Here is a 264065-nt window from a genome sequence, read left to right as displayed (position 1 = left end):
ACATACCCACGAAGTTCACTTAGGAGTGAATCGAACAGTATGAACAGAATTTGTATGTTTAGAAGCACAAAACACTGATGAGAGAAATCAAAGACCTAAATGAGAAATTTAGATAACAGCTGAACACATAGCTTTGTCCCAACCTCCAAAAAAATAGGTATAACTAACAAAAAGTGTGCAAGAATTGTATGCCAAAAGCTGCAAAAATGCTGATGAAAGAAATTTGAGGTGTGCTGTGTTCATGGAATGCCATAACAATTTTGAAAAAATTAAAGGGCTTATTACCTGATTTGAAAACTCAGCTACAGCAAAGTTGTAAATCTAATTCTTTCACTACAATACAGTGTGTGTGAGGAAATGTAGGGGGACATGACATCAACCTTCCCATCTAAAGAGCAAAGATAAAATTGTAAAAGTGCCACCAACAGACTTGAAAGTTGAAACATTGGTTGTTCCTACCGTATCTTTCAACACCTGTGCGTTTGGTTTATGCAGAAGACAAATGGATTATAGAGATTGATAGTGGATTATGATGACTTCAACTGCTATCCCACAAGTGCTTTTTTGTTTTTTTCTGGAGAAAATCACATCCTCTTAGGCCTGGTATGTAGCTATTGATGTGTTGAATACTTCCCGGGTCCCCCCCCCCCCCCCCCATAGCAAAGACCAGCAATACAACTGGCAGAACCAGCAATACGACTTCATTGTCCTACGTCAGGGCTCTATTACCGCTCTTAATGGTCTACACAGACTTTGGTCACCTCTGAATTCTACAGGATATCATGCTGGCCCACTATATTATGGATGTGATGAGGATATATAGCATCTACCTAGATGCTTTAATAAAAAAGCATGCTAGAGGATAGGAAATAGATTTAACAAAACATCATGGACCTGCATCAGTGGAATTCTAGGGATCCATAGGACCACGGTATGTTGCAATATCCCTTTCTAGGTGAAGGACAAATTGCTACATCGGGCCTCTCCTACCGCCAAGAAAGGGGCATAATGTCCAGTGAGGCTCTTTGGATTTTGAAGGTAATATATACTTTGGGTGTGTCACTTTAACTTATTTGCTGAGAAATCTGAATTGTTGCCTTTTTTTTTTAAACGTTTATTTACCCTTGAGAGACAGAGTTGAGAGAAGCAGAGAAAGGGAGGAGACACAGAATCTGAAGTAGGCTCCAGGCTGTCAGCACAGAGCCCAACATGGGGCTCGAACTCACAAACCGTGAGATCATGACCTGAGCTGAAGTCGGACACTTAAGCGACTGAGCCACCCAGGTGCCCCTGAATTGTTGCCATTTTTAAGTGTGGCCCAGAACGAGAAGGCTCTGCACCAGGTCCAAGCTACAGTACAGGTGGTTCTTAGACTGTATGATCGAGCAGATCCAGCGACCTTGAAGTACCTATGGCAGGGATGCTTGTACAGAGCCTTTGGCAGGCTCCTTTAGGATTTTGAAGAAAAGCTATGTCATCCTGTGACAAAAACTACTCCCCCCTTTGAGAAACAGTTTCTAGCTTGCTATTGGGCCTTAGGAAGGACTGAATGCTGACCACCAAGCATTACCAAGTTACTTGAATTGCCCATCATGAATTGGATGTTGCCTGCAAGCCATCAGGCAAGTTTGGGTTCTGCTGGTCCAACAGTCTTAGTTCCCAAGAGAGGAATGCCCCTCCAGAGAACTCGGCAGAAGTTCCGTTAAACTGGAAATTGAGATTGCCACATGGGCTTCTGCCTACTTTGGGCTTCTTATGCTAATGAACCAACAGGCTGCTTTGTGGTGATTGATCCAGATTTGAAAGAGGGAAATTGGGTTGTGATCACACAAGGTAAGGAAGAATATGAACAGAATGCGGCAGATTTTCTGGGGCTACTCTTAATTTTACCATATAATGTGACAAAAAGTGGAAAACCACAACTTAGTACAGGCTGGACTAGTACTAGCCCAGACCCTTCAGGAATGAAGGTCTGGGTCATTCCTCCAGGCAAGGGATCAGGACTATCAAAGGTCCTTGCAGAGGGCAAAGAAAATATGGAATGGGTGGTGGAAGAAGGAAGAAAGAAATTATAGATACCATTTATGACCACATGACCACTTGTAGAAATGAGTATAATAGTTATATTTCTTACTATAAGCTTACTAGGTATGTATTAACTAATTCTCTTTTTCTCTCTTCTCACTCTACCATCTAAGATGTATCAATAAAGATTAGAGGGAATTTTGACCTACTTTAGAAAAGGCTTGAACATCATCTGAAGGTAATGTGACATAAGAATTTGTATCTTTGGGGCACCTGGGGTAGCTCAGTCAGCTAAGTGTCTGACTCTTTTTTCGGCTCAGGTCTATTTCTCACAGTTCGTGGGTTTGAGCCCTGCATCGTGCTCTGTGCTGATAGTGCAGAGCCTGCTTCGGATTCTCTCTCTCTCTCTCTCTCTCTCTCTCTCTCTCTCTCTTTTTCTCAAAATAGAAAACAAGAATTTGTATCCTCTTTTGGGAAAAGAGTATGCTTTTGATTTTTTGATGAACAATGGAGTATGTTAACCAGAAACATGATGTTGCTGTTTATTTGGAAGTTAAATATGGTTAAAAGAAGTGTGACTGAATGTCAGATTAACATAAGGTGGAGGGTTGTGGTTTTGTAAATTGTTTGCTGGGCTAATCTGGACCTGCCTTTCCCAGAATCCCCTTACCTGTTTGGCTAGGGATCAGAGTTGGCCCAAAGAAAATTTGCACAAGATCTGGGAGGTGGGACTGAAGCAGCTTGCATTAACAATATAAAGGTCATCATGGTCAGAGGTGATAGGTGCCAGAAAGTTCTAGTTTCCCCTTGTTCTTTTTCCTTGTTGTGCATCCTTCTTCCTGTTTCTCCCTTGTCCAACTCTCCTTCCTTATTGCTAGTTCTGCTAAAGAAGCAATCCCAGACCCGTTACCAGACCACTCTGCTGTGAATTCACAGAGTGTAGCTATGAAGAGACAACAGCCTTCCATCGTCTACTCCAGTCCCCCCTGTGATCCCATTCCAGCAGCTGATGTGCCTCACTTCCACATTTCCCTGAAAGCACTAACTTGCTCACCAAGGCTAGTGTTGAAGAGGGCCTATGAGTGATTCCCCCCCACCCCCCGCTGGTTTTCCAGCACTGTTATTTGAACCATTACTTCTCCAGTCTCTTCTCCAATATGTGAAGCAGTGACTCTCAGACTTCAACCTGCAACTGTATCACCTGGAGAGCTTATTAACACTAGTTTGCTGAGTCTCACCTTCAGAGCTTCTGGGTCAGTAGGGCTGTGGTGGGGCCTCGACATTTACATTTCTTTCCTTTTTTTAAATGTTTTTATTTATTTTTGAGAAAGAGAGGGACAGAGTGCGAATGGCGGAGGGGCAGAAAGAGAGGGAGTCGCAGAATCCGAAGCAGGCTCCAGGCTCGGAGGTGTCAGCACAGAGCCTGACACGGGGCTCAAAGTCGTGAACCACGAGATCATGACCTGGGCCCAAGTCGGATGCTTAACCAACTGAGCTACCCAGGCACCCCTGGATATTTACATTTCTAACAGACTCTCAGGTAATGCTGCTTCTTGATGCTGTTGGTTTAATGACTGCACTTTGAGAACACTGGAGCAAAATCTAATTCTTATAATAAACTCTTTATAATATCCATTGTAGTTCTGTGTTCCTTGACTTCATTCTGGCCGACATAGAACCCCAGAGCACATAGGGGAAGAACAGAAATTAAAAACTATTAACGTGCAACTAGGGACATGCCAGTGACCACTGGGGAGCAGGACTGCTGTCTTCCACTTCCTGCCAATGACCAACAACCAACGATACACAATATATGAAGCGACAGTTTTCAACACCGCTGGACACCAGCCAATGAAAGGCAGTGAAACTTGAAGATGAGAAAGATGAGATGAGCCAGCTTGCTGATTGTGGTATGGTTGTGATCACCCAGCTTACTGCCCTGAAGGAGTTCCCCAGCCGTGATGTGGAAAAGGGAACCCAGGTGGAGCCCAACAAACTGAGTTGAGGAAACAGAGCTGATTCTGAGAAGAGGAAACAGATCAAGTTTGCAGGGCAGAGTACCAGAAAGGAGAGAGCTGCACAGGAGAAGAACTCCAGAGATGTGCAGAGGGTCCTCTTGAGTATTTGGCTGGGTATTGATCAGCCCAAGAATGTGCAGAAACTAGCTGAGGCAGAAGAAAACCACTCAAAAGGATTAGAGGGAAGAGTGCCCAGCATTCACATGGGGTTGCGAATAGTGCCCCTTCCCACCAGGCAGACCGGAAAACCTCATGATCTGAGGGGCATGGGATAGAGTACTCAGAAAATAGTGGGAAATAACTAGACTTAGAATGAGCATGGATATGGTCCCGCTATCACAAATCTTAAAAAGCAAGACCTGAGAGAATCAAACACTTTCCAAATAACTCACCCCAGAACAAAGTTCAAGAATATTTATAGGAATATAAAAACTGTAGCACCCAACAAAGTGAGATTCATAATATCTGGAAGCTGATTTAAAAAAAAAAAAGCATGCAAAAAAGCAGAAAAGTAAAACCCAGAATAAGGAGAATTATCAGTCCATCAGAATTGACTCATATTAGAGTTACCAGACAAGGACATTAAAACAATTGTAAGTCTGTCCCACATAGTCCAAAACATAAGAGACAGAAGTTAAAAACAAAAACAAAAACCATGCAAACTTCTAGAGGTGAAAACTACAATGTCTGAGATGAAAAATATACTGAACAGATTGACAGCAGATTAGACACTGCAGAAAAAAAAAAAAGATGAGTAACCTTGAAGACACAACAATAGAAGCTATCCAAAATGTCTCAATAAACCCCAAGCACAAGAAATATGGAGAAAACTGTAAGGTATATCACAATCAAATCGCTCAAAACTAATGATAAAGGAAAATCTTACAAGCAGCCAGAAACACACACACACACACACACACACACACACACACACTCACTCACACACACACACACACACTATGTGCAGAGGAGCAAAGATAAAATGAGAGTAGAATTCTTATCAGAAAGAATTCAAGTGAGAAGTCAGTAGAGCAACATTTAAAGTACTGAAAGAAAAAAAAAACATTGACCTTGAATTCTATACCCATTAAAATACATTTCAAAAATGAAGGCTAAATAAAATATTTTCAGACATACAGAAGCTAAAAGAATTCATTATCACCAGACCCACAACATAAGAAATGTTAAAGGAGAAACCAAAATGAAATAAAATCATGTGGAAATATGGATCTACAGAAAGGAAATAAAAATCTCTAAAAAGGGTAATTTACATGGGTAAACATGACATTTTTATTATTATTTTAATACCTTTGAAAGATAATATAGACGCCTGGGTGGCTCAGTCAATTGAGTGTCTGACTCTTTTTTTTTTTTTTTTTTTTAAGTTTACTTATTTCTTTTGAGAGAGAGGAAATGAGTGTAAGCTGGGGAAGGGCAGAGAGCAAGGGAGAGAGAGAATCCCAAGCAGGCTCTGCCCTGTCAGCACAGAGCCTGATGTGGGGCTTGAACTCACAAACCATGAGATCATGACCTGTGCCAAAACCAAGAGTCAGACACTCTAAAAAACAAATAATCCAGTGAAGAAATGGGCAAAAGACATGAATAGACACTTCTCCAAAGAAGACATCCAGATGGCCAATCGACACATGAAAAAACGCCCCACATCACTCATCATCAGGGAAATACAAATCAAAACCACCATGAGATATCACCTTACACCTGTCAGAATGGCTAACATGAACAACTCAGGCAACAACAGATGTTGGCGAGGACGCAGAGAAAGAGGATCCCTTTTGCACTGCTGGTGGGAATGCAAGCTGGTGCAGCCACTCTGGAAAACAGTATGGAGGTTCCTCAAAAAATTAAAAATAGAACTACCCTACGACCCAGCAATTGCACTACTAGGTATTTATCCAAGGGATACAGTTGTGCTGTTTCGAAGGGACACATGCACCTCTATGTTTATAGCAGCACTATCAACAATAGCCAAAGTATGGAAAGAGCTCAAATGCCCATCGATGGATGAATGGATAAAGAAGATGTGGTGTATATATACAATGGAGTATTACTCGGCAATCAAAAAGAATGAAATCTTGCCATTTACAACTATGTGGGTGGAACTAAAGGGTATTATGCTAAGTGAAATTAGTCAGAGAAAGACAAATATCATATGACTTCACTCATATGAGGACTTTAAGACACAGAACAGATGAACACAGGGAAGGGAAGCAAAAATAATATAAAAAGCAGGGAGGGGGACAAGACATAAGAGATTCTTAAATGTGGAGAACAAACAGAGGGTTATGGGAGGGGGTGTGGGAGGGGGGAGGAGCTAAATGGGTCAGGGGCCTTAAGGAATCTACCCCTGAAATCATTGTTCCACTATATGCTAATTTGGATGTAAATTTAAAAATATAAATAATGTTTTAAAAAAAGAGTCGGACACTTAACCAACGGACCCATCCAGGGGCCCGGAGCATCTGACTCCTGATTTCGGCTTGGGTCATGATCCCACGGTTATGATATCAAGCAAGCCCTGCATCTGGCCATGCCGAGCGTGGAGCCTACTTGGGTTTCTACCTCTCCTTGTGTCTCTCTCCTCTGCTCTCATTCTCTCTCTCTCCCTCCCTCCCTCCCTCTCAAAATAAATCAATAAACACTGACAAGCACAACCTCGGTCAGGTGATCAAGGTCAGGATCATGTGAAAGGTCATGTTGATATTATGTACTGTGATACGACATGATGAGAATGGCACTTTACCTCTTGTGGTTCTTCCTCTCTCAAAACCACGACCCGAGTATAACCATGAGAAAAATACCAGACACCTCAAATTAAGGGACATTCTACAAAATACTTGGCCAGTACCCCCAAAACAGTAAAGGTTGTAAACAAACAACAACAACAACAAAAACAACGACAACAACAACAAAAGACAAGGAAAGTCTGGGGCACCTGGCTGGCTCAGCTGGTAGAGCATGCTACTCTTGGTCTCTGGCTCATGAGTTGGAGTCCCACATTGGGTGTAGAGTTTACTTAAAAAAATAAATTACAGGGGCGCCTGGGTGGCTCAGTCCGTTGGGCGGCTGACTTCGGCTCAGGTCATGATCTCGCGGTCCGTGAGTTCTAGCCCCGCGTCGGGCTCTGTGCTGACAGCCCAGAGCCTGGAGCCTGCTTCAGATTCTGTGTCTCCCTCTCTCTGACCCTCCCCTGTTCATGCTCTGTCTCTCCCTGTCTCAAAAATAAATAAACGTTAAAAAAAAAATTAAAAAAAATTACATTAAGGGCACCTGGGTGTCTCTAGTCGGTTAAGCGTCCAGCTTTGGCTCAGGTCATGATCTTGCAATTTGAGAGTTCGAGCCCTGTGTCGGGCTCTGTGCTGACAGCTCAGAGCCTGGAGCCTGCTTCCAGTTCTGTGTCTCCTTCTCTCTCTGCCCCTTCCCCGCTTTTGCTCTCTCTCCCTCTCTCAAAAATAAATAAACATTAAAAAAAAAGTAAATTACATTAAATAAAAACAAAAACAAAAAACAAGGAAAGTCTGAGAAACTGTTGAACCCAAGAGGAACCTAGGGAAACATTCCTACTAAATACAAACTGGTATCCTGGATGGTATCTTGGAAAAAAAGAGGGATAAGTGAGAAACTGAGGAAATCTGAGTATAGACTTTAGTTACTAATAATGTATCAGTATTGGTTTATCAATTGTGACAAATATGCCATATGAATGTAAAACGTTAGTAATAGGGGAAGCTGGGTATAGAGTGTATGGAAAGTCTCTGTATTATCTTTGTAACTTCTCTGTAAATCTAAAATGATTCTAAAATTAAGTGTTTTTTGTTTTTAACTGAAAAGCCTCGCAAATGCCTCTCTCGTGGAATTAGGTGGGTGTGGGGAGACTTTCAAATTCCAAGGCCAATGAAATCTCTCAAAGTCTTAATGAACAAATTCCTGAGCCTCCAAATTCCCCTAAATGCACCCCCTGACACATGCTTTCCCAACCTTCCTTAACCCTGCCCTGCCAAGAAGTAAACTTTTCTCTACCTAAAAGCTTTTATTTTTTTATTTTATTTTTTTTATTTTTTAAAACTTTTTTTTCCATTTATTTATTTTTTGAGAGATATAGAAAGACAGAGCACAAGTGGGGGAGGGGCAGAGAGAGAAGGAGACACAGAATCCGAAGCAGACTCCAGGCTCTGAGCTGTCAGCACAGAACCCGATGCGGGGCTCGAACTCACAAACTGTGAGATCGTGACCTGAGCCGAAGTCAGACGCTTAACCGACTGGGCCACCCAGTCGCCCCAAAGCTTTTATTTTTTTTTAATGTTTACTTATTTAAAAAAAATTTATTTAAGTTTGTTCATTTTTGGGGGGGGGGGGAGACAGAGTGTAAGTGGGGGAGGGGCAGACACAGAATCCAAAGCAGGCTCCAGGCTGTTAGCACAGAGCCTGACATGGGACTTGAACTCGCGAACTGCGGGATCATGAGCTGAAGTCAGATGTTCAACCGACTGAGCCACCCAGGCACCCCTGTGTAAAGGCTTTTAAATGGCCATGTCCCAAGAGCTAATTATCTCACAAGCTGCTATGACTCTCCTGAGGCCCCACCTCTCATCGCCCCTCGGCCAATGATGACCCTCAGACCCCAAAATAACTCAGTGAGAGAGGTAGAAGGCCTGGTTATACACCAAAGAGTTACAGTGTCTTGCTAATCTGTATTAGCAAGAATCTGGGGGGTACACATGGGAGTGAATTCTAGGCATATCAGACCGAAAGGGATAGAATATAAGACTTGATCCAGCCACGTCCGTTGATACGGGTGCAGCCACTAATGGTTTGACCGAAGCAGACTTGAGTAGTATTCGTAATTTGCTAAATTGGCTAATGAAAGCGTGGACCTGCTTAGTGGGGGTTCCGAGAGTAGCAATACCAACACTACTCTAGAAGTTGTTAGAAATGCAGAATCACCAACCCCAACCCAGACCGCCCAAATCTGAAACCGTGGGGAAGGGGCCCAGCAATGTGTGTTGCAAGCCCTTCAGGTGATTGTGATGGACACTGAAGGTTGAGAACCACGGGCCTGCAATCCCTGAGGTCGAAATGCCAGGTCTTCCCCAGCATAAGGTCATCAGGAAAGAATTCCTAAGGCTCCAGGTAATGAGTTATGTTGGAACTGGATCCAACTGGGATTCCCTGGGAGAGCTGAAAGACTCACGTTTTGTTAAGGTGTCAGTTGGTGAGGCGAGGGCCAGCCTCCTCGAAGTACCCTGTGATGGCCACTGGAGGTGACAGCAGGTGCTGGGATCGGTTCCCTAATTTCAGCGGGAATAATGGAGACTCATTGGCAAAGGCCAGCTGCTTAACCATCAGAGACAAGGTAAGCCTCGTTACCACAGTGAGCCCCGGAGCCGAGGTGGTGTGAGAGAGTCTCAGGCTGACGCAGAACTGGAGGAGGGCTCTGTTCCAGGGCAAGATGGCGGCGATGCAGGAAGGCCCTGAACTCACCTCCTCCGCGGACGCACCAACTCTACACTGACTTGAGAGCAAGTCCTCCTGAGGAAGAACTGAGGGCTGACGGAACACCTTCTGCTTAAAAAAAGGTAGAGAGACCACACCGAGAAGGGCAAGAGAGCAGGAGGCAAGTAAGGAAGGGAACCCCACTCCAAGCTGTGAACTGCAACTGGGAGGAATAGGACTGAGGGACCCACCCTGGGGCACAGAAGAAAAGCTGCAGTTTAAAAGGGCAACAACTGGGGCGCCTGGGTGGCTCAGTCTGTTAAGCGTCCGACTTCAGCTCAGGTCATGATCTCACAGTTGGTGGGTTCGAGCCCCGCGTCGGGCTCTGTGCCGACAGCTCAGATCCCGGAGCCTGCTTCTGATTCTGTCTGTCTGTCTGTCTGTCTCTCTCTCTCTCTCTCTGTCCCTCCCTCACTCGTGCTTGCTCGCTCTCTCTCTCCTTTCAAAAAATTAAAAAAAATAATAATAAAATAAAATGTCAAAAATGCTGATTCCTCACCGAGAACTATGAAATTAAAAGCTCTGGGGCGGCACCTGCTTGGTTCCCTCAGTGGAGCGTGCGACTCTTGATCTCAGGGTCGTGAGTTCAAGCCCCACACTGGGGGTAGAGATTACTGAAAAGAATAAAATCTTTAAAATAAATGAAACAAAAGCTCTGAGAGTAGGCATGAAAAGCTGCCTTGAGTAACAAATTCTGTGTAACCTTATGCTTGCTAAAGTTTTTAAAGAGCGACCTGATATTAGACCAGCAGATTTTAACTTCCTTAAGGTTGCTCTGTGCATGTACCAATTTGTAATGAAGTGTGTGTGGTGGGGGTGGGGAGGGAGGGTTGGGGCAGCAGGAGTGCCGAAGGTTGATAGATCCCATAGTCTGGACATTGGTTATGAAAACGAATTTTCTTTTTTTTTTTTTTTTAAGTGTTTATTTATTATTGACAGAGAGAGACAGAACATGAGCAGGAGAGGAGCAGAGAGAGAGGGAGACACAGAATCCGAAGCAGGCTCCAGGCTCTGAACGGTCAGCACAGAGCCTGATGCGGGGCTCGAACTCACGGACAGCAAGATCATGACCTGAGCCAAAGTCGGACGCTCAACCGACTGAGCCACCCAGGTGCCCCCGAAAATGAGTTTTCTTAAGGGTGGAGAGTGTGGCGATCAGATGGGGCGATAGAGAGACCATAGACCACATAAAAATGAGTATGAGTGACCGAGGTGCTTGATGGCTGTGGTTTCACTGTCTAAGTCCCTCTGGGAAATGAACCCTGTTACGGTGGTAGTTTTCAGAAACTATTATGAGAAATAAACTAGGTAGACTGACACATATAATGTAAAACATGTATTTAAATTTGATCAACTTCTAAAAGATAAAAATTGGTATTTTTAGGAGTGCCGTATCTTTTTCAAGCTCAGGTATCTCATGACTCGTTATTTTGGGTAATTTTTACCACCACCCATCACTCTCAAACCAATATGTACCTTGAACTGAAGCCTGTAACCACGAGGTTAAACAATTTGAATAAACTAACCATTTGTCTTTAAAACTAAATAAAGAAAAATAAAATAAAATAGAACCGGAGGACATAATATAGACAATCCGATGTGCCGTCAGGAAGACAAAGCTTCGGGACTAAAGGACTGGTTTCCGGTAAATGTCTGATTTGAAGAAAATAGATAGCATTGGAATTTTCTTGGGTGATGACGGGCTGATGAGAGGATGTCTCCTATCGATCTCGGGAGCTTTTGTTAGAGGCGGGAAGAGGAGATGACCCAGGTTGGGCTGGTGTCACCAAGTGGGCTGAATTGAGGTTTGCTTGGGTGACTGATCTGATCTGCTTAGGAAAATGTCGAAGTCTCCTCTCCATTTGTTGTTTTATTTTAACGGGCTCTAACTGAGCTCCCCCCTCTCTGTAGTCCCTGCCCATGAGTACAGCCAAACCCTCAACAGACTCACCAGCAGCTCGCTGTTTGCTTGCCCTCAACTGCAATTCCTCTGCCATTCCCGAATACACTGTTGTCCTGGCTCACCTCAGATTACCTCTTTATTTAGGTCAACAATGGTCATCGAGTGTTTTGAACCGTGTGGATCTGTGGTCGTGGGCAGATGACCACAGCGTCTCTACTAACACTGCAACCTTCTCGAGTGCTGCCGAATGACACCTAATGCCTCGGGGTGTTCCTCCATGACCAGGTAACGGACCGAGGAGGACCGTGCCGTGAAGGTCAATTCCAGCAAGCCTGGAATTGGCCTGAGCTGTTGGTTTAGCTAAAGTATTCACATGGCACCGATCCTTGGTGAAGGCATGAAACATAAGGATTATAATGGTATTGCTTTACAACTATGGCTCTCGTGACTTTCAGGGAGGTTGGTACTGGTTGTTAGCACTGTTGACTGATTACAGGGAGATTAGCTTTTTGCGCCCAGTCTCACTGAGACCCCTGGGAGATTCTGGTTTCATGGGGTGGTGGAATTATTCCGCAAGGTTGGGGTGCTGTCGTACAAGACCCACTATATGCTTGAAACCAGTGGCCAATATATGTATGGTGCCTTATGTGGGTCCAAGAACCAAGGGGTAGAGGTGGGAATGGCCTCTTTCACTACGATTCCTAATAACCCACTAGAAAAATGCTTGCTTCCTATCTCCCCGCCCCCCAACCCTCGGATTGGTGAGCTAGAGGTTCTGGCGCCCAAAGAAGAAACGCTGTTTCCAGGGTACACAGCCTTGATTCTGATGAGTCAGCTGAAATGGCCCTGGCTCATTTGGGGCTCCACATGCCACTAAACCAACAGACAAAGAAAGGGGTTAACAGCCCTGGGTGACATGATTGATCCTGGCTACCAGGGCAAAACGGCCTTGCTGCTACTGAATGGGGACAAGGAGAACAGTGTCTGAAGTGAGGGGCATCACTGGAGCACCCCTGTGCCTAACCGTCCAAGTCAGCGGAAAACTGTGGGAACCCAAAAAATAAGGCAACCAAGGACTCAGATCCCGCAAACGTGAAGATTTGGGTCACCCTGCTTGGTCAGGAACCCTGTCCCGAAAAGTGCCAGCAGAGGTGAAAGGGAATGGGAAGTGAGAAGAAGGCATCTAGGGTTACCTTGGCCTTGGGGCCAGCCATAGGAGTGGAGACCGTCGCGTCCCTATTTCGTGAGCTGTTCTTGTTTCTTTTTCTCCGTTTGGCCCGTTACTCTATCTGAGGAACACCGGTGGATTTCGGCTGAGAGTATGACCAGCTAACATTACCCCACGGTGGTATGATAGCTGGTGAGAAATGGCGGGTCCGCTTCTCAATGGCTGTCTCATCTTGTAGGAGAGACAAGATGTTCCCCTGGGAAAAGGCCTAGGGTGGATGCTGAGGGGCCAAAGAGGTAGCCTGTGCCGTTTACATTTCTTTGTCCTTTAGAACCACCTCCGCCCCTGCCACCTTCTCCACTCAGCCCTCTGCCCCAGGAGGCCACCCTTGTGGTCCACGTCCAGTATCTTCTGTGTCCTGGTGGAGCCCCACAGGAGATCGGAGACAGAGGCAGAGGTCAGGTGGCTTACTTCCTCTTGTGATCAACCACGATCATGTCTTCTCTCACGGGCCTTGTGGTGCCTTTCTCTCCCTGCGGAGGCCAGTGGCCATTCCCTCCCTCGTCCCTTCCCGCATCATGGTGGCAATGCTTGGCTGCTACCGAACTTGGATTGCTGCCCTATCCTTTGTGGTTCCCTGACACCCACATCGTTTTTGTAAATAAACCCTCCTCAAATTATCCTATTTTGAATGTGCCATCTGTTTCCTGTTGGGAGACTGGCTGATGCAGTGGGTTTTATGCCAAAATTACCCTGCTAACAGTTTCATTATTTGAACTTCAACTCGTGGTATCCTGACATTTCCCCCCACGCCCTTATAGGGGAGCTGTTTTGAGCCCCCTGGGAGGGTCTGCTGCCCCATAGCAGGCAAAAGGGTGAAATAATACAACGCAAGCACCCAGCACGATGTCTGTACAGGCAGACTCAATAAATGCTAGAAGAATCCCCCCACCCCCCACCGCCCTACCCGGCTCCACACTGCAGACGAGGTTCGTGGGGTTTGGCCTCTTTCGTTCCGTCATGCATTGTTAGCAATTTGAGTAGGGGAGGGTTAAACGAGCCATTTTGCCAAAAATGACTATGTTATTGAATGACGATTTTATTGTTCAATTCGTAAATTTTAATGCATTTGCAAAAGGCAAGAAGGGAAAACATGTAATTTAAGTCATTTGGAAGCAAAACTGGGCTGTAGGCAGGGCAAACCCAGTCTCACCAGGCAAGCAGACTTCCTACCAAGTTAATGACACTTAAGCTCCAGGGCCCCTCTCGCACATGAGGCCCCTTGATGGTCCGAGCCCTCCAAATTGTTTCGGCTTCAGGCCCCACAAAACCTGGAGATCCCCCCTGCAGGGAAGATACTACATTCTGTGTCCTCCCTGGGGCACACTGAAGTTCTGTTTGGGGCACTGTCAGCTCACACCAACAGAAGCCACATGCGTCCTGGATGAATCCAACCAGAATAGGGGCCTCTGGCAGATGTGTGCCCTGCCGTGCGACAGGCACTCTTCCCCAGCTTCTACGGGGGCAGAGCCCGGGGCTGCAGGCACACACCTTCCAGAACACTGGCAGTTATCTGACTTCCCAGTGAGAACTCATACATCTCAACAACCATTCCCCACGACCTCTGACCACCGCTGCTTTACTTTATGGCGCAACAGTTGTCCTCAGCTACGCGACCCCCCCCACCCCCTCCCACCCCCCCCACCCCCCTCCACCCCCCCACCCCCTCCCCCACCCCCACCCCGGGCCAAAGGCCTCAACTCTTTGTTATTCAAAAAGAATGTCGGAGGGGGGGGGGGGTTGCGTGCCTGGGTGGCTCAGTGGATTAAGCCTCCTACTCTCGGTCTTGGCTCGCTCAGGTCATGATCTCACGGTTTGTGAGATCAAGCCCCGGGTCAGGCTCTGTGCTGACAGTGTGGAACCTGCTTGGGATTCTCTCTCTCCCTCAGTCTCTGCCCCTCCCTCCCTCACTCTGTCTCTCTCAAAATAAATTAAAAAAAAATTTTAACTCTCTGTTTAAAAAAAGTTAGAGTGTAATTATGGGAAACCGACGTATGCCTACCAACTAGCTTTGTCCTCTTTCCTTCATATTTTGTTTTTAGAATGGAAACATCCCAGGTGCAACTGAAGCATTCTTTCTACTCATGCCTACTGGGATCCCTGCCCCCCTCGGTGTAACTGCTCTCCTCCTTTCGCAATTTACCATTCTCATGCGTGTCTTTATGCTTTTGCTGTATACACCTACAAGCTATGTATAGTATTGCTTTGCATGTTATTTTTCTTGTGGGAAAATATACATAACGTACAGTTTACCGTTTCCACCATTTTTAAGTGTATGTTTCAGTAGTATTCAGTTGCATTCACAGTGTTGTGCAACCATCACCATTCTCCGTCCGTAGACCTGTTTCATCTTTCCAAACGGAAAATCGGTGCCCATTGAACTCCGATCCCCTTCCCCACAGCCCCTGGCAACCATCATTCGATTCTACTATCTGTCACTGGGAATTTATGGTTCTTTATGTAAGTGGGATTACACAGCGTTTGCCTTTCTGTGTCTGGCTCATTTCACTTAGCATAATGCCCTCACTGTCCATCCAGGTTGTCACGAACGGCAAGATTTCATTCTTTCTTACGGCTGAGTGAGATTCCCAGGCATTCTCAAGGTCAAAGGATTCACAGATGTTAGGCTTTTGATACAGATTAGATTACAGTCTTTTTTTTTTTTTTTAATGTTTATTTATTATTTTGAGAGAGAGACGGGTCGGGGAGAGTGCAACGCAGGAGAGGCGCAGCGAGAAGGGGAGAGAGAGAATCCCGAGCAGGCACCACACTTTCAACACAGAGCCTGATGTGGGACTTGAATTCACAAATGGTGAGATCATGACCTGAGCTGAAGTTGGACGCTTAACCGACTGAGCCACCCAGGCGCCCCCAGTCTGAGTCAGTCTTGAGACTGGCCTTCCAGTCTGGACTCCCCATGTTTACGGATCACTAATGACCTGGAAGAATTCCAGAGGATGATAGAGGTCAATACAGGCTCTGGAGTCTGTGGTAGGTTCAAATCCCAGCTCTGCCACTTGCTAACGGTGCTACCTCTGCACAAGTTACTTAAACTCTCTGAACCTCAGTTTCCCCATGAACCGACCTGGGGCTCGAACCCATGAACCGTGAGATCGTGACCTGTGCTGAAACCAAGAGTCGGACACTTGACGGATGGAGCCACCCAGGGGCCCTATACTCTAAATTTTGTAATACGCTTTGAGTTTTTCATAATCTGAAGGAACAAGATATTATGTATGCCTGGTAAGTAGGAGTCATTCAGAGACCCGACCTTAAGAATAAGCTCCTACAGGGAGCTCAGCTCCAACTGGGTGGCTCATTTGGTTAAGCGTCCAACTTTGGCTCAGGTCATGATCTCACAGTTCGTGGGTTCGAGCCCCGCGTCGGGCTCTGTGCGGACAGCTTGGAGCCTGGAGCCTGCTTCGGATTCTGTGCCTCCCTCTCTCTCTTCCCCTCCCATGCTCATGCTCTGTCTCTGAATAATAAATAATAATAAAAATTTAAAAAGTTAAGAATAAGTGCCTACCCTCCTCACATGGCCTGAGCAGCCTCCACTTATTTGCCAAGTCTGGAGCAGAGCCTGGAAGTTGTGACGTCAGAACATCCTTCCAGGCCCACCCTCTCCAGGCTGGCCAAAGCACATCCTTCTTGCAAGAACCCCGGGGAATTGGAGGACAGAGAAACCGCTGGAGGAATCCAAGCTACCGACAAGCTGTGAGCTAAAAGACGCCTTCTGTGGGGAAATGCGGAAATGTTACTTGCCACTGGGCGGCCTCACAGCATGCAAGCCTCACCTCATGAGGGCTTGTAGGGACTGGGTCAGGGGGTCTGGAGTCGATTTCCACACTGATGAGGCTGTGAGGAAGGTGGTCGATGTCAGGGCTTAGCCTTCCCCATGAGGAATGATGAGAACCTTCCCACGTGAGCCTCAGCCTGAGACAGAGGTGTTGACTATGATGAATCCCCATGTTTCCGACAAGGGTTTCCACCTCGTGTGTCGAGCTGAAGGCCTCTGCAGGGGGGCTGGCTCTGAGGAGCCCCTCTTGTCCCTCCTCACTGCCATGCAGATGGCTGTGCCAAGAGGCTCACCTGGACTCCGGCCCAAGGACAGTCTGACTTTGTTGCCGTGAGGCCTGCCTTGACGCTGGTCTTTGCCTCTCTGAGCACCAGTGGTCCTCGTCTGTGAGGCTCAGGTGGTTGCTGGCGCCCTACCTCAGGCCACAGATTTGTGTCATACGAGGCTCAGAGCATGAAGGGTCCCGAAGGAGCAGCCCTGCGGTGACTGGCTGACAAGGAGGTCCTCCAGTGGAGGCCTGGCCTTAAATGCACCTTCTCGGACGCCTGGGAAATGCTTGTGCAACGTCAGACCTGCCTGGTGGAGTGGAGAGCACGGTCACCCCCCACCCCCCGGCCTTGGGCTGCTGGGATGGAGTTAACTGGGGCGTCTCCACCCATTACCAAATAGGCACTACCCTTGGCTGGCTCCCTGCGTGCCTGAAACGCGTCCTCTCTAATTCTTACAACGACCTCTAGAAGAGATACCATCCGCACTTCACAAATGAAGATACTGAGGCTCAAAGAGGGACCATCGGCTCGCCTGCACTCATGCCACAAATGTGGCAGAACCAAGGTCAGTATCTCCGAGACCCCCACTCAGAGGCAGCCTCTGTCAGCGGTCAAAGGCGGCTGGTGGGGGGGCGAGGGCGGGGCTCAGGCGCAGGTGCCGGGAGCCCCCCCCCCCCACCTCTCCCCAGGCCCAGCTCATGGCTAGCACGGAGCTTGCAGGGGGAGTGGGCGGGCCACCGAGGCGGCAGTCAGGCAGTCACGCACAGCTGTCGCTTTAAAGGCGAACTTGTTCCTTGCCTGCCCTTTTGTTTTTTTAACGCCTCACCACAATAGAAACTGCTTACCTGCAGGTGTGCCGCTATTCTAAGAGCTCCAACCCGGTGGCTTCTTCGCGTTGGGGTGGATCAGTCAACCCAGCTGCCGCCTGCTCAGCCCGGAGGCTGCTACGCTCCCAGCTCCGGCCGCCACAGGCCCTCTGCCCTCCTGTCCAAGTGGGCCAGACCAAGCAGTTTGATGGATTCTCGCGTAAACGTCCAACTGATTTTATTACGAACTAAAGCACCATACAGGAAAGTGCGTAGAACACGTTGGCCAGGGTACAGATGGTTGTAAAGCAAACAGCTGGTAATCGGGTCGTGAAATGGAACTCACAGCACCCCGGAAGCTCGACCTGTTACTTTCCTCCAATTGGCAGTCACTCCCCAGGTTGGCCTTCCTGCTCCTGGAGACTCCAGGAATTGTTTGCACGCATGCTAGTGAGAAGTCCAGGGGCCTGGAGCTGATTGCCGCGAGACAAGGCTGTGAGGAAGGTGGTCCATGCACCTGCTCGGCCTCACCTGATACATATGGATCCAGGTGGGTAGGTAGACAGACAGACCGACACACAGATGGATCGGTCTGCCCCTCCCACCTGAGATTAGGCCAGGCAGGCAGGAGCCCCACGATATCGCTGGGACATTAGAACATGGTTGGACGCGTGATGGGAATGAAGGAAACTATAGTGACCAAAAGGCCTCAGCAGAAGGACCTGTTAGAGGCTTTATTCGGCCACAAGCGACAAAAAACTGAGAACCGGTGGCTTAAACAACTGAGGGGTTTGTTTTCCTCATATAACGGGGCCCAGGGCTCTCATGACTCAAAGGCGCCACTGACAACAGTCTCCAACTTTCTGCCCTGCCATCTTTAGTGTGTGGTTTTCAGCCTCACGAAGGCTTTCAGCTTTCATCGTCTCGTGGTCGCAGGGTGGCCTCTGCCATTCCTAGGACCTCATCCGTGCTGAAGGCGGGCAGGAAGGGGAAGGGCAAAGGGCAAAGGCAGCTGAGTCTTTCCCCTTTCAAGAAGCCTCTTCCAGTGACCTCCACTTCTCATTTGTCAGAACTGCCTTCTTGGCCACCCCTAACTGCAGGGGAGCCTGGGAAATGAACTTTGAAAAAGGGCTGGTCACATTGCTACCCTGAGGATAGACACTGAGAAGGAAGCTGGGAGTTCTTCTTCAAAGAAATACTTGGGAGCCATGAGGCAGTAAGAACCATCCCCCACGCCCACCCCCACCCCCGCTAGCTGCTTCCCAGGTTCGGTGGGTCCAGTAAGTAGCAGCCGGACTTCTGATCGGTGAGGGTGCAGGTCTGGGCCCAGAGCTGAATTACTGAAGATTTAGAAAAGGCTAAGCTGCCTCTCGGGTCCCTTTCTCGGTCCTTCTCCTACACAGCCTGCAGCCTCACTACAAAATCAAAGCTGAATAAATACTTTAAAGTGTTGTCTCCCCACCGATGAGGCTGCTTGTAAATGCATTAAGCCGAACTAAGTGGTAAAGCTTGAGTGAGGGCATCCCAGAAGGTCAAAGCCAAGACACCCCGAGGGCAGCCGGGGGCTGCATCCTTGTGGGCTGAGCCCCGATCCAGACCCAGAGAAGGACAATCAGAGCATTATGTTTATCGACTATCCATAGTTATTCTATAGATGTTTTCTTTTTTTATTATTATTTTTAATGCTTATTTATTTTTGAAAGAGAGAGAGCGAGCATGTGGGGGGGAGGGGCAGAGGGAGAGGCACAGAATCCGAAGCAGACTCCAGGCTCTGAGCTGTCAGCACAGAGCCCCACGTGCGGATGGAACTCGTGACCACAAGATCATGACCTGAGCCGAAGTCAAACGCTCAACCGACTGAGCCACCCAGGCGCCCATCTATAGATGTTTTCTAAGCGTGACAGTATTGGGGGTTTTTTTTTTGAAGTTTTTATTTATTTATTTAATTTGAGAGAGAGAGAGGGAGGGAGGGAGGGAGGGAGGGAGAGAGAACGAGTGGGGAAGGGGCAGAGAGAGGGAAAGAGAATCCCAAGCAGGCTGTGCACTATCAGGGGCTCAATCTCACAAACTGTGAGATCATGGTCTGAGCCAAAATCAAGAGTCGGATGGTTAAATGACTGAGTCACCCAGGTGCCCCGTGACAGTATTATTCTTTTACTTTTATTTTGTAAGAGATCTCTACATATTAAGGATCTCAATACATACAGAGTATCTCAATATAAAGGGGCACTGACGGTCAAGAGTCAACAATGCAGGCTGAGGTTTAACTGGACCAAAGGGCCCTGAATCCTTCGGGGAGAATGGGGTGCCATAGTCGGGTCAAATCTCCTCCTTACCATTCCTCACACCCACAAGGAACCATCCCCAGTCAGAATTTGGGACATTGAGACATTTAAAAATTGGGATATATTGCATCAAAATATCGGGTCCCACCCTACTTCAAAAAATCAGAAGTTCTAGGGGCGCCTGGGTGGCTCAGCCGGTTGAGCGTCCGGCTTCAGCTCAGGTCATGATCTCACAGTTCGTGAGTTCAAGCCCCGCATCGGGCTCTGTGCTGACAGCTCGGAGCCTGTAGCCTGCTTTGGATTTTGTGTCTCCCTCTCTCTCTGCTCCTCCCCCGCTCATGCTCTGTCTCTCTCTCTCTCCCCTTCAAAAATAAATAAAAACATCAAAAAAAATTTTTAATCAGAATATCTAGCAAATAAGGAGCCCACATTCCCTTGTGTCAACCACCTTCTGAGGCGGGGAGCTTCTTTATAGAGTAAAGTGCATTTTCTCACCCCAGTTCTCCTAACTCCCCAAGAAGATGCTCTTGTACTGTTTGTTCCCTTGCCCCCACATATTTCTGCACATTTGTGTTACTAGAATTGGAGTTTGTAACCCCTAATGGAGAACAAAGCCTTCAATTTATGTAGCAATGGCCTAGGATGATAGAGTGAGTGGCCCAGGGCACAGGGCCTGTAATGGCATAGTCAGGTCTTCAGTCAGGGTCTCCTGGGACCCGGTTCTGACTTAAAGCATCTCTCGTGGACACTTACAAACACTGCTAATCACATTGCTTACAGGGCCATGAGTTGGGAGCACTGAATTTTGTTGACACTGAGCTGTGGTTGTGAGACTCCTGGCCGGGCAGGGAGATGCCCAGGAGTCTGGGTGCGGCGGGAGCCCCTGACCCTGTTCCCACGGGGAGAGGAAGTCACAGTGGTTGAGGTGAGAACAAGAGGTTGCCCTGGGTGGGCAGAGGCGGGCAGAGGCAGCCACAGGCAGCTGCAGCAGGCTGGTGCCTGGGCCCAGATGCGCCCTTTTCACCCTTTCTGCAAAAATTGCTGCCATGTGCAGAAATAGAGAAACGTGCAGTGTCTGAGAGCCAGTGCCCAGGAGTCGTCCCCCGCCCTCCCGTGTATGCAGGCAGCCCTCGTGACACAGGCCCAGCCCGACCACGCACATCTTTCAGGCAACTCGGGGTTAAAAAGAAAGAGAGAGAGGTGTTTTTGGTCCTCAGATGGCTGTGGTTTGAGCAGGAGTGCAGAGGGAGGGGCCGAGAGGCTCCTTGTCTTGCTCCCGGCCTTGGGGAGCAGGTCGGTCTTGCCTTGGGAGGAGGGCAGGGGGACCCTACAATGCAGGCTGGTGGCCATGCTACAGAGGAGAAAAGCCCCCACCGTGGTCTTCCTGGTCTGTCGTCCTGTCCTCCATATCCTCACTCTGCCAGCTCTCCTTCTCCTCTGGCCTGGACAGAGCTCACCCACAGCGGTCCTCTCTTCGTGCCACTGCCCGCGATCCTGGTGGTGCCCTGTCTGCTGTCTCTGTCCTCTGGGGCCTCTTCTTCCCCAGGGACGGCCCAGCAGAGCAGGACGCAGCCACTGCATGGCCAGTACCTTGGGGCAAGTTTCCTCTGCAGCCTTCATGTGGTCGCTACGCAGCCTGGCCAGGTAGGAAGACGCTGGGAGAGAACTGCGCCAGTGGGGGGGCCACGCTGCTCCCCTGGCTCCCATTGGCACTGCTTTTCTGACAACACAGGCACCCACCCCCTCAGCATCACCATCCGAGACGTGGGGCTAAGTCACTGGCCCTCAAACCAGAGTGAACAATGAGAGACTGAGAGGCTGACAGGGCAGCTCTTTACCTGGGTCCCCCATAAGGGACAGAATAGTGACTCACGATGAAGCTCTTCCCCCCCGAGCTCACAGAGACATTCCTGTGCTCAGTCCAGAAGTCCAATTCCAAAGCTAGGGTCTCGATGTTGTCCCTGGGGCGGAGCCAGGTACCGCCTTAGCCCAGGCACGCCCCCTCAGTCCCGCCCAGGGAGGTCTCAGGGACGAGGGCCTACAGGACAGCAGGGGGCCGGGGTGCCCACCTCAGGAAGGAGGTATCGTTGGTGTGAGCCACGTAGGAGTGCATCATGAGAGTCAGCAGGGGGGACTGGCTCCGCTGCAGGGAGTACACGCGGGCCCCGTTGGGGACATGTCCATAGCTGCCGAGAAGGAGACCTGCTGAGGGGCATCTGCCCAGCGGCCAAGGCCAAGGCCAATCCAGCGCCAAGCCCATCCCCTCTTATAGTCGCACCAGGTCCAGGAAGTTCTGCAGCATGCCCTTCACGGTCTCGGGCATCTCAGAGAGGAGCAGCCCCTCCATCACCCAGTAGGAGTCCCTGGGGAAAGGGGCAGTTCAGGCACCCACCCTCCCGCCCCCACCCCGCCACCCCCTGCCCTGCACACCCAGGCCAGTCAGGGTGCCCTACCCTGCTCAGGACAGCCCGCCGGCCCCGGGCTCCCCCACTCCCGCCCTAAAGCCCCGGCCGCTCACCAGTAGTAGAATTCGACAAAGCGCCCACCAGGCACAACGAAGGGGTGTTCTGAGTAGAGCAGAGAGAACTGCTCTGGGTGGCTGAGGACCTCTGGCTTCACCTGCAGTCAGGAGAGAGGGCACAGGGAGCCCAGGACCCCCACGGTGTGGAGTCCGGAAGAGGCCAGCCGGGGGGGGGGGGGGGGCGCCTGGCAGCTGCGGCTTTGGAGCCAGGGAGCCAGAGCACGAGTTCTGGCTCTGCTGCTGGTCAGCCGGGTACGGCTGAGGTCAAGGCCTGAGCTGCGGGAGCCTGGTCTGCTCGGCCCCACGTGGCGGCCTCTGGAGTCCTGGCTAACCCAGCCCGGCCCTGGCAGGTGCTCACCAAACAATGGCCGTTATCAGGACCGGCCAGGGGGACCACGTCCTCCACCCCCCTGGCCTCGTCTCTGGGGCCACCACCAAGCCAGGCCCAGAGACTCAGGGCCCGCATCCTCTGGCCCAGGCGTGGAGTGTGAAAATGAATGAAAGGAAACCTCATTCACAACCTCCGGGAGGCTGGCAGGTGAAGCCCTCCTGCCCTGACTCTTTGTCAAGTGCAGATCCCAACTAGCAAGTGGATGCTGCCTTCCTCTCCCAGCTGAAGGGGTAGGTTTCTTCCTCCCCAGCAACAGCCCAGCCAATGAGAGGCTGTCACAACTCAGCCAATGAAAAGCCACCGTACTCAGAACGCCCCAGTTTACCGCAAAGGGCTCGTTGTTCGCAGCAGCCTTCCCAACGCCCCCCTTCCTCCACAAGGCAGCGTTCCTGTTCTGCGTTCTGCTGACTTGCCCACGGTTTTCCTGTGCTTTACTCAGCCCAGATGGCCGTTCTCGGCTATTCCTAAACGAACCCCTTTTTGCTGGTGAAGTAACTGGCAGTGTTCTTTGTAAGGAGAAAGGAAACCCCAAACTGCTGTCCCAATGAGACAGGCGTACATGAACGTGGCCTCGGGAGAGCAACTGTAGGACCAGAGTAGAGATGGCTGCCTCCTTCAGGTACTTTCTCCGTTCATGGCCTCCTGGTTCTGTCCCAGTGAGTGTGGTTTCAGTGGGAGAGCGGTGGGCTGTCAGTTATTTTGAGGGGCGTCGTGGAACAGAGCTGGGTTTGCTCCTGTGGGGCTGGGTGGGGAAGGGTCCTGGAGCACCACTCTGTGCCAGCAGGTGCCAGGGCCCCGGGGGCCGGCTGGGAGGACAGATGCTGTGCAGCCTCGGGCAAACCTCTGCCCTCTCTGAGCCTCAGACAAAGGAGAGAAAGTACATAACAGACAGTGCTGACCACAGGCCACAATCAGCAGTGGCAAATATTCCTGAGCCGAGGCCTAGCTGATTAGCTCAGGGAAGGTAGAGCCCAGCTGGGGAGTGAGCAATTAGAGGTATAAGAAGCAGGTCTGCGTGAGTTTACCTGGGAGGAGGCTGGTAAGGGCTTCAGGGAGGCGATGAGGAGTTAGAAGTAAACTTTCCCCTTCTATCGCCTCCCCCCCCATCAATTTCTTTCTAGAAAACTGCAGTAGAATACAAGGGTATGCACCTTCTATCTAAACTAGTTCCACCCAAGAATATGCCTCCAAAGCTATGAATTACTGAAATTTGCAGAAATAGCACTGGGCTGTTTTGAAAGCCATCCTATGAGATGAGGAAAAAGATACCTGGTTTGACTATGAGCTTGAACATGGAAAGACTTTGGACTTTTATCCATTCAGCCACACTTCTTTTTGAGACAGCTGCTTTTCTGTCCCAGGAGTCGTGGGCAAGGCTCTGAAATATCTGGAGGTGGGGGGGGGGGCAGGGGCAGCAGGGCGGGCTGGTATACTGGGGGCAGAACCACCTGCTGTCTCCCTAACTCTGAGCTAGTGACCTCCACTCCCTCCTGCTCCACCCCTGTGCCTGAGCCTGCAGGTCCCACCGGAGCCACCAGGGGGCGGCAGTGAACCAAAAAGAGAAAGTCCAGGAAGGGGACCATCTGGCCTTAGGAGGGCCCGGCCCCTTGGCTCCTCATCCAGTCCCCACCCACAGTCCGAGAAATGTCTGGAACCTTCTAGGACAGCCAGATCTTGACCTACCAGTACGGGATCCCGACCTCTCTCCAGAAGACAGGCCAGCAGTGGGACTTCCCCAATGCCTGGGCCCCCTTGCAGGACCTGGTCATCAGAGGTAGGGAGGCAGCAGTGGGGCACATCCCAGGGCCTGCCCCCCTTGCATCTAGAGGGTCAGCCCCCTGGTACTGGGGAGGCGTGAACAGAGGATGTGAGGGCTTTCTCTGGCTCTTCTGTTCTCATGGCTTCCCCCTCAGCAGACATTTGTGTCTGCCCCCACCTGTCCAGGGAACCAGCCCTCCTTTCTCTCTCCAAACCCAGGCCCTAGGGAAAGAGCACGTTGGCTTTTCACGTGGTTTCAAGATGGAGGTCTTGAGGCTCGGGCCTCTTTCCCTCCTTGAGGAGAGTAAGGTTCAGGCCTATGCTCCCTCTGGGTTGGGGACTCAGGTGGCTCAGGGTCCTGCCTGGAGCAGGGTGGGGTCTAGGTCTGGCCAAGTGTCCTTCACCTCGGTCCCAGGCAGTGGCTTTCCAGCTGGCTCAGAATTGGATCCGAACCAACTTTGAGGTCTACTCCAGAAAGTCAGCCATGTATGAGAAGGTGAGCTGCTCCTGAGCCCTGACCCTCCTGGGCCTCCTCCCCATGGGGAGATGGGGGAATTGCCAGGCTTTGCAAAGCCCGGGGACAGTGGTGACACCTAGTGGCCATTCTTGGGCACTGCAGGCCAGGGCAGCTTCTCCCAAAGGGGCTCCCGTTTCTGGCTTTCCCTAGAGGGCTGAGGTGAGGGGGCGCGGGGGTGGGGTGGGTAGTGCCTGACCTTAGAGCCTGTCCTTTTGTTCCCAGTATGACATCAGCAACGGTGGTCAGCCAGGTGGTGGAGGGAGTATGAAGTTCAGGTGAGTGGGCCCACATCCCATAGGAACTACAGGGCTCTGCTCTCCCCACAACTGGCCATGACCTCCGCTGTCTGGGCCTGTTTCCTCCTGTGGATGCGGGTCCACAGGGAGGAGCCTGCCTGGAGCTCCTTTGTCCTCCTGGGGTTAGGCAGTTCTAGAGCCCCTGGGTGGAGATCTCACACCCCCTAAAATAGGGCTTGAGGGCCTTCCCCAGAGATCCTGCCCTACTAGCCATTCCTCTCTCCAGAGGGCTTTGGCTGGACCAGTGGAGTGGTCCTGATGCTCCTGGACCGCTATGGCGACCGACTGGCTACGGCAATGAACCAGAGAAACCGGGCCCCCATCTTCCTGGACCTCACATAATTAGCAGGGAGAGTGCTGATCGAAGCACAACTAGAAGTAAAATGAAGTGAGGGGCTGCTAGAGGCCAGCGGAGGGCACAGCAGTGCAGAGGGATGCAGAGGGAAGGTGTCTGTGAGGAGGAGAGGTTTGAACAGAATCATAGATGGAACCGTCTCTGTGCAGATCTGGAAGACTATCCAGGCACAGAAATGGCAGTGTGAAGGCTCTGAGGTCACGTTCAAGGGTCAGGAAGAAGGCTGGGGCAGGGGTGGGAACAGAGGAGGACCAGGGCTTGGGCGCCAGTGGTAGGACCAGAAAGGTGAGAAGTGTTTCAGTCTGGGATGTATTTTGAGGGTGGAGCCAATGATCGTGGAATATAAAGGGAAGGGGGTTACCTGGGATGATGCAGAGATTTTTGTTCTGAGCAATTGTAATTGCTCTACCCTCCCAGCCAATCCTTGGCCACAGTGCAGTGGGGTCAAGGTAGCGACCTAGAAGTCATGGGATGGGTCCTTATCCCCCTGGAACATCAATAAGGAGGTAATCTTGTTTTGTGGCGACACCTAGCTCTCCTATCCTCATACCCCCTCCCATAACCCACACAACCTGGCTTCACAAACACATATATTCCAAATGCTGTATTGTTCCGTGGAGATGCTTACGAATACTGAAAATCACCCAGCCCCAGGGTCCCAGCTGCCATGGGCCCCAAGTGCTGTAAAGGAGGGCCCAGAGGTGGGATCAGAACAAACATCAAACACTGTTTTCCTGAACTGTCCATTCCAAAGGAGTCCGAATTTGAATGTGTTAGTCTAGATCATTTTATGCCCCTGGGAACTTTGGAAAACAATACAGGCGTAGTGACACTTCTTTTATCAGCTCTGTGTGCTCAGGGAAAGAGAGGAAGAGAGGCCTGCTAAGACCACTGTCATCCCAGGGTGAGTGTGTGTGTAAAAGTTGAATTGAAGGGAGTAATAGTTCTGTTAATAGCCGGAGCCTTCAGTGCCCCTTTAATGGATAGAACACTAGACAGAAATCAATAAGGAAATAGGAGACCAAAACTGTAAAATAGCTAGACCTAAGATATATAGAACTCTGTACCCAACAATAGTAGAAAACATATTCTTCTCAAATGTACACAGAACATTCTCCAGGATAAGATCATATGTTAGGCCACAAAACAAGTCTCAGAAATTTTTATTTTATTTAAAAAATGTTTTTAATGTTTAGGGGGTGCCTGGGTGGCTCAGTCGGTTGAGCGTCCAACTTCAGCTCAGGTCATGATCTCACAGTTGGTGAGTTTCAAGCCCTGCATTGGGCTCTGTGTTGACAGCTTGGAGCCTGGAGCCTGCTTCGGATTCTGTGTCTCCCTGTCTCTCTGCCCCTCCCATGCTCATGCTCTGTCTCTCAATAATAAATAAACGTTTATTTTTGAGAGAGAGAGACAGAGCGTGAGCTGAGAAGGGGCAGAGAGAGGGGGAGACACAGAATCCGAAGTAGACTCCTGGCTCTGAGCTGTCAGCACAGAGCCTGATGCAGTGATCAAACTCAGGAACTGTGAGATCACGACCTGAGCTGAAATCAAGAGGGGGATACTTAACCAGCTGAGCCGCCCAAGTGCCCCTGACTATATTTGAAATGAGAGTTTCCTATATTCATTTCATACCCTTACTATTGTGAGTCGATGTCATCTCTTCAGTTGAAGGCCTTAATAGAAAAACACGGACCTCCCCAAAAGAAGAGGGAATTCTGCCTAGAGACTGCCTTTAGACTTCTCTGGGCCTCCAGCCTGAGGATCTAACTTGCAGCTTTTGGACTTGCCAGCCTCCATAGTCACGTAAGCAAATTTTTTATTTTATTTTATTTTTTTAATATAAGCATATTTAAAAAAAATTTTAACATTCATTTTTAAGAGAGAGACAGAGCATGAGTGGGGGGCGGGGTGCAGAGAGAGAGGGAGGCACAGAATCCGAAGCAGGCTCCAAGCTCCAAGCTGTCAGCCCAGAGCTCTCAGCACAGAGCCCGACGTGGGGCTCGAACTCATGGACTGTGAGATCATGACCTGAGCTGAAGTTGGATACTTAACTGACTGAGCCACCCAGGTGCCCCGTAAGCAAATTTTTAAAGATAAGTCTCTCTCTCTCTCTCTGTCTCTCTGTCTCTCTGTCTCTCTCTCTCTCTCTCTCTCTCTCTCTCTCTCACACACACACACACACACACACACACACACACACACACACACTCTATTGTTTGTTTCTCTGGACAATCCTAATACAGTCCAAGACCAATGTCTTCCTTGGCTGACTCTACCACACATCGAAAGAATTAACACCAACCCTTCTCAAGATTTTCCAAAATGGAAGAGGAGGAAACATTCCTAACTCCTCCTAGAGACCAGCAATGCCTAATGCGTATACCGTGTAAGGATATCACATGAAAAGAAAATTACAGTCCAATATCTTTTATGCATGTGATGGAACATCCTCAACAATCACCTCTGCTATTCAACGTTGTACCAGAAGTTCTAGCAGAACAACAGAACAAGAACAAGAAAAAAAAAGCATGCAAATTGGAAAGGAAGAGCATATCTATTCCCAGATGACATGATTCTGTATATAGAAAATCCCAAGGATCCACAGGAAGGCTGCTGGGTCTAATAAACAGATTCAGCAAAGCTGCAGACGCAAATCACCAGTCAAGAAAATCAGTTGTGTCTCCACACATCTGCCAAGAACAACCTGAAAAGGAAATTTGAGAAGCAATCCCATGTGCAAAAACAGCTAAAAAATAAAATACCTAGGAATAAATTCCATTTACATTAAGTGTCTGGAATAGGTAAATTTATAGACACAGAAAGTTGAATAGTGGCTTCCAGGGGCCATGGGAAGAGAGGACTTACTGCCTGATGGTTATAGAATGTATCTTTGGGATGATAATTTTTTTAATGTTTTATTTATTTTTGAGAGAGAGAGACAGAGTGCGAGCAGGGGAGGAGCAGAGAGAGAGGGAGACACAGAATCCAAAGCAGGCTCCAGGCTCCAAGCTGTCAGCACAGAGCGTGACGTGGGGCTTGAACCCGCGAACCCCGAGATCATGACCTGGGCTGAAGTCGGACGCTTAACTAACCAAGCCAGCCAGGCACCCCTCTTTGGGATGATAAAAAAAATAGTTTTGAAAATAAAGAGTGGCAATAGTTTTGAAATATTGTGAATGTAATATAAATTGAATGATACACTTTAAAATGGCTGAAATGGCAGATTTTATGTGATATCTGTTTTAACCACAAGAAAAACACTTATAAAAAGGAAGGAAGGAAGCATGTAGCATCTGGAGGCAGGATGGAAGGGGGCACGCGCTACCAGGGCAGTGGAGAGGGACAGGGCCCTTTTGTCGTGTGACAGATACTGTTCTCAGGCATCACAACTGACCTCCTGGACAGTGAGGCTGAGTCCTAAAGGGAGGGTCACACAGTCACTAATCTCAAATGGTGACAGGTTTCCAGAGTATATCTTCCCATGTGCCCTTCCCCCCCACCCCCACCCCAATGTCATTTCAGACCCAAGCCATCGATCCACACGTGGGACGGAACCTTGAGCCATTCTGTTTGAGATGTTAAAGGAAAAGGTAACTCTCTGCCGTGGTGATCTTGGAGCCACCAGAGCGATTGGCATCTGGGTCACAGATGTGGGACCAACTTGTGCCCCCGACACCGGGGCACCCCAGTCACCCACCACCACCCCACCACATGAGGGAAGGGCTTAGCAGGTGGCACCCGCTGAGACTAAGAAACGAAGAGGAAAAGTCCACAGTGGGGAGCAGGGGTCGGCTTCTGCAAGCTGAGCCGGGACAGCAAGGCCACGCAGACCTGAGATACAGCGCCCAGGGTGGCCACGCCTCACTTGTGGACTTTGGCAGCCCGGGTAGGCAGGTGAGTCAGCCTGCGCCCCTGCAAGCAAGAGGTACCTGGGCTTACTCCTTGGCTGAGGCCACAGCCACCATGCCTGGGAGGGCCTTCATGCTGTGCCAGCTGCTTCTGCTGGGGCTGGGGTCCCAGGGTGCCCTGCCCCTCCCCGTGACAGTTAGGAGTGGGGAAGCAGCTGGGGAAGGAGGTTGGGGTGGGATCTCAGGCGCTGAGGGTCAGTCTTTCCGAGGGAAGGGGAGGGAAGGATGTCAGCTTTCCTTGTGTAGCAGGCTGGGGGAAGAGGGTGCTGCCTCCCGACCCAGGCACCTGCTGGCCAGTGTCCTCCCTCCCCTCAACCCCTCCCTCCAGGCTCTTCCCCAAACCATGCTCTTCTCAGGGTTGTTCTGGGAAACTCTCTGCCCAGCTTCCCTAGCCTGGAGGTGAGCAGCAGTGTAAGGACCTGAAAAGTGCTAAGTTTGACCTCTGTGACCTAGAGCAGGTCAGAGCTCTTTGTAGAGCCATAGTTCCCATTTCCCAAATAAGAGACCTAAGGGGTCCTGTCCTGCCTCCTAGACTCACAGGGCATCATCCTTTTCTCATTTCAATGGCTCTCTTGCGCTCTCATGATGTCTCGGGCTGTGGCAGCAAACGAGAGAATCGAGATCCCCATCTTCCTGGACCTTACGTAATTAGCAGGGAGAGTGCTGATGGAAGCACAACTAAAAGTAAAATGAGGTGAGGGGGCTGCTCGGGGCCAGCAGAGGGCACAGCAGTGCAGAGGGATGCAGGGAGAAGGCGTCTGTGAGGAGGAGACGTTGGAACAGAATCGTAGATGGAACCGTCTCTGTGCAGATCTGGAAGACCGTCCAGGCACAGAAATGGCAGTGCGGAGGCTCTGAGGTCATTGTTCAAGGGTCAGGAAGAAAGCTGGGGCAGGGGTGGGAACAGAGGAGGACCAGGGCTTGGGCGCCAGTGGTAGGACCAGAAAGGTGAGAAGTGGTTCAGTCTGGGATGTATTTTGAAGGTGGAGCCGATGATCGTGGAATATAAAGGGAAGGGGGTTACCTGGGATGATGCAGAGATTTTTGTCCTGAGCAATTGTAATAAGGATTTCAGAGAGGCTGTGTGATCAAGAGTTTTGCCAAGTGCGAGGCTGGTTGCCAAAAGTATGGAAAGAAGACTGTGTCAGGGGTCAGTAAGACCCATGGCTTCGGCGATTTGCTAGTACCCACCACACAGTTACATCTATGGTTACAGTCTATTCCAGTGAAAGGATGCGGATTAAAATTGGGAAAGGCAACAGGCACACAGGGCAGAGTCCCGGAGAGAAGAGACATGAGATCCAGTTGTCCTCTGCCGGTGGACTTGTATGAACAGCATTCACTTTTTCCAGCAGCACGTGTGACAACCTGCGTGAAGTATGGCCAACCAGGAAGCTCCCCTGGGTCTTGTGTTCAGGGCTTTCACTGGGGTTCAGTTATAGAGGCTTGGAGTATCTGTATGCCTGACCTTAATTACTCAGTCTCCAGGCCTCGAAGTCAGAGGGATACTGGGTGGCTCTCAGTCCCCACCATAAATCACATTATTAGTATAAAATGTCTGGTGTGGCCCAAGGCCCCACGTAAAGATTTATCAGACAGAAATCCAGTAGGTTATGGCTTATTTCTCAGGAGCTGGGCACACGCTGTGCTGTCTTTGAAATGTGTAGGGTGGGAACACAGCAAACCCATTAAGTCAACTTTTTGCTGCACAAGCTACTTGTTCTACAATGAATAATGTATTTAGTCTTTGTCTTGGGTTCCTGGGGTATGACCTCTAAGCTCTTGGGATTTCCCAAGGGATAGGAGAGTCTTTGGTATTCGTGGTGGGTGCTGATAGTTTACATTAATGGGGTAACTCGTGGTGAGCCCCTGGGTGGTCATGCTGATGAGATGTCTCAGGCCATGCCAGAGAGATGGACCATGTGATTGGAGGGTTGGGGCTGTGGGTCACAGGATATCAACTTGACCTCCTGACCTCTGAGGGCGGAGGGGGCTGAAGATTGAGTTCAGTCACATGACCAGTGATTGAACCAATGGTGTGTATAAAAACTCTAGACACCAAAGCTCGGGGGAGTGTCCTGTTGGGTGAACACTTTGATGTGCCAGGAGGGTGGTATGTCTGGGTTCTTTGAGGTGAAGACAGGGAAGGTCTGCATTCAGGACAATCCCGGACCTCTTTCTCCGTGTGTCTTTATTTGGCTGATCCTGATTTGTATCTTTAGAATAAAACTGTAATAATAATGATAGTGCTGACTCTGTGAGTCATTCTAGCACATTATTGAACCTGATGGGTTTAGGGAACCTCCAAATTTGTAGCCAGTTGGTCAGAAGTAGTGGAAGCCTGGGAAGCCCTGAACTTGGAGCCCCAGCTGAGGTCAGTCTTGTTGGGGACTGTGCCCACGGCCTGAGCTAGTTGGTTAGTACTGAGATTAGATTGCAATACTGTCGTCAATGTGACAAAACGTGTCATTTGCTAGAATGACCTCGATTCACTGGAACAGGTGGCTCGGGAAAAGCAAGACGAAAGGACAGGGGATGAGGACCCTTTGATTCCTGGGTGGCTGCCAGGTCACCCGTGGTTTGGAACAGCAGCTGTATTGGGATCAGTTCCTGGAGGTGAAAGTTGTCAGTGGAATTTAGAAATGATGGGTCCAGGGCCCAGGGTGTTGTCTCACTGGATGCCTAAGGAAATGCAGAATAATAGGGGGAAAAAATGCGATCCTTTTGTTATTATTATCCTCTAATGGCAAACATGAGAGTGAGAGATGGGCCAGGCTTTGCTTCTGGCCAGTCCAAACCATAGCCTCTCGTCTCAGGGCCCCCGCCTAAGGAATGTGTTGGGGAAGATCCTGATTCTGGCTGGCCTAGGTGTGGCCCTGGACTCAGAGTCATTTCCAAAGGGGAAAAAAATAATTCTAAAATGACGAATGAAAATTAGACTGATTCCCAAGAGAGTAGGATAGATAGAGGGGAGAGAGCCAGTGGGCCCATCCCAGCAGGGCAGTCTTTAAACAGTTATTAAGAAGTGGGGCGTGGGACACCTGGGCTGCTCAGTCAGTTAAGCGTCTAACTCTTGGTTTTGGCTCAGGTTTTTATCACGTGGTTCATGGGATCGAGCCCTGCATCGGGCTCTGTGCTGACAGTGTAGAGCCTGCCTGGGATTCTCTCTCTCCCTTTGCCCCTCTCCCTCCCTGCCCCCCCTCCCTCTCCCTCTCTCTCTCCCTCTCCCTCCCTCTCCCTCCCTCTCCCCCTCTCCCTCCCTCTCCCTCCCTCTCCCTCCCTCTCTCCCTCTCTCCCTCTCTCCCTCTCTCTCAAATAAATAAACTTTAAAAAAGATGGGGCGAATAAAGCAGCTGTGGCTACGGTGCGAAGAAAGTTTTTAATGCAGCACTTAGAAATTGAGTGGACCGATTGGACCTGCTGCATTCCCCCCCTCCCAAAATGTGAGTGACCTAAACACATCTCCATTTACCCTACTCTGGAGGAATTCAGAAAACTGCAAGGCAAAGCAGGTAATGAGAAAGCTGACCTCCAATCCACTGAGGCAGTGGCCGCACAAGTTAAGATAAAGATTGGTGACAGGGTCAGGGTCCCTTAGCTCTGTCCCCTGCCTGGGAGTGGGCAAAATGGTCAGAGGGTATGGAAGGTCCTGGAGTCTGTGACATGGGGTCCCATGCGCCGCGGTAGCAGGAGCACTGGTGAGTCATATTCGGAGGACGTGAAAATGCAAGCCTTGGCGCTCAAGGTGAATGCTTGGATGGAAAGTGCAATGTTCAGACAGACTTTACGTTGGGGGGTTGTTTCTCCTTCCCCTGAATGCTGTCTCGCAATGGCTTCCACATCTGACCTGGGAACACTTGCCCCGAGCAGTATCGTAAAATGAAAACCTGTTGGCAAAGCCACGGTTAGGAACCCAAGGGTGGAAGGGACTATGGGGAAAGTGCCGCTGGTGTGTTTGAATAGCTTTCATGCGAAGTGATTGTATCTGTTTTGCCTGAATGTGTTACAGGGGTGGATGTTGTGGCTGAGTGGGGAGTGTTTCCACTCTCTAGGATTATAAAGCAAAAGGCATATACCTCTGCCATCATGGTACTGCTTGCTGTCTTCATTGGACATTCTCAGTGGGCGCCGGGAAGACTGCCTGAGGTCACACAGATCACATCCTTCTGTGGAGCATAGGCTGCAGTTATAGTGGAAGTCTTGGGGCCCCTCCCAGCCGGCCAGACTTTGGGCTAGAGAATGTCCATTTGAGAGGCAATTACTAACTTGCTATCAGACGTTAATTCAGACCTCCTCTCTTAAAGGACGGAAGATAATCTTAAAACCTGACATGCCCGTAACATCTTGGGTGGTGTTGGAAACATGAGGTAAGAGGGAGGGCGGTGCCCAGCAGGATTCCGTAAGGCCATGGAAGTGGTTCAGGCAGGAGCGTGCTGCTAGGGGAATGTAAGGTTAACTCCATGTGCTCGAGAGCAGATAGATGCCCTTCTCCCAGAACCGACTCTGGAACCACCTGAGGAGCTCTGGATTTTTTTTTTAAGTTTATTTATTTATTTTGAGAGAAAGCACGTGTGCATGCAAGTGGGGGAGGGGCAGAGAGAGAGAGAGAGAGAGAGAGAGAGAGAGAGAGAGAGAGAATCCCAAGCAGGCTCCACGCTGTCAATGCAGAGCCTGATGCGAGGCTCTCGATCTTACAGACCACGAGATCATGACGTGAGCCGAAATCAAGAGTTGGATGCTTAACCGCCTGCCACCCAGGTGCCCCGAGGGGCTCTGGATACTATTGCCACTGGGAAAGTGCCCTATAAACAGCTCTTGATTGACCAACAGAGAGCTGCTTGGTTCGTGGACAGTCGTTCCGAGGTGAACAAACCGCAGCAAAAGGCTGCCGTTCTGACCAGAGACGACAAAACCAGATGAGCTTGGTGGGCTGAACTGCATGCTGTCTGCCACTGTGTTTGGGCCTTTACCTGTGCTTAGTCAGTGACCCCCGTCCTGGTCGCATGGTCAGGCAGAAAGGCAATGGGAACGTGGTCTGTAGAAACAGTGCCCTGTGTGGCACGGTCCTACGGAAGTCACTATGGGAATTTGCGGGGTTCCCGGAGGTAGAACCCGCCGATGCCCATCAGAAAACCCCCTTCCTATGGGGCGCCCGGGTGGCTCAGTCGGTTAAGGGTCCGACTTCAGCTCAGGCCATAATCTCACGGCTTGCAAGTTTGAGCCCCTCATCAGGCTCTGTGCTGACAGCTCGGAGCCTGGAGCCTGCTTCGGATTCCGTGCCTCCCTCTCTCTCTGCCCCTCTCCTGCTCGTGCTCTGTCTCTGTCTTTCAAAAATGAATAAAAATGTCAAGGGATAAAAAAAAAACCTCCCTTCCTAGACTGGAAAGTGACTAGAGCCAGCAAGCAGGTGTCCCAGGGCGTTCCCATGAGGTGGCCATTTGGGTTCACGGACCGATGGGACGTCGGGAGTTTGCAGCGATGCAGAGGTGGGCCAAATCTAGATACCTTGCACTCGCACCCCCTGAGGCACAAAATGCCGATAAGAGCTGTTCTGTCAACCAGAGAGACGGGCTCCACGTGGCTGCGGGGCAGGTTCCCTGGAGGGAAGGACACCCATGGAGCTGGCCAGTGAGACTGATGCTGGCAGACCCGGCACGATCAGACAGTGACCCTGAACTGGGTGTAGCTGTAAATGCTCAAAATACTGTAAAAGGACCAGAACAGAAGAGACTGCAGCAGTTTGGACCACGGAGTTACATTTTTTCAGACAGGGAACACACTTTCATCCTCCGAGTGATGGTCTGATAGAGAGCTGGGATGGACAGTTGCAACGTCGGTTGTCGGAAACGGGGAGACAGACAGGAAGGGCCGGCCGACACGGCTTCACAAGTGTGTGCTCAACACTCACCGTGAGGGGTTCCCGGGAGGGTGGCTACCAGCCGGACTGCTCTGCTTTTCGGGGGACTCTAGGGAAGAGGGGTGCAGAGGAGGCTGGTATGCCCATGCGATTCTTCCATAGGAGGGAGACGATGGTATGACGACGCTTTTTTCTTTCTTCCCCACATTTCTTCATCCTTCTTTTCTCCACCCGATGCAGAGGTCCCAGGACCAAGAGAGCAGCTCCCACGTGTCCGAAGTAGGGATGATTCCCAAGCAAGAAAATGTAACTATACCCTTCAACTGGTATGTCCTAATTTCTAAGGGCCTGATGGGGGGTGTTGTGCCTTCCCATGTGGCTAAATGGGGGTCGTCTCTGAATGCGGCTGTATTCGGGAACAGGGTAGGAATGGCCCAGCCAAAGCGCACCTGTGCGGCACCTGTGCGTGGGAGAGGACTGCGGGGAGGCACTTGCTGCACTAACGTTGCTGCCTGCAACCTGGCCCAGCACAGCAGCTGAACGTAGTGTCCTTTCCAAAGGTTGAAAAGTTTGGATATAAATGGAGAGAAGGAGAAACAGTAGCCGCAGGTAAAGAAATGAGTGAGTGGATTGATAATAATGCAATGAAGGAAATCCACTATTACATTACCACTTTAATTTTTTTATTTATTTTGAGAGAGAGAAAGCCCTTTTTGGCGGGGTGGGGGGTGGGGGGAGAGAGAGGGAGAGACAGAATCCCTAGCAGGCTCTGCGCTGCCAGCACAGAACCCGATGCAGGACTCGAACTCACGAACCGCGAGATCATGACCTGAGCCAAAGCCAAAATCAAGTTGGGCACTGAACTGACTGAGCCACCCAGGCGCCCCTACGTTAACACTTTAAAAGAGGCTCAGAGCAAGAAGTGATGCTGTTCTCAGTTCAAAAGGGTGAATGTGGGGCACCTGGGTGGCTCAGTCGGTTGGGCATCTGACTTTGGCTCAGGTCATGATCTCGCAGTTCGTGGGGTTTGAGCCCCACACAGGGCTCTGTGCTGACAGCTCAGAGCCTGGAGCCTGCTTCGGATTCTGTCTCCCTCTCTCTCTGCCCCTCCCCTGCTCACGCTCTGTCTCTGTCTCTCAAAAATAAACATTTTAAAAATTAAAAAAATTTTTTTAAAAAGGGTGAATGTACATATTGCTGAAATCACTCCTGCCCTGGAACCTGACAAGATCAAACGGAAGCCTGCAAACCTGAGTGGCCTCGCCAGGAAACATTTTGGCCGTAAGATATGATGGAGTAGACTAATTATTCATGACTATATGAGACTTGAGTAGTATGCCAACATCTTCGACCTTCTTTTCAGCTTATATCTACCATAGTACGATATGATGAGACACTAACGTTGTTGGTTAGATTATAATATTAATCTTGATGGTCAAATGTATTGGGAAGTTGAGTTAAAAGCCTCCTATCCCTACCCTAGCTCTAAATGTTAGGTATATTCGTGCTGATACTATTGCCTTATCTATTACATAAATGCTGCACCAAATGTAGATGCTCAAACAGGTAGGAATATTTTGCTAAAACGGACCCTTTGCCAAAGATCAGAGGGTAGTCTGCTGTATAACAAAGAACGTGGCAGTCCTTCGACCCATTTTCCTGCAATGTAACCTCTGAGCTCTTGGAATTTCCCAAGTGATGGGAGAGTCTTGGGCATTCGGGTGGGCTCTGATAGTTTACATTAATGAGGTGACTCATGGTGAGCCCTTAGATGGTCATACTGAGATGTCTCAGGATGGGGGCAGACTGTGCCAGAAAGACTGACCATATGATTAGAGGGTTGGAACTTTGGGTCATGTGATATCAGCCCAACCTCTGGGGAGGAGAAGGTGGCCGGGGATTGAGTTCAATCGCATGGCCAGTGATTCAGTCAATCATGCCCATGTGGTGGAAACCTAATAAAAACCCTGGACACCAAGGCTCAATGGAGTATCCTATTTGGTGAACACACTGAAGCGCCAGGAGGGTGATAAATCCTGATTCCACAGGGAGAGGACACAGAAGCTCCATGTTGAGGACCCTCCCTATATGTCTTGTGAAAGTGAACTGAGCGAGGGCAGTTTTATTAGAGACTCTGCTCTTAAGCATCCAGAGTCTGCACTAACTCGAGATGGTCAGCATCAGAAGTTAAATCTGTCCACCACCCCTCTGCCCCTCGGCCTGGGCTTTCTTATAGCATAATTGTCATATTTGGGCAGCTGCATTTATTTATTTATATTTTTTAATGTTTATTATTTTTGAGACAGCATGAGTGAGGAGGGGCAGAAGGAGAGGGAGACAGAATCCAAAGCAGGCTCCAGGCTCTGAGCTGTCAGCACAGAGCCCAATGTGGGGCTTGACCCGTGAACCACAAGGTCATGACCTAAGCCAAAGTCAGACACTTAACCTACTGAGCCACCCAGGCATCCTCCAGCATCTGCGTTTAGTATAGCAATTATGTAACAGGTATAGCAGTATATCGGCATGAGTGTGCCTAACCTTTGGAGGAGTCAGTGCAGACTAGGGGCAGACTGAAAGAAACAACTATTTTAACAACCAGCCTATAACACCTTTACATACGTTTTTGTATATTTGTACTGATTTGATTACTCATTTCCTTCCTTGATCTGCCACGATTTGTATCTTAGGTAAACTTGTGCAGAACTACTTAGCATAGAAATTAGCTCAATCCAGTTCTTCCTCAGGCCAGGCATTTCCCACTGGTCTCGCATTCTGAGGAGGCTTTAACTCAATGTCCCAACATACTCGGTCATCAGTATCAGTGTGATCATGTGGCTAATTTACATAAGGTGGTTGAATCGTACCGATGATACCAGTATTATACCATATCCTGGTACGGTCACAGTACAATTTGGTTTCATTACAGAACAAATCTGGAAGAGTTACAGAGGTATTCTCTGTTCCTTCTCATTGGACTCAAACCTTATACCAGATATTATTATGGACAGGCATCATTACAAATAGCCATGATTTTATTATTTATTATAACAAATTATTATCTGTTATTTCTGGGTTCCAAGTCCATTGGAGGCAAAGCCAGTCACCCTGTCTCTGTTCATAGGCATCTCAGGACAGGACCCGCCTCCTTCCTATGGGAGGACCTGGGTGGTATTCAGAATAGTTCCTATCCCTGATGGTTGTACTACAGGGTATGTCTTCTTCCGATCTATTCTTGGAGCAAGGGCAGTCATAGTGCATCGAGTGTCCAGAGAACGAGGTTGTCAGGCCTCTAAATTCCCAGAGACGTGGCCCTTGAGCCTCAGTAGCTACAATGGAAGGCCACTGGTGCATGTGTACATTGGGTCCCATCAGCATTAAAATAGTCCAGAGGCCCTGTTGGGTGAGGGTACAGGCCCTTTCCCAGTGCTGGATCCTGGCATCATCCAGCATTATGTGTTGCGTTGCCCTGACCCATTTCACTAAAGCCTCATCATCTACCTGGTCTGACTCCCATCCTTCGCTTCCCTCCTGGAAGAGAGAACTCCTTCTCATCTGCTTATTCTAGTTAATAAGTATTTCTCCTCTGCCTCTCCTCATTAAAAGCAAATTCAGTTTGTTCAACAGTGGGGGACCTATATCCCCCAAAGCTCTTTTATGCCTCATGGTCCAAAGTTGTTTAATCTACCGTGCATGTTGTTGCCATTAGATACTAAAAGCCTGAGTGCAGCTCAGATACGGTGGGTTAGATAAGTGGTCACGCCTAGATGCAATTTATTTTGAGTATGCCATAAGGCCTCCCATAGCCTTTCTCATCCCTGATGGGGCTATTCCCCAGGGGAATTTAGACACACTGTATGATGCCTACTGCTTTAATCCCACAAGAAACCCATTTATTCTCTCCTGTTTAATAGCTTTCTGTTCACAAAAACAAGGGTGATCTGCATTTGTGCTTATAGCACACTGCACGTGCTACTCTGTTTTGTCCATTGACATCAGGGGCCTTTCCAAGTATTTGATTATCAAGGTTTATGTTACACAGCAATTAATCTGCCAAGAGTTGTAAACCACAGTCTAAAGGCCCAGTGGGGAGTTGTTCTGGGAAATTCCTCCCCAACTGATATCCTTCGTAGTAAGTGTAATCTAAAAACTTGAAGTCAGAAGATGTTAGCACGTCACTAGAGTTCCCTTCAGTCATCAGAAGCCCAGCTCATTATCGTATCCTAAAACCAGAATGCCTCCCAGAGAGATTCCAGTCATGTCTGCAGGCTTCCATTCAACTTCATCGGGTTCCAAAGGCAGAGTGGTCATGGCACACTCATGGCCTCACCCTCCCAGGCATCTGATACAACTGTGCTAAGGACAGTGTTAACCTCTTGCTCTCTCTAGGCACTAATGTCATGCTAGATTTCCCATTTTTATTGAATATCCATTTACTCACCTCTCTGCCCTCATCTGCCATGTCTCCATCTTTCCAGTTGTCTTCTTATCCATTTTATTACCCTTTTGATTGAAGTGTTTAGTCCATTGACATTTAGAATGAGTACTGAAGTATATGAATTTATTGCCATCATGTTGCCTATAGAGTTGGAGATTCTGGTGGATCTTCTCTGGTCCTTTCTAGTCTTTGTTGCTTTTGGTCTTTTTTTTTTTCTTTGTCTTTTCTCCCCTCAGAGAGTCACCCTTAAAGTTTCGTGCAGGGCTGGTTTAGTGGTCATGAACTTCTTTAGTTTTTGTCTGGGGAAACTTTTTATCTCTCCTCCTATTTTGAATGACACCCTTGCTGGATAAAGAATTCTTGGTTGCATGTTTTTCTGATTCAGCACGTTGAATATATCCTGCCTCTCCTTTCTGGCCTGCCAAGTTTCTGTGCATAGGTCTGCTGCAAACCTGATCTGTCTTCCCTTGTAGGTTAAGGACCCTTCTTCCCTTGCTGCTTTCATGATTCTTTTCTTGCCTGAGTATTTCGTGAATTTGACTATGATATGCCTTGTTGATGGTTGATTTTTGTTGAATCTAATGGGAGTTCTCTGTGCTTCCTGGATTTTGATGTCTGTGTCTTTCCCCAGGTTAGGAAAGTTTTCCACTATGATTTGCTCACATAAACTTTCTGCCCCTTTTTCTCTCTCATCTTCTGGGACTCCTGTGATTCGGATGTTATCCCTTTTTAATGAGTCACTGAGTTCTCTAAGTCTTATATCGTACTCTTTTGCCTTAGTTTCCCTCTTTTTTTTTCTGCTTCATTGTTCTCCAGAAGTTTGTCCTCTATGTCACTGATTTGCTGCCCTCCTTCATCCATCCTTGCCACCCTGGCATCCATTTGAGATTGCATCTCAGTTATAGCATTTTAAATTTCATCCTGACTAGATTTTACTTATTTTATCTCTACAGAAAGGGAGTCTATGCTTTTTTTCAACCCCAGCTAGTACTCTTATTATTGTGATTCTAAATTCTGGTTCAGACATCTTGTTTGTATCTGTGTTGATTAAGTCCCTGGCTGTCATTTACCTTCTTTCCATTTGTCATTAATTTTCACTAAACTTTTCAACCTTTGAAGAGACATTAGGTTTGGCCACTGTACTTATCCAGATTGCCAACAGCAATACCAGTCTTGCTAGTGCCTTCCCTAGTTTCCTCCCATCTGTTCAGGATAGAGTTACAAGGCCCAGAATGGGTGGCTATTCCCACCACTAGAGAGTATAGCTGCATTCATTGTTAGCCCCCAGTTAGCCAGATGAGCTATGGGCACAAGTCGCCCCACCAGGCCCTTGGGAATTCTGACATAAAGATTTGAAAAGATGGACACCTGGGTGGCTCAGTTGGTTAAGCGTCCAACTCTTGATTTCAGCTCAGGTCGTGATACCACGAACCGTGAGTTCAAGCCCTGCATCAGGCTTTGTGCTGACAACTCGGGCCTGCTTGGAATTCTCTGTCTCCCTCACTCTCTGTCCCTCTCCTCTCTGCTCAAAATAAAGAAATAAACGTTTAAAAAAAAAGATTTGAAAAGATAGCTACAGTTTCTTGCTCAGGGATCATTCATGCTTCTGGCACCGCATGGCAATCTGGTCCACTGTGTAGGCAAAAGGTAAGTTGAGATGGTGTGGGAAAGAACTGTATAGTCCCACCAGCAACCTCTCACCCATCCCCCAGAAAACCAGAGGAATATATCCAGTGGGGACCCTCCTCTGGCCCTCATCCCATGCTGAGTGTGAGCACACACTTGTGAAGCTATGTAAGCCAGCCCCTCATGCTTTTATTTCTCTCCATTTTAATTTTTAATGTTTTAGTCATTTTTGAGAGAGACAGTATGAGAGGGAAAGGGAGACACAGAAACCGAAGAAGGCTCCAGGCTCTGAGCTGTCAGCACAGATCCCGATGTGGGGCTCAAACTCATAAACTGTGAGTCATGACCTGAGCTAAAGTCAGATGCTTATCCAACTGAGCCACCCAGGTGCCCCGATTTCTCCCTGTTTTATTATTTTTTTTAAGTTTTTAATGTTTATTTTTGAAGGAGAGAGACAACGTGAGCGGGAGAGGGACAGAGAGAGAGGGAGACACAGAATCCAAAGCAGGCTCCAGGATCTGAGCTATCCGCACAGAGCCCGACATGGGGCTTGAACTCAAAATCTGTGAGATCATGACCTGAGTGAAGTCAGTCGCCCAACCGACTGAGCAACCCAGGCACCTCTTCCCATTTTAAACAAGAAAAGTTTCATTGGCCTGTTCCGATTCTGTACGGAGCCACCACTCCGAAGGTGATAAGCCACATGATGTGTCCATTTGACATGATCTCTCGGTCCATTGTTGGGACTGTGTGCCGACCAAATTGGCACAGTATCTTCTGTTCCGATGTAGTATTTTAAGCATATTCCTCTATAATCAGGTCTGTAAAGCCTACTTTATCATGCCCCTTGAATTTCCAGAGTGATTTCCCGAGGGTTATGCCCCATACGGGCATCCCCTCGATGAGTCCAGTTTTTCCCTGCCTGTGAGTCAGTAAAAACCCCAACCTAGGGACTTTTTGCACTCACTTCTTCCATCACTGCAAGGGAAACAGCATGCAGTTCAGCCCACTGAGCTGATTCGTTCTTTCATGCTTCAAAGATTTCCATCAGTTGGTCGGAGTGCATTGGCCTTCCAAACAAGATACTGTCTGTCTGCTTTGGAGCTGCCATCGGTAACCAAGCAGCTCTTTGTTGGTCACAGAGAGCTGTCCACAGGGCACCTCCCCGTGGCTCCTCAGTGCTTCCCATGGTCCTGCGGGAAAGGAGGTGACTTGCCCACGAAGCCCCACATAGCACATCCCTGCATAAAACGTTTCCATTGTATTGAGGAGCCCTTTGGGGGCACTGCCACTTTTTTTTTTTTTAATATTTATTTATTTAGAGAGAGAGTAAGCCAGGAAGGGGCAGAGAGAGAGAGGCAGAGATTGAATCCCAAGCAGACTCTATGCTATCAACACAGAGCCCATGTGGGGCTTGAACTCACAAATCGTGAAGTCACAGGGTGCCTGGGTGGCTCATCGGTTAAGCGTCCGACTCCTCATTTTGGGTCAGGTCGTGATCTCACTCTGTCTCTCAAAATAAACAAACTTTAAAAAAAATCATGAGCCACCAGGGCACCCATGGGCACTGCCTTCTTTATCAGAGTGTTTCTCTGACAGGACATTAGAGCTACTTCAGGCCTTAGGAATGTCTTCCATCCTTCAGTCAGAGAGCTGATTTCCACAAACACTCAAAAGCAGGCCCGTAGTTGTCTTCCAAGGGGCATACATCCTGCCCCACACCTGCAGGTTTTCTGGTCCAAGGTCTCAGCAATTGCCACTGGGTGTAACTTACGGGATTTGGCCTTAAGCCCTTTTGATCCCTTTCACACAGGCCCCGCTGTACAGAGAATCCATCCAGCCCATTCTGTCGAGTCACTGATGACAGTGGTAGTCTCCTTGTTCCCGCTGGGTATTCCGCACTGTTCCAAATGACCACCCGGTGTGGGCTTGGGTACCTGTTTACATCCTGTACTGCAGAGTGTCCTCATTCTCTCAGCCTGGTTTGTCACCACCACCCGCACACGCCTACCACACATGCACACACACGTGCATAGGTGCGTACACACACAGCCCTGGTCCAGTCCAGGGAACATGCCCACACTCCAGCCTTTTCTCTCCCCTCCCGGGGGTGGCCTGACCTGCTCCCCTCCCCAACACTCCCGGCAGCCGGATTTACTGCTACAGGGAGCTCCTGCACCAGGTTCAGATGGCGAAGCTCTACCAGGACGACAAGCAGTTTGTGGACATGCCACTGTCCTCGACCCCAGGTAAGGCGACTGGGGGCCCCACCTTCTGAACCTTCTGTACGAAAGATAGTGGGACGCAGGGCCGGGCAGGGAGGGGCTCCTGGGCGCCAGCTGATCCCTCCTGGCCACCCGCACCCCAGACCGAGTTCTGCAGCACTTCCGGGAGCTGGCCGCCCGCCACAACCACAGCATTCCCACGCCACTGCTTCGCGCCTTCATCCAGGAACGCTTCCAGGCCGCGGGGCGGGAGCTGCAGCCCTGGACCCCCAAGGACTGGAAGGACAGGTACAGCCTGGACAGAAAACAAGAGAGGGCCCTTCAGAGAGGGCTGTCTCCCTGAGCCCTGAGGGTTCGGTTGGTGTTCTTCCAGCCCCCGGTTCCTGCAGAAGATCTCGGACCCCAAGCTGCGAATCTGGGGGGAGCAGCTGCACCAGCTCTGGAAGAAACTGGGAAAGAAGGTGTGACTGCCCTGGGTGTTGGCAGGGGGTACCGAGCTGGGAGACGGTTTCGCGGGCTTGGGGCTCACCTTGCCTGTAGAGCACAGAGAGGGAGACATTTCCTAAAAGTCTGTACCCTATCCACTGGGTCCTTGAAAAGAGTTCTCTAGAAGGAATTCCTGGAGGGGTAGAAGGGAACATCTACTTCTAACTTCTCACCTCCTCACCATCCTCACCCCAGGCAAATTCAGCCTGTCCTGTCACCTCCAGGCTGCCCAACTGGGCTCTCCCTTCCCTGATCTCCTCGGGCCAGGCCTCGGCTCAGGAATATTTGCCACTGCTGATTGTGGCCTGTGGTCAGCACTGTCTGTTATGTACTTTCTCTCCTTTGTCTGAGGCTCAGAGAGGGCAGAGGTTTGCCCAAGGCTGCACAGCATCTGTCCTCCCAGCCGGCCCCCGGGGCCCTGGCACCCGCTGGCACAGAGTGGTGCTCCAGGACCCTTCCCCACCCAGCCCCACAGGAGCAAACCCAGCTCTGTTCCACGACGCCCCTCAAAATAACTGACAGCCCACCGCTCTCCCACTGAAACCACACTCACTGGGACAGAACCAGGAGGCCATGAACTGAGAAAGTACCTGAAGGAGGCAGCCATCTCTACTCTGGTCCTACAGTTGCTCTCCCGAGGCCACGTTCATGTACGCCTGTCTCATTGGGACAGCAGTTTGGGGTTTCCTTTCTCCTTACAAAGAACACTGCCAGTTACTTCACCAGCAAAAAGGGGTTCGTTTAGGAATAGCCGAGAACGGCCATCTGGGCTGAGTAAAGCACAGGAAAACCGTGGGCAAGTCAGCAGAACGCAGAACAGGAACGCTGCCTTGTGGAGGAAGGGGGGCATTGGGAAGGCTGCTGCGAACAACGAGCCCTTTGCGGTAAACTGGGGCGTTCTGAGTACGGTGGCTTTTCATTGGCTGAGTTGTGACAGCCTCTCATTGGCTGGGCTGTTGCTGGGGAGGAAGAAACCTACCCCTTCAGCTGGGAGAGGAAGGCAGCATCCACTTGCTAGTTGGGATCTGCACTTGACAAAGAGTCAGGGCAGGAGGGCTTCACCTGCCAGCCTCCCGGAGGTTGTGAATGAGGTTTCCTTTCATTCATTTTCACACTCCACGCCTGGGCCAGAGGATGCGGGCCCTGAGTCTCTGGGCCTGGCTTGGTGGTGGCCCCAGAGACGAGGCCAGGGGGGTGGAGGACGTGGTCCCCCTGGCCGGTCCTGATAATGGCCATTGTTTGGTGAGCACCTGCCAGGGCCGGGCTGGGTTAGCCAGGACTCCAGAGGCCCCCACGTGGGGCCGAGCAGACCAGGCTCCCGCAGCTCAGGCCTTGACCTCAGCCGTACCCGGCTGACCAGCAGCAGAGCCAGAACTCGTGCTCTGGCTCCCTGGCTCCAAAGCCGCAGCTGCCAGGGCCCCCCCCCCCCCAACCGCCCGGCCTGTTCCGGACTCCACACCGTGGGGGTCCTGGGCTCCCTGTGCCCTCTCTCCTGACTGCAGGTGAAGCCAGAGGTCCTCAGCCACCCGGAGCAGTTCTCTCTGCTCTACTCAGAACACCCCTTCGTTGTGTCTGGTGGGCGCTTTGTCGAATTCTACTACTGGTGAGCGGCCGGGGCTTTAGGGCGGGAGTGGGGGAGCCCGGGGCCGGCGGGCTGTCCTGAGCAGGGTAGGGCACCCTGACTGGCCTGGGTGTGCAGGGCAGGGGGTGGCGGGGTGGGGGCGGGAGGGTGGGTGCCTGAACTGCCCCTTTCCCCAGGGACTCCTACTGGGTGATGGAGGGGCTGCTCCTCTCTGAGATGCCCGAGACCGTGAAGGGCATGCTGCAGAACTTCCTGGACCTGGTGCGACTATAAGAGGGGATGGGCTTGGCGCTGGATTGGCCTTGGCCTTGGCCGCTGGGCAGATGCCCCTCAGCAGGTCTCCTTCTCGGCAGCTATGGACATGTCCCCAACGGGGCCCGCGTGTACTCCCTGCAGCGGAGCCAGTCCCCCCTGCTGACTCTCATGATGCACTCCTACGTGCTCACACCAACGATACCGCCTTCCTGAGGTGGGCACCCCGGCCCCCTGCTGCCCTGTAGGCCCCCGTCCCTGAGACCTCCCTGGGCGGGACTGAGGGGGCGTGCCTGGGCTAAGGCGGTATTTGGCTCCACCCCAGGGACAACATCGAGACCCTAGCTTTGGAATTGGACTTCTGGACTGAGCACAGGAACGTCTCTGTGAGCTCGGGGGGGAAGAGCTTCATCCTGAGTCACTATTCTGTCCCTTATGGGGGACCCAGGTAAAGAGCTGCCCTGTCAGCCTCTCAGTCTCTCATCATTCACTCTGGTTTGAGGGCCAGTGACTTAGCCCCACGTCTCCGATGGTGATACTAAAAGCCCAGGACAATGCAGGGCTGTCGAAAGACAAGCCAAGGGCAGCTGAGGCAACATGGCTCAGCCTCCAGCTTGGGCTTGGAGCTTCCTGGTGCCAGGACGCTCGCTTTCCTCCTCCAGGCCCGAGTCTTACAGCAAAGACGGGGAGGTCAGGCATCTGGGTGGGGCTGGGACCCTGATGTTGTGTGTCAGGCCCCGGTCCCCGGTCTGCTGCTGCCTCGTCATCACAGGGGACCAGGAAGCTCTGTGGGCTGAGCTCAAGGCTGGGGCCGAGTCTGGCTGGGACTTCTCCTCGCGTTGGCTCGTCAAAGGCCCGAACCCCAACTTGCTGAGCAGTATCCGGACCAGCAAACTCGTGCCTGTTGATCTCAATGCCTTCCTGTGCCAGGCAGAGGAGCTGATGAGCGACTTCTACTCCAGACCGGGTGAGCTCGCCAGCAGGAGGAGAGGGAGAACGGTGCTCAGCCGGCCTTGGTCCTGCCTCAGCCTTGGCCATGGAGCTGGAAGTAGGACTGTGGGTGAAGGGTCCGTACCCCGCCCCTGGTGCTGCTAGAGCAAGAGTACAAATGGAGCCCACTCTCCACTCACGGTCCCTTTCTCACCAGGAGGGAGTTATAGGTTCCCTGAGGGCACCTCAGTCCACACATTCAAACTCCCTCCATTCCCTTTGTCCAGCCAGAGCTAGGGGAATACACACGGCCAGTGCCCTCCTAGGAGGGACTTGGCAACAGGCCAGTGCAAGTCCTGAGAGCTATACAAGGCCTTCTGCTCAGGAAATTCCAGGTCCTAGAGGCCTGAAATGTGGCCCCAGGTATGCATGTCCCCTTGGTGCTCAGGATTTCTAGCCCTTGGGAAGGACAACAGGAGGAGGCCAAAGTAGATCTCTTGAAGGCACGGGACCCAGGTTGCTCAGTCTAAAGACAGTGTCACCCCAGGGTACGATCTCCAAGCCACAAAATACAGAAATATGCGGGAACAGCTCTTGGCTGCCATGAAAGCCATTCTGTGGAATGAGGAGAACGGTGCCTGGTTTGACTATGACCTTGAGAACAGAAGGAAAAACCTCGAGTTTTACCCATCCAACCTTAGTCCTCTCTGGTCTGGCTGTTTCTCTGACCCGGGAGTCGTGGACAAGGCTCTGAAATATCTGGAGGTGAGGGGGCCGGGGGCAGCAGGGCGGGCTGGTATACTGGGGGCAGAACCACCTGCTGTCTCCCTGACTCTGAGCTAGTGACCTCCACTCCCTCCTGCTCCACCCCTGTGCCTGAGCCTGCAGGTCCCGCCGGAGCCACCAGGGGGCGGCAGTGAGCCAAGAAGAGAAAGTCCAGGAAGGGGACCATCTGGCCTTAGGAGGGCCCGGCCCCTTGGCTCCTCATCCAGTCCCCACCCACAGTCCGAGAAATGTCTGGAACCTTCTAGGACAGCCAGATCTTGACCTACCAGTACGGGATCCCGACCTCTCTCCAGAAGACAGGCCAGCAGTGGGACTTCCCCAATGCCTGGGCCCCCTTGCAGGACCTGGTCATCAGAGGTAGGGAGGCAGCAGTGGGGCACATCCCAGGGCCTGCCCCCCTTGCATCTAGAGGGTCAGCCCCCTGGTACTGGGGAGGCGTGAACAGAGGATGTGAGGGCTTTCTCTGGCTCTTCTGTTCTCATGGCTTCTCCCTCAGCAGACATTTGTGTCTGCCCCCACCTGTCCAGGGAACCAGCCCTCCTTTCTCTCTCCAAACCCAGGCCCTGGGGAAAGAGCATGTTGGCTTTTCACGTGGTTTCAAGATGGAGGTCTTGAGGCTCGGGCCTCTTTCCCTCCTTGAGGAGAGTTAAGGTTCAGGCCTATGCTCCCTCTGGGTTGGGGACTCAGGTGGCTCAGGGTCCTGCCTGGGGGAGCGGGGTGGGGTCTAGGTCTGGCCAAGTGTCCTTCACCTCACTCCCAGGAAGTGGCTTTCCAGCTGGCTCAGAATTGGATCCGAACCAACTTTGAGGTCTACTCCAGAAAGTCAGCCATGTATGAGAAGGTGAGCTGCTCCTGAGCCCTGACCCTCCTGGGCCTCCTCCCCATGGGGAGATGGGGGAATTGCCAGGCTTTGCAAAGCCCGGGGACAGTGGTGACACCTAGTGGCCATTCTTGGGCACTGCAGGCCAGGGCAGCTTCTCCCAAAGGGGCTCCCGTTTCTGGCTTTCCCTAGAGGGCTGAGGTGAGGGGGCGCGGGGGTGGGGTGGGTAGTGCCTGACCTTAGAGCCTGTCCTTTTGTTCCCAGTATGACATCAGCAACGGTGGTCAGCCAGGTGTGGAGGGGAGTATGAAGTTCAGGTGAGTGGGCCCACATCCCATAGGAACTACGGGGCTCTGCTGTCCCCACAACTGGCCATGACCTCCGCTGTCTGGGCCTGTTTCCTCCTGTGGATGCGGGTCCACAGGGAGGAGGCTGCCTGGAGCTCCTTTGTCCTCCTGGGGTTAGGCAGTTCTAGAGCCCCTGGGTGGAGATCTCATACCCCCTAAAATAGGGCTTGAGGGCCTTCCCCAGAGATCCTGCCCCACTAGCCATTCCTCTCTCCAGAGGGCTTTGGCTGGACCAGTGGAGTGGTCCTGATGCTCCTGGACCGCTACGACGACCGACTGAGCTCGGGGACCCAGACCGCTTTCCTGGTGCCGCAGTGCCTCACAACTGCCCTTCTGCTCAGCCTCCTGCCACGTCTGCCTCATTAAATGTCTGCGTGAGTCCCCACCTTTTCTTGCCTCTGGAGACCCCATACCCCACCCCGAGCCAGTCCTTGGAGTGGTCAGGATAGGGACCTGGAAGTCATGGGCTGTGTGCCCTTCTCCCTCCTGGAACCCCAGTAAGGAGGAAATCCTATTTTGCGGGGAACACCTAGCCCCATATCCCATACAACCTGGCTTCCCAAACACATACTCCAAATGCTTTATTGTTCTGTTGAGATGCTTACAAATACTGAAAATCGCCCAGCCCAGGCCGGGCAACCATGGCCCAGTGTTGGGCAGAGGAGCAGGGTTGTGGGCTTAGTGTTAAGGCGTGAAGGGCTGAGGCCAGACAGCGGGGGGCCTGGTCCTCTGCTCTCCATTTCTGTCATCCTTCTGAGGCGGAAGGGAGGGCAGCCAGCCCCCAGGGTCCTCCCCCTCGGCTCCTGCTCAGGTTTCCCCCAGCGGGTGTCTGAGCTGCCCTCCATCCCTGTTAGAAACCCAGCCAGTTCTGTAGAACCCAGTCTAGCTGCCTCTCCCATCTGCTTCCTTCCTCCAGTCTCTGGATGTCCAAGCTTCGTCCCTTCTGGCTCTAAGCAAGGCACGAGTGCAAGGGAGAGGTCTGGACTAGGGGGCGGCCGGCTATGCACCAGGGCCTGGAGACATAGGGGGCAGGGAGAGGGTGCTTGGTCCCTTCCCCCGGCATGAGATGCACATGGTCCTGGGCTGGAGAGGTCGCAGTACGTACCCTTGTACCCTCGGATGGGCCCATGGCTGCAGCATGGGCGGAGCCACGGCAACGAGTGTATGACCATGGCGATGAAGCAGTCACTGTGGAGATCGTGGTTGGGGGTCTGCAAAAAGGGGATGAGGTTAGGACCTCAAGGATGGCACTGGAGGTCTCTGGCCCTTGAACAAAGACAGGGGAGTACAGGGTAGAGCGGGGTTGGAGAAGTACACCGCCTGAGCTGTTACCCCACTCTTGATGTGGTTCTCCTCAGCCCCCAAGGCCCCCGGCAAAGGGGGCTGAGGCAAGAAGGGATCTTTGGCAGATTCTGGTACCATAATTTGTCCTTTTGCAAAAGAGAACACAGGCTGGGGAGTGCAGGTGCCAGGTCAGAGCTTGAGGCCCCCTCTTGTGACGGCTCCTCAGGCCTGGGGCCGGGCCCTCCAAGGTTACTGCAGATTCTGGGCTCCCGGGAGCCTCCCCACTTTTCATCTGCTGGCTTGTTCTTCAGGGGGCCTGAGCCCAGAAATTCACAGGATGAGCTCCTTACACCGTAGAACAGTACAAAGTCACCTACAACAGCCCCAGGCACGCTCCGCCCTTCCGGGCCTCTGGGGGGGCACTCCTGTGTGGCCCGGTGTGCACCTCTGTCTCCAGGGCGGAGCAGCAGGTGGGCTGGCCCGAGGGTCCAGGAGGTCCACACCGGTCAGTTCATGAATTGAGTGTAGCCCTCAGCTCCGGTCACGATGACATCCATCCAGATGCGCATGGCCTCTGCAGATGGGGCCACCATGTAGTAGAGCCGGTCATGGGTCTTCACACAGAAGGTGAGGGCTGGGTTCGGGCTCTGCTCAGGGAGAGAAGAAGGTCTAAGCCAGGGCTCTCACCTCTGACCCCCCCATCTGCCCTTTCCCCTCCCCGTCTCCAGGACACCCTAGAGCTCAAGATGGAGTCTGAAACAGGCCCCAAACCTAGTGCCCATCAGTCCAGCGGGCCCCCGCTGGAGACGGTCCCCTCCTCACACCCGGACCATCCTTGGGCCCTGGCAGGGCCGTACCCTGCCTCGTGGGGGCACTGTTCCTCAGCGAGCCCGGGGGCACAAAAGTGTCACAGGAATCGGACACAAAGGGCCCTTCCCGTGAGGACCAGAGTCTCCTCTCAGCACAAGAGGGGCCGATGGAAAAAGCTGCAGGTAGGATGCTGGGCCGCAGAGGAGGGGAGGTCAGGGCTGAGGTGGGCACCCGAGGCTTGGGGGGAGGGAGGCTGATTACAAGAAGGCAGACAGCCCAGGCCTCGGACACATCCCCTCTATCAGTCCCCCCAGCCAGAACCCTCCCGGAGAACCCCTTCCTCCCTTTAGCCATCCTTTCTGTGGTGCCCACCCCTCCCCCCACAGGGACACAGCCTGCTGTCATCTCAAGAGAGGGGGCCGCAAGCCGCCCCCCGCTGCTCCTCCCTCAGGCCTGGGGAAGGGGGGCGGAGGGGAGAGTAAAGGGTCAGGGACAAGTAGGGGACAGGGGGCATTAATGTGGAGTAGTTTTGGTTACACGTAGGTGGGGGAGGGGTACCTCAGTCACCACAGTGAAGCTGAAAAACCTCTTCTGGGAAGGGGAGAGGGAGAGAGGAAGAGAAAGTTTACAAAGAGACCAAGCCATGGGTCCAAGTCTCTGGAGGACGCAGGCTGGAGGCCGTCGTCCCACAACGCCGCGGGGCCCGCCCTCACCTTGGCCGCACTGCGCAGGTGGTCATAGTAGACCTCCTCGATGGCCTGGAAGTAGATGACCCCCTTCAGCTTCGTCTCATGCTTGTCTGCAAAGGAAATAAGGCCGGGCTGAGGGGGCCTGTCGTCCCTCAGGTGACGTGCTGCTGAAGGAGCACCCCTGCCCCCAGTCTGAGAAATGGGGTGATTCCCGGGACTCCAGAACAGAGGCCAACATGGAGCCCCGAAGATCTGGTCAGTGCTCAGCCTTGCTCAGAATTAGAGAACGCAAATTAGAACTCCACTGAGATACCACTTCTCACCTACCAGAATGGCAAAAACATGCCAAAAATAAACAGCACCCCTTAGGTGGGGCTCTGGAGAAACAGGGGAGGTGGTCCAATAAGTGACAGGTAAGTCCTACCAGGATTAGGTGTTTGCCCTTCGAGCCGATGATTGCACGTACGGACATTTATTTTACAAGTAACAAATTTACAAGCGTATTCACCCCAACAGTATTGGTAGTCATGAAATACTGCAAACAACGCAAGTGTCCCCGAGTAGAGATTGGTTAATAAATTATAGTTTAGCACGTGAGGGGATACTACACCGCTCTTAAATGATTCAGAAATCTCTGCTATATGGTTTCAGAAATACAGCTTAACTTAAAATGTATCAGATGTAGATCTATCTCACACAGATCTGATACGTTAGCAGTAAAACAAGGACTGCATTGTATGCCCCCTTTTGTGTAAGAAAACGAGTAACAGTCTATGTTTGCATTTGCTTTTGTTCTAAAACTCTACAAGGATACACAAGAGATTTATAATAAAAACAGTTATCTGGAGTAAGCAGAGGCATAAGTCCCAATCTAAAGCTTTTCGGGCGTTTTGATATCAGAACTCTATGAATGCACTGGCCTATTTGCCTCTAATATTAAAAAACAGAAAGACGCGTAGCACCTAGAGGCAGGGGTGACAGGAAGAAGGTGGGCAAGCTAACAGCAGAGGGGACCGTTCCAGTGGGGAGGGAGGGGAACTGCCAAGGGAAAGCCCAGGGCCTGGGCCATCTTGTCTTGTGGCAAACTGCTCGGGCACCACAACCGAAAGGTCACACAGTCACTAAACTCAGTGACAGCCGATGGCCTGCACCTTGCTCTGCACCCTTCCCCCACCCCTGTGTCATTTCCGGCCTGAGTCCTCCATCCGGGAGCACTGCTGTAGCCTCCTCGATGTGCCCCAGCCCCATCCTCTGCCCCTTCAACTCCTCTCCCCTAAGGACAAGGGAGCCATCTTCCTAAAGCAAACCTAATCCTGCTGCCTCAACCCGCGAGCCTCCCAGCCAGTTCCCTCCCCGGGAACCTGCCGCCATCTTGGCTTGGCAAAGGGTACTTAGAGGCCGGTGCCAACACGCCCCTCTGGTCTTATCTCACATCCTTCCCCTGCACCAACGCGTTCTATCTGGCCAGGTGGAGCTGCTGACCAGTCCCTTAAGAGTATGCTCTGCATACACTGGAACGGTCTCCAGCCCATTCCCTTGGCAAATTCCTAAATGGTCTTCCAGACCTATTGCGAGTGTCACCTCTGTGGTGTCTGGCTGCACTCTCCTGTGTTCCCACAGCATGGATGTTCCTCTACAGAACTTACCATGCTAAATCTGAGCCCTTCTTTACCCGTCCGTAGGTCTACCTCCTCCAACACCAACAGCTATGTGCCTAGCACACAGCAGGTGCTCAGTGCTAAAGGAGCCCTAGGCGCTGGGATCACCAGCAATCACAGATCCTTCTCTTAGGAATCTACAATCCAGTGGGGAGGAAAGCACAGGCATACAGGCGTTCATTAGCTATGTGACCTTGACAGCACGGCTGGGGACACCGAGAGAGCATCTACGCGTTGTAAGCGGTCATGAGCACTAAGTGAGAGAACACGTTCGGAGGGTTCAGCACAGCGACTGGGACACAACATGTGGCAGCTGCGATCGTTACGCCCCTGGGCTGCTGGGCCCAGCTCCACCCGACGCTTCCTCTTGGGACAGGGACGCAGCCCCACCCTGGCCCCCAGGCCCGGCCACCCCTCCAGCAGCACCTCTCCCTTCACTGGAAATACTAACAGCTCCTGCCTCTGTTTCCTAACCACCCACGTTTCCTCCTCGTGTGCAGTGGCTCCCACCCCTGTACACAGCTCCGGTCTCTGAGTGGAAGGGCCTCTGAGCCCACATTATTCTCGGCCTTTCTGTAGCATCCCTCGGCCCCGGCGACACGACGCTCCCTGGATGCAAACGTCTGCTCCTTGGGCTGGCTTCCCTCCCTGTTTCCACCTCTCATCTGAAAGTCGTCTACCTTCGTTCCACAGACATTAAGGAAGGTCACAGAGGCCAAGGGCCAGCCCAGCACCTGGCATGTGGCTTCCTGCCCCTCGTCCCTTTGCCCGTCCCTCTGCTTCCTCCTTCCCCAGGGCATGGACTTTCATCTCCCTCTGAGGTCCAGCTGCCCACGCTCAGGCTTAGCTCTGCTTCTTAGCAGCTGTGAGACCCTAGGGAATTTACTTACTTAACCTCTTGGAGCCCATGTTCCTCATCTGTAAGATGGGTATGAAACAGTGCTTCCCTCACAAGACTATGACGAAAAGTAGACGAGACGAGGCACGCAGAATGCTTAGCACGGCAGCCGGCTCAGGCGAGTGCTCGGTGAGTATGACCTGCTATCACTATTACTCCAATCGATTCAACTCCAACCCTGACCTTTCTCCTCAACCTAGATGTCCCAGGGGCACTTCAACCTCAACAGGCCTAAAATGGAGCTCTTCTCCCCGGGGCCGGTTTCTCTCAAATCCCCACGAAGTCCCTTCCCTGACACGTGTGCCTCTGCCCGCACACCCAGGGCCCCAGGCAATCAGGGAAGGCTTCTTGGAGGGGGTGGAACTCAGGGAGCAGGTTAGAGGGGATGCAGGCACTCCAGGCCTGGATGTCCCTGGCACCAGACATTTAAGCCCTGACCTTTCAGGCTCCGAGCAGGATTGCTCTTCCTGGCTGGGGGCGGGGTGGCTGGACTGGCCGAGCAGCCCCGCTAATGACTTGCGGACAGACCCCAGCTGGGGCATTTAATGCCAGTGCAAGGCGCAGTTAAGCTTCTCTTTACCTTCCACCACGGTGGCCAGCAGTGCTCTAAAAATGCATGCTCTCCAACAAAGGGGGCGGTGACGCAGAGGGCCGCAGAGCCCCCACCGACGCGCCACGTACACGGATGCGTATCGGGTAAGAACGACCTTTGTGGTTCTGAGCCACTGGGGTCTCGGGACTGGCTGTCCCCGCGGCATGCCCTGGCCTCTGCTGACCAGCGTGCGACACGGCATCCTGCGCTCGAAGTGGGAACTGTCCAGAGAGAGGGAGGGGATTCTAGGGACCGGCAACCGAGCCGGAGGCCGGGCGGAGGAAGCCGTGGGAGGAGGCGCCTGTGAGCCCTCCAGGAATCCACAGGACTGCACACACGCACAGCGTCTGGGGTCCCCTGCAGCATTCCCATTGTGCACCGCTTTACTCCGTTCAGTATCTGCCTCCCTGACAGCAAGCTCCGAGGGGCAGAGTTGTGGCCACCCTGCTTGTCAGCAAGGACCAGGACAGTGCCCGGAACTTAGGATGCGCTCGGTTGTGTTGCCAAATACACGAAGGTGGACCGTGCTCTGGACGCTGTCAGGGAGGGGACAAGTGCTCAGCTCAAGCCCCTGGCCCCCGGCTTGTAAGCCTGGCCTCCTTCCGGAAGCGTCCAGGCTCTGAGACAGTCTCACAGGAACTTACCCACATAATAGGAAAGGGTGCGCTTGAGCCGGTCGAAGACAAACCAGCGCTTCTTCCACGACTTAATCTTGCCCCCCATCTTGACCAAGTAGCCGCGGCAGACCTGGTGAGAAGCGGGAGTGAGGAGGGACCCGAATGCGCAGTCCCTAAACCTTCCTTCCCCGAGCAGCAACAGAAAGGCCATCCCCTCTGCCTGTATTTTGGGGGGCTGTCCCCAACATCTCTTTAAGCCAGCACACCAGATCCCGGGACAGAGACCTCTGGTGTTAGGGCAGGAACTAGGGCCACTATCCAAGGGCCCGGGAAATGCCCAGAGCGGGGGGTCCTCCCCCCAGCACCCTGGGGCCCCGCATGCCTCGTACCTTGCTGCTGAGCACCACGTGCAGGCAGGTATCGACGCCGTGGCCCGACGACTCAATGTGGGTCTTCAGATCAAAGTCCTCCTTCCGGATTGGCAGGTAGCGAGTCAGGGGTCGTGCCTGGGAGCAGAAGGCAGGCTCAGCAGAGTCTCTCTCTTCCCCCACTGTTCCCTTGTCAAGGTCTCTTGGCTTCAGTCCTGAACCCCCACCAATGCCAACCCTCCCTCCCACCCCCAGGGAAGTCACTCTGGTTTCACAGGGCTTGTGGCAAAAGCAGAGACCTAGCAGGCCCGCACTGCCGCAACCTAGGCCTGGGCAACTGTTGAGTGGCTCCGTGCCTCAGTTTCCCCACCCAGGACCAAGATACAACCTTTCCTGTCTTGTCCCTGCCCCTCATCTCCTTCCTGGGCTGAACGAAATAAGGCAAGAGGCCAGATGTGAACATGCTCTGGAAAGCAAAGCCCAGTAGGAAATCCGGCCTCTGACCTCCTATTGGACCTTGTTTGGATCACATGCCCTCTCTGGACCTCAGTTTCCTTATCAGTATTTTTTTTTTAATTTTTAAATGTTTATTTATTTTTGAGAAACAGAGAGTGTGGGTGGGGGAGGAGCAGAGAGAGAGGGAGACACAGAATCTGAAGCAGGCTCCAGGCTCTGAGCTGTCAGCACAGAGCCCAACACGGGGCTCGAACTCGTGAACCATGAGATCATGACCTGAGCTGAAGTCAGACACTTAACCGACTGAGCCCCCCAGGCGCCCCAGTGTTTATTTCAGAGAGAGAACGAGAGAGCATGTGTGAGCAGGAAAGGGGAAGAGAGAGGGGGGACAGAGGATCCCTAGCAGGCTCTGTGCTGACAGCAGTGAGCCCCATGCAGGACTCGAACTCACAAATCGTGAGATCATGACCTGAGCCAAAGTCAGACGCTTAATTGACTGAGCCACCCAGGCACCCCCCCCGATCGTTTCTTAATTCCCAAGCCCAATCCAGGTGGCCTGCCCCCTAGAGTTTATGCTGTTGCTTCCCAGGACCAGGGAGCTGTGGTCACTGGTCCCTGTCGGGGTAAATCCCACAGGACCAGACACGCAGGGGTGTTGGGGGACTAGAAGACCCAGTGGGAAGGAACAGCCTGTGTGAGTCCCATGGGCTCTCACAGGGGGGGCCAGGATTTGGGACCAGAGACACAGGCAGACCTCCCCACACAACCTAACTTCTTCTACCTTCAACTCTTCTGCTCAAATCTTCTGCATAAGGCAACAGCCACGGAGGGGCCACGGAGAAACGAGTACAAGTCTCTCTTGGAGATGTAAACCAAGAGTCAGAGTGACATCATCTGCCCACGGGGGTGGGGTGGGGGTGGGGAGGGGGCCGGGGGGGCGGAGCTTCGAGTCTGGTGGAGTGAGGACCAGGACAGCCACAAGACACACGCACACCCAGGTGTCCGGTCCTTGGGGCCGAATGAGTCCCAAGTAGAATTCTGCCTGGTGCTGAGCCAACACAACCTTTTCTGGAGGAGAGTAGTTTTCACACCCCAGGGTACCCCCACCCCTCCACAGCCCCGCCCAGCACACCCCAGCACCCACTTACCTGGGAGAACTGTTTCTCCCGCATCTTGACCTCCTTCTCCACCAGCTGCTGCCTCCTGGCGCTCTCGCTCTGCAGCCTCCGTTCCACCTGCTCCCGCCGCCTCCGCTCCTCCTCCAGGGCCTGCCTCCGGAGCTCCAACTCCCGCTCCTGCCCCCAAAGCCAGCAGTCAGTGCCCACGGCTGCCTTCTCCCTCCCCTTCTCCAGGTGCCCCTCCTCAGGCTGGGGCAGAGCTGCAGGAGGCGCCCACCTCAGAGAGCAGGCTGGCACGAGGAGGCATCAGCCCCAAAACCCACTTTCTCCAAGCACCTTGCTCGTAAGGGGCAAATGCTTTAAACTGAGACCAGGCTGGCTTCAAATCCTGGCTCTGTCACCGGTCTGAGCTCTGTGACCCTGACAAAATCATTTAAACCCCCTAAGCCTCAGCCGCCTCGCCTGTAAAATGGGGCCAAGAGTGCCCACCTTCGGGGATTATAGTGAAAAGTAATGAGGTCGTGTATGTAAATGCCCATCACTGATTCCAGCTTGAAGGAAGCACTGACTAAATAAGTAAACGTGGCTCTCACAATTTTTACTTCAATCCCTAAGACACCGACAATCTAAGCAACTGGGTTTTTGTGATACTGAATACATTCAGTAATCCTTCCCTAGTCCCTGAGGCCCTTTGAAGTCAAATTACAAACATTTGTAGTTGAACTTCAAATTTTACGGAGAAAAAAAGGGCACGTACAGAAGCCATTATTAGAAGATTTTAAAAGCCATTAAAACAAGTCATCAAACACAAAGCGTGTCAGAGATGCCCCATGTCCTCATCAACACAAACAACTTCCGTGCCATTGGCTCCTGCTTGCCGTTTCTTCCCAGGTCAGAATTTAGCAGGGTCTCCTTGCTCTCCGTTTGCCAAGAGCTGCCTGTAAATCTGGCCCCCGCGGATGGAAGGCTGAGAGGCCGTCCTTTCTGGCTGGTCTAGCTGCTGACCCCTGCCCCCTGCACCCCACTCTCATCCTGAGACACGAAGAGCACCCCAAGAGTGGAGACAGAACAGGCCCTTCACTCGCCCTCCTCCCCAGGCACCGACTCCTCAGCCTGGCTGGGCCCTGGGGACAAACCAGGATCCTGACCTCGGGCCCACTTCCCTCTGCCAACCTCTGCTCTGGCCTGGACGCCTGCCTTCTCTTCCGGCCCTACCCCCCCCCCCCCATGCTGGGCCCCCGTTCCCGCCTTTCTTCACCGTCCCCAAGGGGAAGGACCCGCCACTCGTGCAGATGCAAATCAGAACTCTCGTGGCGGCCAAAACACCCACAGAAGCAAACACGCAAAGGCTGCACGTTGCCGAAAGGGAAATTCCTGGCTGGACGAGGGTCCCTGTGCTGCCTCCTCTCATCCTAAGAGCCATGTCGCCAGGCCTCCTCCATCTGACGAACACGACTTCTAAAACACTCTTCCTCAAGGGGAGGTCTCGGGGCGCCTGGGTGGCTCAGTCGGTTGAGCGTCCGACTTGGGCTCAGGTCATGATCTCGCGGCCCGTGAGTTCGAGACCCACGTCGGGCGCTGTGCTAATCGCTCAGAGCCTGGAGCCTGTTTCGGATTGTGTCTCCCTCTCTCTCTGCCCCTCCCCTGCTTGCGCTCTGTCTCTGTCTCTCGAAAATAAAAACTTTAAAAAAAAAAAGGGGGGGGGGAGCGCTTGGGGGCAGGACACAGGCCCCGGGCAGCCGCGGGCCCGCCAGCCCAGGCCTGCCTCACCCTCGACTCCATGAGGCGGCTCTTCTCCGCGTGAGCTTCTTTCAGCATCTTCTCCATCTCCTCGATCTTCCCCACGTCCAGGCCGCTCACGCTGGGGGAGGGCGAGAGTGGGGGCATCAAGGGGCCGGGAGGCGGCTGGCGGGGGCGGGGCCGGCCCCCTCGGGCGGGTACCTGGACACGGTGTCCGGGGAGCAGGCCGAGGTGCCGCCCGTGGAGATGCTGGTCTCCATGCTGTCGGAGCTCTCCAGGCTCAGGGTGTCGTAGGCGTGCTCGCCGTCCTCCCCGCGCTCTCGGCCGGCCGGCAGGTGGTGCAGGATGGAGTGGTGCATGAGCGGGGGGAAGCCCGAGGGGCCGGGCGGGAAGGGGGCCGCCCCGTGCAGGGCATCCCACTGGCACTGCGCCTCGGCCGCAGCCTTCTGCTTCAGCTCGGCCAGGCGCCGCCGCTGCTCCTCGATCACCTGCTGCCCTGCGGGAGGGACGGGGGAGTCACGGTGGGCCCCGTGGGGGCCGCCGGCAGAACCACAGACAGAGGGAAGGGGCGAGCGGGGAGAGGTCAGCACCGGGCCCACCCCTCAGCCCCCGCAGCTCCACGTCCGGCTGCCCTGCCAGGGTCTCTGTCGCCTGCACAGCTGGCCGCGGCCGTGCGGTCCGGCTTCAGCGCTCCTCCTGCTTCCTGAGCACCCGCCGCCCCCCCTCCGCCCCGGCCCAGAGCGGGGCAGGACTCATGCACTGCCCTGCCCGCTGGGGAAGGGGGAGAGGGAAGGGCGTGAGCAGGGCGTCCATGCAAAGCCAGCCGTGATGCAGAAGCAAGAGCCACAGAGAGCGGGACAGAGGGGGAGACGACAAGGCAGGAGACAGCTCAGCGGGAGGCGTGAGGCCAGCCAGACACCCGGCCCCAGGTCGGCCCCGGGTCAGCCGGGGAGCCTGCCTGGGGGCAGCGAGGACCCGCGCAGAATACATCATGCGGACGCCCAGGCGGGGCTGCCTGACCAAAGCAATGCCCTCAGTGACCAACGCTCTACCTGCTGGGTCGTCGGTTGGGGGGGGCTCGGCAGGAAGCGACTCGCCTGGTGTGGGGGGGCCCCGGGCAGAGAGACACAGAGGGGACGAGACGAGAGAGAGGCACAGACATGGACTTTCAAAACAACCAAAATGCACACAGGCAACAAGGACTCCAGGGTCCCCAGAGCCAGTATCTTAGGGAACCATTTCCGGAGGTCATCACGTCCACCCTCTGCCTCCAGACAGGGCAACGTCCATCCCGACTCTGATCAACAAACATCTTCCTTGTTTGCTGTGCTCTCTGGGAAGACCGCACAGCCCCCAACCCCGAGTCTCTGGACAAATATCCAGGAAGCTCTCCTTTCAGTATCGAACCTAAATGCTTTCTGCCCTCACCTGGAACTCAAGTAAAGCAAAAACATCCCGCAAAACGTGAGGCACGGAGGGAGGGGGGTGGTGGCAGATATCCAGGCCCCCCAGGAGAGCGGGTGGGTGGGCACTGCGGCCACTCACCCTTCTGCTGCAGGGCCAGCTGGCGCTTGGTCTCAATGTCCTGCAGCGTGGCCGCCAGGTTGCGAGGAAGGCTGCTCGTGCCATTCTGGGCAAGGAGGACACTCTGCGGCGGGGTGGGGGGGGGGGAAGTGGAGCATGGGGACCCGGGGCTCAGAAGACCCCTCCCCCCACCGAGGCTCCCCTGGGGCGGCTCCGCCCCCTCCCCGTGTGGCAGTCTCCATCCCCCTACCACCACCTTGCCATACACTCAGCCCACCCGCTGGCCTCAGACCTTTGGGGAGGGGCTACGGCCCAGGGTAGCCACGCTGAGCTGGGAGGAGGAGGAAGAAGAGCCAGAGGAAGAGGGGAGAGGGCCGCTGCGGGTCCGGGGCAGGGGGCTGGTGGCCTCACCATCCATCTTGGAGCGGTAAACCTGGAGGGAAGAGATAGAGCCGGGTCAACTCTTGCTCCTCCCCGGCCACCACCCCCACCCCCCCCCACCCCACCCCTGTCACCTAGGCTGGCTGTGATCCAAGACACCGCCCTGGCACCGGGCCTCTGAGGCCGCTTCTAACTGACAACAGCATTGAGCTTCTCGGGCCAGACCAACGGAGAGGCGTTACTGGAGGCTGCCAAGCCTCCTTTCCGGGCAGTTCCTCCCTCGGCCAATCCCCGGTCCCACCCCAGGTCTCAGAAAAGATCTCGTAAATCGACCCATGCGAGGCGCTAACATGGGCCGGGCAGAGCCGTACAGGAGACCGACTAGAAGCCAGGGTTCCCTCTGGTCCCAGCTCTGCCACTAACGGGCTGTGTGACCTTGGGCCCTGCGCCTCCCAGCTCTGGGCCCGGGCTTCCTTATCTGCAAGAGCAGGGAGCAGGGCTAGACCAAATAACCGCCAAGCTCCCTCACGGCCCTCGTGTTTGCGGAACACCGGTGCCTGAAGTCAAGATCCCTGACTCTTGGCATCGGCTCTGCTACGTCCTAGTTGTGTGGCCTTGGCGGGACTGCTTATCCACTCCGGGCCCCAGTGACTGAGCTGTAAAATCAGAGTTAACTGTGCTCACGATGAAAGGAATCAAAACATGGGAAAGTCTCTAACCAGCTGGACACAAAGTAGAGAGAGGGTGGCTCACAGGCTCCTCCCATAGGGAGCACAGAATCTGAGCTGAGATCGGGGTCTTAGAGGTCCTGTGCCTTCACTCCAGGAGTGAATCTCGAAGGCAGGGGTCTCGGGCACAGCAGCAGGTCAGCGGCGTGCACCCTGGGGGAGAACGCTACCTGACTGCCCCCCCCCCACCCCCACACCACAGTCAGCAGCTTGCTCCAGGCTCAGCTCGGACTGCACCCTCCACGGAAACTGTGAGGAGGCCGGGCACGTCTCTGTCCCATCAGGACTGCCTCCAAGTGTCACCTCCGGGGAGACCAGGAGAGCAAAGTGCTGGCAGTTCTCCCAGGACACACGAGTTCCAGCTGCCACGGGCCCAAGAGCGCATCAGGCCCCCAGACCCAGGGAGAAACTCCGGGGTTGAAGGCTGCCAGGGACAGAGCCTACCGCAGCTTGAGGCACCAAGCCGATCTCAACCTGACCACTGCCCCTGGACCCCCCTCCACTGGACAGTCAATCCTGTACGTCATCCTTGGACTCAGGGGCTGGCCCCAGCTGCCCGAAGTGCCAGGATGGCACTAGGAGACCTACTGCCCTGACTCAACGGACCCCCACCCTCTAGGGAGGCGCCGTGTGGCTGCTGCATTGGCAGGAGATACCCAGCACAGAGAGGAGCAGGGCTTGGGGAGGAACGGGCAGGGAGAGAGGGGGTTACCTGCAGCTGCCGGGAAGCTTTGGCGGGCAGAGGCGGGGGAGAGGAGCGCGGGGAGGCTGTAGCGGGGCCGGTCCCCAGCCCGGCCATCAGCTCCTGGTACCACTGCTCTAAGTCTACAGCAGGGAGCAGCAGCTCCTCCATCTGGAGCGGGGTGTGGGGAGAGGGGCGTGGGGAGGGGGTGAGGAGAATAGTCAGGAGAGTAGGGGAAGGAAGGGTAGGAGGACGGGAGAGAAGGCAGAAGAAAGGGGAAGGTTGCAGGAAGAGTAAAGGAAGACCGAGCAGGGAAACACGGAGGTGAGGGAGAAGGGAGGGAAGGAGGGGAGAGAGGACAGCATAAAGAGAAGGAGGAGAAAAACAGTGAGAAAACAGTTGCTGTGAACGCGCTAAGGGCAAAGAGGAACAGTCAGGACACAACTCCCAGACCAGAGACACGTGCTGTGCCCACCATGATGCCAGACAGCCAGCGTCCGCAGGCACCGAGCGCTCCCAGGGGGCCAGCCTGGAGCTCAGAAGCCAGGAAGCAGGGGCGGAACACACACACACACACACACACACGCGCGCGCACGGGCACACACACACATATACACAGAGCCACGCCAGCAGCGGGCTGGGGGTGGCAGGGACACACAGGCCACCAACCTTGGGTGAAGGCGTGATGGAAGCGAAGGAGGAGGAAGAGGGCAGCACGGGAGGAAGGCAGGTGGTGGGAACCAGGTCCCGGGAGGCAGGGGCCCAGAGAGGCAGGCCTGGCACAGGGGCTGCGGGCATGGGCGAGGTGCCCCACATCGCCTTTAGCTGCTCAAGCGTCACGTACTTGGGGGAAAGGCCAGGACGCAGGAGGGAATACAAGAGGTTAATGGAACTGCAACCCAGGAGCTGGCCCTGCCCACAGGCGAGGGAAGGGTGAGCACAGGAAGCGCGGAGCAGCAGAGGCCTGCAGAGCCCAGGAAAGCAAGTCCTCTCTAGGCAGGACGACGCCCGCACGCCCGACCAGAAGGCTGCCCGGCCTTGAGCCATCAGGAGCTGAAGCTCCCGAGGCCCCAGGCCATACAGGGACCCACTCCCAACCCCCCTCTGCCGGCTGCCCTTCTCCCTCACCGCTGGACACAGACCCCATTGTCCCCCAAGCCCCACCCGGGACTGAGGGACAACCTGGGCATCCACAGGAGGCCCTTGGGCACAGGTGGGCTCACTCAGTGGCCGGTACCTCACTGTCAGGCAGGGGCTGGGCGAGCACGCTGGGGGAGGTGGCAGAAGCATGGGGGTCCGAGCGGAAGCACAGCTGGAGAACCTCTGCCAGGCTCACATACTCCTAGGGTGCCCGGTGGGAGGGGGAGGGATGGGCAGAGAGGTCAACAGGGTACAACCAGGCACCTGACACCCACACTCCATGCCTTCGGGCCATCACTCCATTCAAAACAAGATCCAGAGCAAGGAGTGTGGCAGGGGGTGCGGGAGGGGGACTCAGCTGTCTCCTGTGACCGGAGACAGCTGGGGGGAGGGAGGGGCCAGAAAAGGGCAGGCAGAACTGTCTGAAGGCACTTCGTGACCTGTACTTTTAGGCTGCCTTGGCATCCCGGCCCTGCCCAGGGCAGACTCTGAAGGCCCATCCCTGGGTTTGCTCTGGGCTGGGGACAGGAGAAGCCTAGGGAAGGCCTTCCGAGAGTCCACCGAGAATCAGGACCCAACTCCCAGAGAGTCCTTCTGTCTCCCCCATCTTGGGCCCCAGGGGGGCACACACACACTGCATCGAGCACCAGCCACCATTCCCGAGGGTCTCCTCGCACCCATGTGCCGGGGCGGGGGCTGGGAGGGGTAGGCTCACTAAGTGGGTGAGCTAGATGGGCTTTGAGAAAGAGGCCTCAGCAGGGAGCAGCTAAGAGCCCAGGTGGAAACACGGGCCCACCCCCCAAGGGTTAGTACGTAGGAAGAGACTAGCGCATCAGACTGCGGTGTGGGAGGACAGGGACTGTCACCCTCCCTGAGCATATCCTTAGTCCCCTGAGCTGATCTAGGCGGTGGGGGCACGGCAGGCCTCCAAAACGCACAGTGAATGCGCAGGGTCCCAAGCCTGACCCATCCAGGGGGGGCCCCGGCCTGGCGGAGCCCCAGAGGGCAACTGTCCTCCGGGGGTCAGGGAAAGGGAAAAGGAGCGGGAGGATGCGGTGTGTTGTGAGCACTGCTGAGTGGCATGCAGATCACGTGCAAATTAATACGCAAGCCGGTGCTGATTTTGCATGGCCTGCCCGGGCCCTCTATGGAGCAGCAGGATGGCGCGCTCACGCACACTCGCACAAACTCTGGCCAGAGGATTACTGCCACACGCCCCCGAGCCAGGCCCTTGGCAGGAGCTGGAGGCAGGAGCTCGGCACGCAGGCAGACGGGCAGTGGGCAGAGCAGAGCAGGCAGTTAGCTGGGATTACCTCTTGTGCTTTGGGGCAGAGCTGAGTGGAGGCAGGTGGGATTAGGGGGACAGAGGAGGCCCCAGCCTGAGAAGACCCCGGGAAAGGGACCAGACTCGCAGTCCCTGAGGACTCGGAGATGAGCAGTTCGGCCTACAGAGAGGGGACATGGTGAGGGGCCGCCCACGCCAGGCCTCAGTGGCAGGGAGGTGGGGAGAAAAGGAAAGGGCTCGGGAACCTGGGCATGTCCTAGTTGGACCTCACGCCCCAAGCAGGCAAAGACGCAGGAAAGGACCGCCTAAGGGCTGTCAGTGCCCGCTATGCTGCCAAGAGCCTCGTTCTAGACTGAAGCCCGAGGAGCTCCGAGAGCAGGGCCCCTGGATTCCTGTGCAAACCCTCGAAGTGAGGCTGCCCGGCCCTGGCCCTTCCCAAACCTCTGAGCTTCCCGCCTTCCCCACTCATGCCTCCTGAATCCCCCAGATGGATTTGATCACCCAAAATGGTAACATCGGTAAGCTCCTAGGAGCCAGAAAGGTATCTGCAAAGCAACAGCTGGTAGCCACAGAAGGTCAGATCCCAGACTTCAGGGCCACTCGCACTCAAATCTCTCCAGTTCAGGAGAACGTCCCCAGTATTCGGCCTCGGCTACTGGGGAGAAGGTGCCACATGTCGCTCCAGGGCCTCCCAGGAAGCCCCTTGGGCCTGGAGCTAGGGCTGACCCAACCACGTTACCTCTTTGAGGGTCGACGTGGTCTTCGGGAAAGGCCTGCCTCCCGTGAGTGAGTGGTACCTTCTTTCCAGCATCGTGAGTTTCTCCTTCTCCTGCGAGCCCAGAGTGGCCGAGTCAGAACGGGGTGGGGGTGGCAGCACAGGGGGAGCCGAGTGGGGAGGGCCCTCCTGCAGCTGGCAGAGCTCCACCCCAGCCCCCCCTGCACTCGTCTCCCACTCCCCATCCTGCACCGACCCCGATCCCCCAGCCCACCCTGACCGAGGCTACCTTCTGCAGCAGCTGCAGGGAGGCGTTCTTGTCCCGCGCCAGGCGCTCGGACTCTTGCACGGCCTGGGCCCGGATCTGCCCGGCCTGACTGTCCAGGACTGCCAGGCGCTCCTGAAGGAGGGGGTGGGAGGTCGGTCAGGCCTGGGAGACAGGGCTGAGCCCACGGCGAGGCTTCCCTGTCTCTCCAGTCCAGAGACCCTTGGCTTGGGTGAAGGGAATCGGCCGGCTCTTCCGCTTGGCCTTAACCCACCCCCGGAATACCGGGGCCACCGTGGTCAGCTCCTCCCTTCACCTGTCCCTCAACCAGTGACTCCCGTGCCACCAGGCACACCGGCTAGAACCCGAGTCCCCAGACGTAACCTCCCCACCATCAACGAGTCCAGAATCCTGGAGCTGCTGAAGAGTTCTCCACCTGCCCCACTCCCACGGCCACCCCCCAAGTCCAGGCCCGCTGCCTTCCCTGCCTGGACTTTTTCACCAGCCCTCTGCCTCCACTCCTGACCTTCTAAGTGTGCCCCACACTGCCACGAACACCTTCTCAAAATGGCCCTGGAGGTCTGTTTTTGTCTGCTTATCCGAATTTTCTAAGCCTTCCAAAAAGAATATATATTACTTGAATGATGTTTTAAAACTCCACGAGTAAAGTTAGATCACTCCTCTCCTCAAAATCTTTGACGCGCTACTCACAGGACAGAGCACAAACTGAAAACGGCGTCCGAGGGCTCCCGGGACTGGGCCTACGCTCTTCGGCCCCCCTCCCCCCGCCAGCCTTCTGTGTCCCCCCTCCCCCCCAGCCCGGCCGTGTGGCACACTAAGCCACAGAGCTGCACACCCTCAGGCCTAACACTGCCCCCTTGCCCCAGGAGAGCTGTCCCTGTCTTTCCACCAAGAGCTCACTTTTCCTCCTAGACCAGTCCGACTGAAACTTTTCTCTTACATCTTCCTCAATTACCACTCAATTCCTCCGCTCCCTCCTCTGTGCTCAGATTACTCTGTGTCACCATTTGCCTCGTATTACTGGTACTAGTGAACATGTGCCTCCATCACCACCCCGCCCAGACTGTCAGATCCGAGGGCAAGGTCGGGGTCTTTTCTGTCTCCATATCCCCAGTAGGGCTGAGCACAGTGCCTGGCTCAACAACCATGTGCTAAAAGGAAAAGAAAATCACGTGAGAGAGAAGAATGGGGCTTGGGGAAAACGGGCTGGGTTAATCCCAGGAGGGCTTCCTGCAAGGGGCAGCCTTAAACCACCACCTTTAAGAGCAAGACATGAGCAAGGAGGGAGGGAAGAAGGGAGCTATCCTAAATCTGGGGTCAGCCCAAGCAGGAGGAATTCCCACAGCAAGATCAGCTGTTTAACGAGAAGCTGTTAGAACGCAGTAACTGCTAAACGCTTTGCATTTGTGACCTCATTTAAACCTCTTTTTGACGCAGGTGCCTTTACACCCATTTTACTGATGAGAACACTGACATATTCAGGAGCTAGTAAGTGGTACAGCTGGGAATGGAACTAAATCTGTAGGACTCCAAAGCCAGTATTCTGAACCGCCCTGAATCACAGTGGAGAGGATAGGGGAACATTGGGCAGGAGGGCAGACAGAGCCTGGGATTGGGTGGGACACGGGGAGGGGCGGGGCGGGGTGCGAGGGACAGAGGCTGAGCAGGGCTCACGAGAAGGCAAGGAGAAGGGGCGCCTGGCTGGCTCGGTCAGCGAAGCATGCAACTCTTAATCTTGGGGTTGTAAATTCAAGCCCCACGTTGTGTATTGAGATTACTAGAAATAAAATCTTAAAAAAAGAAGAAGAAAGCAACAGCAAGGGGAAGAATGTGACCCCTGGGGTCCTAGTGGCTGACCTCCTAGGAGCCAGGGTGGGTACAGGGAGGTGGGAACAGGAGTCTAATCCTGCCGACCCCTCCCAAACTTCCTGGAGTTTACACCCACCAAGACCCCAGAGGAATGGGATTGGCTCATCTAGGGCTCCCTGCTGCTTTCTCTGCAGAGGAATGGGGAAGGTTCTTTGGGCCAGGCAGGCCTAGGGTCTCCCGCTGACTCAAACTCATACACTGAGAGGTCTGGAACAAATATGTAGCTTCCCTGAGCCCTCATTTCCTTGTCTGTGAACCGAGGATGAGAGCACTGGCCTCGTGAGACCATCCTGAGGTTGGCACAAGATGACCCAAGAAAACCTCCTGGCTCGCACCCATGCGCTTGGGAAATGCTAGCTTTCTTGCTTCCATCTGTCTCACAGCCAGAAGCAGACGCATTTGTAAGGCAGAGAAACTCAGGGAGAGAGGCAAGGGATCCGGACTCCGGGGGAGGTCCAGGAGCTTGCCACAAGCCACCAAACTCAGGCTAACCGTCGAGACGCCGGTCGCCACTTTCTGACACCCCTCCCCTGACCTCGTGGCCGTCACCCCCCACCTACTCACTCCAAACTGCACACGCATGCGTGTGTGTGCACGGACATGGTAGTCTCAGCCAGAGTCACGTGAACTGCCCGGACCATCCTCCCCATTCTCTTTCCTGACCTCTTCCTAACACGTGCTCAACACAAACCTCCTCCCAAATTTACTGCACACACGCACGCACCTCTGCCCCATCATCCTGTCCTGGTCTGGCTGAGATCAGGAGCAGGGGATCACAGCATCTGGAGCTCCCGGACTGGTGAGGATATGACACACAATGCCCTTATTTCGTGGCTCAGCTGAGCCACAGCTGGAAGCCAGGTGGTGCCCTTTCTAGGACCCCTGGTTGGCTCAAACGTCCGGATCTCAGGACCTTGCATGCTTCCCAGCACATCCACCAGACAGAAAGCTCTGCAAGGGCAGCAGCGAGCCTCCTCTTCGGCCTCCTCCTCCTCCTGTACCTCCACCCTTCATTTCTTTGCCCGGCCGGAGCCCGGCTCCGAGTGTGAGCCCGGTCCACTCCCCACTGGGAGCCCACGCCTACTAACAACAGCTGTTGTCCGCTCCGCGCTTACTAGGATCGGAGCCCACGCTGTCCTCACATACACCATCTTGCTTAGTTCTCTTGACAGCCTGTTCCTGTTTTGCAGTTAAGGAAACTGAGGCTCAGAGAGGCAAAGTTAACTTTTATGGGGTCATCAGCGGGGATCCAATTCACTGGCCTCCGCCCCGCCCCGCCTGGCACCGAGGCCCCACAGGGGATGGGAGCAGGGCACACCTTCCTCTTGGTGATGCTCCGGAGCAGCTCGGCCTTGCTCCGGAGCAGCCCCTGGCCCGCCAGCTCACGCTCCTCCTCCACGCGGCTCTCCCGCTCCAGCTGCTGGAACTCCAAGTCCTCAAACAGCTTTGTCTCCGTCTCCAGGGCCTCGGCCTCCTTGAACGACAGTGACCAAGGGGGTTGAATGGTGCTCGCAGTACCGCTCCGGGCCTGGGAGGCCAGGCCACAGAGGTGGGAGTTCTGAGGGCTGGCCCCAGGGAAATTGGGGAAGGGACCTGCCCCCAACCCATCCCCCTTTGCTCTGCTTGGCTCTTTGCCCCTTTCACGGGCATCGCTGCCTGGAGTAGCAGAAAGGTGGAAATCGATCCCCCCAATCCTTCCCTGTCCCTTCCAAGCCACAGCACCGACCCTGGTGTGTCCGGCAGGAAGTGCAGGGCCCAGGTGGTCCCGTCCCACCGCTCTCCTGTCTTCCGGGTGGGTGGCCCTCGGGGGCCAGGGAAGGGGGGCTGGTGAAACTGACCCTTCTCAGCTGCTCCTGTAACTGTTCCCGCACTGACTCGGGGCAGTTATCGAGCTGCGTCTGGAGCTCGGCGTAGAGCGCCTGGCGGGCCTCCAGGTGCCTCCGTCCCGCGGCCAGCTCCGCCCTCTCCTGGTCGGCGGGAGGGGTGGGGAGGGCGGGCACAAGGGAGAAACAGAACACACACTCCTCAACTCTGGCCCGCGGGCAGCAGCTGCCATGGGGGGGTGCAGGGCGGGGGAGAGAGAAAGCTGGGGAGCCGGCAGGGGGTGGGGTGAGGACTAACAGAGGAGAGAAAGCAGGAGCGGAGAAGGAAGAGAAAGGGAACACACGGAAGAGAAGAGTGGAAAAGGCTAGGAGGCGAGGCGGAAGACAGGACGCTCGCAGGTGCAAGGGAAGCTGTCACACAGGCGCAGGTGTGGGTCTTGGGCAGAAATTTTGGTCTCCTGGAGTCCCCTGGGCTAGAAACACTGGGGTGGGTCCTACGAAAAGCCTTCTGTTTTCTCTCCAAACCAGTCAAGACCAAAGCTGGTCCCACATCACAAACACGGAGCCTCCGGCTCCTGTTTTCCCCTGACTCTGCCACTGCCTAGAGACCAAAATTTAACCCTGGGGGGTGGGGAGGGGTATAGACAGCGAGGGTTAACTCCAGGGGTCCGGCATGAATCGGAAGCTGAGGACGTTAAAGCTACGGCAGTGTGTCGCAGAGGGGACCCCGGCCCGACTCCCTGGGCCTCCCTCCCTCCCGCCCTGGGTGGAGGTGGGTGCTGGCGCTCCAGGCTGAACTCCAGCGGGATGAGGGTTGCAATTAGTTCGGCCGTTGCCATGGCAGTAGGAGCCCCAGGAGTGGGTACAGGGAGGAGGTGGATAGCTCTGTCTGGGGCGAGATGACACCTCCCAGGGCGGGAAGGGGGACGAGGGGAGGAGCTGGTGAGTCACCCCTCCGAAGGACAGGCAGAGGAGAAACTCGGATTACTGATTCCAAAACCAGAGCGGAGCCAGGGGCTGGGGAGGAAAGCTGAGTGAGCCTGCCCCGCGGCCACTGCCCCCCCACCCCCCACCCTACCACCCCCTCAAATAACTAGGCCCAGAGAGAAGGCAAAGTCCAGGCCTCCAGGCCATGCCAGGTCAACGAGAGAGGAGGTTAGGCAGGTTCCTTCTGAAATGCTGAGCTTACTTCAAGTTCTTCTGCCGAATCCTGCCCCATCCCTCCAGCCCACTCTCGCATCAGGGAGAGGAGTCCTGGGTTCCAAGCACTTTGCCCTCTTAGGACTCAGGTTCTAGGATACCCCCTACATTCCGGATGGCTCAGGGGCGGGAGAAGAGGAGAGGCCTAGTCATTCCCACCCTCCGGTTGGGGTATCTGGATTTTGGAAGCCCCAGAGGAAAGCTAGAAGGGCGGCCACTGTGTGGCAGAGGGAACTGGTCTAAACCCCCCAGGGCCATGCCGCCACGGCCGGACCTCCTGACCCCTCCGCTCCGGAAGGAAGAGAGGGGCGGGAGGTGGACGGCTGGAGGGCAGCCTGCTTCTCCCAGCTGCACAGGAAAACCACCAACAATCTGTGGAGGCCGCACCTGGGCTCTTCCAAAGGGGGGGACACTCTTCAGGCTGAGCAGCTCCTCAGCTACGCATTTCCCCCAACCTTTACCCTTCCTGCCAAGGCACCATTGAGTCAAGTTGAGCTGTGCCCCCTGCCCATTCCTTTCTGATCAAAACCCTGGAGTCCCGCACCAAGAAAGGAAGGAGGCAGAATTAGAGGGGAGAGGTCAAGGGCACAGTGGTGCCCCTGCAGTTAGTGCAAAAGCAGGCATGGCTCAGCCCTGCCTGGGTGGCACTGGCAGTTAGGGGCATGCGGAGAGCCCAGGACAGTGATTAGAGGGGGCGTTAGTACAGGCCTGGTTGGTAAGCGTGGAGTTAATCTGGCACAGAATTTGGGAGTGTGGTTTTGGGGGCCAGAGCCAAAGCTCCAAAAACAAAAAAAGGAGTTGGGTGGCGGGGGGAGTTTGTTGAAGAATCTTTAAGAGTTTCAAAACTGGGACAGGAGGAAGACACTCTCAAAAAATTCAGAAAGAAAAGTAAGTCTTGGAAAAATACTGTCAAGTCCAGAAATAGATGGCCCCTCTCCACACTTCAGAGCTTTTGGCACGTTGGTAGGCATCTTGGGCCTAGCTGGCACGGCCCCTGTGGGACGGAGTGACCCCTGCAGGCTGGCACGAAATCGGAAAGGGTCGGGGGCAGGAGCTGGGACCACCTGGGACGGGAAGCTGCAGATCCTGAAAGGCTCAGGGGAAGCAGAGACCTGAAGGCCGTCCCCCAAAGATCACATCCTGAGCACCCGAGGCATGCTGGGAGGGGCACGTTCTCTAGACAGAGGGACCCACACCCGAGTCACGCCCCAGCACCTGTCCCTCAGGCTGTGCTCACTGCCCGAGGAGCAGCTTCGGCACTTCCTAGGAGGGCCAGGAACGGGCAGGCACCCAGAGGCAGCACAGAGACCCAGACAGAGGAGATCCCAGAACCCAGTCCGGCCCCTGCCCGTGCCCTTCAAGCTGACACCTTCCGCAGAGGACAAGGCCCCCCCTTCCCCTGACGGGCACAGGGACCACCAGGCCTGTAGGAAGACTGATGAGATGAGAAGTAAGGGGCCCAGAGAAGACGTTTGTCCTTCCCCGGGGGCCACTGGCAGCCAACACAGGGCCAGGCCAGCTGTGGGTTACCTTGTCCCTCTCCTTCTGGATGCCGGTTTCCAAGGTCACCAACTTTTCCTGCAGCTGGTCCACGGCCTTCTGCTCCTTCTGCAGCAACGCCCGCTCTGCCTCCCTCTCCCCCTGCAGCAATGCTCGTTCCATTTCAGCCTGGGGCCAACACCAAGGTCCACGTCAAGGCCAGTCAAGGCAGGTGGACGCAGGCCCCTCCAGGGGCCTTGGCTCTGCCCGGGGAGGAACGTGGCCACAGCTGGCCTAGGCTACGGGCCCTCCCAGCTCACCTCGCGGGCGGACTCCTGCAGCTGCTGCTCGAGCTCCTTCACACGGACCTTGAGCTGCTCCACTCGCCCCAACACCTGAGCCCGCTCCTCTTCCAGGGCCAGCACCTCCCCCTGGAGCTTGGCGCTGGGTGCATCTTCATGCTGGAGGGGAGGGAAGCCATCAGCTGGGGAAGCCTGGAGCCTTCCGCGACCAGACTAAGAGAGGGGATCCCCCATTCCTCAGGGCGCTCGGAAGGGGTAGCCAGACAGAGAGGAGGCAAACTCCCCTCCCTGCAAGGGGAGCAGTACAGCTCAGCTAAAGGGAATGAAGGTTTCCCACTTTGTGCCAGGCCCGGAGGCGGCCCTAAGGACAGGCAGGTCACAGAGTATAGGGAGAAGCTGGGAAGCGCATCGACGCCTCCCTCTTCCTTGCCTCCTCACATCTCAGCCTCTCATCCCCGATGTCTTCCCAAACCCGATCCTTCAATTACCTCCCCCTCACTGAGCCATCCCTCCACCACCCCTGCCTCCCCTGCTCCCCAGCCCCTCACCAGGTGCTGCCCACCCCCCACCACCACCCCACCTCCTGCTGGGTGCTCTCAGTGCTGCTGCACTCCTCCTTGAGATTCTCCTCATCTGAGCGGTCCACGCACTCCCACAGGCGCTGGGTGGCACCCCCGGGCTCCTCGGTGCCCCGCCCAGAGGCTCCGGTGGCCGCTGAAAGGCCTCGTGAGGGCCTCCGGCCCGCCAGCGCCAATGCTGCGGCGGCTTCCCCGATGCTGGGCAGCTCCCCAGCCTCGGGTGCCCCGTCGGCCCGGCTGTACTCAGCACACAGGTTCAGGATGGTCTCCAGGCGCTGGCGTTCCTGGGGAGGGCGGACAGAGCAGGGCGTGAGAGGGAAGGATGCTGGGTCCTGATGGAGGCACCGTGTGCAGTCAGGAGACAGAACTACGACACTAGGTGCTAGGGGCCCAGAACCAGGCCAGGAGAGCCCCAAACCCAGAGTCAGGAGAGGCAAAGGGCAGAAGGGCGCCCCAGAAGTAGGCAGGAGGAACCAGGCCATTGTGCTACCTGCCCACATGGCTAGCCCCTCCCAGCTTCCTGTTTCCTTTCCCTTTTCACTCTGCCCGGAATGGGCTTCCTCGAGGGACACACAGCGACACGGACTGCTAAGCAGGCTGAAGACCACAATGGCACACAGATGAACACTCGGGTACTCGCGCTGACTCTCGTCCACGTAGATCTACAGACACGAGGGTACGCAGACACCCCACCCACCAACACGGACACACAAGGACCCAACACGTGCTCTGCACTCACACTGACAGGCAGGCACGCACACAGGTACCAGCCCTGGCACGCACGGATGCACCCTGGCGCACACTCACACAGATAAACACAGTCTAGCGCACAGACAGGTGGGCACGGACACAGACGGCTGGAAAACAGACCCGTGGGCCGACAGGGATGTGACACAGGTTCGTACAAAGTTGTGCCCAGCGTGTATACACCAGGCCAGACAGACGAGGGACACGGTCCTCCTCATCCCCTACCCCAGCTCCAGGTCACTCTCAGGCTGCCCTCCACTCCCTTCCAGCAAGGTGAGCTGCTGCCTCCGCTCTCTAATGCCCAGGCCCAGCTGGGAGCGCTCCAAGGCCCTGCCCCTAACCACCCCCTCCCCACAAAACCCCAGCCACACTAGCTCTCAGGGGCCCAGGAGGAGGGACGGTACAATCACGCTCCCCAATCTGTGTCCCCCGCTCTCATGTCCCAGCCTTGAAGCCCCACCCCCAGCCCAGGCTCTCCAGGGTACCTCAACCTCAGGGGTCCCTCACTGCAGAGTTTGGCCACGACCCCCATGGACACGTACCCAGCTTCCCTCCTGCTGCTTGTCCAGTTCCACGTCAAAAAAAAAAAAAAAAAAAAAAAAAAACCAGGAACAGAGGAGCCTAGGCACCCAGGAGGCTGGGCCAGTGCCCCCGCCCCTGCCCCAGGACCCAGATAAGCAGCCTGCTGGAGATGGGAGGGGCAGGGCAGGCAGCCTCCAAGATTTAAAGTGGCAGGTGGGGCAGGTCAGGGCTGGCGGTGAGGTGTGCCCTCGTGCCTGGGGGGTGGGGAGGCTGAATGGAGGAGCTGAGGGAGGCTGGGCCCGTCCCTCTGCCTTTGCCAGACTCGGTGCTCCCTCTCCAGGATAAGACCCCAGGGTGGTCCGAGCACGCTCTAGGTCGAGGCAAAGACAGTGAAGGGAAGCTGTGGCAAAGGAGAAGACTGGTGATCCTTCCTCCTCTCTCCCCAACCCAGCCTGCACCTCACCTTGCCCAAAGCTGTCCCAACCTCTTCTGAAAAGCCCTCCGACAAACCTCCTCATTTCTGGTTCTCCTCCTCAAACCAATCCCAGGGGCCCTGGGCCCCCCAGCAACCCCATTCTGCTCACAAGGGACAGAGGGCAGAATCCATTCTCCTGTACGTGTGCTCGATTGTCCACATTAGCCAGAGCCCCCTGAGCTCCCTGCGCTATCTGGGGAATCCTGGCCCCCACCCAGCTCAGATGCCATCTCCAGGACAGCTGCCCGGAGCCACACCCGGCCCCCAAATGCACACATGTGCACGCACGCTGATGCATACAATCATGATCACACAGTCGGCCCGGGATAAAGCCAGGGGCGACCTGTCCTGTTCTCTTTCTCTTCCCTGCCACCCACATTCCCAGATGATCCTCGCTGGGCCAGGGTGAGCAGCTCCCACCCATTTGTAAAAGACCAAAAAGAGGGGTGCCTGGGTGGCTCAGTCAGTTGAGCATCCAACTTCGGCTCAGGTCATGAGCTCAAGGTTCGTGAGTTCAAGCCCCACATCAGGCTCACTGCTGTTAGCATGGAGCCCACTTTGGATCCTCTGTCCCGCCCCCACCCCCCCCCCCCACTGTCCCTCCCCCGCTCGCACCCTCTCTCTTAAAATAAAAAAGAGTTTAAAAAAAAGAAGCAACCTTTCTAAAGAACAAGGTGCTTTTCTAAAAAAACAAGCCTTAAGAAGACAGGCGTCTTGAATTCCAACACGGGCTCGGCCAGAACTTGCTGTGTGACCTTGCACAAACCCATTCCCCTCTCTGGGCCTCAGCGTCTCGTCATTAAGCCTTGCTCCTCAAACTGAGAGGTGCAAGACCTCACCGTAAAGGTGGTGTGTTTTCCTACAGCTTTGTTATCATCAGGTAAATAACGCAAAACTTAACTTACACGTTAAAACCAACGCTGTGTTACAGAATAAAAGCAAAGTTAACGTGCATCTGAAACAAAGCCTTAGAGACTTCACAGAAAGTTCTTCCAGGCACCAGACCCCTGAGATATAGGTCACTAAGGTGCATCCCGGAAGGAGAAAAGCTTGAGAAGCCCAGGCCCTGTCCAAGGGCCCCTTCCCGCTCTGCCAGCTGGCCTGCCCGCGCCCTGGCAGGGACCCCGCCGTGGACGGCGGCAGCCTCCGGGGCATCTGCTCACCAGCCTCTCCATCTCCTGCTCCCAGAGCCGTTCTTGGTGCTGCCGCCGGTGGTACTCCAGGAGGTCGTCCTCGTTGTCACTGATCTCCGTGATGCTATTTTTCCGCTCCCGAGTGACAGGGACCCGCAAGTCCCCACTGGACAGCTTCCTCTGGGCACGGGGGCTCTGGCGGGGCGAAGCCCCGGTCAGAGAGCCCAGACTATAGGCTGGGCTCAGCCTGCCACTGAAGCTGCCCTTGCGGGGTGCCAGTGACTCCCCGAGCGTGGGTGAGGGGCTCCGTGTCCTACGGCCCCGTGCCCCCAGCGTCAGGGAGAAGTCCTCCGGTGACGCCCCGTGGGCTGCCCAGCGCCGGGCCCGGGGACTCTCCACCACTTCCCTGGTTAGCTTGGGATCTGGCGTAGTCCTGGTGGGCATGGGGGAGAGAGCCCGTCGCGACAGAGACGGGCTCAACGGAGGGAGCTCCCGCATGCTGTCCAGGCCCCGCCGGCCCAGGCGGGGACTCTCAGGAGGCTGCAGGGTGCGGGTGGCTGACCCATCTGAAAATGTTCGGCCCACCAGCTGGCGTGAGGGGCTGGTTGTCAGCACCCGCTCGGTGCCTGGCAGCTCCCGGAAAGGGCTGGGGGGGCGGTCCTGGAGGGTGCCGATCTTGTTTCGGGGAGCAGGGACCGGAGGCTGCAACTTGGGGCTTCCAGGAATGCTCGTGGGCTGGCTTCGGGCACCGGAAGCTGGGTATTCACTCAGGTTGATGGCCACCACGGGCAGCTGCCCACCCAGCCGGGGGCTCTCGGTGGCTCTGCGGGCCTCCGCCAAGACAGTGGCCGCGGGGCTGTCCGTCAGCAGACCTCGGAGGCCGGGGCTGGGAGGCCTCTCGTGACCCCCTTTCCGGCCCAGCCGGGGGCTCTCGGAGGAGCGGGCGCCGCCCGGTCGGGACTGTGGGGGCTGCAGGGCCAGGTGGTAGCTAGAGGAACGGGCAGGCACCAGCGGCGGCACGGAAGGTGCTGGCTCCTGCCCGCTGGGTGAGTGGCTGGCACAGCTCCCACTGCTGGCTGGTGAGGAGAGCGGAGAGAAGGCTGGAGAGGTGTTCTCGTAGCTGGAGCCCACAGACATGGCACCAGGGCTGGTTGGTGGGGACAGCAAGTAGCGCCCACCATTAGCCATTGGCGACAGTGGGGAAGTCGCGGCAGGCTTCTTGCCGGCCGCTCCGGGCTCCTCTAGCACCAGCGAATCCATGATCTCCTGCAGGTCCTTCTCAATAGAGCTCACCAGGGAACTGTGGCTGGCGCAGGCAGAGGGGCCCCGGGTCGCGGGCTGTGGCGCGTGGTTCCCATTCACCAGGCTTTCCGATTCTGCGGATGGGAACCGCAAAGGTGCCTCAGGCCCTGGCCTCCAACCACCAGGGAGCTGTACGTGCCCAAGAACGAGGGAGGCGATCTGCCAGCTCTACCACTGACCTGCTGCACGACCGTCAATCAGCTGCCCTCGGTTTCCCTGTCCGGAAAGGAAGGGCACGGGTGCGGCTCCTCTGGCTCTAACGCCTCATGACTTAGGACAGAGCTGGTAACGATGCCAGGCACTTCTAGGCCCGGTTATCGCGGGCTCACCCCAAGACCAGGCTGCTCCCTGCCTTGGTTTCCCTCCCAGATCTCTCCTTCAGGAAGGGCAGATGGACTTTCTATGGAGGGGATGCTGTGGAGCTGGCCAGAAGTTCGGGGTGGGGGGTCCAGTCTAATAGGACATTAGGACCTCCCAGCACAGCAGCTGAGACCCAGGAAAGACCACAGGCAAAACCTCCAGCGCTGGGCAAGAGGTGTGTGCCGTACTACTCTGCCCAATCAGAGGCAGGGAGGGGCCTGGCACTGCTGGGTGGCTTCTGGAAGCCAGGCTGGCCAGCCACTAGGGGCAGCTCGGCGCCTCCGATCAAGAGCCCATCAAGCCACGCCAGCAAGAGCCTGCCTTGGCCCTGCCCCAGGCCTCATCGACCAACCAGGAGTCCCAGGAACCAGTGCCCGGAACAGCTGAGGGAAGGAGTGGCATGACAAGGCTAAGGGAGAGCGGGTAAAGCTAGCCAGGGAGTGGGCTGGGAACCCGGGCTTCTGAGGGGCTCACCAGACACCCATGTCCACCTGTCCCAGTACCACACCGACACCTGTCATCCCACGGCCATCTGAACCCTCGTTGCAAAGCCTCGGACGGGAGGCTCACTGGCAGCCTCCCGGTCTACACCCCACCCCACCCCCTAGGCAGCTGGGTTGAGGGGGTGCTGTGCTGGTTCCCTGGAACAATCACCGACTCTCCTCTGGGGATCAATAATTCACACACAAACTGCAGCTGTTCCGTTGAGTAATCAGCTGGCATGGCCTGGGGGGAGGCGCAGGGCCCAAGGACCTAAGCACCGGCAGGTGGGACCCGCCAGCAGGGGCTCGACCTAATGCTTCCTTCTGCCCCCCCCGGGCCCCTCTCAAGGGTGAGGTTCCCCAGCGGTTGGCACATGAGGTTTAGGGTCCCAGACACCGAAGTGGCACCTTCCAGGGCAGTGGGGCTGGCAGAGCCCTCCGTCCCTTGGGCACATGATTCCCCAGTTCCAGCCAAGCGTCACTTCTTGGATCCCTCCCAGTAGCCAGACCGCCTGGCATTCTCCACCAATGGCCCATGGCAGGTGGCAGCAAGCCCAGATCATGGCCATTGTCCTGCCCTGACACTACGAGCATGGCTGGGATGGGCAAGAAAGAGGACTGTCCAGGAGAGCCACCAACCCGACCCCCCACCCCAAGTGGGCATCTACCTGAGCCAGGACTGTAGGGGGGCCCGGGGGCCCGGCCCCCTGCCGGAATCATACTCTTCATCCACTTGGCTTCAGCCGGGTGGTTAAAGCGGAGGAAGGTCGACTGACCCAGGCACAACATACAGCCTGCAGAGAAAACAAATGCTGAGAAGGGCAGAAAGGGCTGGGGTACGCCTCACCCCGCAGCACGAGCAGGCTCACCCCGGGCTCCAGACAGCCATCCCCACCTGCACTCACAGTGTCTACACGGACCACGCCTGACCTGACAAGCACCAGCAGGGCCCCACAGCACAGGGCAGAGTGGAAAGAGCTCTGGTTTGTGAGTCCCAAGATCTGAATATCCTGGTCCTAACTCTTGTTACTGGTTGTGAGACCTTCAGGTGAAGATCCTTCACCGCTGAGTCCCGTTCTCTCATTAGAAAAGTGAGGACAATACCACTGACCTTGCAGGGTTAACGGGACAGTGTCTGTGAAAGTGTTCTGTGAAGGGAGAAGGTTCTTCAGAGAACATGGACGCTCATGTCCCCCTTCCCCAAACTGTACCAATGATCCATCTATCTGCCCCTTGGGTGGAAAAGTCAGTTTGAGAGGCATCAATTTCCAGGACCAAAAAAAAAAGCTCTGAGAGAGGGGACAGGGAAAAACCATGCGTCAGTCAGATGCCCCTCCGCAGGAACCAGAACTTGCTTCCTGGCTCCAAATCCTTACCATGACGTGGCCGGGGGAGAGCCACCACCTTCCTTCTCTCCGACAAAGCACCCTCTGGCCTGATATCTTCCTGCTCCTTGGTCTTCCGTGGAATCTAGCCAAGCCTAGGGCCAGTGGGCCCTGCCTCAGCCAAGCACATTCCCAGGCAGGAGACACAAGCCCAGTCCTGCCCAGTAAGGGTGACTACACGGAGAGGGGAGGGTATGTGGAAGCCAGAAATGTAGCCAGGGGCACCAAGAGTGTGCACGGCGGCAGGTGTGTGCAGAGGCTCCTGAGCCTGGCTAACAGGACTCCTCCTCCTCCCGGCCACACTGCAGGACTCCTGCAAAAGATGCTACGTTGGGAGAGCCCTGGTGCTCTCTCCAATCACCCTCCCGATCTGTCCACACCGCTGCGCCCAGCCTATCTACCCAATCTGGTGCCACTTGGCACCCCAAGCTTCATGCCAGTCTGCGCTGAGACTGGCAGGGAAGTCTACATTCCTGGACGCTGAGACAGTTCAGTTCAGGCAAGCCACAAGGGCAAGGGGCATCCAGGCCACGTGGATACCATGGCAGACCTCCCACTGAGCAGCTCGGGAGCCTGTTGCTGGGACCCTAGGCATTGCCGAGGCAGGCGGCGAAGGGGCCAGTAGGCTGAGAAGCCCACCACAGGTAACCATGGTGGACAAAGCCACCCATTTCTCTGGCACACCCAGAGGCCCTCCCAAACAGGCAGGCACCAATGATTCCAAAGACTGACGGGTGGTTAGGAGAGAGGGGAGCCTTCCCAGACAAGCCGCCAATCAGGGATGCTGATCCCGGAGTAATCATAACCGGAATAAATAATAGCCAACCACACTTCCACCTAATTACAACCACAGCTGTTTCAGAAAGAGCCCTGCTGGCCCCTCCCGCTCCTCTCAGCCCTTTAACAAGCTAATTAATGATGAGTTTGCAGGGTCTAGACAGACCCACTCAATCCTAGATTGATGGGGGTGGGGTGGGGTGGGAGAGGACCCGGAGGCCGATTGGACAGCCCAGTCTGGGACGGAGGTGGGGAGTCTGAGTGCATTCCGGCCCATCAGAGCCAGGCCCACCCAAGAAGGCTGTGGGCACCCAGGGACCCTCAGCCCTGGCTCCTGTGGCTGAGTCCCCTGCCCCCTCCTCTGCCCCTCAGCCTCCTCCGCGCAGGGGGTGTGGCCTTGCTGCCTCTGGGCTATAAATAGGTGATGCCAGGCAGGAGAGCGGGATCTGTATTAATAGAGCAGGCAGGAGGGCAACAAGGACTGAGAGCAGCCCAGCTCCTGCCCAAATTAACTTTCTATTTGCACTCAGGGGCCCCAGGCATTGCCCCAACTGGGGTCCCTACTGCCCCCAGGAGCCTGGAGAGCCTATTTCTGGGAAGAAACCTCCTCTCTGTCTGCTCCTGCCCGGCACCTCCAAAGGTCAGCCCAGGCAGAAGACCTTTGGAGGTCTTCTCATCCAGGCAAAGTTGTGGTCCGGCCAGGACCCAGTGGGGCCCAGGCCCAGCTGTGTGTGTGCAGGTGGGTGGGGAAGCTGCACATCTGGAGGGAAAACAAGGCAAAGAAGAGGGCGGATCCTACCTCTGAGAGACACCGAGGGGATGCACCACACACACTCTCTCCTACAAGCTCCCACACAGACACACTCCCAGAAACACACACAGAGGCATACGTGCTCACACACTCCCAGGGCCACAGTCACTGCTCAGCTGGCCACACCAATAGAACGGACCGGCCAAAGGGAGGCTGGGGTGAGGGGAAGACGGGAGGAAGGGCCCCCGCCCCCCACCCTTCCTCTCAGCCCCCAGCACAGGCTTCCCCCATCCTCCTCGGGACCCCTCAGCCCCTTCCGGAGGCGGGTCCGTGGAGGGGGCTTCCGAGTGAGCGCCGAGGAAGATGAAGTCTGGCCGGCGGAGGAGTGGCCCCGAGCCCAGACCTCCCACTCGGAAACGTGCAGGGCACACACACAATCGTCTCACACCCCCGAGCTCGTAAGGGGGAGCCGAGGGCCCCGCTCCCCTAGTCGAGCCCCCCATCCCCCAGACGCCCCTCCCAGCCCGAGCCCCCGCGGCCGGCCGGGCGGAGCACTCACCGCCGAACCCGGACCTCAGGAGCGCTGGCCCCCCGCTAGCTCGGGCCCTCGGGGCTCCCGGCCCGCCCCGGGCCTGCGAGGGGGCGGGCCGACCTCCCGCGCCGCGGGGCTCGGGGCTCGGAGCAGCTAGCCGCCAGGCAGCCAGCCGCCGCCAGGGCCCGGGGAGGGGCGGGCCGGCCACCGGCGGGGGAAGGGAGCCAGGGAGGGAGGGACAAAGGAGAGGAGGAGGGGAAGAGGAAGTGATGGAGGAGAGGAGAGGGGAGCTGGATGGAGAGGGCGGGGCGGGAGGATGCCGGCGACCGGCGCGGTGGGAGCTCCGCGGGGTGGGGGGGGGGGGGGGAGAGGCAGGAGCAGAAGTGGGGACGGGGAGGAAAGGTAAGAGGTAAGTAGAGGTCAGAGGGTGAAGAGCCCCGAGGCAGGAGTGAGGCGAAGCAGGGTCTCCCTGAAAGCCCCCTGTGGTCGGCCTCCCGAGAGGCCCGGGAAGGGGCCAGCCCTGGAGCCGGCTGGCAGGTCACACCCTCTGGCCTCAGATCCCTTATCTACAGAATGAGGTTGTCCTCAACGACAGCAAAGGTTAAGCTCTGACATTCCATGGCTCCCAGAGATCCAGCTAGGTCAGGAGGTCCAGCTCTGCCCCTCCATCTGCCACGGTGACAAGGTCACTCTCGGGCTGGGAGTTCAGGCCAAGGCAACCCTCTGTGCAGTGTGAGCAGCCCTGAGCCCAGCTCCGGTCTGCAGCCAAAACACCTGCTCTTCTGCCCCTGCTCCCCACACTCCTAGCCCAGCCCAGCCCAGCCCAGCTCACCCAGAGACCCAGGTTGGACCAAGACACTGCCCCTTCCATGCCAGCCCGCTCCCCTGGGGCTCCAGAAGCCAACCCCACCTCCTCCCCACCACCACCACCAGTTGTGCTAGTCTCAGCAAAGAGCTCTTCCACCCCAGTGAGGTACCTTCCCGTCTGGAAAACACAGTGCCACCTGCCTCTGGAGTCCCCAAGGGCAGGCTGAGCTTCTGTGCCAGGCAAGTACCCACCACCCAGCCTGGGCCCCGGCGAATTCCTCCTGTTCCAGGGACCTGCCCTCTGGACACCAGAACCCTAAGGGACACACTGTGTCTCTCAGCCACGCGCTATGTGCTCAGAGCTCACACGGCCTCACACACATTCCCAGGCCACTTGCTCAGTCTCACAGACCCCACCTTGGCTGTGCACACTGAGTCGCACAAAATCCCCAGGTCAACACACCCTGTCTCTCACACGCGCTTATTCTCACCCACACAACACCCATCTTAGTTACACACTCATTCAGGCACAGATATCCTTCCACTCGGTCCCTGGAGAGACTCTGAAATCAAAGTCGGCCTCCATAGAGAAATAATTGAATGATTTTTCCTCCCTCGCTAAACACCTACCCACACGGCCATACTACACACACGCTCACACACGCACCCGTGTGTATCTTACTCCCCTTCTGAAGGAAAATGGAAGAACCGTATAGGGTCAAATGCAAAATAGGGGGAGGCTTTAAAAAAAAAAAAATCTCAGGAAGAATGATTCATCGGTCTGGAAACTGTGACGGCCAGCTGGACAGACCCAGACAGACACGGAGGATGCCCGCCAGTGAGAAATAGGGCAGGAGGCAGGCACAAAGAAGTGAGGAGCTAGGAGCCTTTGCTTTTTCTCTCCCTCCTTTGAGCTTTATTAGTCAAGACCTTTATCTTACAACAGAGGACAGTTGGAAGCTTCACTCCCATTTTACAGAAGGAATAACTGATAACTGGATGGGAGAGGAAGAGGCTCTGTGTCTGGGATCCCACAGGGAGATAGCTGGATAGCCCAGGAATCCCAGACCCCAGTCACGTGGCAGGGAGCGCCCCCTGCTGGCCATCATGCAAGCCTCTACCCATCAATGAGGGGCTTAGGGAGGGACAGGGACGTGGAGACAGGGCTGGCAGCGGAGGCTGGGAGCGGATGGGGACCTACAGTCTAGACAGCCTGGGCCCTGAGCTGTGTGGCTTTCTGGGTCCTCCCCTAGTTAGTCCCCTCCCGGATCTTTCATGTGGTCTGGCACTGTGGTCCCAGGGTGGGGCAGCCTAGACCCAGATTGAGATTCCTCCTTATTTCCTTGGTCGCATTCCCAGCCCTGCCTCTTGCTCTGTAGAGAAGAGGGCAACGTGAGATGGGCCAGAACACCCGGGTATGGAGGCGGAATCAGGCTCTTGCTCGGCTCCCTCACTTCATGCTCCCGTGTCCACAGCTTTAGCAAAAGGCCAGCATGTGCTCTCTGTGGGCCCCCCCACCCCTCCCCGTCCTCCCCTGGCCCAGGCATCGTCCTGCTGGAAGAGCCTGTCACTGCCATCTCTACTCATCATGACGTGTGCCTCTCCAAGTTGCCTATGGCTGGGCACAGTGCCCAGAATGATGCATCTAAGTAAAGCCTGGCCCAGCCAGAACAGGCTCCTTGTTTGTTACTTGTAGGGTAGCCCTCTGTTTTTCCAAGAGGAGGGTCCCCTCTACAAGGCTCTATCAGGGGAACAAGACAGGGAAAATGATCCTCTTGCGCATATGCCCACAGACAGGCACGGGGCCAACGAGTTCTCAAATACACCGAGGAGTGCACACACGGACACTTCGGGACCATCAGTCCTGAGTTCACCCCTGTCCCCCACTTGAACACTCTGATCCATAAACACAAGGAAAGACACAAACAGAGATACACAAGCCCAGAGTCACAAACACATCCGGAGATATATAAACACACTCCAGTCACACAGACACACAGAGATAGCACATGCACCCCCCCCCCCCCAGCCACCCAGTTTCCAGGGAAACGCACTCCCAAGAATGTCCGGAGTGGGGCCAGGCAGGGCTGGGCTTGGTGCCTTGCTCCAGAGATGAGACAAGGAAACCCTCAGCTCCCGGAGCCCAGGGGAGGGGGAGTGCTAGGGAGAAGAACACCCGTTCCTTTGTGCCTCTGCCTACCCCTCCCCAGGCTGCCAAGCTCCTGAGACAGGCGAGCCCAGACAAGAAGGCTATGGGTGTGGGAGGGAGCGAGAGGGAAGGGGTTTAGGGTCAGAAGCGAGTGGGAGGGTGCATACTTGGCAGAGTGGGCTTTGGGCTGGGGAAGACTTAGGGGTCACCGGGGCCACAGGAAATGCCTAAGAGTTCCATCTTGACCCAGGCCCTCCCTCTTCTCAGGGAGCTAAGTGATGCTCTGGGAAGACAGAGCAAGAGGGGCCTACAGGGCACCCGTTCCTCGGCCCTGCTCACAACACGCGGGGAGGGCTTTTCTTGCCCATGGATACGGGGGCTCTGGGGCTGAGGGAGTCAGGGCTGGGCTCTCTCTCTAGCTTTCCCTCTCCTTCCTGCTCTACTGTCTCACTTCCACACACCCGAATCTTGGGGAAGCTGTCCTCTTTGGGATTTAACGGGACTGTCGGGAGCCAGACGGCATCATAGCCAAGGTCCCAATTTATGGGGGTGCCTCCTCTCATCTGGAGTGAGACAACTTGAAGGCCTCGGAGGAGGCAAGGGCCTGCTACTGGGGGACCTGCTTCCCTGAAGTCAGGTGTGCCCCTCATACTCGCAAGGGCAGGAAGAAAGGAACCGGGCAAGGTCAGGTCTCCTGGGTCAGCTGTGAAGGGAAGAGCATCTAAAGAGACCCTAAGGGATGCGAACACAAGGAGAGAGGGAAACAAAGGAATGAGTGGGATTCCCACTTCGAGGGAGCTGCCGGCCGGTAAGAGGCGAGAGTCCCCAGAAAACAATGCCAGGACCTAAGTGCTGCTCGGAGCGAGGCTGGGCCCAAAGCTCCCATCCTCACGGCCTCTACCCCCTACCCCAAATCTGCTTTCCTCATTCCCCTAAGGTGATGACTCATTGTATAAATTGATGCCCAGGGCAAACACACCTGGTCTGTCAAAGTGCCACCTGGGCCAACCCCTCAACTGCCCGGTCACCATGGTAACTGGGGGCCCGGTTTTCAGAGCTACCTAACACAACAGAATGGCCTGCTGCTTTGGGAAGCAGGGTGGTAACCATATTCATGACCCAAAAGCTACCGTCAACAGCATTTTAACAGGAGTGAGCACGTCCTTTGATTTTTTGCCTTCACGTTCCACCTTTGCTCCATCCCCATCGGGGGGGGGGACTGTCCTCCTCTGCCCCCCTCTCCCATCTTCTCAGAACATCTCCCTCTCGGCATCAGGAAACAATGCCATTGTTCCGCCCACTGCTGCACACCGCAGTCCTCTAACAATCCCCACTGACCTCTGTTTCGGGGAGTCCCCCTGCCCTTTGGAGGCAGTGATCAGAACCTCTGCTCCCCTCCCCCGACCAGGTGTGGAGAGGCAAGCTGGGGACGACCAGAGAAGAAAAGCAGGCTGAAGACAGATCTGGATGCTAGAGGGGTTTGGGATGTTGTTTAGGCACATCCAGAGGCACCTAAGCACCCCACCCTCTGTGTGGCCACTCAGGCAGTTACCATGGCAACCACCACAGCAGGCTTCCCCGGGGCACCGGCACCTCTCCAGCACCCCGGCTCTTAAACAGAGACCACCTCTGGTTGGGGGCGCCAAAGCTTACCCTGAGTGAGCCGGGTGGGCTGCCGGACAGGGAGCCCGTCGATACTGCAGGCATTGCCACACGGGTAGAGGGTGAGGGTGCCCCGCAGGTTCTCAATGTAGCAGTGCTCTGGAGCCAAGCCCGGACCCTGCAGGGAGATGTCCCTGGCCGCAGAGCCAATCACGGTCTTCCCTGAAGACAGAAGGCAAACTGAGTCAGAGGGCTTGTCCAGGTCGAGGAGGCAGGGATGGGGCAAGGAGGGTGACAAAGGAAATACAGTTGGACCTCCTACTTCACAAAGGATCGCCGCCTACCCTACCGCTGGCCACCCCTTTTGGGCCCCTGAGCCCGATGGACACAGCCAGTGGTAGGAGCTCTGGGTCAGGCAGAGGAAACTCTGGCTCAGAGATGGGAGGGCACAGAGGATCCAGGCTCCACAGAGAAGGGGAACTTCTTTTCTGCAGACGTTCCTTTAGTCCCTCCAAATCCTTCTCCTTCACCAAGCTTCCCCTTCTTTTCCTCCAAATGTGCCATCTCTCCGTCTTCTCTCCCTCCTTTCTGCACCTGCAACCCTTGCCCCCACCCCCTACACTCCCCTCTCCCCTCCCTGCTGCAGCCTGAACAGCTCCCCCTGGCAGAGCCCCTGGGACCGGTATTTGGAGAATGTGGGGAATGTAGTATCACCCAGGCAACAAGTGCAGAGAGGACCGGCAGAAGCTGCAGCGAGGCGGTGAAGGGGGCTGTGCCAGGGCCTTATCTTGGGAGGTCTGCCCCCACTCCCATCCCTCCATTCTCCACAGGTAGCTTCTCGCATGCCAGGCACTGCCCTGGAACGGGGAGGGCGGGGGTGGGGGAGGGGGGCTCTCTTCCTGGCCACGCTGGTTGCTAAGAGCAACGTTCTCTCCTGTTTCAGTGCTCTCCTCCTTGTTTCTAAACTGATCTTTAATCCCAATCATGGAGCCAGATTATCCACCAAAGAAGGCAGGCAGTCCGAGAAGGCCAAGACAAGGGACACACGCTGGTGGGGTTCGGTAGCATGGCCTCACATTTGGGAGAGGCAAACACTGAGGACACCTGGTGGAATGTCTATAAGGATGTGGGGGGTGGCAGGTGGACCGCCCCTCCAGACTCACCTTCCTCCAGCGGCAGAAGGGTGATAGCTGTGCTGAGTCGCCCACTGCCCAGGCTCACCAGATGGGGTTTGTCCGTTTGCACCTTCAGCCCTTTGCCTGTCTCGATCAGGTCCAAGGGCCCTTTCTGCAGGTAGTAGGGGTGGGGGATGAGCATCATTAGAGACTTCAGGCCTCAGACCCTGGTCCCAGTCACACTGACACTCTCTCCAGGACTGGCCCTCTCCAAAGGGCTCTGAGGGTGTCGAAAGGCTTAGCACAAGATCTTGCACGGAGCATTATTACACTAAACTGCAATTAGATCTGAATCTAGGCCACTCACTCGTCCCACTGGATTTATCTCGAGTCTTGGCTTAACTGTCCCCTTTGTCTATTAAGACAGAAACAAGGAGAAAGTAAGGAGAGCAGGGTAGGAGAAGGGGGTGCTGCAGAGGAGGGCCGATGAAGACTTGCCCCTGTACGCTTGTCTGTGGCGATCTACTTGGCTAACGCTTGCCTCTTGAAACTAAATCACAATAGAGGGCAGGGCCACGGATCCAGGAGGGACACAGCCCGGGGTCAATCTGTAAAATGCTTCCTGACTTCCAAAGGGTATTTTCTGGGTGAACCAATTAACCTGATTCAGATAAAGACTTAGCTGTTAATAGGCTTGGCACCTGGGGAAGGGCAGAGAGGAGCTGCTGTCCTCATCCCTGGGCTGGGGCCACGGGTGGGTAGAGCAACGGAACCCATTCCCTCCAACAGCCCTCTTGCCCCTTGGCCCCGACCCCACTCACCTTGACCATTGCTTGGGTCTTGCATCCAGGGCCCACCTGGTTCCTATTAAGAGCGTCCATGGTCCTGGGGCTCCAGAGCTCCTGGGGACACGGTGGAGAACAGGTGTAGGTGGGGAGGCCAGGGGAAGAGAGGGAAAGGAGCAGGCTCTGTTGGCCAGGTTCTTAGGGCGGGGCAGCACCTGCTACCATCGTTCATTGCAAGTTAGTGCCGAAGAAAAAGCGGAGGCAGCTCAGGAGCTTCCTGGGGGAAAGACAGTGCCACATCTTCAACCTCACCACGCCAGTCCTGACCCTTGACCATGAGCGCAAAGAACCCTAAGAGGGCCCAGCCTATATTTCTATGCTTTCTAGCCTCTGACACCCAGAAGCCAGGCCTTGGCAGTAGAGGACCCTTAGATGTCTGGAGCCAGAGTGGGGAAAATCTACCTCAATGAGGGAAGCCAGGCCCAAGGAACTCACTCTCCAAGGGACACTGGTAGCCAGAGGACCCCCAGCAGGGCTGAGTAGGAGCACCATCCCCCACCCCACCTTCCCCTCTCCTCCTCTCCCTTTGTCTCCTTCCCCCACCAGGAGTCCCCGCAGAGTATTTTCTTTCTTTCTTCCTTCCTTCCTTCCTTCCTTCCTTCCTTCCTTCCTTCCTTCCTTCCTTCCTTCCATGTTTATTTGTTTCTGAGGGGGAGGGGACAGGCAGAGACAGAGGATCCAAAGCATGCTCCACAGTGCTGAGAGCAGAGAGCCAGATGCGAGGCTTGAACTCGCCAACCATGAGATCATGACCTGAGCCAGAACCAAGAGTCCAAAGCTTCACCAACTGAGTCATCCAGGCACCCCTCAGCAGGGTGTTTTCTTAAAGGAGACACAACAGGAAAAACTCAACACTTCCTGTCACCTATATATTTCAACTCCTCTTCCCCAGAAAGCAATCTCACCCCCAGACATTCAGAAAAAACAAACAAACAAAAACCCTCAGTGGTGACGAATGCCCAGAACACAGTTTTCTAAGGTTCTTAACTTGATCTGGTGTTGTAGGAGGCTTAGATCCTTAGAACCAAGGGTAAAGTAGATTCCAGGGCTAGAATGAGAACTCTTCCCACCCACCCACCCCTTTCTCCCTGGCTCACAATTTTGGTGCCGGAGAAATGTGTGGGACCTTTGGTTTCTAATGTGTGCCCCGTGCCCATCCCCTGATCATCTGGCTAAGGTGCGAAAAAGGTCCCATTTGCTGCTGAAACGTTACTGGGGAAAACTGAGACTGTGGCTGAAGGTAGGAGGGAGACCCAGGAAGGCAGGGTTTCCCTCCACTTTCTCTTCCGCCTCTTGACCAGGACCAGGTGACTTGGAGAGGAAGTGGGGGCAGAAGCCCAGCATTCCAAGGAGTGTCCGACCCTGCCCTGGCAGGGGGAGCCAAGGGCCTCAGCCATAGGGTTACTAATTTTACCCTCCCAGCTTCCACCCTTCCGGACCTGGACGGCATCATGTCCGTCACCATTTCCACCCAAGCTGGCGGAAGAGAGACCGGAATAGTGCCTGGGGCCCACCCCAACTCTGCCTGGGAAGAGAGAAGGCAAAGGCCATTAACCTACACCAGGCACCAAGCTGGCCTGGCATCTCCTCAGGAGATCTGGCCATGGGGAAGAATTTCCAGGGTCAGGGTCAGTGGATTTCCTTCCACTTAGGGAAATCCCTCCGTGTTCTCTGCGGAAGAGAGGTGAGAGTGGGTTGGGAATGGAGAGTTTACATAAAAGCGGGGGGCGGGGAGGGATGTAAAAAATAAAAAATAAATAACGGTGAAGGAAAGACATCATCCTTTAGTGAAAAGAGGTTCAGACTGGGATGCAAGAGCCTTAAATTCTAACCCTGACTTTATTAGTTATTAGCTGTGAGATCTTGGACAAGTTACTTAAATTCTCTAAGTGTCAAGTCATTCTCTATAAAAAGTAGAATACTGATTTAAAAAAAAGATTGCCTGGATTAGTGCTTGCCTGTGGCTAAGGGTAGAATGAGGAGTGACTATAAATGGGCACGAGATTGCTTTTTGGGGTGATGGAACTGTTCTTAAACTAAATTGTGATGATGGCTGCCCAGCTCTGTAAATATACTCTAAAAGTCATTGAAAGGTACACTTGCATTAAGGGATGTTATGAAATATACCTCAATAAAACTGCCTCCGTTTTTTCATCTTTCAAATTCGCCACTATCACCCAGTTAGGCGGCTGGGGATGTGTTCATTTATTTACACCAAAGAATTTCAAGTAGAGATAAAGACTGTAAAGGAATAAGGTTGATGGCGAACAAGAGTGATTAGAGGAGAGAGCGGAATAATAAAGCGAAAGGAGAGGGAGAGATAAAGGGAGAAGTGTAGGGAGGGACCGAGAAGATAAGAAAAGATGTAGAGATCAGCAGGTTCGAGGCTGTGGCCCCAGCTCGGAAACCTAATCCAGGTGAAGTGGAAAGACACCAGACCAACGCGTCCCAGCGGCACCCAGGCGGCGCTTTGACAAAGGGGCTGGGCTGCGCCGCGGCGCGGGGAGCCGCCACCTGGGGGCGCCCTCTCCTCGGACCCCACCCCGGGCCGGGAAGGCGAAGCGGCGCTGCGCCCGGGGCGCCCCCACCGCTCAACCCGCTTCCGTGGACAGAGCTGCCCACTACCCCGGGCAGTAATTACCCACTCGGAGCGCCCCGCCCGGTCCCACTGCCAAAAAAAGGCCCCTGCGGCTCGAGGCCGGCTTCTGGGAAGGAGGGACTCGAAGAAGGCGCCGCGGTCAGCCCGGGCTCTCTACAGCTCTCCCGCACCTCCCGGGACGCAGCGGGGGCAGAGGCCTGGGAGCCGGAAGCTGCCGTGCAACAAGGAGGACCCCGTGGCGGGCGAGGCCCGGGCTCCCGCAGGTGACCCTGCTCAGGCCCGGCCCCTCCGGCTTCCTTGCCCAACGCGGACGCGCGGGCTCACGGACCCTGAGGGAGTAGCCAGTCCCCAGCCCTCTCCTCCGAGTGGGTGTCCAGAGTCACGGCTCGGGGGTCTCGGCACCCGAACTAGAGCGAAAGGAAGTCCGAGGAAGGGCCGAAAAGATCTGCAACCAACAGGCACTAGAGGAAGTCCAAGCTCCAAATCAGGCCCGCGGGCAAAAGGTCCCGGGCTACTCCCTGAGCGCTAGCCGGGCCCTCCGCGGCGCCCTGCTCGGGAGCTCCCCGGGGTCCCGGGGGGCCGCTCCAGCCCTCACCTGTGGCCCGGGGGGCCAGCCGAGGCCTCGCCCCGGGCGTCGCATGGCCGCGTCCCGAGGCCTTCGGGGCCGAGCTGGGACCCTCTCCGCCCGCCGCCGCCTTCGCTTTCCCGACGCACATCCGCCTTCGAGGAAGGGCCGCCGGCAGGGGAAGGAGTCGGGACGGGAAGGAAACTGAGGCTGGGAGCCTGGTGGGTGGGGGCAGGGGTGGAGTGTGAAAAGACCGGGGCGGAGAGAACTTGAGGAGGGGGAAATGAGGAGTCCGTGGCAGGACTGGGTGGGGAAGGGGAGACGCAAGGATGGGGGTGGGGGGGGATGAAAGACGGAGACTGAGCGATGAAGAAAAATGAGAGCTGGGGAGATGGACAGGAAGGCAAGAAGTTGGGGGAACAGCCCGGGGGACGCAGAGCTGGAGGGAGACGGAAGGACAGCGAGGGGGAGGGACTGGGGGACAAAGAAGGAGATGAGACTGAGGACAGGGAGGTCGTCGAGTAAAGGGAACGACGGCCAGGGACAGCCCTAGAAGGTACAGAGGGCAGTGGAGGGGGAAACCGAGGGGGCGGGGAGACGGGGGAGGGGAAGGTAAAGGGGAGACTGAGGGCAGGCCGGGGCCCAAAAGTTGGGGCGGGATTGCAGGCGGTCACAGACGAGAGGCGGGAGTGTGGAGTGGGGCTCTGGTTCTCATGGAGGGTGGGGGGTATGGGGGTGCTGGAAAGCGCCGCTCTGCGAGGTTGCGGGCGGGTGGGACGGCCGCCAGGGCGCGGCTCCTCGCTGGCCCTCGGCCTGCCCTGCCCGGGGCCGCCAGGTGGGACAAGGCCACAGTGTTGGGCCGCCCCGCCCGCCGCGGACGCCGGACAAGCGGCCTTTCTTTGGCCGGGCAGGGAGAAGGAGCCGCTTGTTTGCGCGGCCGGGGAAAGGGGCGGCCCCTCCGACACCGCCCGCTCCCCGCGGGGCAGCTGCGGGAAGTGGGGGGGGGGGTGCTGCGTGTGCACGGGAGGAGAGAGTGTGAACGCGGGACTGCGAGTGTGAGCGGCGAGATGTGCGTGCGCGAGGAGGTACTTGTGCAGGCGGGAACTGCGTGAGAGCGACGGGTTGCCGGAGTGAACGGCGGGCTCAGGAGTGCTGCGTGTGCAGTGCGTGTGGACTGCGGGCTGACGGCCAGGCGTGCGCCGGGCTGCCACACGCGCAACGGTGGCCGAGACCCGGGCTGCGCGCGCGGCGGCTGGGCGCGTGGGTGATGCGGGGTGGGGCGCGGTGCGGGTCTGCCGCGTGGGACGCCTGACGTGGTGGGCAGCGCGTGTTTGTGTGTGAGCGGTCCGATGAGTCAGCCCGGGAGCCTCCGGGACCGCTGAGCTAACGGGCCCAGAATGCAGCCCCGCCCCGGCGCCCTGGGTCCCCCGCCGGGCCGCGCGGTCCCCCGGCCGAGCCCCCACTCGCGCCAGCCCCGGCGGAAGCGTCTGCGGGCGCCTCGGCAACCCCGCGCCGGGCGGCCCCTCCCAGGCCCCGCCGCCCCCGCCCGCCCGCACTTCCCCATCCCGGAGGAACCCGGATGACTGGCTCAGCCCCCCGCCTCGGGGAACTCCGTTAGGGATTCGAATCCGGACCGCGCGGGCGTGGCAAGAACCTGGAACTCACTGCCCTAGGGAGCCCCATCTGGCCTCTTGGACTCCTAAAGATGCGGGGCCTCGGAGGAGGGCTCGGGAGGCCCCGGACGTGCCTCCCGCCTGCTGAACACATCCCAGAGTCCCTCCCCGATACCCACCGCCTCCGGGTCGGACCCCGCACACACTCCTCATCCATCAGGGCGGGCCGGCCCGGGACAGGAGCGGAGGTGGCCCAGGGGAGCCCGCTCCCCGGTGCGGTGCTCTCAGTCCTGCCGTCGGCCGGAGAGTGGGCGGTGTGCGGCGCGGGCGGACCAGACCCCGCGAGTGTCCGCCCGGCCGTCTGGGTGCCCACGAGAGAGTTCGGAGGGGGCAACGACCAGCGTCCCTACCGGGGAAGGGAGCGAGAGCCCCCTCTGGCGGCTGTGCGGACGGCGGCTGGCGAGGGCAAAAGCAAGCAGCTCGCAGAAAAACAGCGGAGCCGGCTCCCCACAAAGCCCCTTTAGGCCTCCCGCACTCACCTGGGGCGCCCCCACCTCCCCCACGGTTTCTTCTGAACTTCCCGGCCCAGAGCTGATCTGGGGGCTCCCGCCAGGCCCTGGGACTTCCCCTTATCCAGTCCCAGCCGCGCAGCCGGCGAGACCCACGGGCCTAGTGGGAGAGCGAGTCCTTACCTCGCGGGGGGGAGAGTGGGACACCGGTTCCTTCGCCTGGCTAAGCCCGCCGCGGCCTCAGGCTCTGGAGGACACTGTTGCTTTTCCTTGGGAGCCCGCTGAGTGGGAGGAGAGCGAGCGGGTCCCGCCCCCCCCCAGTCCCCGCCCCCGTCCCCCGTCCCGTCCGCCTGGCCAGCCAGAGAAGACGCCCTTGTGGAGCTGGAGCCCAAGGTCCCCCCACCCACCCTTTCCCATAGCAGCACCTCCCCCCCCTACTCCCCACCCCGCCTGCACAGCACCCGCTTTGTTCCTCTCTGCAGCTGGGCTCTCCACTACCATCAAACACACACACACACACACACACCTCCGCCTTCCTCCCCTCCCCTCCGGACTCCCCCAGACCCTCCACCCGTGGGCCTTAAGGCTCTTCTGAAAGGGTGTTGTTAACAATCTCTCACTCTCTGCCCCCGCCCGCTTTTATTTATTTTTTTAACCTTAGATGCCTGAGTCCTCCATGGCTCCCGTGAACCTCCTGGTCGCAGCCCCCCAGCCTAGTCAGTATCTCCAGAAAACGTCTGCTGAGGGGACCCAGGTTTACCTCCGGTCACCCCTCCTCTTCACCCTATCCCCGGCCCTACCATGAAGAGTTGTAAATGGGGTTGATAACCCTGCACATCCGGCTCCACAGATTTTTCTAAGGATAGGTATAAGACATGTTAAAGTGCCATGCAAACCATAAAGTGCAAACCTGAACTGAATTATCATCCTGCCCCCATCCAGGTAGCTCCACCCTACCACAACCTGCTGCTTTACGATGGCGAGGCAAGCTACAGGCAGACAATTGAGCCCACCATCCTATAGCAGTTTGGGTCTCTCTAGGAGTAGGGGCTTAAGAAGGAGGAAAAGGAGGCACTAAAAACCTGAGTCTAGAAACTGAGCCTGGTTGAAGTCATTCGTCATCTCAACCCCCGCCCCGAAATTCAACGCTGACAGTGGATCCTTACCTTGCAAAGCCAGCTCTTGCCCCGGGGGACTGACTTGGGAGGCCCTAGGGAGCTGAACTCAGCTAGACTGAGCGTCTTTTACCTTGCCCTAGAGGGATCCCTGAGACTCTTCCTCTCTGAACAAGGGAGTAAAAAGCCCCCAAGTCTTCCAGCGGGGGCAGATAGCAGAAAATAATTCACCCTCTTTGGGATGAACATACCTTGTTCTGATTCAGTGGCTTTAGTTGGTGCCCTTTTTCTGTAACCCGGGAGCAGCAGGAGGCTGAAGTGCAGGAATCTTTGGTCACTCATTGACAGGACCAGCGTTAGCAGCCCCCCCCCCCCCCCCCCCACAGCTGGAGGCTGGGGCTGACTGGAGCCAGGCAATGGATGAGAGGGGGGAGGGGAAAGACACTTTGCTGTTACCAGCTGTGGCTAACAGAGGTCAAGCAAGCAAGGCTCCAGCATGCATCATGGTACCAGGAAGCCTCAGGATTTGGAGGGTAGAGGGTTGCTCCTTTTTTTTCCCCCTCTCTTCATACTGTTTGAGGCCCAGGAAAGTATTTTGACTCTGGCCATCTTTCAGGAAGCAGATCACAACAGTAATTTTCCGACTATCCTGGTAAAAGAAAAAGAAACAAACTGAAACTATTGTATCCTATGTGCCAAATCCCAGCATTAGAGGGAAGGGGTTCTGACTGGGGTACCTCGGGGTCTTTGCACATAGCTCCACAAGTCCTAGATCATCTTCACCGCCTGGGTCAGGAGGAATTTCAGGGGATGACTGAGCCTGCCACGAGGCAGCTGATGCTGAGGCAGGGGGTTAAAACAGCACCCCACTCCGCTCTGCCCTCCCAGCCCGAGGACCAGCTGACCCCAGGACGAAGGCTCAGTGCAGTGTGTCCTCAGTCCTGCTGTGTTGAGGCCCTGTGTTCCCACAGTTAGAGCACTCAGGGGACTACAGACCTACCGCCCCCACCCTCCACCCCCACCCGCTGCACATCTGGAGCCCATCAAAAAACTCCGTGCTCGCTCACAATTACGCAAGAGGTCGAGCAGCTGGGAGCTCAGGAAAGGGGGAGGAAGAGAGGAGAAGAAAGCAGAAAACAGCTTTCCAAGCTTGCTTCAGACTTTCCGAAGTGGAAGCAGGGGGAGAGGGCAAAGGCTGGGTGTGGAAGGAAGAGCGGATTTGTGAAGGCCCTCTGCACTTGGCTTGGAGCGTCAGGGGTGGATTTCCACACCCCTCCCGCCTTTGCCTAGACGCATTTCCCACCTCTGTCACTTCAAATGTGCTCCCTCCAGCTCCAGAAGGAGGGGGTTTTGCTCATTACGGCAGGCAAACCCTGTAGATTCACACTTGCTCAAGCCATCCTTTCTGGTTGCTGTGGATCCCGAACTCAGGCATCATTAGTGTAGGTGTGGCAGCAGGGATACCTCGAGCTAAGATGCATCAAAGCAGAGTGGGCAATGGGGCCGGGTGGGGGTGGGGTACTGGCCTTGTCCACATCCACAGCTCAGGACCTTCCCCTGAATTGAAAAGAACAAGCATTCATTTGGGCAGAAGAAGAAGAAACAAAACCTGTTTCCATTTCCCTCATTGCCTTGAAATTGGAATGCCTTTTTCAACTAGCCTGTTTGGCTATCAACCCGATCACAGCGTACACACGCTTGTGGGAGCTTTCTAGAATTGGACTAAGCCCTAAATAACCACTTAGCCCCTGCCCTATGAACAGCAAGGCAAAAAAAACAAAAAAAAAAAAACAAAAAAACAAAAAACAAAAAACCTGTTGGGGTGGGGGGAGGGCCAGGAGTGGGAAATGACCCAAACTTCTAACAATTGCCTGGTTGCTTGACCTTTTGTGTGGGAGAGTAGGCAAGAGCTCGGTTTGGAAAGGTAATATAATCTTCCTAAAGGTTTGCCTCCGTGTAAACCACTCAACTCCCAGGGGTTAAGGTGGGAGACTGACACTTGTAGAAATGCTGTCAAAGTTTACGTAAGAGCGATGTACAGCGACCAATTACTGGTGGATCTTCTTGGAGTTTCAAAGCTCGATAGGTGCAATATTTACCAAAGGGGCAAGAAGAGGAAACGGAGGGAGAGGGGTTGCAGTGAGATGTGCATGGTAAAGGAGAGTTAATTCTGAGTTTTTGCTTTGAGAGATTGTTCTGAAGCCTACTCCAGAACCCTGTTCCCAACCCTCACTGAGACCCATGCTGAGTATCACTAGCTGTAGTTAACACTTGTCCACCTTAGGACAAAAAGGCTTTGTAAGTAGGTACAGCCATTGCTTCTGGTTAGACTTTAATCTTGAGGATGGGGGGACCTTTTTCTGTTCTATTTTCCTCCTCCGACGAGCCAGACCAGACATGAACTTTTTTAAAAAGCCTATTCTGTACCAACCCTGGAAATCTCTCAGATCCTACACAGTGCGAACAACTTCACATTAATTGGAGGGTAAAACTTCCTGTGTCTGAGATGCATGGGTTGGAAGACTTGGAGGTTTGAAACTACTGAGTAGATGAATTACAGATCTTTCTTAAAAGGAATTCCTGACCACAGAGGTGTGTTCCCTACCTCCTCTATGTGGAATTAATTAATTCAAAGCAGGAACCACAAACCTCCTACATTAAACAGAATGCTCAGTCAGGTCTAATTAGTTTGTTAGTCTCCTTCACAAGAGGCCAACAAAAGAGTCCACTTGATGCCGTGGAGGGATTAGCTGCCAGTCAGGGGGTGTGACAGGGGTTTGGTGTGCTTCACCCGATTAAGGTTACAGGCTGAGAGCCAAGCCACACTTCAGCAACACAGACCAGATACTTGGGATTTCTCTTAAGGGGAAAAAAAAATCCAGAATCTTGCCTTTCACCGTGAAGATAAAACTCTGTCATTCCCAGACACTAATTACTCATTAGAGAATAATTTGTCTTCCAAAGAATCCGCTGACATTCAATAGTTTTCTAAGTTAAATAAAAAGAAAGAATGAAGACTTTTCTGAAGGAATTATCAAAACTCCCAAAGCATTCATCACTCACCCCTGGATCACTTAGGTCTTACCACTGTTTTTCTGATGGGGAAGAGAATACTCACCAATGATTGTTCTTTTTTTGTTTTAATTAGGAATGTTTAATATTTCAATTTTTTTTAATGTGAATTTACTTTTGAGAGACACAGCACATGAGCAGGGGAGGGGCAAAGAGAGACGGAGACAGAGAATCTAAAGCAGGCTCCACGCTGTCAGCACAAGGCCGGACGTGAACCCACGAACCATGAGATCATGACCTGAGCCAAAGTCTGACGCTCAACTGACTGAGCCACGCAGGTGCCCCCAACCATTGTTCTTCTTTAAAGATGGAGCCTCCTGTCTCTGACTCTACAACTGCCCCTGACAAAATTAAGACCAAAAGTCCGTAAGTAACATCAAATTCAAAAGCTCCACCATCAGGAGTGCATGTGTATGTGTGTGCGCTCAAATGTAGAAAAATACACGAGGTGGCACAATACCTGTTAATATGCGGGAAGGCAATGAATACCCTCAGATAGAGATTATTTTCTCTTAAAAAAAACATATCATTAATTTTTAAACTTAGATCCTGTTACATCATCTCGAATCAGCAAGCAGACACCAAAGTATGAGAGAGTCAAGAGTCTAATAAACATTCATTTTATAATACTCTTTATTTGATTCAAGAATCTTCCTTCTTTGTGTACACTGGAATGTTATATTCCCTATGTATTTTACAGGGTTACAAAACGTCTTTCATTTTAAATATTACCCCAAAAGTAATTTCAGAAAAAAAAAAAAAAGTTGTGAAACTAAACAGCTTTAAAAAAATTGTATGGACAAGCAACTTTTTCAAACAAAACTGGATTAATAAGATTTCTTGCCTATTTAACTACATGACAGATTTCTTGTCCCAGTCCCCTTCCTCAGAAAAACCTCGTGTGGAAACCAAGCCAGAGATAAGGATTCTTCCCTGATGCAGTTAAGGGAAAGGGAAAGGCCAGAAATTTCTTTGGCAATCAATTCCATCCATGGCCATCTGTGTGTGGCTGCTCTGCTTCGAGGACAGCACACTCTTTGCAGGGGAGGCCAGATGTTGTCCCCAGTGGGAGTGGTACTCTCCAGCCAGCTGGAAGCGCAGCAGGTCACCTAGTCACCCACCTCGCCCCCTTCCTGGGGCTACAGCCCAGCAGCTCAGCCAGCATACGAAGTGCAATACTGGGTTAAAAAGCCCAAGTGGCGCTGGCTGATGGAGTCTTCTTCACTGCAAGAGTAATGGGTGAGATGGGCACGAGGACACGCAAGAGAAAAGGCTCAAGGGAGGAAAAGGAAGGATTTCACAGACAGGGAGAGTTGGAAAGGACCGGGTAACGCACAGAACAGCCAAGAGGAAGGAGGTGGTGAAATCGAGGCAATGTGAGTAGATCACAAAGACCATGAGCTCTCACGTTTTAGCTGAAGTACTCAAAATGTAAAGAACTAGAAGCTTGGGTAGCACCAGCAGCAGACATGATTACCTGTGGATGTGAAATCCCTAACCGGACATAACCATTCTCCTCTCAGGCATCTTGAAGCGGGGCTATGCCATTTGAAAGGTGCTTCTCAGCTATCTGTAATAGTGACACAGGTAGGCTTCACAGTACTGTTCTAAACTGGAGGGACAGGACTGGAAGGAAAACAACTTGGCAGAGGAACGGAGGGATGAGTGGATATAGGAAAATGACAAAGGACGTCCTCATCTTTTAACTTCTAGACCTCATACCCCTTAAGCAGTTCGCCTGAATAGCCTGAAGATCGAGAATTGGTTAGATCAACTGTTTCCAAGAGTGCCGAATATAATGCCTATATACAGATGATCCCAGCACTTGATTGAATGTACAGAAAGAAAAAAATGAGGGTTAAAGAGTCTGAAAGATCAAAATGTGAAGAGAAAAAGAGGGAAAAAAATAAAAATAAAATGTGAAAGAAAACTTTTTAAACAAAGTACGAAATGTAACTATATTCAGGGATTAAAACAAAGGAGCAACGACTGAGGTGAAGGCAGAGAAGCTGTTAAACTGGGGGTATTCTCTGGAGAGCGTGCTTTCCTGCTGGCCAGTGAAATCTGCCAAAGAAATCAGCAGCCTTTCCCTTTATGTTTGTGTCTTTCTTTGCCAAAGAACGTCTCTGTGACACTTAAACACTGAGGGTGAGTTGAGGGTCCTTGCGCGCAGAGAATCGTGCATTGTACCAGAAAAAAAGGGTCTCCAATGGCTTGTAGATTTGGAAAAAACTCTTCAGCCACTGTTGGCTTCTTCTTTATTAATTTGAAATTTTTCCTTTCTGGTTCCCTCTCCTTGGTATTACAGGATTTCATACTTATCCACTAGGAAAGTGGTCTCTGTGGAAAACCTTACAGGGCTGTTTCCATCTACCTGGGTCACTTTGGTAACCTAGGGAAACAAACAAAGAATAAGGTAAAGCAGGAGGGCAAGTCTCCAAGGTGCCGACTAAATTCTCAGGACAGAATGGATCAAATTCCCTTAAAGCAGCATTAAAAGTAACTCAAAAATACTAACAAAGTTCAATTCACAATTGGATCTCACAGCGGCACCCTTCCCCACTGACATGATTAACCGGCTTCCCACACAGAAAAGACAACTGATGGGATGAGATTAGAGTGAGTGGTTATCAAGTAAAAGATCTAGAATGAGTGGCCATTACCCAGGTCCTGCCCCATAAAACCTATGAAGTTCACAGACATTTTATCAGGTTGATCAATTAATATTTTGACCCCAAATGCAAAATTCTAACTCTTCAACTTTATTTGCTTGACTTGCTGTCAAAGTGTAAGTGGCTCTATCACACGTATCTTCTAGACATGGCTGTGTCCTTCTGTGACATCTCGTCTTTTCCTTTTAATTATAAATGTCTAGTTTAATGAATTACCTGTAACAATAGTGCCTGTAATGACATCAACATGATGCCTGAACCACTGATTCATATTTTCTAATGAAGTTTTTCAAAAGTTCCCAAACAGGAAAATGTATCTTTTTTTTTTTTTTTAAGTTGTTTTGTTGTTGTTTTTTTGTTTTAATTTAAGTATAATCTCGATACCCAGCGTGGAGCTCAAACTCACGACCCCAAAATCAAGAGTCGCGTGCTCCTCCTCCGACTGAGCCAGTCAGGAGGCCTGAAAATGTACCATTTCTATTTAATGTCTTGGGTTCAACCACATGCTCCCAATATTGATAGCCTTATGCCTATATTAAGAGTGGAGAGAGAACTGCTTTTTAAAATGATCCAGCACAGGAAGGAAACTGTAATCTCCCAAATACTTAGAGGAGAGCCAGAGACCATCTGGGAAGATAAGATAGTGCCACAATAACAAGCAAATCACCAAGTCAGAGGGAACAATGACAATATGAACCGGGCCCTTGTAATGCAACTTCAAAAACTGGAGTAACAAGGAGTTAAAAATAACGATCTAAAGAAACAGCTCGCAAATTTCCTTTGCTTTGCCTATCTAAAGGGCAAAGTTGGTAACAGAATTGGTTGATGATTATCTGTACTAATGAAGGGATGCAGTAACACAAAAAATCCAAATATTGTATCCATTTGTATTAGAATCACTTTTGAGAGGAAGTAATTTTGCCTTCCAAATAAACTTTCCTTCCTTGCGTTCAAACTGAGTGGCATATAAAAGGGATAAGAAAACCTTGGGTTGCATGTTTTGGTAAAAGGTTTAAAAATATATGAGATTATTTAGAAAAGCAGGAAACTAAGAGATCTAAATCGTGCACAATCCATAAATACTTTTATATATATTCATATTCAATTCCTTGACCTTGTCCAATCTAGAGAGGAAAACTGAGTTAAAACAGGAGAAGAATTTGACCAAGACCATTCAACGAGAGTCAATAATGTAATCTGCAGTAATACCAGCTCTTCTGATTTTTTTTTTTAAACGTAAGTTCTAGGTCCAATGTAAGACTTGAACTCACAACCCCAAGATCAACAGTCGCACGCTCTACTGACTAAGCCAGCCAGGCAGGCACCCAACTTTTCTGATTTTTGATCCCATGCTGCCTATCTGGCATCTGTCCCACCACTTTCCCCGTTACGTGCTATTAAAAGGTGGTACCTGTATGTTACAGTAGTTTCTTTTGGAGATGAAAGAGACTTGAACAGGGAAGAAATCATTGGGCTGCCCAGCAATGCTGAATTCGAGGCTGCCACTCTTATTTTTGGCATCAATCACTGGCAGGCACCACTCCAAGGTATTTCGTCGACTGTCATGTCGATACTCGCCATCAATCTCGCCAATCACCGGTGCGCCGACACCGGATCTGTCATGAGAAACACCTGTGTCACATTAGCTGTCCAGAGCTGGAAGAATTCTGCCAAGGAAAACCAGCCCCGAATTTGATTATGCTCCTCAAATTCTGCCCACTTTATATGATCCTTGGAAAAAAAAAAAAAAAACGAGGTTCCCTAATAACTGCAAGGATCAAACAGTCTTAGCACCTTGGCCAAAGGGTCCCACTCACTGCCTTTTATAGATATAGATACACGCAACCATGGGTAATTGGCAGATATATCTGTGGGCTGCTCCAACTTGTGGATCAGATCTGAAGCTAGCAGGGGACTGAGACTGACGAACATGTGAAGGGGGATGTATTTCCAAAAGTCCTGCACCAAGGGTCTGTTGCCCTGTCAAGAATGAATTTTAACATAATGCAGCTCTCTTTATAAATGACAATGGGGGGAAAACAGGGTGATTGTAGTGATGGGAAACCTTACACACCATTACGTGGTTATTTAGAATGGAGATAAATTGTCTTTGAGAAGAGTTTTCAAAAGACCTTAGAACAAAAACAAAAACAAAAACAAAAAAAAGACCTTAGAACATTTCAAAACTTGTAGTTGACGCCAACGGGTCTGATTTACAATCCAGTAAGCGGACTTTTATTTGATAAGTGAAAACACAATTTCCTCTGCCCAGAATGTGAACATGACGGGAGAAAAGACACACAGCTGTTCTTTAGTCTGCAAGAGAACCAGGGCTAGTTAGGATGTACTCTGTACCCCCAAATGTGGCATCGGCAGTGTCACCCCTCCTACACATTCTAAATTTACCATCTTTTAATTCGCCAATGACATTAAATGCTTGTATTAGGGACACAGTAAATAAGGAAGACAAACATTTTAAGGGTGATACAACATGATCAGCTCTTCCCTATCCATTTTATGGTCCCAGTTGTATATATGTTTCTTCCTCTGCTCTTGTTCCGATTCCGATTCCGATCTCTAAAATCGAATCAGTTCTAGACAACAGAGTGAAATGTTGTGTAAGGGTCTTTTCTGGAGACTACTGCAAAACTGAACTAAGACACAGGAAACCACCATAACCACAATTATAGGGTAGATGGAGAGGCCTAAAAATTGTGGCATCCTAAAAATAGCGTAGTAAAACAAATCTTGACAAAACAAAACCCACACCTGTCACCAACGCCCAACCCCTACAATGGTTTAAGGTAGCCATCTATTGTTCTAAAAGAATAACCATGCTGTAAAGAATAAGATAGTTACTCCAATAAAGAAGAGATTGGTAATAAAGCATACTTTTTATTTTTTAAATTTTTAAAAAAATGTTTGAGAGAGAGAAGATGAGAAGGAGTGGGGGAAGGGCAGAGAGACAGGGAGACAGAGAATCCCAAGCAGTTTCCACATTGTTAGCACAGAGCCCCATTCAGGGCTCGATCCCATGAACTGAGAGGTCATGACCTGAGCCAAAGTCAAGAGTTGGACACTTAACCTACTGAGCCACCCAGGTGCCCCAAGCATATTTTTTTAATGGAAAAATAAGAATGACTAAACACCAGGGGCGCCTGGATAGCTGAGTCAGTTGAATGTGCAACTTTGGCTCAGGTCATGATCTCACAGTTCTTAGGTTTGAGCCCTGCATCAGGTTTGGGCTGACAGCTCAGAGCCTGGAGACTGCTTCAGATTCTGTGTCTCCCTCTCTCTCTGTCCCTCTACCACTTGTGCTCTGCCTCTCTCTCAAAAATAAATATTAAAAAAAAATTTTTTTTTAAATCCTTCCATTTAAAAAAATGATTAAAAACCTGACCTGGCCACATAAATGTCTGAAGGACATCAAAAAGGAAACAAAACTACAAATTAAATTAGTACCATTTTCTCTGCAATAATAACAATATAACAATAAAAATACATTAAGAATATGCTTATTAGGTATAATGACACCCAATACTTAATCACGGGAGGTAGGTACTGAGAGGAAGAGGAGAGGGGCTAGGAATTCATTGGTGATATAATAGCGCACACTCAGTGGAAGTGAGTGCTAGTGAGACTGACTTGAGGGAGAGAATATTTCTAGATGATCCTGGAAAGTAGGCCATTTAAGCACAGAACAAAAACTTATTGGAACTGATTTTCTAGGGGTGATGGATATTATCATTATCTTTATTGTGGTGATGGTTTCACAGGTGTCTATGTGTCAAAACTTATCAAATTGTACAATTTAAATATGTGTAGTTTGTGGTAGGTCAACTAAACCACAATAAAATTGTTAGGAAATTCACTAAAACTAATGTAGATATGTATTCCAGCAAGAATAGTTCCCTTGAAAATGTACTCTCAGGGCACCTGAGTGGCTCAGTCAGTTAAGCGTCCGACTTCAGCTCAGGTCATGATTTCACAGCTTGTTGAGTTCAAGTCCCAGGTCGGGCTCTGTGCTGACAGCTCAGAGCCTGAAGCCTCCTTCAGATTCTGTGTCTCCATCTCTCTCTGCCCTCCCCGCCCCCTCCCATGCTCTGTGTCTCTCTCTCTCTCTCTCTCTCTCTCTCTCTCTCTCTCTCTCTCTCTCTCAAAAGTAAATAAACGTTAAAAAAAAAAAAGAAAGGAAGGAACAAAGAAAGAAAAAATGTACTTTCATCTTTAGCTGAAAGTTTAAAGAGCAAAGTGAAAGATTCAGTCAGATTCAATTTCTTTGAGTAGCAAACAAAACTGAGAACGGTTTTTGACAGAGAACTGGCTCCTCCTTCTGGAAGTCTTCATTACTACAGGAACAAACAGGCCCAACATCTGAAAACACAGCTCTAGAACTACAACTGGCTGTTTGAGTTGGTTTTAAAACCGTAAATCCACTCCTTTTAACGTGTACAGCTCCGTGCACTTTGACTATGTAATCTCGTAAGCACTATCACAATCAAGTCAGAGAACATTTCCATCATCCTCAAAAGTTCTCTTGTGCCCTGTTAGTCAACTGCCTTCCTCTCTATCTCCTGACTTCTGTTCTAGGAGTATGACACATTTTCACAATGTCCGGTAAGTGGAACCGTATAGTATCGAAGCCTTTTGTATCTGGTTTCTTTTACAACTGATCTTTTTAGGAAGCAGATTTTTATGATGGATAGCCAACTGAGTACTGCCTCCAAAACAAGTTCCGAAAGGTTAGTTCTAGAAGCCCAGCACAGAAAAAACTGATTATGTCGGGGACACCACTTACGGGAGTGGGATGGTGATAATCACATCATTCAGTTCTAAATGATCTTCTTGCAGCTCATATTCTATGTTGACATCACAGCCATTTCCACTCTCTGAGGGCCAGCAATTAACTGAGAAGAAAAGCAAAGCAGGAATACTCAAATACTAAAAGGAGAATGGAGAAAAGTTAAGACAGCAAATCAAAACTGACAGCTGCAGGCCTTAAATATCCTAACATAAACTCTTATAAATAACAGTTTCAAAAGTAAAGCTATTAAAAATGAAAGCTCATGATTAACATACACAAAACCCAGCACTAAGTCCATTTTGAAAGAAGGTCATTTTGTCAAAAAAGCATTCTGCTGTGGCAATGAATGTAGAGTGTACAAGCCAGGGCTATTTGTGGTTCTCAGTGTGGACTAGTTTAGTGGGACTGACCAGAAACACTTACTTGTCAGTGGAATAAAAGATTCTTCTGTGGTTTGTAGCCTCCACTTTAGTACCCCTACGTCACTGTTGACTGGGAACGACTTCTCTGGATTCTTCAAGCCAATTAGAGATTCTGCAGTGAAAAGTTTTTTATCCACATTTGGATGGGTCTAAAATAAGAAGGAAGAGAAAACTTCTGAGTTTCAGGCATTATGAGACAGGAAATAGGGGTGCCTGGTGGCTTAGTCAGTTAAGCGTCCAGCTCTCGATTTCAACTCAGGTCATGATCTCACAGTTCTTGAGACTGAGCTTTCAGCCAGAGCCTATGTCTCTGCTTTCAGCCAGAGCCTGCTTGGGATCCTCTCTCTCCCTGTCTTTCTGCCCCTCCCCCACTCATGCTCATTCTCTCTTTCAAAATAATAAACATGAAAAAAAAAAAACCCAGAAATTTATGTTAAAAAAAAAAAGAAAAGAAAAGAAATTCCTTCTGGTCTTACATGGCCCATAATCTAAATATCTAAGATAGAATACCATGGGGTACCTGGCCAGGTCAGTTGGTGGAGCATGCAACTCTTGATCTCAGGGTTGTGAGTTCAAGTCCATGTTGGGTATAGAAATTACTTAAAAATAAAATCTTATAAATAAATAAATAGAAGAGAAGAGAATAGGAGTACCTAAACAATGCCAATTCCTTTTGATTTGAAGAAAAATTTCCCTTCTTTGAAGAATTTTAAAAAGATTTAAGACATTTTAAAAGTAATAATTAAAATAATTTCAAGTCTAAACTATTTTGTTTGTAATTGAACAAGTTAATAACTTTGTAATTGAAAAAAGTTAAATACATTCAACCAAGTCCTTTCTAAAAATACTTCACAGGAAGCAACATCATGGGAGAGCCAGGCAAGCCAAGTAGAAGACTAAGGTTAGATGCTGATCAGTTGCCAGGGTCAGATATGAGTCCTGGCCTTATAGTCAGCAGGCAGGAGAAGGAAAAGTTCTGTTGAAAGGTTAGCTGCAATCTTGCCAAGAGCACTCAAGTTGTTAAAATTCAGGCCATGTAAGATGGACTACAGAAATCATATTAATGGGGCGCCTGAATAGCACAGTCAGTTAAACATCCAACTCTTGATTCTGGCTCAGGTCATGATCTCAGAGCTTGCAGAGTTTGATGCCCCGCATGGGCTCTGTGCTGACAGTGCCAGAGCCTGCTTGAGATTCTCCCTCTTTCTCGCCCCTCCCCGGCTCACACTCTCAGTCTCTCTCTCAAAAAATAAATAAATAAACTTTAAAAAGAAATCAGGGGCACCTGGGTGGCTCAGTCGGTTAAGTGTCCGACATCAGCTCAGGTCACGATCTCAATTTGTGGGTTCGAGCCCCACATCGGGCTCTGTGCTGACAGCTCAGAGCCTGGAGCCTGCCTCGGATTCTGTGTCTCCCTCTCTCTCTGCCCCTCCCCCCAAAATAAATAAATATATAATATAAAAAAAAGAAAAAAGAAATGTTTTCTGTGTTCTATGGTTCAAAGGAGAAACTCCAGTTGACTCCCTTATCCAAAACCTCTCCACACCTGTAGCTGCACCCCCTTCTTATCTTCATTCTCTACATGAAGACGAATTCGGCCAAACTTATCGTCTGAGATCCTAAGCATGATCATGCCATGCAATTCCATATTCTGCAATCCTCCATCTCGGCCACAGGTGAGTGTGATCTTTTCCTCAATCTTCATGTGCACACTGTAGGGAAAAAGTAATAAAATCTGTTCAGAAAAGCAGGAACCAGAATTCCCTTTCTCCAGGGTTTAATGGTAATGAGCCATCAACAAGTTATTTTAAGGTGCTACTGCTGTACGTACAAAATTTAAAGCACTAGGGGCGCCTGGGTGGCACAGTCGGTTGAGCGTCCAACTTCAGCCAGGTCACGATTCTCGCGGCCCGTGAGTTCGAGCCCCGCGTCGGGCTCTGGGCTGATGGCTCGGAGCCTGGAGCCTGTTTCCAATTCTGTGTCTCCCTCTCTCTCTGCCCCTCCCCCGTTCATGCTCTGTCTCTCTCTGTCCCAAAAATAAATAAACGTTGAAAAAAATTTTTTTTTTCAAAATTTAAAGCACTAGATTCAGCCCACAAAGTCTCAGCTGTGCAAACAATGTCATTCACTAAAGAAAGGGTTATAATAGCAGAAGTATGGAAATAACTCAAGTGTCTATCAGGAGGGAACTGCTTAAACACATAAAGGTACGTCCACAAAAATGAACACTGCTGTGAAGAAAGGGGGCAACAACTGAAAATGCTTTTCATTTGAAAATAATTTCAACAATGAAAAAAATTAAAATTATACCAGAAATACATTTATACACTTTTTAAATGCTGTTAACGTTTTGCCCCACCGTCTGTTTTATCATTTGCATACTCTCTACAACTATTATTTGATTTCTTTTCCTGAACCATTTAGAGGCAGATTATACATACCATGGCCCTTTAGCCCTAAACACTTCACAGTATTGCAAGAATAGGATATTCTCTTACATAACCAAAGTACACATTAACTTCGTAAACGAACACTGATACTTTGTTTAATCTACCAACCATATGCCAATTTTGTCAGCTGACCTAATAATGTCCTTTAAAGTTGTACAAGATCCAGTTTAGGATAAAGTCTTACATTTAGATGTCACGTCTTTATAGCTTCAAATAAGGATATTCTCATCTCCACAATAATTAAGTGAAAAAAGCAACTGGAAAATGTACCTAGTATGTTATTACCACTTACATATAAAAAGAAAAAAAATACATATATTTTTATTCATCTACATATAGAGTATACTCCTCAGAATACAAGAAGAAACTAATACTAGTTGCCTCCGAAAAGACAAACTTGCCTGGCTGGGTGGGACAAAGACTTTTAATTGTAACACTCTTTGAACCTTTTGAATTTTGAACTATATGAATGTATAACCTAACACAAAAAAAATAAGTGAAACAAAAAGTGCTGCCTCTCTGGGCAATTACGAAGCACAAACTATCCATATCCTTTACTACAACTATTTTTAACTGGGTGAACTGCAGAAGCTAAGAAGAATATTCTGGCATCCTATTTTGTTCTCTGTTCCACCACAGAAGTCTTCCCAGAAACAGAGGAATGAGACTCAAGACCACAAAGGAGCGCATCTTTAAATAGCGCAGGGGCCCATGCGTCTTCACAAGAGTCTGCTCCGTGCTCAGCAAGTATTTCATCATTTAGCAAAGAACCTCGAGCCCTCTCTAATACATGACAGTTTCCAGCATCTTTTTAAAATAGTGTCACACCCTAAGCAACCACCAGGAATAGCAAAGGAGCTTTAGCGATTTAAGAGATTTACCCCAATGTATCCCTGTTCATTTCATACAGAAAAGGATATACAAAACACTCCTCTTTCATGCACACCTGATAAAAGTATCCTCCCAGACTCATCTTTCACTTGACCCCAAAACCATCAGCAACAGTAGAAGGTCTGGGCTTCAAGACAAGAAATCTGAGTCATGAATATGTGAACTTGGTAACTAAAAATGTTACCAACCAATCCTTAGATCAGAAACAAATCAAAATATTCTATACTGAGTTTAAGTACTGAAAAGGCAAACGAAGTTAATTTGCTATTAAAGATATTTATACATTTCGTATTAAAGATTGGTTCTCCTGAAAGTTTAATTAGAAGAAGACATGCCAAAATACAGTGTAGGGCTGCTACACCTCTAGCTAATTCAAGTCCACTTTTTTTTTTAAATATGGAAGCTTCTCAAATTTGCGTGTCATCCTTGCACAGAGGCCATGCTCATCTTCTCTGTACCGTTCCTATTTGAGTTTATGTGCTGCCCAAGAGAGCACTAATTCAACTCCACTTTAAGAGACAAGGCACACACTAGGCATGAAGACAAGTTACTTATAAATTTAGCCAGCAGAGTTGATAAAAGGTAAGTTCTAAACTTCATAGGAAATAAATAGCTGAGAGCCACAGTTAAAATCACGGTTAAAAAAGAAAAGAAAAAAAAAGACCCCGTGCTAAAATCTGGAATATATTCTAAGTCTTTTTTTTTTTTTAACACTTTGATTTTAATATTATTTTTTTAATGTTTACTTATCTTGAGAGAGAAGGAGAGAGAGAGCAAGTGAGCGTGAGCAAGGGAGGGGTAGAGAGAGAGGGAGAGAGAAAGAATCCCAAGCAGGGTCCACGCTGTCGTCACAGAACCCAACCCGGAGCTCAATCTCACGAACCATGAGATCAGGACCTGAGCCAAAATCAAGAGTCAGAAGTTTAACCAACTGAGCCAACCAGGTGTCCCTAAAATATATCCTAAGTCTTTTAAATTCTAGAAAAACTAAAAGTCACATAAAGAATTTGTAATGCGCTAAAATAAACATTTTTAAATATATGGTCTGTTCTTACTGAAAAAGTTACTACTCACCTTTCCATATTAATGGGTGGAGCATGCACTTTGGTTGCATCAGAAGTCCGCTTGCCCATATTGGAGGACATGATAGTTTCACCTTCAGATTTCAATTTGTCTACAAAATTATCTACTTCCTTCCCTTTGGCTCCAAGTTTCAAAGCCTTGCTGGGGCCTGAAGGCCTAAGTGGAAGAATAAGAAATAACAAAGTAAGAAAAAACATACACATGATTTTTAAAAATTAGTGAATGAGTAACCCCATATCATTGAAGCTTTCCCTAAAGCTGTTCTTTAAGAGGCATGTGCAGATCTCAAGGGAAAAATCAAAGTATCCTAGGGTTTAGTGGAGAATTAGACTATTCCCTGCCCAAACTGGCAGCTGAGTCACTATTAATATGTAAGCTTCAAGTACCTAAAGAGCAAAGGTACATTTATGTAAGCATGCATGATCAGATGAAAACTTTGTACTTTTCGTCCGGATAAATACACCTGTGCATAAACCGTTGCACATAGTACTTTCAGGTAGTTCAGATTCTCCCTGAAAGCCATTCACACTTAGATTAAAAAATGCTCCATAAACAGTTAAATAGCCCCTTCTTTCCCAAAATAAGGCAACTCTCATGGTATAATTTGTAAAAGAACTCTTTAACACAAAAATGCTCTACCTTCAGATTTCTCCTTTATCCCTTTATTATGTAGCCAATGTAGCCAAATTTAATATTACATCTTACTTCATCAAGTCATTCATAATTTCAACTTGCCAGAAATCAGTTATCACTCCACAACACACACATACAGCCTTCATCTGCCATTCTAGGGTTGCTGGTGATACACTGGACTATACCTGGCTGGTGCAGGTGCCACTTTTGGTTTATCGGTTTCAATGATGGTCTCTGTGATCATGGCAGCTGTGCTGCCTCCAGATACTGCAGAGCTTCCAAATCCTCCAAATCCTGGTGCTTTTTTGCCCTGCCTCTCTGCATCTCTTCGGGCCTGTTGTAATTCCTTTGCTTTACGCCGCATCTCAGCCTTGGCTTCACGTTCTTGAGTCTACACAAAGAGACATCCATGGATGTGGCTTTGAATATAGGAAAATCAAAATACTAAAAGCCTAAAAGAAAGACACACGAACAAGAATTCCCAAAGAAGACCCTATTTACCTCTCTAACTGCTCTGAACACCTTCTCCTCGTGAGAATCCATTTCCGTGAAGGTTCTAATCTGTGCCAGGTTAACATTCTCCCGGTATCCCAGGGCAACGATTTCATCAAAAGCAAAAATTAAATCAAAACAGTGTTCAGATATTTCATTCTCCTCTAAGGCTCGGCAATACTCAGGTATCTAATAGTGGACAGCAATGAAAAGAGATTTAAGATCTATCAGCATTTATGTTTCCCAAGTCTTATTCTTTAAAGTACACATATTAAAAAAAAGTAAAATAAAATACACAGATTTCAATAATCCTGAATCCCTCTGTTAGATCCTCTACCCTTTCTTTTAAGCAAGACTTTGGCATAAAGTGTGTGTGTGTGTGTGTGTGTGTGTGTGTGTGTGTGTGCGCGCGCGCATGTTGTATTGTATTGTGTTATATCAATAAGTCTTATCTGGGGCACCTGGCTGGCTCAGTAGATAGAGCATGCAACTCGATCTTAGGGTTGTTAAGTTTGAACCCCATGGTGGGTGTAGAGATAACTTAAAAATAAAATCTTAAAAAATAAATAGGGGCGCCTGGGTGGCTTAGGCGAATTAAGCAGCTAACCTTTTTTTTTAATGTTTATTTTTATAGAGTGTGTGTGCACACTCTCTCTTAAAATAAATATTTAAATAGATAAATAAATCTTATCTGATAAACATGATCTAAAAATATGGACACACAAGTGTCAGAACCACAAAAACAGATCGAAGCAACCACTTAAGGTCTGTGAAAGGAAAGATCAGTTTGCACATTCTCTTTTGGGATACTTAGTCTAGGAGGGCACAAAGTGTTTGCTGAATGAATAGGGAAGAAGCTGTAGCAATAAACTGCTGGGGTAGGGGTGGGAGGCATGCGGCATGCAAACTGATAAATAGCAGCTGCTTTGGGGGATAAACAGTTTCATAGGGAAAATTCAAAGCAGAAAACTATAACCCACCATTACAAAAGGACTCTTACCACTCTTGAGAAAAGCCTTAGGGTCTCCAGATCTTCTAAGATGTTACTGTTTTTGGTAGTGATCAGCACCATATACAGTTTCTCCATAGGCTGGTAGACATATCTTACACTCTCTGTTTCAACAAATGTATGCTGTTTTCCAGTGTTCATGAGCTTTGGAAACGCTGCTAACAAGCCCTCAATACGAGTTCGGGTCATCTCCACAAACTGTCGAGAAACAATAGCCTTTCCTGCTTTCGTGCAGACCGCTGCTGCCAACAGCACCTGCCAGGAACATACATGAAGTAAATACAAATTATTTCTTCAAATCTGTTTTCTTAGCATCCTCAGATCTTACACAGAATGCCACACTCAGTGACGTGACCTTCAAACTCTACTTCATTGTTCTTTTCATTCTAGTATGTAATTCATAAAGTAAAGCTACAATAGAGGAAAATGAAACTATCATTCCTATTTTTCAATACCATAGCTTAAGAAAAACTTAGTTAAAAAAACAAAACACCTTTTTCCAAGTCTACAAATATGTTTGTTAACAGATTCCCTAGAACTCAGAAACGGACTGCTCTTTGCTTTGGCAGACCCATGAAGAATAGTTAAAAACTTTTTCTAAGAACAGAAATCTCCACAGCAAAACAGGTCTGACCAGGATTAAAGGTTTAAAGGAAGCCCCTTGACCTTTCCTTTCATTTTTACCTAGAACATGGATCCAATCTAGTGAGTCTAAGTTGATCTTTTGCTCTTTGATTAATAACGTTCCCATCCCACACTATCTTACCTCCAGATATGTAAACAATCTGTAAAATGAGAAACTGAATGACTCAATGTTTTACACAGGTTGGGACTCCAATCAATGATCAAGACCTACAGCCTTTTCTCACAGTCTGGCATTCATTAAACAAAACAGCACCAAAAGAAGACGAAGAGACCTCAAAAGCCATTAGCAGGGGAGTAAGAAAATTAAGTACAGTATTAACCGTCTCTACAGTCCAGGAACCCAAGAATTCACAAATACAAGTAACAAAAGGACTATTTACACATTTCAGAAGCCTCAACGCTGGGATACAACATCTGAAATAGCAGTATCCCACTAATCAGACTTCGCAGCTTTACAGAAACTGCCGAATAAGCGAGCAACTTGAAGAAAAAACAATTTAGTCAATTCAAATATTCCTATAGTCTCAGTACATCAATAGAGTTCTATAACAATTAGATGAGAACACAATGTCCTTATGCACCAAGACTAGGTAATTAGGTTATTTGGGAGATAATTACCATCATGTTTATTTCTAAGCAGCTAGGTGAAAACAATTTATATTAGAGAAGTGTTTGGTCTATAGAGGTTCAGGGGCTCCTGGGTGGCTCAGTCAGTTGAGCGACAAACTCTTGATTTCATCTCAGGTCATGAGATCGAGCCCCGTGCTGGGCTCAGGGCTGCTGAGCATGGAGCCTGCATGAGATTCTTTTCTCTCTCTGTCCCCCCCCTGCACACACACATGAGCTCTCTCTCAAAATAAATAAGTAAACACTAAAAAAAAAAAAGGTGGGGGGGGCTTCAAATCTTCATGTTCACTTTAAGAAACTGCCCGGGCCATCAGGGTATGCACTGGAAAAGCCACTAAGTATCTGAATGATGTCATTTACAGAGCAATCTGTACCACTCTGTCACCACAAAGGTAGAGTTGGTAGGTGTGCCCAAGGCCAACCAGTGGGGCTGCACAAGGGTTGGTGGCCCAAAAAGAATACTGAATTTTTACTGTACATGCTTAAAAATGCACAGAGAAATGCTGAACTTAAGGGTTTAGACGTAGATTTTCTGATCACTGAGCACATCCAGGTGAACAAAGCCCCCAATATGGGGAGAACTTACAGAGCTCATGGTCAGATCTACCCATACATGAGCTCTCTCTGCCACACTGAGATGATACTTACTGAAAAAGAGGAGACTGTTCCTAAACCAGAAGAGGAGATTGCACAGAAGAAAAAAAAAAAACAAAAAAAAACAACAACAAAAAAAAAAAACAAACCCAGAAGAAACTGAAGAAACAAAGACTGATGGCCTGGGAGTCAATTCCGTATAAAATAAGTGCAAATATGGGGTGCCTGGTGGCTCAGTCGGTTGAGCCTCCGACTTCGGCTCAGGTCATTATCTCACAATTTTTGAGTTCAAGCCCCACATCAGGCTCTGAGCTGACAGCTGGGAGCCTGGAGCCTGTTTTGGATTCTGTATCTCCCTCTCTCTCTCTCTGCCCCTCCTCCACTCATGCTCTCTCTCTCTCTCTCTCTCCCCTTCAAAAATAAACATTAAAAACATACACATATATTTTAAAATAAATGTAAATAAAATTTAAAGTAGGGAAAAAATTTTTTTAAAAAATGTCCTAAATCATAAATACCCTCAGAAAAAAATCTTGTTTTGTAAATTACTTTTAAAAGGATCAAGAAAATATTTTTTTTCAGGGATTTTTATTTTTATTTATATTTTTCAATATATGAAATTTATTGTCAAATTGGTTTCCATACAACACCCAGTGCTCATCCCAAAAGGTGCCCTCCTCAATACCCATCACCCACTCTCCCCTCTCTCCCACCCCCCATCAACCCTCAGTTTGTTCTCAGTTTTTAAGAGTCTCTTATGCTTTGGCTCTCTCCCACTCTAACCTCTTTTTCTTTTCCTTCCCCTCCCCCATGGGTTTCTGTTAAGTTTCTCAGGATCCACATAAGAGTGAAAACATATGGTATCTGTCTTTCTCTGTATGGCTTATTTCACTTAGCATCACACTCTCCAGTTCCATCCACGTTGCTACAAAGGGCCATATTTTGTTCTTTCTCATTGCCATGTAGTACTCCATTGTGTATATAAACCACAATTTCTTTATCCATTCATCAGTTGATGGACATTTAGGCTCTTTCCATAATTTGGCTATTGTTGAGAGTGCTGCTACAAACATTGGGATACAGTGCCCCTATGCATCAGTACTCCTGTATCCCTTGGGTAAATTCCTAGCAGTGCTACTGCTGGGTCATAGGGTAGATCTATTTTTAATTTTTTGAGGAACCTCCAAACTGTTTTCCAGAGTGGCTGCACCAATTTGCATTCCCACCAACAGTGCAAGAGGGTTCCCGTTTCTCCACATCCTCTCTAGCATCTATAGTCTCCTGATTTGTTCATTTTGGCCACTCTGACTGGCGTGAGGTGATAATCTGAGTGTGGTTTTGATTTGTATTTCCCTGGTGAGGAGTGACGTTGAGCATCTTTTCATGTGCTTGTTGGCCATCCGGATGTCTTCTTTAGAGAAGTGTCTATTCATGTTTTCTGCCCATTTCAAGAAAATATTTTAGATAGTCACAGAGTATAAAAGTTTCCAGCTGATTACTTTAAGAATGGCAGGGGTGCCTGGCTGGCCCAGTCGATCAAGCGTCCAACTTAGGCTCAGGTATGATCTCACGGTTCAAGAGTTCGAGCCCTGAGTCAAGGCTGACAGTCGGGTGCTGACAGCTCAGAACCTGGAGCCTGCTTCGGATCCTGTGTCTCCCTCTCTCTGCTCCTCCCCCCCTCACCTCCCTCTCTAAAATAAAACAAGCATTAAATTTTTTTTTAAATGACAAATAATCTAGCTTAAAAGTCCAAAAACAGTTATTTTTCCCCAAATATTTATATATTTTAAAATAAATAGTTTTGCACTCAAAAAAAATCTATCTTTCATCAACACTGACCCCTTGGCCTTGGGAGGTTTTTGTCATCACCTACATATGAGGCAAAAAGATATACTGAAGGTAGTAAAGGATACCAGAAAAAGAAAAAAAATGCAAAATGATTATGACACATTTCTCAAAGGAAATTATCCATTCCATGTCTTTAACTTTATTTATTTATTTTGGCTATAGATTTTTACTTTTTAATTTGGTTTTATTAAGGTATGATTAACGTATAAAATTGTTAAGATATTTAAAGTGTGTATCGTGGCAATTCCATGTCTTTACATTAATCGTGTGAAATAAAGATTTCTTTAAATAAACGGAAGGGTAATTTTTGGTACACAAATAATGCTAATATTTTAATCTCTTTGTAGATGAAACTGACCTAAAATTATTACCAGGTCAAGAGTTATATTTGTACAGAAGGCCAAAACTAAATGTACTCAAGAAATTTCATTTCACATTTTTTTAAATTTTTTTAAATGTCTTATTTATTTTTGAGAGAAAGAGAGACAGAGCATGAATGAGGGAGGGGCACAGCAAGAGGGAGACACAGAATCCGAAGCAAACTCCAGGCTCTGAGCTGTCAGTACAGAGCCATGATGAGATCATGACCTGAGCCAAAGTCAGTGGCTCAACCAACTGAGCCACCCAGGTGCCCGTGATTTCACATTAATTTTTATCATAGGTTCATATTTCAACCATCTACAGATTTCTGGCAAAACAAACTTACTTTTTTCTTTTTCCTTTTTTAATTTTAGAGGGAGAGAGAGAGCGTGCGCACAAGTAGGGTAGAAGGGCAGAGGGAGAGAAAGAGAATCTTAAGCAGGTTCCATGCTGTGCATAGAGCCCAACCCAGGGCTCAATCCCATAAGTTACCTGGATCCTGGCCTGAGCCGAAATCAAGAGATGGACACTTGGGGCACCTGGGTGACTCAGTCGGTTAAGCGTTTGACTTTTGATTTTGGCTCAAGTCATGATCTCACTGTTGGTAGGATTGAGTCTCGAGTTGGGTTCTGCATTGGCAGCTCGGAACCTGCTTGGGATTCATTCTTTCTTTCTTTCTTTCTTTCTTTCTTTCTTTCTTTCTTTCTTTCTTTCTGCTTGGGATTCTTTCTTTCTTTCTTTCTTTCTTTCTTTCTTTCTTTCTTTCTTTCTCTCTCTCTCTCTCTCTCTCTCTTTCCTCTCTCTCTCTCTCTCCCCCCCTCCTCCTCCCCCCTCATCCTACTCATGCTTTCTCTCTCTCAAAATAAAATAAACATTAAGGAAAAAAAGAGTCCGACACTCTACCAACTGAGACACCCAGGCGCCCCTGGCAAAATAATTAAAAAGATAAAAACTTAGTCACTGTTTCAGCTTACTAATAAGGACAAGCAGATAAATCTCTGTACTGGTTCACTATTGGTTTACATGCCACGTATGTCCAAATAATAATATTTTTGCTCCAAAATGTCCCTCAGAAAAGAGCTGTACTGCATAAAAAAACTTGTACATCAATGTTCATAGCAGCATCATTCATAATGATGAAAATAAGCTAAAAAGAGAAAACCCAAAAATCTATCAACTGATGAATGGATAAACAAAGTGTATATCCATACAATGGAATATTAGTCATAAAAAGAAATGAAGAACATGCTACAACATGGATGAACTTTGAAAATATTGTGCTAAGTGAAAGAAACCAAACATAAAAGGCCACATCTTACATGCTTCCATTTATATGAAACATCCAGAATTGGCAAAACCAGAAACAGAAAGTTGATTAGTGGTTGCCAGGGGCTGGGAAAGGGGAAATGAGTGACTGCAAATGAGTACAGGGTTTCTCTTTGGGGTTATGAAAATGTTCTAAGTTTAGATAGTGGTGATGGTTGTACAACTTAGTGAACATACTAAAACATCTACTGAATGATATAAATTTAAAAGGCTAAATTTTATGGTATGTGATTTATATCTCAATTAAAAATAAAAAGAAGGGCAGGGGCGCCTGGTTGGCTCAGTAGATAGAGGATGCAGCTCATGATCTCAGTGTCATGAGTTCAAGCCCCATGTTGGGTATGGAGCCTACTTAAATTAAAATTTAAAAATTTAAAAAATTTGTTTTAATTAATAAAACAAAAAGGAGAGCAAACCCACAGATTAAGAGAGACTGAAGAAACCTGTCAACCAATCACAATATATAAATCTTATGTGACTCCTGATTCAAACTGTTAAAAAATGTAAAACAGGAAAATTTGAACAGTAAAAGAAGAGTGAATGATAATAAGGCATTACTGATAATTTTAAAGGTGTGATATATCAATTAAAATATTATACAGAGTGCCTGGTTGGCTCAGTCAGAAGAGTGTGTGACTCTTCATCTCAGAGTTGTGAGTTTGAGGCCACATCAGGTGTACAGATTACTTAAATAAAATTTAAAAAAAAAATGCATCCATTCCACACAGATAGAACTTAGGTAAAAACTAACACCAAAGGCAACACAAAAGGGACAAAGAAACAAAGAAACAAAAGGCAACTTGTAACCAGAAAGGTATATGCTGTGAATAGGAGCAAGTCACCTCCTTTATTTTTTTTAAATGTTTATTTATTTTGAAAAAAGAGAGACACAGGAGCAGGGGAGGAGCAGAGAAAGAGAGAGGGGGGGGAGAGAATCCCAAGCAGGCTCCGTGCTGTGAGCCCGGAGCCCAACACAGGGCTCTATCTCACCACTGTGAGGTCTTGACCTGAGCATAAATCAAGAGTGGGCCGTTTAACCAACAGAGCCCCCCAGGAACCCCCATCTACTTTGCTTTATTAATTGGGCTTGTCAAAGGCTATTTATAGATTGGTGGTCTCCATTTTAACATTATTATAAAAATAACTAAATGATTATTTATTGAACACCTACTATACACACCAGATGTTCTCCAGGAATACTAAGAGGAAACCAATTAGCATTCTTCCTTCCAAAAGCCTAGTAGGATCTTAAAAGGTCACATCACAAGAAAAACCATTTTGTAAGTAACTATCGTGAGGGATGTTAATTAGACTTATTGTAATGATCATTTCACAACATATACAAATATTGAATCATCATGCTGTACACCTGAAACTGATATAATGGTATATATCAATTATACCTCAATTTTATATTTTTAATGTTTATTTATTTTTGAGACACAGAGGGACAGAACGTGAGTGGGGGAGGGGCAGAGAGAGAGGGAGACATAGAATCTAAAGCAGGCTCCATGCTCCAAGCTGTCAGCACAGAGCCTGACACAGGGCTCGACCCCATGAACCATGAAATCATGACCTGAACCAAAGTCGGATGCTTAGCCGACTGAGCCAGCCAGGCGCCCTATTATACCTCAATTTCAGAAAAAAGCCTACAAGGGATAAGACACAAATAAGTGTAATAATGGGCAGAATGTGTTAAGTAACATACTCTGGGATTTCAAAGAGATTACTTCTAGTTGGTAAGATCAGGGATGACTTGGTGAAAGAAACAGCGCTTAAATCATGCTTTGATTAATTGGGGGAAGTTGAGTCTGTAAATATGAACAAACAGTGGAGTAAAACAGTAGGTAGGACCTAAGCAGAAGAGCTCTACTCTGAGACTCTCTGAGTCATTCCATTATACAGACACAAGCAAAACAAGGCTTCTGAAGTAGTACCAAAGTGCCCCACACTAAGTATGGCTCTAAACCTTGAAATACCCAAGACACCACAATCAGAGGGACCATGAAGTTAACACAGGTTTCTATTCACTATGTTATTCATGTCCCCTCTGGAAGGTATGGTCACCTCTAAACAAGATAAATTTAACCTGTTTTAAATTAGCATTCGTCTTCTTAAGTGCCTTGACATAATAAAGCTTCCCCTTCATATCAGTGTTCACCAATGTCAAACATTTACTTATTTTTTTTTCAATGTTTATATATTTTTTGTGAAAGCAAGACAGAGAGAGCGAGGGAGGGGGACAGACAGAATCCCAAGCAGGCTCCACGCCGTAAGTGTAGACAGAGCTCAACACAGGGCTCAGTCTCACAAACCATGAAATGATGACCTGGGCCAAAACCAACAGTCAAGACGCTTAAATGACTGGAGCCACCCAGGAGCCCCAACGTTTAACATTTATTAATTTTTTTTCAACGTTTATTTATTTTTGGGACAGAGAGAGACAGAGCATGAACAGGGGAGGGGCAGAGAGAGAGGGAGCCACCCAGGCGCCCCGTGTATACTGTATTTTAATAAATGTTTGGGGCGCCTGGGTGGCGCAGTCGGTTGAGCGTCCGACTTCGGCTCTCGTCACGATCTCGCGGTCCGTGAGTTCGAGCCCCGCGTCGGGCTCTGGGCTGATGGCTCAGAGCCTGGAGCCTGTTTCCGTTTCTGTGTCTCCCTCTCTCTCTGCCCCTCCCCTGTTCATGCTCTGTCTCTCTCTGTCCCAAAAATAAACGTTGAAAAAAATAATAATAAAATAAAATAAAATACAGTATACACAACAAGGTAAGTTAATTTTTCTGACTGTAATTTGATCTGATTTTCTTTGGGGAAGAATGAATAAATATGATTCTCTATAAAGTTGCTTTATTTATTTATTACATTTTTGGAAAAGAACATTTAGACCTAAAAGGACCTTTCAAGAGCCCGTGGTGGTTTTATAGATGTAAAAACTGAGGGCCCAAAAGTTAGATGACATCTCCAGGATTGTTGAAAACAAAACAACAACAAAAAACCATTAAGTTGAGCTTCGTCAAACAACTTTCTCTTAATAATACTTAAGATGGTTTGAGTATATTATCATTTGTGTTTGGATTAAATAACAACCCTCTTCTACCCAGATTTAACTACATGGATCAGAAAGTTCTTGGAGTAAAGAAACCTAAAGAATTAGTTTCTGTTCTGCCTCTGGCACTAATTATATATTGCATAAGTCACTTAATTGCTTCCCCAAAATAGAGGTTTATATGAAATCTACTGTGCCTTTGCATCTTTACAATTCTAAAGTTAAGCATTTGAAAATTTTATAGCAACTAAAAGTGTACAATACCCCCACTTTACACCCACTACTCCAGTAGCAATTACTTTGGAACAGTATTTTACATTAATATTAAGCTGCTAAAAGGCAAACTGCCTCATCAAAACAAATCATGTGTGTGCAGACAGAGCTGTGTCTGAGATAAGCTGCCATACCATGTCTTCATCCCCACCAGTGATAAAGGTCTGAGAATAACAGGTAGTGATCCACCATAAACACGCACAATTCCCTAAAGAAAAAAAGCTGAAGATTTCCTCGAACCTCTAGATGTTCCATATTCCTCACTCCCAGAACTAGGCAGTCACTTTTTCCTTTGTAAATGACTGCAATGATGTCATATACACATATACGTGATTCATGATCATATTAAGGCTAGTTTCTACAACTGTCAGAGAGGATCACTTTGTCTTTCCTGTTTGCATGAGGTAATTACAGAGAGAATCAGAGGGATGATTACAATAAAATCTACACCTCATACAAAACCTAAAACTTGAAAGTTACTCAGTGAGAGTTTTAAGCTCATCCCAAGTTTCTTGTAGAGAATGAAAATAAAAGGACATTGTTCTCACTTTCGGCAGTAAAAACTTTCTACCTGAAGAATAAACAGTTGACAAATCAACAGAAACTCAAGAACTTTTTTCTTCTTTGCTGTACTCTCAAACAACAATCAAAAAGATACATAAAGAAAACAAAGGCTGTGCAGCTGCTATGTTATATACAAAGGTAAATAAAAGCAATAATAACCGCCTAGTTGGGGACTGTTATTACTATGTAGGATTTCAGTTTCTCCCTCATTATGTGCAGATCATTCACAGGAACCCAAATCTAGCTTTCTAATAACTAATGACTTCTGGAACGGAATGTCATCATTCATATTCAATATGTCCAGTCTAGTTTACTCATTGCTATCCTGAGTGAATAAAACAGCATTCTGTAAGTAACCAAAGATTTTACAGACTGTTGCTACCATGAGACTTCATATCAAGTTTATGCAATTCTAAATTTATTAAGACAAAGAACGGACCATACTATCTAACAAATGTTAAGAAAATAAGAACATGTTCTCATTAATTTGCAGAAAACTAGAAAGAAGATCTAATCAAAAGATGCCCTTTTTTGTACTTCACTTCATGACAAAGTCATCATAAGCCATTTGTTTCTGCATTTGTTCATTTATTTCCCCTACTAGGACTTCCTAATATGGGACATTTTGCATTAACTTCTTTGCATTAACAAAGGAAATTTATTTTTCAAAAATCAACATTTATTATACCTAAAACTGTCAATACTGTGTGTCAACTTTAAAACTTTGAAAAAAAGAAAAACAGGAAAATGACATACCTACAACCCTCCCACCAACATTTATGTACTGATATCTTCAACTTACTCTGAAATGCATTTAAAAAATTAAAAATTAAAAAAAAAAAGGTGGAGAGAGGGATGGATGGATGATTAAATGAGCAATAAAATAAACATAGAGAAATGTTAATTATAGAATCTAGCTGCTGATGGGGCGCCTGGCTGGCTCAGTCAGTGGAGCATGAGACTCTTGATCTTGGGGTTGTAAGTTCAAGCCTGCACTGGCTGTAGAAATTACTTAAAAATAAAATCTTAAAAAAAAAAAAATGTGGGTGAAATAACTGTGAAGTTATTTCAACTTTCCTAGATGTTTGAAAGTTTTATAATAAAATGCTGAGGAAAAATCATCTTTCAGAAGTTCTGATACAACTTTTAGACAGAATAAATCTTACAAAACGTGACCTATTTGGACATTTCTACTATCTAGGAATCTTTTAGTAAAAGAATAAGACCCAAAAACATTATACAGAAATAATACTTAATAATTTCTTAACACTCAGCAGAGCAGAATATACTGAGATAAGTTTTTCTCCAGAGTACACCAATCTGTGGGTATCTGGCTCTTGCCAAGTCCCATATGATTTTTTAAAATATGCATATTTAAATATGACACAACTGTATGTATATGCACATATTCAAATAACATGCAAAATTTATTTTTATGTTTATCATTCAATACCTAAGGCTTTATCACCTCTCAGTTATCAATGAATTAAAAATATTAAGTTCCAGGGCGACTGGGCGTCTCAGTCAGTTGAGCATCCAACTCATGGTATTGGCTCGGGTCACCATCTCACGATTCATGAGTTTGAGCCCCACGTCGGGCTCTTCGCTGATGGTGTGGTGCCTGCTTGGAATCTGGTCTCTCCTCCCCTTTGACCCTCACCTGCTTGTGCTCTCTCTTATATTAAGTTCCAAAAACTTTTCAACAAACACGATTTTTGTAAAGACTATCTGTATTTGGTTTATGTACTACAAGACTTTAATTTTGCTATTAAAATTATAATATGCTCTAAAATGCACTAAATACACCCAGGATGTAAACAGCCAAGGAATTTAAGAATCCCTATCCCAATATTGAGCCTCCTAGTGGAAATGAAAAACGGGAGTTTTTGAAACATTTATGTCCAACAGTAAAGCTTATGAGGCAAACCTTCTGGGTGCGATTTATTTGCCTGAAGCTGAAAACAAAAATCCTTCAGTGGTTTAAAAAACCAAGCATGAATCCTACCCCTCCACCATCCAAGTTCTCATCTAAAAACGCTGTCAACAGAACTGAATAGGATTGGCACCAAACTATACCGTCACCTCTCAAGTGTGTAGGAAGATGCTTTAAACCAATTAATGAATTGACGGAATAAAAAAAAATCCTTCAAAAGATTTAAGAGCATAAAGTACACCAAGTCACTAGCTCATCTGGAACCAAAGAATTTCTCCTACTTCATAAATATCCACAAACTGTAGTGATAAAGCAAGATTTCGTGCTGTCAGCACTGTTTTGTCCCATCCTCAAACACATTAATCTTCCCCGTCTCTACAATAGATGAGAACATGAAGATCACGCATCTGAAGGCAAGGAACATCTGAAGAAGGGTGCAACCCCTTCTTGTCCCCCCCCCCCCCCCCGTGAGAGTTCCGATTACGATGTGCCACCTACACATTTTACTTCGTTAAGTTCCTTGAAAACAGAAAGCCTGTGTTCTCTTATTACTCGCTCACATCTCCCTAACGCCCCATACACGGCATGTACTGGGTAACACTGACAAACGGACACACCTAAATTCTGTAGAAGTAGCGAAAGGTCTCAGGGACACCTGGGTCCTACAAAGTAACGTCACAAGTTCCTCCTTCCTGTTCCATCTTCCTTTCGAACTTTCCTCTATTTCCCCCTTCCGAACAAACAAAAGAAGTCCTGAACACCAATGGGTTTGGATTCCGAGTATCAAGGGCCTACCAAACCCCGGGGATGAGGAGAGAGCCGATTACCGAAGAAAGGGAGCCCCCCCCACCCCCCCAGAGGAGACCAGCCTGCAGAGCCCGGCCCCCAGGGAACCCTCTGGACACTAGCACCGAGGTCTGCAGCGAGACGGTCTAAGCCACAACACTACGCGGTTCTCGAACAGCAACACCCCGGGCCCAGAAGACGAGGGTGCCCAGCTGGGCAGGGAGAAGGGGTGTGGGCGCAACGGGAAAGGGACGGCAGGCAGGTCCGTCGGATCTCCTGGGAGGTCGGGCACAGGGCAGGGAAGTCCACACGGCTCCCCGAGCCCCGAGGGAAGTGTCCGGCTCCAGGCCCCCTGGGCGGGACTCCTCTGGCCCCAGCACCAGGCCGTCTGGCAGGGACAACGGGCAAGGGAAGCAGACCCCGGCAATTCGGACCGGCTCGGATCTTACCATGGTGAGGACGGTGATGGGGCTCACTCGCGCTTCCGGCTCCACTGGGGCTGGGGTCAGGGGAAGGGGAGCACCGGCCGCTCCGGACCTGCCGCCCCCCTGTCAGGAGCCGCTGCCGCTTCGCCTCTTGCCAAGATGGCGGCCTCGAGCCACGTCTCCAACCGGAAATGGCGCGGGTCAAAGGGCGGAGGGCGGGGCGCCGTGGGGTGGGGATGTGCAGTACCCGGCTGCTGGGCAGGTTTTGCCAAGGAGGTATAGGAGGCTCACGCTACAGCTCCGAAAGCTCCTGTTTTCTGTGCTTTCGCAGATTGTCAGCGCGTTCGCTTAATTAGCAACACCTCTTACAGTTTATAAAGCTCTCGCAGCCACCGTATTATTTAATATACAAACTAACTGGTGTGCATAAGGGACTAGTATTCAGAATATATAAAGAACTCTTAGAACTCAGTAATAAAAATATGAGCTCATTTAAAAATGGGGACGACCCGGGTACCTGACTGGCTCAGTGCAAAGAGCATGCGGTTCTTGATCCTGGGGTTGTGAGCAGGAGCCCCACACTGGGTGTAGAAATGAGTTAAAAATAAATAAATAAATAAATAAATAAATAAGATAAATAAATAAAAATGGGCGAACTAGACAAGTCTCCACAGAAGACAAAAAGGGGTGCCTAGGTGGCTCAGTCAGTTGAGCTTCTGACTCTTGATTTTGGCTCAAGTCATGATCTCAGGATGGTGGGATCGAGCCCCATGTCAGGCTCTGTACTGACAGTACAGGGCCTGCTTAGGATTCTCTTCCTCCACCCCTCCCCTGCTTGTGTTGTCTTTCTCTCTCTCCCTCTCTCTCTCTCTCTCTCTCTCTCTCTCTGTCTCAAAAATAAACAAACTTTAAAAAAAAAAGTAAAAAAGATATACAAATGACCAATAAGCACACAAAAAGATGCTCAACATCCTTAGTTCTTAGGAAAATGCAAATCAAAATCACAGTGAGATACCACTTCACACCCACTAAGATGGCTATAACAATAAGTGTTGGTGAGAATGTGAAGAAATTAAAACCCTCTCCCAATGCTGGTGGAAATGTAAAATAGTGCAGATGCTTTGGAAAAAGAGTTTGGCGGTTTCTCAAAAATTAAACAGAGTTACCATATGATCCATCAATTTCACTCCTTGGTACATACTCAAGAGAATTAAAAACATATGTTCATACAAAAATTTGTACACCGATGTTCCTAGAAGCATCATTCATAATAGCCAAAAAGTGGAAACAATGCAAATGTCCATCAATAGATGAATGAATAGCAAAATGTGTCATATTAGTCATAAAAAGATAATGATACATGATATAACATGGATGAACCTGTTAAGTAAAGGAAACCAGTAACAAAACACCAGAGCTTATATTGGAAGACTTGCTCTGAACCTGTTCATTCCATTTATAGGAAATGTCCAGGGTAGGCAAGTCCATAGAGGTAGAAAGTAGCGTTGCAAGGGATTAGGAGAGGGAAGAAATGGGGAGGGAGGTTTGTTCTTTAAAGTGATGAAAATGTTTTGAAATTAGAGATGGTGGTTACACAATCTTGTGACGATACTAAAAACTAGATTGTACACTTTAAAAGGGAGAATTTTTATGGTTTGTAAGTTGTATCTTTATTTTGTTTATTTTTATTTTTTAATGTTTATTTATTTTTGAGAGAGAGAGCACGAGCAGAGGAGGGGCAGAGACAGAGGGAGACAGAGCATCTGAGCACAGAGCCTGATGCAGGGCTCAAACTCATGAACTGTGAGATCATGATCTGAGCCGAAGTCAGACACTCAACTGACTGAGCCGCCCAGGTCGCCCTGAGATTTTATTTTTAAATAAACATGGGGTTTGAACTTACAACCCCAAGACCAAGAGATCAAGAGTCATATGCTTTACTGACTGAGCTAGCCATGTACCCCTAAATCATATCTTTTTAAAAAGTGTTGTGTCGACTTTGGCTCAGGTCATGATCTCACAGTTCGTGGGTTTGATCCCCCATATCGGGCTCTGTGCTGACATCTCAGAGCCTGGAGCCTACTTCAGATTCTGTGTGTCTCTCTCTCCCTGCCCCTAACCTGCTCGCTCTCTCTCTCTCTCTCTCTCTCTCAAAAATAAAATAGACATTGAAAAAAATTTTTTAAGTGTGCAGGGGAAAAAAAGTGTGTGAGAAGCAGGGCTTATGCCCATTTTATAGATGAAGAAAATGACAAGTTTAGGAAATTTACACAAAGTTCTAAGCCAGTACGTAATGGAAATAAAACTCAAATCCAGTCTTCTGATTCTGTTGGCATTTCTCCCATGCCAAGGGTCAGACTCAGAGTATAGCTGATTCAGCAGTTGTTCCCTGCGTCCTTTATCATTTTGTCCCACGCTACTAGCTCAACTCTGCAGCACTCATCCACTGCGGCCATGGAAAAACAGCATTCTTTTATTGAGTGTTTATTTTGTGTCAGGTACTTTGCACATTATCTCTAGTCCTTTACAACAATCCAGATAAGGACACTGAGGATCAAAGAAGTTAAACACTTGCCCAAACTCAAACAGCCTGTAAATGATAGAGCCAGGATTGAAACCCCGGTTTCCTCATGATGACACTGCCCCCTTTTTACCTCTTGTTTATTCCTTAATACTTACTGAACACTTACAATGAGCCAGGTTTTACTCTAAAAGAAGGCTAAGAGGAAGAAGGTGGCCCTGGCCCCTGCTGTTGTGGAGAAACAGGAGGCCAAGAAGGTGGTCCCCTGTTTGAGAAAAGGTCCCAGGACTTTGGCACTGGACAGGACATCCAGCCCCAAAGGGACCTCACCTGCTTTGTCAAATGGCCCTCATCCATCTGGCTGCAGTAGCAAAGGGCTATTAAATATCAACATCTAAAAGTGCCTCCTGAGACTAACCAGTTCACTCAGGCCTTGGACCGCCAAACAGCTAGCTATTCAACTGCTTAAGCTGGCTCACAAATACAGACCAGAGACAAAGCAAGAAAAGAAGCAGAGGTTGTCAGCTCAGGCTGAGAAGAAAGCTTCAGGCAAAGGAGATTTCCCCACTAAGAGGCCTCCTGTCCTTCAAGCTGGGGTTAGTGATGTCACCATCTTGGGGGCACCTGGGTGGCTCAGCTGGTTAAGCGTCTGACTTTGGCTCAGGTCACGATCTCACAGTTCGTGAGTTGGAGCCCCACGTCGGGCTCTGTGCTGACAGCTCAGAACCTGGAGCCTGCTTCGGATTCTGTGTCTCCCTCTCTCTCTGCCCCTCCCCTAGTCACACTCTGCTCTCAAAAATGAATAAAAACACTGAAAAATTAAAAAAAATAGTGTCACCACCTTGGCGGAAAACAAGCTGCTGGTGATAGCACATGATGTGGATTCCATTGAGCTGGTCTTCTTCCTGCCAGCTCTGTGTTGTAAGACAGGGGTTCCCTACTGCATTATCAAGGGCAAGGCCAGGGTGAGGCATCCCGTCTACAGGAAGGCCTGCACCACTGTCACCTTCACGCCAGGTAACTTGGAAGACCAAGGAGCTCCGGCTAAGCTGGTGGAAGCCATCAGGACCCATTACAACAACAGATACGATGAGATCCACTGTCACTGGGGAGGTAACATCATGGGTCCAAAGTCAGCGGCTCCCATTGCCGAGTTGGAAAAGGCGAAGGCTAAAGAATTGGCCACCAAACTGGACTAAGTGGACGTTGTTGAACTTTCTGTACAGAAAAGTAATAACAAGTTCTCTTTCAGCCAGTGTCAAAAATAATAACAATAAGGGGCACCTGGGTGGGTAGGTATCTGACTCTTGGTTTTGGCTTAGGTAGTGATCTCACGGTTTATGGGATCGAGCCCCATGTCAGGCTCTGTGCTGACAGCTCAGAGCCTGCTTGGGATTCTCTCTCTCCCTCTCTCTCTCTGCCCCTCCCCTGCTCATGCTCATGTGCTCACTCTCTTTCTCTCAAAATAAATAAGTAATCTTAAAAATAATAATAATAATCCTCACAAGAATTCTGTGAAAGAGGATCTCTAATAATCTCTTTTACAAGGTACAAAGAGGAAAACTATTCTACCACAGATGTTGGGGCTAGAGAGTAGCAAAGCCAGGATTCGAACAAAGGCTGCTCAACTTCAGAACCTGTGCCCTTAAACCCTGCATTAGAGAATACTCACTCTTACTGCACTTTCATTGCTAGTGGCTTTCTGGCAGAATCTTTACAAAGTTCACATATTTTATTTTTTTTAAGTTTTTTTTTTTTAATTTTTTTTTTCAACGTTTTTTTTTTTTTTTTTTTTTTAATTTATTTTTGGGACAGAGAGAGACAGAGCATGAACGGGGGAGGGGCAGAGAGAGAGGGAGACACAGAATCGGAAACAGGCTCCAGGCTCCGAGCCATCAGCCCAGAGCCTGACGCGGGGCTCGAACTCACGGACCGCGAGATCATGACCTGGCTGAAGTCGGACGCTTAACCGACTGTGCCACCCAGGCGCCCCTTTTTTAAGTTTTTTTATTTATTTTTGAGACAGAGAGAGACAGAGCATGGGCAGGGGAGGGGCAGAGAGAGAGGGAGACACAGAATCCGAAGCAGGCTCCAGGCTCTGAGCTGTCAGCACAGAGCCTGACGCGGGGCTTGAACTCACAGACTGTGAGATCATGACCTGAGCTGAAGTCGGATGCTTAACCGACTGAGCCACCCAGGCGCCCCAAAGCTCACATATTTTAAAACTTAAAAAAAAAAAAAGTTTTTTTTAAAGTTTTTTTTAAAAAAGTGTTTTAAAAAAAGTTTTTTTTTTTAAGTTTTTTTTTTTTGAAGTTTTTTAAAACTTATTTTACATCCCTGGAGGGATGTAAGTCAAACTGTATTTTTTAATTTTGGTTATAAAAACCATATTTTTAAAAAGGCAAATTCTTAATTTAAAAATAGTAAAAAATCTTGCCTGGAATTATTGTTTTCTTGTGGCCACTTCTGGGGATGTTCCATACTGACCACCGAAGTGCAGTGCAAAAGGGCAGTGCGGCAAAGACAAACTGACAAGTTCTTTGGAAATAACAACATCAGCTAAATTAAACTACATAAGAAAAGCACCCTTGCAAACACGCTTTCTGAGGAGTGCCTTAGGGGCAGTATGTCTTAATGGTTCACAGCAGGGATTTAGAAGTCGGACTGACCCGCGTTTGACTCCCATTTTGACCACTTACTAGCTGGGTCTAGGCAAATAATTTTAACTCTCCTAAACTTCCATGATCTAATCTCTCAATTGGCACGAACATCTGTTTCAAAAGGTTGTGAAGTTAGATAATCCATTAATAAATAAGACTATATAATCTGAGTGCTCCTGCGTGGGGAGTGCTCAATAATACATATGCATTATTATTAGCAATAACAGAGGACACAAAAATTTTTAAGTATTTTGCAGTTCCATTTTTGGCCAGAAGTGTCTCTCATTTTCCTTTTTAAAGCCACTTTCCTGCTTTTGTCTGGCAGGTTTTCAGGGTCAGTTTCCAATATTCTTTTCTCTGTTTTTCTCACCCTCTCTCTGACTTCCCAAATTAATTTTTTTTAATGTTTATTTTTCAGAGAGAGAGAGAGCGCGCACGTACGAGCAGGGGAGGGGCAGAGAGAGAGACACAGAATCTGAAGCAGGCTCTGAAATGTCAGCACAGAGCCCTAAGGGGGCCTTGAACCCACTAACGGAGAGATCGTGACCTGAGCCGAAGTCCCATTTAACCGAAGTTACCGCTTAACGACTGAGCCACCCAGGCACCCCACTGATTCCCCAGATTAACTATGTCCATGGTTTTGAAATATTTATCCCTTATGTCTTCGTTCATCATTCCTCATTCACCCATCCAACGCTCATTTTAAAAGTGCCTAAGTGGGGCGCCTGGGTGGCTCAGTCGGTTAAGCGTCCGACTTCAACTCAGGTCACGATCTCGCGGTCCGTGAGTTTGAGCCCCGCGTCGGGCTCTGGGCTGATGGCTCGGAGCCTGGAGCCAGCTTGGGATTCTGTGTCTCCCTCTCTCTCTGCCCCTCCCCTGTTCATGCTCTGTCTCTCTCTGTCTCAAAAATAAATAAACGTTAAAATAAAATAAAAGTGCCTAAGTTATGCAATGCCCTAACGAAGCTCAGTCGTCAGCAAATAAAAATATAGGAAACTAGATTCAATTTGAATCGCATATAAATAACGATTTCTTGATATAAGCATGTCCCATGCAATGAGACACTGTGGAGGGGACGGACTATAATGTAGTACAAGTGCTATAAAAGCACATTCAAGGTGCTTCGAGGAATACTGCCTCGAGAGTCAGCCTCAATTCCGATTAGACCGATTTAGAACGAATTGCCTTGTTCTAGCGGGAGAAACGTACACAGCGTTTCCAGATTGGAGGGCTAACTGTACGAACCGATACTCATCAGCCGGCTCTGCCAGCCGTGGTCGCTAGATGCCGCCACAGACGTATTTAGTGAAACCATAGAAAAACAGGCGACTAGCCCGCCCAGAGAGGCTTCATGCAAAACCCTCCAGATCCTCCTCGGAACCTCCGCTGCTGGGAGAGATGCAAAGCGCGAGGGGAGTAGGTCTCACGAGAGCAGAAGCAAGTCTCGCGATTTTTTTTTTTTTTTTTTCTTTTTTTGCCTCCTAGCGACTGGCAACAAGGCAGGCAGCTCCAAGTCGAAGCCCGAAAGTGGCCTCATCTGATATTGGAGTGAGACTCCGGCCGTAGGCTGGGGTTCTTTCCATATAGAGGAGACGGATTCAGAGGGGCTACAGGTAATTCGTACTCACCTTAGCAGAAAGAGAAGTCCCTTTCTCCCTCCCGGGAGGAATCTCCACTCCCCTTCCCTCCATCCCCCCATCTCTTCCCATCTCCGTGACAACCGTTACTTCTCTTCCTTCACGCCACCAGCTATCATTCGGCTTCCTTTACGTCCCCAGGAAACTTCAGTGGGGTCCGACCTTCAAGACAGGGGGTAGAGATGGGGGTGATGCGCTTGGGATTATTGGATGGGACTGAGAAACTGAAGTTTACCCTCTCTGCAGGTAAACAAGGGGACTCCAGAGACAGAACTCTTTTTAGAACCTCTACAGCCCCTAGCTCCCTCCCCCCAGCCCCGATATCCCAACAGCCTTGGGGGAAAGTGACCATAAGGAGAGAGCTGCCTCTTAAGACAAATACTGTTGTGCCCGTGTGCGTGCATCTTACGGCTTTGGGGAGCTGGTCCCCTCAGGGGGCTGTCGTTTCCCTCCACGATTCCCTCGATCCTCAGCCATCCTGCCAGCAGTTCCTAAACAAGAGCTGCAGCAGAATGATTTAACTGCTTGACTTGGGCCAAGAAGCCAAGGAAAATTTGAATGGGAGTAAAGGTTTCATGTAAAACTGGTGTCTTGGGTAAGGAAGAGGAACCACTACTGGTTTGGAATCAGCTCATATCCGGTGATACGAGCTATGTAATTATGTTTCCTTTTACCTAGACCAAAATTGTTGAAAACCAGACCTACGATGAGCGTCTAGAGATTAACGACTCTGAAGAGGTTGCAAGTATTCATCCTCCAACCCCCAGACCCAAAGGTAAGAAAGGACGGGAGAGGAAGGAAATAGCTCTCAGAACAAAAGAGCAGGATGGATTCATGAATGTCTCCAAGAAGTTCCTGTTTTACTGTAATAGCAAATGTTGGCTTTCAGAGTCCAGTTTGGCGAACAATCGGCCATCGTTTCCAACTAGTTAAGGGAGGAGAAAACCCAGCCCCCCAGACGCAGGGTCTTCCTCCAACCTGACCAGTGTTCCCTATCTCCGGTGGCTTGGTGCTGTGGCTCTGCTCACAGTCGGCCAGGGATTCACGTTTGTCTGTTTGCTTTAACTTCTCAAAACTGTTTTTGCACAGTTTTGAAGATGCTTCAGTAACCTGCCCTTAACTTGCGATCCCAGTCAAAATCTCAGTGGAACGTGTTAACAGGACTTGACCCCCTCATTTAGTCAACACACATGTTTTGAATGCCTACTGTGTGTCAGCCTTCTGCCTGGCACTAGGTATACAGTATTAAAAGAGACACTGACCCTGCCATTCGATGCTCGTAATCACGGGAGACAGATGACAAATGGACAAACAGACATAATGACAAATGTGGTGAGTGCACTGTTGGAGGCAAAGAGTGTGATGTTACAGAGGATAATGATGAGGAGTGGGATCTTCTTTTGATAGGGGGGTCAGGGAAGACCTGAGGGGGCGGTGACATTTGAGACTGAAAGATGAGAAAAATCCAGATATTGAGGAGAAGTGGGGCAGGAAAAGGAAGAAGCAAGTGCAACTTGAAAAGGAGTTTGGGTTCGTTTGAGGCCTTGAAGGAGACCAGCGTATGGTAGGAAGGAGTGGTTTCCAAGGCAGGCAGGCAGGAGGTAAGTAGGGAGCCAAGGCTCCTGTTGCAATGGCGAGCTGAGGCGATAGTGACCCGGATGTGGTGAGGAAGGGGAGCGTAGAGAGGAGAGGAAAATACAAGATACTTGCTGATGGATTGGGTTTGGCTCTTGAGTTAGGAATCAAGGATGACCTCTGGGGTGGCGGTAAATATACCTAACATAAAATTTGCCATTTTAATCATTTTTGAGTGTACGATTCGGTGGCATTGGGTGCATTCATATTGTTGTGTAACTATCTCTACTGTCTATTTCTAGAGCTCCTTCATCATCCCGAACAGAAACTACTCGTTAAACAATAACTCGCCATTCCCCTCTCCCTGGCAGCCCCCGGTAACCTCTGTTCCACTTGGTCTCTATGACTTCACTTATTCTGGGCTCCACAAAAGTGGAATCATACAGTAGTTGTCCTTTTGTGTCTGGCTTATTTCACTTAACATCGTGTTTTCGAGGTTCATTGATGCTATAGCACGTGTGAGTTTCCTTCCTTTTTATGGCTGAATAATATCCCATTGTAGGTATAACCGCATTTTGTTTATCCACTCGTCTATTGATGAACACTTGGGTTTTTTCCCTCTTTTGGCTACTGTGACTCTGCTGCTGTGAACACGGGTGTCCAAGTATCCTTTTGAGTCCCTGCTTTCAATCTTTTGGGGATATATGTATACCTAGACAAGGTTTTTGACTTGAGCATGCTTATAATCTTGCCGGCTGTTGACATTACAATTTGTTTTCAGTTTGGGCAAGGTAGCAGGCTGAAAAATGGTGTTTAATTGGCATTAATTTGATTTACATTTTTTTTAATATTTATTTATTTTTGAGAGAGAGAGAGAGAGAGACAGAACACGAGAAGGGGAAGGACAGAGAGAGGGAGACACAGAATCCGAAGCAGGCTCCAGGCTCAGAGCTGTCAGCACAGAGCCCGATGCGGGGCTCAAACTCACCAACGGTGAGATCGTGACCTGAGCCACCCAGGTGCCCCTGGCTTAATTTGATTTAGAAATCATTGAACATGGTTTCCATGCCAGTTACTATCTTATATCTGGTTATACTTTTAATTGTTCAGAATATTTTTATTGCTTTTTCTGGACCCTGATTCAGTTCATATTTGTGACTATTACTTGCCAGGAGCTGGGTCAATTCCTTTCACCTGAGTTTTGTCATTTGATCCTTGTAACGGTCTTGAGTGATGGATGTCACTGCCTTCCTTCAGATGTGGGAATACTGAGACTCAGGCTAAGAGTTTCAAGCCATAGAGTTGCTCTTCACTCCCGGCCTTCCCAGTGTGTAAACTAAGGGCAGATTGTATATAATTTATGTAACGGCAGATAATCCACTAGTATAATGTCTAACCTAATGCCTTATGCACACTAATGCTTAGTATATATATCCTGAATTGAGTTGACAAAGCCATGACTAGAATTCAGACTTCTGTCCTTTAGCCATAAAGCAGAGCATAACATACTATAAACCAAAAATATTTGTCTTTAAAAATCATATTACTAACCTAAAAGGAAAACTTTTCTTCTAAGGACTTCTTGGTTCTGCCCAGCTTCCTGACAAGACTATGGCTGACAACAGCAGTGATGAGTATGAAGAGGAAAATAACAAGGTATAGTATGACCCACAGTTTCTTGTGGACTTGGGAGTTGTCCGTAGTTAGTCTGGGTGACAGTAGGTCAATAGTAAACATGCCTTTTTTTTTTTTTTTTTTTTTTTTTAAGTTTTACTTATTTTTGAGAGAGGGAGAGAGCACACAGGAGTTGGTGGGAGGGGCAGAGAGAGGGAGACACAGAATCAGAAGCAGGCCCCGGGCTCTGAGCTGTCAGTGCAGAGCCTGACGCGGGGCTCAAACTCATGAACTGTGAGATCATGGCCTAAGCCAAAATCAAGATCTTAAAATCAAGATGCTTAACCGACTGAGCCACTCAGGCGCCCCAGCAGTAAACATTTCTTGACTACGCACCTCCAGGGGTTGGGTTGGATACCTTTGAGCTCATGTAGGAAAATCAGGAACAAAGAGCCTTAAGATTTTGATTCCTTCAGAGTGCTTGGGTGGCTCAGTCATTAAGCATCTGACTTCAGCTCAGGTCATGATCTCATGGTTCGTGAGTTTCAGCCCTGCTTCAGGTAAAAACACAAGCCCGCTTAGGGTGAGCCCCGCTTCTCTCTCTGTCTCCCCCTTGTGGGATTTTCTCTCTCTGCCCCTTGCTCACTTGCACCCTGTCTCTCTCTCTCTCAAAAAAAAGAAAAAATTGTTTCCTTCTGGAGTCAAGCCTACTATTACAGCTGACTTTTTGGTGAGGAATAATATTTCATATATTTCATATAATATAGGCGTTGTTTTTGCAAACTTTACGGACAATAAGAATCAACTAGAGTACTTACCTTTAACAATACAGATGTCCAGTCCCCACCCAGAACTACTGAATCAGGATCTTGAAGGTAAAAGCCGGAGAATTTATATTTTTAGCAAGCACTCCCAAGTAATTCTTATGATAAAGCGAGTTTGGAATTATTGGTCTAGGCATCTGTTCGTTGTCAACATTTGTGATACTGCCAATATTTTGTGAAAGAGACTTTAATTTTGAAGTTTTTTTTTTTTTTTCAACGTTTATTTATTTTTGGGACAGAGAGAGACAGAGCATGAACGGGGGAGGGGCAGAGAGAGAGGGAGACACAGAATCGGAAACAGGCTCCAGGCTCTGAGCCATCAGCCCAGAGCCTGATGTGGGGCTTGCACTCACGGACCGCGAGATCGTGACCTGGCTGAAGTCAGACGCTTAACCGACTGCGCCACCCAGGCGCCCCTAATTTTGAAGTTTTAAGACCCAGATGTCACTTTGTTGTTGGTTCTGTGAACCTGGAGGATTGCTCTGTTTCCGAAAGAAAGATGGCAAGATGGCTCCAGCTCTAGGCAGGACCCTACAGGTGCACACGTGCTCTCCTACACAGCCATTGTGTTCAGCCTTAGCACGTGATCCAATGGTTAGTTACCTTTTGATTATCCTTCAAGAACAGGAGCTTTGAAACAAGTGAAGAAGGATATTTGAAGTAATGCAGAAAGCTATAGTAATATAGACTGATTGTAGAAAATGTAGCTTTTTATACAAGGTCACATTAAAAATTTTTTTTTTCAACGTTTATTTATTTTTGGGACAGAGAGAGACAGAGCATGAACGGGGGAGGGGCAGAGAGAGAGGGAGACACAGAATCGGAAACAGGCTCCAGGCTCCGAGCCATCAGCCCAGAGCCTGACGCGGGGCTCGAACTCACGGACCGCGAGATCGTGACCTGGCTGAAGTCGGACGCTTAACCGACTGCGCCACCCAGGCGCCCCCAAGGTCACATTTTAAAGTAGTCCTGCGTTGGGGCACCTGGCTGGCTCAGTTGGAGGAGCACGCGACTCCTGACCTCGGGGTTGTGAGTTCGAGCCTCAAGTCGAGTGTAGAGATTACTAAAAAATATAATAAATAAATTATTAAGAAAAATAAAGTCGTTCCACTTGGTGACTAGTGTGCTGTTTTAACATCTTACCCACAAAGTAATTTTTTAGGCATCTGTCTGTGGCATAGGAAGCCCTCTGCCTTTAGATCAGAGATTTTGCAAAACATAGCTTTGAAGAAGCAGACAAAAGAAAAGTGAGTTTTCCTAATTTGGCCTCCTAGTTTTACATGTTCACCCTAAATTTTTCTAGTCTTCATCATGCTGTGACCAACATTCAGGACTCAATTTATCTTTTTAATTTAGTGTGCACCTAGAATCAGAGAGGTTATTTTTAATAACCTTTAAATTGGCCATCAGTATTCTTAAAAAGCTGCCTTTGCCAGACTACTTCCTGTGTGAATGAGGGATTGCTTTGGCAGATTTTGAGTTAAGAAAGAGCACTAGGGGCGCCTGGGTGGCTCAGACGGTTAAGCGGCCGACCTAGGCTCAGGTCATGATCTCGCGGTCCGTGAGTTCAAGCCCCACGTCGGGCTCTGTGCTGACAGCTCTGAGCCTGGAGCCTGTTTCAGATTCTGTGTCTCCCTCTCTCTGACCCTCCCCCGTTCATAAATAAACGTTAAAAAAAAAAAAAAGAGCACTATAGGAGACCCTTATCTATTGTATACCAATAAAGCACAGTCATTGAATAAATTCTGCAACTGGGTGCCATTTGTCACACACATATTACAGTTAGTTAAAATATATTTTTATCTATATATAATAATTCTGTGTTATGTGTACAGGAACCTGTGACCAAAAGCATTTTTGATGTTATGTAATATGTCACAGTTTTATATGCCAATAGTTGCTTGACTGTAAGAGAAACGTTAAATAATTTTTAAAACTAGAACCAAACATTTGTTAACCTTGGCATAAGCCATATGGCATATGGAAACCAAGCTTTCGAAACCTACTTTTACGGGCATCTAGGTGGCTCAGTCAGTTGAGCATCAGACTCTTGATACTGGCCCAGGTCATGATCTCACGGTCGTGGGACTGAGCCCCGTGTCGCGCTCCCTCACCCTCTCCCTCTCTCACAAAAGAAATAAACATTTTAAAAAAAAACCTACTTTTATTTTTTTAATTAATTAATTATTGCTATTTTTTTTTAAGTAAGCTGTATGCCCCATGAGGGGGTTAAACTCACAACCCTGAGATCAAGAGTCTCATGTTCTACCAACTGAATCAGCCAGGTGCCCCTCAAAACCTACTATTTATTTTATTTTTATTTTTATTATTATTTTTTTTAACATTTATTTATTTTTGAGACAGAGAGAGACAGAGCATGAACGGGGGAGGGTCAGAGAGAGGGAGACACAGAATCTGAAACAGGCTCCAGGCTCTGAGCTGTCAGCACAGAGCCTGACGCGGGGCTTGAACCCACGGACAGTGAGATCGTGACCTGAGCCGAAGTTGGATGCTTAACCGACTGAGCCACCCAGGCGCCCCAACCTACTATTTATTTTAAAAAAATATTGAGAGAGAGAGAGAGAGAGAGAAAGAATGCCAAGCAGGCTCCAGGCTCAGCACACACAGCCCAACACAGGGCTTGATCTCACAACTATGAGATCATGACCTGAGCCAAAATCAAGTGTCGAACGCTTAACCAACTGAGTCACCCAGGTGCCCCCAAACCTACTTTTAAAGGGGACCAGTCGGTCATCCTTCGGGTCCTAAGTGAGGGCATGTCCCAGGCTCCAGGCCACAGAGGCAAAGACATGGACCCTGTCCCAAATGCCCCTGCAAGTCCCAAAACTGGACTCCTCATACCCTTGAGAGTGTGGGATGATACTTAGAGAACCAGAAGGTCGGAAAGATAGGCTGTAATGCCAAGGACAGAAGAGTCTCTTATCTTGAGATATAACATGTAGTCATTGCATTTGACTTCGGGGGGGAAGGGACGAGGACTATGGGCAGGTCCAATACCCACTGAAGAGAAGTGTGACTGAATGGAAGTGAAAAACCCATAGTCTCTGGAACTGCTGATTGGAATTCGGGGACGGAGTTGATTCTTTTGATAGTTATTAGCAGCTTACTCTCGGCAGTCTTGCAAATTAAACACTGGATTTCCTCCCCGTGAGCTTTGTGAGTATTAAGATTCCCCTAAAATTGTCTTCCAACTTCATCTGCCCTCATTTCCTTCCAAAATAACTAATCAGAGTTGCCTTCCTCTCCTTCAAGTCTCTAACTTTTAGAGTTGGAGCTGACTGGGGGTCTCCTAAGTAAAAGGTAAAATAGATATCTACTGGATAAAATCTATACCCAGGCCTCAAGGAGAAAAATCGAATGTGGTTACAGAAAGTGAGGCCCCAGGGTGCAGCCAAGCAGGAAAAGACGACAGTCCTTGGGGCCTTTCTGGGGAGAGCCACCCTCTCTTTCTGGTCATTCGGTGCCGGGCGGGAGGGTACGTGTGGGAGCACTAGGAGGGAGTGGGGCATAGGCACACTGACCTTCTCTTTATGTAGCTCTTTCTGTGCCCACCCTGCCCTACCTCAGGAGAAGAAGAAGCCCTCGCAGCTGACACCTCAACGGGGCTTCAGTGAAAATGATGATGATGACGACGACGACTCCTCTGAGACGGATACTGATGAAGATGATGATGATGAAGAGCACGGGGCCCCTCTGGAAGGGTGAGGAAAGCCCTGCCTCGATGAGGACACTCAAGCCAGGGAGGAAGACACATCAGTTAGGAGTGAAATTCTAGCATCTCCCTTTGATCCTGCGTAGGATTTTCAGGTGTCTCAGAAGCCAGCATAATGCGTTTTCCTCCTCTTCCGGCCACACTGCCTCATTGAGTCCCATGACATCACTTGCATTATCTGAAATATTTGCAGGTTCGGTGGTTTCATGAGGATTTGCTGAGTGAATATAAAAGGTGGTCCCTGCCTTCAAGGAGCTCTAATGTTGGGAACGAGAAAATAACATTTATATACGTACACAAGCAATTCTGTTCTGCAAGGAAAACATACAGGCACAGGAGAGTTTCTAGTCTAGGCTCAGATCTTTGTTGGATGGATAGAGAATAAGTGCTTGGGAGCCCTACACTGAAGCACGTGTTCCTGGCTGGTGTCTCAGTGAAAACATCTCTTGGGGCGCCTGGGTAGCTCATTCGGTTTGAGCATCGGACTCTTGATTTTAGCTCAGGTCATGATCCCAGCATTGTGGGATCGAGCCCCGCCCACGTAGGACTCCACACTGAGTATAGAGCCTGCTTGGAATTCTCTGTATCCCTCCCTCTGCCTCTCTCTCTCTCACTCTCTCTCTCAAAAAAACAAAAAACAAAAACAAAGGAAAAACCTCACCCTGTTCCAGTCCTCGGGATAGATTATTCATGACCCACCCCTATAGGTTTTAATCAAAGTGGATTCTAAGGCCCATCCATTTCATATACCATTACTGGTTAAAGTAATGATGGTGTAGCCAATCAGTGGAATTCTGTCTGGCCATTAAAAAGTATAAGGCAGCACTCTGTGCACCATAAAGAACAATCTCCAAGAGACAGTGTTAAATTTTAAAAAGGTATAGAAGAGTGTTTACGCTGTGCTACTAGGGTATAAAACGAATATTACGTAGACTATTTCTAGGAACCCTAGAAACTAATCCTAGTGATTACTTTGGGGAGGGGAACATGGTGGCAAGGGGACAAGGGTGGGAGTGAGCCATAACTTTTCACTTTGTACATTTTATGCCTTTCCTTTTATATCATCTGTATGTATCACTTATTAAATCAAGCAGTTTAATAAAAAGTTACCTGTGGACTATCCACCCACAGGTAGACACTAAGCAAATGAGGCAAAAGTTTAATCCCAGACTGACTTTTCATGTTTCCCAGCTTACTTCATGATCATATCCTGCTTTCATAAATTACAGAATCTGGGGAAATGGAAACTTCAAGTCAATAATATATTTAGTTTTGGGCACCTGGGTGGCTTAGTCGGCTGAGCACCCAAGTCTTGATTTTGGCTCAGGTCGTGATCTCGTGGTTTGTGAGATGGAGCCCCACATCAGCACGTGCTGTCAGCGTGGAGCCTGCTTGGGGTTCTCTCTCTCCTTCTCAAAGTAAATAAGTGAACATTAAAACAATAATGACATATCTCTGTTTTTTGCTAAGCTACCCTCCTCAGACCTTTGTTAATAACTTTCCAAGTCACCTATATACTTTGCCAATGTTTATTACATTTTACTTAATTATAATTAATGTGTTCTACTGGTTTTTATTTTTGTTTTTGTTTTTTACTGTATGCATTTCCTATATTCTGTATTTAATAACTATACAATATTTGGGGGCACCTGGCTGGCTCAGTCAGTAGAGCATGCAACTCAATCTCTGGGTTGTGAGTTCAGGTCCCGCATTGGGTGTAGAGCTTACTTAAAAATTAAAAATAACAATAACTACTAAACATTCAAATTGACATGCCTAAATATCTCTCAAGTATTGGGTATTTTGTTTCTAATTTTTTACCTGTATAAATAACACTGTTAAGGGGCACCTGGGTGGCTCAGTCGGTTAAGTGTCTGCCTTCGGCTCGAGTCATGATCTCATGGTTTGTGAATTCGAGCCCCACATTGGGCTCTATACTGAAAGTGCAGAGCCTGCTTCGGATCCTCTGTGTCCCTCTCACAGCCCCTCTCGTTCTCACTCTTTCTTTCAAAAACAAACATTGAAAAAATTCTTAAATAAACACTGTTAAAAACATTTTTTTTTTTTTTTTTTTTTTTAATTAAGTAGGCTCCAGGCCCAGCGTGGAATCCAAGGCTGGGCTTGAACTCATATTGAGATCAAGACCTGAGCTGAGATCAGGGGTCGGAAGATTCACTGACTGAGCCACCCAGGTGCCCACTGTTAAAAGCATCTTTATAAAAATTCTTGTTTTTCTTGGGACAGATTTTTTTCATGTCAGAAATTGAAATCTCATGTTGTCAGTTATACTTGAATTTTAAAAAATTGCAATCTCATACCATATTTTCTCTCCATCCCTTTCATTCAAAAAAGGGAAACAAAATGTATGCTTCATTCTAAAATGTTTAGCGATTGTTTTCCATTTTCTGCGACTCTTTTCTTCTTCATTGGCAGAGATAACCAAGCTAATTATGATCCATTCTAAAGTTGCCTTGTGAACCACCCAGGAAGGGCAATTGTGGGCAGGGCAGAAACAAGGTTCAGAGTCAGGGAGTCTGTGGTCAGTGAGGAGGGGGCTGAACCAGGGCTCAGCCACGTCTGCTCTTCTCTGGCCACCTCGAACCATATTTTCCTTTTCACAGGGCCTATGATCCTACAGATTATGAACATTTGCCAGTTTCGGCTGAGATTAAGGAACTCTTCCAATATATCAGCAGGTGAGCACCAGCCCTTCCCCCATGACCTCCCCACCCGTTTCCTACCTCCAGTCTGAAATGGGGCCATTATCCTTAGATTTTTTAACCTGAACAGTAAAGTTCGTTTCTCTGACTTTCTCCACCTAACCTTGGCAATGTCTCCTAGGTACACCCCTCAGATGATCGACCTGGACCACAAACTGAAACCTTTCATTCCTGATTTTATCCCCGCTGTTGGGGATATTGACGCATTCCTAAAGGTACAGTCGAAACATCCTAAAAATGAGTCCTTAGGTGTTTCTTCTGACCCCTCCCTTACTCTTAACAATTCCATTAATTTCCTTGGCTAGCACTGGCTACCTTCATATACATTCTTCATTTCATTGGCGTTCTTAATCTTGCTCTCCAAATTCTATTCATTGTATTAGGTAATAACTTCATTCTACCATTATATGTTAAAAATTTGTCATTTATTTGCCTAATTATCAGCTTTATATTTAAGATACTATAGATCATGTGTTTTGTAGTTGATCGTATTTTAGTACAGCATGGTATGCAAGCATGCTTTTTAATACTAGTAATAATGATGAACCGGAAGAGTTCTTCCTCTTCAGCTGATTGGAAACAACAGATATGGCCTCATTATGTCTGCCCAACCCCATTTTTTCCTCTTTCTTCCTTTCTCTTAACCAGGTCCCACGTCCTGATGGAAAGCCAGACAACCTTGGCCTGTTGGTATTGGATGAGCCTTCTACAAAGCAGTCAGACCCTACAGTGCTCTCTCTCTGGTTGACTGAGAATTCCAAACAGCACAACGTCACAGTAAGATACTAGTCCAGTCCAGGCCCCAGCTGGAGATGGCCAGAGGCCTCACTGGTATCTGTGCAGTTGAATTACTATCAAAAGGGGTAGCTATGGTTTCAGGCCAGCCCTAGTTTTAAAAAGTTTTATTGCGATATAATTTACTTACCATGAAACTCGCCCTTTCAGATCGTACAGGTCAGTGAGTTTATTCACAGAGATGTATAAACATCACTGCTATCTCATTTAAAAACACACCTTTGGGGTGCCTGGGTGGCTCAGTCAGTTAAGTGTCTGACTTCAGCTCAAGTCATGATGTCACGATTCGTGAGTTCAAGCCCCACATCAGGCTCTGTGTTGACGGCTTAGAGTCTGGAGGCTGCTTCAGATTCTTTGTCTCCCATTTTCTCTCTCTGTCCCTCTCCTGCTTGTGCTCTCTCTCTCTCAAAGATAAACAAACTTAAAAAAACAAACAAACAAAAAAAACAAAACACAAAGTAGCTGAACCATTTTACTATTCTACCAGTACGGAATGAGAATTCCAGTTGCTCCACATCCTCACTCACACTTGTGATTGTCTGTCTTTTTAATTCTAGCCATCCTAGGGGCGCCTGGATGGTTCAGTTTCTTAGGCATCCAGCTCTGGCTCAGGTCATAGTCTCACAGTTCATGGGTTTGAGTCCTGCATCCAGCTCCATGCTGACAGTGTGGGGCCTGCTTGGGATTCTCTCTCCCTCTATCTGCCCCTCCCCCACATGCACGCTCACTCTAAATAAACACACAAACAAACAAACAAACAAACTTAAAAAAAGGAATTGTAGCCATCCTAGTGGTATGAAATGCCATCTCAGTGTGGTCAGTCTTGTCCTCTTCACCCACCCCCTTCCCATGGCTCCAGAAAATTTTATCAGGTTTTCCTCTAATCTTCACTTGGCTGCTGTTAGGCTACCCTATTCATCGGCTGTCTGCTATTTAAGAAACAACAGCGTATGATGAGCCATCCTGTTAAAATAAGAGAGCTATTTAATGTCATCAGCCAGGGTTTCCCCTTATTTTTCTAGCAACATATGAAAGTAAAGAGCCTAGAAGATGCAGAGAAGAATCCCAAAGCCATTGACACATGGATTGAGAGCATCTCAGAATTACACCGTTCTAAGCCCCCTGCGACTGTGCACTACACCAGGTAAGAAATACACACTCTTCACCAGAGGAACCCCTGGTGACCTTCCCCACTTACGGATCCATTGCTTCTGAGAAGAGGGCCCACAGGCTGAGGACATACCAGATCAACCTGAGGTTCTGTGGATGCGGCCAGCCTGAAATCCTCATGTGGCTGACTGACCACCTTCCTTCATCCTAGAATCTCATGACCCAGAGGTTGCTGATGTTACCCGTTACCTGTCCTCGTTTCCTGTTCATATTTACCTCTGTGTTTGTAGGCCCATGCCTGATATTGACACGCTAATGCAGGAATGGTCCCCAGAGTTTGAAGAGCTTTTGGGCAAGGTAAGTGGAGGGAGCAGGGGCCACGAAAGTGTAGCATTTACTCAAGTGCCCAGTGTTTGCTCTCTTCCTGTATTTTTTTAAGTTTTTTTTTTTCTTGAAATATATATAGATACACACACACACACACACACACACACACACACACACACATATATGTTTTAGAGAGCAAGCATGAGAGTGCAAGTGGGGGAGGGGCAGAGGGAGAAGGAGAGAGAGAATCTCAAGCAGGCTCCATGCCCAGTGCAGAACCTGACATGGGGCTTGATCTCATAACTGTGAGATTATGACCTGAGCCAAAATCAAGAGTTGGATGCTTAACCAACTGAGCCACCCAGGTGCCCCTAAAGATTTTTTTCTAAGTAATCTCTACACCTAATGTGAGGTTTAAAATTACAGCCACTTAGGGGTGCCTTGGATGGCTCAGTTGATTAAGCATCCGACTTTGATTCAGGTCATGCTCTCATGGTTCCTGGGTTCCAGCTCCACGTCGGGTGGCTCTGTGCTGACAGCTCAGAGCCTGGAGCCTGCTTCAGATTCTATGTCTCCTTCTCTCTCTCTGCTCCTCCCCTGCTCACATCTGTCTCTCTCTTTCACTCTTTCAAAAATAAACATTATAAAACATTTTTTTTTCAAACTTACAACCCCAAGATCAAGAGTTGCACGCTTTACCAACTGAGCTACCCAGACGCCCCTCACTGTCCTGATTTCTAATAGTATGGATCATGCTTGCCTATTTTGTGTGTGTCTAAATCTAATCACACTCTTTTGTGTCTTATTTCTTTTGCTTTTAAGAATCTTAAAAATCGGGGCACCTTTGTGTCTCAGTCGTTTTAGTGTCCGACTTTGGCTTAGGTCATGATCTTGTGGTTTGTGGGTTCAAGCCCTGCATCAGGCTCTGTGCTGACAGCTCAGAGCCTGGAACGTGCTTTGGATTCTGTGTCTCCCTCTCTCTCTGCCACTCCCCTGCTCGCACTCTGTCTCTCTCAAAAATAAAAGAAAAACATAATGAGATAAAGACAAACTAAGGGGCGCCTGGGTGGCTCAGACGGTTAAGCGTCTGACTCTTGGTTTGGGCTCAGGTCAGTATCTCACGGTTTGTGAGTTTGAGCCCTGCATCAGAGGCTGTCAGTGTGGAGCCTGCTAGGGATTCTCTCCCTCTCTCTCTACCTCTCTCTCTCTCTCTCTGTCTGTCTCCCTCTCTCTCTCTCTGCCTCCCTCTGTCTCTCTCTCTGCCACTCCCCTGCTCACACACTGTCTCCCTCAAAAATAAATAAAGCGTTAAGAACATTTAAAAAAAACTTCAAAGTCATAATAGGGAAAATGTGACGTTTTAGATTTGGAAATGAAAAGTTCTCAGTACCAGTACTTACCATTAAACAAAGTTAAAGAGTGATGAACTGAAAAAAATTATATATTGGATTACTGTCCAAGCAAAGAGCTCTTCTATATCAAGAAAAGGAAACTGAGCAAACACAATTTACAGTTCCTTGGCTATCATATTTAAAATGGCCACACCATGGGGCGCCTGGTGGCTCAGTTGGTTAAGCGGCCGACTTCAGCTCAGGTCACGATCTCGCGGTCCGTGAGTTCGAGCCCCGCGTCGGGCTCTGTGCTGACCGCTCAGAGCCTGGAGCCTGTTTCCGATTCTGTGTCTCCCTCTCTCTCTGCCCCTCCCCCGTTCATGCTCTGTCTCTCTCTGTCTCAAAAATAAATAATGTTAAAAAAAATATTTTTTTAATAAATAAATAAACAAAAGGGCCACACCAGCCATACAATGTTCCTCACCCCCTTGCCCTGCTTTTTCTCTAACACTTACCTTCTGACATACTCTATGCCTTACTTATTTCGGTTTTTGTTTCTCCCTATCAAAACTCCCTATAAGCTCTGTGAGGACAGAGTTTTTAAGTAAATGTTTATTTTATTGAGGAACAGTGGTAAAAGCCAAGAATTTGAAAACAATCTCTTTCCTCAAAGCATTTTTAAAGCTGTAGCTGAGGAAAAGTGTCTGATTAGGGAACTGAATAGACTGTAGTACATTTATTTGGTGAAATACTTACACAGTAGAATATTATTTGGTTTTATTTTACTCTGATAGGAGAAAATATCAATGACATGTTAAATGAAAACAGGAAATTGCAGACCTACCTACACTCTGATTTTTTGTAAAAAAAGAACAAAAATTGTTTACAGAGCCAATGGTTTTTAAACTTACAGTATGACTTGTTTAGACCCAAAGCCTATCACCTCATCTGTCATATTCCATTTTTTCTGTTCCTATAGTGTTCCATGCCCAATAGGCATTATAACATCAAGTAGCCATAAATACTTGGCCGTGGCCTGGGATCAGCCCCTTCCTCACACATACACACCGGAAGATAGCATGGCAGTGTATTTTACTTATTTTTATTTATTTATTTTTTTGGTCCTGTTAGATCATCCACTATGGTTAATGAATGTCACCAATCTCATTTTATTGATCAGAGGGAAAAAAGCACATTGTATTGTTTGCCAGGGCTTTCATGACCCAGATTGGGTGGCTTAAACAACAGAAATTTATTTTCTCACACATCTGGATGCTAGAAGTGTGAGGTCAAGTTGTCAGCAGAGTTGACTTCTTCCAGGGCCTCTCTCCTGGCCGTCTTCCCTCTGTGTGTGCCTGTGTCCTGATTTGCTCTTCTTATAAGGACACCAGTTACTGGATTAGGATTCACCCTGATGACCTCATTTTAGCTTCATTATGTCTCTTGAGACTGTGTCTCCCAATACAGTCCTATTCTGAGGTACTGGCTGTTAGGGCTTCAATATAGGAATTTGGGGGGAGCACATGACATGCCTTATGCTGGGAGCTCTCTTCCTTCAGAGAGAGGGAGGGGTGCTGGCCCCACTGAAGCTTCAGCCTTCTGACTTTGGTCCGTCCCACGCTCCTCCTAGGTGAGCCTGCCCACGGCAGAGATCGACTGCAGCCTGGCAGAGTACATTGACATGATCTGTGGTAAGTTCCCCCATCCCTTCCCGGTTCCGTTTCTGGATGAATACATTGTGGGCTTTTGAAAAGGCTTGTTTACTCTCGGAAGACAGCATCTTGAGTTGCGGCCCTCGCTTTAAGCCAGTTTACTATTTGGCAGCATTGAAGGCGGTATTTGGGCTTAGGTGACTCCCTGCCAGGTGTTTAACCCCCAGAGGCATAGTAACACGTCCCATCTGGGAGGGGCTTGGCTATTCTAAACAGATAATTCCCGGTTTTGTTTGGTTCTGCTCATGGGAGTTCTTGATTTCAGCCATCCTCGACATCCCTGTCTACAAGAGTCGGATTCAGTCCCTACACCTGCTCTTTTCCCTCTACTCGGAATTCAAGAACTCACAGGTGAGGCTAGCATCAGAAAGTGCTCTAAGCTGTAGCCAGATCACTGTAGTCTCCACTCCTCCGAGTTGGCTGTGATGTGTCCTTTGACAAGGGAAGGATCCTTTGACAAGGATGTTTCTGCTGGAGTTACCATCACCCTTCTCTGTCATTAAAAGAGCAGCAAGCAGGAGGGTTGGGCTTTCACAGGAAGGCAGGCGGAATGGCTGTGGGCCTTCGGCGTGGCCAGGCTTGTGAGGGTCTACCAAGGACACTCCTTGTGGGAGAACCATGTGGCCTAACGGATGGAAGCAGGACCGAAGGAGAGGGGTTCATCTTTGAAGGAGGCGGGGCAGATTTCTAGCTGTTTTTCAAAAACAGCACCAAGGAATTGTTCTGAAATGGAACCTAGAAAAAACTGGAGCATTACGGGTGGTGAAGAGGTTAGTTCTTGCTCAGATATAGCAGCCAACGTACCACAAATTCCGTGTACCCTCTCCTCTCTCCTCACAGCATTTTAAAGCTCTAGCTGAAGGCAAGAAAGCATTCACCCCTCCATCCAACTCCGCCTCCCAAGCTGGAGATGCAGAGACATTGATCTTCAGCTGAGACACCCCCCCAGGTCACGCTGTTGCGAGGCTGTGCTGGCTGAAGAGAGATGGCCGTCAGCCACGTGGCGTCCTTGCCTGACTCAGAGACGTGTGCTCCCTGCTGCCCTCTCTACCAGAAAGTACAGTGCACGTTCCTTAAATGGCTTCTGCCTGTCTCAGGTTTCCTTCCCACGGGAATTATGCATCTATGCCATGGTGGGGATTTGAGTCAGAACAGAAGGATTGGAATGTCTGGGATTCCAGGGTGCTCAGGTTGGGAGGGAAGCTTAAAAGATGTTCTTTTTGAGATAGCGATGGAATTATTTTCTTTCATTCTTCAAGTTAGTTGGCAAAGATTTTGCAAATAAAATGCTGTATCTTTCAGGTTGTCCTGCTGTTCTGTAATGTGAAAGAGAAAAGACGGGCTCCTGGTGGCTCAGTCAAGCATCCAACTCCTGATTTTGGGTCCGATCATGATCTCATGGTTTGTGAGATGGAGCCCCATGTCAGGCTCTGCGCTGACGGTGTGGAGCCTGCTTGGGATTCTCTCTCTCCTTCTCTCTTGCCCTCCCTGACTTGCGAATGCCCTCTCTCAAAATAAGTAAATACACATTTAAAGAGAAAAAGACAGGGGCGCCTATGTGGCTTAGTTGGTTAAGCGTCCGACTTGGGCTCAGGTCATGATCTCGTGGTTTGTGAGTTTGAGCCCGTGTTGGGCTCTGTGCTGACAGCTCAGAGCCTGGAGTCTGCTTTGGATTCTGTGTCTCCCTCTCTCTCTGCCCCTCCCCCATTTGCATTCTGTCCTCTGTCTCTCTCTCTCTCTCTCAAAGTAAACCAAAAAGAAAAGAAAAGAAAAGAAAAAAGAAAAGAAAAGAAAAAGACAGACTGAGCACCAGGCAGAGATAAGGGACCAGGCCTAGTAATGGCATTAAGTGAATAGCGGCTTCAGCAAATCAGCTTGTGAAATAAAAGCAAATCCCAGTTCTCCAGGGTTGGCAGTAGAGGGCGGTTATTTTCTCCCGGAACTTCCTTTTTCTAGGGGTCTCTCACCAGTGACTGCTGCCTGCCTTACCTGCCTGTCTAGCTCCAGACCTGTCTGGTTGTGGTCTCCAGAGAGCCTGGCTGTTGCACAGTGCAGGTGGCAGGTGACTGTGCCTTGGACCGGGGTGAAAGCAGCGGTGGTAAAGATGGACCGATTCAGGAAATGATCTGGCAGCTATGTCAGCCAAGCTCCAGTCAGGAAGTCAGAAACCACACTAGCTACTTCTGACGGAGGGTGCTACACGTGGGACATGGGTCACAGAGTGTTGGAAGGCCCGCGGAGCAAAAGGGAGAAGGGAGAGCGTGCCGCAGGAAGAAGAGGTGCAAGGGGAGGCGTCTGCCGCAGGTGCCGGAAGCAGAAGGGATCCTGCAGTGGTCTTGATGGGCTGCGAGGGTGCCACACTCAGGCACCGAAGTGTGCACGCCGTCCCCTCACTACTACGGCAGCCGTGAGCGACGGCTGCTCCTTCCTTTCTCTGCCTTCTGTCTGGCTGGTGCCTCCCATTGGCGGAGACCAGCAGCCGGCAAGGGGATGCGGGAAGCCCGGCAGCACGAGACCTCACAGAAGGGAGGGGTGGGTGCGAGGCAACAGAGGGAGAAACAGCAGGGGTAGAACCGACAGAACTTGCCGATACACTGGATGTGGGGGTGCAAGCAAAGGAATCAGGGATGACCCCCACGCATTTTGGCTTGAGCAGCTGAAGGGATAAAGGAGCTACGGACTGATATGGGGGGAAGTGGGGCAGGAATTGATTGCGGGGAGAATTACAGTAAAATCCTACACCGTCAGGGGCGCCTGGGTGGCTCAGTCGGTTGAGCGTCTGACTCCGGTCATGATCTCACGGTTTGTGGGATCAAGCCCCGTGCTGGGCTCTGCACTGACAGTGTGGAGCCTGCTTGGGATTCTCTCTCTCCCCCTTTCTCTGCATCTCTCTCTCCTCTCTCTCTCACTCCTCTCTCTCTTTCAAAATAAATAAACTTAAAAAAATGCTACACCGTCAGCCTAATACATATACAATAAACACACAGGAGGGAAATTGTTTCTGACCGACTCTTAAACCAAGTGTGATGTTCACATCATGCTTCAATTTGAGGAGCAGGAACTTTTGTGCTCAGGCCTCGCTTTGACATCATACTGGAACCCCAGGGGCTCTGCTCTCAACTGGATATCCCCAATGCTCTCATTTAACTCATAGGGGAAAAAAAACCAAAGTATGATAGTAACTCAAATTCTCCATTAGGTTTTCAGGGAACATTCAGATTGCCTTCTTTGGCTAGAGCTAAGACTTAGCACTAACGAAAATGGTTGAATCTTGTTATCCACAGTAGTTATGTTCTATAAAGCCACCACAAACACCCAATTAGCAAATACTGAACCATCGCTCCCAGGGGAAATATGAGATTAGGCTTCTATGTGCCCCGGTCATAACATTTTCATCAACCAGCCATTGATTCATTGAACTCACAGCCACGAGCACTGTAAATCATGCTGTACTGAAGTTTATCTAACACACTTTCTCCGTGAGCCACATGATGGCCTTACTACACATAGGAACACTAGACAGCACCTCACTGCTATGCTTGGGGGTCATTTTAAATGTATTTTTATTTTCGAGAGCGAGAGAAAGCACATGAGCAGGGGAGAGGCAGAGAGGGGCGGAGGACCTGAAGCAAGCTCTCTGCTGACAGCAGACAAGATGAGGGGCTTGAAATCACAAACCGTGAGCTCATGACCTGAACCGAAGTCAAACACTTAACTGACCGAGCCACCCAGGCGCCCCTGTTTGCAGGTCATTTTAAATAGCAAAATCACCAACAATAAGCAGAAAATGTAGCAATCCATAGAAAGTGCACAGAGCACTTGTTTCCAGTATGACAGCTGAAACCAGAAAGCAGAACGTCACCTTTCTCCGCCTCAGCATGGAAAGTAGGTGTCAGGTGACTTACATTTATCACTGCTCTGAGCATGTCTGCAAATAACCGTGAAAACACTACACGTATTGATTGGGGATTGCAAGCATATTTTAGTAAGCAAGTGGATTCACAAAGGCAGAATCTACAAATAACAAGGCTCAAGTGTACTTCCTGCCAAAGTCACTGTTCACGCATGGCCTTAGCTTACCTCGCTGCTCCAGCACAGCCCTCCCAGACGTTGCTCAGTTGTGGGCTCCTCTCCTCCTCAACACCTGTTGTCACTCCCTTCTGGCTCCTTGCTCTGTGGACCTAGAAAAAAATCCGGTAACTCCTTTACCTCAGTTAACCTAGCTATGAAAGTTATCACAGTGGCACTTGGGTGGCTCGGTCAATTAAGCGTCCGACTCTTGATTTCAGCTCAGGTCATGATCTCATGGTGCATGGGATCAAGCCCCGCATCAGTCTCTGCACTAACAGTGTGGAGCCTGCTTGGGATTCCCTCTCTCCCGCTCTCGGCCCCTTTCCCCCTCCCGCACATGCTCTCTCTCTCAAAATAAACAAATAAACATTAAAAAAATAAGTGAAAGGAAACGGTTACAACAAACACTAATTAACTCTTAGGCTTGCCCCGTGGGTAAAACTATGTGAAAAGATGAAGTGCCACAAAATGTAAGATGTCGTAACTATGTTACTAAGTATACATTTTCCACTAGGCCTCTTGAGACTGCATTTGGCTGCTTTCTCCCTACCTCAAGATCCTCATTTTCCATAATCCCCCAAGGCGAAATACCAGACCACACTCTGCTTGCTGTGCTCTACCCATATTCAGGAAGTCCTTCTCCTTCTCCTTCTCCTGCTCCTGCTCCTGCTCCTGCTCCTCCTCCTCCTCCTTCTCCTTCTTTTTTAAAAAAATTTTTAAATGTTTATTTATTTTTGAGAGACAGGGAGAGACACAGAATTCAAAGCAGACCCCAGGCTCCAAGCCAGCAGCACAGAGCCTGATGCAGGACTCGAACCCACAAACCATGAGATCATGACCTGAGCCGAAGTCAGACACTTAACTGACTGAGCCCTTTAATTTTTTTTTAAATTTTTTTAATGTTTATTTATTTTTGAGAGAGAGAGACAGAGCGCAAGCGGGGGAGGGGCAGAGAGAGAGGGAGACAGAATCCGAAGCAGGCTCCAGGCTCCTAGTTGTCAGCACAGAGCTGGATGTGGGGCTCGAACTCACAAGCTGTGAAATCGTAACCTGAGCTGAAGGTGGACGCTCAACAGACTGAGCCCCCCAGGCGCCCCTGGAAGTCCCTCTTCTAACTAAACCTTCACACAGGCTATTTCCCCTGCTCAAAGTGTCGCTCACCTTCTCTGCTGACCCTAGGCTCTCAACACTTCGAAACAAACAAAATTGAACACAATATTTACATCTTCACTCTCTCCTTTCGCCCTATACAATGACAGTATAAGAATAATAATTTTTAAAAAGACATAAACCAGCGAGGATAGATAATAGGAAAGAAAACAATGGGTGATTAGACAGCAACAATTTTGGAAGATGGGTAAGTGGTAACTGATGTAGGGGGGTGTGAGGGGAGCCTGAAGGTTGCCTATAGAGACTGAGAAACTGATAAGCCATCTGACATTGCAGAGCCCTGGAAAGGGTCAGGGGTTGAAAATGCCAGATATTTCTGATGGCATGTGTGCAGGGTGAGGGCTGAAAACAGGAGAATTGGTTGAAGGTTTGTAGAAGGATTGGATCCCCAGAAATGTCCCCATCTGTGCTGCCCACCTCTTCATCCCAACAGAAGGCGGGGGCTCTGGACGTGAGAGTAACAAGCAATCTGAGAAGGACAGTAAGAGGGTGGGGGCGCCTGGGGGGCTCAGTCGGTTAAGCGTCCGACCTCAGCTCAGGTCATGATCTCGCAGTTCACAAGTCTGAGCCCTGCCATCGGTCTCTGTGCTGACAGCTGGAAGCCTGGAGCCTGCTTCGGATTCTGTGTCTCCCTCTCTCTCTGCCTCTCCCCAGCTCATGCTCTCTCTGTCAAAAATAAATAAAACTTGGGGAAAAAAAATAAAAAATAAATAAAAGAAAATAAATAAAAGAGGGTAATACAGAGGAATGAGCCGTGAGACCCTCAGCCCCCTTCCATGCTTCTACCTCCAAAGCAGAATATTGCAAGAGTCCTCTCTTGGCAAGATGATCAGCCAAAGAGAAGAGACCTACAGATACTGTCAGGGAGTCTTGAAGCAAATAGCAAATACCTGTTTGCTCTCATTTCATGTGTGTGTACGCCTGTTTGCAACTCTCACGTTAAATATCCATGTACAGTCAGAGATTGCCAGACATTTGAAGAAAACCAGAAAAATAGAGACTAAAACTGGCAGAACAAAGGAAATCAGAGAAACAAAGCAGGTAAGCTAAGAAAATTAACAATAGTATTCATAGAGCAGTAGTTCTCAAACTTGGTTGCACATTAGAATCAACTGGAGATCTTTTTATTATTTTTTTTTAAGTTTATTTATTTATTTTTGAGGGAGGGTGAGTTGGGGAGGGGCAGAGAGAGAGAATCCCAAGCTGGCTCTGCACCACCAGCCAGCGTGGAGTCCGACGTAGGACTCTAACCCACGAACTGTGAGATCATGACCTGCGCCAAAATCAAGAGCGGGACGCTCAGCCGACTGAGCCACCCAGGCATCCCCAACTGGAGATCTTTAAAAAAAATTTTTTTAATGTTTACTTTTTGAGAGACAGACAGACAGACAGACAGACTGAGCACGGGCAGGGGAGGGGCAGAGAAAGGGAGACACAGAATCTGAAGCAGGCTCCAGGCTCTGAGCTGTCAGCACAGAGCCCAATGTGGGGCTCAAACTCACGGACCATGAGATCATGACCTGAGCCAAAACTGGACGCTTAACTGACTGAGCCACCCAGGCACCCCTGGAGATCTTTTAAAGAAAAGTTGCCTCTCACAGACAACACACCAAACTAATTAAATCACAATCTCTGGAGGCAGGATGCAGGAATCCATATTTTTTCTAAGCTCCTCAGATTATTTCAAGATGGAGACAAATTTGAGAACTGCTATTACAGAGAGATGAGCAGATTCTACATCTGTGAAGTCAGGAGACTTAACAAAAGGAACATGAAGCAAGAAGATATAACAATTATAAACATTTATACACCTAATAACAGACCTCAGAACATATAAAGCAAAAGTTGACAGAATTGAAGGAGAAATAGTTGTACAATAAGAGCTGGAAACTTCAATACCTCACTATCAATAATGGATGTAACCGTGAAACAGAAGATATATAAGGAAACAAAGGGCTTAACACAGTGAACTAACTCTGTCAGACAAAGGCAGAACACCCTGTCCAGCAGCAAGAGCATACTTCTTAGGTGCACATGGGACAATTGCCAGGGTGCTATGTTAGGCCACAAATGAAGTCTCAATAGATTTCAAAAGGTAGATATCATACAAAGTATCTTCCCTGACCACGAGATGAAGTCAGAAATCAATAACAGAAGCAAAACTGTAAAACCCATAATTTTGGGAAAATGAGAGAATATGCTCTGAACCAATGGGTCAAATAAGAAATCACGAGAGAAGGGCACCTGGGTAGCTCAGTCGGTTAAGTGTCTGACTCTTGATTTTGGCTCAGGTCATGATCTCACACATCAGGGGATCGAGGCCCGTGTTAGGCTCTGCACTCACAGCACAGAGCCTGCTTGGGATTCTCTTTCCTTCTGCTTCTCCACCATGCACACGTGTGCTCTCTCTCTCTCAAAATAAATAAATACTTAAAAAAAAAAGGGGGGGGGGCACCTGGATGGCTCAGTTGGTCAAGTGTCCGACTTCAGCTCAGGCCATGATCTCGCGGTTTGTGAGGTCAAGCCCTGCATCGGGCTCTGTGCTGACAGCTCAGAGCCTGGAGCCTGCTTCAGGTTCTGTGTCTCTCCCTCTCTCCACCCCTCCCATGCTCATGCTCTGTTTCTCTGTCTCTCAATAATAAATAAACGTTAAAAAAAATTAAAAAAAAAAAAGAGGTCTTAAAAAAAAAAAAGAAATCACAAGGGAAATTAGAAAATACCTAGAGACAAATGGAAATGAAAACAGAACATACGAAAATTTACAGGACGCAGCAAAAGCAGTGCTCAGAGGATATTTACATTTAAAAAAAGGTCACACATTAACAATCTAACTTTACAACCTGAGAAACTAGAAAAAATAGAACAAACTAAACCCAAAGCTAGCAAAAGGAAGGAAATGATAAAGATTACAGCAGAATTAATAGAGAATAGAAAAGCAAAAAGAAAACCAATAAAACCCAAAACTGGTTCCTCAAAAAGATTAACAAAATTAAAAAGCCTTGGGGTGCCTAGCTGGCTCCACCGGTTCAGCATCTGACTCTTGATCTCTGGGGTCATGAATTCAAGACCCATGTTGGGGTAGAGTTTACTTAAAAAAAAAAAAAAAAAAAGCAGGGTGCCTGGGTGGCTCAGTCGGTTTAAGCGTCCAACTCTCGATGTCAGCTCAGGTCATGATCTCATGGTTCATGGGTTTGAGCCCCACTCAGGCTTCACACGGACAGTGTGGAACCTGCTTGGGATTCTCTCTCTCTCAAAAGAAATAAACTTAAAAAAAGTACCTAGGATCAGATCATGTAGGGCCTTCTAGGCAATAAAAGGGTTGAACAGATTAAATTACTGGTAATAATTCTTCACTCACCTATAGTATGCAGCCCCCTCTTACCATGGCTTCTTGATAAGCACAGGATGGTTCCTTATCTTTTGATTTGGAGTTGGACCATATGACTTGCTCTGGGAGGTGAAAAACAACAACAACAAATTGGTTAACCTAATGAGATGAACAAATTTCTAGAAACATAAAACCTACCAAGGCTGACAAAGTAGAAAGTTTGAGAGACCTGTAGCTAGGAAGGAGACTGAATCAGTAATCAAAATTTTAAAATCGAAGTAGAACAGATTGCTGGTTCCAAGAGGCAATGGGGGATGAGAGAAATGACTGAACTTCTTTTTTTGAGTTTAAATAAATTGAATAAAATTTTCTAAAAAGTAAAATACACATCACATGAAACTTGTCATTGTAACCATTTTTAAGTATACAATTCAGTGGCATTTAAGTACATTCACAGTGTTGTACCACCATCACCCCCATCTAGCTTTAGAACTTTTTCATCATCTCAAATTGAAACTCTGTTCCCATTAAACAGTAACTCTCACCTTCCCTTCCCCACAGCCCCTGGTACCTTCTCTATTTCTGGTTTCTATGGATTTGCCTATGTTAGGGACCACTTAAGTGGAACCATACAAAATATGTCTTATTGCATCTGGTTCATTTCACTTAGCATAATGTTTTCAAGGTTCATCCACCTTGTAGCATGTATCAAAATTTCCTTCCTTTTTAAAAGGCTGAATAATATTCCATTGGGTATATGTCACATTTTCTTTACCTATTCATCTGCTAAGGGACATTTGAGGTGTTCCCAATATCGGCGATTGCAAACAATGCTATTAAAACTGGTATGTAAATGTTTGAGTCCCTGCTTTCATTTCTTTTGGGAATAAACCCAGAAATGGGATTGCTGGTTTAACTTTTTGAGGAACTGCCATACTGTCTTCCACGGTGGCTGCACCATTTTACCTACCCACCAGCAATGCATAAAGTTGAGCATTAATTTTTACAAGTCCTCATCAAACAGCTATTGTGTCGGGAGGAATTCAGTAAAACAAAGTCCAGGTGAGAGAATGCAACCTGACTACGCCTCCCCAAATGTTGGACTGCTGTACATTCAAGGTCAAGGTAACAAACAACATACCTATTGTTGGAGGGTAAAGATCAAAGATTAGGTAGGGGTGCCTGGGTGGCTCAGTTGGTTGAGTGACCGACTTTGGCTCAGGTCATGATCTCACGGTTTGTGAGTTCAAGCCCCGCATCGGGTTCTGTGCTGATGGCTCAGAGCCTGGAGCCTGTTTCAGATTCAGTGTCTCTGTCTCTCTCTGCCCTAACCCACTCATGCTCTCTATCTCAGAAATAAATAAACATTAAAAAAGTTAAAAAAAAAAACAGATCAAAGATTAGGTGACTGAGGCATATTAAAAACTTCCCAGGAAAGAGAGAACTGTCATGTCAGGGACATATGTAGTGCTTGAAAACTTCATGATCCGGGGCGCCTGGGTGGCGCAGTCGGTTAAGCGTCCGACTTCAGCCAGGTCACGATCTCGCGGTCCGTGAGTTCGAGCCCCACGTCAGGCTCTGGGCTGATGGCTCAGAGCCTGGAGCCTGTTTCCGTTTCTGTGTCTCCCTCTCTCTCTGCCCCTCGCCCGTTCATGCTGTCTCTCTCTGCCCCAAAAATAAACGTTGAAAAAAAAAACATTAAAAAAAAAAGAAAACTTCATGATCCTTAGGTAAAAAAAGATCTGAGAAATATCAGAGAAGGAACTAGATCAGGAATCCCCTCCCAATATTTTATTATACAAAATTATAAAAGAATTTTGGAAGAATTATATGTATATATCTACCACCCAAATCCTACAACTAACCTTTGGCTAAATTTGTTTTCTCAGATATCCATCCCTCTATCCATTCATCAGTCCATCTTGTTTTTTGATACATCTCAAAGGAAGTTACAGATATCAATACACTTCATCCTAAACACTTTATCATGCATATAATTAACTGGAGTTCAATACTTACTTATGGTTGTCAGGTGAAATTTATATATAGTGAAATGTACAAATCAAATTACCATTTGATGATCTTTAAAACTACAGCTTTAGGGGCACCTGGGTGGCTCAGTCAGTTGGGTGTCCAACCTCAGCTCAGGTCATGATCTCACGGTTTGTGGGTTCGAGCCCCGCGTTGGACTCTGGGCTGACAGGTCAGAGCCCGAAGCCTGCTTCAGATTCTATGTCTCCTTCTCTCTCTGCCCCTCCCCCACTTGTGCTCTGTATCTGTCAAAAATAAATAAATGTAAAAAAAATTTTTTTTTTTAATAAATAAAACTACAGCTTTATTGGGGTGCCTGGATGGCTCAGTCCATGGAGCATTCAACTCTTGATTTCAGGGTCGTGAGTTCGAGCCCCACATTGGGGGTAGAGTTTACATAAAAAAAAAAATTACAGCTTTATTGAGATATAATCTGTATTCCATAAAGTTCACCCCTGTAAAGCATATAGTTCAGTGTTGGTCTATTCACAAAGTTGTGCATCAGTCACCACTAATTCCAGGACATTTTCATCACCCCAAAAAGAAACCCCTATTCATCAGCAACTGTTCCCCATTCTTCCCTCCCTCCAGTCTCTGGCAACCACTAGCCTGTTCCGTCTCTGCCCATCCTGGGCATTTCATATGAAAGGAGTTACACGTGGCCTTTGGGCTTAGCTTCTTCGTTCAGCATGTTTGCAAGGTTCACCCAAGTTGTCATCTGATGGGCTTTGACTTGCATAATTAGCAGGCTTTTTCATCTGCATTTTCTCAGAAAAGAGTCTCATCAAATTCTCCAAGGGGTCTGGGACTCAACGAAGGAACAAGGAATCTCGGACGCTAGGGATACGTCTAGAGAACTGGAACACTAGTTTCAAAGTCCACTGCATCACAAATACTTGCAAGGATGGATTTGCCAGGAAGAACCCACTTTTGTGACGAGGTAAGACCATGAGGGCAACCGAGGGGATGCACAGGGCTTGTAGCCTTGCCAAAGAACCACCAAGGAAAGGGCTCCGGGACCTCCCAAAGGAAACGGCAGAGGACAGTCAACAGAACTGACAGCAAGGCACCCTGGCCTTTAGAAGTTCTAGGCCCAAGCAGCTTGCAAACAAAACCAGCAGAGGCTGGGGACACCTGGGTGGCTCAGTTGGTTAAGCATCTGACTCTTGATTTCGGCTCAGGTCGTGATCTCACTGTTCATGAGTTTGAGTCCTGCATCAGGCCTGCTTGGGATTCTCTCTCTCTCTCTCTCTCTCTCTCTCTCTCTCTCAAAAATTCCCCTGGAGAGGCTAGGGTAGCCTTAGTCCCTCCCATGAAGGAAAATACCCTACAGAACAAGAGAAGGGAGGGAGGTAGCCGGAAAATTCAGAGCTATGCAAGCCAAGCCCATCTTTGTTCAAGAAAATAGGATATAAATCTGCCCTCAAAACCTTCATCCCATTTCTAGTCTTTTTTTCTCCCTTATGATCCTCCAGAAACAAATTCAGGAAATCAAAGCCTAGTCTGAGCCTTCCGTACCTCTAGTCAGGACAAAAGGGCTAGCATGGCTTAGCCACACTCCTGAGAGATGGAGAGTCTGGCAAGCGAGACTCAGTGGCTGGAGAGCGGGGTCCCTGCGCCAGGACTCCCAAAATAGAAACACGAGCCTTGCTGCTGAGAACAGTGTAATTAAAGAAGTAACGTTATTTTTAAAAATAAAAGATCTGAAGCAAACAACGTAGAGTGATAAAATTTAACAGAGTTGAATAGTGGATACACAGGTGTTTCCCCTACTTAATGTGTGATTTAAAGATTTTGTTTTAACACCATCTACGAAGAAATGAACAGACATGTCACATTCGTTGAGTCAAGTTTATTAAATTTACCATGTGCTCAGCACTGTCCTAGGCAGGAACATGAGAAAAATTACAAAACAAGGTTTCAAGAAGGGAAAAATATACTCTGCACTGTATTAATTTGCAATCACTTCCATGTTGCTTTCCAAAGAGTTCTTACACTGTTTTTTGTGGTGTATCGTCCCCTCTTTCTCCATGTTCCCCTAAAGCTTCTAGCTCTGTCAAACAATGTGCCACTATGACCATCCCCCGAAGAAGAGGATGGACAGGAAGAGCGGCTTCCTGCTGATGAGGCAGTTAGGGAATGGTCATGGGGTCCCATGGTGGGGAGACATGCCAAGAGGGAAACTGTCAACCCCGAGGGCTCAGGGCGCTCACAGTGATTCACACGAAGGCCAGACTTGGGGAAGCCACGGAGAGGGCCCGGAGGCCCTCACTTACCGCCTCCCAAGGGGATGTGCTTAAAGTGCTAACATAGTAAGAAAATGATGCATAGCTACATGCGGTCTTGGGTGCCCCTAGACTTCCCATCTCCCTCTTCTCCTCCTGACTTGTGCTAATACCAGGCACTGGCACCACCGGGGGCCAGGTCAAGGGGGAAGTTTAGTGCCCAGTGAAGAAATGGGAGAAGTCCAACGTATAACCTATGATGCCCAAGAGGAGGCACAGACAGAGAAGGGCAGAGAGGTATGCGACAAAAGGGACTGGTTTGTGCTTGGCCCTTCCCCTTGGGCCAGGGGTTGGTTCCTGTGCAAAGGGCAGTTTGGTTCCAGATAGCTCTCCGGGTCCTAAATTTTCCCTGAGGGAACAAAGCTGCATAGCATGGGAAGGAAACTGAAGACATGCTGGGCCCTCCCTCTCCCCCACCCGGGCATGCCCCCATGCCTGCTGTACAAAGTGCTAAGGGTACTGGCGTGTGACACGGGACAGGCCCAGACCACACTCGGCAGGCCCATGCCACAGTCAGATGCTGGATGACCTGCAAACACACCTGGATAAGAGCTCCACCCGCCTGCGCACAAGCATCGGTGAAAGCCCCCAACCTGAGTTAGAACAAGGGGCTAAGGTCCAGCTGGTGGCTCTGCCAAGGAGATCTGTGCCCCTGAGGGCCAGATCCCAGTGAAAGGTGTCACGTGGATGACAGAGGGCACCCCAGCCAGATGGGCGAGCAAAAGTAGTAGTGGCACGACCTGGCCACAGACCCAGGCAGAGGCTGCCTTGGAGGAGGAGGAGGGGGCCCAGGAGCCAAGAGGGCACCCCCTGCCCCCAATTTCGCCCGGCTCAGAGCCAGATCTCATCACTGCTCACACTGGACACTCGATAGATATAGCCCAGCATTGGGAGCCGGATGAAACCTGCAAGGTCAAAGATGCCGTGAGTCTCAGTAAGCCTCACTGCCTGGAAGCTTGGAGACCCAGAGGCCTCTGGCATAAGCACAAGGGCTGGGGAGGAGAGGAGGGGCGCCGTGGGCCCATGCCCCTGTACCTCGGCTGGTAAGGAGGCCACCAGGCTCCGGGTCCAGCAGCTCTGGCCGGCTGCTGTTCTGAGCCATCTGCCGGTCTGCTGGTTTCTCTGTTGGGTGACAAACGGGGTGGTGCCCACGATGAGGAGTGTGCCTGACAAGGCCTAGCCCCTCCTAGTACCAGGGTCTCTCTTTTCCTCAGAAGCACCTCTGAAGATAAAGCGGGGACAAACAAAGGGTGTACCTCTGGAATCCGGAGTGAGGTCGTTGAGCTGAAGGTTGGACGGGAGGGACATGTTCTCCCGTGGCAGGCGCACGTTGTTGAGTTTTAAGTTGTTGGAGTCACTACAGGGTGGACAGAGCCCGGGATATGCCCTAGCTCCAGCAGGCACAGATTCCTGCTTGGGGGCCCATTCCAGAACTAGAGAGACCCCGGGTTTCCAACCGTCCCCGTGCCGCATCTCAGTTCAGCTCAGCCAGCCAGCCCCAGGAAGAGTTACCTAGAGATCAGAGATGGGCGCCGGGAGGGGCCTGGGGAGAAAGAAACCACACACTTTCTCAGGGTGCCTACTCACTCTGGGCTCTGCCCCGATGCCCTTTCAGACTCAGGACCCCCAGGACCCCCAGGCAAGGATCTCTCCAATGCGCAGCCTCTGGGACAGACTGGGTTCCCAGTGCTCAGCCCTGAGTTGCATCTGGTTTCACCCACGGCCATGCTCACGGAGACCCTTTCTGCCACTCGTCAGAGAGGACTTGCTCTGCCTAGCCCCACATGCTGCCCTCGCTGCTCCTCCTTCTCCCTGCCCCTCAGCCACCCTCTCTCTGCCCAGCCCCCTCCCCCTCCTGGCTCCGGACCTACCTTTGGTCTTCTTCTCTTTCCTGCAGACCAGGCAGGCCACCAAGGTGCTGAACCCCACCAGTGTGCCCAGGGCAAGCCCTCCCGCCACAACGATGCCCAGCAGCGGCACTTCCACTCGGGTGGCCAGGAGCCCTGCAAGTTGTTCTCTGGTTAGGTTCTAAGTGGGCGGGGTCCCCAACTCTGAGACACTACAGGTGCCACTCGGTGCTCCTTGCCCAAGGTGGGCGGCACAGCTTGTCACGAGACTCACCCAAAGGGCAACTAGTCGTCCCATTTATGTACCGTGATCCTGCACCCACCTGAGGCTTTGCCGGGCCAGTCGCTGGCAGTGCTCACCTGGGGCCGGAAGCGAGGCGCTGGTGACACCCACGTCGTTGGCGGCCACCACAGACAGGTTGTGCGCCAGGCTGCGGAGCTGCAGCTGCACTGTGTGGTTAGTGAGCCAGGGGTAGCTCTGGGCATCCAGCACCAGGAAGTCGGAGGTGTTGACAGTCACCGGCCCATCCTGGTCGATCCAGGTCACGTTGGCAGGTGGGTTGGCACGCACCAGGGCAAAAAGGACAACCAGGAGGCCTGGGCCCTGAGCTTCCTGGTACTTGGCCCCAACCTGGGCAATCTCTGGTTTAACTGGTACAAAGCAGAAACCAACATATTCTCACCATACCTCTCGTACTCCTTGCCCACTCTTCCCAAACCCAGGAGCGAGCCGGGGGCCTCGACCTCCCCTTTAAAAGGCTCTGGGAAACAGGATGGTTGGGTCTCCCTGAGAGGCAGCACGTCATAGTGACCAGCAGTAGAAACACAAGAACCAAGCTGCCTGCATTCGAATCCTGGCTCTGCTTATGAGCCGTAGGACTTAACAGTCTGTGGCTCAGTTTTCTCACTTGTGAAACGGGGATAACAGTAACAATCACCTCATAGGATTATCCCGAGGATGATGTGAGTTCAAATCTGCAAAGTACGTGTGTGTTAAATGCTCTATCAGACCACCTGCCTGGTGGCTGCTGGGGGTCCCAGGGCAGAGAACCTCTCTCCTTGCCCATCTCAGAGGCACTCACATTGCACATTGAGGATGACCGAGGCATTGGCTGACCGGCCACTGCCCGGGTCCTGCAAGGAGCAATTGAGCTCATGCTGGGCCCTCTGGGCAGTAACAGTGAAGGTGCTGGTGCCTCCAGAGAAGGCCTCGCCGCCCACACTCAGCAGTCTTGAGGTGCTGGCCTCCTGCAGTTGTCCATCCAGGTACCAGGCCAGTCGGGGAGTCCCAGGCCCCCCTGCCACCCGGCAGGTGAAGGCGTGGCGTTCGTTTTCTCGAAGTGCCCGCTCGGCCCAGGTCTGACCATCAATTTGTGGTGCCAATTCCCCCCAACCTGGAACACAGCAGGGAGTTGTGGGGAGAGCTGGGAGAAGGTCGGTACTGGGGTACTGGCCTGTGACCAGCACGACATCCGCTTACAGAGGGGCAGAGGACCAGGGACCAGTGCACTTGGTTAGGTTCGCTCACCAGGAATTGGCTGGACCCTGGGTAGGTGGGTGAGGGGAAGCCAGCTCTGGTCCCTGTGGCCTGAAGTGGGTTCCCAAACCCAAGGTGCAAACAAAGAGGGGAAAGAGGGGGGTTGCCCCCAGAAGTGCTCGGCCAAGGGGTAAACGGGGGTGTACCTGAACTCAGAAGGGCTGGCAGGAGCAGCAGTGTATGCGGGAGGGCAGCTGGGCCTGGGGGCAGCGCCATGGTGGCTCAGGCCTGGGCCCCAGGCTGCCGAGAGAAGGGGGCGGGCCTCGAGGTTAGCCAGGTGACCGCACGCAGGCTCGGTAATTCCTCCGGGAATTTCCTCTCCAGAAACAAAAATAAACCGTGCACCAACACACAAATAGAGCCTGACCCGCAGCGGCGAAGACGAGGACGACAACAGCCCAGCGCCAAGGCCGGAGCCGACCCAGTGGCTACCAACCCACCTTGCGGGCTCAGAACCCGGCGCCGCCCCCAAGGCACAATCAAACGCCGGCTCGCGGACGCAGAAACCGCGCGCAACCGCGCAGCCCGCACTGGGCGGCTCGCGCGCACGCGCACAGGCGGACACGCGGCGCAGTGCCCCTCCCCCAAGGGGACCGTCCTCCGGACCCCTCTCCCCCACTCCCCTTTACCCTCCCTTCCGTGGCCCCACGCCCCCTTTACCACCCTCCGGGGACCAGGCGGAAGTGGGCCGGCACGGCGGAGGTCCGGGCGGCGGGGGTCGCACGACAGCTCCGCCCCGCCGCCCCAGGCGGCTCACCTGGCGCCCTCCCCACGCTCCTGCCGAGCGACTGCTCCTGCCTGCGGGGCGCTGCAGTCCGCGGCGGGGCCGGGCGGGGCCAGGCGGGGCCAATCAACGCCCGAGCACGCCCACCCGCCCCCTCCCCTTCCCGCCCCGCCCCGCCCAGCTCCCCGGACCCCGGCCGACCACGAAGTGCCCTGCCGCTGCGGGGCCGGCGGCTGGACGCAGACACGGACGCGAGTGGGAGAGAGCCGGCAGCTTTATTGGATCGTCTCAGCGGCCGTTGCGGGGCGCGCGCAGCTGCCGCATCATGTCGGCCAGCATGCGGTTGCACAGCGCGGCGTAGGGGTTGAGCAGCACCAGCTGGCGCCGCGCGAACGGGCTGCCCAGCCGCGCCGCCCGCTCGAAGTCCCTGCGGGCGTCGTCGTCCCGGCCCTGCAGCCGCGCCAGGAGCCCGCGCTGCACGAAGCCCTGGCGGGCGGCGCGACCCCGGCCGCCGCTCAGCGCCACAGCGCGTTCCAGGTCCTCCAGGGCGCCTGCGGGACGGAAGGCGGTCAGAACCGAGGCCCCGGGGCAGGGCCAGCCAACACCCGCCTGTCCTTGCTCCTCGTCACACGTGCACACTGGAGGAGTTGGCCACACTTGCCCCGGGCCGCACAGCCAGTTTAGTGACAGAGCTGAGACTGTGGTCCCTATCACCTTTCATCATCGAATACACCAAAACGTGAAGGGTGCTGGGACGATTTTGAATGGTCACTGTGGTCATGAATCTGGCCCGTTGTCCAGCAGAAGCAGGCCGTTTTTTCCAGTCATAGGCTATTGAGTATCTACCACGTGCCAGGTGGCTGACTCTGGATCTCAAAGTCCAAAAAATTTATCATGTACTGACAGCCATTTCTTACAAGTATAATAAAATCCATTTCTCTTTCTTTTCCTTTTGAAGGCATTCCTCTCCCCTTATTCAGTGTATGCTTTAAAACAACTTTTCCCTGGCGCACTTGGGTGCTTCAGCAGGTTAAGCAGCCGGTTTGGGCTCAGGTCATGATCTCATGGTTCATGAGTTCGAGCCCAAGTGGGCTCTGTGCTGTCGGCCCCGAATGCTTGAGGTCCAACTCTCTCTCTGCCCCTCTCGCGCTCTGTCTCTCAAAAGTAAATACACAGGGGCGCCTGGGTGGCTCAGTCGGTTAAGCAGGCCGACTTCGGCTCAGGTCATGATCTCGCGGTCCGTGAGTTCGAGCCCCGCGTCGGGCTCTGTGCTGACAGCTCAGAGCCTGGAGCCTGTTTCAGATTCTGTGTCTCCCTCTCTCTGACCCTCCCCGTTCATGCTCTGTCTCTCTCTCTCTCTCAAAAATAAATAAATGTTAAAAAAATTTTTTTAAAGTAAATACACATTAAAAAACGTATGTTTAAAACGGCTTCTCCCTCACCTGTTCTCCCTGCTGACTGCCTTTCCTCATTCTTTGTCTCCATGATCTTCCTTATTTTCTATCTATTTTCATTAAAGGAGGTCTTGGAGTCAGGGCTGGCCCCGCACATTGTCATGTCTATCCTTCTCATGAAATACTCGGATTGGGCATTAAACTCTGAATTCAAACTCAGGCAGCTGTTGGTATTTTAGGGCCCAGCTACAGTTTTTCTGGGCTCTGCCCGGGTCACTCATGCTCTCTAGTCTAAAGAGCTGTCAGGGTGCGTGAGAAGCTCCAGCATCACCCTACAGAGAGGCTGATTTCTGTCCAGTCTCTGTGTGTTTTGATCCCAGAACCCAGCGAGGGCTAGGCTGCCCAGGCCACCCAGATGGTTAAGAAGCTCTCTGATCAGGGCCCCTGGGTGGCTCAGTCAGTTGAGCATCCGACTTCGGCTCAGGTCATGATCTCACGGTTCGTGGGTTCGAGCCCCGCGTCTGGCTCTGTGCTGACAGCTCGGGGCCTGGAGCCTGCTTCAGATTCTGTGTCTCCCTCTCTCTGTGCCCCGTGCCCGCTCATGCTCTGTCTCTCTCTCCCTCAAGAATAAATAAAACATTAAAAAAATTTTTTTAAAAAAAGCTCTCTGATCACAGAAGCTCTCTGATCACAGTGCTTCTGGGTTTCCCTTGGAGGAGCCGGTCTGGAGGAATGGAAAGCCTTTTCCAGGCAGCATCACCTCTGTTCCTCTCTGGGCTTTTTATCTACAGACTGTCCTCAGCTGCTTTTACAGCCCCACTCAGCCCCCTCCTGCCAAAGCCAGGCAACCAAGCCTGGAGAAGGGGCCCTTGGTTCCCCCCACTGTTCCCAGAATGTTCAAAACCCTTCAGGCTGGCGTTCCTGGCTGCAGGAGCACCTCAACCACCGTGACAGTTTTCTGTGGTTTACACCTTCAGTCTGCCCTCTGGTCTCCAGCATGGCCTTCTCTGTCCCATTGTCCCCCTTCCACTCAGAGTTGCCCAAGGGCAGCAGGTTCAATCCGGTCACTCCCCAGTTAAAATCCTTTTAATGATTCCCCATGTGTTCAAGACACAGTCCAACCTGCCTAACGTTGCCAGTTAGGGGCCATCAGGCCCCTGTTTACTTCTCCAGGCTCTACTCCACCCTCCCACCACTCCCCATTCCAGCCAGCCTGGAGTTCTGAAGTTCTCTGTACTTTTCCATGCCTTCTGGGTCTCTACCTGCCTGTACCTTCTCCCACTTCCTCTCCTCCATCCAGCTGCAGCCTATTCATCCTTTCAAACTCACCCTTGGTGGCGGGGGGTGGGGGGTGAGGGGTGGGGGGCAGACACTCTTCTGAACCTTCTCAGCTTGTCTCATGGTTGTGGGTCTGTCCCACCCCTCCGACCGTGAGCTTCTTGAGAAGCAGTAGCACAGGGGCATTAAGAGCACAGACCTTGGAGCCCCACCACCTGCTTCAAACCCCAATTCTGCTACAGTCTTCTTCTTCTATAAAAGGGAGGTACCAATAGCGCACACCTTTGGGGGTTGTTGTGAAGTTACATGGAAAGTGCCAGACACCCGGCACGGAGTAGGAGTAGTTCCTGTGGGTGGTCTATCTCTCCTCTTTGTCCTAGCCCACCACTACAACAGTAGACTCTCATTAAATGTTTGTTACATAAACAAAAGGAATGTGATCTCTTTGACCTTCCCAATAGCCCCCAGAGACTAGCAGGGCCCATGGGATAGCTCTTATAGGTAAGAACATAGGTTCCAGAACAGTCCCAGCCTCCAGGCCCCAGTCCCACAACCACTCCATCTCTGGTCTGTGGACCCCAGGGTCCCTTCTGTGGAAGTTCCAGGGCATCTCCCCTCACCTGCCACATCTCCTTGGAGTCGGCGGGCCTGGGCTCGGTTGTTGTAGGCGGAGGCCCGCTCAGGCAGCAGGCTGATGGCTTGGCCAAACCTCTCCAGGGCCGTGCCGAGGTCGCCAGCCTCCGCTGCCATCACCCCTTGCAGCTCCAGGGCCTTGGATTGCTCCAACTGTGCTCGAGGGAAAACTCCATCTGTGTCAGGAAGGGAACAGGGAAGGGACAGGTGTGCAGCTGGGAGCAAGAAGCAAAAGCCAGCTCGAGCTTTGGAAAGCCGGGACCTGAGCCGGAGGGGTCGGCTGGGACGTAGGATTGGCTCAGGGCTCGGCTGGGAACGGTGTGGAACCCTGAATGCCTGCTGAGGCTGTGCATGTGGAGGTCAGAAACGTTGAGCAGAGCCCCTCCCCACCCCTTCCATCCTGTGGGGAGCGAAGTGCCCCTGTTATGACAAAGATGTGAAAGTTTAGCACCTCCCCGCGGCCCCAGTACAGTTGAGCTTGGATTATGGGGTGAACTAAGTGGTGAGGGAAGGTCAGAGGTGTGAGGGCTGAAGGACAAAGCCTGGCTTTCTCCTTTTGGCGGAGAAACTCTTGCCGAGCCCCCAACCTGTGCACCAACGATCGGTAGACCTCTGATCCCAACCTCGACCGTCATTCAAGGGTCACGGAACAAGGGGCCTTGTGAGACTACCATCCTCTGCCACCAGAGGAACACTGCCGTCCAAAGTGGAACTCACCTTCGTCTACTTCTTCCTTCTCCACTTCCTCTCCCACGTCCAACCCAACAAGGTCTCCGAATGGGGTGTCAGGGTTGAAGATGGCCTGCAGCACTGCCTGATCATTGGGAGTCCCCATGGTGCTGGTGCCCCACTCCCAACTCCGAGGTGACTCAGGGTACAGGGGGAGGGGAAGGGGGCTGAGCCTCACAGCCAGCCTATCTGGAGGGCAGAGGTTCTGTTTGAGGTCCATCCCCCATGAGGAGTGTCTTGCAATGCTTGGCTGTAAGGTAAACCCAACCTCATTTGGCCTGGGGTTAGCAACTCTGGCTTGGCAAAATATTTAAAAATGTTTCTTAACTCCCTACCCCAGTCCTAGGGGGAACCAACAGAGTAAATAAATCCAATTTCTGCCTTAAGGTGGAGCGAGAGGGGGTGCTTCCTGAAATGCCTTCATTTTATTACATTCATAGATTGGGAGGAAGTCATTAGAAGCCCTCTTGATCGCCTTGTGGCTTAAAAAAAAAAAAAAAAAAAAGAGGGGCTAGGCAGGAGATAAAGCTCTTCCGTTGTCCTCTTTATGCCCTCGTCATACCCAGGATTAATTAGGTCCCGAACACACACCATTGATGAGGGAGGGAAGAAAACACCGTTCAGGGTCAGTGTGGAGTGTGGAGTGGGGCCTGGTGCCCGGAGGAAGGCGAGGCAGAGAGATTCAAGGATTCCACCTTAAAAGAAAGGACTGTGGAAGGTGCTTTGCAGTCAGGTCACAGGCCACTAGCTGCTCCGGTTCCTCCACCCCACCCAAAGCCAAAAGAAAGTTTGATCGTGTGCAGCAATAAACTTGACATGTTTATTAATTAAACTATCACTTAAATAAAAAAAAGTGCATAGAAAATAAACATGTTTAAAAACTCCTTTTTTTTTTTTTACAACTATGTACACTTTTTACTTTTACATTCAGTCTTTCGTAGAGAGCTTTCAGCATTATTATTTTTTGAACTATTAAAGTATTTTCCTTCATCCCTGTCACAGGGAGTTAACACTGATGGACTTTAGACACATTTTTTTCCTTTTTTTTTTTTTTTCTCTTTTTCTCTAACCAGAAGCTTGGAAGAACACAAGGAAAAAAACCAAAAGATCTGTTATACATGATAAAGTTGTCAAGAAATGTCTTATTTCTAGAAAAGAAGCTTGTCATCTGTTGAGCTTTTGAAACAATTATTCAACTACCTGTATTTACTAAAGAGACTGTTAAAAGTTCAATAAAAGAAACACCACAAGTCTATTTTCTTGGTTGAAAGACAGAACTAGAGTACCTCGGAACAAGATACCAGGAAAGCACAGAACACAATTTTCCCCTAAATGCAGGTGGTAACCCCAACATTCATAACCAAAAATAGAGAAACGAGGAGTACAGGTACTGACTGGCAACATTCATGGGCAGAAAAAATCCAGGTGACACCATTTCTGCATTTCTCTCTGATCCTAGGAATGGGTCGTTCCCCGGTCCCTTTATGGTTTGGGTCTCCCCCCGGTTTCGGAGGATCAGAGGAGTGCCAGACTGACACTTTCCTGCCACTACTATAGCAACTGTAACACAATCCTTATCTATAGTGTTAAGAGAATTAAAAGCCATGGACTGAACTAGGCTTTGTTACATGGTGCAATACTATATTAGTTCCTATATATATCATATTTATATTTATTTGAAAACCAAAACAAAAAAAGTTGCAAGTTTTCAGAGTGTGAGACTTGACTGGTATTCATGATTCGGCACAAAACCATCTGCTCGATAACCTTGTATTGCTTTAAAATGAAGGAAATGCAACATAAAATTACACCCAGCCCTTTGCAATGACCCGCTTTTCCTTTAAAAAGAAAAAAAAAAAAAAAAAAAACCAAAACCAAGAAAAACCCAAACTCGATTTCTAGTTAAAAAAAAAAAAAAAAATCCCAAATCAAACTTAAAAGTTAACATCTGACAAGGTTTTGACCTTTAGTATTTTCAGATATTTGATTGAACGTCAGTCCTTTAGAAAGATACATTCATTAAAAGATTTTTTTTGTTTTTTGTTTTTTTGTGTTTTTTTTTTTGTGTTTTTTATTTTGTTTTTATGTTGTTGTTGTTGTATTTTTTAAATCAAGGGAGCTGCATGGTGCTCACTGCGTTGGCCGGGGAGGGGAGGGGAGGGGTGGGGTGGGGTGGGGTGGGGTGGGGGGCCGGGAGGGGGTTGACAGAGGCAAGCGGGGTGGCGGACCGTATCCCGGCAAAGGAGTCTGGTTGAAATCTTACATCTAGCTGCCAGGGCTTCCCCCTGAATTCTGGTGATTGGTCTAAAACCAGGAGGGCTGTGCTGGAGGTGGTGGACGGTAACAGAGGGAGCCAGGGGACCAAGTTCCGGCCATAGGGTCAGCGCCATGCAGCTGTTCTGGTCACACAGTTGTCACTGGCCACCAGGAAATGCAGCCACAACAGGTTCTAGCAGCAAAGCTGTAAGGGAGCTGGCTCTCTCACTGAGAACTGACCAGGCTTGCAGCTGTGTTACTCCTTAGGGATTCGGGATGCCCCTTGGGGGGTTCCTGGGAATGACTCACCACAGTTCCTCGGTCTGCACTTTTGTGCGGAGATTCCCTTGGTCACTTTCAAAACAAACTCGGGTGTTTTTGGAGACAGATAGGCCGTGTTTTGTTTTTGTTTTTGTTTTTGTTTTTTGCCTTCTTTCCCTCTTGTAGGGAAACCTTAGCTTATTCCCCAAGTTGCTGGCAGGTATGCTGAATTTTGGCAATGGACTCGAGGCTGAGCTAGAAGAGGAATTACTCGTTTCTATGGTTGACGGGGAGTGAAAAGGCAAGGCAAACCATCTGCAGCTGGCAAGAGAAGGAAAGATGTGGTCCCTCCTCTGGCCTCAGGGTTTGGGATTGGTAGAAAGAGAACGAGGAGGGGGCTCACAGTACAGCATGGCCTAGCAGGGCAGTGACTAGGTCTATTTAGCTGAGTCTCCCCCAACCCCTGACTGGCCTTTGGGTCTTTCTCAAGGTGAATTCACGACCCATCAGTGCATTAATCGTTTCAGTAACAAATGCAGCTTAAGGTTTTTTTTTTTTTTTTTCTTAAAAAAAAAAAAAAGAAAAAAGAAAAAAAAGGAGTAAAAGGATTTACAAAAAAACCTCACACAGTGCAATAATAAAGGAAACCAGACACTAGTGGGACCCCTAGGGCCACCGTATCTTGTTCACGGGCAAAGGAGGAAGGGAGGCGAGGTCTGGGTAGAGTGTTTTTCCCCAGTCCCCTGCTGGCACTTCTCCATGATGACAAGGAAGTCTCTGCCATCCTGGCCACAGTGCTGGGCTCCCTGCATGACAGCGAACACAGTGACAATGTTCCAGCAAAGCCACCAGACACAGTTCTTAAGGTCACGGAAGAACAGGAAGCCCAGGGTGGAAGGCACAGCAGAGCCATGAGTCCTGGGGCAGAGAGCGCAGGGCTGGGTCGTATTGCTTTGCTAGACTTCCATAGGAATGGGCTTCTCGTGGGAGAAAAGGGCGCCCTGCCCTCTACTGGACCGCACTGCTCTGAAACCCAGTGGCCGACAGAGGCAGAGAAAAATCTGCTTTATCGTGAGTGGTCAGACTGTGCTTCAGTTTCAACGGGCTGCCCCGAAAGAGGGCACAGGGGGATCCGTGGGTTCTTTGCAGGTATGAGGACCTGGCGGGCAGACGGAAAGGGAACGAGGTGACCGATGAGGCAGATGGTGATGGAAAATGTCAGGTTGCCATTCAACTTGGTTGCTATCTCGGAAGTAGGGAAAGATGAGGGAAATGTAGATCACGCCTCTCGCCGCTCTGAGCTGGTCCCAGAAAGGAGAGAGCGAGCGCAGGAAAGAAGGGGGGGGCACTGCTGTGTCAGGAAACTCCCACAGCCTTTTGAGGAGCTTCAACACGGGAAGGAGGGGAGTGGCCCAATGGAGTTGGGTGACCTTCCTTTTCCATTTATTGTCAAAGAGCAAACCCAGGGCACGTTTATGTCAACAGGGCACAAACAAGCTACACATTAAACAACAAAAGTACACCTTCCAGGGGGAAGTTGGGCAGGAAAAACCAGACTTTGTGTGTACAGCTGAATATTTTCTCTAACTTCATCCTATGAAAATAAAAAATTATTAAAAACCGATCTTCTTTTAAATTAGGATAATACCGCGGTTTAAAAAATAGCCTTGTCGTAAGTGCTTCTCCCTATGAAGTGCTTCTCATAGAAAAATATACAAAATATATTTACATTTATAAAACCTTAAATAGTAAACTGTAAACAGAACAGAGTAAAATCCAATGACTTAATTTAACAGGTTCAGGACACTGTCTTGGGGAAAGGAAGAGAAGAAACATTTGATGCTGTTTTGACCACATCCTAAGGAGTAATCAGGGCAGTAGTGTCATTTAATTTACTTAATCTGTGGATTTTGCGCAGGTGGCAGAGGTCCCTCGATACAAGGTGGTCTAGTCCCCAAGTTTTGGGCCTTGAAATCTGATTAGTGTTCTGCCTTCAACTGGACACCGACCGTTTAAAAATGAAGTCTTCCTATGTCTCAACAAGGGGAAAATAAAGTCACCATGTCCTAGGAAGGGGGCCCAGGGGTTTGTCCTGGTTGTGATACTCTGGTTGTTGCATGATTCAGATCCTATGTAAATTATCTTTTTCCTCTTCTAAAAAATCATGCTACATATATTTCTTTAAAACTCTCAGCGGAGCCTTATGAAAACTCCGAATTCCGTCTGGTTACGGCCAATGGCTCCTGTCCACTTCCCCACTGGGAGTGCTTACAGGCTCAGGGATCGGTTCGTAGGCACGTACTATGCCCAACAGGGGGTGTCCTTGAGCAGGGAGTCACTCCTCTCTACCACCCAGAAAGATCGGGAAAGCGGTGGGATGAGACAGGGGAAACGAAGAAAGTGGAGTGAGGAGAAGGAATGAGAGGGAAGCCACTCCCATCGTCAAGAAAGGTCATTGGCTGAGATAAGGCTCATGGGGGGAACGCTCCCACTTAAAGCCCACAGGCTCAATGTTTGGTGATTAATTGGCACAACCCCAAGACAGCCTTTTGACACCAAAGGTGCTAAGAATCCTGTCTCCCAACCAGAAGTGAACTCTCAAGCGGGAGGGTAGGAGGGAAAACCACCAGACCTTCTCTGTTTGTTCAACAGATGGCTACAGGCTGGGCCCGGCTGGCACACTATCAGGCATCCGACCGACTCTATTATTTGGGGCCCTGCCCGACCCCTCGCGTATAGTGCTTGGGAAAGGGCCAAGGCGGGGATGGCAACTTCTCTCTGAGGAGACACTCGGGCCCAATCTCCCAACGTAACTAACCCTCTACAGGCTCCTTCCAGGCAAGTCTGCTCGCGACCCCACTTCCACTCTTTAACGGCATACAATCAGAAGGGGCCCCAGAAGAAAGCCGGTCACGGAGCTTTTCTTTGAGACCTCATCTCTCTCTCCAGGACCGCGATCACATGTATAATGTGAACGTGGGACGTACGTAAGGGGGCCCGGCCATCACGGAGGCCCCTCAAACCGTGCCCACTCAATCCTGGAACTCCTAGCTGCTGGCAAAGGCCTTCAGCATCGCTTTGGATGGCCCCGGGTCCTCGTACTCCACCACCGGGGGAGAGGAGCAGCCTTAGTTTAGGAACTTCCGGCATTTCTTGGCACCACAGTTACAGGGTAGCTTGTTGCTGGCATCCTCGATGGGGAACTTATAGTCGTAAGTGAGTTCCTCCCCGCGGTAGATCTTGCGCATGGCAAAGATGACAATGTGCTTCTGCCCATCGATGTTGATGACCCGAGAGTAGCAGTTGGGCTCACAGGAGTGGTTGATGAAGCGTGCAGCGTTTCCATGCATGGTGGCGTCCACCACCTCGGAGTCATCAATTCGGAACATGTAGCAACCGATGCCCTACGCGTGAAGGAGAAAGGAGACCTTGTTAACTTAGCACAGCTCGGGCCGGGGACCACCTCCCAACCTTCTTCTGCTGTGGCCGACAGCCGCTGCCGAGAAAAGTTCCTTCTAGGAAAGTGCCTCCCGTCTCTCAAGATCCTTCCGTAACACCCTCCGATACTCCAGCCGCCGCACTAGAGGTTTCTTAATGTCTCCACGGGAAGGAGAAGCCTAAAACGTCGTGTCGCCATGTGCTTTTGGTCCACTCGGACAAACCTACAAAGATTTTCTTTGGGTACCAATCCTTAAGGCAGATTCTGAGCTTTTCCTGGGGCCCACCATAGATTTTAAAAGTGTAAAAAAAAAAAAAAAAAAAAAAAAAAGATGTTCAAAGTAATAAAATATCCTATTTCTTTTGGGCTGTAGGGATCGTATTTGTAGTCGATGGCCCCTTTCCACATGCAACACCAGAAGTGGGCCGGTGAAAGCGGGCCACTCACCTTGCTGTCATAATACTTCTCTCGCTTGTCAGTCTGGATGGAACGGATGACATTGCCAGCATACTCAATCACCATCTCACCCGCATCGATGTTTCTCTTACAGAAAAGACCCCGGCCGTGAATGGGAGACCTAGGGCATAAAGACGGAAAAGAGATCAGCCATGGATTTTGCAAATCTGGCTAACTGTGTGAACACATGAATAAATGACTAAAGCCTCCTGGTCTGGTAGTTCCCCAGGAAGGACAGACACTTGAAGAGAAAAAAAGAATCTGGACCCACTTGATTTGAGGAGTATATTCATTGTTTTAACAAACGGCCAAGGAAAGATTTCTTCCACTCTGTAACATACTAGAAGTAGCAGCATTTTAATGCTCACTATGTCAAGTTCCTTGTTCAACGCAAGGAAGTACAGGATCTCAGAAGATCAGGTTCCATCAACAATAGCGAGAAAAACCTCACTTACTGAAAGGGGGGGTTCATTCCAGCATTTGGTTCCCTTTGACTTTGGAAAATGATAAGTTTCATATAATTCTTTCTACAATTTTAGCCATACCTATAGACACCGACTGCCTCCTTAGAAGTCTTCTTTAAATGCCGGAAACGCATGGGCATCGGCAGGTCCATACTTGTTGCCCTCCTAAAGAGACAGGCATATTACTAATGAGTTCTCTTCAGGAGATAATCAGTTTTGAGTCTTGGATCAAAGGTTCCTAGAGAATATGACTGCACTGTTCTCTTTGCTCAGTGCCAAGCACAACAAGTGTCTTATAAAATTAGGCCTATAATTGGGGCGCCTGGGTGGCTCAGTCGGTTAAGCGGCCGACTTCGGCTCAGGTCATGATCTCGCGGTCTGTGAGTCCGAGCCCCGCGTCGGGCTCTGTGCTGACAGCTCAGAGTCTGGAGCCTGTTTCAGATTCTGTGTCTCCCTCTCTCTAACCCTCCCCCGTTCATGCTCTGTCTCAAAAATAAATAAACGCTAAAAAAAATATTAAAAAAAAAAATTAGGCCTATAATATACATAGTACTTGACCATGGGGACTATGGTGGTACGTCCAGAGCTGACAGGGTATATACACTTTGGTTAAAGAAAATGAAAAACGGCCTCTTAGCGTTGTCTGAATTTCTCCTCTCCAACACATTTCTCTCTGTGCCAGCCCGCTTACTGCTACCTTACACTTGATCTCAGCCAAAGGGCCAAGAAGCAATGCTGCTACCTTGACACAAACTGTATTTCATAGTCTTCTTAGATGTTATCTGGGAAACTGTGACGCGAGCAAACCCGCACGGTGCCCTGAACAGCCGGAGTAGAGGGGAGCAAAGAGTGTTCCTAACGACCCTTCAACTCCAGACTTACCGAGCGGACTTCAGCTGTACCTCCTCCTCCTCCTCATCATTAGGGTTGTATTCGGGAGGCTGCCGATGTTTAGAAGCCAGGAAGTTAAACATGTCAAATGCTGACTTCCTGGAGCCAAAAGATGAAAACGTGTTGTAACAGAAAGGCTTTAACAGAAGCAGTGGACAGCTTTGACGCTAGAAATCTCAAAGGTCGCGTGGGAAAATAATGCCATCATACGTAAAAATATAGGGACCCGAACCTGCTTCCGAAAGAGAATGGAACTTGCCTCAGGTGAACTTCGGCCCTGGCCGAGCCATGAGGGTTCAGGGGGGGTTCGTTGGCCTCCTCCGGTTTGTGGAAACGGAATTTGTAATTCCTGCAGTGCTTGGCACCAGAGAGCTGCTCAATCAGGAACACGACCGCATCGTGAAGAATCCCCAGCATCCTCAAGCCGTTAACACCTGTCGGACAGAAGGCACCAGGGTAGTGAGGGCGCAGTCAACAGGAGACTGCCTGGTATTAAAGAAATGCTTGAGGGGCGCCTGGGTGGCTCAGTCAGTCGAGCGTCCGACTTCGGCTCAGGTCAGGATCTCACAGTTTGTGGGTTCCAGCCCCGCGTCGGGCTCTGTGCTGACAGCTCGGAGCCTAGAGCCTGCTTCGGATTCCGTGTCTCCCTCTCTCTCTGCTCCTCCCCTGCTCATGCTCTCTCTCTCTCAAAAATAAACAAACATTTAAAAAAATCAAAAGAAAAATGCTTGAACTAGAGAAGAGCTCTGCCAGAGGCTGCTCGGGGGTGAACTGCATTAAAGACTAGCCAAGAATTAGCATTCACTAGCCATTAGGATGACACAGGCTCAGATCTACCAATATGGAAAATGTTCACGATTAAGTGAAAAAAAAAAAAAACCACACACACACACCACCAAACTGTTTTCTATGCTCTTATGTACACAGATAGGTTGTATGTGTTATTTCACTTCGTGGTCTTAATGCCCACATGAGGCAGGGGTCACCAGCTGCATTTTCAGGTCAGTAAATCTAGGCTCAGTGAATTTAAACACCACACCCGAGGTCACTGCTAGCATGACAAGCTCTGAACCTTGGACTACAGAGCTTCAACCATGATCCCATTTTTGTTTATAGGTTAATGGGGTAACTGGGTTCTCTAACTTCACACTCACATAGATACTTCCCTAAAATTTAAAAGAATAGCTAGCAATAAGCCCCTAGCACGGAACTCTCTTTTGTTGTTGTTATAGTGAGCGTATGGAGTAGTACGCTTGAGAGGTGCTTACTCACTTAGTCTCATGACATTAATGAGCATTTCTGATTTTAGTTTACAAAAATTACACTTACTAGTTCTTTAATTTTTTTTTAACGTTTATTTATTTTTGAGACAGAGAGAGACAGAGCATGAATGGGGGGAGGGTCAGAGAGAGAGGGAGACAGAATCAGCAGGCTCCAGGCTCTGAGCTGTCAGCACAGAGCCCGACACGGGGCTCGAACTCACGGACCGCAAGATCACGACCTGAGCCGAAGTCAGACGCTCAACCGACTGAGCCACCCAGGCGCCCCTACACTTACTAGTTTTTTAATGTTTATTTTTGACACAGAGAGAGGGGGGGGGGGGAGAGAGAGAGAGAGAGAGAGAGAGAGAGAGAGAGAGAGAATGAGTGGGGGAGGGGCATAGAGAATCCAAAGCGGGCTCTGTACTGAGAGCAGAGATCCTGATGCAGGGCTTGAACTCAAAGACTGTGAGATCATGACCTGAGCTGGTCAGACGCTTAACCGACGGAGCCATCCAGGTGCCATTATAAAAATAACATTTATATAAGTTGTGGGCATAGATGGTGAAAGTCCTTCTGAACTGTCTCCTTGCATTAAAGGGATGGGGCAATTCCACTACTTTGACACTAGAAATAGCTAATGTTGGGGGCGCCTGGCTGGCCCAGTCAGTAGAGCATGTGACTCTTGATCTCGGGGTTGTTAAGTTCGAGCCCCACGTTGGGTGTGGAGATTACTTAAAAGTAAAATCTTAAAAAAAAAAAATCATATATATATATATATATATATATATATGATATATAGTATATATCATATATATATGATATATACTATATATCATATATATATATATATATATATATATATATATATATATATATATTTACTTTGAGAGACTGAGCACCTGACACCAGGCTTCATCTTAGGACATCAAGATCACTACTTGAGCCAGTATCATAACCGGCTGAGCCACCCAGGAACCCCAAAATAGCCAATGTTCTTTACATTTTTATAAAGTCAACAATATTCTTTCATGGCAATATTGTTTTTGGTATTATTAACAGATATCAAGAGAAGGGTGTCTGTTGTGCTAGGATCACACGCACAATTCCAACAGTCACACCCTTTGTGCTATGAAGCATATTTAGAGATGCAACCTCAGTGTAATTTGGGGACTGTGTGTCATGCCTGGGAGGCTATCTGGGTTTAAATGTTGACAACGATTACTTCTGGGGGATGGGACCCTGTCTACCTTTCACTTTGTTCTTGCGTTTGCTTTTTCATATTTTAAAATTCTTCTATGTCCCTGATAATTTTTTGAGAAGAGTGGAAAGTTACTATTAGTTGCCTGATTTTTATTTCACTTAGAGAATTTCTAAGGGAGATCATTTGGTTTCAATGCAAGTAGAAGGTTCAGTCTTCAGACACATTCTTTGGACACAACTGTGTTCCAGTTAGAATTCAACCTAAGTATACAACTCAAGCCTCCATTAGAAGAGCTTATAAGCCAATTAAGATAATGGCAAACATCTTTTCTTTCCCCACACAACACTGATTTTCCCCAAGAAATTTTTTCCTAGGAATTTTAGATTGTTGTGGATTCCTAGGCAGAAAAAGACACTGGAAAAACATACTTATTTCCATAGAAAGTTCATTTTTATGCTTAGACTGAGTATTCAACTCTACTTTCACTGGAGGGCTTAAAGCGAGATTAAATACTGTGTCAGTAATGGGGAGAACAAAGATGAATTTGAACAAAGAACGGCCCCCATTCTCAAGCTCTTGGCAGAGAGAGGCCAACAGGTACCCAAGTCACACACTGTGAAAGTATCCAAATAAAGGTACAGTATAAAATACTGCGGGAGCAATCTCTTCTGTTGTGGACGATTCATTCACTCCTGCAACAAATATTTCCTGAGCACCTACTATATCCCACATTTTCTTTCCATCGTTCTGCTGTGCCAGACACAGCCTGGGAATACAGAGGTGAACGAGACAGGCAAACACCTGTATTTATGGAGCTTTTATTTCATGGAAGAGACAGACAATAAACACACCAAAGGTATTCCCACCTTAGGGCTTTTTTCTGTGGTGTTTCTTCTGCATTGAGGGCTTTTACTCTACTTGTCGCATGACTCGCTCCTTCTTGTCATCACTCAGGCCTCAGCTTTATTTAATGTCATCTCCTCAAGAAACTCCTTTCCTGACCACTCTATCTAGAGGAGGCTCCCTGCCACCAGCCACCCACCCTGTGCACTCGATTTCATTCTTCAGAGTACTTATCTCTGCCACTAGATATAAAGTCGTGAGGCAAGGACCTCGTTGTGAAGGGGTCAATGGATTGGAAACCTTGGAGAGCAGGCCTGAGTCTGCTTCTACTCAGCAGTTATATCCTAAGGGTCCAACAGGACGCCAGGCACATTCAAGGGTTCAGTAATATTTTTAAATGACCAACATTTAAGGGCTGAACACTTTATTCTACAATTAGTGGGCAACCAAAGAAGCTTCTGAGGTACTTCTGGGGACACTGAGGATTCACCACCAGGAGGAGACGGGAGACTCAGGGACCATTTAGAAGGCTTTCTGAGATTACTGGTGAGAGAATGACAAAGGCTATTCCTGAGGAAAGAAGGAGACAGAAGAAGGGAACATGACTCATACTTTTGGGGTAGAGTCAACGGCAGCGACCAACTGGATGTGAATGGTGAGGGAAAGGAAAGAAGTCAAGATTTACTGGACTCTTTTGGCTTGAGACATGAGGGATGGTAGGAAGACTGGATGAATCACAGGAGTGTAATGCGAGAGGGTGAGAATGGCTGAACGAGCCTAGCACGAGGGCAGAGTGAGGGGCAGAGGCTGAGGACCTAGGAGAACCCGAACTCTTTTTGTCTTTTCTTTTTCTTTTTTTCTCATACACAGTACTACACTAGTTTCAAGCATGTCACATAATGATTCAACAATTCTATACCCTACTCAATGCTCAGAAGATCTTTTTAAAAGTTTATTCGCCATCTGCTTTTTTAACAACTGCACTTGAATGCACTCTTTTTAAAAAATTTATAAAAGTGATATCTACTCACGGAAATAAAGTGAAACAGTACAGGAAGTCCAAGTTGCCCATTTGAATTCCCCAGGTGACACTCTGAGGCAACCATTCTATAGATTGAGACAGAGTACGCGTGTGTGGATATGTGGGTGTATAACATGAACGTATCTAAAGGGAGTCATGATCATACCAGATACATACGGTTACAACCAGCCCCTTCCAATTAATTTACTTTGGACCTCTTTCTAAATTCTCCTGTTGAGGAGTATTTGGCTTGCTGCCTCTAGTTTTTTGCTAACACATGTTGGAATGAATACCCTCATACATTTTTTCTTTTAAATTCTCTTCCCAATCTCCCCTCTCCCAGTCCACCCTCGTACATGTTTTTTAAGTTTATTTCTTTTGAGAGACACAGAGACAGAGACAGAGAGAGCGTGAACGGGGAAGGGGCAGAGAGGGAGAGAGAACCCCAAGCACTGTCAGTGCAGAGCCTCAGGCGGGACTCAAACTCACCAGCCACGAGACCATGACCTGAGCAGAAACCAAGAGTCAGGCGCTTACCCCGCTGAGCCTAACTTAAGGATGCTTAACCTACCCTCATATGTTTTTCATGACTTGGCTGAGACTACCTAGAGGATACTTTCCTAGAAGTGGAATTGCTGGATGGAGGGGCAAATGAGTCGAAAATTTTCATAGCCGTTGCTTAACCGCTCCTCCGATCAGCTGTATTCATAATTTATGTATCTGCCATTAAATTAATGTAAGAGAGAGCCTGTCTCCTCCATCTTTATCTAGATTATCTCCAAGTTCTGAATCTTTGTTAATAAATCTGTGAATAAAATAGTTGGGGCTCCTGGTTAGCTCAGTTGGTTAAGCATCTGACTCTGGATTTCGGCTCGGGTCACGATCTCATGGTTTGTGGGTTTGAGCCCCGTGCTGGGCTTTGGGCTAGCAGTGTGGAGCCTGCCTGTGATTCTCTCTCTCCCTCTCTCCCTGCCCCTCCCCTGCTCGTGCTCTCTCTCTCTCTCTCTCTCAAAATAAAAATGTAAAAGCCTGTTAATAAAATAGTTAATCATTCTTTATTTATTTTTAATTTTTTTAAGTTTATGTATTTATTTTTGAATAAATAATTCAGGAGGATACCCGTAACAAAAAGACAGCCAATAACAAGTGTTGACAAGGATATAGGTATTAGATCCATCAAACATTGCTGGTGTAAAATGGTGCAGCTACTCAAAAAACAATCTAGCAGTTCCTCAAAGTTTAATTTTTCTTTCTTTCTTTTCTTTTTAAAAAAATATTTATTTATTTTTGAAAGAGCGAGAGAGACAGAGTGTGAGTGGGTGAGGGGCAGAGAGAGGGGGAGACACAGAATCAGAAGCCGGCTCCGAGCTGTCAGCACAGAGCCTGACATGGGGCTCAAACTCACAAACCCCGAGATCGTGACCTGAGCTGAAGTCAAGTCGCTCAACTGACTGAGCCACCCATGTGCCCCAGTTCCTCAAAATATAAACATAGAGTCACCACATGACCCAGCAATTCCACTCCTCGGTATATATCCAAGAGAAATAAAAACATGTCTATACAGGGTGCACCTTGGTGGCTCAGTCAGTTAAGCATCTGAAACTGATTTCAGCTTGGCTCATGATCTTACGGTTCAAGGGTTCAGAAGGTGGAAAAACACCCAATGTCCATCAGCTGATGAATGGATAAACAACATATGGTATATCCACAAAATGGAGTATTATTTGGCAATATACAGGAATGAAGTACTAATAAAAGCCACGTACTGACCAACCCACAGAGAATACTATATCCAATAGTGAAAGATTGAAAGCTTTCCCTCCAAGGTCATGAATGAAGCAAGGATGCCCACTTTCACCACTTCTATTAAGTAAAAAAAAGAAATAAAAGTCACCTAAATTGGAAAGGAAGAAGTAAGATTATCTCTGTTTGCAGAGGATATGATCTTATATGTAGAAAACTCTAATGATACCACAAAACACTTGTTAAAATAAGTGAATTCATCAAAGTAATAGGATAAAGTCAACACACAAAAATCAGTTGAGTTTCTATACACAAACCATGAACAATCTGAAAAGGAAATTACAAAACGATTCTGTTTACAATAGCATCACAAAGAAAAAAGGACTTACAAACTAACTTAATCAAGGAGGTAAAAGACTTATACAATGAAAACTACAAAACACTGCTAAAAGAAATTAAAGACCTAAATAAAAGGAAACATATCTCGTGTTCACGGGTTAGAAGACTTAATACTGTTAAAATGTCAATACTACCAAAGTGATCTACAGATTCAGTGCAATTTCCATCAACATCCCAATAACATTTTTTTGCAAAAATAGAAAAGCTCATCTTAAAATTCATACGGAATCTGAGGGGATCCTGAGTAGCCAAAATAATCCTGAGAAAGAACAAAACCGGAGAACTCCAAATTTCCTGCTTTCAAAGTTTATCACAGATGTACAGTAATTACTCAAAACAGTGTGGTACTGGCATAAAGACAGACATACAGACTAATGGAATAGAACTGAGTCTAGTAATAAACCGCTGCATATCTGGTCACATGCCTTTTTTTTTTTTTAAAGATTTTATTTTTAAGTAATGTGCATACCCAACACGGGGCTCAAACTCACAACTCCGAGATCAAGAGTCACATGTTCCCCTGACTGAGCCAGCCAGGAGCCCCTGGTCACATGAGTTTTGACCACGGTGCCAAGACCATTTAATGGGGGAAAAGACAGTCTTTTCAACAAGTGATGCTCGGAAAACCAGGTATCCACACGCAATAGAATGCAGTTGACCCTCACTTCATACCATATATGAAAATATACTATTACCTCCCCCCCAAAAGCTAGTCTTCGATGATTTCTCTGAATTGTCTCAAATCTTTTCCATAAGGATAATGGTCTTTATTTGGCATATTAGGTAAATTAAGATGTATAAATAAATAACATTACTTGTATACATATAAATAACCGTATTTATCTACATACATATAAGTAGTCAATAATGTCAGGTCCCTTTTTAAAAAGATGTTTTATTTGAGTATAGTTGACACAACACGTTAATTAATCCTCACTATAAATTTTGAAGGCCACATTAAAATTCATTTTTCTTTTTTAAAAAAATTTTTAATGTTTATTTTTGAGAGAAAGAAAGAAAAAGAGTGCGAGAGGGGGAGGGGCAGAGAAAGAGAGGGAGACACAGAATCCAAAGCAGGCTCCAGGCTCCAAGCTGTCTGCACAGAGCCTAACATGGGGCTTGAACTCAAGAACTACAAGATCATGAACTGAGCCGAAGTTGGGACGCTTAACTGACTGAGCCACCCAAGCACCCCTCCTTTTTATTTTTCTTTCATGTTTTTATTTATTTTTAAGAGAGAGAGAGCGAGCATGAGTGGGGGAGAGGCAGGGAGAGGGAAGGCAGAGGATCTGAAGCACTCACAGCAGACAGCCCTACGTGGGGCTTGAACTCAGGAACTCGCGATCACGACCTGAGCCAAAGTCGAACTCTCAACTAAGTGAGCCACCACCCAGGTGTCCCAATATTCCCTTTTAGATAAGGATATTGAGACTCAGAGAAGTCAATTAGCTTGCACTCAGTGGCATGTTGACAGCAAAAGGGCAGAAATGTGGCTTGTACTCGGTTTTTTCTCCCTCCAAAGTACATGGTTTCTTACCACCATTCCATGTGGCAGTAAACGACATGGATAAATCAAAGGAAATTCTGTCCTTTTGGCCAGAACAAAGGGCTGGCTACTCAGTTTGAGGCTGCGAACAAAGTTCAGAATGCTGGCTTACTCCAGGAGTAGGATTTTATACATATTACAAGTAATCAGTTCAAAATGACTACTGGGAGAGGCAAAGTACAAATTTAACTACAGTTCCACCCATTGACCACCGCTGTTGGGCACAGGACCAACAAATCATATTTTCTTGTCCCCCAAATATCTCCCTCACAAATCTAAATATATATATATATAGTAAATTATCCCTCTCATTAATATCTACACTGTAGAGACATATTTGCCCCCAAATATCTCCCTCACAAATAAATCTACATCTAATCTATATCTCTATACGTAGATATGTATATTATAAATCATCTGTCTGATTAATATCTAGAACGTAGAGACAACTTTTAAAACTCAACCATAACAACAATAATAACAACAGGGGCACCTGGGTGGCTCAGTCGGTTGGGAGTCTGACTTTAGCTCAGGTCATGATCATGCAGTTCGTGAGTTCGAGCTCTGTGCTGACAGCTCAGAGCCTGGAGCCTACTTCAAATTCTGTGTCTCCCTCTCTCTCTGCCTCTCTCCCTCTCGCACTCTGTCCGTCTCCCTCTCTCTCTCAAAAATAAATAAACATTAAAAACAACAACAACAACAAAGCCTGATTAAGAAACAAGCAAAGGCCTTAAACAGAGGCCTTCATTTTTTCCAAAGAAGACCTACAAATAGCCGATAAGCCCATGTAAAGATGCTCAACATCACGAATCATTAGGGAAATGTAAATCGAAACTATAATGAGATACCATTTCACATCGCTTTAGCTGGCTTCTATCAAAAAAAAGAGGAGGTGAAGAAATTGGAACCCTCGGGCACTGCTGGTGGGCATGTAAAATGGTGCAGCCACTGGGGAAACTAGTATGGTGGTTCCTTAAAAAATTAAAAATGGAATTACCATTAAAAAAAACAAAAAGCAATGATCCAGCAATTCAACTTCTGGGTATATGCCTCCCGGAAATGGAAAGCAAGGTCTTTTTTTTTTTTTTTTTTTTAATAGGAACTATTTTAGTTATTGATTGATTTTTTGAGAGCAGGGGAGAGGGGCAGAGAGAGGAGAGAGAGAATCTTGAGCAGACTCCACAACCAGGGTGGAGCCTGATGCGGGGCTCAATCCCACGACCCTGGGATCATGACCTGAGCCAAAACCAAGAGTTGGACGCTTAACTGACTGAGCCCCGCAGGGGCCCTGGACAGTAGGGTCTTGAATAGATATCTATACACCCACATTCACAGCAGAACGATTCACAATGGCTAAAATGTGGAAGCAACAAGTATCCGTGGATGGGTGAATCTATCAGCAAACGGTGACATATAAATACAGTGAAATATTATTCAGCCTTAAAAAGGAAGGAAATTTTGCACTCTGCTACAGCATGGATGAATCTTGAGGGCATAACGCTAAGTGAGACGAGCCAGTCCACGTATCGTATAATTCCATTTACATGAGGTACTGAAAGTAATCAAAATCCATACAGACAGAAAGGAGAATGGTGGTTGCCGGGGGCGGGAGACAATGGGGAAAGGGGAGTTTCAGTTTCACGAGAAGAAAAGTTATGGGATGGATGGATGGTTGCACAACGTGAATACATTTAACACCAGTGAACTGTACACTTAAAAATGGGCTACTCTGGAAAAAAATAAGGTTAAATTGGTAAATTTATGTTATGTGAATTTTACCTCAATAAAAAAATTCATCTGTTTTAAAAAAAAAAAAAAAAAAGAAAACAATGGAGCTCCTGGGTGGCTCAGTCGGTTAAGCATCCAACTTTGGCTCAGGTCACCATCTTGTGGTTCCTGAGTTCAAGCCCTGTATTGGGCTTGTTGCCAGCGTGGAGCCTGCTTCAGATCCTCTGTCCCTCTCTCTCTCTGCCCCTCCCCCGCTCACTTGTGTACGCGTGCGTGCTCTCTCAAAAATAAGCATAAAAAAAAAAAGAAAAAGAATACAATAAAGTACTGATGCAACATTACAGCAGAGAGAAAGCTTGAAAGCACTATGTTAAATCAAAGAATCCAGAGGCGTCTGGGTGGCTCAGTTGGTTGAGCGTCCGATTTCGACTCAGATCACGATCTCATGGTTTGTGAGTTCAAGCCCTGCATCGGTCTCAGTGCTGACAGCTCGGAGCCTGGAGCCTGCTTTGGCTTCTGTGTCTCCTTCTCTCTCTGCCTCTCCCCTGCTTGCACTCTGTCTCTCTCTCAAAAGTAAATAAACATTAAATAAATAAATCAAAGAATCCAGTCATAAAAGGCCATATAATTGTATGATTCCACACAAATACCTAGAGACAGAAAGTAGATCAATGGTGGTGGGTGTTGGAGCTGATGAGGAGTGACTGCTAATGAGTATGGAGTTTCTTGAAGGGATGATGAAAACGTTCTGGAATTATACCCTAGTGATGGTTGCACAACTCTGTGAATACACTAAAAGCCATTGAACCGTATGCTCTATTATTATTATTTTTTAATGTTTATTTTTGGGAGAGAGAGAGACAAAGTGTGAGCGGGGGAGGGGCAGAGAGAGACGGGGACACAGAATCCGAAGCAGGATCCAGGCTCTGAGATGTCAACACAGAGCCTGACGAGGGGCCCAAACTCACAAATCACAAGATCATGACCTGAGCTGATGTCGGATGCTTAACCGACTGCGCCACCCAGGTGCCATCAACTGTATGCTTTAAATGGGTGTGCTGTATACTATAAGAATTCCATTTTCTTTTTTTAAAAGTTTGACATTTTTGTAGAATCAACTCTACAGTTTTAGAGCAACAAGCTACCAGAATACTCTGAGACAGAGTATTCAGAATAAAATGACCACTGCGGCCGTTACCTGCAAATGAGAGCTGCTTTAGGCGGGCATTTGATCGAGCTTCCTGGACTTTATCTGTCAGTGACTTCCAGGCATCTGTGCAGAAATGAAATATTTGGTCAACTACTTCCAACACCAATGGCATGCACAAACGTTGAGCTTAGAATCCCTACAGGGTGAAAACACCCTTCTAAAATGGTTTTTTTGTTTTCTTAGTTTTAATGTTTTCCGTGCGTAAGAGGCTGGGCGGGAGCACTACCCAGCAGTGCTTCCTCCTGTTAGAAAGGAGGTTCACACCTTCTGAAAATGACCCCTGAATCCCCAAAGCATTCACATCCCTTGATGGTAGTCCGGGTCCCAAACCTGAATGTATGGTGTTACTTCTATTCCCAATGCCCCTGAACAAAACAGTATTAGCATTAATGATTTAACCCAGACTCTGGGGAGATCTTTACCTCTGTTCCTTAAAACTACGAGGTATGACAAGAAAACCTCTTCAGTCCTTTCCAGCTCCAACTTAAGATTCTATATCTCCTACTGTCTGTTGGACTTGTCACCAGCACATCACGCTCAATGTGTTGTATGTGGCACTCATACACTCAACGTAGTTTTTTTGTTCTCCTTACGTATCTTTGCATTTATTTATTTATTTTTTATTTTTAGTGACCCAGGCCTGAATCTTCAGTCACCTCCTCTCTCTGCTCTCCGTATCCAAGCAGTCATGAAGTATGTCCATCCTTCTTTCCTCTCTCTGCCTGCTGGGAACGGGCTTTATTACCGGACATCTCTACTGTAGCTATGCTCTCATCGGCGACCTCCTGCCACCTCCATGTCTCTAATTGAGTCCACCTTACGCTTCTTGAAATTCTGCTTTTATTTCACTTTTCCAGATTTCCAAAGGCCTCATGGTTTGGCACTGAACGCCCTCCAAAACTTGTGCCCAATTAACCTTCGCAGTTTTCTATCTCACTACTACCCGATAAGGATTTCGAGGTCCTCTCCCACCTGAGGATGCCCTAAACCCACCACATGCAATCCTGTCTAACTGTGCGTGTGTCTCTTTTTAGAAAGCCTTTCCCATTTCTCTTTTCCTAACTCAAATCCTATTATCCCTTTTAATCGGATCTTCTATTCCACCATTTTCCCTGGGTTCGATAACCCTAACTGACCCACAGGGATCGCTCTTTCCTTCCAACTCCTCTAGTACTTCTTGCCTAGAGAAAGTTCACTAGTTCTTCAACAGCTAACGAACAAGGAAACAAAATGCCAGCCCTTCTAGGAAGTTCCCTGTTGAGTAAACTGTAAAAGCAAACAGACATTTACAAAACAAAGTTTAAGCTATACCGAGAAGCATTTACGATTCCAAAAGGAACAGAAAGGAAGGAGTGGGAGTGCTTATCTGCCTCAGAAGGTCAGGGAAGACTTTCCAAGCAGAACCCTGAAGGACAAGCTAGAGTTCACCAGGTATACCAGGGTAGAAAGAACATTCCAGGCAGAGGGAAGAAACGGAGAAGGCACAGGGGTGAGACAGAATTGGCAGTTAAGATACACAAAGAAATCACAGAAGACAAGGCTGGAGAGAGAAGAGGTCTCATGTGCTCAGCTAAGTTATGGATTATATCTCTCCGGGAACTGAAAGACAAGTTAGATGTATAATGCCTTCGAGTATCTTCCATAACACCTCGCACAAAACTACCCACATCAATGGTACTAATTAATGCACGTAAGGGCAGATCTGGCCGAGTCAGGGCCTGAGCTAGCGAGACAACCTGTTTTTTTTTTTTTTTTTTTTTAAAGTAATCTCTACACCCAACGTGGGATTCGAGCTCACAACCCCGAGATCAAGAGTCACGTGCTCCACAAAGCAGCCAGCCAGGTGCCCCCCAACCTCATCTAACCCACTCACCTTCGATACTTTCCGCACAGATCTGAAAGCCATCATCACTTGAAATTTCAAAAACAAGTCCTTTCTTGGGCTTTTTCTCAGCAATGCTTTCCTTTCTTTTCTGTTCTTGCTGGAGCCAAAGCATCAGTGGAGAGCTGAAATTGCTTTCTTCTTCTTCCACTGTTTTAGGTTCTACAGGGAGAAAACAGACAGGGGCCAAAGTGGTTGCGTTACAAACACTTACTGAACACTGATACGTTATCTCCAAGCCTAACAACATTCCATGGTTGGTAGGATCACTCCCATTTACAGATAACAAAATCTGAGGCTCAAAGCCGTGGAGCAGCCTGCCCTAGGTCATAGCTGGAGAGGGACAGAAACGGATTTTTTTTTTTTTTTTTTTTAACCTGAAGTCATGCTGTCTCTGTGGTATGACTTCCTGGTATGACAATTTGATAGTTTTTCAATAAGCAACTGCCCCCAGTAGGGTCAAAGCTAAAAACTAATAATGATGGATATGAATGAAGCACTAGGCATCGAGGCACTCTTCTAGGAACTTCCTGTGTATTAACTCAGAGAAACCTCACAGCAATCCAGTGAGGGAAGTGTTATTATAACGTACGCTTCAAAGGCAAGAAACCCGAGGCAGAGAGTAAGTAGCCCAAGTTCATATAAGATGAGATTTCAACCCATATGGCTCCAAAGCCTGCCACCAACCCCCCCACACCCCCGCCTTCTTGCAGAAGGAGGTGTATCAGTTCTCCTGAGAAATCAGCCAATCAGCAGAATGGGATCACATCCCACATGTTACACTTGAGCATTGTCTCTAGCTGCCTCTCTTTTGAGAAGTTCCCTCGATGAAAACGGGCAAAGCTTTATACCCAGACCTTACTAATCTTGAAGTGACCGGTTCTTTACTGACCCAATTCATTAGCACAGATGATGGAAAGTGCTATGGAGATGCATCTGGGGTTGTGACCAGATATACGGCTTTCTTCGGTGACCACTGAGGGATGAAGTCAGGTAATCGCTAGCTAGTAAAATCACACTGCTGTAGAGCAAGTGGAACAGAAGACTACTTGACAGCTGATCATAGAATATGTAGTAGAAGGGCACTGGACCGGGAGACAGACGCTCTGAGGTTTAGTCTACACCTCTGGCCAATCACTTAACTTCTTTGGAGCTTAAGATTTTTTAATTTAGAAAGCTAGTAGATAACGTCGGCAATTTTTATAGTACGTTTGGCTTTGGAATTCTAATTCTAACCTGTTACCTACCCACGTACCTGTACTTTCTTGTTCATTTGCTGAATTTTGTGTTGTCTGAATCTCAGGAAGAACTTGCCTAAATGAAAGGAAAACCAAATGTGAGATGTAACATCAGCTAGCTCTTTAATTCAAAGATAAAAACTGTCCATAGTCTGCCATACTATTGTATGGGCTATATGAAACAACTAACTACTAGAAATGAACCACAGGATGATTTGTGTATTACCTGTTGAATAAACACCATCACACTACTATAAGGTACATAACATAAAACTATCTCTTATGAGATTCTTTCCCAAATATTGACATTAAATTTCTGCTTTTGCAGTTTGTACATTATACCCTTGAAATTTTTCTCATACCCTCGGTACTAGGAAAAAAGCAGTTCTGGAATCACTTAAGTTAACTGATTTAACCAAAAATAAAAGCAAGCTGCCCGAGCCAGAAAACCACCACCAGTTTCCCTTTTCTTAAATTAAATAACATTTGGAAACAACCCAAATGCATATCAATAAGGGGCGGTTTATCTTTTTTATTTTTTTAAATTAATTCATTTATTTTGAGAGAGAGAAAGTGCAAGCAGGGGTGGGGCAGAGAGAGAGGGAGACAGCGAATGCCCAGACTCTTCACTGTCAGAGCAGAGCCCAACACGGGGTTCAATCTCATGACCATGAGATCATGACTTGAGCCAAAATCCAGAGTCGGACGCTTAACCCACTGAGTCACCCAGGGACTCCGATAAGGGACTGTTTAAATAAATAACAAAACAAAACAAAACAAAACAAAACCAAGTACAGAACAATATGTATAGCATTATTCACTTTATGTAAAAAAGGGGCGCCTGGGTGGCTCAGTTGGGTTAAGCGTCCCACTCTTGATTTCGGCTCAGGTCACGATCACGTTGTTTGTGGGATCGAGCCCCACGTTGGGCTCCGTGTTGACAGCATGGAGCCTGCTTGGGATTCTCTCTCCCTCTCTCTCTGCCCCTCCCCCACCCCAATAGATAAATAGATAAACAAACAAACTTAAAAAAAAAAAAAAGCTTTGGCAACAAAAATAATACAAATCAGGAAGAACTATTTTTTTTAAATGAGGTGGACAGAACTGAGGGCTTAACCTTAGAGAAATGATCTGCATATTTACCCTGTGGTCTGCCCACACTCCTTTTGGGACGACTGTTCCACATCAGCAGTCCCCTGCTGCTCAGCCTCTGCTCCTGGAGTCCTGGAACGGAACCATTTGTATCTTTTCAAGAAAAACCACCAGGAAACATGTGCCAAATGCACAGCTCAGTCTAAAGAAATGCCTCTACCATGATGGATCTGATAACATTCACGAGCTGAGAAAACTAATCTGTGGTGATACAGGTTAGACAGTGGTTATCTTGAGGGCGTACTGACCAAGAGAAGGCACAAGGAGGCTTCTGGAACTCTAGGAACGTTTTAGATCTTGATCTGCATGGGGGCTATGCGGGTGCACACATATGTAAAACTTCACTTGTGTACTTTACATGCGTTACACCCCATGCTAGTGTTCTCAAAAGGGACTTCATGAGGATCTACAACAGGTGGCTTTGCCCTCTGGACGGGAATAATCGTCCTTCAGTATCCTAAGCCTCAGCAAAACAAAAACAAAAACAAAAACACAAACACCAGCCCCCCCCCGTCCCCCAGGAAACCAAACGCCAAGAGCAAACAGCAGCACTGTTTTAAATCAAAGAGTAATTAGAGATGTGGTTCTATCCCAGAGACAAACTGCCCACGGATGGAACTAAATTTTGCTCTAGTTAATTTTGCTCTAAATTTTTCCCCTGCTGTGAGGGGAAAAAAAATAAAAAATAAAAAAAAATCAAAGTCACAACCCAGAACACCCCCGAGCAATGCAACACATCCCTCCCAGAAGACTGCCACTGCCCCAGCCTCTAGTCCCGAGCACAAGATCCCGCCCACCCAGCAGAGCGGATATTGGCATCTCTCACCCTGTGACTGAGGTCAGGGATGTCGCGCTGGCTTCCTGGTCTGGAATGTGTGCTTCAGAAGAACTGGTCCGCGAATGGGAAACTTTGTGCTTCTTGCCATTCCCTTTGTCCAAAGGCAGCTGAATCCGTTTGATTTTGGGTTTGGGTTTGGTGGGACCCGGCACGGAGGGGCTTGCTGACTGCTGCCCAGAGGACGGAGAGCCCCCAGGAGAGGCTGAGCTGGCTTGCATAGCTGAGGATAAAGCCTTGTTCTGCTCCAGCCCCACGCTGTTGGGGGCATCTACTGTCTGGGGAAAGCTGGCTCCCTGGGTCCCTGGAGCAGAATCAAGATCACGCTGGGAAGGGAGAATCCCAGTTTTGCTGGCAAGGAGCTGGTTCACGTGCTGAAGCTGATAGTGTTCTTCTGCTTCCCCCGGAGGCGACGCGGCCGTTATGCCCGCGGTCTGAGCAGAGGGGAGCACGCAGATGCTAGATGCCGCTGTCATCGCGGCAGGAGGAGCCTGGGACGTCCCCAGTTGCGGAAACATTCCTGAACTTGGTGGTAAAGCCACAGGCTGGTCCTGCATCCCCAGGCTCTGCTGACTGGCTTTGATTAAAAGGTTGCTTATTGAGCCAATATCCGGGGTGCCGAGCAGCCTGGGGTTAGTTAACGCGACATGTCCCGGAACTGACGCACTACTCGTGGGGGTTGTCGCGGTTTGCATGGATACAACGTTCAAGACGGAGGAACCGGATGCCAAGCCAGACACAGGCCCCGCGGTGAGGTGGCCAGTGTCCTGGCTTATTGTTGATGCGCCCGCCGCCGCCGCGGCAGTGCCTCCCACACTCTGCGGTAACAGCGGAGCCTGTTCAAAATACATGATGCCAGATTTAGACCTTTTTATGATGTTGGGGACAGTTCGGTGAGATGAAGTGTTAAGTGAGCCCAAATCTAGCAGATTGGGATGATTTGGCAGCTGGGAGGGTGTGAAGTTAATCAGTGTCATGTTAGAAACCACATCGGAAGGGGCAATGTTTGAAGGGTTGCTAGAGGGAGCGAGTTTTTTATTCTTTCGGGTCTGCAGACGAGATATGGGTCTTTTCTTGAGTCCAGAGGATGGAGTGGCTACTGTGGTACTGAGGTCTGTCCTCTGGCTGGCTTCTGAAACCAAAAGTTGGGGATCTGGAGGAGGCTGAACCCCAATAAGTAGGCCTGAAGGAGGGCTGTTGATGTTGGGTGGGAAACTACTTTGAGTAGCTGCGGGGAAGGAATGTAAGTGCTGGCGATGAGACATGGGGAGCAATCCTTTGCTAGCAGGAGGGAAGAGAGATGGAGAAGTTGGCAAGCTTGGATTTAGTCCCGTGGCTAGGGTGAGACCACTTCCCATGGGCCCCAATACTGAAGTATTTGTCTCCATCACATTGGGTGTAGAACTAACAGAAGAGGTCAATTGGATTTTTTGGGTCACTCCATTTGGAAGAGTTTGGAGAACATAAAGTGGCTGCATGTTCTGGTTAACAACAATGAGTTTCTCAGTGGCTGGTTTCAGGTGGGGTGGAGTGGTCTGGACAGCTGCATTAGAAATCTGAGATGGGCCAGGACTCTCGGTAGAGTTGGGCACATATTTCTGGTTCTGGATAGGAACAGTAGGGGAAACAGGTACCTGAAGGCCGGGGGTGCTACTGTTTCTAGTTAAATCCTGATTGTTGCCATGACCCTGCTCCACTGAACCACAAGGAGGGCTGGAGATGTGGTCCGCGTCCATGTGTCCTTGGATAAAATGATCGGGAGTCATGTGGCCTTCGGGCGTCGGATCTACTCCGGGACTCAGCAGTGCCGAGTCCCCTTCAGAGGAGGCCACAGACTTCTCTGTGATGGTCACCCTCTTCTCTCCTGAGTCGGAGATCACAGCCAGTCTACTGGCATTCTGGCTGGGGACCGTGGGACTCCGGGTGGTCAGGACGGACAGATCAGACGGCAGCTCCAGGGGCAGCTCGAACTGCTCCTCTGCTGAGATAGAGGAGGAGACGCTACTGTCCACAGGTTCTGTCGTGGGCAGCTGCTGAGAAAACACTTCGAAAAGACCCATGTCCTTTTCCCGGTTACTGTCAAGACCCAAGCCTTCACCGAGATTTAGGAGTTCCGACGAAGAGGACTCTGGGCTCTCGCCCAAAGCCTGCATGGATGGGGTATTCTTTAGGACGAAGTCCATGATGTCCGAGGGCAGGATGTTCCCACAGTCGTCGCTGTTGTTGTTGTCCGAGTCCGATTTCAGGAGCTCGGTGTTGTAGGTGTCTAGTAGGTTCTTGTCCGACGGGGTGCTCGTGTGGACTCTGCGGCTTGACTCCAATGAGCTGAGCTGAGCCTCCAAGGAATCCTGCCCCTGTGTTTTAACTCTGCTCACAGAGTGGCAGTTATCCATCTTTGGCTCATTTTTGTGGCCCACGGAACTCTTAATGACGTGCTCTTTCTCGCCGGCGTCTTCAGGCCGCTCCATCTTTAAGTTCTCCGTTCCGTTTTCTTTGCCGTTTCTCTTTGGAATCTGGCTGCTCTTCCTCGCTGTGGCTGTGACGCTCGTATCGCTCTCTGTGCCGTCATCGACACCATCCAGCTGAGAAATCTTCGGGAGGTCACACTGTTCTTCCTCCCGAAATAGATTATGGGATGCCAGCCGTTCCTCTCCGCCTGAAGAAATCACTGTCCTAGTGAAATTGTAATAATATAAGTCATCTTCATCAGAAGTGCTTAGGTCATCGGCCCCATCCACCTGTCCCTCAGCTGATCTCTTGCCTCGTTTCTTCCCAGTTGAGCTGCTGTAGAATGGAATGTCTTCTTCACCGTAGGATCTTACCCCATAGAGTGGGGTGAGCCCGAAGAACATGTTAGAGCGTGCCCGGGCACTGCGACGGGGGTATCTCCTCTTGAAAGAGCCATCCTCCTGAGGTTTGGGACCATCTGGAAGCATCAGGTTTCTGTCCTGAACCGGAAGATTCTGATAATTGTTACTTTGAGAATCCTGGGATGAGGTATTATTGGGGCTTGGCTGGGCCACTGGACCATCTCCTGGACTTTCAGAGGCTGAAACTGGTTCTGTTGGAGACGCTGACTCTATTTGCAGAGGGGAAACGGGACTACTTTCTTTCAGGGTATTCTTGGACTGGCCCTCACTTTCCATTTTGAGAGGCGTCAGTGTCACTTTGACCGTGCGTTTCCGGGGTGTCTGTAATTCCTTGGCAGATCCTTCTACTTGCATGGATGGAGCTTTGGGGACTCCTGGAATAGACAGGACTTTGTCTCCAATCTTATCAGAAGAAACATTATTACATGGTCGTTGCCCCATAAATTCTGGAGTCAAAACTTCATCAACAAACTCCGGCTTTAGGTTTCCTTCCTCACCGGTGGTCACCTGACCAGGTTCCAAAAAAGACTTACTGGAATGTTTTTCTTTGAAAGTTTCTTTACAAGACTTTTTCCCTTTCTGTCTCCTGTCCCTGGAACTAGATCCCACGTGTTCGTTGACAATGGATGACCTGTTGCTCACTCCAGATAGCTTCAAGGTTTTGACTTCCGCATCTTCCTCGGGAGAGGGGTTTACTGATTGGTTCGAGTCTGCGTGTTGGTCTCGATCGTTCCTTTGCCCTCTCAGATGGAGTGGGGGGAAGGAGAGGGCCTCTTTAGAAGAAAACGGCACCGAAGAGAGTTCAGCAAAAGTGCCGATCTTGCTAGCATTTAATTCTCCAGATGCTGTGTTATGAAGCTGCGGGGCCAGCTTGGGAATGCCAGGATAAGCCACAGCATGTGCAGATCCCTCTGAACTCTTGGAACCCGGCACTTTGGCCTTCTCTCCCTTCAGAGAGGAGCTCTTGGCTGCCAAGTCGGAAGCACTGGAATGCTTCATTTCTGAAGATGAAGATCCGTCCAAGTGACTGGTTTTAGTGCCCATAGTAACCACTGTCCTTTGCAAATTTGAAGAGGTGGGAGTGTTTTGCCCTAAGTTACTGTTTGAGTTCAGCGGTCCTAAGACATGATCAACTGCTTTGGCACTTGACTCAAGATCTGTGGCAGTCCCGATGGCGGAGACTGAGGGAACACTATTCCTGGAGTAAGTACTCCCAGTTCTCACTGGAGACATTATCCGGAGTTTAGACCGCTGGGGTGACAGGGAAGAAGTGCTGTGTCGCCTGGAGCCAATGCTTCGGAGTCCAGAGGAGAGTAAAGGGTCACCCACTGTGACTATTTCATGAGTGGTTGGGGTAGGACTTCCTGAACAAGAGAGAGAAAATAATAGTCTATTACAGAGAGGGACAAACGTGCGGTAGCCACTGCTTTCAATGACTCGGCAATGACTTTTCACTGAAAACTGCAACGATCAAGATTTTCAACGAGCCAAAGTCACTGAGATAAAGTTGCCTGCAAGAACCACAGGCTAATCTTTGAGCTAACCTTTTTGGGTCAAGTTCGTCAACGAGGTAGGTCCTTTACCTGCAGAAGGCAATGGCCGACAGCCAGGGGATCTCTGTGTTGGAGAGTAACTAGGTGTTCGAATCCTAGGGACCTTCGAGATGACATGATAAAAACAGGAACCAGAGGTTTGCGAATGAGGTCGGTCTGGTGAGGGAGGACTTATAATTTCAGCTGTGTTCTGACTTTCTTTAGATGAAATTTCTGTGGTAGGAAAGAAACACTCGTTACTAAAAAAAAGTCCAATTAAAATATCCATCAAATGGGGGTGCCTGCCTGGCTCCGCGGGAGGAGCATGCACTCTTGAACTCGGGACTGTGGGTTCGAGCCCCACGCTGGGTGTATAAGGTTACTTAAAAATTAAATCTTAAGGGGCGCCTGGGTGGCGCAGTCGGTTAAGCGTCCGACTTCAGCCAGGTCACGATCTCGCGGTCCGTGAGTTCAAGCTCCGCGTCGGGCTCTGGGCTGATGGCTCGGAGCCTGGAGCGTCGGGCTCTGGGCTGATGGCTCGGAGCCTGGAGCCTGTTTCCGATTCTGTGTCTCCCTCTCTCTCTGTCCCTCCCCCGTTCATGCTCTGTCTCTCTCTGTCCCAAAAATAAATAAACGTTGAAAAAAAAAAATGAAAAAAAAAATTAAATCTTAAAGAAACAAAATAAAATAAAATAAAATAAAATAAATAAACACACCAATAAAAAGTAAGCTATTAAGGTAAAAATCAAAATAGAAACAAATGACACCTCCCAGAGGGATGACGTTTTTCTGCCTTCAATCACGGTACTCCCAAAAATCAAACTCAAGTCCCATCTCGATTAAAGTCTCACCTGCAAAAGACGTGGGACTGTGAGCGATGGTCCTGTTTTCATCGTGCTCCACGGTGCTGTTGATATCTGGCTCTACAACCGGAGGACGGCACTCCACTATCTTGCACGTGTACACACAGCGCTTGCGAGCATCCGTGGTACTCCAGTACACCCTGGAACACCTGGCAAACAGATCCATCAAAATCACCACCAGCGAGAGTACAGAGGCGGGGACGAACACGTGCCCAAACCTCTCCTCATCCTCGGTTCCCTGGCCTCCTGGGTTGACAGAATTCAGCTTCACTTCATGGATTCTTATTATAGATCCCCCTGGCTAGGCCGTTCCAAGCTTTTTGAAATTCTTGGTTTTTCCTAGTCTCTCAGAAAATAGCATAGCATCTTTTTTTATTGTAGCGTAAGCAGGAGACAAAAATAGTACAAGATCCTAAAATGCAGAGAAAGAAAAATACTAACTGCTACAAGAAAGAGTTCTTGACCTGCGGGAAGGGATTACTGCCCCGCCGGGTGTACGAAGTGAGGAAAGAGCAAACCCGAAGTGTTTCCTTTGGGAGAAAAGCCCCACAAGACAAGGGAAACGTAACTGCTTCCAATCTGCGGGATGCTGATGGAGCCTGGTTTATACAAAGGGCTGCCGGCTAAATGCAGAGTATAGACTGTGCCGCCAGAATTGGAATGCAGAATAAATTGTGAGTATATATAGCAAAATGAGACTCCAAAACGGGAGAGCTAGAAAAGGAATTTTAAATTTACACTGTCAGCCTGCTAGAAGTTTCAGACATTTGCTTCACATAGGAAAGATGATAAATTCTCACTGGAGAATATGATTATTATTGTGGGGGGTTTATATTTTTGGACTGAGGACTGAGGCATGAGGGGTTTGTCTGATCCACTACAACAATCTGGACTTCTGAATCCAGATAAATGGAACTCTTAAGAGACTGACCTCACGTTTTCTATTTAGGTTTTATTTGGAAATGATTCTGAAAGTATGCCAATAGTACTTTCCTTCTATACGTGGATTTAGCAGACATAAACTGATACTTTAGGCCCAATCTACAAGAAGTAGCAAAAAACGGAGTTAATTTGCAGTAGCAGGTAAAAGTAGCTAACAAGTATGGCTCTCCATTCAACGACCTGCTTATGGTTCGGGGTGCTCAAGCTGCGGGGGCTGGGGTCTTCTCTCTACAGTGCTACTTACTGATATCCGATAGGAAAAAGCTTATCTTCACAGTCAGAGAGATCATTCAGAATTCCTAAGCAGTCAATTGTCATGGAGCCTGACCAAGGAAAGGAGAACTAGTTAGAGGAGATAATGAGAAGGCTCACTTTTAAACCAGAGACCAGAAAGTACCCCAGTGATACACGGAGCCTTCCCCAACAACGGAGGCCCATGTCATACCAATCATCATGTGGATATTTTCTGGTTCCAAGCCATTGAGAAACTTCCTTCTCAAGCTGATTCCTTCAAAGTCCACAAACACTCTTCTAAAAACTTCAAATCCATTCTCAGGAACCACCTAAAATGAAAATCCCGCTGTTAATAGGCTGCCCCTTTACACATTATATGCGTGATACCGATTCTCTCAGAGGGCAAAGTACAGAGCAGATCTCAAAATCACCCTGCTGTTTCACAGGAGGACTTCTGTATTTGCAAGAGAAGGTGATTCTAGGAACACACAGTTGGAAGGTAACACAAAGCTTACCATCTTGCTGTCCTCAGCCTGTCTTCCCTGAACTCCTATAGAATTCGAAAAGTAACGGAAGTTCTCACCTCGCCTTTGATCAAATCCCGATGTCGTTGGCAATATACTTTCTTATCATCCAGAAAGACACAGTTCTTGGCGCGAGAACACATGAAGTGATAGTTGCTGGTGCAGGATGTAAGGCAGCAACCCACAGTGGCTCCTGGCTTTTGGCAGAATTCACATCTCTAACCATCCAGAGAGAACAGAGGCCTAAGTCAGACTTTCAGAGGTTTTAAGCCACTTTCCATCTCTAAAGAATTATCCCATTCTGCGTTTCCTACAATTCATTTCTTTTATTGGTAATTGAATTATAGAGAAATGATATGAGCCATAAATCCTCCTCTACAAATCCTCTCTCTCCCACTGCCCCTAGGCCCTAGAACTATTAAATATCACAATTTGATTTAGAACTTAAACCAGTTTTTTTTTTTTTTTTCTAGGATGCACGATTGATTTAGAGAAGACAAAATTTCGAAGACTGATACTACAAACATCATCTTGTTAGAAAGGTACTATATCCAAAAGAATTCAGTTCTGGAAAGAGTATACCGATCAGAAACATAAGGGTTCTCTAGTTACTAGGCTTATTAACAGATTAAATTTATCATATGATTCAAAGACTTCCTTCAACTAGCCTGTATGTCAGCACCTTATTCTGTCAATCACAGCCTGGGCTCCTCCCCACAGAAGACTTCCTCCTCTCCATGCAATTGACATGTTTACTTTGCATGTGCTTTTTGTTTGCTTGTCTCTCTCCCTTTTTCTTTCTTTCTTTCTTTCTGACAATCCTTCATCTTCTTCCCTCCTTCCAAATATAGTTGTTAAAAATTTTACTCATTCGTGGCCTTTTCGGACTACTCTCAGCTTCTACTGATCATTTTCCACAACCCTCTATGTGGGTTTATCCTATGGAACCACAGGGTGTTGATTCAGCTGGGACCTCTGAGGTCATTTTGTCTAAATCACTTAATAAAGTAACACCCTTCTTGCACAAATTATCTCCCAAACTAGACAGTACTTTGTTTTCTGTTTCTTTTGTACCATGCTCCAGGGGTCAGAATAGCAATCTGCCTATAGTATACACCACTATTTGCTGCTGGCTAACCATTCTGAAGGCACTACCAAAAGCATCAGCGAGGTAGCATTTAGCCAAGAGAAAACACCTGGAAACAGAGAGAGGATCTTTTCTGTAACATTTACACAGGTCTTACCAGCTGTTTGCCCCTGATCACAGCCATGTGCACATTCTTTAGTGATCCATCATCGTCTTCAAACACTTCTGCTGACCACAAAGCGCAATTTACATGTGTCCACTCATTTTGGCCAATGTATAGCAAACGGCCAGCATCCTATGAAATCAAGAGATTTCTTTTTTCTTTAAAGAATATAATGCCAAAGAAGGTTTTCCTTGGTATTAGCTTTATCTCAGTCAAGGCAGCATCAACAGTAATTCTTTAACTTGGGGATGCACGCAAAGATCAAAAGTCATTTTTCGATGTTTCTGTTTCTACTTCTCACCTTTCTAGATTACCTCTTCCATGGACTGGAAATATTTTACAAACATAGGGAACAAAAACATTAGCAGTACATGGTAAGTTTATGAAAGTGCGCACTGACTTCTTTAAAACCGTATTTCCAAGCCAGTTGTCTTAGCGTGCGTCTCTTTCTTATAAAACCTTTCTTATTGTAAGCTTACTATGGGCCAGGCACTAAATAAAGCTTGATGAACATTATTTCCTCTAATCCTTATAACCCGCAGTGGTTACGTATTATCATTATCCTCATTTTAAAGATGAAACTGAGAGTCAGGGAGGTTAAGCTCCTCGCCAAGGTCAATAAGTAGGCAGCAGAGTAGAGAAATGAATTCAGGCAGCCTGCCAGGGCTGGGGATCTTAACCACTCTGCTATCCTATGTTAAACACAAGCCTTTAAATATGCAACTTACATATTTTATGGACTCTCATAAAATCTTTTTGAGGAATTTCCTGTAGAAATTATGAGACATCAGCAGGTTAATTGAAGGCAAATCATCTTTTAAATGAAAGAAAAGAAAAAACCCCAAGTGCCACATGCCAGGTGACAAACATTCGTTAAATAAATGGCACCCAGTCATCAAATTTAGACACAAAGGACACACAGTTCATGTGAGCATCTGCTAAGTAGGACCCCTTACACCAAGGTACTTACATTAGCACTGTCATCACCATACATCAAACACAATGCACATTGTCTATTATCCTCGATGCCTGGGGGTGGATTCAGTTCTGGACTATCTTCTCGACTCCTATCAGTACCTTAGAACCCAAAAGACAACCAGTTAAAATTGGCAATACTACGTCTGATTTCCAGGAAGAAAAAAAAAAACCCACTTAGGCTTCAATAGCCTGCAGCTTATAAAATAAACACTTTCAAAAAGTGTTCAAAGTTATGTTATCTCGCCATCTGTTACAGCGGTTCTATCGATTTCTTGTTATCGGTCCAAGCTAAGCGAAAACGATGATTGCATTACATTTAAGGATGACCTCGAAATTTCTTTCTAATATGCAAGTGTATTAAACTTAGATTCACGAAGTTGATCATTTGCATCTAGAGAGAAATGGATAATGACTCATTTGGTGCCTTACTCAGAATTGGTGGTGTAGGAGGATGGAGTGGTGTTGGAGAGTCTGGTTCTCCGGGCCCTTTAGGTTTGGGAGCTGGGATGATTTTCTTCATTAAAGGAGGCTGCTCAGTGTGGCTGTTTTCCTCTCGCTCCTGCCACTGAGCATAATTATGGTCAAGTGAAGGTGGAAGCACTGCGTTTGGTAACATCCCACTGCTGAAAATAATTGATTCAACAAGTATTTATTGACCTCCTACGACACACCTAGAACTACACAAAATTATCAAATTCTTGGCATCATCAGGTTACAGCCCCATGCACGAGCCATTCACAGAATGTAAGAACAAGCCACAGATTGTGAAAACGGCCTACATATACAGGACTTTATTATTTAAAAAAATATATCCTCGATACATGACTCTTGGTGAAACTTCCAGAAACAAATGATAACTCTATCAAAGAATCAAAAGGATTTAGTAGAATAAAATTTTTAAGTTAAATATGGAGACTCAAGAGCAGGAGAGAGCACCATTTGAACCAAATAAAACAGACCCCGGTTATCACAAGTCCAAATACTGAGCTACATATATAGCATGTGGATTGTACCTATGCCACAAGTTAAGCCAAATTCCGGAAAACATAACATATAAAGAAAGAAAAAAAATGGGCAACAGACTATAATAAACATTAAGTATCATCTCTAAAGCAGCATCGAAAAGGCATTTCAAATGATTAATTGTTAATATTAAGACCTAGTCTAAAGAAACCTTAATCTAGAAATGTCAGAACTCTCAAATTTCTAGCTGATGAGGAGGAAAAAAAAGGAATACCAAGTTTACTTACTTGCTCGATACTTTATTTGGCTCCCAAAACCTAGACTTTTTGACACTGAACCACGGAAAAACACGTTCCATTTGCTAACAGAAAAATAAACAAACAAACAAATGTAAGCATGTGAACATCCATTTGGAAACCACACGAAAACTAACAACTTCACACCAGCTTCCCTGTCAATATGAGGATGATTTCAGGCCACTAAGGGAAAGATCCATCCACTCTGGCAACCTCACCAATTTCCTCCCAAAGAATCAGAGGAATTAACTAAACCAAAAGGTGTTTTACACACATGGCAAAACAAATCGGAGAAGAGAACAAATCCGCTTTGCTCACAGAGTAATTACCCATAGATGCGCATTAAAAACATGAACTATTAATATCATTCACCCGAATAAAGAAGGACTTGACCATGCTGTTGGCTTTTTTAATTTCTGGCTGTCCTCCATCTGAATTAATGGCGGCTTGAATGATCTTCACGATATCATCACTGAACTCCAACTGTATACAAAAACAAAGTATTAATTATTCAAAAAGCAGTGTGGTCTCAAAACCACTTCCTGTTCCCTCCTAAATCACCCAGCACAGAAATCCAACAGAAAATGGACACCCTACTTTAATGCAGTGTAATTTGTCTTTGGCGGAGGCTTTGTGAATTCAGTTCTCAATTAACTTGCAGCAGCCAAGAGAAGCCAGGCTAATAAAACAAGTGTGCAAATAAATTAGCTGTTATCATGGCAAGTTACCCAAATAGGACCATGATTTTTTGCTCAGATTAAAATGAATAAAACAACTGAATAGCAAATGTGGACCATGAGATTACAGATGTTCCCATACGTTCTTTTTATTTTAAATTTTGTAATTTTTTAAGTAATCTCTACATCCAACATCGGGCTTGAACTCACAACCTCGGAGATAAGAGTCGAATGCTCCACTGACTGAGCGAGCTGGATGCCCCATCAACAAATGAATGTCAAATATGGACCATGAGATAACAATCATTCCCATACATCCTTAAAACCATACATTTAAAAGACATCTGTCTATAATAAAGATCCTAGACTGAAAGACACATTATTCAGACATGATTTCAAAAGAGGCAAACCAAGTAACTTCACGTTAGCATGCTCCCACAAAGTTTAAATATAAAAATAATTTTAAGGCAAAAATGATTTTCAGCGAACTCAGATGAAAGCCAAACCAGAGAACCGTTCTGAGACACTACCTCCCTGTCTTCTGAAACACAGAGCTAAGAGAGCTCACATATTTTTAGGTATTTAAATCCACATGACGTTGCTAAATATAATACAAACCATCTTTTAATGCTCACTCCCAAGCCTCATCCCCCAAAAGACCCAAAGAAGCTAAAATGGCACTTGGAATGTTGGTAGTTCGTTGGAGAGACATACCACGGATGTGTAACTCCCTTGGTCCATTTTCCTCTTCACTCCTTCCAGATCTAAAGGCTGCTGCTCCTCCTGTTTGCTGACCTCGGTAAGCACCGGCGGGTCAGGCCCTTCCGGGGAGCTGCGGGAAGGTATGCTCTCCTCCGTCTCAGGATTTAAGTCTGGTGGCTTGGCAGCCTGTTGCCAGGAAAGACAGGTTTCTTTTACCTGACACTGTAAATGAGGCACTCGTGTAAATTCTATTAAAATTAATAAAGATGGCACGGAAGGATTCCTATTATTAAACCTAAAGAACGTGAAAATAATCAGAGATTTCTTAAATAACAGAAAAAGTAATAGGAACGAGCCAGTTCTCTAAGACTTTGACCATGAAAGTCTGTGACTTTGAACTTAGAAGCTTTGCCTGATAACTTCCAAACCTCGTATGAAAACATAGACACCCTCCAGTCCCTTCTGAGGAAGACAGAGATTGCAAATGTTCCTATCCAAAATGTGGAGTTCTACCAAGAGATAAAGCAACAGCCTATCTCCGAGTTCAAGTTATCCGTGCGGTTCTTTCAGCATTTTACCTTGAGTTTCTAATGACTACTCTACAGATGTATATAGTTCACGACTAAAATAGACAAAAAGTAGTGATTTACAAATTGTGCCCCGAGGAGCCTAGGGATTTCCCAGAGGGAAAGGGTCTCTAGCCACATGACTATCATCTTAGATCAGGCCCTCAATCTCTCTCTTCCCCAGATTGATCTAACTGCCTCCCAACCACTATCCCTGCTTCTAGCCTCAGTCCTCACCAATCCTTCCTCTCTCTTCTAGTCAGAATCACTTTTTCTCTAAAAAAGCAACTCTGATCAGGTTACTCTTGGGTGAAGCTCTTCATTGGTCCCTCTCAGACCCTTCAGAGTAGAAAGTCCAAATTTCTTATCATACAGCAAAGAAGTTCCCTAGACAAGGTCTTACTCTGGGCTCTAAAGATTTTCTTTAAAAAAAACCTTTTTTTTCCCTAATGGTTATTCATTTTTGAGAGAGAGAGAGAGAGAGAGACACAACAGGAGTGGGGAGGGGCAGAGAGAAAGGGAGAGGAGACACAGAATCCGAAGCAGGCTTCAGGCTCTGAGCTGTCAGCACAGACTCTGACGCGGGGTTTGGACCAGATCACGACCTGAGCTGAAGCTGACCGAGCCACCCAGGCTCCCCGGCCCTGAAGGTTTCCTTAATGGTTGAAAGCCACAACAAGTGACTCTACAAAACTAAATGAAGAATGACGCAAAATAAAATCAGAGCAAATAAACCAACATTCCATCACCGGAGAAAACCCACTTCAGAACAAACTCTTAGGAACCGACATGAGACTCGGGCCTACCTGTCGGTAGCGGAGCAAGTGGCTGGTGGTCCGAGAGTTCAGCAAAGCTGTCAGGACTTGCTTCAGAGAGATCTGTAGCTCTTTTTCAAGGGCCAGTCGCCACTCTGCAGGGTGCCGCTCAGTACAGTTCACACAAGTATAGGCCACGCTTTCTGGCAGATTAGATAGAATCTCATACATCTCATCTGGAAAAACAAAAACCTACGATGCTGAGGTGCTCTGAAGGGTGGCAGACAGGGAGAAGAGGACATTACTCCACTGAATTTAATATAAAGTTGTAGGTTAGGAACAGTAGCAAGACTCTAATATCCCCTAGGAACTGATCCCCACATACTGAGCTCCAAAGGGACGCCAGCAACACTAACCAGGACTTGGTTACTGGAGGATCGACCGGTTACGGTGCCCACCAAAAGCTAGCAAATGAATATTGTAAATGTTTATGTTCCTGATAAACATAACTTAACACGACAGTGTTAGAGACCGAAGTTATTTAAGTTATTCTAGAGACCAAGAAGGGAAATTTAAAACAGCTCTAAGTAACAGCATGGCCGTAATGTTATGTTTACAGATTACTCTGGGGGCTGTAAATGTACCAAGAAAGAAGAAAACTGTAATAAAAAAAAAAGACTCCAACCTTCTGTACCTGAAAGATTCTCACATTTGGAGTGGACCCAGCGGTCGCACTTCCCACACTGCATCATCTTGCTCTCGTAGTCGTCGTCGTCATAGCACTTGTCACACAGAGGGCAGAAGTTCCCTGTGAGCAAAGCACGCGGTTCAGCGGGGCTCTGGGCCCCGTGCCGGCACCTCTGAGGCTGGGGCTTCTATGTGCCGGAACTTTTTAACAACGCCAGCATAGATCTCCGATGGGATGCTCACACATCTGTGCGGCGTCAAGGTTATTCTGAGCTCTTAGAACATACCACTAATTCCATTTAGACTCCTTTTCTTTTGGAGTAGCCTCCACATCTAACGTGGAGCTTGAACTCACGACCCTGAGATCGAGAGTCACATGCTCTATGGACTGAGCCAGCCAGGCACCCTTATTTAGACTCATTTTTAAAGGTCGTGGGGTAGAGTCTACAGACGACACAATAAAAAAAGAATGAAAGAGAGAGTTTTCTCTCTTGAACATTCCAAAGAAATGTCTATATTTTTTAAAAAAGGTTGAGGATATGGGTGTAAAATAACACAGTTAATTTACACCTCCTTATTCCTAGTGATTTAAGTTAGAGCTTAGAGCAGCACTTCGAGAAGTGCAGCACTTCGAGAAGTTCAGCACAACATACAACCTTCATCAATTTGTTTTATCCATAATATCCTCTATCATTCTTAATAGACTTAACATTGATTTGCTTATATTAGTAACTTGCTTATATTAGTATAACTTCCAATAGTAAACTTTGTATCATTGTTATCCTCAATCAGCAAAACGAGTTTAATGTATTAGTTATTAATTTTTTTCTAGCATATCTATGAAAATAAAATGTTTGACTCAATACCACCTAAAATCGCTTCTGAAACAATGAAATGGCTATGTACCTTACTTTCGGAAATAATGGCTTAGAGCATTTCTTTGTGGTTAGTTATTACAACAAGTCCCCTTAATTCTTCCCATATAAGCTAACAAAATATTTCTAGTTGCTGTAATACTTCGCGTAAAGAAAAGAACAAGGCCAGGAATTTAGGAAATGGTCTAAATGGTACCCTTGACAAAATGTGCAAGACTTTGTACTTTACTTCCCTGGAGTGTTCACCTCCAGAACAACCAAATATAACCCCTGAAAGTTGATAAAACCGGCTTTTTTGATGTACCTTTAGCAAAGAGTTTGGCACAGTCATGGCACAGTGAAAAATCATGAGACCACTGTGCGTCCCATCCTTTGCCTGGAGTCGTGGATCCACAGCTCTTGCAACGAACACACTTGGTGCAGATCTGGAAAAGAAAAGAAATTCAATAGGAATTTATTTTTAGTATCTCGTCTCATTTAAAAAGATCTCGGATGCAATCAGTTTCCAGAGTGGACTTCTTCCCTGGGATGGCTTTCCTTAATAACGAGACCAAAACATTGTTACAATGACATCCTTGAGCAAGGCTCTCCCTGTTACAAGGTGCAGGAGCCCCAGAGCTCCATGCCAGTTCGCTCTGAAACAGCACGATGTGTGCACTCACCCAAACTTTCTTTTTCTTTGTGGGTTTGGTGGGGTAGTTTGGTCCCAGGCACTCAGGGTGATAGCTGTTTCGGCACTTATTACACTCCAGCAGCTGCTGTAGGAAATATAAAGGCAGAGGATGAATAGCTACCAACTTCCAGGTATAAAGTGAGTGGGTCACAGACCCAGAAAGCGCAGTGTAGAGAATACAGTCACTAGGACCGTAACGGTGTCATGCGTTGGCAGATGGCGACGGCACTTCTCACGGTGGGCACTGTGTAATGTACAGAAGTGCTGAATCACTAAGTCGCACGCCAAAAACTAACATAATATTGTATGTCATTTATAATAAAAAAGAAAATTTAAAGGCAAAGGTGGGTATCACATCAATTCACTTGAAACACCTATGACTCAGTGTCCCTTTCATATTTATCTGCAACTAAAGTATAGCACATCATAATAACAGTTTAGATTTTCTCACGAATTATTTATTCTCAGTGAAAGCATGCGGATTTAGGTCCTGCGAAAGGTCCTCGGTGATGAATGTTCTTATCGGGTAGATTTGATTTACTTTGGGGGATTTTACCTAATGACAATGTTTTCTCCTATATGCCCCAAATTAAAACACAAAAATAGGCAATGAATTATACCTAAATAGTCACGCTAGACTAAGCCAACAAAGAAAAAATATAGGTACAAAACCCAAAAACAAAAGGCAGAGATGGAGAGAGGGGGTAATCCCCTAAAGAGTTCTATCACTTAGTTTTATACCTTTGTAGCCTGGTGCTGCCTTCCACAGACATGACAGAACTTGCAGCGACGACAACACCAATTTTCCAGCTGGTCCTCCAGAGGGCGCTCGTTCTCCTCTAAACAAAACTTGTGGAAGGGCTCACAACAGACTTGGCAATACACAAACTAGGGTAGATGGGAACATAGAAGTTGTCAAATAACATGAAGAAATAGCAACCAAATCCTATCTATATACTTCAGGCTACAGGAGCCCAACATGTTTTATTCAACATATAATCATTCAGCAATGATTATGTAAAAAAAAAAAAGTCCAATATTAGGCATTGCAGGTGATTCAGGGGACTAAAGTAATAACAGTAGAATTAAAAAAATAACTATATAGGGGCGCCTGGGTGGCTTGGTCGGTTAAGTGTCCGACTTTGGCTCAGGTCATGATCTCGCAGCTGGTAAGTTCGAGCCCTGCCTCGGGCTCTGTGCTGACAGCATGGAACCTCGACCCTGCTTCAGATTCTGGGTCTCCCTTTCTCTCTGCCCCTCCCCCACTCATGGTCTGTCTCTCTGTCTCAAAAATAAATAAACATTAAAAAATATTTTTAAAGTAACTATATAGATATGTATTTTTTTTTATATATAATAAATACATTCCCAGATTTAACAGAATGTGGCTAAGTGCCATAAGCAAGCTACAAGAGCTATGGGAAGGGGGAAATGGGGAGGTTTTGTGTGTTTGCAGGGGAGAGGCAGAAAGAGAGAGAATTCCAAGCAGGATCTGTGCTGTCAGTGCACAGCCCAACGCAGGGCTCGAACCCATGAACCAGGACTTGAACCCATGAACTGTGACATCATGACCTGAGTCAAAAGGAAGAGTCAGACACTGAACTGACGGAGCCACCCAGGTACCCTGGGAAGGTTTTAAAGGTTTCCGACAATACACTAAACTAAAGACAGTTGTAAGCTCTGGTTTATCCTTTCCATCTGTAATTTTAAAATGATATTTTCATATGGGCATTTTTAAAAATTTTGAGTAAGAATTTTATTTTGCTGGGGCACCTGCATGGCTCAGTTGGTTAAGCATCCAACTCTTGATTTCGGCTCACGTCATGATCTCACCGTTCATGAGTTCAGGCCCTACATGGGGCCTGATGCTGACAGAGTGGAGTCTGCTTGGGATTCTCTTTGCCCCTCCCCGCTTGTGCTCCCCCCGCCCCAAAATAAATAAATAAACTTAAAAAAAAAAAAAAGAATTTTATTTTGCCATAACAGAATTATTGGGGCAACTGGTCAAGTCTAAATGAGGTCTATAGATTAGGTTAACAGTAATATACCAGTGTTAATTTCCCGATTTTGATAACTATACTGTGATTACATGAGAATGTCCTTGGTTTTAGGAAATACACACCAAAATATTCAGACGTAAAAGGACACGTCTGCAACTTACTCCCAAAGTTTCAGAAAAAAATGTGTCTGCATATAAAATGTGTATACATATTTAACTTCTCACTTTGTAAAATACGGACACACAAAGAGAAAAGGATAAAGTAAATAAAAATATTGACATTTGAGGGGCACCTGGGTGGCTCAGTCAGTTAAGTTTCCAACTCTTGGTTTCGGCTTAGGTCATGATCTCGCAGTTGGTGAGTCTGAGCCCCACGTCAAGCTCTATGTTGGCGGTGCGCAGCCTGCTTTGGATTCTCTCCCTCCCTCTCTCTCTCTCTCTCTCTCTCTCTCTGCCCTTCCCCTGCTGGCTCTCTCTCTTTCTCAAAATAAATAAACTTAAAAAATTAACATTTGGGAAATCTGGGTGAAGGATATATGGGAATTCTTTGTACTCTAACTTTTCTGCAAACCTGAAATAACACCACCATAAAAAGATTTTTAAAATTCAAATGCCAGAATTCATTAGGCACTGGTAATGTTTTAGGAGTGCAATGCAGGCAGTGGGCTATTCCTTTTCTAATTCAGTTTTTTGGAACCCTGTGGGATTGCTGTGCATAACTACACAATTTAAATTAAAGCAATTATAGCCTGAAAAAAATTGTTTTATCATAGAAGTTGAAGGACTGGTGCTACAAGTTATTCATGTGGACAGCATATGTATGGATGCAAAGTATAAAGATTACATACAAGAGATACAGCGGACCCTTGATGTTACAGACTGAATATTCTTCACTTGCTCTTAGCCAAAAGGTGGAGAATCAATTATAGACTGAATATTCTTTTTTTTTTTAATGTTTTAATGTTTTTTTATTTTTGAGAGAGAGACAAGGACGGAGGAAGGGCAGAGAGATGGAGACACAGAATCTAAAGAAGGCTCCAGGCTCTGAGCTGTCAGCACAGAGCTTGACGTGGAGTTCGAACCCATGAGCTGTGAGATCATGACCTGAGCCAAAGTCGGACACTTAACTGACTGAGCCACCCAGGCGCCCCTACACTGAATATTCTTAATCTCAATGGTATCTAAAGCAACCCCACCACTTAGAACAATATTATAGTTCACGATAGGTACTAATAGATTTGCTTAATGAATGAACACCAGACAATAATGTATAATTTTGCTAATGTATAATTTAACATAGCAAGTGGGCAGGGCTGAATCTCTTAGCTAGTGAATGAGTCTCACAGACTGCTCAATATCCACATTACAATCTGGGTTTGGAATTTCGTTATGATACTAAAATACGTATGTGATAAAAGTAATAAGCGAAGGAGGCATTCTGGAATTGAGGATTGTATGAATGACAAACTTCTGCTTTCTATTTAAATTGTGCTTTTTTTTCTCTCTTACTGTAAAGGTGGCAGATACTCACTGCAAAAGGTTCAAAAGGATAAAGAAAAATAAAGAGAAAACGAGTCAACCATAACCCAACCACACTTTTAAGATTTTGATGTAAATCCTTCCACAACTCTTTCTGAATAGATTTTTAAAACAATGTCCAAACCAAAATGGGATCACGCTTTACATGCTACTTTGTAACCTGCTATTTTAACTCAGTGACGTGTCAAGGACACCTTTCCATGTCAATATCAATCTGTATTATTATGTAGGACTTCGTACTTGCCCTTATATGCATGTCCTATGATTATTTTAACCAAGCCCCCGCGCTTTACTGACAAACTTTTGGCTGTTTCCTATTTTTGATTACTATAAAGAGTACTGAAATAAAGTCTTGTATTTATTACATATATAGAGAAAGGTTTATTATATACATGTACGTATACAATACACGTATATATTATGTACATGTATGTTTATATACACGTGTGTGTGTTGTACACGCACATATGTATGTACACATATACCTATTTGCTGATCTAATTATAGCCTTAAGATAAATGCCTGGAGTACCATTGTTGGGTTAGACAGTATGCTCATTTTAAAGATAAATACGTATTTCCGAACAATCTGCTCAGAAAGAAAGACTGTAACATTTAGATTTCCACCAGCGGAAAGTCCCTATTTCCAAATCTTTTTTTCCCACGTGATTTTTTTTTTTTAAGATTTTATTTTTAAGTAATCTCTACACCCAACCTGGGGCTAACACGCAACACAAGCTCAAGAGTCACATGCTCCACCAACTGAGGCAATCAGGTGTCCCTTCCCACATGATCTTTTTAATGCTTAATGTCCAATTTTTGTTCATCAGAAGGCTCTAGGACACCTCCCACCGTGTTTATTTCTCATTTTGTGAATTACATATTTCTGTCCTTAGTCTTTTCTTTTAGTGGGTGTTGTTCCTTTTTCTTATTAATTGCCAAGAGCTCTTTATAGACAAGGGGTTTTTGATATTCAATATAAGATAGCCATATCTTTCTCTAGAAGAGCACTGTAACAGTTTTTCCATGTTTGGACATGTAGCAGAAATATCAGAACTCTAATAAAAAGAGTGAATTTAAGAGACGAGACCATTAAACTTTTCACACTCAATACTTTTGCTACTCTACTAAGAGGCAGATTCCTTCATAAAACCTCTACAAAATCTTCAAAAATACTTCGGTGGCTGGTTTCAAGAGGAGATACCAGGGCACCTAGAGGCCTCCTGTGGAGCATGTGACTCTTGATCTCAGGGTTGTGAGTTTGAGCCCCACGTTGGGCAGGGAGATTACTTTAAAAATTAAATAAAATTAAAGAGGGGGTAGCACCTGTGGTACACGCCAACGAAACAGAATAAATGATTCTTTCATTACAGCAAAATAATCTACCATTCAACTTTCTGGGGTACCAAGAAGCAGGATTTCTTACCTCTACATGCCCACTACTGGCACAGAGAAAGCAAACCACTCTGGGGGTTATAGGAACAGAGGTCAGGATTCCTAAGCCTCCCATCTCCCATACATTTTCTGCTTCACAATCCTCCTGCAGAGAGAGAGACACAGGTCATTTATGAAAGTGTTACAATGACACCGCTTTGGAACGAAAGTGAGGATGGAAAGCCTAGAACCAGAGTGACAGCATAGTGTCCAGAATACTTCACTTCAGTGGGTTTGAAAAGAACTGCTGCTTTACAAAATTAGAATCTCAGACACAGACGCTGTTAAAAGATACCCTGGGACTGACTTTTCCTTAAAGTTTTGCTGATTCAAGCCATCATCGTGGTTCGATAATTCCTATGTGAATGAATTCTTTCCTCAGACACCGTTCTCATCCAAATGCACTTTTATTGCTCACGATGGTCAGGAGTGCGTCAATGCCTGTGTTCTTTAGCCAGCTCACAAACAGTGGTGTCTCTCACCCCTGAACCCACCTTCCGATGGTAGTTCTTACTCCCTGACTTGGTGTCGAGTTGCCTTTCTTTCAATACCTTGGGTTAACATTGTTTTTTTTTTTTTTTTAATGTTTATTCATTTTTGAGAGACAGAGAGAGACAGCGTGTGAGCGGGGGAGGGGCAGAGAGAGGGAGACACAGAATCCAAAGCAGGCTTCAGGCTCCGAGCTGTCAGCGCAGAGCCAGACGCGGGGCCCAAACCCACGAACTCAGATCACGACCCGAGCCGAAGTCGGACACTTAACCAACTGAGCCACCCAGGCACCCCTGGTTAACATCATTTTTCTGATTTAAAGTCCATGATGCTTGATACACTACATGGTCACGAAAACACCTTTACCTTAAAGTCCACTCTGATCCTGTGGACTCCGTCTGCTGGGATTTTTTGCTTCGAACTATTGCCATTGGAGAGAGTGCTGAGGATGTTCAAAGTGCCTGTGTTCTCCTGCTTACTGACTGGAGGTGGCTTTTCCTACAGAGACAGAAGATGGATGAAGAACAAAACCACACCCTATTTGCCTTTGCCTTTGTAACAGATAACGCAAATGACAAGTCTAACAGATCTAGAAAACACATCTCCACGGAAGTACCCTACAGACACAGAGAGTCAATCTTCAGACTCTTTTCTCCGGAAAGGCGTTTTACGTATGTATTACAACCCGAGAAGAATTCCAGGACTCTCCCCTGTGGGTTCTTGTCTTGTTTCTCCGTGGTCCGTGACGCCGGCCGAGGTTGTTGGCACAATGAAACGGAAGTGACGGCACGGGAGCAGTTTATTCTGCCATTTTTCTAGATCTTTGAGCTGCACATCAAATGTGGGGCCGATCGCTCCACTCCTGTTTAACCCGCCTGGGATGCTCACAGAAGCGTTCCCAGCTCTGCGATCATCGATGATTTCAATTTGTCAGTATGACCATGCTTGATTATCACTACAGTCAGAAGCCAGACAAGGACCTTGGAGTAAGGCCTCCTAAGACCCTGGCATCTGCCCCTCTTTGGCATTGCTGATACTCTTGAGAGTATCAACCAGGAAGTTCATACACGCCATTATGGTGGCACAGAGAGACAGCAGAAAGAGCCAGAAGATTCTTGAAGACCCGTCTCTCTCCCTATAACTATAACAGCGTGGACACAGGGAAGGGTGATAGTTACAGACAAATGTCACTAAAGGATGCTGAAGGCAAAAACAATTACCCTAAAGTGGCCTGCGACATAAGCCTAAGCATAGAGGACCACGAAGAAGGGGAAAGGAACAAGGGGAAAGAAACAAAAAACAAAACGAGTGAAAGCCTAAACCTGAAGTTTGTCAATTTTAAGAAAGTCCACTGCCATCTTCCTAGAAGCAGATACGCGGTTTCATTCACGCAATCACGTAAATGCCAAGGACAAGACTATTGCCTTACGGGATGGAACGCATCCCCGAGCGACGGCAGAGAAACGAATCTCTCCTCACCTTTTCTTTTGGTTTTTGTTTTACAGGAATACTTGGTCGAGGAGCCACTTTTTTCTGCTTGCTTTGCTCTGGACCTGAAGAATTCAACATAAATTACAGTCAGTGCTAAATAGCAACGACCACTTTTAGGACTTACTGGCCTGTGAGGAAAGGGGCATTAGAAAACACAGGAAACTATTGAAACTCTGGGCTTTCAATAGGAAATGAAGACAATACCTCCGACTTAACTGGGTTTTTTTGCTTCTATTTCTCTATTATTCTGTAAACAGGTTAAAAGAGAGCTAATTCTTCTGAATTAAAGGCTTAAAAATATACACGTCAGGTTTCCACATGCTGTTTAAGAAAGACAGAGGTGTTCTTCTAGTTCAGCTATTCCTCCTTGCCTTCCTCACTCACCTGATTCTGGTGGTGGAGGCTGCTTTTTCTTGGGCTCGCTAGGAGTGGTCTTGGGAACTTCTTTTCTTGGCGGTGCTGTGCTTGGTGGCTGTGGGGGGGTGACTGGAGGCGGCTGGGAGACCTGCTTGCTGGACTTCCTGGAAGTCGGGGTGGTAACTTGTTTGGATTCAGGTCCTGGGGCAGAGGCATTCCCTTCTTCACTCTTTTCCTCGACGGGCTTTCGAGGGGGTGGTTCACTATTGCTTTTCTTGGGGGCAGGGTCCTCTCTTGCTGCCGGGGCAGGCTTCTGACTACAGTCCACCACATTCTTCACAACACTGCTCTCTTTGCTCTCTTTCTTTTCACTGGTCTTAGACTTTTTCTCTTTCTTTTTCACAGCTAGGAGGAGACACAAGAGTATAAGTGAGAAGAATTTTACTTAAGACAGAAGTAGAGGAATGTAACATAATCTTATTCTCAGTTTCCTGCAGCTGAAGTTGACGCTGGAAGGCTCATGCTGGTCAGGTGAAATAGGGGTACTTTTGTTGCTCTAGGAAATGGAATGCACTGTAATTTTTACAGGAATTAAATTTTTTTTTTTTATTATGGAAAATTTCAAGGTAAAGGAAATAATAAAATGAACCCTCATGTAACTACCATCCAGCTTCCACAAACACCAACTTGCTGGGAAAGAGCGGTACTTAAAAAACAACAACAACAACAACAAATTAGCATTCTCTTTACGCTAGATGCACATGATTGTATGGCATTAAAGCAGGAAGCATTTGGGGAAGATCTTTCTACAACACTACCTTTTGCTTGCTTCTGAAGGTAGGCTTTGGAAGGCATCCATTGTAGATTCTGACATTTTCTCATCCTAGGATGACAAGGGATATCATAAAGTAAACTACATTTAGAAGAAGGGCAGTTGAAACAAGTGTCAATTGGCCTGCGAGAATCAGTGAACCTTTCTTCAGGTTCATTTTGAGAGTTGAAAAAAGGCACTGTTGATTACTCAGATTCAATCCGAGCCTCTGAATGCTTCAATCAACAATTTTACCTACCTGTAGGCTCTAAAAGGAGCAAGTATCAAATTATTTTTGAAACGGACTCAAATTTCTTATAACCTAGTACTGACCAGCACCACACACAAAATGACCAGCTGGTATTTCTTGTAGTCAGATCGGTTCTGCTCCCTTAGGAGATTAATATTCATATAGTAATCTAAATACAAATGGACTGAAATTAACCAACAACAAGTCCTCTGAGACTACAATGCTATAGGTCTATCTCAGGGCTTTGTATATTTTCCACCCCTCAACTTAGTGAAACTGAAACTGAATTTGAAGTCTAAAACTGAACTAAATCCATGTCAACCCCTAAATTATAGTGCAGGTTTATCTTGCAGTCGTGTACCTTTCTGCTGATCAGTGAATTATCTCACTTCTTTCTACTAATTGGACGGAGGCAAGATTCCTGCTTAAGGACAGACTAAACCAAAGCACCGAACTACTTACGGTCTCCTAGACACTGTCTCCCCTGAAGTACTTTCTCCCAACCACGTTTTCTATAAATCACTTTCGTGCTGCCATTCATTCAGCAAATACCTACTGCTAACATCTCCTCCTTGTCTGGGCACTATACTCCTTATGCTCAGCCACCAACATTTCTGTCTGTGCAAATGTCTCGATTCGCTTCAAACAAATTATCCCAGAGAGCAGAAAGTGCATCCATAAGCTGACTAAAACAAGGGGGAAAAGATCGAGTAATCAAAACTTTCAGATCAAAAATTCCATGTGCATGAAAATATTCCAGGAGTTAGAAAGCCAAGAGTTTTATACTAACATATCACCACAATTTCCTGAATGCCGTGATTTCAGTTGACCTGAAAATTTATACAGATAATATTATAATATATATGTAAATTATATATAAATGATAGATCGAGTATATGTAAATATTACATATATATATGTGACCTATATATAATTTATACAATATATAAAATATAAACATATAATTTATCAGGGTTTTTTTCTTTTCTCTTCTTTTTTTAAGTAGGCTCCACACCCAGCGTGGAGCCCAATACAGGGCTTGAACTCACGGCCCTGAGATCACGACCCAAGCTGAGATCAAAAGTCGGACGCTTAACCGACAGAGCGGCCCAGGTGCCCCATAAATTTGTCAGCCCGTGTGGCTATTTAAATTTAATTAACATGAAATGCAATTAAGTATGTAGTTCCTGAGTTATACTAACCACACTTCAAGGGTTTTACAGCCACGTTTGGCTAATGGCTACCATACTGAACTAAGCCGAGAACATTCCTACTGCAGCGGGACATTCTCCTGGACAGCACTGCCCCAGACTATGTCTTATTGAAGGGCAGCCCCAAACCTAGCCACGTCACAAAATCCAACTGGGCAACTTAACCTTGCACCTCAAGGGGACTCATTACCACCACATTCAGTTTTCTGCTGCGTCCCTGCCACAAACCAGGCATAAACACACAACCTTCACGGCTGAGAGGCCACCGCCTCCGAGTAAGACCCCCACTCACTTGCAGCACTGCTTCTTTATATTTCGGCCACCAAACTTGGGCTTGTCTAAGCAATTAGTACAAACACCACAGTCCTCAGGCACCTGGCAGCCGGGACACTGCCCACACCGCCTGGACCGTCGTCCTTTCTTTACTGGAGGTTCCTGAGGCGCCTTGTTTCTGGTAACGGGTTTAATTGGTTTGATGGGTGGAGCAAGAGGTTCAGCATCTTCTGAGCCAGCAATTGATGACTTGTCTGTTAAAGAAACGGGGCGTTAGTTATCAGGGAGTATCTAGTTCCTTCTTGGGAGCAGAGGTGGGGGGGTCCTCAAAATCCACAGATGTTATTATATACACGCGAGCCTCATTTCAATTGGGACTCCAAAAATGAAATGTGTCATAATAAAAATATCCCATCATAGATCATTCTTTAAATGTTTAAAAATGTCTATACCTTACAGCTTGATGAAAGCAGAAATCCAAACACTGAGAACACAACACAGTCTAACTTAAATATGAACTGAGTGCTTCCTAAGATTCTCTAAACCTCTACATTTTATATGAGCAGTCACCCAGCATCTAAATGCAACCATGAGAATGTCCCTCAGACCTCCAACCACGGGGCATGTAACTAAGTGACCAAGGGCCCCAACTGCTGTGCTCTGAAATCCAGTGCATCACAGAGGCCACACTTACCATGAGGGTCTCTCTTAGGTAGTGACCGAGCATGGCAGGGACACTGAGGCGGGCTGGTCCTGGGAGACACATAACTACTCTGACAGTCCGCTTCTGCCCAAGGACTCCTCGACAGCCTTGCCAAACTCTCTGGGAAAACAGTCTGGGAAGATTCTGTCCAACCCTCCTCCCCTTTCTTTCTCTTTCATAGGGATCAGACTTGCAAAGCGGTCTGATAGTTCCCCCAGCCTTCCCCAGCTCCCTCCCTATTTTTTCTCTCGGGCCATTTTCTCTAGTATAATCCTTACCCACTGAATGCACCCTTGCCTTTTGTTTTTTGGAGAAACCCAGACTAACACATAATGCTACGAAGAGCCTACTAGGCGTCCCCAGAATGATCAGCAAACAAATCAAATGTCTGCTTAGACTCTGAGGCCGGCATTCCCTGACCTACCGTCATTCCCCATGGAAGACAAAATCTTTTCTCGTTCTTCCCATGGTAAGGCACTCAGGGTGGGCATGTCATCAGGAAACACAGCTCGTTTTCGGCCAAGGGCAACAGCAGCTCTTCTGCAGACATGTTTAATGCGGGGTCCTCGCACAGAGGTCTCTGATGAATCACTCTCTTGACCCTGAGTAAGAGGCATGTCAAAACAAACAACAGCAACCACACATGTTGAAAATGTAATTAACTGAAGCCAAGGTAGACTCGTTTTGCTTATTACAATCTAAAATCAACACATACAACCCTAGTTATTCCCAGCTGAGAAGCCATGACAATCAGCAGAAATCGACTACTTCCGTATCCTAAAACTGGCAGCAGAAAAAGGGGGTGGGGCTTTAAAAAACAAAAAGCCAAAAAACCCCAGAAACTAGGGATGCCTGGGTGGCTCAGTTGGTTAAGCGTCCGACTCTTGATTTCAGCTCAGGTCATGATCTCAGTTTGTGAGATCGAGCCGAGTCAGGCTCTGAGCTGACAGCACAGAGTCTGCTTGGAAGTCCCTCTCTCTCCTCTCCCTCTGCCCCTCCCCTGCTCATGCTTTCTCTCTCTCTCTCTCAAAAACGAATACATAAACTTTAAAAAAAAAAAAGGAACTCAGTTTTTATTCCCGATTATACTACTGCTTTAAAGTTCCCATCAAAATTCAAGCTGCCAATCTATATTATCAAAAAGTTTGGTCTGCAGTTAACAAGGCTTATCCAATCACAGACTATTTCTTCCATTTCCCTGATCAACAGAGGGGTAGGGGGAACAACTTACAAATGTACGGATACAAGGCCACAGCTCTAAACAGAAACGTCTCGCACTTTAAAGAGCCACTGCTCCTATCACTAGGAGGCCAACCAAAACCCACCCCACACGGTGTCAGAAACAAATCCCATCGTGTTCCCGCTAGAACTCTCAACTGATGAAATTGCTAAACGTCAATGTGGCCCTTGGCTGAATAACATGAAAAACCTAAGTGTGTGGCCGTCTAAATCTAACTTGGTGGGTTGGCACAAATATGTACCTACTACATGGCAATTTTTAAAAAGAACCTGAAGATCGGTGGGTTTTCTCTGAAAAGGCTGGTGCCCAAGCTCACTTTGTGAAAAAAATAGTAAAACATAAAAAATTAATCATGCTGTTCTCTGTAAAATTTGTTTGTCATCACATTAACTAACTGAATCCTACAGCTCGAAGGCTACGCGCTTCTCATTTGTATTCCACAAACGCCCTATTATCTGTTGCGCCAATCACTCAGTACTCAGAGGAAGAGAATCCCCCCACCCCCGTTTTCTGTAGTAAACAATAGTAAAACAATTTGAGTACAAAAACGCACCTTCAAAATTAAGTCACAGATTCCATTACACCAAACCCATTGAGCACAAACAACTCAGCATTCTGTCAAGTGGCCCCAAACTGCCTTTCAGTCTTAATTCACCACCTTCCCGTGTGTACCAGTCCGGCTCTTCGTACTTCTGCCTCTCTACCCACACAGTGCCCTCTGTTTAGAATGTTCTCCCCTCTCATCTCCTACCTATCAAAATCCTACCAGTCCTTGAAGGACCAGTGCGAATGCCCCCACCTCCTCTGCCCTTCTCCTGATTCCCGTAACTAGAGGTCACGGAAACCCTTCGCCTAAAACTTGCTCATAGAAGGAGCTGTTGACTTTTAACAGGCAAGATGGAAAAGAGTACCTGTGCTTTGGGCTGGTCAGTTTGTTTAAGACTCTTACTCTTCTCAATCTTGCAGAGCTGGGCTTTGGCCTTTTTTAGGAGGCTGGCAACCCTCTTGTCCGTCATTGGAAGCTTGTCTGCCTGAGCCAACATGGAGCCTATGGAGGAAGTGGAATGTTTAACAGTGCTAGATGAAGGAGTGGAAAGGCAGAGGGTTTTCTCCTTCTCCAGGGATGGGGCAGTTGGGCCGAGGTCCAAGTTGTTTTTTTCCAGATTTCCTCTCCCCTTCTTTAGAAGTATTTTGGTTTTGACAGCTGTCGTGTCCCCAAGAGTCACGGAGGCCATATCAGTCCCAGAATCAAGCGACGAAGACTTCTTCCGCCCTGTTGCTTTTTTGGCGGAAGATGAAGTGGCAACATCTTCACCAACGGCCTTCTCTTTGGAAACCCTACTCACAGGATACAATGCAGAACTACTCTGAATCTCTGATCCCTTTTTCCTTTTCTCTTTCCTTGACTCCCGCTTATTCTCTTTTTCTCTCTCCCGGTCTCGCTCTCTACTCTTGTCCTTCTCCACGCTCTTGTCAGCATCTCGATCTTTGGACAGCTCCTCGGGGGCCTTGTCTTTATTTCTCCCTCTCTCAGTCTGAGAGCCTGGGGTAAACCAAGGGAAGAGAGGAGAGGGGCTGCTGGATGAAAAGGGCTCTGCCGGAGCACTAGTCTGCTTCCTTGGTCTCTGGCTTTTCTCCGCAGACTCCCCAGACTGAGTCAGGGAATGAGAAGGAAAAGTAAAAGTTGGGTTTAAGGCACTAGTGGCAAGAGGACTAACAGATATGCTTAACGAGGAAGAGACAGAAGACGGCGGGGTGAGAGGTGACAGCTCAGCAGTGCTAAGCCTTCCGCTTCTTGTCCTCATGGAGTGAGAAGGAGATCTTGGTTCAGATCGAATGGGACTAAAGACTTTCCTTTTCCTTTTTCTGTTGGACACTCCTGAAGAAGACGTTCCAGCAGAAGTCCGATTACTAGGCAAGGTTACAGACTCAAAGATTCTAGAGTGAGCCTCGCTTGGAGTAAATCTGGGAGCTCTCAGAAGAGGGCTCCTTTTGTGCATATCGAACCTTGTTCCGGAGTGGAGTGGTGAAAACAATCGGGCTGAAGCAGCAGTACCAGATGGAGAGAAACCCGACGCGAAGCCCACGTCCTCAGGAGTCAGCGGAGGGGGTCGGAAATTATCAAATATGGGTTTGCGAATAAGACCTTCTTTGGCATACTTTGCTGAGGAAAAGTACTGTGGCTCTGACCTAGAATGCTTTAAAGAGGTCCACCTAAACGTCGGTTCTCGCAAGATCGACTTTCGCTTCCCTTGCATGGGAGCGGCAGAAGCAGGCAAAAATGGTGACGCTAAGGGGATGGTGGGAGGCATGAGCCAAGGTGTGTGGTCAGAGATGCTGGAGGCCGGCTGCAGCGGCGGGGGTGGGGTGAGCAGGGGCGGAGGCGGAGAGGAGGAGGGCTGCTGCTGGGGGGCACTTTGCAGGGTGGACAGTTTTTTCGTTGCTCTCGACCCGAAACTCCTCTCGGACACGGAATACCTTCTGCTCCTCCTGTCGTTGCTGTCGTTTTCTGGGGACTGGGAAATAGGCAGTGGGGTGTGGACTTCGGGGGTATCGCTCCGCTCTTCAGGAAGTACCTGGATCTCCTCCGAGGCCTGAGAATCTGTGGAGGTATCGACGCTGGGGCTACTGGATCGGGAGGAGTCCGAAGACATTTGAGAGGAGTGCTGAGAAGCCGCGCTTGATTTTTCAGAAGACCCACAGGACGTGGCACTGAATCTGCTGTTCGGGGTAGACTCGAGTCGGGCAATTTTAATTGGAGGGTCATAATCCTCATCCTCTATGAACCGCCGAGGGGTTTTAATGATGCGCGAGGAGATGGCACTGACGACAGGCATAATGAACTGCCGAATGTTCTTGACCTGTGTCTTCACCTTTCTGCCTTGCAGCTGGGCCGCTTCTTTCTCGATTTTCTTCTGAGCCCCCTTTTTCGCCCTCTGCAAGAGCTGCTTAGCAATTGTCGCATCTGTCCTTTTAGAAGAAGGAATAATCCTAACCGGCTTAATCCTTCGAGGGCTTTGTCTGACTACTGTCTTATCTTCTTTTGTGAGTGGAGGTGTTCCTTCCTTGTCCTTCCGGACCTTCTGGGGCTTTTCCAGTTCAGAGTTAATGAGGAGGCCGGAAGGGGTCTTTATCCTTTCGGTGGATGGAGGCCTTCCTCGCCGTCGGACAATCTGTACCCCCTTCCTTCCTATTTGAAGCTTCCCTGTCTTAAACTTAGACTTGAGAGGAGAGAGTTTACCTGCTCTTAATTTTTTAATCTTTGTGGCTTGCTGAAATGTAGCAGAAGGTGTCCGTTTAATCTTTTTCAAGCTATCTTCTTTGCTTCCCTTTGGTAGCTCTGAAATGTCCTTTCCGTGTGTTATTTTGATTTTTACTCCAGGGAAGGTGGGGGGTCTTCCTCTCTTCTTTTCTATGCTTTTAGAATCTTTCTTCTTGATCTTATCTCCAGATTTGGTCTCCGATTTATTTAGAGGGGAAAACACAGACGGATCTGAGAGGAGAGCCGAATTCCGGTCAGAGCCACTTCTGGGTCTCCCGCGAGGCTTTCGAGGGCTAGTTTTAACTGTGTATAAAAATTAAACAATGGAGAGCATATATTTAGCTTTGTGGTTCAGGTCGCTACTAAGCTGAATACACTTTAGCACAAGTCATTTTGTACGGACCTCTAGCGGGGTCTAGTGAGTCAATAAAACACCTTAATTGGGTTTAGTTTCCTTCCAACAAAAACTTGCCTCAAAGAAACCAAGTAAATAACATTCCACCTAGAACATTTGACAGAAAAACTAAGATAATGATAAGAGATTTTCATTAATATGCGAAACGAATTTTCCTACAACTTCTGGTGAGCAAGGAGGTTTTTTTTAATTGAAAAAAAAAAAAAAGGTTTAAAAAAAAATCTGCCACCTTTTCCGTGTCCTAGCCTCTAAGATTAATATTTGAGAACATGTTTGTAGAAAGTCATCCCATCTTTTCAGTGAAATTTTTGCTTTAATAAATTTGAACAAGGAGCTCTTCAATCAATAGCATAACTTCCGTAGGGAAAACACCTGGGCAGCTCGGCTTCCTACATTTGCAATCTGTTTTGTCAAAGTAAACTAAGAAAGCTTCACTAGATGGGAAAATATTCATTCTGGAGACATCAGAATAAGATCACTGAACTCAGCGGCATGTGAACTAATGAGTGAAGGAAGATGATGATGTGTCCATTAATCTATTCCCCTACTTACAGGTTCTTGAAGTAGTTCGTCCCAAGTGACAAGAAAGATTTAACTCGAGTTGATGTCAAAAATAAGTCAACAATTTCATAAATCAGACTTCTTCTATTCTAACTAAAAGGAATTCGCCAATTTATAAATCAGCTCAATTTGCCACTTATCAAGAGACGGGAGAAAACAAGGCTGTTTTCGAAAATGCTTTGTTTATACCTATATTTTCTAAATGTATTAAGAGTTTCCTGGTCTATCACATCTTTTCCTCCCTCGTGACTTTCCAATGTTTTATATGACAACATTCTTCTGAAACGAAAATCTCCCCTAACAGGCAGCAAAAGAGATTCAGGCCAGTATGATGAGCATTTGAGACTACAGGACCAACTTTCTAACAGAACAGAAATCAACAAAGGTCTCACTGTTGAGCTTTCTAAATATAAATGCTTTTTCTCACCAATTAACTTGCAACTTCCTTTTTTAATACATTAAGAATTCACAAATGTATTCTCCATATATACTAATTACAACAAAAGTAATGGACTAGGGGACAACAACAAAAAGACGTTTTCATTTCTTAAATAATGAAGTATATTCAGATGGTTTAAAACAAAAACAAAAACAAGACAATATTCAGGGTAGACTGATAGCCAAGTGGGGGGGGGGGGGAACCATTAAGAAATGGTTGTGAATTCACAAAATAAACTTCTACCCAGAAGTTTATCACAAGATTCCTTATCATCATGGTAGACTTAAACCTGGCCACTCATAGGGCTTTATTGATTCTGAAAACCTCTTCTAACCACTTTTAAAAAGAATTTTTTTAAATGAACAAGTGAAAAACCAGAACAGAGAGAAGCTCAGCCCTGTTGCTGATTTCCACAAAACTCAACACACACGAAGGAGTCCTAAGTCGGTTATGAGCAACTGCGTCGTGTATTTTCTGGACCTCATTTTGTCATCTATAGAGGAAGGGTTCGACCAGATGGTCTCTAAAATCATGTTCCTATAGGAAGTTTTAAGATTTCATCGCAACTTAAGGAGAACATGGCTATGGTGTAAGTAGCACAGATCTCGTGATACTGCTGGGTAACTCCTCCCAGCTGGGATGGCCATACTACCACCATTTGGGAAAAAAGAAACTGTCAACTTACGCGTTTGAAACAAATTACGACACACATACGGTGAGTCTTAGATGAAACTCAAATGCTAACTAACACACATGACAAACTAAGTCAGTGTCAAAGAGCAAAACCACCTAAGAACATCACATTTAACTAGACTGTCTACCCAAATCAGAGCAAAGAAAACCAAACGAGAAGTCAGAATGGCAGCACAGATGGGGAATGTTTTTTTCATCAAAAGACTCATAGCCTTCTCCTATACAGAATGGAATTCTGCAAGCCATTACATGTTATTTCCACCGAGGATTGTCTCTCAGGAAACTGCCATAAGTCTAGAATTTCAAGACATTCTAGATATTTTCTTGGCGAGAACAATGACAAATATTGCTTATAAATGGAAACTTATTTATGGAAAAATAAAAATGATACCCCCATATCATTTCTATTTTACTTTAATACAGCCTTTGAAGGATCACATAAAATAGTTTCATACAGCGCTAATATTTTGTTTTTATTTCTTTGACAACAGTAGACCAAATTTCATCTGTAAAAAATAGCCAAATTATCATTCAAAACACAAGAATCTGAGGATGCTCATTCAGGGTTACCTTCAATTCAACTCCCAGGTTTTTCAGTCATCCCATGGAAATCAACCCTCCCGGCCTCCCATGCCTCAAGTGGTTCCCACAGGGAAGCATAATAAAGAGTAAGGCAGAAGCGGCCTGACAAAGAGCCCCGTCAAGAGGTCTAGCTCATAAGCCATCTCCTACTCAGTGTGAGGGAAAGGCAAGGATGCACAAAGAAAACCCCGGTATTTAAGATCATCCTTTAAATGCAAAGAAGGCAAGGGGAAGCCACGGTCTTTTTCATAAACAAAAGGCACCGAGCACTTAACTGGCCATACCTGAAGGAGACCTTGTGGGACTTCGTACTCGGACTTCTTCATCTGAGCCAAAACCTAAGAACTGCTCATCCTACAACAAAGGAAAATTATTTTAAAATCAGAAACAAAAACATGAGTGTGAACATATCCCAAAGAAATGCCCAGAGGAGACACAAATGAATTTGGAAAATCAGACTCTATATATTAATCATTATCATTTATATGGATAATATAAAATAACTGATATTGAAATAAATGGACCCAGTCATACAGCTTCATTACAGACAAATAGGAGCTGTGTAGTATTTGAACAATGCATTGAAACGTCACCTTTGGTGCATAGTACACAGGGGATGGTCCTAAATTTCAAACTGTAGATACAGCCCAAAACAATTAAAGAACGACTTTAATTCAAGTAAGCAAATCAGTTCAATGGCAGAAATATACAGCCCCAATAAAACAAACAAATCTTTTCAACAAGTAGTTAAGTCTACACACACATAAAGAATAACATAAACAATACCATAATCTCTTGTCTACTAAATATTAATAGAAGAGACTGAAATTGCCATAATTGTCAGTTCCTTAACTCAGGAATTGACATTTAGATGTGATTTCTATACATTTGAGATCCAAAGATTCTCAACATGCATTTTATGGCATCGTTTGAAAATGCCCTGTGATAAGAGACTTAATGGTGGGCAGCAGCATTTGTGAAAGGGATCATGAATTGACCGCACACAGGATGAAATGCATTCAAGAATAACTTAGGGAAGCATCTTATTCTCAGTTACTCCTGGGAAAGGCAAAAGGCAAAAACTTCCCTTACCTCTAATTTTCAACCTGCCCTTTCAAAAAAATCCTTAAGGATTTAACTTATTTCGGACAAGTTCTCAAGAAAGGTGGTCTATTTAAACAAACTGATGAACAGAAATTCACTGACTCAGAAACTGAGTTCTTTCCGGAGGAGAGACGAGAGAGAGAACTTCAGATTCCAGAAACAAAATCCACAAAAAACAAGAATAAAATAAAGATCGAAAGACAGATTTTCTTGAACCTCCAATTTATACTGATAAGCCAAGCCCCAAGCTATGTTCCAACAATTAAAGCCCCCAGATTTTCCTCTCAAGAGCAAAGACCACATGCATATGGACAACATCTGGATTTTCTGCAAAGTTGCTTCCCCAGTTAGTTTAAGGCTACAGTCAGGTGCTAATCTGTTTAACCACTTATTCACCAGGAAGCTATGAAAAGATACATACAACCTTTTAGACAAATTAGCAGGTTCAGCTCTTAAATCTGAATGCTTTGACTAGCACAATGTTTGGGTCCGAGGCTTTGCACACGATACAACTGAGAAACGGTTCTTAGAATCTAAGTTGCTTGTTCTGATGTTGTTAACATTATTAAAGCATTTAACTATTTAAGAAAAACCTGAAATTGTCCGCTTCAAAGAGATTTGTCTGAAAGGCACTGTAACTCCAAGAACGTGTAAAACCCAAATTTAAAAAGGACAAAGTAGGCCTGCTTTTTACAGTATCTTCTCTCATCACTAAATTAAAGTTTTCATCATGAATATCATTTATGAGTGAGAATAAATCTACCTCTTCATGTCTTTAAGATTTTATTTTTAAGTCATCTCTCCACCCAACGTGGGGCTCAAACTCACGACCCAGAAACCAAGAGTCTCACACTCTACCTCTACCGACTACACCAGCCAGGTGCCCCCATACTGTTAATTTTTTTTTTTTAAGTTTATTTATTTATTTTGAGAGAGACAGAGACAGAGCGAGCTAGGGAGGGGCAAAGAGAGGGAGAATTCCAAGGAGACCTGAACCTACAAAACTATGAGAGCATGACCTGAGCCAAAACTAAGAAAATTAAAAATTAAGAGTCAGACGCTCAACCGACTGAGCCACCCAAGTGCCCCCTGTTAATTTTTTAAGTGTACTTTTGGCTAGAAAAAGGACATTTAAAATAGTTAATCCTAAAATGTACAATGAGAAAAAAAAAAAAAAAAAAAGCAGACAAATAAAACAGCCCAGGGTAAGTGGCCTCAAATGCTGTAAAAATTTTTTTAAAATAAAAAATAAAAAAATAAATAAACGACAGTACCTTAGAATTTTAGAAGGGGGCCAGCCCAATCTCTCATGTGAGCACATGACACGACTGAGGAGCACGAAGGACTTGACCGAGGACTTGGTTCTCGCACTTGCAGGCTACATATTAGACAAGTCTCTTACTACTTTTGTATTTCGATTTAATTTTACTGAAGTGTTGTAAGGAGTAAACGAAATAATTTATGTCAATTATGTAATTTATGTAAAAGCACTCAGAAAACTATAAGGCGACATCCATACCGTACTTCTTGATGTGGTTTCAGAAACTGAAGCTCTGAGGGGCCAAATGACTTGCCCAAGATCATACATGTAGTTACAAAGACTTCCTACCAAAATAGTTACAATTTAAAATGATAGATATTTCAAGGAACCAAGTAAATCATCTCCAGCTATTCTTTCAACTACTATGAAAGTTAACTCTTTTCAGATCTTTAAAGTTTGATTTTACTCATTCTTTTCCTGCATCATCCTCATGGAACAAACACGTGAATCTAGACACGTCAGACACCAGGAGATTTCCGAACACTTCACCAGGGGACAACGATGCTAAATGCCTGGATTTTATGCTCCCAGTGTGGCCATGAGAGAGTTCTAGCAACTGTGCCCATAATAAACTCTGGGGTGAAGTATTCAACAGGTGAGGTAATGAAAGATTATGAATCTTGAAAATTAGAAGAGCTCCACACTGCTCTGTTCACCATCAGCAATCTTAGTGGGTCACTTTTCTCTATTTCAAACTTTTCACAAAATGTAACTACAAACTCCTAATCACAGTGGGCTCCAAAACAGAGTACTACTGAGCTAGCGAGCGGTAACTGAACGAACTGCCAATGTCTACATTTCGCAAGTACTTTCCAACGTGACAGAAAGCGTTAACTCTTTCCTTGTGATCTTGTAGTTGGAATGAGAAAAGAATGAGTAGTCGAAAAAAAGGCTACACTTCTACCCAAGAACTTTCTTTTCACTTGAAATATAGGTTGACTTCTGCAAACCTGCTTAAAAAAAATAACTACCCATTGTTTAAATAATCCCGACAGTTAAGCCAAAAACAAAAGCCATCATTGTTATGTTAAAGAGCCCTAGCCTTCTGACTCTGAACTTCCAATTCCGAGAGCTCTAAAAAAAAAAAAGGAGAGACGCCAAGCCGAGAAAGCGCTGGGAAAGAAGTACTACAGGAGGGTGCTCAACGCAAGCCCTTCCTGCCTCCCTCTCATCTTGCTCCCATCACACCCTTTAACACGTGGGCTTCCTGGAAGATGTAGCCGGCAAGGTAACAGTGCTGGCTTCCCAAGGATTCAGACTTGTCTAAAAAACCAAAAGGCTGAGGCAAAATGACTACACACACACACAAAAAGGACAACAAAAGGAGCTGCAATTAACTCCACGTTTGGCACTGTGGCATCGTAAGCCCGGACAGTCCTGAGACGGGCGACAGGAGACACCATGCTACACATGGTCAAGTATTCCTGGGAACGGGGCCCAAATGGCCATTCATCACACATACTTTTCCTTTCAATATGGCTTTCCCTGATGAGCACAGCCTTCCAAGACAGAGTCCAGGCAAGAGTCATCAAACCGATGCCTTCTGAACAGTGATGTCCTTGGAGACCAGACTGCCAAGATTTTAACACTTTCTTTTCTCTAAACATAGAAACACACCTGCCAAGTAGAGCACCGTAAAATACTGTGATATCATATTTAGCTTCCAGTGATTAAGAATGCAATGGAGCTGTCTAATGTCACTTCCTAAATGAAACCTAATGGCAAAAATAGTTAACGGTGTAGAATGTCTGTATTACCCATACCCCTAACTCGAAGGTAACCAGTTATTTGAGAACTTCCAGCATACCATTACCAGGTATACCTTTACTAAATTCCACTTAACTCATAAATGTTTTGACATTTGACGGGTTTTATTTTTTATTATTTAAAACATTTTTTTTTTAATGTTTGTTTATTTTTGAGAGAGAGAGTGTGAGCCAGGGAGGGGCAGAGAGAGAGGGAGACACAGAATCCGAAGCAGGCTCCAGGCTCTGAGCTGTCAGCACAGAGCCTGACCCGGGGCTCGAACCCACGAACCGTGAGATCGTGACCTGAGCCGAAGTCGGACGCTCAACCAACTGAGCCACCCGGGCGCCCCTGACGGCTTTTATTTTAATGAAAGAATTTTAAAGCTTTTGTGTCTGGTTTTATTTGTAAGTGCTAGAGCAGTAAGAATATTTTTTCTCCATACGAGAACCTAAGTGAACCCAAAGTAAGTATTCAGATAACAATGTTTATATATAAAATATAATGAAGACATTTGAGAAAAATACATGAAATTCTGTGTCTCAAGGAGTTGTGTACTACCAAGCCAACTTTTCAAACAAAGTATTATTTCTTTTACCTGTTCATTCATTCAAAAACCATCTATACGCCTGCCATTTTATATGCTATCTGCTCTAGATGCAAAGATAATTAAGACACGATTCCTGATCCCATGAAGTATCTAAAGGCAGACAGGCAGGTTCACAATGTCACTCTTGCTTTCAAAAACCAATGCCAGGGAAGGATAAAATACCATGAAAATCATATTCTGGAATAAAAGTTGGCTGACATCTTGGAATAGTTCATTCTTCCTCTTATATATTAGTATTTGGTTCATAGAGAAATAGTCAACAAATTTCAAAATCCTTCCAAAAGACAGCAATATATATCTCCATCCCTCAGTACTGTAACCAGGCACCACTCCAGCATTAGCGATCAGAGTTTAGGTAATCGACCTAAACCATCTGCAGTGATTAGATGTGACACGGTTCCCAGTAACACCAGTGATCTGATAAACTTTCAACTGGTCGACCTCAACGCCTTTCCTCCCCACCCTCAACTAAATAAAATACGTAGGTTTTTGGTTCCTCCCTTAAATTCTTCCCAATTTACCATTGTCAGGGCAAAATACTCACCTGGAGTTCACCTCCCCAGGCTAAGGTGGAGGTTCCAAAGCTACTTTGAAAACTTCTCCATTAAATAAACGAGCTCAACCTCTTCTAGCCTCAGAAGACTAAGGTCTAAGATGAGTCTGCTCACACCCTTCTTTTCTAGCAAGAGACTCCTCCCTTCAGATCACAATTTGAATTAAGTGGTAGGTTTCTCAGACATGCCCCTTGGCAATAGTATCTTCTCATTGGGCCTTCAAAATTTTAGTCTCAAGAGTCTGAATAATCAAACTTCTTCAACTACAAAGGTTCATCAATGAATCAACTGAAGATTAACATCAATAACCACAGACAGCATCAAAAATCACCCCAATACCATAACCGTTCCAAATTCTTTGAAATGTGAAGCTTCTGACTGTTGGTATCGTCATATATTGGCTTCACCATATGAGGAGGCCACAGGAGGACTAAGACAATTAAGAAGAACAACTCAAGAAGGTGAAGACACATACAAGAAGCATACGGTGTATTTCAGTTCTAGTTAAAAAAGAGTAACATTCGGGGCACCTGGGTGGCTCAGTCGGTTGAGCGTCCGACTCAGGTCAGACCTGAGCGTCAGACCTCAGGTTGGCTCAGGTCATGATCTCGCTCACGGGTTGGAGCCCCAAGTTGGGCTCTGTGCTGACGGCTCAGAGCCTGGAGCCTGCTTCAGATTCTGTGTCTCCCTCTCTCTCTGCCCCACCCCTGCTCACACTCTGTCTCTCTCAAAATAAATAAACATTAAAAAAATTTAACGCTAACACTTAACACTGTTCCTTTAGGAGTTTATTCCAGTGAGCTGTCACTTCTGCTGGGATATTTCCCTCTGTGTCTCCTGCAACAAACTCTAAAACACCAAGGTCCTGATGTGGCATTTTAAAGACATGTATACATAATCGCTAGTATTTAATTAGCATAAGGGATTTTTTAAAAATGTTCCCTGTTTGTTTTCTTTTCTAGCGTGTTCGCTCTTTGAGGATAAGGACAGTGTACTTATTCATTTTTGTATTTTTTCTGTATCTGGCACAAACTTGGCACTCCATAAATGTAAAATGAAAATAAAAGAAACGCAATTGTTTATAGAACACTGAGTAGCTACTGTGGTAATAGCACTGTAATAGAACATACTGGTGGAATCCAAAGAATTAAACAATATGATTCTTCCTTTTAAAAATGCACAGGGAGAGGGGCACCAGGGTGGCTTAGTCGGTTAAGCATCTGACCTTGGCTCAGGCCATGATCTCATGGTTCATGGAGTTCGAGCTCCACAGTGGGCTCTCTGCTGTCAGGGTGGAGCCCGGATCCTCCCTCCCTCTCTCTCTCTGCCCCGCCCCCACTCATGCTTGCTCTCTTTTCAAAAATAAACTTAAAAAAATTAAAGAAGAATGCATAGGGAGGGATGCCTGGGTGGCTCAGTTGGTTAAGCATCCGACTCTTGGTTTCTGCTCAGGTTATGATCTCACAGTTCATGAGTTCTGCCCTGCATCAGGCTCTCTACTGACAGCTGTAGAGCCTCCTTGGGATTCTCTGCCCCTCCCCCACTTTCTCTCTCAAAATAAATAAACATTAGAAAAACAAAGAAAGAATGCATAGGGAGAATGTCCTCAAGCTAGCAGGACAGAGGAAAGCAATTCATTCATCTATTCAACCATTCATTCATTTAAATATGTGAGCCCCTTTCCGGGTTAAGGGATGAAGACAGCTCATATATTTCCTTTTTCCTTTTTTAAGAATTTTTTAAAGTTTATTTATTTTGAGAGAGAGAGTGCAAATGAGGAAAGAGCAGAGAGAGATAGAGGTAGAGAGAGAGAATCCCAAGAAGGCTCTGCACCACCAATGCAGAGCCTGACTTGGGGCTTGAACCCACGAACCGTGAGATTATGACCATGACCTGAGCCAAAGTCAGAGGCTTAACCAACTGAGCCACCCAGGTGCCCCCCTTATTTTTTTTTTAATTTTATTGATTTTGAGACAGAGACAGTGTGAGTCGCAGAGGGATAGAAAGAGGGAAACAGAAAATCCCAAGCAGGCTCTGTGCTGCCAGCACAGAGCCGGATGCAGGGCTCGAACCCACAAAACCGTGAGATCATGACCTGAGCCAAAGCCAAGAAAGAGTTGGACACTTAACTGAGCCACTCAGGAACCCTGAAGACAGCTCATAAAGATAAAAAACAGCTTCTGCTTTCCAGGACCTGCTAGCCTGTTAAGAATAGATGATTAAATTAATGGAATACAAGTGTGTTGCCTGCTAATGGAAAGAATATGGAAGCACAAGAGAAAGACGAACCCAATCAAGGAGAAAGAGTCAGGAAAGGCATTACAAAAAGGATGAAAACTTTTGAAGGATGAGAAGTCAGGGTCAGGGAGAGATATTGCAGGCAGAGAGGAGTACATACAAAGCCACAGAAGTACAAAGACCATGGCATGGAGTGAAATTACAGTTTAGAATGGCTGAGGGGGCCCTAGCTGATGTGGGAAAGGGGTGTCAGAAATCGAAGGGGAGAAAAAGGCATAGGCAGATCTTAAAAGGTGTTGAATGACTTCATGAGTTTGAAGTTTATCTTCAGGGAAGTGCAGACCTCATCCTGAAGGCTGTAACTGATCAGTGATGCTTTCAGGCAGCAGAGAAGCATGAATCAGATTGATATTTTCAAAAGATCACTATGACAGCAGTGGGTACGTAGAGACTGCCTTTAAAACCATAGGCAGGAGAAACAGCTATAAAATGACCGCAGCAGCATTGGGGGTTGAAGGAAAAGGACAGATTCCGCAGACAGGAGGCAAAATGGACAAAGTTTTGATAGGAAGGGTTAAGGAAATGGAGAGAATCAGTAAAGACTGGAGAGTGTTTGGCTTGGGTTGATTAGTTTGTGGCGGTATTTACCAAGATTGGGAATACAAGGAAGAAGAAAGGTTTATAGAGGTGGGAAGGGAGATCACTTCAGACATTTGAATTTGAAATGTCCATCCAAGTTGTAAGATAGGATAATGATCTGGAGAAAGCACAACTGAGTCCGTGAATATATTTATTTTCACAGAATGTATTTATAAATTCTGAACCTTTATGTATAAATGGAATCACCCAAAGAGAGAACACCCAAGAGAAGAGGACAGGCAAAGGCAGATGTCTACAGAATATCCACATTTAACACAAAGGTGAAGGGGAAGCCAAGGAAGGAGATGGAGATGGAAGGGCCAAGAGGAAGGTCATGCGTGGAAAGGTACACAACAGTCAAGGGAAGGAATACATAGCAAGGGATGGTCAAGTGGAAGTTGGGGAAGGACTGAAACTTGTACAGTAGGGTAACAAAACTGGGAAGACATCTCTAACCTTAGCACAGCTGACTTGAATGCAGCGTTAGAGGAAACGAACCGCAACGGGTAGAGGTGTGATTAGAAAGTGACAAAAGGGGCGGGGGGGGGGGGGGGGGGGGAAGGGCATGGCTTGGCTCACAGTTCGTGAGTTCAAGCCCCGCATCGGGCTCTGTGCTGACAGCTCAGGGCCTGGAGCCTGCTTCAGACTCTGTGTCTCCCTCTCTCTCTCTGCCCTCCCCAGCTTGCACTCTGTCTCTCTCTCAAAAATAAGTAAAACATTAAAAAAAAAAAAGTGACAAAATGGAAATGAGTACAGACTAGTTGAGAGATAGGGAAAGACTAGCTTGGGAGGAATTTTTTTTTTTTAATGTTTATTTTTGAGAGAAAGAGAGCATGAGCAGGCGAGGGGCAGAGAGAGAGAGGAAGACAGAATCTGAAGCAGGCTCCGCGCTGTCAGCACAGAGTCTGACGCGGGACTCAAACCCACAAACAGTGAGATCGTGATCTGAGCCGAAGTCAGACACTCAACCCATTGGGCCACCCAGGAGCCCCTGGAGGATTAGTTCTTGAGTGGAATATGTTTAGATGCCAAAGGGGGAACACAGCAGCAGAAGAGAAGCTGAAAATCCTCAAAAGCAAAGCGGTAATAAATGGAAAAGGCACTGGGAGAAGGAGGCATCAGCACTGGGAGGGAACGAACACAAAGCACAAGGGATGGAAATTCTCTTCTTCTAGGAAAGGGGTTAAGCAAGGATTTAGTTGCAAAAAAGTTTATGGGCAGGAGTAAGGAGAGAAACTTCTCTGAGACGACAGGCAAAAATTGGTTTATATGGGCATCTGTCAGATGAGAAACACGACAGGTTTCTCCAGCTTTCAAAGAGGCTCAAAACCTACAGCAGTTTTGAAGAACACAGCTCTGAGGCACATAAATCATGGACAATGGCTAATTAAGAATAAATGGGAGGGCAGAATAATGGAGAAAAAAACCAGATGCAGGAATTAGTAGAAACTGATTTGGTTGCAAAGGGGTAGCCACAGCAGGGCCAAGATAAAAGACAAATGAAGTAACAGAACCTTGTTAAATCTGGGATGGTATGGTCAGAGCTGGTCCAATAAGCAGCAGGGAGCTACCATCGGTTCTCAAATGCAGAAAAGCCAGGGCTCTGTTTGAAGTTTACCCTGGAAGAGGTGCGCGCGCGCGCACACACACACACACACACACACACACACACACACAGAATAGGACAGAGACTGAATAAATAGAGACCAGATAGCAGTCTACAGCCACGATTTAAATATGCTTGGCATTCATTCACTCAGCAAGTATTTACTGAGAACTGCCAGGCACTGTATGAGACTCTAAAGATAAACTGACAAAATTCCTGCCCCATGAGGTTACGATCTGGTGGAGACAGAAAATAAACATACAACAAATAAATAAAGAGACAAAGGCAATAGGATGATGGGAGTTCACTGTGGGGGTTATTTCCTGGGGTCAGGAAAGGCTGCTCTAAAGTGATGCTTCACCAAGGGTTGGCAAACTATGGGTCACTTGCTAAATCTGGTCTGCCACCTGTTTTTGTTCAGTCCATGAGCTAAGAATGGTTTTTAATATTTTTAAATGGTTGAAAAGAAATCAAAGAAGAATATTTTGGGAGCACCTGGGTAGCTCAGTTGGTTAAGCCTATGACTCTTGATTTCGGCTCAGGTCATGATCTCGCTGTTCATGAGTTCAAGCCCTGCGTCGGGCTCTGGGCAGTCAGTGAGGGGCCTGCTTGGGATTCTCTTTCTCCCTTCCCCTTCCTGCTCTCGTTCTCCCTCCCTCAAAATAAATAAAAATAATCATTAAAAAATAAAAAAGGAATATTTTGTACACATTAAAATTATATGGAATTCAAATTTCAGTGTACATAAATAAAGTTTTATTGGAACACGGCCATGCTCATTCATTTTTTTATTTTTGCGCTACGGCAGCAGAAGTGTTAAACAACAGAGACCATCTGGCCCTTTGCAGAAGAAAACTTGCTGAACCCCGGTTTAGCCCTAAATGATGAGACAAAGACAGACATACAAACTAGGTGGAGGGGCACCTGGGTGGCTCAGTCGGTTAAACGTCCTGCTTGGGCTCAGGTCATGATCTCACGGTTCATGAGTTTGAGCCCCACATTGGGCTCTCTGCTGTCAGCACAGAGCCTGCTATCTGGGTCCTCTGTCCCCCTCGCTCTCTCTCTCTGCCACATCCCCGCTCACACCGTCTCTCTCTCTCAAAAATAAACGTAAAAAATGGTTTTTAATAAAATCAAAGATCTAGGCAGGGCAGTACTCTTGCTTTATAGGAAGTGCAAAGCCCCAGAGACAGCAATAAGCATGCATGTGTGGCAGACGAAAAAGCCAGCATGGCTCTGCAGCAGAATGAGTGAGAATGAGAAGAGATGTTACCAGAGAAGCAGAGTTGACAAGAGGCCAGAGCCTGTGTGGTTTGGATGGCCCCAACAGGGCACCTGGACTTATTCTAGCAGGGTGGGGGGGGGGGGGGGGGGAGATGGACGGTGAGGGCAGAGTCACTGACAGGTTTAAAGACAGGGAATAATAAGACTTGACTAATTTACACTTGGAGCACATAGTTGCTGTGTGAAGAACGACCTGCAGTGAGATAAGAACACAAGCAAGGAGACGTGCCTGGCTGGCTCAGTACGTGGAGCCTGTGACTCTTAATCTCAGGGTCGTGAGTTCAAGCCCCACATTGTGTGTAGAGATTACTTAATAATGAAATCTTTTTTTAAAAAAAGGTTGGGGGGAGAAAAGGCAAGCAAGGAGATGACAGAGTAGTCCAGCCAAAAGATTATAAGAAGTCTGGGGTTTGGGTGGTAGAATTGAGGAAAAGTGGGATTTAGGGCATTTTGGAGGTCAGACAGAAAGAATGTGCTGATGGGTGATTGGGGATATGAATAAGAGAGAGAAATCCAAGGTACCTTTTTAGTTTTAGGCCTGAGTTATTCCAAAACACAGAAAAGGACAAAACTGAGACTTTTTGGCTGTGTTAAGTGTAAGATATCTATTACACCCCCAAGGGCTTCAATGCACACCTGTCTTCTTGCCTGGTAGTAGTAATAGAGGCCACCGTGGAGGATGGTGGAGAAGATTAGGTAACATAATCCATGTAAAGTACTCAGAATACTGCCTGGCCCATAATAAACATTCAGTAAATGCTAACTACTTCTATTATTATTATTATCCAAATGGAAATGCCAAATAACCCTGGGACTCCAAGAAGTAGTAAGAATAAGAGACAAAGATTTAATAGTCCTTGGGCATGTAGACGAGGCCTGGAAGAGACGGTGTAGACAGAGAAGGTAGCCAAAGTTTGCCCCCTAGATGACCCCAACATTCAGGAAAGTTAAGCAGAAGAGGGAAGCCATACAGGATACTGTAAACAACCAGTGAGTTAAGAAGAGGGCAGGTGAGGGTGCCCGGGTGGCTAAGTCCGTTAAACATCCGACTTCGGCTCAGGTCATGATCTGGAGGTTCACGAGTTCGAGCCTGGTGTCGGGCTCTGTGCTGACAGCTCCGAGCCTGGAACCTGCTTTGGATTCTGTGTCTCCCTCTCTCTCTCTCTGCCCGTCCCCTTGCTCACGCTCTGTCTCTCTCAAAAATAAACAAACATTAAAAAAAAAAAAAAAAGAGGTGAGTGCAGTGTTACAGAATCCAAGAAAAGTGTTTCAAGAAGGGAGTGGTCAGCCAATTCAGTACCGCCCAGAGGTTTAACAGGATGAGGACCAAGAATTATCTATTCAATCTGGCAAGAGTGGGCTCCTTGAGGACTGGATAAGAGCTATTTCAGTAGAAGCATGGGGAGAAGAACCCAGCTGCAGTGGCTGAGGAGGAGGGAGAGGTGAGGAAGTGCAGACTGCAATGACACACGGCACCTTCAAGGAGTTTTGCTGTAAGAGGGAACAGAGAATGGGGTAGTTGCTGGAGGAGGCATGTGGGGGTCAAGGGTTTGTTTGTTTTTTTAATAAGGATTATATTAAGACAGTTAGGGGCACCGGGCTGGCTCAGTCACTAGAGCACGCGACTCTCCATCTTGGCATCGTTAAGTTGGAGCCTCATGTTGGGCATAGAATTTACTTAAAGCAAATAAATGAATCAGATCTTAAAAGAGAGAGAGAGAGAGAGAGAGAGAGAGAGAGAGAGAGAGAGTTTTATATGCTTTGAGACCAGTCCAGATAGAGGTGAGAAAAACTGCCAATGCAGACACAACCCTGAGGAGAAAAGAGGGATGGAATCTGGAGTGCAAGAACAGAGTGGTACTTTGTAGAAGGTGCCAGAGGATGTGGTAGTACTTAAGTTCCCTTTTACCAGGAAGGGAAAAACAATTAAAGACCTTGAGACTATGTAAAATACCTCAATCCATATATTACACTTGGCATAGCTGATTCAAGAATCAGTAAATTAGTAAACGAAGACTACTACTCAAACTGCTCCCACGAACAATTCTGTTAATATTAGTTTTGGGAGTTTCAACCTTCAAATGGCCAATTTCCAAAGTTAACCTTACAAAGTATTATAACTTTAGTACTTATACTCATGCGATATTTTAAGCAGAGCTCCATAAAAAGAGGTCAGATAACAAGTTCCAGGGGAGAAGAGACTTGTTCAATGCTAATGCCAACACTCGGTCATCTGTCTGGTACATAAAAGAGGTTTTTTGAAAAATGAATTAGAGGGGCGCGCCTGGGTGGCTCAGTCAGTTAAGTGTCCAACTCCTGATTTCAGCTCAGGTCATGATCTCACAGTTTGTGAGTTCGAGCCCCACGTGGGGCTCCACACTGACCACTGACGGTTGGGAGCCTATTTGGGATCACCCTCCCCACCCCACCACTCTCTCCTCTCTCGGCCTCTCCTTCTCTGCCCCACTTGTGCTCTCTCTCTCTCTCTCTCTCAAAAATAAACAAACAAACAAATAAGATTTTCCAATCTCTCCATTTCTTACTGTGTAGAGTGCTACATTTCATTTATGAATACCACTTAGGGGGAAGATGAGCCTCTTTGCGAGTACTTTTTCATCATTTATAATAGAAGAAAATATAGTGACATCTGTAACTCATTTCCAAAAACTGGAACGTGGCAATAATGCTGGTTGATTCTACAAGAAGGGAGAAGTATAGTATACTCAGGCATAGTCAAGACATTAACAGACAAACTTCCTAAGCCGAGATGGTTTTGAAATCCAGCTAGTCAAGAAGTGTGCGCAGTTATTGAACTAATATCACAGTCTTGTCAACAGATCGGCAGAGGTATGGCCGAAGCCAAATTCTCTCTGGTTACTGGTACATTAAAGAGAAGAGTGGTTATTTTAATATACAACAGACAGGAAGAGACTTAAACTGTTTTAAGTATGATCTCTGCCCGATGTTGAGAAATGTTAACGTAAGAAAGTCACCTAGGATTGAAGAGTGTAAAGCCAACTCTTCTTCAATAACGGTAGTTGGTGAAATTTTCACCCACGGAAGAATGAAATTCAGTTTTCAAATATTTAATCAATTCTACCTAGCAACTGTCACCTACGTAAGAAATATTACCCACTTTGTAATTAGAGAAAGAAGTGGCACCCCCGGGGCGCCTAGGTGGCTCAGTCAGTTGGTTAACTGTCCGACTCTTGATTTCAGCTCAGGTCATGGTCTCGCCGTTCTTGAGTTTGAGCCCTGCGTCAGGCTCCGTGCTGACAGCGTGGATGGAGCCTGCTTGGGATTCTCCCTTTCTCTCTTTCTGCCCTTCCTTCCCCCTCGCGCACTCTCTCTCCAAATAAATAAACTTAAAACAAAAGAAGTAGCACCCTTCATCCTCATTCCATGTCAACAAGAGCAAGAAGCAAAGATGCTCAAAACAGCCGAGCAAATGAGCGGGTGAACTCCACCCATCCTGCTTCAGAAAGAGGTACTCATAAAGTGGCTCACTGGTCTTAGGAAAGGGAAGGGAAGGGAAGGGAAGGGAAGGGAAGGGAAGGGAAGGGAAGGGAAGGGAAGAGGAAGGAAGGAAGGAAGGAAGGAAGGAAGGAAGGAAGGAAGGAAGGGGAAGGGGAAGGGGAAGGGGAAGGGGAAGGGGAAGGGGAAGGGGAAGGGAAGGGAAGGGAAGGGAAAGGAAGGAAGGAAGGAAGGAAGGAAGGAAGGAAGGAAGGAAGGAAGGAAGGAAAGGGAAGGGGAAGGAAGGAAGGAAGGAAGGAAGGAGGGAAGGGAAGGGAAGGGAAGGGAAGGGAAGGGAAGGGAAGGGAAGGGAAGGGAAGGGAAGGGAAGGGAAGGGAAAGAAAGAAGAGGAGAAAAAGAGAAGAAGAAAAGAAACACAGCAAATGAACACACTACATCAGATGGTAAGCTAGACAGATTCTTGGCAATGTCCCAAATGATTTTGCAGGATCTTAAAAAACCAAACCAAAACTGATCAAGAAAGGTACATTTCCGGACTCCTAGGTTCCAAGTCTGAAGCAGAAGAAATAAATAAGCCTGATATACTGTAGAAATGAAGTTAATCATCATCATTCACAGGGTTTATTCTTCTCTAAAAGGAAAGTACCACAACATGACCAGATCCCTTTGAATAGGCTAGAAAAATTAAGCAAACAAACACCAACATTGTTTTCAGAGATGGTTCTTTTTATTCCAAGAGGTTTGGGTCCCCCATATGCCAACTTTAAGTAGTTAACTTCATTCTGAGTTATACGCTCATTCAATTACAAGTTTCTACCATAAAACTGCAGCTTTTTTTCTTCCAGCTTGTTGGTCATATCTTGGTACAAAAGTCAGGGTGCATCCTTCCTTCTGGGAAGATAGACGCACTGTTGAATGACCAATAGCAACTACAGTAACACGAGGTTTTCACTTCCTTCTCTCTGAAGGTAAACAGGGTTTATCATTCGGTAAAGTCAGTTTTCTGAAGGAGCAACATGAAGTTAGATGTCAAAAGTGTCAACATTCTCCTTGGCAAAACCACAAAGCCACCGAGTCAGCCAACATCATTTTGACCTAATATTTTTCAGGAATTAATGTTCAATATAGGAGCTGGGAAGTTTCGTGTTCTTCGTATCTTGAAAAACCAACTGACTCTCCTCTGACTACCACATCATATTTGGAAGTTTGCCATCACATTCTGAGAAGCCTACATTCTGTGGCATTAACCTATTCAAAAAAAAAAAAAAAAAAAAGTCCCCGGTATTTTTTTTTATTATTACTCCACCTCTAGAGTCTCTCAAGTAGAATAAAGGATCATGAGAATTATTCTTTGCGTTCATAATCGCTTGCTTTCTGAATTTATACCTGTAGGACTAGCAATGAGAAGTTCCAGAAAAAGTAAGAATCTCTTCTATTTCCAACTCCCTGAATTTCTTCAGTGACACCCGATTTTACAACTAGGGAGTCCAAAGTGCCCTCACTTTGCCACCTTGCAGAATTCCCGCAAGAAGCCAGCTACATCTCTGACCTCCAGTCATTTACTGAGACTGTCTGGTTAAGAGTAGACAGCATTTACTATCTGCAACTTAGAAACCTCATTATATGTATATAACCTTAAATAAATCTCGTGACCACTTCACCTCAAAGAAGGAATTTATATACAATTCCAGGACTAAATTCAAAGTCCTAAAGCTTCAGTAAAACAATGAAGATTTTGGAACTAAGAATTGGGAGGAAAAGGAGCTGGCGCAAATATCGGTTCTGCCCAGACTCTTGTAATCTATATGAATAATCCCAATTCACAGTTTTCACTCTGACTGTACAGGAAATGCTTTCTGCAACCCAACATATCTAAAAAGGTTTCATTCTGAGTGATGCAAGCCCTCCACGCAGCCTCAAAAACCAAGGGTCAGAAGCCTTTGTAATCCTCATTCGCATGAAGCAAACTTGTATTAGACAGGAAAGGATTTACAAAGCACTCGTTAGAATAGGTCCACAAGCAGTGGAAACCTTACCAAGGGCTATTCTGCAGCAAGTCTCTTGAAACTACAACTGAAAACGGACATAAAAGCTACAAACACTTGTTTCCTATATTGAGACCGCACCTACTGTTTTCCCCCAGTTTCTCTGGATGTTAAGATTTCTCTCTTAGCTCCATTTACTGAAGTCTTATTCACCTATAAAACCACTATAACATCATTGCATAAAGACATTTCTCTGGAGCTGACTACTGAAAGTTAATTATTGCCACAAATTGACGATTCAAGTCAAATACTCAGGGAGCCAGTGAGGCCCCAGGACCCCTGGGGGAACATTAAGAAGTCTAAAACATGATCCATGCTTTATTTATTTATTTAGATCCTCTAAGATCTGAATAAAAATACACTTATTGATTCACAGAATGAGAAGGTAGCTTGAGAGGTCATCTTATACATATACAGGCAGGACCGTACTTTAAAAATTCACCTCCACAGAAGATCATAACGCTATTCTGGTTATCTCTTTCATCGTCACTATAATGACAAACGTCATTAGTAACGAGTTCTTTACGTATCTACCCTTTGCTTCAGTTTAAACCTATTTTTCTCTTACTCTAGTATCCACTGAGTTGGAAAAGAACTGGTTACCATTCCTAATAACAGACCCCTTCGTGTCTTTTGAAGAGTTATTGAGTTGCCTCTTAACCTTTCATTCTCCCAACCTTTCCTCACAGGACTGACTTCCAATCATATAATCATCTTTTGAGTCTCCTCAGAACCGCCTCCAACGTCTCCTCATCCCCTTTAAGTTGAGGAACCTAGAAACGGAAACAACACTCAAGTGAGGGGATGGTCAGCACTGGCATTATCTATACAAAAGATGACAGCATCATGTCAGGATACCTCAACATCACTTGTAAAGCCCCACCTGGTACTTTTTTTTTTTTTTTGATGTTTATTTATTTTTGAAGGACAGAGAGAGGGACAGAGCATGAGGGGGGAGGGGAAGAGAGAGGGAGACCCAGAATCCGAAGCAGGCTCCAGGCTCTGAGCTGTCAGCACAGAGCCCGACGTGGGGCCCGAACCCATAAACCACGAGATCGTGACCTGAGCCGAAGTCAGAGGCTCAACCGACTGAGCCACCCAGGCACCCCCCACCTGGTACTTTTACAGAAATGATCTTTGATGGCTCTTCAACGTTCCTCTGCCACACTTAAGTTAGCTTCCTACTTTGAAAAAATTACTCACAATTATCCTGCTTATTAATAAGTCTTGTACAATGTAACACCTTATGTCATACTGTCCTGGCAAAGTATTCCTAAAAGTTGTGTGTGTACCAAATTTTCCATTCAACAGACATTCACGGACCACTTTCTATATGGAAAGTCACCACTATAAACAATACGAAACCTAAACGGTGACTTGGAAATGGTCAAGTCTTAAGCAAATCACAGTCTAACGGGCGAAAGACAGACACAATCAAAAGTATTTACAACATAAAGCAACCTGGAGTAGATTCTTTAAGGGTGGTATTAAGTACAGTAAGAAAAGAGGAAAGGAGAAGTTGAGTTTCCACTAGTAGTGACATTTGTCAAAGCTTCTTGGAAGAGGTGGGATCTGGGGATCGGAGCTGAGCCATGAAAGAAAAATAAGCCAGAGGCAGGGCAAGATGGGAAAGACTTTAAGGCAAAAGAGAAGCGTTAGCAAAAGTATAAAGCCAAGTGCAGACAGACCACAGAGAACATCTCAAGATGGTCGAAGCATAGAAGTGAGAATGTGTGTTTCAGGAGATAATGTTTAAAACGTAGAAATGTAGGCCATAAAGGACTGAGAATTTTAAATCTTATTTTATATTCAGTGAGGAGGCAAAGGGTTTTAGGAATAAAGTGACATAATCAGATGTATATTTAAGAAAACCACTGGCAACGCTGCCTATAGTGAAAAGGAAGGCAGGGAGACCAGCTACGAGATTATGGTACTAATCCACGCGAAGGTAATGGAAATGTAAAGTAGGATGGTAAAAACAGAATGGCGGGGACAGATTAAAGAAACGCCGCAATGGTATCACGGACAAGCCTCACGAAACTAACTGGATGGGGTACGGAGAGCAAAGAGGGGACGCCAGCAACAGAGAGAGCACGACTGAGCCTTCTGATGGACACAGGTTTAGATGTGAACTCTAGCTCTGTTGCCTCCTCGCCATATGACTTCGGGAAACCATTTAGCTTGTCTGTGCTTCAGTTTCTCCAGCTGTAGACGATGGGGTGTACTCGGTATTTCAGCAAACCTTTTTTTTTTTTGTTAATTTTTTTTAATGTGCTTATTTATTTTTGAAGGGGAGAGAGAGAGAGAGAGAGAGAGAGAGAGAGAGAGAGAGAGAGACAGAGCATGAACGGGCGACGGGCAGAGAGAGAGGGAGACACAGAATTCCAAGCAGGCTCCAGGCTCCGCACTGTCAGCACAGAGCCCGACACGGGGCTCGAACCCACGAACCGTGAGATCGTGACCTGAGCCGGAGGCGGAGGCTCAACCGACTGAGCCGCCCAGGCGCCCCCTCAGCAAACCTTTTTTTAAGAGATAAGGAGTACTGTATGTTTCCTCCTTAAGCATACTACCCTCTGCTAGTTATTCTTAAACTTTAATCTGGTTCTGATTATTCTACTCGTGATTATTTTGTATTTCTCAAGCTAAGTTCCAAGCCCCAGTATGGTAACCTACAACTCAGCATTTATTCTATAATTAAATTATTAATCGCGTTGATCTCTGTAGACCAACACTTAATTCTCCCCACGCTGAAACTTGAGAGCAAATGTCAACTAGTTACCAAGTATAGACGAATGGAGCTGAACCTGGGGACCCTGAAGAGCCTCAGAATCATGGCAGGGGATACCCAAGTACTCCTAGTCATTCATAAAAAGGTAAAGAACACTAGTTACAGAGACAAAAAGTAGCAACTCCCACAAAGGTGCCTTGGCCTGATAACTATGCAACTCACCGAGGCACTGAATTCCTCAGTATCCTACCTGCCTATTTACTGTCTTGTTCTTTCTCCTCCCTTTTTTGCCTTATCTCTAATTATGTGCACTTGGACACCGACGGTACCCACTGTTGCCAAGATGTGTGTGGCTGGCCTTCAATTTGGTTACACCTAGCTTGTTAATGAACTTGACACGGGGACCCAAATCAAGAACGTTCTAAAATCAAGATTATACAGCTCTCAAATAGGTATGTATGTGCACACGTATACACGTAGACATCAGAGTAATAAAACCCAGTTATCTCGGTAGAAAAAAATAAGGTGACAGCCCTCATGGACTTTCGTGGACTTTGAGTCCTAATAATAATTAGGGATTTCTATGTACCAGGCAAATTGCTGAGTACTTTGCATGCATAATTTCAATTAAGCCTCACAATAATTTTAAGAAGCTTGATTACTGCTAATTTACAAATGAAGACACTGAAGCATGGAGAGGTTAAGAAACTTTTCCAAGGTCATTCAGCCAATAAACCGGTGCAGCCAAGATTTGAACCCAGGCAGTCTAAATCCAGAGCCCATGGTCTTAACAGCTCTTAATTACTGTGCTATACTATCTCACACTATTACAGATTAGATAATGAGATTCTCCCCATCCTTTATAAAGGTATTTATATACGCACAAATAAAAAATCCTAGCCGGAGAGATTACAAAAGGATTTCCTCATTAACCAAGCTTAAAGAGATGTTATCCACATGGTTTTACTGCTTATAATTAAAGGCAATCATCTAGGAACAATGTTGTATGTTTGTGTTTGATCTAAAAATTAGTCAATACTCATGGATGGACAGAAGTTGAATATACACATGAGTACGTATTTGTTCCTCTAGGTGTAGATGTTTATTATAGAGACATTTGTGATTAACTTCTCCCAGTTTTTCAGAGCTGAGATAGTACAAAGGAGGGCTTGGTGAAAAAACTGTACTCCAACCACACTCCTCACCAGTAATATTACTCTCCTAATTCAAGACAGAAAGCCACAGTTACTTTGATGCTGTAAAAGGAGAATGAAACAATGGTGCTTCAGCAAAGCACAGATCGGAAGGGTTGGACCTCCCTAAAACAGTCCCAATGTTTGAAAGGTTCATCGCTCATACAGCTCAAAGACATCAAACCATCTATGCCCAAACATTCCAACCAAACAAAAACAAAAATGCAAGAAAACAGATAAAATATATGAGAGAGACTCCCAACTCTAGAGCTAAATGCCAGCGGGATAGATCCAACCCACTGGTAGGACACAGAGCACTGCTGCAGTGATAATTAAAGGTAAGTTTTCTGGGGGAAATCCCTTCGGTCTATTTGTCAAATAGAAAAACAACTACTCATTTCAAAGGAAGGGGAATTTTCATACCCAGTACAGAAAACTGCCAACTAACTCTTACATTTATGTCTTTATTTCCTTAAAGCTGAGGCTCATTAACTATGTCCGGTATCTAAAAAGTTTAGCCAAGTGTGGCCTCTGAGAAGTTTCGTACTAATCCTACCAGAGGACTTCTATCGTCCCAAACAACTACAAATCACACGACCAAACCCGTCTTTCAAATATCTTAGTCTTTGAAAGCAAGCATCTGGCAGTGTAGCCTCATGGTCGGCTTCCCCTGGTGTGTAACCTGACAAGGTACAAAGCTCATTGAAATATTTAACAGTGGTGGTATGGATTTCTCTGGATAGGTCAAGAAAAGCAGCTCATCCTTTTTAAAAACATAAAGGACCATTTTATGGGATGTCATTCCCTCCGTTCAAGTGTCTGTGTATTTCCTCGGGGCTTTCTCAGAGATCTTATTGAGGGGGAAAATGAAAAGGCTAACAAAAGGACCCCTTTTCTCTCCCTATTCCCAATATAATCCGCCTCGGCCACAGGGCCAGTAGCATCCACACTGTCATAAATGCCAGCAATTAGAGAATTAGGCCATAAAACCACCCACTCAGGTATAAGAGCGCGGGCCTCCAGCTTTATTTAATGCATGCCATAAAGATCCTGTACTTCCTCCTTTCAGGCCTTCTTCACAACCAATGAAATGACAATAACAACAAAAAAAGTGGCCCTTTGTCTGCCTGCCCCATACTGATGTGATCAATGAAACCATCTGGGTCCAGGTGAAGGATTTAAGATTCCTTTTTCCTAATAAAGACTGCATTTCCTCTCACATGCCACACTGAGATCCATTAAAGGCCAGGCTGCATTTAGAGCAGTGATATGATGATGGAAAGTGAAGTGAAATGACATTTTCCAATTATTTGACTTTACTCTGAAACTACTCTAGAAGCCTAGCCAATTCCTGAACTTCTCAAGAAATACTGGAACCTACAAGAGTATTCTTAATTAACTCAATAATTTCTAGAACCTCCTGAAGTCTTTGCTAATGAAAAAAGTTCATTCAAACCTGAAAGTTAATGTTCATTCAGTCTGCGTTTTACAATCTGATCCAGTCGAGGAGCAGATCAATAACTTCATATGATTATCTTCGCAACCTACCAGTCCACACAAATCCCGAGTGTGTGTGATTTACTCCACGATAAAGTTGTATTTATCAAGCTTTAGACCAAACTAGGTAAGACCCACACAAATACTTTTTTCTAACAGTGAGCCCTTCAGGCTTCCTCTTTCCGCTAGGGCCCATGGGGTTAAAAATAGGATTTAGAAAGTACAGGTATGTTATGTCAGACTCATTAGTAATGTAACCTTTCTTAATCCCTGGAAATAACATGTGCAAACAAAAGAAGTTCCCATCCCAGCAATCCTAGAATAAATTCCTCCCAAAGTAGTGACAGTCACATAGCTTCCCCCTTTCTCAAAGGTCTATGCCACTGGGCTCTCCACCTTGGCAGAGGAAAAATGGAAAGACAAGATATTCACAAAAGGCCCTACCAAAGGCCTTCAAGTTAAGTGCTAGAAGGAAAGTGAAGTTCTGTGCCAACACTAGTGGAATGTGGGCAGGCACAAAGAGATCTTAATTAGGAGACCTACAATTAAAACAGTGAGTCTCCAAAAGAGAGAGAAGAGAGTCTGTTCTGCCTCCGAGCAAGCAAGGCACCGTTGCCCCCCTCCCCCGCCCCCAGCTACGGAGCAAGGAAGGCAACTCGGAGTCTGCCCAGAGCCTCCACGGATGCTCCACGGAGGGACAGCTCCAAGGTGAGCAAAGAGATGGAAAGTGAGTCAAGATGGGAGTAGTTTCGCTTCTCCACTTCCAGTCAGGAGGCAAATCACTATTTTGTGAATGATGATTCACTAAAGGGGAAGAACTGTGCCTTCAGAATATTAAATGGAAGGAAAAGACTGGGGACATGTCATATGCTTTTCAGTGAGAATGAAGAAAAGTTCTCAAGACTGCCTTGCTGATGCTCAGTATAAACCAAAGTCCTACATTTCACAGCTTAGTAACAGCTACTCCGGGCAACGTAGGTACTGTCACTCTGGATTCATATATTCGTTAGCGCACAGAAGTTTTCTTCTCATTTAAAAGCTGTCCCACCTAAAGGAATACACCACCTGGACTGAAATACTTCCCTTTTGCAGTCCGGAATCCACGACACTGAAAACCTGAAACAAAAGTCAGCCAAACAAGAGGGCCTCTAAACACAAGACAACGACTTGTATTTAAAATCTGATCTTCAACTTTCTAGAAATGAAATTGGTCAATTTCAGCAAAGAGCTTCTCCCATACAGGTAAGTCCTTCTATCTTCATACAATGAAAACTTTCCCACTAAGCTGGAATTTCTCTTCCCAGTGATAACACCGGTTAACTGGGCAAACGGACTAACTAACATTAAAAATTACCAAGTAGGCTCACCGACTCTTGACTCTTTAAATAAACTCAGAATACAAAATTCTGACCCGGCCCCCCCAAAATAATAGAATAGAAACGAATCAGAATACTGGAGCAGTAAAGATTCATGAGCTAATATTTAGCCCGACCTTTTCATTTTACAGATCAGATATGTAAGGTTAAAAGTGAACTGCCCGAGGTCCCATCACTGGTCAATGAGAGATGACCAGTGTCACCTGCTCCACTTGTGTTCTCTGCTTCACTTTCTTTCTGTCAAGCTCAGGATTAGCTGTGAAGGTGATGAAGGAACAACTCCCCCTCTTGGTACACATGCCCAGTGAACATCCAAAACAAAAAACAAAATCACTCTCCAACTACCGTTGGCCTACAGGAACATCATCTTTTCTAGGCCCAACCCAAGAGCGTGCCTTGGTCCACCTCAACTAAACTGCCATTTCGAATGAAAACAATATCAACCAATGCTGTCATTCAATTTCCACTTAGATCTACTTAAAATGTGCCATGTTATGATCGCAAGGGAAATTCTGCCTTTAACATTTTATGAGGTGGTTAAGGAAGAAGGTAAGTGGACTATGAAAGTAATAACCAAAGACTAGCTGCTGATACATAAACCATTTCTGGGGTTTCTATTAAAAACAGCTCAAATTCGAGTCGACAGAGAAGATGCTGTGCCATGTTTATTGAGATGGCACCGTATGGTGGCATTAACAGTACCTGAGACAATCCTCAGAAAAGTGGGACAGTGTGGAGGGGAAAGGGAGACGAAGAAGCAGACCTCTGTGATTTCTTACTGTGCTCAGTTAAATCAAAGTTAAATTCGGCTTCCTGATTGTCAGACAAAAGGCTGAAACAGAGGAGACAAGCAACACCTAAATATTTGCTTAAAATAATCCCGTTCTGACAGAAGTTGGTCATGAAGAACTGTTACACGTAGTTGTTACCCAGAGATATTCAGTACAAGGGAAGTTATGGACCTGTGGCAGCGAAGGACAAGTCTCCATGGCGAAAGGAGTTTAAACAGGGAAGTGATCTGGAAGTTCTATCACCTTTCAACCACCTGAACTTACTAGCTGTGTAAGTATCAGCTTACATTTTGTTATAGACAAGTTATTGTCATCATTCACTTAAAGCAAACCAGAATTTCAAGAGGCTAGACTCATTTTAGGTCACCAAACCATTTCTTCATAAATCCAGACAAGACTTGATACAGATCTGCGAGTGAATTCTGAGAAACAATCTTTAGAATTCTATGGCAGCCCAGGGGAACCCTGAACTTCCCCTCTGGAATCTTATCATTGATTTGTGAGACTCTGTAACAAAACGCTTGGTTTCTACACTGAAAACTACCAGGTCAAAGGACCCAATCACTACGGTTTAGTACTGAACCATACTATGGGTTAGTACTAATCAACACATACCATCAACCCATCTACATCTTAGATTGCCTCTAACTACCACATAAAAAGCTTACCAATGGAACAACAGCTCATTCAAACCCAATTCAGAAAAAATACTGAAATTTAATATAAGGAGTCAACCACTCCTTCTCATTGTCAAGCAACAACAACTGTTCAGGCAAAAGTTTTAAAGAAAAAAAAAAAACGTACTAATATGATCTTATTTGAAGTAACTGCAATTCCTTAACAGGCTTTACACTACACACTACTGCTAAGCAAAATAATGCCAGTGGATAAGGAAGTGTTAGCACCTGATTAAAACTTTAAAAGTGATTTGTCAAAGACCAACAGATAAAATATTCTGGTGCCCAGACATTAGGTCCCTGAATCCAGGTGGTTCTCTTTCTAACCAGTCTCTTGAAAAGCTACGATTGGAAGCTGTCAGCATAAAACTTTGCTTTTGAATAGGTGATAACATTTGGAATGTGAACACTTGGTCCCTCAATACAAAATACATAAGCATGCTACACAAGGAGAAAATACGTCTCAAGATCCCTTTAAAAATAGACTAACTTCTCCTAATAGAGACTTTCTTATCATACTCAAATATACATGGGGCTAAAATTCTACATATAACCAGGCAAGTCTCAATTTTGAAAATAAGCAGGTAAATGAAATGTCAGTAAGTCTTTTTTTTTTTTTTTTTTTTTTTTTTTGCTGCCGTATCTTTTAAAAAAGCAAAATCAACTCACATTTAAGCACCAACTCCATGCAAGTAACCTGAACGGTTCAGTCTTTTTGTCATGTATGAGGCCTTTGGTTCTCCAACTACATGGGATCTGTGTTGTTAGCTTAAAAAATACAGAATTGGCCTTTCAAAAAAAAATAATAATCTACAGCAACCAATAAATAGTCTCAAACAACCCTGCTGACTGCAGCTGCCTTCTGAAGGCTGGGAAAAGGAGGTGGAGACAGAGCGGAGAGAGGCAGGGAAAAGGGACGCTGCGGCTAGCTACATAGCAAGGAACACGCCCCCATCATGTCCTCCTTGCTCTGTCAGAAGGCGGGCTGTTGTCAGTCTCCTGATCAGGCTGCCTTAGAAACGATTTTTAAAAGGAGGCAGGAAGACTAACAACTAAAAAATGCCAGCTCCTTGAAAGGAGGGGCCAGGGTCTCTGGGATCTTCTCCCTCCCCTTCTTCCCAGGATCTTTCCGTATATCTAAAGGGGTGCAGGGCACAATAGGGGACAAGGGGTTTGCCCGGGACCAACGGCAGAGCACGCAGGAAACGGCTGGTTGTTATCTTTCCCTTTCTGTTTCAATCAAGAGCACTCCAGAGCAGCAACCCCCTACCCCCCCCCTTCGCTTCAGCCCCTAGCAGCTGCTCTTCCTCCTCCTAGCATCCCCCATCTCATCCCCCCTCCCCTACAATTCAAACTCCCCCTTCTGCATCCAATGGAAAACAAATACGCAACGCCACTGGCTGAACCTGAACTCAACTTCCCTTCCCAGGGCAACTTTCCTTTTTGCTGAAGGGGGCTGAGTAACGCTGATCAAGGCATCCCCATTCCTGCCCCAGTACTAACGGGGAAGGGGCAAAACTCTTGAGCCTTCATCCACCTTGGGTCCCCCTATAAGAATCAGAGAGATAACCCTAACTCCTCCTTCTAAGGAATAACTTTGCTTCATGGCCCCCCTCTTTCCCCCAACCAAAAGCAACCACCACCAGAAGCATAATAAAGTAAAACTGTCCCTTATCTACTCTCCTCACCCCAACCCTGCTTCCCCCACCCCTTCCAAGCCCCAGGATTGGCCTAGGAAAAGGTGGATCAATAGTGAAATGACGGAGAAAAGGAGAAGGGCGGGAGGGAGCTAGGGCTGGAGACTGCGTGCTCTCAGGCGCAGTGGGTGGGGTAGGAGAGCAGCTGCTTCCCCTGGGAGGATGCTGCCCAAGTCCCCCCACAAACACCTCCCCTCACAGGGGCCCCCTTCCCCAGAGCTGGAGGGAAAGCCTGCCTCCTCTCCAGGGGGAACGGTTGGAAAGCGGCTCCTCTCTGAGCCTAGGGGACAGTGGACTGTTTTCCTCTCAAAGATGCCACCAATCCTTCATTCTAAAGGAGGGAAAGGGTGGAGTGAAGGTAGAGTAATTCCCTGCTACCAATAGGCTAGAAACTGTAGCTCTGTAAGATGGGGGAAACAGACTGCTGGCCGAGGAGATCACCGTTATCTTCAGCGGGAAAGGAGGTGAAGGGAGGCAAGGTGAAGAGGAAAGTAGATTCTTCCTGGCGGGGTAGGGAAGGAGGAGGGAGGATCTCTCTGCACGGGGTGGGGGGTGGAGGGTGGAGGTGAAGGAAGGGGGAGTGGCTGGTAGTGCAGGGACCTGGCCCGGGGATGGGGCGAGGGTTCATCAGGTTTTCGGAAGCAAGGTGCTGGAAGAGACATCGGTCCCCAAGGGGTAGGAGAAGAACGTGGCCCTGGATGAGGCCATCACCCGAGAGATGCCCAAGAGGAAAACTGCCCCAAGAGTAAAACATCTGCCCAGAGAGGGAGGCGGGGATGTGGCGGGATCAGGTCTCTAGGAGGGAGGGAGGGAGGAATCTTGCTCGGATGAGGTAATCTGTGAAAGGGAGGAGGGGTTCAGTCCCGGGATGGGAAACCCCGGCGAGGGGTCTGTGCCAAGGGATTTGGGGAAGGGTCAGGGGAAGGAGGCGGGGGGCAAACGCCCTTAGCCAGATGGGTCCAAACCCCGGGGTGGGGGCGCCTAGGGGTCTGCACCCATGTATGGGGGGGGGGGGGTCCCAAGATGGGAGGGCCGTTTGCCCCGGGTCAGGGACCCCAGGAGGGTCCCGGAATTGGGATGCTCCACAATCCCGGATGGGGGAGGGGAGGGGGCTCCGCAGAGGGTCGAGACCCCGGGCCTGGGGGTTCCTCGCCCCCTTACCTCTCCGCTGCCGCCTCCCCCGCCGCTCTCCCCAAACACGGCCCGGAACCGGCGCAGGTTGGTGCCGATGGCGGCCGAGACCTGCAGCGCCGCGTCGAAGCCCGGGCCCACCCGGAGCAGGGCCGGCCCAGAGGAGGCTGAGGACGATGACGAAGACGAAGACGAGGCGGACGACGAAGAGGCTGCTGAGGCGGCGGCCGCTCCCCCTGGAACCCCAGCCCCGCTGCTTCCCGCCGCCGCCGCCGCGGCCGCCACAGCCGGGGGGAGGGGGGCGCCCCGGGGCCGCCGCCGCCGACCGGGGGCCCGGGGGGAAGCAGCAGGGCCGGGACGCGTTGCCGCGGGGCGCCCCCCAGGCCCCGGCGCCCCCCGCCGCCGCCGCCCCCGGTGGTCCCGGGTCGGGCGGGGAAGCGCCACCGACAGCTGTGCGCCATGTTCGCCCCGTGAAGTGAAGCAGCGAGAGGGAGAGGCGACAACACAGGGGGGCGGGGAGGCGGAGGGGGGGGCCGAGGGCCCCGGAACCTGCCTGAGCCGCTCGGCGCCGCCCGGCGGCCTGCACCCAGCCGGCCGCTATGCAGAGCGCCGGGCCGCGCCCGCCCGCCCCGCAATCTGTATAGCGGGCTCGGGCCTACGCTCCAGACGCCGGGCCGCGGCTACGCCAGGCCGAGGCCCGGGCCGCCGCCGCCCGCCCGCCCGTCCGCCCCGCAACCTGGATAAGTGCATGCCCCGCCCTCCGGGAGCGGCATTGCTGGGGAAAAGGAGGGGGGAAGGAAGCCCAGGAGCCCGACGCGGAGCGCGGGTTCCGGGGAGAGGGGGAGGGGGCGAGGACTACAGGGAGGATGGAGGCGGAGGGAGCCCGGCCGCCTGCAGCCTCGAGAGCCGAGAGGCCGCTTACACACGTTCCCGGGATGCGCTGGGAATCGAACCGCCCGGGAGAGCAGCTTCCAGTATAGCGCGGCTGCCGGGTCGGGGAACGAGTGAGCCTCCTTCTCCGCCTCGAGGCACGGAGACAAGATGGGTTAGCCCTCATTTAACGCTTCTAGAATAAAAGAGCCCTTATTGTACCATATGCAAAACGGAAGCGTTGCCCAGTTTACTATATGCAGAATAGAAAGGCCCTCAATGAACGCGCTTTAAAAATTAAAAAAAAAAAAAAAAAAAAAAAGAGAGAGAGAGAGGGAGAGAGGAGGGCCCCTCCCATTTTCATGCTGGAGCTCTCTCCAAAATGCACACATCAAGGGGCAGGTCTCCCGCCACCTCCTCGCACTCGGGGCTTTGGAACCTCTCTCTCTCGTGCCCTTCTGCAGAGAGTTGGGTCGTGTTTCTCCAGCCCGGGCATTGGGGCCACGGCGTGCTCCGCTAACGAGGCGGTGTTACAACGAAGCTGAAGCTGGATGGCTAACGGGGCCTGGAGGGAAGAGGCGGGCAAAAGCGCCCCCGCCCCTTCTTCCTCAGTTCTCTGCCTGCCGCTGCATGCAAAGCAGACCCTAATGTATGCATGCAGAGGGAGGGGGGCTCGCGAGCACGTTTCTGATTAAGAGAGGGGGAGGAGAAGAGCGTTGGGCATTATGATACACTGGGTGGAAGGGGCCCGCCGGCGGCGAGCTCATTGCGCGGGGTTAGTAGGCTGAGGGGGGAGGGGGAAGGAAGGAGGGCGAGGGCGGGGGATGAATATCCACCCGGTTTACTTTATTGCGGGAAAGAGGGGAGGACGCCTCAAGCTGGGCGTTAGAAGCCTCCGAGGCTGGGAAAGCGGAGAGGGGAGGGAGGGGTTTGTGCCGGGAGAACTTGTGTTGGCCGAGGCTGGGGGATCGATACACACAGCCTGCAGGCCCCGGGGTAGCCTCCATCCCCCCCAGCCGAGGTGGAGTTCGCTGGAAGGTCACGCAGCCTTCCTGGACTCCCGCACGGGTACAGCGCACACTGCTTGTAATATTACAGCCTGGGGCGGCGAATTTGGGAAGGAGGGGGAGGGTCGTGGTGAGCAGGTTGCAATCAGCTCTGGCCCTCTGGAGGGTGCACTGCACGCCTCCAGAGAAGGTCCACGGCCTCCTGGTGCTGAAAACCTACGTCCCTCCGCCGGCGAAACGTTAGTGCTGAGCGAACGACCGGGTGGGGGCTAGAGGGGAGCAGAGAAAGGGAGGAGACACGGGCAAGCTCCAACTCCCCCAACTCGTCCGGGATCGATCGTCGTTCCAACCGCGCAGGATGGAGCCCAGATGGTTTGCAAAGCGCACACTCACAGGGCACACACAGAACCAGATTCCGTTGTTCCATCGCCTGGTTTACTGGGTGCAAAAAGGGTGGGAGTAGCGGGAGAGTCTCTTAAACGGCAGCCCCAGGACTCTGCTAAGGATATTAGACACCCCATTGTGGACGGTTTCTCCATTGCAATATATTTGGCGGTAGGAGCTGGGGGTTTTGCTTCAGTGTAGCTGCTCTGATCAGTTACAGATTGGCGACCACGTGGATTCCCTCATGCATCCTGATTTGTTCACTCTCTCACTCTTTCTCGCTTATTTTTCTTTTGTATTTGCCGCCCCCCTTCTTTAATATGCATAACGGTCTGCAGAGGTAATAGGCAGGGGACTGAGTGACAGGCTTTACATAACTGTGTCAACAGGATTTCTTCCCGTCCTCCACCCCTGAGAAAACATAAACGGCCGGGTTCTGAGAAACCTCACTTCGAGCACACTTCATTTGGCACAGGTGGGAGGTCGGTAGGTTGGGTGGGGGCAGCAGGAAGGAAGAATGCCAGTGAAGATTGTCAGAAGTCCTCTAGACTCAAGCATCTAGGTAGAAAAACTCCTTGAGAAATCTCGTTTGTCTCTTTGCCTCCAGACTAGTCCAAAAGGGGCCGGAGCAAAGCAGAATGTGGTTTATTGTTGGGGCTTTTAAGGCAGAAATAATAATAACTTACATTTGTTGGGTGCTTTCTTTGACCTGGGTGCATTCGCATCTCACCAACCCTCTGAGATAAGTCTGATTTTACAAGTGGGGAAACTGAGGCCTAGGATAATGTCCAAGGTCGCACAGCTAGTAAGCAGCAGCGCTCAAAGCCATGGGGGTCTGACGCCTATATCCGCCAATCATCCTGCTGATCCCCAAAAGACATACTATGCCACCTCACGCCCATTAGGATGGCTACTGTAAAACAACAAATAGGGGCGCCTGGGTGGCGCAGTCGGTTAAGCGTCCGACTTCAGCCAGGTCACGATCTCACGGTCTGTGAGTTCGAGCCCCGCGTCAGGCTCTGGGCTGATGGCTCAGAGCCTGGAGCCTGTTTCAGATTCTGTGTCTCCCTCTCTCTCTGCCCCTCCCCCGTTCATGCTCTGTCTCTCTCTGTCCCAAAAATAAACGTTGAAAAAAAAAATTAAAAAAATAGAATTACCGTGTGATCCATCAATTCCACTTATGGGTATATACCCAAAAGGATTGAAAGCAGGGTCTCAAAGAGAGATTTGTGCACCCATGTTCATTGCAACATTATTCATAATAGCTAAAACATGGAAGCAACTCACGTTGTCTGATGAATGGATTCAACGTGTGGTACATTCATATGCTGGAATATTATTCAGCCTTAAAAAGGAAGGAAAACCTGCGCTATGCTACAATATGGATGAATCATGGGGACATCGTGCTAAGTGAAATAAACCAGCCACAAAAAGACAAAAAGACAAGTACTGTATGATTCCACTTATGTGAGGTATGTAGAGTATTCAAAATCATAGAGACAGAAAGTATGGTGGTTGCCAGGGGTAGGGTGGGGAAGAATGGTGATTTTCTGTTTAATAGGTATAAAGTCTCAGATTTACAATATGAAAAGAATTATGGGGTTGGATGATGGTAATGGCTGTACAACTATGAATGTACTAAAAAGACATGTGCTTTATTTGTTACTTTTAATTCAGTGGTTTTAAATGTTTATTTTTGAGACAGAGAGAGAGACAGAGCGTGAGCAGGGGAGGGGCAGACAGAGAGAGAGACAGAGAATCCAAAGCAGGTTCCAGGCTCTGAGCTGTTGGCACAGAGCCGGATACAGGGCTTGAGCTCACGAACCGCAAGATCATGACCTGAGCCGAAGTCAGTCACTTAACCAACTGAGCCACCCAGGCACCCCCAGTTTCTTTTTCTTGAATACCTAATATATTCATATGGTTAAATGTTTAAAGGAATTAAAGTCTTTCCTCCACTGTTGTTCTGAACTCCCCTCCTGCAGTCATAGCTTACCTCTTCTTAGGGGCAGCTAACGTTATCAGTGTCTCATACAATTCTTCCAGGGATAGTTTGTGCCTATACAAGCAAGTGCGTATAGAAGTTTTCTCATAAATGAAAGAATACCACCCCTGCTTCCTGGATCTTGCCTGGAAATCTATATCTTGGAAATAATTCCTATTAGTAGATGGCATTTCCTCATTCTCAGGGCTGCATGGAATAGATATAGCATCATTTACTTCACCAGTTCTCCGTCAGTGGGGACTTAAGTTGTTTCTAAACTTTTGCTCTTTCAAACAATTTTACAGTGCCTTGTTTTGACTATTTGTAACTTTGCCAGTGTGCAAATATATCTGTAGTACAAATTTCTAGAAGTGGGATTACTGAGTCAAAAGGTACGTATATTTGGAAATTTGAGAGATGTTGTCCCCAGTAAAGATTGTACTAATTCATACCCCCACCAGCAATGTTTAAGAGAGCATCTTCCCCCCCACCCCCCATCCTTCCAGAAAGGATTTTTAACTTCTTGATCTTTGACAACCTACTGGAAATGCACATATTTCACTTTTTTTTTTCCAAACAACAAAAGGAAACATTTAAGACAAGAACCCCAAATCGTGCCCCTTTCTGCAAGCTCATGTTTTGGTTTGAATGGACCTCTAGATGTGTACTCCCTTTTCTCCTCCCTGGAAAGACTTTTCATAACAAACCAGTATGCCACAAATCTGGGCTTGAACTGTAGGTCCAATAAAACTGTAGCCATGTGATCTTGAAGCAGGCAACCAGGCTCATTACGCCTGTTTCCTAATTTGCAAAAATAAGGATATTAATAGCAACTTCATAAGAGTATTATGAAGGTTGAATGACATAATGTAAATAAAGTGTCTTCTCTCTCATTCAGGTAGACACATTTCCCCTCAGGGATTTCCTTAGGCATTAGTGAAGATACCCTCTCTCAAATCAGCAATTTCCTTTCTCCAAATAGGCCCCTACTGGAAAACATTGCAGTAGTGGTCCCAAAAGTCATCGAACTAAGAAAGAACGGTGGCTGATGGGGCTCCTGGGTGACTCAGTCGCTTAAGCGTCCGACTTCGGCTCAGGTCATGATCTCCCTGTTCTCGAGTTTGAGCCCCACGTCAGGCTCTCTGCTGACAGCTCAGAGCCTGGAGCCTGCTTCCGATGTGTCTGTGTCTCCCGAGAGCCTGTGTCTCCCTCTCTCTCTGCCCCTTCCCCAATCATGCTCTGTCTCTTTCTCTCTCAAAAATAAATAAACATTTGAAAAACCAAAAAAAAAAAGAACGGTGGCTGAGTCGTTTCAACTTGCCCATTGGAAGACTTGATCATCACTGAACAGAAGACAGTTCAGAATCTTTAGATGCTACTGTCTCGTGGGGAAGAAAGGGTCAAGTCCATTACCTTTTGCGCAGGCATCCTTCCTAAAGGAAGAAATGGTTACATTTTGCTACTGCCCTGAATCCATGAGTTCCCATTTCTGAGCTCCAAAAGAATTAGGTATAGCTACGTCTATGACTAAAAGGACTTTAAATACTGACCCCAGTGTGGACAGCTGGCTTTAGGTAAAGGATTAGTTATAGTCCCTGCCAAAGGTAAGGACTAGATGATTTGGGAGCCAGGAACTGTTTGAGAACAGGAATCGTGTTTTACTTATCTTTTATTTTATTTTAGTATTTTTGAGAGAGCGTGAGCGGGGTTGGGGCAGAGAGAGAGGGGCTCTGCACTGACAGCAGTGAGTCAAAGATGGGGCTTGAACTTACAAACCTTGAGATCGTGATCTGAGCCGAAGGTAGATGCTCAACCGACTCAGTTACCCAGGTGCCCCGGGTGTATTACCTATCTTTGCATCCTCTGTGCTAAGCAGTGTCTGTAGCAGTCCAATTAATGTTTGCAGAATAAGTGACCCTTCCCCGCTGAACTCTCAGTCGTTAGGATTCATGCCCAAAGACTCTTGTTTTATCAGAGGAACTCAGCAGTTGCATATACTTATTTGTTTTAAAAACACATTTTATTTAAGGGGTGCCTGGGCGGCTCGGTTGGTTAAGTACCCGACTTCAGCTCAGGTCACGATCTTTCTGTTCCCAAATTCGAGCCCCACATCGGGCTCTGTGCTGACAGCTCAGAGCCTGGAGCCTGCTTCGGATTCTGTGTCTCCCTCTCTCTCTCTGCCCCTCCCCTTGCTCATACTCTGTCTCTTTCTGTCTCTCTCTCTCTCAGAAATAAATAAACATTAAACAATAATAATAAAATAAAATAAAAGCCTGACTCTTGGCTTCAGCTCAGGTCATGGTCTCACAGTAGTGGGATCGAGCCCCGTTACCGGCTCCAGGCTGAGTGTGGAGCCTGCTTGAGATTCTCTCTCTCCTTCTCCCTTTGCCCCTTCCCCGTTCATTCTCTCTCTCTCAAAATAAGTAAACATTTTTTAAGCTTATTTATTTATTTTGAGAGAGAGAGAGAGAGAGGGAGTGCAGGGGTGGGGCAGAGAGAGGGAGAGAGAGAGAATCCCAAGCCAGCTCTGCACACTGACAGCACTTGAACTCGTGAACCGTGAGATCATGACCTGAGCTGAAGTCAAGAGTCAGATGCTTCACTGACTGAGCCACCCAGGGCCCCTTCTTAGTTACCTCTAAATTGTACTCTTACAGTAGTCTTCTCATTGGTATCCTTAGTTTCAACTTTCTGTCCTTTAATTTACTCAAAAAGCCTTTACTGAACATCTGTTTTGTACCAGGCATTATATTAGATCTGGAGATATGAAGATGCTATGTGTCAAAACTTGCACAGAAACATGGAAAGGAAAGAGGCCGTTGAGAAACAAAGAATACTTCAGTGTTGCTTGAACATAAGGTACACGTGGAAGGGGGCGCCTGGGTGGCTCAGTCTGTTGAGTCTGACTTTGGCTCAGGTCATGATCTCGCTTCTTGTGGGTTCGAGCCCCGTGTCGGGCTCTGTGCGGACAGCTCAGAGCCTGGAGCCTGCTTCGGATTCTGTGTCTCCCTCTCTCTCTGCTCCTCCCCTTCTCGCACTCTCTCTCTCTCTCAAAAATAAACATTAAAAAAAATTTTTTTTAAAGGTACATGTGGAAAAGCGTCAAAAGAGGGCTGCACAGATCATACTAAGGGTTTTGGATTTTATGCAAGCCAGGTTAGGAAACAATGGAAAGATTTCAGGGAGCGACCGGCGTCATGAACTTTGTGCCACATCACTGTGACGACTGGGTGTAAGAAACAGGCTGATGGTGAAACTAGAAGCCGAGAATGCAGTTAGAATATCTCTGAGCTCTTCCAGGACTTAAGACTCATACATCCATATGCGGTAGTCCAGATTACGTAGATTATGGGTGCAGTGGTAGTGGAGATGTAGGAATGAGAATCCCAAGATAGGTGGTAGAGAGAATGACTTTTGGTGTCCATTCAGATATGGAGGGTGAAGAAGAGAGGCTTTTCTCAGGTTGCCAGCTAGGGTCGATCAAGCAGATGCTGACACCACCCTCGAAGACAAGGACAAAAGGAGGAAGGTGATTTTGGAGGTGATGAGCTGCCTGCAGGGGTGGCTGTTTAATAGGCAGCTGGATAGATCCGACTGGCTCTATCTTAGCTCGAGAACAGGCTAAGAAATCTAGATCTGGGATTTGGAAGCATCGAGTTGGCCGCCAAGACCATGGGCCTGGATGAGACCACACAGAAAGAGTGTGGGTAGCACTCAGAGACAAATGGGTCAAGAAGGGAACCGGAAGAAACCCATATCTGCTGGGTGGGCTGACAAAAAGTAGCCGCGGAAAGGAAACTCAGAAAGAATGCTCAGTGAGGGAGAAAGGGGGCTAGAGAGAAGCCAAAGGAGAAAGCGTCGCCAACAGAAGAGCTGTAAACAGTGTCAAATGTGGCAGCCAGATCAAGAGGCAAAAGGACTGAAGAGTGTCCCTCATAGTCCTAGGGAAGTCACAAGCGATCGTGGTGAGAGAAGTTGCAGGGAAAAAGCAAAGTCTGAAGTCAGGTCGCATTTGGTTGAGGAAGAAACGAAAAGGACAAGAAGCGAGTGGAGGCAACTCTTTGGAGGGGTTCGGCTACAAAAGGAAAGAGAAAGACTTTCGCTGGAGCCCCTTAACATGTGGTTAAGAGTTTTTCGTTTGCCACTTTCTTTTAAGTTTATTTGTTTTGATTTTTTTTTTAAGTTCACTTATTTTGAGAGAAAGAGACAGAGCGAGCAGGGAAGGGGCAGAATCAGAGAATCCCGAGCAGGCTCCTGGCTGCCAACGCAGAGCCTGACATGGGGCTCGAACTCATGAACCGCGAGATCATGACCAGAGCCGAAAACGAGAGTCAGATGCTTAGCCTACTGAGCCACCCAGGTGACCCATTGTTGTAGCTTTTTAAGCTAACTTTTGGTTACTATAAAAGTAATATATGCAAGGTGAAATTTTTCAAACAGCATGGAACAACTAAAAGTCTGAATATCCCTTCCTTCCCTCCAAAGGTAATCACTGTTAAGTGTGTTGTCTAATACTTCAGAATATAAATAAGCACATATACATATAAAATTCACCAATCTCTACGTATAGAAACATACACAGTCTGTGTAGAGAGATACTCAATGTGATTGTAACATACAAACTAGTATGCCTGATCCCCTCATGTTTTTCACTTAACAATACGACCTGGAAACCTTTCCAGATCTTTCCGACCTTATCACCTGCCTCTCTCTCCCCTAGTTCATCGTGCTCTCGCTGCACTGACCTCCTCGCAGTTCCTGGAACACACCGGGCACACTCACACCTTAAGGCTCCTGCGCTTGCTGTTGCCTCTGCCTGGAATGTTCTTCCCCCAGATATCCTCTTGGCTCCCTCTCTCATTTCCTTCAGGTCGCTACTCAGTGTCACCTCCTCCGAGAGGCAACTCCCTATCACTTGTGGAACCTTACCCGACTTCATTTTTCTTCCCAGCACTTCTTGTCTATTACGCGTCTGTTGCCCTGTTCCGTGTCCTTGTCCCGCACAAGGATATGAGCTCTGTGAAGAGAGGGACCTTGTCTACCTCACTACTCTATGTCCAGGGCCTAGAATTCCTGGCCCTTAGCAGGTACTCAGTAAAATAGGAAAAAAAAAAAAGTACAGACATAGCGTAGCATAGTAGTATGGATAACAGCACAGCGGTTAAGAGGGCTAGTTCAAATTGCCTGAGTTCTGCTGTCTCTCCGGAGGCGTGTGCACTTGGGTGAGTGAATCGGCGTTCTCTGCAAGATAGGGACATACCAGTGCCTAACTCCCCGGGTTGGTGTGAGGCTTAACGTGCGAACATAGGAAACGTGCTTCGAACGGTAGCTGACACGGAGTGAATCGGAAGGCATGATCCCTGCTTGATTATCCGGAGCGTCCTGCGAAGGCTCTAGCAGCTCTGGGGTCAGCGGCTCCTTCTTCCAGCTCTTTTTCACTTCCTTGATTATTATTATCCCTTCTTGGCCTCCTTTCTCTGACCTTCACCCCTTAAACATCGGTGTCTCCTGAGTGCTTTTCATTTCTTACATTCTCTTAGGGTGAACTCATGGTTTTAACTACTGGCAGAGTGGCCCAAACCGCACTGTTCCCCGGGGCCTCAGACTCTCGAATCCAACTGCTTTGAGCGTTTCCATCCTAATTACTCGTTAGGTTCTATGACTCACGGACGTGTGGGTTCCTCAAGGGCAGGGATAGTTTCTCAGTTATCTTTACCTCCGCTTCTCTGGAGGAGGTGCTATTGGTAGCTGTACTTGGTAGGTGTTCACAGTCTAGTGAAGGGAAAGAGACAATAAATACATGACTGTGATGGGCCGGCTGGGGACAAGTGCTATTAAGCAGGACAAAGAGAAGAGAAGGCTGCGAGGGAGGCGGCGGTGCGATGGTTTTGTGAAGGTTGGCCGGGGAAGACCTTTGGATATTTGAACAGAGCGCTTAGGGAGACGATGATGTCTGAGGAGAGAGTGTCCCGAGCATGAACCAGCAAATACAGAAGGCCTGAGGTGGAGTGTGTTGAGGGAACAAGAAGGGGGCCAGTGAGGCTGGTGTGGAGTGGCTGAGGGGACTAGTGGTAGGAGATGAGGTGAACAAAGTAATGGCGGGGGTGGGGGTGGGGGTTCAGATTACACAGGGACTTAAAAGGAGATGACAGGCCATTGGAGGCTTCTAAAGAGAAGACTGACAAAATACGACTTAGTATTTTCTTTACACTTTTTTAAATGTTTATTTATTTTTGAGAGAGAGAGAGAGAGAGAGAGAGACAGCGCGAGAGGGGGAGGGTCGGAGAGAGGGGAAGACACAGAATCTGAAGCGGGCTCCAGGCTCTGAACTGTCAGCCCAGAGCCCGATGCGGGTGTTTGAACTCATGAACCGTGAGATTGTGATCTGAGCTGAAGTCATGACCTGAGCTGAAGTCGGTCGCTCAACCGACTGAGCATCCCAGGTGCCCCATGACTTCATACTTGGAAGGGTGACTCTGGCTGGGGGTAAAAGAACAGACTAGAGGGATGGGAGCTTGCCTGGCTCAGTGGGTGGAGCCTGTGACTGTTTCTCCAGGTCGTGAGTTTGAGCCCCATGTTGGGTGTAGAGATTACCTAAAAATAAAATCTTAAAAAAAAAAAAAGGAAAAAGAATAGATAAGAGAGAGGCAAGGGTAGGAGCAGGGAGATCTGCTGGAAGATTACTGCACTGGTCCAGGTGACAGATAATGGGGTCTTGGCCTTGGGTGGTAGTGTGGAGGTGATGAGAAATGGTCAGATTCAGGATATATTACAAACACAGAGTGGGAATTTGCCGATGTGTTAAGCGTAGGGCATGAGAGAAAGAGCATCGAGGATGAATGGATACATAAATGATTAAGTGAATTGAATGTATATGTTTATGCTCATTATAGAGTGACAGATTACAAGAGCTGCCTAGGTCCGAAAATAAATAAATGGTGGGCGCCTGGGTGGCTCAGTTGGTTAAGCGTCCGATTTCGGCTCAGGTCATGATCTCACGATTCGGGAGTTCGAGCCCCATATGGGACCTCTCTGCTGTCAGCGTAGAGCCCGCTTTGGATCC

The 264065-nt window shown here is 48.2% G+C and overlaps 7 protein-coding genes, 4 long non-coding RNA genes, 1 other non-coding gene and 1 pseudogene across 41 annotated transcripts; 5 read left to right on the top strand and 8 right to left on the bottom strand.

The window, feature by feature from the left end:
• Window positions 1–8473: 8473 nt before the first annotated feature.
• On the top strand, window positions 8474–14298 carry LOC123380363. The gene is made up of 3 exons (XR_006586009.1): window positions 8474–9637; window positions 11602–11742; window positions 12957–14298. It is a non-coding gene; the product is annotated as an uncharacterized LOC123380363 (long non-coding RNA).
• Window positions 14299–20175: 5877 nt separating this feature from the next.
• Window positions 20176–25688, bottom strand: LOC111556522. 2 transcript variants are annotated; one of them, XR_002735986.2, is made up of 4 exons: window positions 24437–25688; window positions 22360–24140; window positions 21911–22204; window positions 20176–21802 (listed from the first exon to the last, which is right to left on the bottom strand). It is a non-coding gene; the product is annotated as an uncharacterized LOC111556522 (long non-coding RNA). The 2 variants fall into 2 exon arrangements; XR_006586008.1 differs by having other exon boundaries at window positions 20176–22204.
• LOC109491821 lies at window positions 22845–29567 on the top strand. 2 transcript variants are annotated; one of them, XR_006586007.1, is made up of 8 exons: window positions 22845–22983; window positions 23269–23372; window positions 23875–24146; window positions 24416–24527; window positions 24927–25007; window positions 25251–25303; window positions 27345–27482; window positions 29202–29567. It is a non-coding gene; the product is annotated as an uncharacterized LOC109491821 (long non-coding RNA). The 2 variants fall into 2 exon arrangements; XR_002735985.2 differs by lacking the exons at window positions 22845–22983; window positions 23875–24146 and having other exon boundaries at window positions 23273–23372.
• Window positions 29568–35827: 6260 nt separating this feature from the next.
• TREH (trehalase) lies at window positions 35828–52567 on the top strand. Its single transcript, XM_045039068.1, is given in 19 exon segments — window positions 35828–35867; window positions 36674–36725; window positions 43654–43754; window positions 43874–44018; window positions 44104–44191; window positions 45719–45819; window positions 45975–46063; window positions 46148–46237; window positions 46240–46267; window positions 46376–46498; window positions 46713–47017; window positions 47528–47745; window positions 48012–48123; window positions 48495–48607; window positions 48851–48880; window positions 49011–49035; window positions 49151–49307; window positions 50946–51209; window positions 51873–52567. Coding segments are annotated over 17 exon segments (1809 nt in total). The 3' UTR covers window positions 49300–49307; window positions 50946–51209; window positions 51873–52567.
• On the bottom strand, window positions 49500–95490 carry PHLDB1 (pleckstrin homology like domain family B member 1). Of its 19 annotated transcripts, XM_019811367.3 has the most exons (30): window positions 95278–95490; window positions 95051–95189; window positions 94792–94853; window positions 88116–88196; window positions 87343–87466; window positions 86231–86401; window positions 78845–78970; window positions 76063–77408; window positions 73158–73439; window positions 72596–72736; window positions 72327–72464; window positions 69612–69740; window positions 69092–69247; window positions 65908–66018; window positions 65643–65732; window positions 64932–65063; window positions 63716–63820; window positions 63148–63321; window positions 62509–62649; window positions 60980–61120; window positions 60709–60811; window positions 60216–60260; window positions 59365–59659; window positions 59194–59284; window positions 57454–57600; window positions 55871–55987; window positions 55509–55611; window positions 51741–51826; window positions 51586–51618; window positions 49500–50864 (listed from the first exon to the last, which is right to left on the bottom strand). In XM_019811367.3, the coding sequence occupies exons 1-30, from the start codon at window positions 95293–95295 to the stop codon at window positions 50724–50726; spliced, it is 4968 nt and encodes a 1655-aa protein (XP_019666926.3). In that variant the 5' UTR covers window positions 95296–95490; the 3' UTR covers window positions 49500–50723. The 19 variants fall into 19 exon arrangements, with proteins under 19 accessions (XP_019666926.3, XP_019666923.3, XP_044894317.1 ...); XM_019811364.3 differs by lacking the exons at window positions 94792–94853; window positions 95051–95189; window positions 95278–95490 and adding an exon at window positions 93609–93746; XM_045038382.1 differs by lacking the exons at window positions 94792–94853; window positions 95051–95189; window positions 95278–95490 and adding an exon at window positions 93096–93544.
• A 2737-nt stretch (window positions 95491–98227) lies between these two features.
• ARCN1 (archain 1) lies at window positions 98228–124679 on the bottom strand. Its single transcript, XM_003992414.6, has 10 exons — window positions 124523–124679; window positions 112060–112323; window positions 111069–111248; window positions 110753–110958; window positions 109926–110090; window positions 107057–107222; window positions 105512–105659; window positions 105083–105191; window positions 101696–101900; window positions 98228–100004 (listed from the first exon to the last, which is right to left on the bottom strand). The coding sequence occupies exons 1-10, from the start codon at window positions 124523–124525 to the stop codon at window positions 99915–99917; spliced, it is 1536 nt and encodes a 511-aa protein (XP_003992463.1). The 5' UTR covers window positions 124526–124679; the 3' UTR covers window positions 98228–99914.
• LOC111556908 lies at window positions 109241–109347 on the bottom strand. The gene has a single exon (XR_002736613.1). It is a non-coding gene; the product is annotated as a U6 spliceosomal RNA (small nuclear RNA).
• Window positions 124658–128343, top strand: LOC101083617 (annotated as a pseudogene).
• A 2791-nt stretch (window positions 128344–131134) lies between these two features.
• IFT46 (intraflagellar transport 46) lies at window positions 131135–148358 on the top strand. 3 transcript variants are annotated; one of them, XM_006936687.5, is made up of 12 exons: window positions 131135–131292; window positions 131995–132091; window positions 134488–134547; window positions 138918–139051; window positions 141684–141758; window positions 141904–141997; window positions 142431–142559; window positions 143600–143721; window positions 143978–144044; window positions 146976–147036; window positions 147323–147408; window positions 147898–148358. In XM_006936687.5, the coding sequence occupies exons 3-12, from the start codon at window positions 134503–134505 to the stop codon at window positions 147991–147993; spliced, it is 909 nt and encodes a 302-aa protein (XP_006936749.1). In that variant the 5' UTR covers window positions 131135–131292; window positions 131995–132091; window positions 134488–134502; the 3' UTR covers window positions 147994–148358. The 3 variants fall into 3 exon arrangements, with proteins under 3 accessions (XP_006936749.1, XP_003992465.1, XP_044894312.1); XM_003992416.6 differs by having other exon boundaries at window positions 134468–134547; XM_045038377.1 differs by lacking the exon at window positions 131135–131292 and adding an exon at window positions 131544–131562 and having other exon boundaries at window positions 134468–134547.
• On the bottom strand, window positions 146431–157838 carry LOC109491819. 2 transcript variants are annotated; one of them, XR_002145352.2, is made up of 4 exons: window positions 157698–157838; window positions 155657–155748; window positions 151138–151238; window positions 146431–148373 (listed from the first exon to the last, which is right to left on the bottom strand). It is a non-coding gene; the product is annotated as an uncharacterized LOC109491819 (long non-coding RNA). The 2 variants fall into 2 exon arrangements; XR_006586006.1 differs by having other exon boundaries at window positions 155681–155748.
• A 1656-nt stretch (window positions 157839–159494) lies between these two features.
• TMEM25 (transmembrane protein 25) lies at window positions 159495–164198 on the bottom strand. Of its 7 annotated transcripts, none has more exons than XM_006936682.4 (8): window positions 164084–164198; window positions 163473–163566; window positions 162872–163183; window positions 162150–162440; window positions 161814–161945; window positions 161455–161485; window positions 161199–161299; window positions 159495–161064 (listed from the first exon to the last, which is right to left on the bottom strand). In XM_006936682.4, the coding sequence occupies exons 2-8, from the start codon at window positions 163540–163542 to the stop codon at window positions 160874–160876; spliced, it is 1128 nt and encodes a 375-aa protein (XP_006936744.2). In that variant the 5' UTR covers window positions 163543–163566; window positions 164084–164198; the 3' UTR covers window positions 159495–160873. The 7 variants fall into 7 exon arrangements, with proteins under 7 accessions (XP_006936744.2, XP_006936743.2, XP_006936742.2 ...); XM_006936681.4 differs by having other exon boundaries at window positions 163473–163644; window positions 164084–164168; XM_006936680.4 differs by having other exon boundaries at window positions 163473–163644; window positions 163987–164123.
• A 108-nt stretch (window positions 164199–164306) lies between these two features.
• Window positions 164307–168294, bottom strand: TTC36 (tetratricopeptide repeat domain 36). The gene is made up of 3 exons (XM_023239160.2): window positions 168073–168294; window positions 167343–167531; window positions 164307–164601 (listed from the first exon to the last, which is right to left on the bottom strand). Exons 1-3 carry the CDS (start codon window positions 168188–168190, stop codon window positions 164339–164341), a joined length of 570 nt encoding a protein of 189 aa, XP_023094928.1. The 5' UTR covers window positions 168191–168294; the 3' UTR covers window positions 164307–164338.
• Window positions 168295–168882: 588 nt separating this feature from the next.
• On the bottom strand, window positions 168883–253274 carry KMT2A (lysine methyltransferase 2A). The gene is given in 37 exon segments (XM_011286446.4): window positions 168883–174005; window positions 174488–174617; window positions 175042–175125; window positions 175843–175950; window positions 176111–176285; window positions 186793–186867; window positions 188678–188848; window positions 189942–190000; window positions 191068–191148; window positions 191903–196145; window positions 196365–196547; window positions 197165–197325; window positions 198363–198441; window positions 198564–198681; window positions 198936–199094; window positions 200121–200258; window positions 201097–201203; window positions 201534–201727; window positions 202355–202428; window positions 202736–202846; window positions 203755–203928; window positions 205115–205299; window positions 205758–205871; window positions 206930–207050; window positions 207288–207383; window positions 208040–208186; window positions 212262–212375; window positions 213125–213256; window positions 214238–214311; window positions 214634–215011; window positions 215425–215489; window positions 217171–217405; window positions 218279–218456; window positions 220006–222659; window positions 225331–225400; window positions 252788–253053; window positions 253056–253274. Coding segments are annotated over 37 exon segments (11892 nt in total). The 5' UTR covers window positions 253219–253274; the 3' UTR covers window positions 168883–173729.
• Between the last annotated feature and the right edge of the window lie 10791 nt (window positions 253275–264065).

The sequence above is a fragment of the Felis catus genome, chromosome D1 (assembly GCF_018350175.1).
Source record: "Felis catus isolate Fca126 chromosome D1, F.catus_Fca126_mat1.0, whole genome shotgun sequence".
Taxonomy (NCBI): domain Eukaryota; kingdom Metazoa; phylum Chordata; class Mammalia; order Carnivora; family Felidae; genus Felis; species Felis catus.
The sequence above is the reverse complement of the archived record's forward strand: the minus strand, read 5'-3'. Positions and strand labels throughout refer to the sequence as shown.

Bases quoted from the DNA above. Each gene is read 5' to 3' on its own strand.
- TTC36 (XM_023239160.2), bottom strand. From the start codon at position 168,190: ATGGGGACTCCCAATGATCAGGCAGTGCTGCAGGCCATCTTCAACCCT. The intron at 167,532-168,072 runs GTGAGTTCCACT...TTCCTGACACAG, and splicing joins GAAGGAAGAAGTAGACGAAG to ATGGAGTTTTCCCTCGAGCA. The intron at 164,602-167,342 runs GTGAGGGGAGAT...TCCGTCCCGCAG, and splicing joins ACTCCAAGGAGATGTGGCAG to GCGCCCTGGAGGACCTGGAA.
- IFT46 (XM_006936687.5), top strand. From the start codon at position 134,503: ATGGCTGACAACAGCAGTGATGAGTATGAAGAGGAAAATAACAAG. The intron at 139,052-141,683 runs GTGAGGAAAGCC...TCCTTTTCACAG, and splicing joins CACGGGGCCCCTCTGGAAGG to GGCCTATGATCCTACAGATT. The intron at 141,759-141,903 runs GTGAGCACCAGC...AATGTCTCCTAG, and splicing joins CTCTTCCAATATATCAGCAG to GTACACCCCTCAGATGATCG.
- PHLDB1 (XM_019811367.3), bottom strand. The intron at 69,741-72,326 runs GTAACCCACAGC...CCCGCCGACCAG, and splicing joins TCCAGAAGGAGAGGGACAAG to GAGAGGGCGGAGCTGGCCGC. The intron at 65,064-65,642 runs GTAACGTGGTTG...CCCTCTCTGTAG, and splicing joins CCACGTCGACCCTCAAAGAG to GCCGAACTGCTCATCTCCGA.
- ARCN1 (XM_003992414.6), bottom strand. The intron at 111,249-112,059 runs GTAAGAGTCCTT...GTCCACTATTAG, and splicing joins TAAGGCTTTTCTCAAGAGTG to ATACCTGAGTATTGCCGAGC. The intron at 110,959-111,068 runs GTAAATAGGGTC...CTCTTTGTGTAG, and splicing joins TGTTCAGAGCAGTTAGAGAG to ACTCAAGAACGTGAAGCCAA.
- TMEM25 (XM_006936682.4), bottom strand. From the start codon at position 163,542: ATGGCGCTGCCCCCAGGCCCAGCTGCCCTCCCGCATACACTGCTGCTC. The intron at 163,184-163,472 runs GTACACCCCCGT...GCTGTGTTCCAG, and splicing joins GCCAGCCCTTCTGAGTTCAG to GTTGGGGGGAATTGGCACCA. The intron at 161,946-162,149 runs GTGAGCACTGCC...AACAACTTGCAG, and splicing joins CGCCTCGCTTCCGGCCCCAG to GGCTCCTGGCCACCCGAGTG.